Below are 288,358 nucleotides of genomic sequence, written 5' to 3' on the forward strand. Positions count from 1 at the left end.
GTTGGGCCCACCAAAAACTAATGGATAAAATGTGACACTACAAAGGGAAAATTGTGTTCCCTTGAGAACCATTTTAACAACATACATTCATATATCTCAAACTAGTTAAACAGGTGAATATATCTAATCATAGATGAATACGATGAAGTTTATGAATATAGAAATTCAAGGTGCAAATTACAAAGAGTCTCCAACCCAAATTTGAGCATCTCAGCTGATGCAGAGCCACGAGCAATAAAGGCTTCTTACACAAACTCATTCTACAAGACCCTCAATTAAGGTCTCAACATTCAAAAGGTCTTGGACAACCCTGTCAGTAGCATACCAGGATTGTAAAAATCCTGTCAACAACATGCCAGGACACCTCTACACTCCCCTTTACTCAATGGATCCCCTTTTGATCCCTAAACAACTCATTGAGATACAACTTCTCACATCAAGTCTCTCCTTGGCACCAACTCTCCTATAGTCACCTATGACCAATTTGGATTATGAAACATCCACCATTATAGACTAGGTATCGACCCTATAGAACCTCTTTTCCAACCCTAGGGATATTGACCACAACCAAGACAACACCCTCTTGTTTGTAGGGGTTCAATCAATGTGACTTGCCCTCTACAAGACACCTACTCCTTGTAGCCCTTTTTTGAACTCTTAAGGAAAAAATTGGAAATTATCCTAATGATACCCACAAAATATTTACACCTTTTTATGCCTACATTACTGACACAAAACACTTCCAAAAATCAGACCCCAACTCTTGCATTAATTGGGTCAAACGCTGCTGCTACAGGAGGCCTAATAGGGCTTTTAGGCCACTTTTACAAAGCAACCACACTCAAATGGATTGATACAATGACACAAATGGATGTGAAAGGTATAAAAACATCCCAAAACACCCAATCCACCATTATATAGGGTCCACCACTCTTTTTTCCATTGCTACACAATTTTTAACAGTCAAAACCGACTAGTCACATGAGGATGCCTAGCCTAGGGCTTGATCCCAAAATCCACCAGTTCAACGACCCACTCAGACACTTTGGAAATATTAAAATAAATTGTCCCCCCTACCATTCCCTAGGTTTTGAGCCAATTTGGCTACAGGAATGAGGGGTTAAGAAAGCATTTTCTCAAAAACCCAGGGTTTGGAGGGTTTTCAGACTGCTTGTCACCAAAATGTCGATATCTCACTTATTACTTAGTATTTTCCTACCAAATAAAACCCAGATGAACATAAATACATATTAAAATTCAAATAAATGATTTATCCTACACATGGAGTCCATACAATGATTGTACAAGGCACTGTTATAGTAAATTTCTGAGTGTTTTATTGAATCTGGTCATTTTTTACACCCAAACTTCATAAAAAATTATTAGAACTTCATCAATCCTTTCCCCTCAACATCCAAGACTTAAGAAAGGTTTCTCCAACCTCCCCATCTGACTCCAACTAAAATTTGAATTAGGTAGCCATTGGAGGGAGATTAGTTACAAATTGACAACAAAAGTTGTCATCCAAACTTGACAACTTTACACAAACTTGACAATATATGAATTTTGCCTATGTAACCTATCAGGACAAATCATAAACATTAAAAATAGGCCACATAGAAGCCAAAATACAATTCTTGCCTCATTTAGGCATTTTGGATGTCATTTGACCATGGAACTGACCAAATAGGTCCTAAGAAGTTCCCACTATAAAATGGCATCAAAGCCTTACATGGCTAATCAAAACAAAATGAATGGTCTTGAAAGACCTTATTAAAACTCAAAAACATTCAAACAACCTATAAACACCTATAAGGGCCTTCGTTGCTCAAATGGTCTTCAAATCCTCCAAGGTGCTCCTCCACTATACTTTCGGGGGGCATACAAAACTCAAGTCTCTCGAGGAATGAGGTTTGCGATAGAATATCGATGCTTTTGAATGTCATCTTCTATCATCCATATGGCATATTCATCAGGTAGACCACTCCATTTGACAAGGTACTCCTTATAAGTCTTCTTGCTAGTCTTCTTGACCACCTTGGTATCCAAGATACTCTCCAATGTCAATGGTTGGCTAGGTGGTAGATCCTTGACCCAACCTTCATCTCCTTCCGATTGCAAACTTGCATCTGAACCTACAACATCACCTTTGCAAGGAAACAAATCTGAAACAATGAAAATGGGTGATGTTCCTAAGCCTTAAGGAAGTTCAATCTTATAGGCATCGTGACAAAACTTATGTACAATCCTACAAGGACCAATCTTCTTCACGAGTTATTTTGTTGGCTGCCCCTTAGGAAGTCTCTCTTTCTTCAAGTGTGTTGTCACCAAGTCTCCTACCTTATACTACACATCCCTTTTCTGATCATTTGTTTTCTCTTTGTACTTTTTCAGTATTCTTGTGAAGAGTTTCTCTCACTTTCTCATGAATGTCCATCATGGCTAATGCAAAATCCTCACCTTGAGCACTTCTTCTTTCCAATCCATGCAAATCCCTTAGTTAAAGAATACCTCTTGGACGAGTCCCATAGACCACCTCAAAAGGACTTCTTCCTGTGCTTCTATTGACAAAATCATTATAAGCAAATTCAACTTGAGGGATGATCATATCCCAAGCTTCTCCATGTTGTTTTGTGAGACATCTAAGAAAATTTCCCAATGATTTATTCACTACCACAATTTGGCCACCAGTCTGAGTGTGATAGACTAATGTCAAGGACAATTGAGTGTTCAACTTCTTCCATAATGTACACCAAAAGTGGCCCATAAACTTAGAGTCCCGGTCAGTCACAATGTTTAGAGGCAAACCATGGATTCTAACAATTTCTTTGAAGAATAAGCCAACAATATGAGAAGCATCATTTGTACATTTACATGGAAAAAAGTGAGTCATCTTACTAAATATGTCTACTACAACAAAAATGTTGTCAAAACCTCTTTGAGTCGTAGGAAGACCCAAAACAAAATCCACGTTGATACTCTTCCACAACCTATTATGAATAGGGAGTGGTTGATATAAACCTCTATTTGATGATGTTCCCTTAGCCCTTTGGTATATGCTGCAACTATCAACAAACTTCCTGACATCTGATTGTAACTTGGGCCAAAAACAGAGACTTTTCACCTGTTCTAGTGTTTTATCAAGCCCAAAGTGACCTCCCAAACTGCCACAATTTTTCTCCTTGACAATGATCTCCCTCATGGAGCATCTAAGGGCACACAACTGGCTCCCTTTGAACAACAACCCCTATTGCAACAAAAAATCAAAAAAATCAAAATGGTAAGAATATGAAAATTGAGTGCAAACCTCATATATCTCATGGAAATCTCCATCATCCTTGTACATTTGCTTAAGGGAATCAATTCCCACACTTTGTAATTTTTGCACCATGCACTTCCTTCTACTCAATGCATACACCACTTTATTGGCCTGCCCCTTCTTGTGTTTGATGGTAAATGTGTAGGCTTCAAGATGTTCAACCCACTTCATATGCTTATGAGTAAGCTTCTCATGTCCATTTAGAAAACTGAGAGCATGATTGTCAGTATAAACAATGAATTATTTAGGTAAAAGGTAATGCCTCCATTTCTTCAAGGCTTGTACCATTGCATATGACTACAAATCATATGCAGAATAATTCCTTTTAGCATCATTGAGTTTCTCACTAAAGAAAGCCACCGACCTACCCTCTTGACTCAAGACAACCCCAATGGCAAGGTTACTAGGATCACACTCCACTATGAACAACTTTTTAAAATCAGGCAAAACAAGAATGGGTTGTTATGCTACCCTCATTTTTAGATACTCAAAAGATTCATTTTCTTCATTTGACCAAGGAAACTTATATTTTTTACCTCCCTTGATTGTGTCTAGGATAGGTGCACATGTATGACTGAAATTTTTGATGAACTTTTTATAAAATGTTGCCAATTCATGGAAAATTATCGCATCACCTACTGTCTTAGGTGTTGGCCATGTCAAGATAGCCTCCACCTTTGCTAGATCCATCTTCAAATTCCCCTTAGAGATTACAAAACTAAGGTAGACAAGCTCCTCCTTCATGAAGATACTCTTCTCCATGTTGATCATCAACTTTTCATCATGCAAATTCTTCAAAACCAGGTTCAAGTGCTCCAAATGCTCCTCCTTTGTCCTGCTAAACACAAGAACATCATCAAGATAAACAACAACAAATTTACCAAATAAGTCTTTCAATATCTTGTTCATGAGGCACATAAAGGTACTTGGGGCATTGGATATCCCAAAAAGCATCACCATCCACTCATAGAGACCTTCATTTGTTTTAAAGGCTATCTTCCATTCATCCCCTTGCCTTATTCTAATTTTATGATACCCACTCTTGAGATCAATTTTGGAGTAGTAGCAAGCCCCTCCCAAACAGTGCATTAAGTCTTCAATTCTAGGCATAGGAAACCTATATCTTATGGTGATCCTATCGATTGCCCTAGAATCAATACAAAGTCTCCATTTACCATCCTTTTTATGTGCTAGGACTGTTGGGACAACACATGGACTGAGACTCTTTCTCACCAACCCCTTATCCAACAATTCTTGCACTTGCTTTGCAATCTCCTCATTCTAAGATGGAGTCATTTTATAGGTTGGTTTGTTTGGCAATGTAGACCCTAGTATGAAGTCAATCTAATGGCTTATGTCCCTAATGGGTGGTAAAGTGTTAGGCATTTCCTCCACCATTATGCTCTTATACCTGTCCAACAATTGCTACACCTCCGTAGGAATTTCTTCCTTACCATGACTAGGCACGTTAGGACTATTTTGGGGCTTCAAAATCAGAGCATACCTGAGGGTTCCTTCTTCCTTTAGGATGTCTAAAAACTCTTTTTCACTCAATAACATGACACTTGACCCAATGTTCTTATCCACACTCTCATCTGGTAAAGGATCCATCTTGTATTTTCTCCCATTTTTAGTTATGAGAAAGGAGTTTGTTTTCCCATCATGTTGGGATTGTACATCATATTGCCGTGGACATCCTAACAACATATGACAAGCACCCATTGGGATTACGTCACACAATATTCTATCTTTATGCTACCCTATCTCAAACTCTACCCAAGATTGTTCATCCACTAAAACCTGTCGCCCCTTATTTAACCATGACACCTTATAAGGGTTAGCATGAGGTAACCTTATCAATTTTAATTTGTCTACCATTTCTATGGAAACCAAATTTTTAGTAGAACCTAAATCAACTATTACCTTACATAGCTTACCATAGGCCTTGCATATGGTTTTGAATAATGTCTTCCTCTGAGGGGGTACTTTCACTTGAGGCACCTTCAACATGGTTCTCCTCATATCAAGATTTCTCCATCGTGGGACAGGGCTGCACTTCCAATTGGGGAATTGACACTTTGGCAATCTTCTTCTTGAATCAACTGGTTCCTTCTCTCTCCTCCATGAGAGTTTGATTCTTTCTTAGGACACTTGCTTGAAGTGTGCTCTACTTGGTTGCAATTGAAGCATCTCCTTGTGAAGACACTAGGACCCTTCTTGGTCCTCCAAATATACCCCTTCCATTGGGTCTCCTTCCTCTAAAGCCTCCTCTTGAACCCGAGTCTCCACCTTGTTCTTGTTGGCTAGACTCACCTTGGGGTTTTTTAGACTATCCTCTTCCCCAAAAATTTCCTTTTCCTCTAAAGTTCTTGCCTCCTCTTCCCCTACCTCGTTGTTCACTTTTTCTTCTCAACTTATCCTCTGCCCTCAAAGCCATTTGAAAGAATTCATCTACTATCTTAGGAGTCATCAGACTCATCTCATCTTGAACATATTGAACTTGAGTCCATTCAAGTACCTAGTGACCTTCTCCTTTTCATCTTCACGGTGCCTTGATCTCAAACTTAATTTGCTGAATTCCTCTATGTAGAAAGCCACATCCAAGTCCTTCTACTTCAAATTTTGCATTCTCCTATAAATATTCACTTCATAATCAACAGGCATGAATTGGGCTTTGAGTTTGGACACCATCCTGTCCCAAGAATGAATCATACTCTTGCCCATATTCACCCTTTCACCTTGAGTATAGTTCCACTAGGTTAAAGCAAAACCTTTTAGTTTGGTCTTAGAAAACTTTACTTTCTTCTCCTCATCCACTTCCTTGTATTCAAAATAATTATTCAAGGCATCTATCCAATTGACAAGTTCCTCAACATTCATCTTCCCACTATAGGTAGGAATCTCCATCTTGGCTTCAGAAGAGTCTTTGCATATTGTCTTGATGGATTCAATGAATGGTATTTGATCAACAAGTATCTTTGGGTCCTGCCTTTTGGGTTCTTATTTTTCATCCTCTTGCTCCTCTTCTTCATCAGTCTCCTCGCTTGACCCTTTTCCTTTCTTCATTGCCTTTAGTTAAGCCTTGAGTGCCTCCTTGACCCCGTTCTTGATCATCTCTTCCATCTCTTGGAATTTATTAGCCACTTTTGTGGACATTCCCTTTGGAGGCATTATGCTAGCTCTGTTTTGCTCTCTTCTGCTGATAAACACCAAAATTTGTCCTCCCAATGGTCATACTTTCTCTAATACCAATATGATGCAGATCCCCAAGGAACAAAGGCTTCTTACACAAACTCACTCTACAAGACCCTCAATTAAGGTCTCAACATTCATAGGGTCTTGGAAAACCATGTCAACAGCATGCCTAGATTGGAAAATCTTGACAACAACATGCCATGATACCTCTACACTCCCCTTTTCTCAATGGATCCCCTTTTGATCCCTAAATAACTCATCGAGATACAACTTCTCACATCAAGTCTCTCCTTGACACTAACTCTCCTATAGTCACCTATGACCAATTTGTATTATGACACATAAACCATTAGAGAGTAGGTATGGACCCTATATAACCTCTTTTCCAACCCTAGGGATATTGACCACAACCAAGACAACACCCTTTTGTTTGTACGAGTTCAATCAATGTGACTTGCCCTCTACAAGACACCTACTCCTTGTAGCCTTGTTTTGAAATCTTAAGGAAAAACTTGGAAATCCTAGTAATGATAACATAGACTCTTGACACCTTTTTATGCCTCCATTAGTGACACAAAACACTTCCAAAACTCAGACCCCAACTCTATCATTGACAGAGTCAAATGTTGCTGCTACAGGAGGCCTAATAGGGCTTTTAAGCCACTTTTACAAAGCAACCACACTCCAATGGATTGATAAAATGACACCAATGGATGGGAAAGGTTTGAAAACTTCCTAAAACACTAAATCCACTATTATATAGGGTCCACCACTCTTGTTTCTACTACTGCACAATTTTTAACAGTAAAAAACGGCTTGTCACATGAGGATGCCTAGCCTAGGGCTTGATCCCAAAATCCACCAGTTCAATGACCCACTCAAAAAATTTGGAAATATTAAAATAAATTATCTCCCCTAACATTCCCCAATTTTTGAACCAATTTGGCCAGAGGAATGAGGGGTTAAGAAAGCATTTCCTCGGAAACCCTGGTTTTGGAGGGTTTTCAAACCGCTTGTCACCAAAATGTTGATATCTCGTTTATTACTCATTCTTTTCCTACCAAATCAAAACCAAATGAACATCAACATATATTCCTATTATAATAAATGATTTATCCTGCACATGGAGTCCATGCAATGACCATACATGGCACTATTATAGTAAATGTTTTCAATGTTTTATTGAATTTGATCACTGTCTACACCCAAATTTCATCAGAACTTCATCGATCCTTTCCCCTCAACCTCCAAGGCCTTAATAAAGGTTTCTCTAACCTTTCCAACCAACTCCAACTGAAATTTTATTTAGGTAGTCATTGGAGGGAGATTAGTTACAAATTGACAACAAATGCTGTCATCCAAACTTGACAACTTTACACAAACTTGACAATCTATGACTTTTGCCTATGTAACCCATTAAGACACAACATAAACCTTACAAATAGGCCACATAGGAGCCAAAATAAAATGCTTGCCTCATTTAGGCATTTTGGATGTCATTTGACCATGGAACTGACCAAATAGGTCGTAAGAAGTTCACACTACAAAATGACATCAAAGCCTTACATGGCTAATAAAAAAAATGAATGGTTTTGAAAGACTTTATTATAACTCAAAAAAATTCAAAGAACCTATAAACATCTCTAAGAGCCTTCATTTCTCAAATGGTCTTCAAATCCTTCAAGGTGCTCCTGTACCATCAACCAAGGATGCCAACGCGACATGTAGACATCTACATAACATGTTATATCTAGTATTGTATGGATTGTGTCAAAGAATGCTCAAAATATGGAAAAAACGTAGCTTTATCCTTCAAATAAGATACCATTGATAAAATAATCACATAAATGACAATATTTGAGTGATTAAATGAGAAATAAATTAGATAACCACAAGCAAACCTTTGTGCAATTGAATCTTTAAATAAACACACACACATACAAAAGAGGACAAATGTTTGGGGATTTTTGGAGACCCTCCTCAATCAAGTCCTTGTTTTGGTGTTTCCACTTCCATGGTATCTAAATAGATAGATACATCAAAAGACAAATAGACAATGATAAATGATTTATAGGCAAATGGTGTGATAAATCCTAGAATGCTCAAATAGACAATACAAGTACAAAGATATTACCGACAAGGCTTGAGAAAGCTAAGAGAGTTAAAAAAGATTGTTGTGGAATCTTTAGATTATTACAGTAAGATGTAGAGAGTCTTAAAATCTAGAAAGAGAGAGATTGTTGAAATCCAAGAGAGAACCAATAGATTTGGTGTGAATGAAAGAGATAGATTTAAAAGTGAGTAGAGAGGGAAAGAAGGGGTTGTTAAGTTGTTTTGGAAGATTTTGAGTTGTTTCCACCGACTTGGGTAGGTGACAAGTGGCAAAAAAATTATAAATGACCTGTAAATGTTAAGATGTCATAGGATGGTAGCACGACGTGTGGATGTCCACATAATGCACTAGTGTCTAAAAGCTAAAAATGGTAGAAAAGCATAGAAACACAATATTAATGCAAAACTGGCGTAAAAAGATAGTTGCTAAAAAGGACCCTAAGAATCCTAAGAGGGAAAAGGATGATGCAGTGGTTGAAATGATCCTACTTGGATACTAGTGGAATGAACACTAAAGTAGATACACGAGTTTAGGTGAATTTGCAACTTAGAGGGTATACATTTTTTAACTCTGCAACTTTAAGAGAGAATATGATAAAGAAATTTTTGATAAGGATCTATGAAGTCATTGATATTTGATTGACATCTAAATAAATTAATACCTTGAGTAACACCTAAGTAAAGGAGTCATTAATCATTTGGAAGTGTATGAAGCTAGGTGAACCATACAATTTTTTTAATTAGTATGTTATAATGTTACAAAAGCTACATGAATAGGTAAGAGAGCTTAAATAACTTGTTTTATTGATAGGTTTTGACAAATCATATTGATACATTACAAATGATGTTTTCAAAAGAAAGATGAAGGGTACAATCAAATGAGGTGACCAATTTCTCAAGAAGATAGATGAGATAGAATTTTAACTTTTATCAAATCGTTAATAACCTCGAATGTAAGTTTGGATTATATATTAAAGAAAAACTCTACTCTTGGCTATAAATTATCAACACATTTACAAGTCAATTGCTATGAGTTACAAGAAATAGTCCTTCCAACAAATGATTAATGGAACATTCCACAAAAGACATTTAATATTTAATATTTTTGCATGTATTTCTTCTTTTGGAAATTAATACAAGACTTAATCCATTCATGTGTTCAAAATATCTATATTATTTGATTACTTGCATCAAGAGTCTCTATTTTCTAGATACACATTTTTTGTGTATGCATTACATGAATGCTTGTAAAACTTATCAAATAATATGTGGGGTACTCAATATAAATAAGATATTATTAGGAATGCTTTGTTATAAAAAAGATGGTCATGGTATAACATTTGATGGTTTAATCATACTATTTATATTAATTTTTAAAAATAATAATAAAAATTTATTCTAAAATAAATTTAAAAATAACATTATATTAAATGAAAGTTAAAAACTGTGCGATAATATGCCCATTGTTACTCAATATACACAAGAGGATCAAATAAAGTCAAATTTGAGAATAATATTTAGATTTTAGATTTTTAAATGGAATATAAGAAATTGAAAATGTGTATCAATAATAGATAAATAAAATATCATTAACAAAAAATTTAAATATGAAATACAATATGAATAATTATTAAGTGCTAAATATAGGGGCTCTGTAATGCGAAAATGCGAAAGGTAATTTTTTTTTCCTCTGCTACCGGAAGGGGGTACTGTAATACTATATCTCCCCCCTATCCTGCAACAAGGGCAAACTGTATACCAATCTCAAATCACAAACCTCAATTAACGAGCAATAATGGCACTCATCATCCACAATGGCTGTTTCGGAATGGAAGGTGGGTGGATAAGGTGACCATCCAAAATTTAGCCCAAACAAGACCAAATGTAACCTCAAATCTAGATGACTAGCAGTAGGTAATTTCAAAAAAGCATAAACGACAAATGAACAAGATTCAAGAGCCATGGCAGAATGCTCGCTATGTAAAACCTCAAATCAATCCTAGATATATCACAAGAAGGCAGGGAGGAGAAAATTCTCACTTCCATCAACCCATCCATCAGGTGCCTGCACCAAGGAATAAACAATTTACACATATCCACAGAGCAACACCAGAATTGAAGGTCCAACACAAATTCAGACAAATCTGATAGCAAGAAGAATGGTGGCAAACAGAGCTCATCGAAAAGACGGGCTTGGAGAAACCCTAATGCTATGACTTTTGTCATTAACAAGAAACAAAAGGAGGATCAAATCAACAAATGCCAAAGGTTTGGACTTTTTGCAAAATGGTTAGGGCACGGTCAAATGATATATGACATAGTGTCCTGGTTTAAAGATACATATTTGGGCTAGGTAAGTATCTCACTTCTTCCTAACAACATCATTTTTATTTGCTGCAAAAATGAACATTTGAAAAAAGAATTGTTATGTGGACATGCAGTTACTTTTAAAGGGTATAATTTTGAATTTTTAGATTGGCAATTGAACTTTGATCCTTATTCTTTCAAAGAAAAAGGAAACCCTAGATGGATTAATATTCCCTATTTGCCAGTAGAGCTCTTAAACTTTGAAATCATTTTAGAAATAGGCAATGCTATGGGTGATTTTATTGGTGTGGAGGAAAACTTCCTACATTCGGCCAATGTAAAGACGTTAAAAGATATAGATCCTAGCTTGAAAAAACTAGAGCCGTTAGAATTAATCACTGCTCTACAAGCCTACAACATTGAAGCCAAATTTTTGGAGGGACAAGTTCCTGAGAAGGTAATGACACATACAGGGGGAGAATTAGATCCGGTCTTCCCTACACGAGAGGAGAGGAATCTGAATTTTTCATTCAACCAAAATCAGAGGGGTTTCTATTTAGAATATAACAAACTACCTGATAATACCTTGAATGAGGATGATCAACAGGAATATAGAAGTTCCCCTATTTTTTCTTCCTCTAAGGTACTTGAAGTTCAGGAGATGGAGGAAGGTGAGGATGTGAGAAATATGGGGAGTCAGTCCCCACATGAAAAGGAGGTGGAATAATTCCTAATTGGTTTCGAAAAGGAGAATGACTACGAGGAAGAGGAGAATGAGTAGGTTAGGGAGGAGAAAAAGAAGCTTATCAAGATCATTATGCAAATGGATAATCAAGATGCATCGGTGAGGCGAGAGGATGCATAGCCTCCTTCCATGAATATGGAGGAGACTAAGGATCAGTTGGGGTTGGAACAAGATTGCATCAATATAGAATCCCCAGAGTGTGGGAAAGCGGGCAGGGGTAGAGGTAGGAAGTCCTTAAAGGAGCTGAGAGCTCAAGATGGGGATGCAGTAAATCAAAAAAAGATCACTGATATGATTTATTGTGGGAAGGGGAAGTGCCTTCCCACAGAGAAATGAAGATCTCACCATGGACGCCAGGGGTCTTAATACCCCTGACAAGCAATGATTGCTTAAACACAATATTATAAGTATGGAATCTAAAATAATTATGCTACAGGGAACTAAATTGAAGGAGGAGGACTGGGAAAGTCTTAAAAAGAGATTGGGTGTTTGGAAGGCTACTCCAGTATATGTCCTGGGAGCTACTGGGAGCTTAGCAATCTTATGGGATCCTAGGAAGGTTAGGTACGTGGAAATCTTACAAAAGGGTAGATGACAGGCAGGGCGAGTCAAGGGGATACATAACTCCATTAGTTTCATTCTGATTAATATCTATGGCCCGATCAACACTACAGGTAAAAGAGAAACTTGGAGGGAAAATAAGGAATTTATTACCGAGTATGATGAGAATTCTATTTTCCTTGGAGGAGACTTCAATGTGATTAGGGCTACCTTAGAAAAGAGGGGATGGGTCCAGATAGAATTTGTAGCTTAAAGAGAGTTCAACTCATGGATATTTAACTGTAGATTTATTGAGGTTAACATGATGAATGGAAACTATACTTGGAGTACTATGAGGATGGGAAGTAACAATATAGCAGAGAGATTGGATAGGTTCCTCTATAAAGGAGATATGATGAGTTTTAACTTTATATTCAACTCAACTATAATATATACAATTGGATTAGACCACTATCCCATTACATTACATATTCGAGAAGAGGAGAAACCTAAATAATGCCCATTCAAGTTTGAAAGAATGTGGTTACAAGATCTCAATTTTCTAGGTCTTTTAGAATAATAGTGGAAGGAGGAACAGGTTAGTGGGTCCAAAGCTTATTGTTTAATAACAAAGCTAAAAAGGATCAAACAGAGGATATTAAAATAGAATAAATAACATTTTAAAAACATCTTCCAAGAAAAAATATTATTAGAAGAGGAATTAGAGAAAGTTCAAGAGGTAATTATTAATAGAGGAATGGACAATTTGACATATCTCAAGGAGAAAGAGTTGAGAAATAAATATACAGATATCTTAACAAAAGATTAGATATTTTGGAAGCAAAAATCTAAAGAACAATGGTTAAGTGATGGAGATAATAATACAAAAAAATTTCATAATAGCACTAAAATAAGAAGGAACATTAACAAAATCTATAAAATCAAGTTAGGTAATGGGAATTTTATTGAGGATCCATCAGGTATTAAAGAGGGAATTGTAGATTATTTCTGTAATATTATAAATAATTGGGGGTATTCAGATTTAGGAGCTCAACTTCGAATGTTGAGACATATTCCCCATTTGATAACAGAGGCAGATAAAAAGATGCGTAAAAGTAAGTTCACCACAGAAGAAATAAAAAATGCAACTTTTCAGCTACATCCAGAAAAGGCTTCAGGTCTTGATGGATTTCCAGTTGGTTTCTTCCAATTATGTTGGTCCTTCATGGGTGAGGAAATTTGGGAGGTGGTAGAAAGTGTGCGGAATTCAGGTAAAATTTTGAATGAGATTAATAATACCTTTATAGCTCTGATTCCTAAAAAAGAAAATGCAGAAGAGTTGGATGAGTTTAGAGCAATCTCTATGTGTAATACCCTATATAAAATTCTGTCCAAAGCTTTGGCCAACAAAATTAAAATAATCTTGTCTATTATCATTGCTGAGGAACAAACATGGTTTGTTCCAGGTAGATCTATATTGGATGGTGTCATCATAGTACATGAGGTAGTCCACTTAGCCCAAAAAAATAAAGTACCTAGTATGTTGGTTAAGTTAGATATTAGAAAGGCACATGATAAGGTAGAATGGAGGTTCCTGTGTAAATGTTTGGAGTCATTTGGCTTTGATAAATCCATCTTTAACCTTATTTTTAGCTGTATATCCAGTCCAAGGATGTCTATGTTAGTTAATGGTTCCCCTGAAGGGTACTTTGGGATTTCTAGGGGCTTGAGGCAAGGGGATCCTCTATCTCCTTTCTTATTCATAATAATGGCAAAATCATTTGGCAGATCAGTCCAGGCTGCACTTAATGATGGTTTGATCAAAGGTATTAAAATCACTGAAGGAATTGAGAATGTGACTCACGAGTAGTTTGCACACGAAACAATGTTATTTGGGAAAATCTCTCTAGCAGAACCAAAACAATTCAAGGAGATTGTGCTAAATTATACTAGGGCATCGAGACAAGAAGTCAATATGCACAAAGCAAAGATATACTTCATCAATACAAGTGAGGCTGAAGCTGAAAAGATATGTAGATTATTAAGATTTAAAAAAGGGATGTTCCCCTGCAAATATTTAGGTCTGCCAATGGATAGAGGAGTTAGAGTAAATAGGCCGTGGGAACCAAACAAGGAGAAAATCGAACATAGGGTGAGCTCATGAAAAGGAAAATGGCTCTCAAATACGGATAGAGCAACTATGATCAAGGCGGTACTGAGCAATATTCCAATTTACCTACTATCATGTTTACCATTGGCTCAAGGAGCAAAAGATAAAATACAAAATCTCTTAAAGAAATTTTACTGGCAAGGTCCAAATGATTAGAAGAAGCTAGTAACAATAAGTTGGGATAGAATATGCAAACCTAGATAAATGGGTGGAGTAGGAATAAAAAATATGGACTCGAAAGGAAAGGCTTTAGGAACAAAGCTTGTATCAAAACCCCGAGAAGAAATGGGCTAGGATTTTGCAACATAAGTATCTCTCGAATGGGGATCCAAGTTGTATCTTCGGGACCTCTTGCCCGCCTCAGGGGTCTAGGATCTAGAACTTCATGATGAATTGTAAACAACTTATTTTGGATAGGTTAAATTGGGATGTTGCCAATGGAAACAAGGCAAGATTTTGGGGCGATTCTTGGGGAGGTTATGTAGCCTTAGACAAGTTGAATTTAAGTCCTCGAATTAAGGAAGTATTGACAAATCTATGGGGAACTCAAATTAAAGATTATATCAAGATTTATAGTGAGGGACCAACTTGGGGATGGGAATGGAGAAGTACATCTGGTACCCCATTATCTGCAAATGAACAAAATGAGTTCGCTCAAGTACTTGCTAATAGGAAAATCACGATTAGAGAAGGAGAAGATAGACTAATTTGGGTAGGCTCCAACTTTGGATTATATAAGGTTAAGGATGGTTATGATAGTATTATAGAATCACTCAATTGGCAAAAAATGCACATTCCTACTCATTTATGCTTGGGCAAAGCATGCTTTCCCAAAGATGGGATGTTTTTATGGGCAACTCTATAGAAAAAAATTCTGACAACAGACTGGTTTCAGAAGATTGGGTTTAGCGGTCCATCTAGATGCTCCTTACGTGAAACTAATGAGGAAATGGTGGATCATTTACTACTTAGTTGCCCATATGCAGATGAATGTTGGAAAGAATTAATAGGCAAGTTGCAATGGACTACAACGATACCTGACAACTTCTTCTCTCTTATTAAGGGACGCCCTACTATGCATGGGACAAGTTTTTTTAGAGATTTGTAGAAGATCTCCCCTTCAATCCTGGCCTGGGAACTATGGAAGGAACGCAATAGAAGAATTTTAAAAAATAAGAGGATGAATCCACAACAGTTAAAGAATAAGATAGAAGCAAGTATAGTGGAAGTCACAAACAATAGGATGCAAAAGGATAATCTTAAGGGGAGAGAATTCACTATATGGGACAACAATATGAGGAAGAATTGGTTCGACTTAATTATCTCAGTCCGATTCAGAATTGGGGGTAATACTACCAAGTAACTCAGGGCTCAATGCAAATGGGAAAAACCTGAATATGGATGGTTTAAATTGAACTTCGATGGAGCAGCCAAGGGAAACCTCGGTATTGCTAGGATTGGATTTATTATTCGACATTGGAGTGGAGCTACATGCGCCATAATAGCTAAACCAATTGGAAAGTCATCTAACAATATTGCAGAACTCGAAGCCCTTATAGAAGGTTTGATATTTAGCTCAGTATTGGGTATTAAGAAATTGGCTATTGAAGGGGACTCACAGATTGTAATTAATGCTATAAGAACATGGAATATAGTTAGTTGGCATCTCAAACCTCTTCTAGATAGAGCACTTACATTAATAAGAAAATTTAAACACTATACGATCAATCATATTTATAGAGAGGGCAATTCTGACGCTGACTCTCTAGCTAATTTAGGAGCGGATGGTCATTGGCTTGCCAAAATAGGAGATGAATAGAAAGCATATATATATAGACTTCCCAAATATAGGAGTTAATTTTGTATGATGACTTGCCTTTCCTCACAGATTCGAAGGGCAAGTAGTTTCTAGGGAGTTCTTAGGTTCAGTAATTTTGTACTAGTTAAGCCATCCTTTTAGATATTCGTGGTATGATGGTAATTAGGCAACTAATGGCGGTATACATTATTTAGATGGTCTCAGATATCATATTTATTGAAAATAGACATTAAGGATAGAAATTATCTCGAGGGCGTAGTGAAAGGATAGTCATTATGAGAAATGACTACTGCATTATGGGAAAGGCTGACCTTTGAGTTGGTTTGAGGGCCGATCCACACATGCCAAGGAAGATAGGAAATTATATTGTGCGGAAGGATCCAACAGTTAACTTTTATTTAGGAATGGAATGCAAAGATTAATTCAAAGCCATGGAGTCTAACATCAAAGTTTTTTCTGCAAGTGATAATCGTTTTATGGCCTTCAAAGGTGAGATTAAACTAGAATGATGGTGTAGAATTCTGAATGTGGCAGATGATTTCACGCTTAGAGCAGTGTGGGAGATTATGGGGGAGGATTTATTCAGTTATGAATTCATGTATCGGGTTAACTGTGATATCTCAACCATATTTTTGGCAATATTGCTAAGGGTAGGATTTCAGAAAAGCGAGGTAATTTTATTGAGTTTGTCATTATTCAAGGAAGAATTCTTGAGACTCTTTGAGATAGCAGTGGGTAGTGTGGATGAAACCCTTAAGGTTTCAAATCTAGAGGATTATGGTGACAAGGGGACAAATATCTATAAGAGGCCTATCCTGGTAGTGAAGGATGAAACAAAATTTGTGAAGAGAACTCTCATTATACACAGGAATGCAGAATTTCAGTTGGTATGGAAACATATCAAGGAGCCTCCTCATAGAAATTGGTGGGTGAAGTTTCTTAAGGAGGAAGGGTTTGGAGTTCCATAAAACATGCCAAACACACCAATGGATAGGATACAGGTAATTCCCCCAATGATAATCAAGGCTTCGTGGGTCAAAGGGAATTCAAAAGCTGAAGATACCTCCTGCAATCAGCCTGAGAGAATGACTACGGATAAGGCATCGCCCTTTGTCGTCGACCTCACAGATATTGAAGAATAATGAGAATATAATTATACAGTACCCTTTGATATATAGGTTTGAGTATAGCTTGTAGACTTTCACACTATTAGGTCAGCAAATATTTTAATGGTATAGTAAACACTAGTTTGTTTATGCTTTCTCCAAAACCGACTTTGAATATTTTTTGACCTGATAGAATCTGGGTTGTAAATTAAGTAGGTACATGTAGTATTTGGGTTTTAATATAGTAATTATTATGTTTAGTAGCAATTTAATTTCATGGTTGTGACTGTTTGAGCAGATTATGGCTTTGGTCTCCATTTCTTAATATTCAGTATATTCGACTAATGGGTTATATTGCAATCTAACAGGTAATTTCTATGGCTTGAATTGATTATATTAGTCATACCAATAAATATCTTTAGGCATATACAAAATATTGGGTTTAAGTTTATTTACTTTGAGTCAATATCAGATTATGAAGGAACTCTCTCTTTTGTTAGATATGAATCTCTTGTAATACTTGGATATCTATGGCTAGGAGTAGATTGTTTTATGACTAAATGCAGGCAGAGGAGTCTTTGTTGCACCTAGTAAGGGAACAATCATAGTCATAGACATATATACCCAATATGAGGAGCTTTTAGAGGCCTCTGATCTTTGCTTTTGGGTTTATGGATATAGCACCTTCAAGGACCGGCGAGATCGATTTTCTGGCCTTCTTAGATTGTTTAACTCTGACAATGAATTTTAATTTTTTGCCTTTAATAAATTAGCAAGAACAATTAGTTAAAAATGTCTCAGCTTTTTATGATGGATGGTTAGTTAATCTACAATAGATAATTATTTTTGAAAGTTTTTTTTTGGACTGGAGATAGATTCACAGAATGTTTTATGAGGATCTGCTATCAACATTGTGAAATTTATTTAAGATAGATTACCAATGATTGAATTATATGAAGATGAACTATACTAATAATGTGGTTGAGAAAGGTTGTTATGTTTGTTTGATGTAGGTGCAGTAAGCAACTTCGAAGAGGAGAACCCGATGAAAGCAAATTTGGTTCATAAAGATGGGATTACTATATTTTAGGTTTAGTCTTGGGATTTGGATATAATGATCTGTAAGGCTTAATTGTATCAGGCCATTTGTATAATGGGGGAAATTAGTTGTAAGGTTCGACTTTGTGATCATCTTGTACTTACTTCTAAATTTCTGGACCCTATGGGTCCCGGGCAAGACCAGAGGTTTTCTTGACTGCATTCTTTCCTACCGGTGCCCGCACTGAATGGAGATTTACTTAGTTTTATATTTAATAAAATACTTTGGCTACGACCTTTTACCTAGCAAAAACAAAAATTAAAAAAAAATTGTTAAGTGCTAAATATCTTCTAATTGTCAAATCATCTACCTACTTTGAGTACGAGAGCCATCTTGATCTTGACAAAATTGATGAAAGTGATCTTGATAAATGGTGAAAATTTGATGCTATATATTGGTAAAATTAAATACGCTTCCAAAATTTCAGACATTCTTTTTATAAGCATGTAATTTATAGTGGTAAAAATATTACTTATAAATACCTCGTAAATTAATTGTCATTTAACATATAATTAACCAATAAATCAAAAAACTAATTGAATTGAACCCTCAACAATTATTGTTATAGTTATTGAAATAAAACTAGCCAATATGAACTATTTGCCAATTGATAAAGATTTGCCCCCAAAAAATGTCATTGGCTATAAATGGGTCTCGGTAGAGTATAAAAGTTTGGTCAAATTATGAGACCACAATCATACAATCATATCTGATTACATAAAAATTTCAATCTCTATTTTTCTCCTACTTCTATATGAGGTTTTGTAATATCGTGTCTTTGATATAGAACAACACACATTTAACTTTCTAAAAATATTTTAATATAAAGGTGGTAGTGCCCTTGACCATGATGAGTCAACTATTATGTTTTAGAATTTATCCAATTCACAACTTAAATAAATTAAGAGTCAACAATGAACTAAAAAAATGCATGCATTAAAATAAATTTGAGAATGATTATGGCTTGCCTTAAAATCAATGCGATGTAGAATTTGACAATTATGATATTGCAATAGAGTTTGAATTTAAAATCTAATAGTAGACAATACATAAGAGAACCTAGGATTCAAGAGTTTGGGTGGACCATGCTTGTGATGTAGTCTAGCTAGCTTGATTTTGTCCCAATGACACGATTTCATCTTATGGAGAGATAAACTAAGGTACCTACAAAATGTTCATTGATGCATATTTAAAGAAAATAATGTGTTGGTAAAGAATATTGTTAGGAGCTTCCTATATGTTGAAGTGAAATTTCCTCAATGTTCAATCATGCCAATATGTTTAATTAATAATAGTAAAAAGAGAAAGAGCTGATATTAAATGTTGATGTAAGTGATGGCAATGAATGTTATTGAGTTGATTGTTCAAACAAATGGGTGAATGTGATTGATAGATGTCTTTTATAGCAAGCTTTCAATTATGGTGTTGATAATGAATGCTAATAGTTAATCAATTAATATTGAGATCAGATGTTAGCAAATGTTGTCTAATGTTTTCTTTTCAAGACATGTATAGGGGATATAATTGTATGTGTAGTTTCATCTATGATGAAAAATTTGATGGGAATTGGATCTTGCAAATTTTGAATTGAGAGATATTGTATATTGGAGTGTTGAGCTCAAGTCTAAGTTAGATGATCAAGCCAAAAGAAACAAATTATGCACTTTAATCACGTATCAAAGACATCGACACAAAGTGTGAAATAAAATTATCTCTACAATTGTAATTTGTAAAAATATATTTTAATAAACTTTCTAAAACACAAAGCTAGTCAAGTAGCCCTTATCTCTTGGTGAAGTTGTATGACTTACAAAGAGCTTACTAGGGATTAAGTCTTGTTGATTACAAAGAGCAAATATTCTAAAAAGATACGCTGAAATCATGTCTTGGGCATATTTAATAGAACATATACTCCTTGATTCTTTAATAAAAGATCAACCCCATGAAAATTTTATCAAAATATATAACCATTGATCCTAGACATTAAACTAAAAGATCTTGAGCAACATAATGAATACCCTTAATCTTTGACACTAGATGAAGAGGATGGATTATTCATACACCATACACCTAACACCTGATATCAATGAATACGTTTTTAATCACGTCCACCAGGTCAGCCTAAGACCAAGGAATAACCAACAAAAGAAAAGCTATTTATTTGAAAAAACCGAATGATACCCAATTTTCTTTTAGTTAAAAGATATTTATTCGAAAACAAATAATTTTTTTTAAACTTCAAAAGCTTTCCAACCGTTCTTTAAACACGTTTAGTTTGAAAACGTTCCCCAGCTAGTTGTGAACCGGGAAAGCCAAAGTCCATCAAGCAGACTGAAAGGGCGGGCAATATGCAAATCTTCGTGTAGAAGGATATCGCCGTTAATGGTCAATACCGCAAGGCCGTAGGCGTATGAAAATGGAAGATTGCACCCTTCTCTCTATCCAAGATCTCCTTCAACACTCTTGTCCGGTTACAGGTGCTCTATCTCTACACCTTTCTTCCTCTTCCATTTCCATTTCAAGCTTGTCCTCCACCCACATCACTGACAAGAAGCGAAAGCGTTCTCATAAACCTTGCTCTGCCAATGTGAATGAAAGACATGGGAAAACTCTAAAGCCTATCAATCACCCAACTCTGATCAGTGGAACAATTCAATTATGGAATGGCGACTCTCTCGCTTTTGCGGACCATACCAACACTCGCACTGTATGTTGCGTGGCTTTTGATCTCGATCCTCATGTCATTGGTCGCCAAATCAACATTCTCTCATGGAATTTTATACCCCATACCATAGGCAGTGGATGCCTTGAAATTTACAAATGGAGGTTGGCCACTGTAAACGCCCCACTCGAGATACGCACAGACACACAGAGAGGCAGACTACGTAGTGGCTGCACTACAGTCTGCGGCAGATTATGTGCAATAAGCCCTCCCTTTTACCTTCCCTGCGTAAAACCCTGTAAAGAGAGTTTCAATGAAAATGAGTCTGTACCCAATAGTGATGGCATTATTGGGGGTAAGCCCAGTAAAGAGAAGTGCAATCAGGATGAGACTGCACTCAATTGTAATGACGGCGTAATTAGGAGAAAAACCAATAAAGAGAGCTGCAATCAGGATGAGACTGCACCCAATAATACGGAGAGTATAATTGGGGGAAAGTTTAACAAAGAAAACTGCAGTCAGGACCAGACCGTACCCAATAATAGTGACGATATAATTGGGGGAAAGCTCAATAAAGAGAAGTGCAACCAAGATGGGAGTGTGCTCAATAATTTTGATAGCACGATTGGTGGAAATGGATGTCCAATTGGGCCTAATATAAAACATGATGGTCTGGATATAGATATCGTGAAGGGTCTGAGAGGGAAAATAAGAGCTTCTTCTTCATCTTCTAACCCGACTACATCTGAAATGACAAAAGGGCTTTTCTCCAAATATGGTCACACCCACATCCGTAATGAAAGTCTCATAAACGAAAGTAACAGAAGCCAATCTGTCAAAAAACAGAGAATTCATAGGGTGGGAGATATCAACAAAGGAGGCAATGCCGACCTTTTTGATAAGAACTCAAGAAATTTACACAAAAATGCAAAGCTCACGTTGTCAGAAGAAGAAAATACCACTGTTGTTGTGAAAGGGAAAGAAACTCGACTATCAAATTTACACACTAAAGAAGAAAGCGTTGGTAATAATTCAAAGGATAATGCAGCAGGAGGAGCTGAGCTTGGCTTTGTAATAGAACTCCAAGCATGCAATCACAAACCTCAGTGCAAAATGAGCTCAGAAGTTCTGTTTGGCATTGCAGAAAAAAATCACACTTCCGTGGAGCCTGCATTTGTTTACTTCACTGGTTCAATCGCTGCTTGGCGGCCTGTGCTATCAGGCTTATTTGGCAAATGCCTGAATGTTACAGGGCTCAAGAGGAAAGTAATTTTTATAGGGAGTGAAAAGGAAAAGTACAATATTTTTGTTGCTACAAGAACAACTTTACTGTCTTTGCTATCCTCCAAGAAGATAAACAACCACTCTGTCACAGAGCATTATGATATGTCAGAATCCTATACTTACAGTACAAAGGGGGCAGTTCCAATATGGATGGCAGCTGGTTTGTCTAAAACTCCATCTGATTTGGATAATTGTAAATCAATTATGTCAAGCAATGTTGACATGAGAAGATGCTCAGAAAATTGTGCATCTGATCTGCCCTCTGGAATAGAAATTCCTGGATTGTTAATTGGCAAGGTGAATGAACAAGGGCAGGGACAAGGCAGTACAGGTTCGTATGTTGGTGTTGTGATTAGCATACATATGCAGGGCTCACTTGTAGAACTAGACAAGAATGTGTGGCTTCTCCTTAGTCATCAACCTCTTACTCAAGTGCAAGGACTTAGAATTGGGGTTCTTGTAAGTGTCAGGCATCGAACGTGCTTCTGAATATTGGATTGTTGTAGGCTATGCATACTTTAAATTTTTTGGATATGTGTTATTGGGTGCCTAAATCTTAGTTGTTAATTCTAGTTAAAACTCATTTTATTCTTGTGGGTTGCAATATTTGGTAGCTTGCTTTGATGCATGTCCACTTCATTAAGATACAGTTTGCGTGCGAGAAAATATTGTTGCTTGGTGCTTGCTTCAGGTCACATGTTGTCGTCAAATCATTTTCACCCCTTAGAACAATGTAAGTAAAAATCCGCAAATTATGTTCTCTAGCAAATTTTTTTAGGCAAATTATTGAATCATTGCACATATTTTCAATGCAGGTTTAATATTAGACCTCATTCTTGGAGCCTATTAAGTAGATATATTGAATCTCTTCCATTTACAGCTGCATTTTGGTAATATAGATGTCCTGCCACGATGCCCCCTATTTCTATGACTTTAATAATACAAGTCTCTTGGTTAACTTTTTTGTTGTTTGGCTGCATTTTCAAATTATTCTTCTGATTTTACTACAGGGTGTTACTCATAGCCATATGCTTTAGGCGTAAATTTCAGGGATTTTTCTCTGAGAAGGAGATTCTAGGCTCAAAAAAGGTGTTCTAACAAACATTTTCTTTGTAACGAGAATAGTTTTTGAAGTGTGGGTTTTGTTGTTTTTTCATTTATTTTAAAATAATTTTCCATGCATTTAGTTAATAAAAATTGCACTATCTGAGATGTTTTGCCAGCGTGAAGGTATGGTCCAGAAATACGTTCAATGTTGGTGCTCTCCATTTAACTTGCATCGGGTAATGTGTTTGTCACCTGATTCTCTTTCTCCATGTGTTCGTCATTTCTCCTCATATTTTCATGATTGCATCTTGTTTATTGTTAATTTCATCAATCGTTCTTACCTTGCCCATCTTAGGTTCGTATGTAGCAAACATTCATTATATGTTCTTGTTAATAGGTACATTAGCAAACACTTTCACATACCATCTTTTCAATCTATGCAAAGAAGCTCACTACCACACTTAGAGAAAGGTAGAGAGGTACCTATTCCATCAAGACTAGCAAAGATTTGCACTCAACTTTGTCTGTTTGTAGACCATATTACTACAACTGCTTAACATAGGGCATTTGCCCGATACGGTTTTTGCCCACTTCATCATCAATGATCATAGTGTTTGTTCTGCCTAACAACTACGCCATGGCTGGCTGAACTAACATTCATAATGTAGTAATACATTACTCAATTAGTTTTTCTGTTCGTGAAACTTTTCCTTAACATACACAACTTATGGATTTGATTATTATATATTTGAACAACATATGCTGCTTGATGTTGATGTCTGAAATTTTTTGTTGTCTTTGATTTCATATTGTGATTTTCTTGATGTATAAATGTTGATCATTCTTAGTGTTTTGGATTTGGATAGGATGTAATGAAGGAATTCTTCAACCACAATTCTTGTCCAATAGGCAAGCGAAGTCGTACCATATTTCAATTGGTAAGAGGTTGTTCCAAGTGGTTTCCATTGTTGATTTTATAAACTTTGGATAGGTATGTTTAAGGACTTAAATTAAACTAGTTTCATGATTTTGTTCATAAAACAATGTACAATGGTATCTAGAATATCAATGTCTTTTTGAGTTGACAAACTTTGCATACTTCTTCCGTTCCTTTACATTCCAAACCATTCATGTCCTGATTCATTTATTCACTTTGTAATTGCCCAATACATTAGATCTTGATCAAATAAATGTTACCTTTCCACTATCCTTAAGTGTTTATCTGTACAAATGTAAGATTAATGCCCTTTAAAGGGTTGTTAGTGTTGAAGATATAGCTACGATAGAGATTATTGTCTCCTTATTTATTTCGTCTAGTATCGGCTCCTTAGCTTCCGTTCCTTCCTTGCCTTGTTTACTGTCGGCGACTCTTCATGTTGCTACGGCTGTCGGTGAAGGTGATGAGGCTGTCCATGCAGATGTAACTGTCCGTGCCTTTCCCTCTCCCTTCGTGTGACTCTTCACTGGAATTCCCGACATGTTATATTCATTATTCTTCCTTGTCTCGTCTTCTTCTTCTTCGGCAGTTTTCTATATTGGCTTCTTCTTCCTTGTGATTGTGTCTGTCAGATCAGAGATATTGTGTATTCCTTCTGCATACAGAGTTTCAGATATTTGAAGGTTTTGGATTGTATTTGAGATGTATCAGCTGAGTTCATTTTTATGATTGATTCGTAGAGAATCAAACTCATATTATTGTGATTGATAGTAATCTTAGACTATCATCAGTTGTATTCTTTTCTGAGATATAATAAAGTTCATTTTGAGTGGGCTGGGTTTTTCACCCTCAGGTGGAGGGTTTTCCCAGGATAAGGGCTTGTGTATTTGTGTTTCATTCTTTATTTTCCGTTCTCAGATTTTCCATATTCTGGTTCAAGTTTTAACAGTTAGCCTTGAATTGTGAACTACAGACTGTTGGACCTCACTTACAAAACTGTAACTATTTGGAATGTTTGACCTCGTTCTTAAGCAAATTGAGATTACGGATCTCTACTTCTAACTTTTCAAACATAGCTGACCCACAAAACTTCACAGCCCAAGTCATGACCAAACCTGCATAGTATTTACTGTAAATTGTCACCTTGTCACATTTGCAATATTCATCCCAGCAAGCATTCTTCTATCTATCTATCCAGGATATATGGAAGTTGTAACCTGTAATAGGTGCAACTTTGTCACCTTTCCAGTGTTCAATGAGCCACCTTTTATCTTCTTCTCTAGGATCTATGAATTAGCAATTTGTAACATCTACAATTCATAGTCTGTTGAATTCCTCAGATGCATTTTACATGTTTAGATTGGATAGATGACCAGTCTTTGCAGCCGTTCTGATAATGCCAAATGGTTTTTTGAGGGAAACCTCTTCTGTCAGTGCTCAGAAAATGATCTCAACTTGCACATGGCCTGCCAGTACTGGGCCTCAAATGAAGTTTCTTTCCTCTCTCACTGATGCTGTCAAACCGATACTGGCCTTAATGATGCTAACCATTTGTCGCTTCATTGGCCTGTAATATACTGTTTCTACTTCATGACTGTCCTTGCTTCTTATTACATCTCTGTTAGTGCAACATCATTTGAACCAGGAGTTTCCTGTCTTTTGCATTGCCTGCAAAACATAACCTTGATGCTTTACATAGGCAAGCTTGATAGACTTCTTCTAAGCCACCTTTCATTTCCCAGCATTTATAACCAAAGATATCATTATATAAACTTTAAGAACAGTGACATTCACTGATGCCTTCATGGCAACTTCACCTTGAATCCATGCAAAAGTCTTTGCGCTATTATGCCATCATGCTTTAGTCTTTTTCTTATCTTTACCTTTAAAATTTTTCAACCTAAATTCTAATGATGGAGCAAAATCATATCCTTTATAGAGGAAATCAATCTTTGATCCTAATCTTTTCCACAAAACAGTATTTTTTATGGCCCTTTTGCAGATTCTTTGAACCTGTAGACTCCTCTGGTATTCCCGCTGATACCCTTCTTGTGCTTCTTTCAAACTCCTTGCTGAGCTGGCACTTAAGAAAACCATTAGTATCTTTATCAAAGCAGGCTTTAATCTCTGGATTCCTTCAGGAGCAATAAGAATTTTGGCTAGTTCAAATTTTCCCACCAAGTTATTGTCCTTGGTACTTGCCCTTTCTCATTTGGATCCCTGAAATGAGATTCCCAATTAGTACCTGAACACCATAGTTACTGTTACCCATTTTCATTCTCCAGCTCAATCATTGGAGCCAGTCAAGTTTTATAGTTTTAAGGGAGCATGTTTGCTGTTTGTGTTTTGCCAAGAGATACTATAGAATGCTAAGAAGAGTTCCAAGTAAATGCAAGTGTTCACAACCAATCAAGAACCATACAACATTGCATATTTGAAAAAAGCATTTTTCTTTATTCATAAATGTTAAATGAGATGCTCCCACACAAGCTGTGGGAATGACTACCGATGATGCATTATACAAGAAAATGATGCATGTAAAAAATAAAATATAAACAAAGATAAGGGATCCGTCATTGCCTCGTAATGACGAACCCCCCGCAGTTGAGTAGCTTCATATCCAGCTCCTTTGCAGAGGTCCCCTGCTGCTCTAAGTGTCTGCAAGAAGATAAGAGAATTGCATTAGAGCTCGGGATACCATATCCTTGCATATACATCATCAATGCATGCACAATCCACTCCTACAATGCATTATACCAGTCCAATCATTGTACGTATCAGAAACAACAGGAAACATATCTGAAGATTCATAGTTTTTGTCTAACAATTTGTCCATTGTGCTGATACAGGTAAAGTTTTATCGCTGATTACTTCAATCAAATATGTGCATGTGGGAAAAATGGGCTCTCACGAGGGTTGAGCTCAGCATGTATGACATTAGGGATAGATTATTATGACATCAGTGAAACAATCCTTACCCATCTCCTATGGTGGTCACAATAAAGGAGTACATGTCACTCATGGCATTAGGCTGATAAGAACATGAGAGTCTGTAATGTCCCCTACTTGGTTCATCAATATTATGTCAACTTGAATGTGGTCGCTTAGGGGTGATTAATATTATAACTGGTAATTCGGTCAAGCTATTGACTCTCTATGTAGAGAATACCACCTAGAACAAGGATAGTACTGCCAGTATTTAATAACATATCTGATCTGTTCTAAATCTGACACTGTATCTTCAATACACAGAACATTTATGCAGGAATATGCTAATCTTCTGGTGTACCTACTTATGTCTAAGACTGAAAATATATCCTTAAATACACAAAATACTAATACAGAGAATGGGCTAGTTCTCTGATATATATACGCTATGTTCTGGGACTGAAATATATCCTTAATACGTAGAATATGTATACAGAGAATGGATGGTATTCTGATATCGATCTTCCTGAATCAGATTCCTTCTTCCGTTTGGGTATAATCTGGGCGTCATTTTTCCTTCTTTCCTCTATCGTGCCCCTCCGTTTAACCCCCCACGTGCACCTATGTATACATGTGGATCAGAGGTGATGCAAAGAGGAAGTCGTGACTTCTCCAAAAGTCACGACTTCTTTTACTGAAGTCGTATTTCCTTTGGAGCCCGATAGGATTAGTTTAGCTTGTTAATGTTTAACATCCATAATAATTAATAATTAATTTACTGCTCATTAACAAACCAATCTGTTAATATATAAACATTAATCACACAGAAACTATAATTAATTTTATATACTGATACAATGTTAATTATGCATTTATTCACCAACTAAACATGTTAATGTGGATTTTAAATAAATCAATGAGATACATATATTTATACAACTATCGATATTCCATTACATGATGAACTAGTGGTTACAAAGTTATAATAATGGAGGGTTATTGGTAGCCAATTGTAATTGGATAAGATGTTAATTGGATAAGATATTTTAAACTTTCCCTTTCATCTATTATTGCTACTATTTAACTTATTACTTTAATAACCACTTGAAAATGCTACCAATCTTAATCCCACAATTGTTCATGGGTTCTGTTATCTTTTTGGGTCAAAGATGGGGACATGACAACTATTATAGGCGATTTGTCAAGGGCTTTTCATAATTGGTAGAAATTGAACAGCTATCCATAATATGATCAAAATTTGTATTGTATTTTAATATTGGTTCTATTTATGGTATCGTATTAATATGATATAATGTATTTTGACAATTCATGTTATATTTTATATTTATTAAATAGCACGTTATATGATAAGTGTAATATATTCAATATATCTATTTTATGTTTTAATAGTATTTTATGGTAAAATTTCTTTAATAGTTAATATAATATTAATAATTGAAATATGAACGTTACATTAAAATAAAACAATAATAATAAATAATAGTCATAACAAATAATAAACATTAATAATCATATATTAGAGGAAAATCGTGAAGTCTCATAAATGAGACGATTTTTTTTAATATTATTAAATGTTAATTAATAAATGTTTTAATTATCGTATTTATTTAATCCAATGTCCAAAGAGGGGTTATGACAGAGTCCTAAATGTCATCACCAACATACTGTCATAAGCGAGGGGCACTCATTCACGGAGACCATCGCACAAGAGAATTAAGGAAGTTTGCATGATCATCATGATAACTGTAGTTAAGAAGTAAAGCTTATCATTTAATGTGCCAATATCAGAGAGATGCCATTACAGTGTTCCAGAAGGCTACATTTCTAGAGGTCAAAGCCATAACAACAAATAAGATCTTTGTCAAAAGGTAGCAGTCAATTTTTATAGTCATACATGCTTTCAAGTACAGTCACGGTAAAGCTTTATATATTAGCCCAATGATAGAAGCGAGACATTTAAGGAGGCTCAGTAAAATGACAGGAGTGATAGTATTCACTATAAATATGGAAAACATAGTTACAACCCCAAGGATATCAAGAGCAGAGACTTCATTCTTATTACATAAGTTCAGGGGTATCATGCTAGGTGGAACTGGAAGCATAAGCAGATGGTATACGGTGCACTTTAGTACTTCCTGGAAACAGAGCAGCTAGACCATATTTACATCTCACAAAGTTCAAGGTTTTCAACTTTTAACTCGAAACAAATTTTCCAGAATAACCCCAGAATTATGGCATGCAGAAAATCAGAATACATTTCAGTCATAACAGTTAAACCATTTTCAGAAAGAGCTTTCAGAAAGGGTTTCTTTTTGATAGAATCGAAATGTCAAATTCAAGATATATGCCCCTGAAGCAGCCTTTAATGGCGGAGGTGTGTAGAATAGTTTCATAAAATAGTAGCATGGCGTCCAACAACAAATCAAAGGAAAAAATGCAGCTACAGTTTTCAGAAAATACATCTTTTAACGCCCAGTTTTCAGAAAATGAATGATTTTGTAAACAGTTTCAGGCATAGTACAAATTTAGAAAAGCAAAGGGAGGGTTTACAACTTTTTCCACCATTTTCAGTCCTCTTTTCTCTTTGAAATGCCTAAAAAATCGAATTGCTATGTAAACAGCTCAGGTTGCTATAGGTTTGTTCATGCTTTGAAAGAAATATCTTAGTAATAGGATGCGTGAAGAGCAGTCAAAGCCTACAAATGCAGTCCTACAAGTGCTCTTCAACCAAGATATAGTCACAGTGGCATCTCCAAATTGACCTTCAATAGTAGTCACTTTCAAGGCACAGAAAATAAATGACAGTGAACTAAAAGAATCACGGTTCAAAGGGCATTATCCTCAATATTGTAGTTAAAAGACAGTCAAACGCATAGAATCAGATGTGGCAGAGAAGACAGTCATTCACAAAGATATTAGATAACAGTGATGAGCACAAATTTATCACTGCAGAAAGCCATAAGCTCTCAATGTGCAGCCTCAAGAGTGCAAAGAAACCAAAAAATTTATAGGCAGCCATGTTGATTTTTTAGGCATTTCAAACAGTAGAGATATTTTACAGTAATTTTCCAAAGGAAATGTTCAAAATCGAGTTGTTTTTTGCTCACCTGTGGCGGCAAATAGCAGCGGTTTCAAGACACGAAGGCAGCCTCAATGTAAACCCCTGTAAAAAACTCAATGGCGGTACCCCCAATATCCATGGAGCTCCCAACAGATCACGCCCAGCTCGCAAAAAATCACGCCCAGCAGCAAGGAAGCACAACAAATGATAATTTTCAACTTCCGTAAGAGGCCCAGAATCAAAAAATTGCAGATTCTTCCAAGCCCTTGTGAAAGCTTAGGCATGGCGGCAACAGGAGGAAGATGTGAAAGTATTGAATGGAGGAGGAATGAAAAGTTTTAGGGTTTCATTACCCTATATGCATCGATGAATTACATTGGCGTTATCTTTTGCCTTTGTTTTATTTTCTCCTCTCTAATAACCATGTGGAAATGCCTTGGGGGGTCATTAAAATGGCCTATGTTATCCCTTAGAAAATTTATTTAGTGACTTATAAATGTCACTTAATATTTTATTATTTCATAAAATTAAAATTTATTAAATGACATTTATAAGTCACTAAATAAATTTTCTTTTTATGAGGAGTCTAAGTAAATTTTAAATATTTGAATAAGATAAGCATTAATTAAAGTAATGTAAAATTTATCATGTAATTAAATATTTGTTTTATTTTAATTTCACATTTTAAAATAAAAAATACTATTAAATGGAGTAAAAATAACATTTGTTAAAGTGATAGTTAAGTCACTTTATTAAAATTATTTTTCTCATTACATTTGTAGTATTTTAATTTTAAAATATAAACATAAAGCAAAGCAAATATTTAATTACATGATAAATTTTATATCATTTTATGAGATACTATCTTGAGCAGGTCAAAGGGATATTTTTTTTGCATTAATGAAGGCTTGTAGGCCTGTCAGGAGATATTTTGGGGCCATTTATGGTGCTTTTATGAGCTTTTATGGTTGCAGCATGGGTTGGCTTGACTTTGGTTCAATTGTGTTCCCTTTCAGACCTATTTGAGGGCCTGAAAAGTGGATTTTTTGGTTCTGCTCGCCCAAGAGGAGGTGAATATTTTATTCATTATCTGCTTTTTGAAAAGCATATATTCTACCTTCCTTCTTCATTGTAGGGGTTCTTCTTCATTCATCTTTTTGGTAGATTGTAATTTCTGAGTTCTTTCTGCAAGAGGGAATGTTTTTGTAACACATTTTCAGGAATAATAAAGTTTGGTGATACCTTTTGGCAGGGATAATAGCTTGTACCTTCTCAATTTTTCTGTTATTGTGTGTCTTTAGTGTTAGGCAGTTCTTTGTGGTTGGCTTTTGCCCCCCTTAAAATTGCACTTTTTGTTGATGCCTTATACAAAAATACATATACTCTTGCAGGTCATAAGCTGTGTTTTTCAGTAATTATCAGTTTTGATTGTGAAAGAAGGAGTTTTTCCTCTTAGGACTGTGATTATCCAGCCTTCTTATGAAGTATTGATGCAGAGATTATGGGTTGTTGTTTAGTGTCAAAGAGCTTCATTATCACTGTTATACTGTGTATCTTTTGCTTATTTGAATTTCAACATATCATCTGGTGCATCACCTTAGGTTTAGATTTTAGTTTCATATGTTCTCCTCCTCACTCTTTTCCTTGAAGAAATTGTTAGTTTAGGTGAAGAATTAGAAAAGAACCAGCTTACTCTGGAGGTCCACTTCAGTCTTTAGGTTACCCACAACCTCGAAGTGTTCCCATGTTTCAATAGGTAGCTGAAGTTCATAGCTTTAGCAGAGGGTGTAGGCTTCATTGATAACAGTTACTAGGAGATGGGTACTGGTGTTGGTATGGGTATTAATATGCCATTTTTAAAAAAGGCAAGAGGTGGGTACTTGGAGATGGCTATATGTATGGATTAAAATACTAAAATTCTCTCTCTATATATCATACAATTGATATCTTTAAAGAATGTTAAATACTGAAATGTTTGAAATTAAAATAAAGCTAACATTTTAAAGTATTGAGATAGATTGATTATATTGATACTTGATAATCATCATCATGATAGAAGAAAAATATCTAAAAGAGTAAAACCATAATCACTTGGAGATGACAAATAAATTAGGAGGTGAATCCCATTATTTCTAAAAACATAGTATGGAGAAACTTGGAGATGACTATATTTTCAATCAATTGATAAAACCTCAATGCATGGACACATCTTGAGCCCTGATTATTGTTTTGCTTCATATTCTTATCTCTTTGGGATTTAATGAGGAAATTTTATGTTCCGCTCCCCCCTCCTCCCCACCCAACAAAAAAAAACCTTGTAAAATTTTATGAGAAAAAAGAAAATTATAAGTCTATTAGTGTGTTTAGTTCTTTTGATTTGTGTCAACCATATATCAACACTTGATCCAATTTAATTTATGTGATATATTTGAAAAAGCTTCATGGGAAGCTTCCTCATTTTCAAGTGATGCTTATAGGAGATATATAGGAAACTCAAAGAAACTTCATCTGAAGTCTTCTAATGTCTAGAAACATCTCCATGCTGGTCTCCAAGACAAGATTGTGTGTCTGGTACAAGAGACAAGTACTAGAGGTTAGGGTACAAATATCTTGGTAACTATGCTGAACGCTCAAAAAATTTCTAGGAATATGCATTATCATGACAATGCAGTTTCAAGCCCGTAAGAAAGAGAATGACATCCAATAACAATAAATCACAAACCTTTTATTTCCCTTTGCTTCTAAAAGTTGTAATCCAAACAATAGTGCCTCCATGAAATTGTTAAGGAGATTGCTCTAACACAAGTCTTTCTCATTGACAAATCTTGCAAGGCTTACATGCTATGGGCAACAATTGTAATTTTGCTGTGATACCATTTTGATAAACTGATGGTTTATGAGCATATTAAGCACAAGGATGAGGTAAGGACAAACTACAGAACACAAGTTCTGTAATGCCCCCTTTTTTGGGTTCTCTTGCAGTGCAGTTGGCACTGACATTCTGGGTTTGTGTCAGCTTGTCCAGAGGGGTAGAGCTCAGGAGGTTTTGTGGAGTTGTGTGACACTTTCAGATGAATTTTCTCTCCTCTATCAAATTTTCTCCCTTCTCTTTAATCTGCCCATGAAGAAAAACCCTTCTGTACTTTTTAATTAGAAAATAATGTATCAACCCAACTGTCTAGCCAATAAGTTGAACACTTCAGCCATGAAGAGGAACCACACGACCAAGAAAACTTTCAACCCCTGTCAATAGAAGGAAGAAAACATTCACAGTTGATGTAGTAACTGCAACCCAACAGGAAAATGGTCCAAGGAAATGATAGAAACTATCACGTGGCCAAAGAAAACTAGGAGCAGACTGTCCTTAGATTTACAACAGCATATTCAAATGCCACACACCTAGGAACATGCAAAGTCACATCAAACCATGTAGCAAAGTTGGCCAAAAAGCTGATGCCCAGAAAGGAAGAAAAATTAAAGGAATTCATCTCAGCTGGAGACACCTCAACAATAGTGCCAAAATAGGAAAAGTCAAACAAACTTTCTAGCATACATAGCTTCAAGTCTTCAGGAATCAACTGTGTGAATTTTTTTTATATTGCTCGACATTTCGGATCAAACTTCATGATCCATTCTATTCTATTTCTCTTGTTATGCTTTCTTATTCCTGATGATGGATCATGGAGTTTGATCTGAAATGTTGAGCAAAAACAAATTCACACAGTTGATTCTTGAAGCTATGTACACTAACACTATGGACTGTGGAAATCATATATCTACAAACAAAGTTTCCGTTTTGGCAAAAGCTGGCATTTTAATAATTAAAATTCATCTTTTGATTTTCTGATTTTATGCAGCATTCTATTCTCAGTCAAAGTCCAACTTGTCACTTTAGGAAAAGGTGAATCTATGCCAAACACTCTCTTCCAGCCATTGTCCACAAAGATGGAACAAATTAAACACTAAATATTTAGCCAAGTGTGTAAAACAGCTGCTGCAGCATCATTGATAACTTCTGTAGTAGCATCTATAGCAACATGACATGAACACACAACTCTGTAGCCCTAATGTCCCTTTTTAGATTTTCCTTATTTTCCTTAGTATAATCCTAACTCATAATAATAGTGGCATTATTAAATATAAGCATAAATTTAACCTAAAATTTGTAGTTTTAACAATTATTATATAGTTTAGATTTAAATTTGTAATGTATCTCATAAAATTAGAACTTATCCTTTTATCTTGTCTTTAATTCTCTTCCAATCTGCAGTGATCTCTCTCTTTTAGATGCTTTTGAAATATCTCTAAAGCGTGCCTAAGTTTGGGGTTTTCGTCCACTAACTTAGCTATATAAATCAAGGGTTTTTTGTCCTTTAATTATAGGCCCAGAGTATTTTCATCCTCATGTTGGTTAATCCTTCTTATGTTTGCAGCTATTTCATTTGTACAAATGTCTTGAAATATTCTTGCTATAGTTAGAGATTTTCGTATAGTAACTTGATGAAGAAATTAAATGCTTTCGTCCTTGAATTTCTGATCTATGAGAGGTTTCGTCCTCAAGATTGCTGAATCATTGATTCATACTTCATGAAGGAAACATAAAATAATTATATCTGCTGAATTCCTTCATTTCCTTGATTTTTCTTCCTTATATACATACACCTTTGGCCCAATAGTCATGACTCTTCATATGTCTCTTGGCTTTTCATTAATTAATATTTTACGTCTTTTGATTTTTTTTTAATAAAAGAGGGTAAAAATTTATTGAATCAAAAAGAACAATACAAATTCAAAGGGTAACTAGCCCAATAGAGAGAGCAAAACAAGAAACACCAACAAAGAGGTGGCCCAAACAGGGCCACAACTAACCAATCATATCATCCATGACAATCTTATAAAGCATTTAAGCATAGTCCAGGGGCAGCTGGCCCCATTCCCAACATTCCAACCATCAAGATGCTTGAGGCCTATTTAGCCAAAGAGTCAGCTGCTTTATTCCACACTTGTGGAACATAGCAAAAGGAAACTGATGCCAAAGAGTCTCCTAGACCAAGGATCTGTCTTACCACCACCGCTAGATGCCAATCCACATTCTCCAACTGTTGCTTATTCAGCATATCCATAACAATGTGAGAATTTGATTCACAAATAATCTTGCACTATCCAAGAGCACACACTTTTTCGAGCTCAGAGAATAGTAGAAGCCTCCATAAAATTATTAGTTTGCTGCCCCTTTTAAAATGATTTGAGAAAAATCACATTTCTCAAACTATCCCTACCAATATCTCCAATCCCCGCATGCCCAGGATTTCCCCTAGAAGAACCATTTGTATTAGTCTTCAAGAATCCATGGGGAGGAGGAGACCACTTACGATCCCGTTGGACCTTCTTCTTAACATGAGGACACTTAGCTTGTTGAATCCTCCTAATAACAGGATCTCTAAAATTCCCACCAAAAGTATTCAAGTTTTGAATAATAGCCATGTCACCATGATCCACCTCAGCAGAAAGATCACACTTAGCCATCAAGGTTTCTTGGATCATACTAATAATTTTCTACCATACTTGTTCCATGGACATCTTCTTACCTTGAAAAATCTTACGATATCTTTGTAAATACGATTGCCATATAATAAAAGAGGGACCAACATTTCGAGCCACATGGATGTTAGACATTTTTGTCATTGATGTCAAGTGTTTTTGTCAAGCTTGTGCTATTCAAGCTAGAGGACTACTTAAAATAACATTGGATTGAGTTTGAAATCGTTTCGAGCTACTGTTTATTCTTTAGATTTTCTCAATTTTTGGTTGAGCTGCTTGACGTGCTTGACATGCTTGAGGTGCTTGATGTGCTTGAGATGCTCGACTTGCTTCAGCCCCTTGCTTGCTTGCCCCAGCTTCTTGGTTGGTTGAGGTGCCTAGTTGTCTGCTTGAGTTGTGTGTGTCTGCATCAGCAGTGTGAATGCCTACTTGTCACTATATCACTGCTACTTCAGATTCATGCCAAGTCACCTTGCTATGTGGGATCCGATTCTTATTTAATCAATTTTTTTCTTTCATACTTGAAATTCAACAGAGACTTCATTTGTATTTCGGCAGCATGTATGTGAATTATTTGCGGTGTCAAATAAAGGGGAATGTGATGGCTTTTCTAATTTAAAAGCTTTCAATGCATATTCTTCATACGTAGTTCTGAAGCTCTTCTTGTAATGCCTATATACATATCGCATATTTTTGTGTGGTAGCTGGAATCGTTTTTTTAAAAAGAGAATGTAACAACATATTCAAGTTGTATTTATTTTTTCCTTCAGATGTGTTCAATTTGTTTTTGGACAGAGGTCATGGGCTATCTATCAAGGTAGGTCATGGTATTTGTGGGGCATGGAAATTTATTCCATTTTGTTGTTGTGTTGAAAACGATTGTGGGAGAAGCCGTTTTTTAAATTTCTGATCACTAAGTTTGTGGTGCTCTCTGAAAAGTTAGGTCTCTTCCTTCATCATGGGTAATCAGTCTTACTGCAGAAGACGTGGAGTTATATGCTTTGGTGAATTTCCAAATATGGGGTTTGTTGGTTGAAAATTTTGTACACTTTGGGAAATATACAAAATTGTGGTTTCAACCATAGTGTGTGAGTAAAATTCTCCTAACTAAGGGAAAACTCCTCTTATCTACAAACTAAACTAATCTAATATGGGTGGGACATCAATCTTTCTTCTTCTTTCAAGAAAAACTATACTCTTTTCTCTTCACAGAAAAGTAATAGCAATTGGAAATAAATAACAGCAAATACAGAAATGAGACTTCTTTGTAAGATTTTTGGAACATAAAGGGAAGCAAAGTTTCCATGAAGGCACAAAGACCTCCGTCACTTCCTCGGGACGGGAAAACATAAAGAAAGCTCAAAGTCTTCTTCAATAAAAACTATACTCTTTTCTCTTCACAGAAAAGTAATAGCAATTGGAAATAAATAACAACAAATATAGAAATGAGACTTCTTTGTAAGATTTTTGGAACATAAAGGGAAGCAAAGTTTCCATGAAGGCACAAAGACCTCCGTCACTTCCTTGGGACGGGAAAACATAAAGAAAGCTCAAAGTCTTCAACTATCTATTCTCCTATCAACTTTTTTAGATGATTTTTTGCTAACGAAGCACAATATGTAGCAGCTCAAAGTCTAACTACATGATGCAGTTCAACTCACATGCACGAGTCTTAAAAATAGAAGCAGCACAAAGTCTACAAGCTATCTTCCCACTTTAGCTTTCCACACTAGTTTCAGATATGATAAGCAGCTCAAAGTCTGCAAGACCAAATCTGAAAACCAAACATATAACTCTAAATACAATTAGCAGCTCAAAGTTTGCAAGATTGAATTCAAATCCCTCTTTCACAATAGAACAAAATTCATAATCAACTCTAGAAAAAGTCGTCACATAACAACTTGAATTGGCACAAAGTCTCAACACAACTTGCCTCTTTTATTGAAAGCAATCTGATTTACATCTGAGCTCAAAGTCTTAGAGTGCACATACAAATTGGCAGAATTTTGTTGCATTGCCAAAAGATAAAGATTACAATAGACCCCTCAAGTATTTATAGAAGAGGAGTCTTGAGAAAAAGGTGGGAGGATCCCAACTAACTTGAGAAATTCTCTCAACCACTTTAATATATATTTTTGTTATTTATTTTTATTTTTTTAATGTAAGAGGGTGTGAAAAAAAATATCTCATAAAGTGATTTATAGCTTATCACTTTATTAAATATTTTTCTTATTAATGTCTTGACTTTATTGTAAAAATGGAGTAAAATAGATATTTAATAAAGTGATAAGTTATAAATCACTTTATGAGATATTATTTTATTTTCATTTATTGATGAAGTCGAGGGGATATTTTTTACATTAATGAAGGCTTGCAAGCCTGTGAGATATTTTGGGGCCATTTATGGTGCAATTAAGAGCTTTTATGGCAAGACAGTGGAGGGTCTTGACTTTTGACCCAAGTTTTCCCTTTTAAACCCGTTTTAGGTCTTCAAAAGGGGGTTTTTTGGTTCTTCTCGCAGAAGAGGAGGTGGATTATTTTATTCATTATCTGCTTTTTGGAAAGCATATATACTGCAGGACTTCATTTTTTCAAGGGTTCTGACCTTTGCTTGTTGCAAACTGTAATTTTTAGAGTTCTCTCTACAGAAAGGAAGGAGTATGTAACCAGTTTCAGAGAGTTTTGATGAGCTTTGTAACACCTTTTGACAGTAATACATATTTTGCCTTCTTAGATTTCTTGTTTTTGTGTGCTTAGTGCTAATGCAGTTTCAAGTGATGTCTTTTATCCTTGTGATTGTATTGCTGTCAGCACCTTTATGCAGGAGTTTCTAATTATTTGTAGGTCATAGGTTGTGCCAGTTATAAGAGTAACCTCAGGTTGTGAGAAAACATCTTTTCTCCTGCTGAGATTCTTATTTTTCAGCCTTCTTATGAAGTGTTAATGCAGAGGTTATGAGGTTTTAGAGTTGTGCAAGAGTTCCTTTTATTACTGGTTATTTTGTGTGTTAATCAATTCGTCTAAATTTTCAGATATTCATTTTGGTGTATCACTTGTTAGATAGTAGTTTCATTTTTATGTTCTCCTTCTTCTCTTTTCTCAACACAATCATTAGGTTTAGGTGAATACCTGTTAGAAAGAATCAGCTTGCTCTGGAGGTCCACTTCAGGTCTAGGTCACCCACAACTTGGAAGTGTTCCCATGTTTCAATAGGTTACTGAAGGTAACAACTTTTGTGAGGGTGCAAGCTTCATTGATAACAGGTTGATCTTGATCAAATGACCATTGACAAGCTTCATGGTATATTGACAACATATGAGATGAGAACAAATCTTGAACCTTAAAAAAAAGAGACCGCCTTCAAAGATTCGAAGAAAGGGAAACAAGTGGAGCAAGTCTCAAGTGATAGTTCAGAGGATGATGCTGATTCAGAAGAAACTTCTATCATGAGAAAGTCAAGGAAGAACAAGAAGAAGATGCCTCTCAAATATTTTAACTGTGGAAAAGCTAGACATTTTGTAGCCAAATGTCCATATGAGAATAATGAAGATAGCAGTTATGAAAAGAAGCCTAAGTTCAACAAAAAAAAATATAGGAGAAAAGACAAGAAGATATGGAAATCCAAAAGGAGTCTATTTTCAAAAGAAGATAGTGATTCATCTGAAGAAAGTGATGAAGAATCTCAACGTGATGAGATTTTGTTCATGGCTATGGAAGAAATTCACACAAAAATTCAAGAAGATGAAAGTGATTCTAGAGAAGATGACGGTGAAGTGGATTTGGAGCAAGAATTGGTAAGTGCTCTCAATGAGATCAAATGTCTTAAGAAGAAAAATCCGAGTTTGAAGATGTAGCTCAAAGGAGAAAGTGAAGGAAAATCTGTGAAATCACAAGCTATTGAAGATGCAGAGAATCAAATAAATGATCGGAAAATTTAGATTGTTAAGGCTAAGAAACTTGAAGAGGAATTGAGAAATTAGATTAAGACAAAAGTTGAAAGCTGTGAGAAACATGAAGCAGAGATTGCTTCTCTTAGGAGGATAGGGAAATCATCTATGCTGCTGAACCAAGAAGAGATAAATCAGAAAGGTTTGCTTTCGCTAGACAACTTGTTAGCCTCCCAAAAACAGTCCTTGGATAAGGGTGGAGTTGGTCTTGAAGAAGGTCCAAGCTCAAAGGTAGAACAATGAACTCTCAATGGTGAGAGCTCAAGGAATTCATCATCAAAAGTCAGAAATAATGCTTTCAAGAGGCCTCCTATCTCAAGGTAAGGACATATGAACATGTTCAATAATTCCTTTTTCAATGGTTATTGTTTTTTTTGCAATTATTTTGGGCACAAAGCCATCAATTATAGAAGGTTTACAAGGAATGATTTCATTTTTAGGAGTTGGAATTCTTTTATGTCTCGAAGGAATTACAATATAGTGTGCTACAAATGTAATAATCATGGTCACATTGCAAAGGTTTGTAAAAATGAAATGCCAGATTTTTCTAAACAGAGCAAGAAGGATGAGAATGTGGAAAAGGTAAAGGATGTTGCTAAGGTTTGTAAGAAGAAAGAGAAGGAAGTGCCAGTAGAATCTTTGATTGTGCAAACAGCCCCCGATGCACAATGTAATGTCCCCATTTTTCCTGTGATCACTCAATTGCATAGTTTTGCTTGTTAGCCATCTCCGCAGGCAATTACAGAGGCTAGGGGATGATTGGCTTTACCAAGAGGAGTCTATACTTAGTCACTTTTTCGCCTTGGTGAGCTTAAGTTATATGGACTTTATAATAATTCATTATAAAGTTACTTTTCCTATAATTAGAAAAATTATAAAGTAACTTTATTAAAAAGGAGATTAATAAAAGTTAATGGTGAATTATAATATGGCCCCTTGGCACATTTTCCTAGAAGTTTTAACTTAAATATATGGCCACTTTTAATGAGGAATTAGACCCTCAATGGGTCAAACCACTTAGGGGAAGTTTTTTTTAATAAAAAGAAACATTTTAACATGTTTTATGAGGCCAAAAGTTCAACCCTAACCCCAAATTCGAATTAGGGTTTGAGGAATGTTAAAAGAGCATTTGGGAGTTCATTTGTGCATTATGTTTTGATGAATATTGGAGAATTTTCTACCTTCAGCAGGTCTGCAGCATATTGACAGAGTTCTGTAGCAGATTTGGAGACGAAAACCTTCAAATTGCAGGTGTAGGACGAAAACCCTCTCACCTGACAGTATATTGGACTTCATTGGAAGCTCTTTTCAGGTCATTTGGACCAAATTCAAGAGCAAATCTGACTATTACAACAGCATAGGGGAACAAATTTCAGATCTGAGCAAAAGGAATACAATTTCGAGCAAGTTTAAACCCCAATTAACAGGTCATACCTTTCCCAGGCCAGCTGTACCATCATAGCTTGCTTGGGGTTTTCAATAAAATAAATTAAAGGGGTTTTGCATTAGTGTTTTTATACAAATTTCATTGTTAGCAGCCAATAAGAAGAAATCCATTGGTTATTTGGTGAAATTGCCCATACTGGAGCTACAGGAGCAAATCAATGGGTAGAAGGCACACCAAATTGGAGTCTCTCCTGGGGAAAGTTCAGGAAGTGCATTGGAATCAGGATTTCTTCACTAATTTGTTTTAGATAATTATTCAGTAGGTGAATAAAGCTCATTGGAGCCATTAGTTGTAGCTGGAGGTGCTTCATTCAATCTTTCAACCTGTTCATGCTAATAAATCACCTTCAATTCCCAACACTGGACTCCTGGTAGGCCATTAATGGCTTGGGTTGTTAAGAATAATCATTTGTTTCCATTTGTTCTTTGCTGATAAATAAAATCAAAAGTCTGAAATTCATTTTCAATCAATTATTTTATGTACTGCATTTGTTATTCATTTTGCATTGTCAAATTCCAAAGTCAATAACGCGCAAGTTATCCTAAAAACCTCAAACTGCATTTTAAAACCAAAATTCCAACCGTTGGTCAAAGAAATCAGACTTAGAAAAACATATCAGATTGCTCCAATCAGCATTTGGCATCTTTCACACAAAATGAGAAAGACAAATGGTATATTGACAGTGGCTGTTCTAGGCACATGACTGGAGGCAAGAGCAAATTTTTTGCTCTTAGAAGAACTAATGGAGGTAAGGTAAGATTTGGTGGTGATTTTTTAGCAAAAAACAAAGGTACAGGTACACTTGTTTTGAATGATGGTGTGACAATAATTGAAAATGCTTTATATGCAGAAAGTTTGAAGCAAAATTTATTGTGTGAGCCAGTTGTGTGATCAAGGGCATAGTTTGAGTTTTAATTTAGATTGTTGTGAAGTTATAAAAGATGTTAAACTTATTGCAAATGCAAGTAGGGCTACGAACAATTTATACACTCTTGATGATATCAAAAAGGAGAAGTTTGGAGTGTTTCTACTCCATCATTGAGCTACTTGCTTGGACTCGGGGGGAGTTATTTTATTGTCACATTCTTTCAGCTCCGTTTCAGATATACAGTTTGGTTTCATTTATGCAGTTGGTTTTTGTCATGGATGTCAAGGGGGAATAAGTTTGAGGGAGCAGTATCTCAGGCAGAGCAGTAAGAGTAATATTGTTTTGTTGGTTTTAGGAGCTGGCAGTTGTAGATGGGATTGCCATCAATGACAAAGGGGGAGATTGTTAGACATTTTGTCATTTATGTCAAGTGTTTTTGACAAGTTTGTGCTATTCAGGCTAGAGGACTACTTAAAATAACATTGGACTGAGTTTGAAGTGTGTTTCAAGCTACTATTTATTCTTTAGATTTTCTCAATTTTGGTTGAGCTGCTTGATGTGCTTGACATGCTTGACGTGTTTGACGTGCTTGAGCTGATTGAGGTTCTTGACCTACTTCATCTCCTTGCCTGCTTGCTCCAGCTGCTTGGTTGGTTGGTTGGTTGAGGTGCCTAGTTGGCTGCTTGAGGTGTTTGGCTGTCAGCTTGAGCTGTGTGTGTGTCTACATCAGCAGTGTGAATGCCTACTTGTCACTATATTAGCTACTACTTCAAATTCATGCCAAGTCACCTTGCTTTGTGGGACCCAATTCTTATTGAATCAATTTTTTTCTTTCATATTTGAAATTCAATGGAGACTTCATTTGTATTTTGGTAGCATGTATGTGAATTATTTCCGGTGGTTAATAAAGAAGAATGTGACGAATTTTCTAATTTAAAAGCTTTCAATGCATATTCTTCATACGTAATTCTGAAGCTCTTCTTGTGATGCCTATATTATACATATCTCATATTTTTGTGTGGTGTTTGGAATCGTTTTTTGAAAAGGGAATGTAGCAACATATTCAAGTCGTATTTATTTTTTCCTTCCGATGTGTTTAATTCTTTTTCGGACAGAGGTTGTGGGCTATCTATCAAGGCAGGTCGTGGTATTTGTGGGGCATGGAAATTTATTCCATTTTGTTGTTGTGTTGAAAAAGATTGTGGGAGAAGCAGTTTTTTAAATTTCTGATCGCTAAGTTTGTGTTGCTCTCTGAAAAGTTACGACTCTTCCTTCATCGTGGGTAATCATTCTTACTGTAGAAGACATGTGGAGTTATATGCTTCGGTGAATTTCCAAATATGGGGTTGAGCCGTTACTATCAGTGTTGTGCAAACCATACATGTTGTGATATATGTGAATTGAGCTACATAGAGTTTTTTGTTTTTGGTGTTGAAGCTCTAGGTTTTGGTGCTGTATCGAAATCAATTCCTTTTTTTAGAATTCAAAATTATAATGATGGTGCTTCTTCAATATTTGGGGGGAATACTATGTGTCATGTAGTGAGTGCGATTTGTAAATTTTCACAAAATCTGTGGGGGACATGATCGTGGAGAAGAGTAGTTCGTTCTTTGTATGAGTAATGCCTTTGTGGCATTTCTGTTTTCCTTTGTGTTCGTGAAATATCCAGAGCTACAAAAATAAAAATAAAAAACAGCGCGTTACATATAGCGTATATCTTGTTGGAGGAGTGATTGTGGATTCAAATACGTGAAGCTATTTCGTTGGTGATTATGATTATCTGTTTAGAGGATATGTGTGTTGATTTTGAGTAAGGGTGGTTTGTATTTGTTGAGGCTAAGTTTCGGAGCTATAAGGATTTTATCTTTAGAGCTCACTGCTATTGAATACATTTCTGAAATTGTTTGATATAGTGACTGGTTTTCAGACGCTATTGATTTGAGTTGGTGCTCTTATTTGTTGTTGGGTTGGTGCTCTTATAGGTCTCGGTATTGAGAAGAGAGATGGTGCTCTGTCCAAGTTTGTTCTCTCTGTAATCTGGGTTGGTGTCCAGTTATTCAAGATTGATAAGAAGTCCTTATGCCGTGGTTTTTTATCCGAAAGGGTTTTCCACGAGAAATCTTGTGTTCTTGTGTATATCTTATTGCATATCTTTTGGTGTCTTTTTAATATTTTGTGTCTTCAATGGAGAAAAGGAGTCTTAGTTGGAGGCCTGCCAAGACTTTTCCAGATTTTAACCATAGAATTAGCATGAATATAGGCTTGCTTCTAGGCTCCCCACCAAAAATGCCAAATTTTCTTGGCGAAAGCACAGTGAAAAAAAAAGATGTATTCTCCTCACTATTATTACATAGAATGTAAGCAAAAGGTCCGTGAAACCCTTTTTTTCAAAGATTCTCCTAGGTTAGACATCTTTTCTTCACAATAAGCCACAATAAAAAATTACAATTGGTCCAAGCAAACCTATTCCACACCTACTTCCACCAAGGAACATTCATCCTCATGTGTCAATCTATGCAACTCCATGTAGCTTGAAGCCATTGAAAATGTCCCCTTCGGATTTGGACCCCTCCAAATAAAATGTGACTTCGGATAAATGATATAATTTTTCCTTCCTAAGTCATACTTCCAAAAATATTCAGTGAAATAATTAAATGTCAAACTTTAGAATAAAATAATATTTAATTAGCAATTATAAATCAACCATTGATTGTTGCCAAATTAACCATGTGAATTGAAGTACAAAAAACACTAATCTGAACTGGTTTGGAGCTTTGCTCAAGACTGCCAAAAATAGCACTGCCTGAATTGACACTTACTAAAAATAGTAAGTCATGAAAACATCTCCGAAAGACATGCTCATCGAACCCTGTGAGAGAGCTCGGAAAAACCAGAAAAACCTCAAAATCCATTAAGCTGCCACCAACTTACTAAAAATAGTAAGTTTAAAAATCACTCTGAACATAATGCATGTTATACCACTGTGAAGCTCTCGAAAAACCTAGAAGGAATCCTCAATCGGAATCGCAAAGCCCTATCAGATAAGCATCAATTGGATCACAAAAAGCTCCACAAAAATAGGAAACCCTAATTCCTCATTCCCATCAGTCTATGAGTCTCTGGAATATACCAGTGGACCATTGATTACTCCTTACTGAGTAGAGATCCAGCTAAAAGAGAAACTGCAAGATAAACAAATCAAAGAGCACCAATTTGAAACCTAGAAATCCTAGCAATCCTGGCCTAAATAAGTGGAGGGATTTTGAAGAAGAAGATAAGAGATTTATCTTCATTTATCTTTTGCTTTGAAGGGGCCAAGTAAATATCCAGAGTCTTCCTTAGGTTAGTTGCCTCAATAATTCTAGCCACACCCATCAAAGCCGTATCATCGACAAATTGGAGGTGAAAATAAGGAGGAAGTCCATTACCTCACTTTCAGGCCCAAATCAATCCTTTCCGTACACGAGACTCGGAAATTGAATCAAAGAGCTTTGGCTCAGGGGGAGTTAAATCATTATCCCAATCGAAGAATGAGAAGCTGTTATCATAGCATGAAGGGACGATGTGCACAACAATGGAATTCATCTTTTGGCAAAGATTGCGGTGGAAAACATTGAAATGCGGTGGATTGCGGTACTATATTTGGCGACTGTGTCAGACAAATCAGTACCAACTTTTTTCGCGAAGGCATTTATTAAATGGGCTCTCAAGTTGAATGAACCTTTAAAAGAAAACCTTTCAAGTCATTTTGTTCATTCGAAGATCACTTGAAAGCAAGAAGAGCAAGTGCGAAGAACGTTCGACGAAGTACAAAAGTATTTTTGTGCCCTAATTTTTTCAAACCCTAGTCTCTACAATTAAGTTTATTTGCAATCTGACTTCGAATGTTGTTGATATTGATGCTAAGCCTTGTCCCAAGTTCAAGAAATACCCCAACAAGTCAACCCAAGATGATCCGACAAGTGCATTATCAATTATTTCGCATGGAATTTTGTTAACTGAAGATATTACAACATACATTCATGTCAAAATAGAAGAGTACATTCATGTGAATCTTCCTGATTTATGGGATAAATAACCAACTGATGATAACCATGAGTTGACACCCGAATTCAATGCCCTAATGGAAAAGAGGTTGTATGTTTGGAACTGTTTTCCATCTTTTTACTATGACAAAAAAGTGGGTGCGCATGGCCATTGTTTGCCCTCTCGGGTGAATAACTTAAAACACATAGATAAAACACGCAATGCGGAATAATAACGCCATAGATATCAGACAAGTATAAGAGATATTATTCCATTCATAATTGTTGTGTCCACAAGTTACATTCGGAAGTATATAAAGATGTCGAGGGGGTGTGAGCGCCAACCGTCGCACCGCAACTACCACCCCTCAGTTGCCAACTAACCAACACAATTACAACTTAATTAACTAGTTTTATTTCCGTGTAGAATATTGCCGCCAACATCATCCCCCCCAAAAGAAAAGAAGTCGTCTTCGGATGACTTAATACAAAATAGAGATGACATTAAACAGAACTGCTCATGCCAGTTGAGCCTGAAACTTATACACCTGTTGCGTCCTCGCTTAAAAACCCTTTTCTGCTACCATCCTATGCTCAAGTATGGATTTCGCCATTAGTGCTTCCTTTGACATCACAACCCTACTGTGCCTAAACCAAACTTGTCTGCAAAACATGCTTTTCAGTTTCAGCCTCCACCAACTGCTACTCAAATGATACTGTCTCCCTAGCCAATTTGTCCTCGATAGCCACCGGCGTTGCCCTCTTGGCATCCAACTCCTGGGTACGCTGGCTAAGTCTCACGCTATTACTGCCTCCAACTTGGTGGTCAACTCCTCCCGAGCCCTCTCTGCATCCACCAAGGCAACCTCACGTCCAGCCGAGACACACTCCAAGTTCCTCAAAGTGTACCTATCCTGCCTGGAGGTGGCCACAACCCGCTGGCACAAAGGCTAGGAGACACCTCAAATCCTCCATCACACTCCCCAAAGGCTGCTAATTGAATTGAATAACACTCTGCTGTCATACAATTGTGCGGACCTGCAATGCCTTCCCTCAAACTCTGTTTGTTCGCAACCTCCAAATTTGTCTCCCTCTACGGCTTATGGCTTCCCCGCCAATGCTTAGTTGCAGGCTTCTTTCTCACAGTACGGACAACCACAACACTTCCCGTGGTATTCTGTAGCTCAAAAATAAACTGGGGGCAACGCCCCCAGTGGGGTTGAGGGGCAACGCCCCTCGCAGGGTCATCATTTCTGTGATGTTTTATGATGTCAAAACCCTTCTTCTACACTCCAATATTTTTAGTGTCCAGGCTCCACATGTCATCGAATAATTTTTCAATCGTCGTTTTTTTTTTTTTTGTCCCGGCCATGCAACCTCCTTGTACGGTCAACAACAGCACTGACACCTCCGTGGGGTTTCCTTCTTCTTTTTCCTTGCGTGGGCTGCGTGGTGCGGGTTTCAAGTGCGGCGTGTGGGTGTCCACCGCATGGTGGTATCCACCGGTGGTGGCCCCATCGTCGGTGTGACCACCGCATGGTGGTCTCACCGCACGGTGGTTCCACCGCCGGTGGTCTCACCGCCGGTGTGGTCACCGTACGGTGGCCCCACGACTTTTTTTTTTGGTTTTTGGTGCAGCCGTACGGTCAACTGCCGTACGACCCGTACGGTGGTTTTTTTTTAATTTTTATATAATCTAATCGTCGAGAGTCTTCAGCTCGGGTCCCATGTTGCTGGGATCGCCCTTCATCCTTCTCGGTTTTCCTCGCCCAAGAGTCTCCTGCGTTGGCCCCGTGCCTCTCAAGTCGCCTGCCTGGCCTCTCGAGTCCCCTTCCATCCTCTTGGGTCCCCCTTCGGGCTCTCGAGTGTCCGTCCGGCCTCTCGGGTCCCCTGCGCACTTCGCGTGGCAGGGTTTCAATTTGTACCCGTTGGTGGCCAATCTATTTTCAATGTCCATCCGAAGACCTGGAACCACAAATTCTACAGGGACCACGGTCTCCTTCCCGTACATAAGAAGAAGAAGAATAATAAAGATTTTGAAAGCTGCGGACTTCCACACAAGGTTCCAATCGTTGCCGACACAATTGATCTTCGGATTATCTACGCCACCGAGGTTTGGGGCGTCTCCCCTCCCATATTCTATGTATTCTGGCAGGTACACCTCCTCTGTTACTTGCTCTGGTTCCTCTACTTCGAGCCTGTAGCTCTAGAACATTTCATAATCCTCCATCTGTTAGTGGAAGAGCCCGTTCAATGACCTGTCTCATCCTCGGAGCATTGTCCTAGTTTGAGAATCCCTTTGTCGTTGGGCTCCCTGTAGCCTCGTCCTTCGTCCCTCGGGTAGCCTTTTCCTTCACCCTCCGATTCCGAAGATGATGTCAGTTCCTCGTCAACAACCTGGGTCCTCAGATCAATGGTGTACTTCCGCCCCCCTTTCTCCATAGAAAGGGTGTTCTTTTTCGAGTCGTGGTTCACCTTTGCTGTAACCAACCACCCTCTGCCTAAGATGGCGTCGTACCCCTTCTTCTTGAGTGGGATTACCACAAAATCTAGTATGAAAGGTTGCGTGCCGATGGTGACTGGCTGGGCCATCAGGGTGCCGAGTGGCTTGATGCCGTGTTGGTCTGCACCTACCAAGTTGAACATGGGTGGCCATAGTTCTGGCTTCCCCAGCTTCTTCCACGTATCCTCTGGTAGTACATTCACCCCCGAACCTCCGTCCACGATGGTGTCTTTGAGGATAGCCTCGAGAATTCCCATCTCTACTACAGCAGGATGTCGACCACTATTTAAGGCCAACAACATTGGGTCAGCCGGGGGGCTGACCGAAACTTCCGCTCGTGTGGCACGCAAAGGTGCTTGCGCAGTGGTTTGTATGGAATTAAAAATGGCGGTTCTTAACTATGGCATTGTTTCTAGAAGGTCCTTTATCCTTATAGGTACTTCCATCTGCAGTACTTGCCCAATGATGTTATTTTCCGCTTCCGTACGGGATGATGTACTCGCCACCTCGTTGTCCTGTCGTTCGGCCGTCATCTCACGTTCAATATTGGCCTTTGCCTCCCATAATCTCTCCTTCTCCGTACGGGGGTCGGGATAAGTGGCCTTTTTCGTTTGGGCGTAGGTGATTGCCAATACTTCTTTCTCACCAGTCTTCTCAATGTTGAGGAGATTAACCCCTGCCTATGGGCAATTTGCATCCTCATGGTCGCTTGGCCCACACCACCGGCAGAGGTGTTGAGGGGTGGCTTCCTTAATGCAATCAAGGGCGAAGTGCCCCCACTGATTATAGGCCCTACATTGGATAATTGGCCGGCCCTTGGCATCATACTAGATACGGCTTCCGTTATTGTTATTGTTGCTATTCCTTCCACCACCGCGTCCGTTGTCCCGGTAACCTCCAGATGATGCCATTGTGCTGGTTTGCGAAGTTCCGACGGCCAGCTGCTCTTGCGTGAAGAGAACTTGTTGGCTCTTGGTTTTCATATTGTAGGGACATTCCTTTGTCAAATGTCCCTCAATCTGACAAATGTCGCAGATAGCCTTCTTGGGGCAGGACCCCTTGGTGTGTCCGTCACTCCTACAGTTGGTGCACCAAACGTCGTTTTCTTCAGTCTTACTTGTACTCCCCTTCATGGCTTTGAATTCTTTCAGCATTCGTTCCATGTCCTTTTGGATAGCGTGCACCTTTTTACTCGATTCGCCACTGCTGCTACTTTCCTCGTCAGAGTCTTCATCATCGTCAGATGAATATTTATTACTTTTCTTCTTCTTTGACGTTTTGTATTCGCTCTCTAGGTCCATCACCCTATTATAGGCGTTGTCATATGACGTCGGGGGTACAATTTTCATCTTTTTTCGTAGGGAGGATTTCAATCCTTCAACGAACCATCGTTTCTTCAATCCCTCTACTGGTTGGCTTTCCATTTTACCCAGCAATTCCTTCAATCTCCTGCTGTATGCCCGTACTGTCTCCTTGGTACCTTGTTTGGTACTGTATATCTCCGTTACAATTTCATTGTCATCACGGAGCAACCGAAACTCCTCCGTGAATTGCTTCTGTAGGTTGGCTCACGTGGCCACTTTTTGCTTGTCCACATCGGAGTACCAATGTATGGCAACTCCACGTAACGTAGCTGGGAACTACGTTACCCATTCGTTTTGGTCAGTAACACCGTTTGCTGACCGTATGGTTTTGCACGTTCGACAATGGCGGACGGGATCTTCCTTCCCCTTGCTGTTGAACTTCGGCGACTTCTGTTTACTGGCCATCCCACCGCTCGGTCTCGCTCCTCTGGTGCCTTGTGTGCTTGTACCTGGTCCACCTCCGCCTCCTGCACCTGACCCTCCACTCGTGGGTCCTCCGGAGAAGGTTGTTGACCCCGCACCGAACAAATTGCCTCTCGTACGGTACCCTTGTGCTCCCTTGGCACCGTCGGCCGTACCGTCACCTTCAGTCGTCTCCCTCCGGTTGTCCTCTGAAATGGACAAATTCTTTAGTAGGTCTCTGGTAGCATCGATCAAGTTTAGATTTCGCCTTGTTTGTTCCACCAACTCTTCGCGACTTCTTACCCTACGGTGGTGGTATTCAGGCGAATTGTAGAGGTCGCCTTCGGCACCCTCCGCGACTCCTAGGTTCCCTTCGAGCAACCCTACGACAGTGTAGAGAGTGTACTTCTCTTCGTCTATCTCTGCCTCTACAACCTCCGTGACACCTCCTGGGTTCCCTTCGAGCAAACCCTCGGCCGGTCGTCCCTCGGCAAGTTGCCTTAGCCTACGCCTTCATTCTACTTGCTGCTCTAGATTAAAGGCCCTCTGCGCGACCTCCCATTCGTCCGTTTCTGTTTTTTTTTTTCTATCTTTATTCAATAGATTGGGCATTAATTGCCATACAGTTCCATAATTCGCAATACATTTCCTCAGATACAACTCGTCTCAATGACACTTTTATTTGAATATAGAAGATTCAAGGTTCAATTCCTTCTTGGTCTGGCACCATCCCGCACCTCCAACGCTGTCCACCCGACACTTGGTTGGATTTCCGCCTCCATCGCCACTCGTCGGACGTAGGTCTGGATGGCTACCGGAGCAGAATTGAGAATTCTCTCGTTGCAATGTTTTCTCCTGTGTAAAGTTCTGTTCGCACGTCGTCGGCCTCTGGGTTTATTTCACCAACGGGTAGGCCCATTGTGTCCGTGCGCCATACGCGTCTTCCATCCCTGAGTACGTCTAGGCAACGACGCCAAATGTTTGCCCTCTTAGGTGAATAACTTAAAACACACAGATAAAACACGTAATGCAGGATAATAACGCCATACATATCAGACAAGTATAAGAGATATTATTCCATTCATAATTGTTGTGTCCACAAGTTACATTCGGAAGTATATAAAGATGCCGAGGGGGTGCGAGCGCCAACCGTCGCACCGCAACTACCACCCCTCGGTTGCCAACTAACCAACACAATTACAACTTAATTAACTAGTTTTATTTCCGTGTACAATATTGCCGCCAACAACCATCAATAAATTTCATGATGAGTTTGTGTGGCTAGATCCACCCTACAAAATAACTAAAGAAGTGATTGAACAAGTTACTGGGCTATGGTCAGTTGGAATAGTTCCGATAAAGAGGTTAGTAAAGAATTCCTTTGTAGCAAACCTAACTTGAGCTACTCTAGATAGACGAGCAATGCGAATTAGTACAATTAAATACCTTGCTGTGAAGTATGCATCACTACTAATTGGAAACAAAATCTACTTCACTAATTTGGGAGTTCCCTTAATTTAATCCTGAGACAACCATTCAGACCTAAAGTGAGAATTGTAATATAAAATTTACCCAAAGTGAAGACAATTTATTATGATATTTAATTTAAATTTTTAAGAATAATTCAAAAGAATAGGACTTATCTTTATATTTTTCCCCGTTTATATACTTGAAAGTAGTTCTTCTATATCATAAACCTCTGCTCTACTAAAAGAGATCCAAATCAATAACAAAGATGTTATTGCCTTTTAACTTAATAACAGTTATGATGTGATCTGCTGCTCTTATTGAGTGCTTTCCTATGAAATAAGAACCTATATCTAAGATCTTTTCCCTTTATCATTGGTAATTGTTATCACAAAAGCTCGCACCCTGCTAAGCTATCAACTCAGCAACCTTGTGAAACATGGAGACAACTCCAAAGTGTGGGACCTTGTGCAAGGGGGTTGAATCTCCGGAGAAGGCCGACTTCCTTCTCAATCTAGGTGCAGGGGTTGAACCAACTCAAAACTTCAAAACTAACTCCTAAGCCTATCCTAACAAATTGCAGAGGTAAAGGGAAGAGAGAATGCTTGAAATAAAAGGAGGTGATGCACAAAGAAGAGATTGTTCCTCTCCCTACCGAAATGACAAAAAGAGTTAACTGAAACACCCAGGAGATGCACAAACTTGAGTTGTATGAGTGATCCCAATGCATGTATGAAGGTTAGAATCCACTGAATGCCAAGAGGGGAGAAGGTTTCCCACAAGTCACACTCAAAAAAACAAGTTAACACAACATATATGGAGAGAAGAGCCACAAAACATACACTTATGATGAAGGTAAGGAAACATACATAGCATGCATAAGTTGAAGGAAGGCAAGAATGTAATTTCAATTCATTCAAAGGCCAAAGGCCAAACTTACAGTTGCAGAAATGCAAAAATAACTACAAGTCTTCAAGAGAGGAGAGAGAGCATAGGAAAGCTCAAGGCAGTAGGGAGAGAACCCTTTACAATGAGACTTAACAACCTTTATATAGAAAAATGGTTACAAGGGTGATCATGACCCCTGTATGTCAGTCTGGGAGTGCAAGGAAGTGCATGCACTTGACTTCTGTACATGCAAGCAACCTAGCCATTTCTTGAAAAGGCAACCCTGAGGGGTGGATTGACTGACCTTCCAAAGTCAGAGTATGCAAACATGACATAAGTCACCACAACAAGCATGGCGTTGTACCTCCCTTGATGGAAATCCTGCCAAAAACATTAAATGCACCCCTGTGGCTCCACAAAAGAAGGTGCATAAGTCACCAAAGTTGTTGGAGCATTTAAAGCTTTGAGTGTTGATCATGCCATCTAGAAGTGTTGCCAACCGGGAAGAAGCTCGGGGACTTCGGAAACTCAGGTTCCCAAAGTGGGGAGGACAAGGAAGGAATTTCGGGGTTCTGAAGTTCTGGGGAAGAGGAAGGAGACGCAGCAGGGAACTGAAAAAAAGGGCTAAGGAAGGAACCTTGGGGTTCCGGGGTTAGAGAGGGAACTAGAGAGAAAAGGCAAGGAGGGAAGGAACTTTGGAACCTTGGGGTTCCGGAGTTCGGAGAAGGAAGAAAGGGAAGCAAAGGAAGAGATTTTTGGAACCTCAGGGCTCCGGAGTTTCGGAGAAGGAAGGAAGAAAGGCTAGGAGGGAACTTCAGAACCTCGGGGTTCCGGGGTTCCGGAGAAGGCAAGGGAAAGGAACTTCGAAACCTCGGGGTTCCGGGGAACTGGCAAGGGAAAGGCGGAACTGAGCAAAGGAACTTCGGAACCTCGGGGTTCCGAAGTTCAGGGGAAGGGAAGAAGAAAAGAAAGGAACTTTACAACCTCGGGGTTCTGGAGTTCCGAGGATGGAAGAGAAAGGGAAAGAAAGAGGGGAACTTCAGAAACTTGGGTTTCTGGAGTTCCGGGAAAGGAAAGGAGAGGCAGCAAAGGGAAGGAACTGCGGAGTTCCGGGGAAGGAGAACAGGAGAAGGCAAAGGGAAAAAATCTCGGAACCTCGCGGTTCTGGGGTTCCAGGGAAGGAAGAAAAGGCCAAGAGAGGAACTTCCTCTGGACAAGGCAACACTTCACACTTCATGATTCTCCTGCTTTCTCCTTGATCAACTAGGGCACTGCTGGTCCATAGATCGTATCTCTGATCAGTTATTACTGATGGACCAAGAGTGTCATAAAATGACAACAGTAAACATACTTGTCATAGCTGATGCGTCGATATATTTAAGTAATGCTTAATACGCTAACTTCATTGACAGTGGTATGTTACTGCTTTTGATCTGGAGAATTATGCTTGCAATGATGAGTAATGGGGCTGACTCAGATATGACTACGTATGCTTACAAAATGATGTGTCAAAGGCAATGGTTGATGAAGAGTAGTCCCGTAAATATCAAAGAATAAATAAAATCCAAATCGGATGCCCCTCATTGAATGATTTTGAATGCCTTCTTATATCTTGTATTTGGAATGATAATTCACATTGCAAAAGACTTGACTCATGCCTATCCTTGGTCGCACCATTTCATGACATTTATGGTTATTGATTAATCTTATTTATTAATTAAAGATGCTTAATGATGTTGAGATTATATTGGTCAATACTTGCATATGGTGTTGTTGTCCTCCAGCGATCTCTTAAATTAATCCATGTCTTTAATCAATATCTTAATGATTGCATCGGATCTTTCTTACCTTAATATACAACGATATCTCCTTCTTATATTGGTCCATATCTTAGTTGATACGATCTTCACTCCTTGACAAAGATCATAATCTAATCATTGTCAATATCGATCATTAGTAATGTTCCTTATACTATGGATGTTGACCACCATATCATCATAGACCATGGAATGTCGCCTCACGAGGAATTACTGCACAGAATAATGAGACTTATATAGATCTGCTTGTCCATAGAATTATTGATGAAGAAAGCAGTGATGAGTAGTTGTTGTTGATTCTTTGCTCATTGATATATCATTGTTAGTTGCTTATATTCCTCTAAACGGCTGCTGTTTATTCACTAGTATCTTTAATGTATCGATAGCGAGTGTTGATGTGATCCAAGCAATTGTATGTTATATATCTCCCTTCATCTAGTCTTCTAGCTGTCATTGACTTTTTCTTTTGATGCACCTTTGCAATTTTGTCTCTTCAGAGACTTCAGAAAATTGAAGGTACTCACTTGTCAAAAATGTGAAAAGGGTGGGGACATTACAAATTCCAGTTAGCACAATTAAATACCTTGCTGTGAAGTATGCATTACTACTAATTGGAAACAAAATCTACTTCACTAATAGAGGAAATGTTTTCTTTGCAACGGCTATTAATGTCACTTATGAAATGGTAATGCATAATGCAAATTATGACCTATTTGAACTATTGAGGTAAGAATTTTTGGAGAACTTGAAGCAATCAAAGGAGAAGAAACATGATTTTTGGTATGGCACATTAGCTTTGTGCATACTATTCTACTTTTTGGGTGAACTTCCCGGTCACAAGAGCATAGGATGGAATCCCAGCAGACCGATTGCACATCAAATCCATGATTACATGAATAGATTCAAGGATTTGATAGAGGAAGATGAGGCATTTGCTGCATTCTTTGCTGTTTTTCGACAACACATGCAAAAAAGAGAAAGGATCCCCAAAAGCCTTGTTGATAAATATCACAACGACATAACCTTTCTAGTAACTATTGATGAGTGCATCATGGAGGCTGTAGAACCCATAACCATATGGGTATCGACTCTTGGTTATGAAGTGTTTGAGGAAGAAGCAATTGGTTTAGCTGAAGTACTTTTGAGCAGACCTAGAGATGAAACTCAAGAAAGGCATGGCACTTTTGAAGAAAAAGCTGAAGCAGTGCCTGAGGAGCAAATGAAGCCAATTATTCAAAAGAAAGTCCGAAAGCAAATTTATGAATTGGGCAAAGCTGCTGGTGTCACATAGGAGCCAGGTCTTGCAACAAGCACAAGAACTAGAATCTCCTCATCCCTTGCTACACCTACATCCTTTGGAACAGTTCTATGTACTCCGTACAAGAAAAAGAAGAAGCCAATTCAAGCAAAAGAAAAGTCTACTCCGACATCTTAGGATAAGTTCGGAAAAAGAAAGAAAGAAGCAGTCCCTTCTTCATCTTCAAGAAGAGTGAAGCAAAAAGCCTCTAAAGCAAAGCCTTCTAAGGAAGAGGAAGAGGAGGCAAAAGAAGAAGAATCAGAAACAGAGTCTGAATTTGAAGAAAAGGCAGAATCAGTCAAGGGCAAGAAAGTGCATCTTGTAGAATCGTCGGATGAAGAAGACCTCGAGGCAGAAAAGGAGAAGTTTGTGCTTTGAGAAAGAAATATAGAATAGAACGAGAAGAGAGCTAAAAGGAAGAAACCTTTGAAGTTGGACACTCTGTTCAACTACATGGTATTCGATGACAAAGTGAAGGAGGTTGGTGAATTGTATGGTAAATCTGATGAAGAAGACAAAGCGACAATCATAAAAGCATTTGAAAAATACATCATTGAGTTAGAAGCATACATGGAAAACTTCAAGAATGACATCCCAAATGACTTGTGGAGTGCATTGACAAAAGTGAGACATGGTGTTATTGACGATGTAGATAAGATTAAGCATCTGCAGACAATAGGTGAAGGATTGTCTGATGCAGACAAAGCGACTCTGAAGCAAGTCTACTGAAATGAATTCAGATTGAAAAGAAGAGAAGACATTTTAATGGGAAGAGACAAAGAAACATTTGAGATGATGCAAAAGGAGATTGTTGAAGCATTATATATGGCAAATAAGCTGGGATTGTTGTCTTACAAAAATAATAACATCCCCATGCAACGTGCGACTCCTGCAGCTAATGACATTGTCATGGATGAAGCACCCTTTCCCCTTTGGATATCACATAAATGTAATTAAAAGATGAGCAAATTGATAGAAGAACGAGTTCTAGTGTTTACGAAGAAGAAATGTCTAATAGCAAGGAACTGGAAGAAAGTGACAAGAAAGGAACTAAGATTGATAGGCAGTATGAAGAGAAAGACAAAGAAGAAAAACAGGAAACATAAAGTGAGGATATTGGAAAGGATAAAGAGAAAGAGAAGAATGAGGAAAGAAGAGAAGAAAAGAAGATGATGGGAGCCATTATTTACTCCAGCAATATTGAAGATCCTTTGGATAATCTGCTAAATATGCAGCTAAGCTTTCAACCCGTTACTCACTCCAAGGTGTTAAATTTGGTGATCAGATTATATAGATAAAAATTCACACTAGACTGTAATGAACAATTCGAACTGCAGTAGGATTGAGGATTGTTGTATAATTATTTCTTCTTAATCGATCTTACTTCTATATCAATCAATGTCCTTTGATAATAAGAACAACTTGCTGGAGAATGAACTCGATCTTGCTATAGAAGAACACGAACTGTTGCCTTTTAGACTGCTGTAGGATAAGATATATCCGATCTGCTTGATGTATGAATGTATTCGATCTGCTTATGTCTACTAATAATTCGATCTGCTTGTGACTTCTAATTCAATCCCTTGGAAAAGTGAAGGAATGGGTCTATATACCAATTCAAGGGTGGCGCCAAGCAACACGACTTATACACAAGTCGGTTCATCTTTAATCAACACATCTTCTCAAGGGATTAACCAATGTTAACTAACACGTCTCACAAGGTGGTAGTTATAATTAGTAAATATACATTTGCAACCAGTTTTCATAAAGTCGCTAAACTAAGAACATAAGAAATCGCAAGTACATGAGATTTAAATCGGAGAACATAAATGTCTAAGGTCGATAGGCCACTAGGCATTTATCTCGGTCTGAAGGATCTAACAGACGTTACATACATCAACACTCCCTCTTAACTAGGGAGGAATCCTTCTACATGTCTACAAGACACATTACCTCATCGTGATGTTGATCACAATAGCTACACCCATATGTGGAAGGGAAAGATATCACCTCTTTGTGATATCAACCATCATGGCTTATCCATAGATATCACATCACGTGATATCCACCATCATGGCTTATATATAGATATTTCCTCACATAATATCCACCAATATGGCTTATTTATAGATATCACCTCACATGATATCCACCATTATGGCTTATCCATAGATATCACGTCCCGAGATATCAACCATTATTGTGAGATCGTCACCTCACAATGATGGCAAGATGCATAAGTGTTCATCATTGTGAGATTGTCACCTCACAATGATATTCACCATGGCTCATCCAGAGGGTAAACACACAAGTACAAGAAGATCACCATAGACTCTCTCACGTGGTGTTGTCATGGCGTCACACACATGACATCCACCATGAACCATATCAGAGGGTGGAGATAAGGGCTTACACCTCAAGTCTCTCTCAAGGAGAAATGCATTAACAAGAGTTTACACTTTAAACATCTTTTGAAGATAAGAATACATTAGTATATATATAAACAAATATAAACAAATCAATGAAGTTGAGACTCAATCTCAGCTAGGGCTTCATTCTCCACCATATCGAGCTTACCTCGAAAGTACACAAACCTTACTCTAGAGAGAGGCTTGGTGAGAATGTCTTCTATTTGCGCATTAGTGCTAATGTATCTTAATTGAATAGCATTCCTTTCCACCATGTCTCTAACATAGTGATACTTGATCTCCACATGCCATAGTGATACTGATCACTAGAGAAACCATCTTGACATGGTCCACTCCCTTTGAACCAATATGACCAAAATCCTCGGATATCAATCGAAGCACATCCTCTTAGCTGCTCCCTTTGTCACGGAAGCATCCCCTGCTCACATGGTCCCAATCATGGAAGATATCTTGCTTCAGGAGACTCATCATTTAGTATGATCCTCATGCAGCTAGAAGTGCTAGATCTAAAACCACCATGGATCTACTGTCATAAGATCAAGCCCTAGGCAGGAATATGACCATCCCGAGATTTATAACAAAATCTCCTTGCAGTACACTCCCTCTCACTAGAAGAGCCTTCTTGTCTCAACTTGCTTCGTAACCCTAGATTCTATCATCACCTGCACAAATGCCTCTATGGCTTTCACAAGTGAATTGTTGCACTTTTGCAGGTAACTATTTGTTTTATAAAAAAATTGGAAATGCAAAATCTCAGAATCTCCATGAAAGTCCTCTGCATATTCTTCCTGAATTTCAATCTCTTCATCGCAAATAGAACTTCAAAACTCTATAACTTGAAAAGCAACATGCTGTGATTCTAAAGATGTCTTGTATGTAAGGGACACATTTCTCATAGTAAATTGAAGAAATTTAAAAAACAAGATATCCAAATGCAACTTGTCATAAGCGGACATCTGCTGACAATTTTGTTTCACAAATAACACACATAATGTAATTGCATGAATTAATAACTACATATGAAATCCATGAACATTATTCAACCATAAAACTTATCTCTTTCAAATCAGAATATGAATCCATTTGAATCCTTTTGTGGAAGAGTCTCACCAACATCCGCAATTGAAGCTTGAGGCATAGTCCTGGTTGGACATTTCATTACGTAGTGACCATATTTGTCACATCTAAAGCATTGGATTTCTGAAATATCCTTCCTTCTTTTGAAGTGTCCTTTCTCACCTTTCTTCTTTGAGGAGTGAGAGGCAAGAACATGAATATCTTCATTTGTAGAACTTTGACCAATGCCTCTTGTGACAAATCTTGACTCTTCTTGAATGCAGTCTATCTTCAATCGATCAAACTTAGGAAGTTTTGATCTTGCGCTTATCCCTTGAATAAATGACTCCCAAGATGAAGGGAGACCATTGAGTGCCAACATGGTTAACTCTTTGCCCTCTATAGTGCATCCAATGGTAGAGAGTTGATCTCTCAATTCAGTAATCCTCATGAAGTATGAGGTGATGGATTCTTCTTTCGTCATTTTGATGTGGTGAAGTTGTTGCTTTAATGCAACGGCTCGGCTTGTGTTGTTGATCTCATACATTTCCTCTAATGCCATTTCCAACTTGGAGATAATTGGCACAATGTGATCTTTCACAGAGTCAACCAACATCTTAATTGCTTTGTGGTTCTATCTCTTCCATTGAAGCTTCTCATCTTCCGTTGGTTCCAGTATTGCTTTCTTCACGAATTCGTCTAATTTGTTTTCAGCTAAGGCAAGCATAATTCTAAACTTCCAAGATATGAAGTTTGATGCTCCCTCAAGTCTGTCTTCAACTCTAATTCCATTCACCATCTTGACGTTTGATAGAAGTAGTCGAACTTAAGGACAAAAGTGGAAGATAACCTTGCTTCTATAGATCTGATCTGATTTTTTCTTTAGCCTGCTCTGATACCATGTTAAATTTGGTGATCAGATTATATAGATTACAATTCACACTAGACTGTAATGAACAATTTGAAATGCAGTAGGATAGAGGACTGCTGTATAATTATTTCTTCTTAATCGATCTTACTTCTATGTCAATTAATGTCCTTTGTTAATGAGAACACGCTGTTGGAGAATGAACTCGATCTTGATATAGAAGAACACAAGCTGTTGCTTATTGGACTGCTGTAGGATAAGATATATCCGATCTGCTTGATGTATGAATGTATTCGATCTGCTTATGTCTTCTAATAATTTGATCTGCTTGTGACTTCTAATTCAATCCCTTGGAAGAGTGAAGGAATGGGTCTATATACCAGTTCAATGGTGGCGCCAAGCAACGTGACTTATACACAAGTCGGTTCATCTTTAATCAACACGTCTTCTCAAGGGATTAACCAATGTTAACTAACACGTCTCCCAAGGTGGTAGTTATAATTAGATAATATACATTTGCAACCGGTTTTCATAAAGTCGCTAAACTAAGAACATAAGAAATCGGCAAGAACATGAGATTTAAATCGGACAACATAAATTTCTAAGGTCAAAGGGGGAGACATAAGGAGATGGTTTTTGGCATAGTTTTTAGCAATTTGGTAGTGCAGTTTTTGAAAGATTGTTTTTGAGTTAATCGTGGTAACTCCTTTTTGTATTTTGCCATCAATGACAAAGGGGGAGAATGTTGGATTGTTGTCCTTGATATTTGTGGGCAACATGAACTTTATGCTTTTGGGCAGGTTTTTGAGCAAGTTCGGTAGGCTAGATTACATTTGTACATGCCAATTTTGCTCTGCACTTCTTTGTAGTTAACTATTTCGGTATGCGGTTTTGTCAGTAAGTTTGAGGATGCTTGTAGAACCTACATTCAAGTCTTCTCGTGTCAGTATGAAGCGGTCCGAAAGATATTGGTTTGGTATCCCTATCCGGTAATGACCTTGTTCCTTTGGAACAAGTCAGTCGGCTCAAATGTGTCTGCATCTTAACAAATGATAACATCTTGTTTTGTTGTTTTGGGACAAGAGTAAGGATGAGCCATAATGAGCAAATTCCAATGGACACTCGTACATCATGTTTTGGCCGACTCATGTAAAGGAATCACTTAGCGTGTAAAGTGTAGCGGTATGTAGGATATGAAGCTGACATAGATCATATATGGATTTTGATATATATATATATTGATGTTTTGACATATAGATATTTAGAGAAAAGGAACATATAGAAGTAAGTAGTGATATGCGACAACAAAGCTAATGAAGTGTGCAAAATCTGTGTACGAACCTAATTGGAACTATACTCTATGCTAAGATGCAACTTTAATAGTTCATTTTGTATGTAATCTTTTGGGTAATATGCCCTTTGGTAGTGAGCCTTATTCGGTCAGTGAGCATTTTTATGATATTTTATTACTGGTTATAAAATATTGAGAGTTAACCCTCTCTGTGTCTTTTCCCTTACGGGTTTCCACGCAAAAATATTGGTGTCAAGTGTTATTTGTTTCTCTCTTTCCCATACTCCAATTAATTATGTTATGTGGATGGTTATTTAAGAGTTTTAATTTATTTAGGGGAATATTGATTCACCCCGCCCCTGTCAGTATTCCGGACGTTCAACAATTTTTACGCCATCTTGTTTTGGGAGTGTTGGCCAGTTTTTAGGGTTTTCCATAGGTTTCTTGATGCACTAGGAGGGCTCCAATGTTCTTGTTGAGCTCATTTTTCAGTTTCAATGGGTTTCAACAACAGTTCTATTTATAGTATATCCTATTTTTAGTAAGTGCTCGTCTAGCACCAATCTTTCTGGGTTTTTTTTGTTTTGTCCTCTTTGGTCATCAGAGAACATTGCTATTTATAGTAAGTTCTTGCATGGATCAATCTTTTTTTGTTTTTTTGGGTGTGTTCTCTTTGGTTCTTGGAGAACATTGCTATTTATAGTATGTGGTCATGTTGGCATCAATTATCATCTTTCAACTTCAGCTAGTTTCAGCATGTTTGATTCTCCATTTCCGATGTCTTGATGAGTTATCATAAGGTGATGGAAATTATTTAATATTTTTGCTCAAGTCTTTTGAAAGTGACTTTTTAATATTTAAGTGAATTGATATTTCAAAAAGTGTGTCTCCAATTGGGATGCCTAGGCTATGGGAGGCATAAGTTGTTTTTAAAAGTTATATGAGGGCCTTTTTCGAGGGAATATTATATTTGAATATTTGAATTTGTCCTAATTTCTATCTACAAGTCTATATATTTGGATTTGAGCTCTCATTCTCCCATTCTAAGTTGCACAAATTAAAATGCTAACACATTGGAAAGATTCTTTTGTAGAATCTACAAAATGATTGACTAGAAATGCCAAAAATGACTTTGATGAGCATGACAAGGATTCAAGAATGGGTCACAAGACAAGGAATTTTAAGAATGACTGAAATAGTGATTCGATATGAAAATTTCTGTATGGATACAACAAGCTTTTTCTAATTATTAATGCATTTGAGATTGCTGAAGTTGCATCATCAAATATTTGAAACACAAAAACATGATTTGCCAATGAGATTAGAACTTGACATGTATCCTATAGATCTTTCTTCTTACTTCTCTCTTGAATTTTGTATTATTTCTTTTTGTACTTTTTGGTAAAAAAATTCCTATTATAGAACTGTAACTGCCAAAATATAATATTTTTTTGGTCCGTTCTAGTAAATGCGTTTGGATTTGGTTGGTTTTTGGAAGATTGGCTATAGGTCTTTGAGATTGGATTACTTTTGCTTGATATTCTAGTCTTCAATTATTTAAGGAATTAGGAAATGCATTTAAGTTTATATTCCATATGTTATTGATGATTTACCTGATTTGAGTAGAGTCTTATTTAAACTTGGCATTGTAATCTTGAAAACATTATGTTGGTCGTATGAGACTTTTCCTTTTTTAATTAAAATGTCTTTTTGATGATTTGATTTTGTTTTTGTGTCATAGGTCACACCAATAATTAACTTTTGTAGGCAAATTGAGGTCATGTGGGACAATCGTTTCTCTATAATATGGACAAACAAGAAACATGATTTTAAAGAAGTTAGTATTCTACAATGCAAGGCAGAAGGATCGAGTGTGAAAAAAGATGTTGATTGTCGTCGTTTTGCCCGTCGAATCATTTCAAGTGGAGAGTTAGGCGTTGTTCTCATTGGTATTCTACAGGTAGGATTTGTATTCGATTTGTAAGTTCATCTTATTGTGTCTAAAGTTGGAAGTAACTAAATAATATATGAATTTCATTGAATTATTTTCAATAGCACAATATTCATGTGTGTTCCTTTGGGAGCATTTGTTATTTAGTTTTGGAATTGATTACTCTGCAATATCTTGGAACATTAGTATGGTTCATAAGCTATTGCATATCATTTTTGTAGTTCATGCATATTTCTTTTTTACTCTTTTATCCATTTACTATCTACGTTGCTATCTCTAGTTTAATGTTATCAATTTGATATGCATTGCTGTAACCACATTTATGAATATTAGTGATTGTCAATTATTAAACTTAGGGTTATTTTCACAACATGTCAGTTGCACTCATGGGCTATGCCATATGTTAGATTCTCTTACTAAATTTTAAACTAACTATATCACATGTCAGTTTCTATTTTGAATTATTCTACATCTCCACATAGAGCTCTACATTGTACAAACTATCATATGCAAAAGCTCTATGCATTTATTATCTATTTTGTCTTTCTATCTCTATTTTTTTTAGATTGAAGATCGTATACTAATTATATTAAATCAAAATGAGCATAATTCTGGATACATAAGATAGTGATCAAGAAGATCACTAAATACAGTCTATCCAGGCTCCAAATCACAAAAATTGCATACGGAGATACCAAGAAGCTAGGGTTTAACCAGTACATCAAGGAGCCTAATAGAAACTATATATAATTGAATATACATATAGAAAAAGGATACATATGACTGCATAACATTAACTATCATCATCTCTGTCCTGTCCCTAGTCATCAGCTTCATCCCGATTTCCATCACTGTCATAATTTTTCTCTTTGTCGCCCTGCTGTTCCTCCTCGTCATTCATCTGTTCTGCATTCCCATCTTGCTGTTCTTCATCCTCTCCCTGCTGATCCTCATTTTCCTCATTTCGTTCCTCACTTACTGTCACTTGTTTACCTTTGTTTTTATCTTTTGGCTGTACTCTGATTTCTTTAAAGGATTCATAAGTGCCTAGTGGGTGGGAAATCCTTTCCCAGCTTGTAGTATCAAAATTTTGATGTGTCATGTCCATGTCCCTCACTGCTGCATCCCTTTTAAGCTGGTACTAATGCTCTTTGATGTAGACATTCTGGAAGTCAAGATACTCTTCTTGAAATTTTTTGTCAATCTGTCTCAGGTCTTGGGGCCCGTAGTCTGCTTCTTTAATATCCTCTTTATACAATGGAGAGAACCCTTCTATCAACACCTTCATGAATCTGTCTGCTGGAAGCTTGAGTGTTAGGGTGAGTTGTTCAATGGTCAATAAACATGTGAGTCTACAAACAGACCCAGTACGGACCCTATCCTTACCTTGGTAGAGATGCTCATTTCGTTTTTTCCACAAGAACCATAATATTTCAGTAGAAAGATAAAGCCAAAACTTATCATGCCTTTTCGTAAGCCCATTAACAAAACTAGATAAAATCTCAGACCAAGAGTTAACCTCACAAACATCCCAACCAACAATATGACCCATCAACAGAGACCAGATAGAAACATCATACCTACACTTGAAACACAGATGCATATAGTCTTCAGGACATCCACAAACAAGATATTTAGCAGATTTATTATTAAATGGTAATTTCTGAATCATGAATTCCCATTTAAAACATCTTTTTTTGGTATCTGACATACCCGACCAGCACATGGCAAAATTTTGGACCACATTCTATCATCCCAATCAGGATTCCAAACCCTATTAACATGCTCAAGAGTGCAATTGGACTGGACTAGCATTTTATAAAGACACTTGGCTTTAAGTTTCAGAAAAGGAGAACTATTGTGATGTTTTCACACATTGGCCCATTGCAAATGGGGACCCCCACTTTTTTTTGCTTTCTAGGTTAGTTGTATAGTAGTGACTTTTGCTATTGCCTTTTGAGTGAGGAAGTATAGTGTCTTAGATTGCCAGGAAGTTGTTCGGTCATATTTCCTTCTTTGGGTTGAAGTGAGGTCAGTGTAGCTTTCAAATGCCTTAGGGATGAACAATACATGATGATTATTTCATTCAATTATCATCATCAGAGGTAGAGATGATAGGGGTAAGTGTGGAGGTCAATCATAGGAATTCAGAGGTTAATGCAAGTCAATCAGGATGAGTGCTTGATGTTTGAAGAGATTGATGTGATTGAGCAAGTAAAATTGGTCTCTTTGAGTCACTGTCAGTACCACTGTCAGTGCCCTATGAAAAGCCCGACCACTTCCAGCCAGTGCTCATCCAAATCCCTGACCTACCTTATACCCAGCCAGTGGGGTCTCAAAAGATTGACCACCTTGAAAGCATTTCCTGTGACCCTTCAAAAGCTTGATCAAGGTGTGGAAGTCTTATACTTGGCAAGATGAACATTGATTGAGTTAAATGCTTGATGCTTCGAGGGGTAGTGATGAATGACTTAGGTGGAATCTTCTAGCAAAGACTTGAGATGCTTTAAACCAGCTAATGGAACAAGTGAAGTTGACACCTTTGGGTCACTGTCAATGACCTCCTAAAAGTCAGACCATTTCCTGTCAATGACCCCCTAAAAGTCTGACCACTTCCAATTAGTGCTCATAAAAATCCCAACCACTTCCAATCAATGCTCATCCAAATCCCCGACCATTTCCAGTCAGTGCTCATCCAAATCTGCGACCTACTTCTTCTAGCACTACCAGTTGGTGGTAAGATCTCCGATCTGCCTTAAGATCATTTCTTGTTGCCTACTTAGATTAGGAGACTTATGAATTTACTGAGATCAGCGTTCTTTGAAGTCAATGCCTTACAATTTTAAAGCTAATGATGTTGCATAGTAGTAGGTGGAAGCATGGTGAAATGCTAAATTGGCAAATTGCAATTATCCTTTGATGTCCCTGCCAGTGGTGCATCAAAAGCATGACCTTCCTAGTGCTATTGTCACTGACCTATGAAAAGTCCAATCATTTTTTTGGTGACTGTCAATACCACTCAAAAGGTCCGAACTTCCTATGCTCACCTAAAAGCCCAAACTGCCAGTGCTCATTGAAAAGTCCGGCCTGCTCTAGGTCACTGTCAGTGACCTCTGAAAAGCTCGACCCTGCATGTGTTTAGATAGGAATCAAGTCACAAAATCAGAAAGAGTGAAAAATAAGACATAAAAGTAAAGTCTCAGACTGAAAATAAGACAAATCAGATTTCAGAACAACAGTGAATCAGACCTTGGAATGTGGAAATTAGAGATTAAATAAAGGGAGTTCATTTTTGATTCAAAGAACGAAGTTATTCTCTTCTATATCTTGAGCAAGGTGTGTTTTCTTTTCAGGTTAAGGAAGCAAGGAAGAAGGACTCATCAATATGAGGTGACGGTGAACATCATCAATGAGGAGGTACAACAGATGAAATGCCAAGAATAATGCATTCAAGGTAAAGAAGGACATCTCACCAGCTTGTGAGGATGAAAGATTCTAAGGTTGAAAGATGAAACACATCATAGGGCGGAATTCCCTAGTATGATGGTGGATGCAAAGAGAGAGCTCAAGCACATTTGGGCATTCACAATGACAAGTGCAGATCGAGAAGACAAGACATGAAGATGCCGGCTTACCTCATGAATAGAGAGATTTCACCACATAGAAGAGATCAAGGACAAGTTCAAGACATCATACAAAAGGAATTATTATGGAAGAAGAACATATGACTACCTTAAATTTCCTTTGGAAATCCAAGAATTGCTGTGAGTACATCAAGAGAGTTATCCAAGACGGAGGCTTCCAGCGAAGGAATCTAGGATCAAGGAGATACTTCTAGAAGAGTTAATCAAAGTTAGAAGATGATGCAATTTGGGAATATCTGCTACCTTCATCTCATTCCCTCCATCATTGCGGGCACTTGAAAATGTTGAGTATCAAGAGATATGCATCAATCACCTACATTTGTGATGAGTTACAAGGTGTATAGCTAGCTGAGGTAGTGCCCAGTCATCTTCAATCCTATCACTTCATTTCAAGATAAGGTGTCCAGATTCAATGCATCTAACTCATCCAACGAGGCAAAAAACTACCACATAGGGGCACAAAATTTGAGATACCTACCCTCATCATCTATTGGTGAATAATTCAATGAAGGACATGTGTCCCACTCAATGTAATTTTGTCATTGGTCGAGCTTTAAATGCTTTGTAATGGGTGTAACAAACCCTAATTAGGGTTTCTATCTTTCTATCTTGGCCACTTATTGTGAGTCAATTTGAGCCACCGATTGTAAAAAGCTATCTATATAAGGCTCAATTTCCCCATTTGTAAAGGTTAATAGTTTAGTAGCAGACAATAGTCAGTACTTAGATAGTAGCAATTAGAAGTAGAGTAGGAGAAGGCAGAAATTGTTGCCAAACTTGTAAATAAACATCCTTTTCATTGAAGATATGGTGGAATATGTTGTTTCTTCTACATAATTGCATAGTTTCTTGTTGGATCCTCAAGTTAGATGATGATAATTAGATGGATGGAAGATCTTTGTGCGTGATTAATGTTGAAGCTCCTATGTTCATACTACTAGTATTTCATTGATCGCTAAATATCTTGGATGGTTGACTGAACTCTTTATAAGCTTAACTTCTATTACTACTTGCTCATTGATATGCATCGTCTTGATGGTGTTTATGCTGTTGGTAGTGAATGAATGAATGAATGTTTTTAATCACGTCCATGAGGCCAAGTAGCCTATGGGACCCACAGATAGCCAATGATGAAACATGTATATCAAAAACCCAACACCTATACTTCCTTTTCTTTTTGAATCTTGGATCTTCTACTGTGTAACTTGACCAAAAAATCTGCAACCCTTATTATATTCTCTTCTTCGAACAAGTGACCCAAGTTGTTCCCTTTTAATGTCTCAATATAATTGATCCGGATGTCCTTGTAAGCTGAACATTCCATGATGTAATACCATTCTGTCTCAACCGCTTCTTGAGTGCAATATCTACACCCTCTATTTGCCCACTCCTCTTTAGGTATCATCCATCTTTCGGTCTCACATCTAAGTTGGTGCGAACTTGTTCTTATCTGAGCGATTAGCATTTTTGCTTTCCATTTTTGATTTGAACATCATACGCTTACCTTAGGAGATTGCACCAAACTTTGTGGAGTTGTTGCTTTGCATGGCAAAGCAAAGTCAAATTGAATCATTCATAGTTCCTTACTTTCTTAGGATTAGATTAACTTTCTCAACGCTTTATTCTTTTTTCTATTTTTTCAAGTTAAGTGAATTCCACGTTCCAACAACATTCAAGCATTCAAGTTTCAATGTAAGTCACCCTTGTGATTCCAACAATATCACATCATACACATTGAGTCTATCCAAGGGCACGTCAAGACCTGACATTCAGAAGCTTGGAGTTATCCCATTTGATCACACAGCTTAGCACTTGGGGGGATTTTGTTCAAGAGAGGATAGAATACTTAGTATTTTATTCTGTGTTGCATAGTGCATAAAAAACACATCAATAAGAATCATCTGCCCATTTCACACCGGAGAACCACTTAATTTCGTCTTCCATTTGAACTATTTGTTTTAATTCTATCAGTCCCTTTTATAACACTGAATATGTTCTTTTATTGTTATTGGACAGATTAAATTTATCCTGTAATGTTTCCCAACTTGTAATTTTACCTAGATTGTTCCACTTCCTAGCAGAACACCCTTGTAATAGTGCAAGGGGTTTATCTTTGTGTAAAATGTTCCACCACGAAGATCTAAAACCTTGTATTGCACCTTGATTATATACATAATAACTTCATTACATCTTTCTTTCCCATTACAACTCTCCCAAGCCCTCAATATGTTGCGAAAGACAATAGACCCTGAAGGTATATTGCTAATACTAGAAAAAGGGTTGTCTATCCAATGGATATTATTCCACCTTCTTGCAATCTTTGGATAGGCTTCTTGAATGTTTTGCTTGACTAAAATTTTCCATGGCTCATTACCCTCTATCGCCTTCACAATCCACTTTGTGGCAAGTGCAACACCATGGAATTTCAAGTCCTTCAATCCTAGTCCCCCATCCTCTTTATTCATGCAACAACACCACTCCCATCTAACTATATGCGTTGTTTTACCCCCCTTCCCATTTGACTATAGGAATCTCTTGATAACCTTTTGAACATCATTCATTTGATAACTAGAAAAGAACCAACATGATGCATAGTATATTGAATACGTAGAGAGGACTTTTTGACAAACTTTTATCCTGCAAGCAAGGGATAGATAAGTTCTGTTCCAATTGTTAAGTTTCTTCTCAATTTTGGTGAACATTCAGTTCCACATGTTAGGTAGTGTGGGAGAGATTGAAAAGGGGATACAATATATCGAACAATTTTTTTTGGTCCCTCCCAAATCCATCCAAATCCACTTAACCATTCTGGTGCATCCTTATTCCATCCTAGTAGAATGGATTTTGATTCAAATATCTTTGTGCCTGATGCATCATAAAAGAAACCAAGTCTATATCTCAGGCTTATCATATTGTTGTATTCTAATATAGGGAATAAGGCTATATCATCAACATATTGAATATTTATAAGTTGACAATCATCAAGTAGCTTAATACCATTAGGACAAGGACCTAGGATTTCAGACCTTAATACATATTGCAGTGCCTCCGAGGAAATAACAAATAGGGCAAGGGCCAAAGGATACCCCTGGCTAATAGACCTTCCCAAAGAAAAGGCTTCAGAGTGTTCACCATTTATTTCCACATGGGCATTCACATCCTTAAATAGAACCTGCAAAATGAATTAGGAAAACCAATTGATTCAAGAATAGTAGCAATGAAAGACCACTCCACTCTATCATACGCCTTCTCAAAATCTAGAAGTGGGATACCCCCTTTCTGCCCATCCCTCTTAGCCCAATCAAGACCTTCCCAATTAGTCATTAGGTTCTCAAGAATGCATCTCCCTTTTATGAATCTAGTTTGGGTAAGGTTAGATTTATAAAATTCAAAAGGAAGGCCATCAGCTCTAGGTGATTTCCCATTTTTGAATGAAAGAATAGCATTTCTAATCTCACAATTGGAAATCTCCTTATTGACTTGGTCTACCATATTCGGTGAGAGTTTCCTTGGAATCATTCTATTACATAGTCTTCGTGTGTCTTGACACTTTTCTAATTTGTCCTCAGCAGTAAAAACATTCTCTAAAACTCATAAAATACTCTGATAATGTCTTTGTTGTCATGGAGCCATTAGTTATCTGCTTGGATGGGACCAATAGCCTCTTTGCTCTGTTTAATTTTAAGCACATTGAAAAAGAATTTCGAACCCCTGTCACCTTTAAGCCAATTCATTCTTGACCTCATCTTAGCCCCTTGAGCTTTCCTGGTCTGAAACTTCCTTAATGCATGTTGTGTAACTTTAAGATTGTGATTTGGCTCTGCATTATGTGGATTCTTCTATATTTTGTCTTCAATATCAACCAATTTCTCCTGAAGCATCCACTCTTTTCCTTTGTTGATAATGGCATTTCTCTTCCCTAGTGTTCTTAAGATCTTTTGCTTGTTATCGATCATTTTGTTCCAATATGTGACCGGGTCATCTTTGTGATTGAGAGCTTTAGTAAGACTTTTGAGAGTATAGATCCCATCAATGGTGTCTTGTTGTTTTTGAATTTTCACATTGAGTTTGAAAAACACCCTTTCTTGTCTGCCTTAGAAGTGTCTCTGCCCTTGAAAACAATACTAGCCTCTATAGGATGATGGTCGGACAAGGCCATTGATTTAACTTGAACACAATTAGCATTGGGTATATCTTCAAAACAAAATAGTTCTTCGCTAACATACACCCTGTCCAATCTATAGTACACTCGTTTCCCATTCCCTTGATTATTACACCATGTAAACCAAATACTCTTATTGTCTTTTTTCTTCCCTTTAGGAAGATCATATAACTTAAGAGCCCCTTTAAGTCTTTCCCCAAAAAAATTCTCATTGCCTTTCCAACCCCATTTATTACCCCCATACTTATCCTCATACTCTATCATATTGAAATCATCAGAAACAATCCAAGGGATGCTAGGTAGTTTAGCAGTCATCTATTGCCAAAGTTTTAGTCTTTCCTTATAATCATTGGATGCATATACTGCCCATAGACCAAAATGTGTACCATCCTTCAAAGTTCCACCCGCAAACATTGATTGCAGGTGGAGACACCTGTCTTTAGAATCTGCCTACTCCAATTGTGACTTATAAACATTGCAATTCTCCCTCTTCCTCTCTCATGTTTGGTAAATAAGGCTTTAACATTCTTCCAAATAAACTGAAGGCTACTTGCCAACTGAAATCCCACAGCTTTAACCTCTTGAAGAAGCAATAAGTCAAGATTTTTCCTCTAATTACATAGATTCCTGATTATATATTTTCTATTAGGAGACTCTAATCCCCATACATTCCAAATTAAGCAATGTATCTGTTGACGTAGCTAAAATCGTGGAACTATGACTCCATCCGGCCAATGCAGAATAGAATGTACTCGTTGAGTATCCTATCCTCTCTTGAGATAAGGAAATCCCTAATGCTGTTTCAATTGATCAATGGGGACGACCTCAAGGTTTCGATTGTCAGGTCTTGACTGCAGGATAACTCAACGGTCGATGTGTTTTGCTGGGAGCACAAGGGGACTTACGTTTTGCAACAAGCTCGTGTACTGCGATTTTCGAAATGTGAAATGAAAAGCAAAGAGGAAGGGTTTAGGAGACCTAAGGACAAGGATGATAACAACTGATGCAGTGGGTAGACAAATTTCGATAAATCAATTCCTGTTTTGCTAGAGACACCCTCACAACTAGACAAGAACGGTGCAAGCTCCAAGGGATGAAGGATTTTCAGACCAGAGACACTCGTTTTAGGCACCCAATTCTGGCACAGCCTAAGACGAACACCTGTAGTTGAACTAAGCACAGTTTGGCTTCAGACTAACCATGCACGGTGACCTACAATCAGCAGACCCCCAATGGTATGAACCAGAAATGCATCAAATACCCCTCTACACTTCACAATTAAAATCCCCGCACTCTAAAATTAACTAGCTGAAAGAAACCATGCAAACAGAATGAAAACAAGATGATAAGCACCAAATCATTGTCTATATATTGATTTCAGCTGCCTATTACAACAATTTCTGCAGCATCTCTATGCTATTCCTAATATTTAACCTTCTAACTTCTAGCCTATTCTAACTTCTAAAATCTAACTACAAAATTCTAACCCTTTACAAAAGAAAGGCCTCTGCCTTTTATAGGATTTAGATGCCGGACCGGTGGCTAGGATTGATTGCATCCAAGGGCCGCAACCTGCCTTCCAGAAGCTGGCAACGTTAACCCATGCCCATAAAACTCTTAGTTATCTATCCAACCACTATCTCAACTTCCTACCACTATTTGGCTTTAATTTAGGTCTATCTGGTAGTTGAACATAACTGGCCACAACTGACTTGTTTCCCCTCTATTTCAAAATATTTTAATTGGGGCCCACAGGCAATTTTACATTAAACAATTTCAGTTCTTAAAACTGAATTCATGGAATTAAATCCAGCTGTGTATTTCTCAAGAATGCATAGACTTGTTGCATTCTGAATTTCCTTTGGTCTTTGGTCTTGGTGGTGGACTTCAACTTGGGGTCCAACAACACGCTTCCCAATGCTTGGTTCCAATCTCGCGCTCCTGAATCTTTTTCCCCTCCAGCTTCCAACGCCTGGCTCTGATCGCAATCCTTCTTCAATTTGCGTTTCAGGCTTTCTCCTAGTTCTTTCCAACAATGTCCTGCAAACAATCAATTTTGACCTGCATTAATCATTTTGAAAAATTAAATAAATTAATTTAACAAATATTCAATTTTCACTGACGTTGGGCCTCTCTCACAATGAATTTCGAGCATTAGACACCTTTTGTGAGATTCATTCTAAGTTTAAAATGCCTTTACTCAAACTTTGGGCCATTCACCTAAAATGAGAGATCTTTGGTTATATTGAAAAAGCCTCTGTTTGAATTTTTTGGCGTTTGAGGTGTTTTGAGAGATGTTGAATTTAAATGTCTCTCTTGCAACAAAATTTGGGTGCTTGAGCGAAAATGAGAGACTTTTAGCTTAAGTTTTACTCTGCTTTAAACAATTTCGGGCAAACGGGGTCAAATGTGAGATAACTTAAACCTTGGATTGCAACAAATGTCTTCTTTTACCAATTTCAGGAATTCTAAGCAATTTGAGAGATGCTTTTGTTTTGTTAAAATGCCTCCCTTTTCAATTTCGGGTGAAATAGGCAAAATGAGAGATGTTTCTTTTTATTAAAATGCCTCCCTTTTCAATTTTGGGTGAAATAGGCAAAATGAGAGATGTTTCTTTTTGTTAAAATGCCTCCCTTTTCAATTTCTGGTGAAATAGGCAAAATGAGAGATGTTTGCAAATTTCGGCCATTTTACAAGCTTTTCACTCATTCAATTTACAAAACTCAGGATTTTGAAAGAATTGGGCGATGTTTTAAATCTCTTGCATTTTAGTGGAAGGCGCCGAACTTGTACTCTTTACAGACTTCGACCCTTATTCTTGGCGATTTTGAGAGATTGAGTGATTTTATTTTCCTCTTTTTGGCTAAATGAGCCTTAATGTGTGACCTGCGAACTTTGCACATTACATTTTCGGCCTGAATCACTTTATCGTGCGAACTTGATCTTTTGGTCTTTTTCGGGTTAATAGGCCGATTTTGTGAGTTGGATACCCTTTTTGAACAGTCATAGGAAAATGGTGACTTGGTCATTCGGCACGATTTTGACTTGTTGACTTCCAACTTCGGCTTCATGGCACGATTTGCGCGATTTATATTGTGTTCAACCTTAAGCCTCCAAATTTCGGCTAATGTGGTAATGTTGCACGACTCTCCCTTTCATTTGGCAAATTCAGTTGTCTGCTAATTTTGGCTCAAAAGCCTCTTTTGCAAGCTTTGGTGATTTTCGGGTCAAATTGGGAAGATGCGCGACTTGTATTTTGCTAACCATTTTCGGCTGTAGAGGGTTGAAATCACGAGTTTCTCCTTTCTGCAATTTATGGCTTAGGAGGGGTTTCTGCGAGATGTTAGAGGTTTTTGGCCTAATAAGTTATATTGTGAGCCTTCAGTTTGCATTTCGGGCTACCAAGTCAATTTGAAACCTCTAAGTTCTTTTGAATTTCGGCTTACTGAAGTGTTTGGCGAACTTGTAACTCTCTTTCGGTTTATGAATTCATTTTGGGCAAACTGGGGATGGCTTCGATTTTCGGCTCATAGAGCCATTTTTTGCGAGTTTCTTGCTGTTATTTTTGGCTAGATGAGCCTCAATACGCGATTTTAACTTCATTCTTTCCTTTTGAATGATAATCACTGCTTTCCCAAATGCCCTTTTGCGAGTTGGTTTTCATTTTCGGGTTAAGAAGCTCCTTTGCGTGATTTATATTTCATGACTTTGAGCTTTCTAGGGCAACTGCGAACTTGACTTTCTTCTGGTAATTTCGGCCCAAAAGCCGATTTATCCCCTTTAAGATTTTTGTGAGCTTCTGAAGATTTCTTTGCTTGTCGGCCAAATGACACCGCTTTGCACAATTTAACTCTCTATGGCTTTTCGGGTTATTGGCCGATTTTAAAGTTTTACGACCAAACTCGGGATTCAAATCAAGGATATGCGAGTTTCTTTCATCCATCGGGGCAGACGGACACAACTTGGGGGTCCCTGTCAAAGACGGGGTGTGTGCGCGATACGCACAATAATATCATCATTTATTGGTTTGGGGGGTTGGTTTTACTACTTCTACATAACCGTTTAAAACATTTTGGATATGACTTCCTTTCCTCTTTTTACCATTTATCTTAGAATTGTTGGATCTACTGACATTCTTCCTTTTCCTCTTAGCTTTGCTTGGTTCTACTCTTTTCCATCTCTCTACATTTGCCATTTTAGAATAGAATGGTGGGTGGGAATATATTTTCTGCAATCCTCACCCAGTTCATTATCCTCATTGTCAGATAAACCACTTCTAGAACCTATTGACCAACTAAACCTTTTAGTTCTGAACCTCGCTGTTGCCTAAAAGCTTGCTTTTCATGGTCCCTATTAGCAAATGCTTTCTTTAATTTCCTGTAGGTATTGTTTTATGTGAGTGGTCATTAATTAGCCTCCTTAGCTATCCTTAGCCATTCATTAGACATCTTTTGTTCTATTTGATAATGTGATTAATTTCTTTCCTACCTTATTGTCCTTGTTTGTTGCTTGTGTATATGAAGGTGGTTCATTAATTGCCACAGATGCAACATGAGAGTCAACTAATATTGGTTTCTGGTCATTGATTTGTTCTAATTTCTCCTTTTCCTCAAATGACGACTCTTCCAACTGATAATTATGGTTTTAAAAGCTCTAAATGCGTTAGCACTGTTGTTTAATTATTCTAATATTCTTGAAAAATTTGCAAAAATTCTGACATGAGTTCTTGATTTGTCTTCATCTTTCTTTAAGCACTGAATTCAAGCCTTGGTACCAACTTACAACTCCTAAAACTGAAATGTACAAGTGCTGATCACTTACCAGAAGCAATCTGAAAATGATATTTTCAATTTTAACTCCTCAGGCTGGTAGGACACATAACTCTAATACTACTGTAAGAATCGCTACCAGGAATTTTGTTTACCACACTTGCAATTTCCTGATTTTTACTTAGGTGACATTCTGTCAAACCTATTGCAAAATGCAAACACTCGTGCATAAAAATCATCATATCTTTCATTAGTTAAAATAGGCATTTTGTCAAACAGTTGGTGTACCTGCTGTTTTGATTTTTACTTAAACTTGAATTTGTAGAATTATTCAGATATTTTTAATAACATTATTTTCCATATTAATCGTGCCAAATTTATCACATTTAACTACTCAACAAATAATCTAATATTCAATTAAATATTGCTTTTTACAACTAATATTTCAGAAGTTTTAAACAGTAGTAATCAGCAATGCCCAAATTCCAATATTTTAATACACAATATGCTGACCTGTGAATAGGAATATGTGAAATTTCATTTCAGCACTTCTTTTTACCTCTTTATTAGGCAGTACGCCAGTTTTTAATGGTTATCAGCTTCTTAATTTGATGTAACAGCCTTGTTTGGATATTCAACTAGCTTGGTCGACCCCTATGTGTGTGGTGTGGAAGCATGCAAGTCTTCAATTCTATCGTTGGCCCTTTCGTAGGAGTTTGAGGTGGTGCAACGTGTTCAAATTGATGTGGTGACCACTTGTCACACAAGTCTATGAGTCCTCTATTTATGGTTCAAATCTCTCAACTATGGATGCACATATAGATGCTCCCTTACTGACTTCTGGCTGTATGACTTTCTTTGGAAGTTGGAAATTGTATGGCAAGACTAAATAATATGCACCATATAATATTATTGTCTTCACAACTCGATATCATTGTCAAATTTTCGCTTTGCACACACAGTCTAGACAATTCTGATTATTTGCACATATCCCAATTACAAATTTATTATTTCTCTGCAAATCACAATAAATTTATGTCTGGAACAACTGACGTTGGCAACTGTGAACAAATTCCTTATTTCTTCAATTAACTGCACCTGTCAACTTTGAATGAATTCACACATGATTGGCTGAGTGAATTTTCATCTGTAAACCAATTTCCGCTGTAGGGTATTTGTCCTAGGATGGATAGCTGAACCAAAGCTCAGACTACCAAAGAGGGTTTCTCAAAAACACACAATCTAGAATGTCAAATGAGCTTTCACGACCTCCTTTTAAAACCTTCCCAGAACTTAAAAAAATTTCAATTATAAAAATCACTTCATATATTAATTTCTTTTTGCTCATAAAGTGACTTTATAATATTTTATTTTATTTTATTGTGGCACCAGGTAAAGTCACTTTATTAACATAAAATATTAAACTCATTAATTAAATATAAGTTGCCTAAAAATATTAATTTAGACAACTTAATTTAATTAATATTTTGATTTCTTCTCCGGAAACTTGGGGCAAAATTGGGGACATTACAACAATATTCATCAATATAATTAATGAAACCCTTCATATGACCTATAGACGTCTCCATGGATCATTTTGAAAGAGATCAAGCACCTGAAGGTATGCTTCACAGATTCTCCACTCTTCTTCAATCTTTGACAGAACTTGAACCACACTTTTCTAGTTCAAATGGCTAAGATAGAAATAATTAAAGTGATCAAATCTCTCATGCCAGACATGATTTTATCATTGCAACTTAAAAGGAAAGCACTACAAATCTTTACAAGTAATAGACTAAATTCTTGGCTGTGTGTGAAATCCAATGTTGGACGATTTGAACGAAACAAGGGTTCTCTTTTTATATGATTTTGTCAGTAACCGTCCCATACTACAGCAATATCCTTATGTTTCTGTAAAATATTTTTTGAGACCATCACTAATCAGACTACATATAGATTTGTACAGGCTTTGTGTTTTGAACGGATATTCTGGTCTAGGATATGTGCAGTAGTTTTGCTTGCAATTGACTAGTATCTACCTGTTTAGAAACTTGTTTGTCTCTGCTTCAGGTCTTTTTCTGTATAGATCTTACAGATTATCTGAATAACAAAGTTATAGTAAAATAATGTTTATATTATATCAAGGAGAGAATATTTATTTAGGAAATGATAGTACATGATAGTCATCACAAAATTTGAAAGTTCAAGTAGATTGAGCTCATGCATTTTTTCACAAGTTACTAGAATAGCTTGTAACACAGCCAAATGATAAGATATTGAAATGCAGTGAGCGTAAATAATGATAAATCTATGTTGAAATCTTGTGTCAGGTTTCTCACCAATCAGGACACTTGCAGTTGGTGGATGCAACAGGGGCTCTTGATGTGGTTGTACCAGATTTTGTGTCATGTTCATCTCTGCAAAAATTCTATGAGGTTTTCACCTTTTTTGTTCAATTCATTGCTGTTACTTAGAAATTTAGTATGAATTAGTTTTGAATTGTTTGTTTTATTCTGTAGCCTACTGTATAAACATGTGTAAGAAGCCAACATTCTAACAATAAGGTGATCTTTTCATTTCAGCCTATAGTATAATTTAGGAATTCCAGTGTGCTCTTTGGTTCAACTTGAGTTGTTATTTAAATTGCAAGCATAATGAATGGGGCTGTTGACGTGGCTAAAATCGCAGAACTATGACTCCATCCGACCAACGCAGAATAGAATGTACTCGCTGAGTATCCTATCCTCTCTTGAGATAAGGAAATCCCTAATGCTGTTTCAATTGATCAATGGGGACGACCTCAAGGTTTCGATTGTCAGGTCTTGACTGCGGGATAGCTCAACGGTCGATGTGTTTTGCTGGGAGCACAAGGGGACTTATGTTTTGCAACAAGCTGGTCTGCTGCGATATTCGGACTGGGGAATAAAAAGCAAAGAGGAAGGGTTTAGGAGACCTAAGGACAAGGATGATACCAGCTGATGCAGCGTGTAGACAAATTTCGATAAACCAGTTCTTGTTTTGCCAAAGACACCCTCACAACTAGACAAGAACGGTGCAAGCTCCAAGGGATGAAGGATTTTCAGACGGGAGACACTCGTTTTAGGCACCCAATTCTGGCGCAACCTAAGACGAACACCTGCAGTTGAACTAAGCACAGTTTGGGTTCAGACTAACCATGCACGGTGACCTACAATCAGTAGACCCCCAATGCTATGAACCAAAAATGCATCAAATACCCCTCTACACTTCACCATTAAAATCCCTGCACTTTAAAATTAACTAGCTGAAAGAAACCATGCAATCAAAATGAAAACAAGATGATAAACACCAAATCAATATCTATATATTGATTTTAGTTGCCTATTACAACAATTTCTGCAGCATATCTACGCTATTCCCAAAATTTAACCTTCTAACTTCTAGCCTATTCTAACTTCTAAAATCTAACTACAAAATTCTAACCCTTTACAAAAGAAAAGCCTCTGCCTTTTATAGATTTCAAATGCAGAACCGGTGGCCAGGATTGATTGCATCCAAGGGCTGCAACCTGCCTTCCAGAAGCTGGCAGCTTTAACCCATGCCCATTAAACTCTTAGTTATCTATCCAACCACTATCTCAACTTCCTACCACTATTTGGCTTTAATTTAGGTCTATCTGGTAGTTGAACATAACTGTCCACAACTGACCTGTTTCCCTTCTTTTTCAAAATATCTTAAGTGGGGCCCACATGCAGTTTTACATTAGAACAATTTCAGTTCTTAAAACTGAATTCATGGAGTTAAATCCAGCTGTGTACTTCTCAGGAATGCATAGACTTGTTGCATTCTGAATTTTCTTCGGTCTTTGGTCTCCGTGGTGGATTTCAACTTGGGGTCCAATAGCATGCTTCCCATTGCTTGGTTCCGATCTTGCGCTCCTGCATCTTTTTCCGCTCCACCTTCCAGCACCTGGCTCTGATTGCGATCCTTCTTCGATTTGCGTTTCAGGCTTTCTCTTGGTTCTTTCCGACAACATCCGACAAACAATCAATTTTGACCCGCATTAATCATTTTGAAAAATTAAATAAATTAATTTAAGAAATATTCAATTTTCACTGACGTCGGGCCTCTCTCACAATGAATTTCGGGCATTAGACACCTTTTGTGAGATTTCATTCTAAGTTTAAAATGCCTTTACTCAAACTTTGAGCCATTCACCTAAAATGAGAGATCTTTGGTTATGTTGAAAAAGCCTCCTCTTGAATTTTCGGGCGTTTGAGGTGTTTTGAGAGATGTTGAATTTAAATGTCTCTCTTGCAACAAAATTCCGGTGCTTGAGCCAAAATGAGAGATTTTTAGCTTTAAGTTTTACTCCACTTTAAACAATTTCGGGACAAATGGGTCAAATGCGTGATAAGTTAAAACTTGTATTGCAACAAATGTTTTCCTTTACCAATTTTGGGAATTCTAAGCAATTTGAGAGATGCTTTTGTTTTGTTAAAATGCCTCCCTTTTAATTTCGGGTGAAATAGGCAAAATGAGAGATGTTTCTTTTTATTAAAATGCCTCCCTTTTCAATTTTGGGTGAAATAGGCAAAATGAGAGATGTTTCTTTTTGTTAAAATGCTTCCCTTTTCAATTTCGAGTGAAATAGGCAAAATGAGAGATGTTTGCAAATTTCGGCCATTTTACAAGCTTTTCACTCATTCAATTTACAAAACTCAGGATTTTAAAAGAATTGGGCAATGTTTTAAATCTCCTGCATTTTAGTGGAAGGCGCCAAACTTCTACTCTTACAAACTTCGAACCTTACTCTTGGCGATTTTGAGAGATTGAGTGATTTTATTTTCCTCTTTTCGGCTAAATGAGCCTTAATGCGTGACCTGCGAACTTTGCACATTACATTTTCGGCTTGAATCATTTTATCGTGCGAACTTGATCTTTTGGTCTTTTTCGGGTTAATAGGCCGATTTTGTGAGTTGGATACCCTTTTCGGACATTCATAGGAAAATGGTGACTTGGTCATTTGACATGATTTAGACTTGTTGACTTCCAACATCGGCTTCATGGCATGATTTGCACGATTTTTATTGTGTTCAACCTTAAGCCTCCAAATTTCGGGTAATGTGGTCATGTTGCGCGACTCTCCCTTTCATTTGGCGAATTCAGTTGTCTGCTAATTTTGGCTCAAAAGCCTCTTTTGCAAGCTTTGGTGTTTTTTAGGTCAAATAGGGAAGTTGCGCGACTTGTATTTTGCTTCCCATTTTCGGCTCTAGAGGGTTAAAATCGCGATTTTCTCCTTTCTACAATTTTCGGCTTAGGAGGGGTTTCTGCGAGATGTTAGAGGTTTTAGGCCTAATAAGTTATATTGTGAGCCTTTAGTTTGCATTTTGGGCTACCAAGTCGATTTGAAACCTCTAAGTACTTTTGAGTTTCGTCTTACTGAAGTGTTTGGCGAACTTTTAACTCTCTTTCGGTTTATGAATTCATTTTGGGCGAACTGGGGATGGCTACAATTTTCGGCTCATAGAGCCATTTTTCGCGAGTTTCTTGCTGTTATTTTCGGCTAGATGAGCCTCAATACGCGATTTTAACTTCATGCTTTCCTTTTGAATGATAATCGTTGCTTTCCCAAATGCCCTTTTGTGAGTTGGTTTTCATTTTCAGGTTAAGAAGCTCCTTTGCGCGATTTATATTTCATGACTTCGGGCTTTCTAGGGCAACTGCGAACTTGACTTTCTTCTGCCAATTTCGGCCCAAAAGCCGATTTATCCCCTTTAAGATTTTTCATGAGCTTCTAATGATTTCTTTCCTTGTCAGCCAAATGACCCCGCTTTGCATGATTTAGCTCTCTATGCCTTTTCGGCTTACTAGCCAATTTTAAAGTTTTACGACCAAACTCGGGATTCAAATCAAGGATACACGAGTTTCTTTCTTCCATTGGGGTAGATAGACACAACCTGGGGGTCCCTGTCAAAGACGTGGTGTGTGTGTGATACGCACAATAGGGGCTCACTTTTATTTTCTGTAAATTTATATAACAATTCTCAAATTTAGTTTCTGATACACTTATGCTATGTTCACAAGTTTTGGATTGATTGTTTCCCTATAGATGCCCATAAAGATTCATTGTTTATGAAATGTGGTAATGCATGTGCGTATTCTTGTGAATGTATATGTTGTGATTTATCCGTTACTAATACCAGAATGTTAATGATTCTTCTTATGAAAAATCCTGTTATTGATTATTCAATATTTTTCAGTTATTAATACTTATTCCCTCAGTTACTGGTTCTTGCCAAAAATGGCCGGGTCTTGGTCCTGGTCCGAGCCTGGTTTGACCTGGGTCCCACCCGAGTCCTGCCCAGGCGGTTGGGTTCCCTGTGGCAAGACCCACAGGGAACCCAGCGGCCTAGGCAGGACCCGGGTGGGACCCAGGTTGAACCAAGGGGGACTCGAGTGAACCCAAGCCCGTGGGTTCCCAAAAACGGGGCCCATGGGTTAGAAAACAAAGAAAAACAATTAAAAAACAAACTTTTTAATCTTATTTTAACATTTGAAACTTGAAACTTGAATATTATCCTTTTTGCAAATTATGAATATGATATTACATTTATGATTTACGATATATCAATATCAGAATATTTATTGGCATTGGCAATTATGGATTTATGATTTATGATTTATCTGTTATCATTTATGTATCATTGTATGGGAAAGTTACATTGTATTTTTCATATTTGTATGTTTGAACTGTGAACATATATAATTTTGATGTTTGAAGTTTGAACATATATATATAAAAAAAAAAAAACTAAAATATATATATATATATATACGAACGAACCCGTACCCGTACTCGTACCCATTTTTTTTTTTTGCCGAATCGGCGAATCCATACCCAAATCTGAACTTGAATCCAAACCGAAACCGGTAACTTAGCTTATTCCCTTTCTTGAAACTTTAAAGAAGGAAAAATTAAATCATATTAATAGTGACTAATGACCAAAAGTATGCAAGACAATGTTCAGGTACGTAGAAAAGAATTTTGGTAAAAGAATCCGAGGATCTGAAAAGCAACAAAGGATCAGAACACAAAAGGAATGCAAACATAACAATAGGGGATAAATTCAAATTCCTCCAACCCTCAATCTGTATGATATTAATATAAGTAAAATATTACAAGTAGTCATGTGAGGGAAAGGTCCTGTTGTGCGTTGCACACGCTCCTTGTTGCCGACAGGGTCCTGTTGACGTGTCTGAAATCGCATTGCTGCAAACTTCATACGGCCAACGCAGAATAGAATAGCCGACTGATTATCCTACTCTCTCTTGAGATAAGGAAGTCTTTAATGCTGTTTTCTAAGTTTGATCAAAGGAGACTACCTCAAGGTTTCTTTTGTCAGGTCTTGACTGCGGGATCTCTCAGTGGCTTGATGTGTTTATGCTGGAAACATAAGGGGACTTACGATGTGCAACAAGCTAGTCTGCTGTGATTCTCGAATTACGTAATAAAGAGCAAAAGGAAAGGTTTAAGAGATCTAAAACTAACAACACGGGTATGCGGGTAGACGGATTCCACATAACCAATTCCTGCTTGGCCAGAATGGCTCACAACCTTGCAGGAACGGTGCAATCTTCAAAGGAACTTGGAAGATTTTCAGATTGGAGACGCACGGCTAAGCACCCAATTCTGGTGCAGCTCGGACGGACACCTGCAATTGAAGTAAGCACAATCGAAGGCTCAAGTTAACCACACAAAAGGATATACAATCAACATATCCTCAGTGGTATGAGCCCGAATCTATCAAATACCTGCACACCCAAAACATAAAGATCTATCTAAAATGCTGAAGGAAACCATGCAAACAGGATGAAAACAAGACAATAAACACCAAATCAATGTTCATATATTGATCTCAGCTGCCTATTACAACAATTTCTGCAGCATCTCTATGCTACTGCTAAGATCTAACCTATTCTAACTCTAAAATCTGACTATCTAACCATCTCACTATCTAACAATCTCTCAATCTCTAACAATCTCTAACAATCTAACTCTTTACAGAAGAAAGGCCTCTGCCTTTTATAGATATTACAATTTTGAATCAGAGGCCAGGATGGACTGCATCCAAGGGCCCTGATTTGTCTTCCAGAAGCTGGCAGCCTTGACCCATGCCTAATTAATTCTCAGTTATCCAACCAGCAACTATCTCAACTACCTGCCACTATTTGGCTTTAATTCAGGTCTATCCAATCTTCTTGGTGGTTGGGAATAGTTATCCACAAAAATATCTTGCACGGGACCCATAGGCAGTTTTACAATAAAGCAATTTCAGCCTTAAAGACTGAATTTTTGGATTTAAATCCAACTGTGTGCCTTCTGAGAATGCATAAACTTGCAGCATTCAGAGTGTTCTTTTGCTTTTTGCCTCCAATTTCGCCAGTGGACTTCATCTATGTTCAACGGCACGGGTCCCAATGCTCGGTTGCTCTTGCGCTCCTGTATCTTTCTTTTTCAATCTTCAGCGCCTGGCCTTGAATTGCGATCCTTCCTTGATTTGCATTTTCAGGTCTTTCTCCTGGTTCTTCGATGACGTCCTGCAATCAACCAACTTCATTTCATTAAATTAATTTGAAAAAATTAAATAATTTAATTTTAACAAACATTAAATTTAGTTACGACGTCTGGCTTGAGAAGCTCTTTGCGGGATGTATCTTGAAAATGCTTCTCTTTCTCTTCGATTGTGAAATCTGATCCTTGGTTTTTTACTTCTGCGTATTTTACCTTTTTGGAGTCTTGGACGTTTTAAATGGGTTTATGGCGCGATTCTGGAGGTTTGGAGAACTTCTGCAAATTTTAAAACTCTAACTCTCATGCTTTTCTGGTAAATTTCGGAGAACGGAGGGCACCTTTTGAAAAATAAAAAAATTCACACCCTTGCCATCCTTTTGCAAAATAAGTGAACTTCGGACCTAAACATGTTTACAAAATCGGAGTTTGAAGGCGTTTTACAAATTTCTGAGTTTTAAAATTTCGGGGCTGGGGTCCGAAAATGGGTGTCCAAGGCAAACTTCGGATCTGGAGGAGCTTTGTAGGATTTCGCACCTTTATACCTTTTTTTCGATTTCGCCCCATGGTTCCGAAAATGGACACTTTAAACGATTTTCGGGGCTTGAAGCGCTTTTGGTAAATTTCGGATCTAAAACGCGTTTTTTTTTTTTTTTTGTGTTTCCTAAACTCGACGCACTTTCCATTTACCTCCAAGGGTCCGAAAATGAGGGCGCTTAAGTGGTTTTCGGACCTTGTAACATATTTCGCAAAATCGCGTTTTCACTTTTCGAACCTAAAAACGCGTTTGGAAATTTAGAAGAAACTTCGAATTTCGGCCCTAGGGTCCGAAATTGGTGCTTTAAGTGAAATTCGGACCTGAAGGCACGTTTGCAACATTTCACTTTTTCGGACCTCCTGCCAGTTTTATCAAATTTTTCACTTTTTGGCCCAGGGTCCGAAATTGGACAACTTAAGTGATTTTCGGACCTCTGGGGCATTTTCGCAACTTTTGAACTTTTTCACATTTTGGCCCCAGGGTCCGAAATTGGGCATTTTGGGCGATTTTAAACGTTTCCTCAAGAAGTGCGAGCTTGGGCACTTGGGCAAGTTTGCCCAGATCTCCCCGGAGGATCATTTAATGGAATATAACATTTAAGTATAAGTGACATTTCCATATGTCTTTCTCCTTTCTTATACTTTAAGTTATATTCCATATATACTTTCAGGATGTTTGAGAGTGGTTTCGGCCCTCCAGGAGTTATATTGCAAATTCTAGTTTTTGGAGGTTTCCTCAGTTTTCAGAGTTAGCCAAATTTCAGGATTAGGGAATTCCAGACTTAGCCAAATTTCAGGATCAGGACAGAAAGGCACAAACTGGGGGTCCCTGTCCAAGACGGGGATGGGTGTGCGATTCGCACAACAGGTCCCCCTTCCCTTTTTTTTTGAGCCTTTTGTCTTCGCCTTGTTGAGTTTCGCGCAGAGCCTCTCGCGTCCTTTCGAGTGAGCCCGCGTTCAATCTGTAAGACATCATTGTTAGCAAAAGAAGCCAGTGATTCCATTAGGCTAGTCTAGCCCTCGGGCACAAATTCCAAGAGATTGTTCAAAATTGTGAAATCGCCTTGAATAGGCGTAAGATGATAGAGGTTGGCGAAGCCCGCCAAGCAAAGGACAGCGCGTCTGAAGGTCACATGAGGACCCAAAGTTGCCTTTTTTCGCGTAAGAGCGATGAGATAGATTGCATGATGTTTGTTCTTAAAGAGTTTACAAGATTTGAACGAATGACGATTTTTGCCAGCTGGTGGAGGAGGAGCGAATTTCCTTGCAAAATGCCAAGGTTGACAAACTCGCCCAAGTGCCCAAGCTCGCACTTCTTGAGGAGAAAAGTTAAAAATCGCCAAAATACCTAGGAAGGGCGAATTTCAGACTTTCAGGGCAAATTGAGAGAAATTTGTCAAAATTGGCAAAATGGGCCTAAGGTCTGAAATTCGTAAAAATTGGCAAAATGGGCCTAAGGTCCGAAATTTGTAAAAATTGGCAAAATGGGCCTAAGGTCCGAAATTCGTAAAAATTGGCAAAATGGGCCTAAGGTCCGAAATTCGTAAAAATTGGTGAAATGGGCCTAAGGTCCGAAATTTGTAAAAATTGGCGAAATGGGCCTAAGGTTCGAAATTCATAAAAATTGGCAAAATGGGCTTAAGGTCCGAAATTCACTTAAAATTCGCAAAAGTGCCTTAAGATCCGAAAGTAAAAGTTGATGAAACTCCTAAAAATGCCAAAATTCGGACCTTAAGGCCGAAATGCAAAGAAAATGAAGTTGGCAAAAACGGCAAAGGGTCCGAAGTTCGCAAAAGCCTCGTGAGTGCCGAAGTTCGCAATTTAGGAGGTAAAGGGAGAAAGTAAAGTTTTCAAAATGCCCCCAGCCCCCAAAGTTCACATTTCGGAGGAAAGTGCGTGGAAAATGAAGTTGGCAAAGTCCTCCAAATCGCCGAAATTGGCAATCCACCCCCAAATGCCGAAGTTCTCAGGAGCCTCCCACTTATCGAAGACCACGATCTAGGGGATAGGTCTCGAAATTATAAAGTTGCAAAGTTTAAAACGCACCTGTCATGTTCCCTCCTTAATCGTTATATATAACCTAGTTGAAGCAATTATTATTATTAATTAATATAATATCTAATAACAAATAATTATTTGAAGCTATTAAATACTTATTTATTTATTAAATATTATTATTAATTAATATTTATTAATAATAATCTTCTTGAAATATTCAAATAGAATAAATTCATATTATTATAATAAACATTGTATAAACAATGATATTAATATCTATTTAGAGCAATGTTAGAGACGAATGGTTTTATGAGGAAAGAACTTATAACAAAATTTGTTAATTATTAATAAGTGGCGATCCCTAACAACGAGCGGTCATATTATGGCATGAGTCACCACCCTTACAAGGATAGTGGTCATGGTAGAAGACATACCCGTTCAAACCAATGGGGATATATTATACTGACCTATGAAGAAGGAATTTAAAAAAAAAGAAAATAGCTTCCAGACGAGTGGTAAAAAAGGAAGGAATCGTTCTAGGTAAGTACTTCTGACATAAGACTGGTATGGAAAGGCATTTGTGATATTAAAAAAAAACGAATATAATATACTAGAGTTTGTACAATTTGGTACGATAAACTGTTAGATAGAGATCATAGGCGGATTAATCAAGGATATTACTGTTAATAGATATACAGCGAACATACAGATTACAGTGACGTGTATATAATAATAATCAGAGAATCACAAAATAGCACAAAATAATCTTTAATGAATTGGTATGTGGTACTATTTGGTATTACCGACACATAGCAGATATAAGAATAAAGTAACTATGGTTTGATAAAAAACTACCTTTAAATGATAATATTATGGGAATACAATTAATGTAATCTGATTAATAAGCAATGATGATAAAAGGCACAGTAGAATTAATAATCAATGAACAGCCCCAGGTATGTCTCTACTGCCAAAGGTACAAGATAATTATTGTATAAGAAAGAGAAATCGAATCATACAGCCATAGTGTGTCACGGGTATAAACCAGTCAACATACTGATAATAAACATGTTAATAATCTGCGATACATTAATGGTTAAATACAATAACATCCAAGTGAATTGACAATGAAATTTTCGGTATCGTAAGTTCTCTATGCTGTCATTGTAATTATAATAATAAATGACCCACTAGTAAGATGTAAGGTATAAACTGGTAAAACACCAATAGAGTTAATGTAACAAATCTGAAAATGTAACATCTTTGCTTTCGCTCGTATGCATGGGGATGTGTTAATTGTAGCCTGATAAAGTTTGTATGAAGAATATAATTCATAATAATAATAACAGAAACTACAATATGTTTAATAGTAATATTAATATAAAGTTATTCATACTTAATTTCACATATTATGGCAGACCAGATCTGACACATTGTCAGATATGTCTGCCATTACAATTACTAAGTGGGACAATGATTAGTGCTTTAGGAAATGGGCAGTGTTAGTAATTCATACTATAGAATCTGTTCTATATTAAAGGGTTGATTAATCAAATAATATTTCATAAAGAACTACTTTGAAAAAAAATAAAAAAACATATAGCATAATATTGTTTAAACTTATATATATATATATAGAAACAGTGATTTGAATGAACTAGTAAACGTGAGATTATAAATCTGATTGAATTATCAATTCAATATCAGGAAGAAGATTATGTTATCACTGATTGAATTCAGGTTAAGATGGTTTTGTCTCCTAGTCAATGTAGTTTAAGTCATGAGTATATTGAAATAGATTAATTATGGCTACAATGTGCCTAGTCCTAGTAAGGGATATTACAGCACCCAAACTGCCGAAGCTGCGAAATTCCTAAACCCCGAAAATCGCTAACAGTAGGAGGGGTGTAGGGTGCGAAAACTATAAGTTTGCCAACCATATCGTTTTCCTGAAGTCGTGCCATACAAATTCGCATTTGGGAGGCCATCAAGAATCACGTGGAGCTCATGCAGTCGGCAAGAGGTTTCAAATCGCCTATCTTTGACGCAATTTGAAAAGGCACGCAAAGGGTTAATTGCCCTTTCGTCTAAGGTAAAAAAAAATCGCTTAGTCTAAAACTCAAAATGACAAACTCCTTTCAAATCACAGCCGCCAAAATTTGAATTAGAGAGATAACCATTGGAATTCAAGATTGTAGACCCCCCCCCCCCAAATCAAAATTTGCAGAACTATCCATTCGTTTTTGCACAACAAATCGGGCAGTTTCTCGCCGTCCATTTTCACTGGGTATTTACAGATTGGATGCATGTCTGTGCAAAATTGATTAAAGTGCTTAAATCTTCAAAATTCGCATCTTTTTTCCGATTATTAAAGCATCATGCAAAGCAATCGAAATTAGAATCTGCTCCTAAGGATCAACTAGAAATTGCATTTTCAAACTTAGGAAATTTTTTCGAGCTTTGTCCCTTTTGAAAATTAATCCCGAAAATGCTTAAGTGTAAATTTGCGATCAAAAGCTTCATAAATACTTTGGTTTAAATCAATCAAGCTTTTAGCTAGCAATATCACTCTGTTTCCAATCTAATTTTTGAAGTAATCCTTGAATGCTGGCATATTCTCTATCTAACCCGCCTTACTTCTTTTATATTGCCTTGTAATCCACGTCCGGCTGTGCAGGATAAATGCTTAAATCGGCGGCGGAGTCATCAAAGATGCCTGCTACAGTCGAGACATCGCGAGCATCTAAGCCAGATATTCCTCGCAAGGTCGAAAGGATGAAGTACCAGTATCAAAGAGGGGGATTGAGGGAGTCAAAAGTTCAGAGTGTCTGGGACAATGTCGGTGATACTGACCTAGGCCATATCGATATCCAAGATTTCAGGAGCCGAGTCTTCTCCCCTAATGCCTACGGCAGGCCTAGGCAGATGATCGAAAGTGGCATCGCCCAAGCTGCAGGATTTCCTCCAGCAGTGCAAAACTATGAGTTAGTGGTAGAGGCTGCCCGACATTATCAACCAGGTTCCAGATTGGTGTTCCTCGAGAATACGACCCTCGCCAACTTCACCCTTGAGGCCATTGGCGATGCATTCGACATTCCCTTCCCAAACAATCCCATGGCCACGACTATAGATGAAGCACAGGGGGCGTATGATATGAATCCGGCCAGATGCAGAACCCTGATCAACGAAGAGTGGTACAAGGAGAGAAGACCTCCAAGTGTCAGGATTGGAAAAAAGACCCCAAGAAGTGACTTTCACAATGAGCATGGGGACATGGTCACATTGCTCAAAAGGGTTATGGGACTTCCTAAATCCAACTACTTTGAAGAGTGGATGTTTTATTTCACAGAGCAAGTCTTCGCTGGGAAGTCTAAGTTTGATTGGGCCCAGATTATAAGTGACAACATCCACACTCAGCTAATTGAACTCGAGAGCAAAAAGTACTTCACTATGACCTCTTATTTGGTCTACATGTTCGCCAAGAACCAGCCACTGCCAGGTTTAATAATGAAAGGAGAAATCAGGAATGGGCTTGGTCAGGTGAAGCTATATGATTGTTACCCACAGCTTCGCTATCAAGATATAGCTCAGAGAGAAAAGAACAACCCGACTTATGCAGTTGGCCAGGATGAGCGCGTCAATGACGCCTTCACAATGCGCCTGGTCAGGCTAATGCAGGGAGGATTACACATAAGGCTCTCAGAGCAAGCTACTATTCTAGTGCAGAGATACGGAGCTTGGTTCATCTAGTTCCCAAGGTTCTCCTATATCCGAATAGCGGGCTTTGATGGTGCCCCTCTTCGACTTCCACGTTACCCAACCGACAAGATAGTTCTTATGGAGGTCGCAAGGCAGTCACGTCCGGCCGACATCTTACTCAGAGACAACAAGTAGGCTGGATTTGCGTTCCCCATGATTATAGGCAACCGGGATGTCCATCTGAAGACCCCCACCCTAGCGGAGGAATCCTTCGCAGAGCTGGCTTCCTATGGCCTACAAGAGCATTTTCCAAGGAAATGCTTTGATCACGATAATCTGGCAAAGAGAGCCTATGGCAGGCGGTACAGAGCAAAGGAATTAGTTGAAGATTATTGGAAAAACTGCTCTGATGACTATGAGGTTCGAAGGTGTGAATATTCTAGGTTGAGTGTGCAGCAGATGCGACTCTTTGAATACCGCCGGGTCCCAGATCAACTCGCAGATTCAGGGAATTGTCTGCAGGTCCGGGAATTTGAGGCGGTAAGGCATCTTTTGCTAGGCGTTGATTGGTCACAGGACTCGATCACTGATTTTGAGGCAGTCATGGCAGCCCCAACAAGATATACAGACCAATGGTTGCATCAATAGATTGAGCGACTAATTCATGAAGGAGTCCAGTTCACCTACCACCTAATGGGTAGCCTCGATTCTCAGTCTTTCGAAGATGAGGGAACTTCCAGTGCACCCAGAGAAGAAATTGAGAAACCTGAGAAGAGGAAGAAGGCTAAGGCTTGCAGAGGGACTCGGACGTCCAAGAGAACAAGAAGGGAAAAGATTCCCATTAGGAGGCCAGAGGTCACTTCATCGTCAAAGGACCCCAGTTCGTTCGACGATGTAGTAGAATTGGATTATATACTTGCTCCTCCTTCCTAGAGTGACATCGATGCATTTGGAGTTGATGATCCTCCCGAACCCGACACGCTAGACACCGAGCTGAGAGCTATTGAATCAGTTGAGCCGGTTAACCAAGTCGAGGAAGGAGAAATTCCATCCATTCAGGGGATCGAAGTGCATGAACCCACGCAACAGAGCCGCAATGAATTGCTGCTCCACAATACAACCAAAGATGACTCTATTGTTGAAGGAGAGCAAAAGACAGAGGAGACCCGTGAGCTTGAAAAGACTGAAGAGCTAGCATCATACGAAGGCATCAGACAATTGTTCAGTGAAGTAGGAGAAAACTTTGCTACAAGCAAAGAGCTTGACACCTCCTCCACTCCTCCAGTAACGGAATAGTTGCAAATTTGTGGTGAGACGGCTGAAAACATCAAAGAATAGAGTGAAAATTTAACCATAGCATCAGCCTAGACTGTACCTCAGGAATGGTTAATTGCCAGAGCCCAGTGCAAGGCCGCCACCAAACCACCTATTGATTTGGAGGACATCTTCTCACGCATGGACCAAGCTAAAGCTAAGGGGAAGAAAAAGCCCAAGGCATATTCTAGAATGACTAAAGATGATCAAAGGAACCACACTCTTCACATTGCCACCCCGCCTGTAGACAAGCCGGCAGATCGGATTACACTGGCGGATTATAGCATCACGACTGTCCCCATCGGACGAGCCACTAAGGAACAGGAAAAGGAGGAATTCAAGGATTCAGTGCAGAACATACTCAGGCAACTTGAAGAAATAACAACTGAGAAGAACATGTATCGAGCTCGTGCTAAGCAGGCCGAGGGATACATTGATCAACTCCTGAGACCATTACACAATGTTTCCAAATCCCACATTCCTTCGACAACATTGGCATAGAGGACCACAACAGAATTTGAAGGAGTACGGGACACTGCAAGGGCCGTCAAGGAATGGATACAAGGCATCAAAGGAAGGGGAGAACAAATCCTTGAGGAAGTAAAAGAGATGGCCCACCATCGAGAGACCACCCTGGTCCGACTATTAGAGGTAAAGAGGGAATCCCTTAGAATGCATGAAGTCGCTGCCACTCCTCTTCCCCTCATGAGAGCTCTCTTCTGGACCCATGCACAGATTCCTACATTACCCACCATCCTAGATCCTTATAACATCAACACTCTTAAGGAATGGTACTGGACTATCACCATGAAGAATGACACAAGAGAAATCATTGATAAAGAACACGATGCGTGCGAGACAATTCTGAACACCATTCAAGAACTCGGCAAAATGATCCTTCGATCAATGGTCTCGGGATGGCAAAATGCCCTGTCCGATAAAGTGATACGGCCAAACTGGGAAGAAAGACTAGGGACAGATAGGATCACCTATTCCGTTAAGGACCTAAGTTTTGCTAGTCAATTCCAGTCAGAGCGTAATCGTTCCAGCTGGAAGGATGGTTTGAAGCACGTGGACCAATATCTCGAGGGCATGCAATATAAAATTCGTCATCCTCCTATGCCTCCATTTTGTCTGCTATTCCAATTATGCACCAGGTTCCAGGAGTATGTTCATGAGGAGCATGCGACAGGTCGTGATCTTTGGTAGGAATATTTGCATAGTGAAGATGAGTTCTTGGAAAAGGAATCTACAAATGGAAAAGAGAAAGTGCTTTTTTCCTTTTAAATCTTGAAAAGTGCACTTTTTGGCCAAAGGGTCATGTTTGACTTCCTAGTCAACTAAATGTAAAACTTTATGTGTATGCACCTTTCGGGATTATTTTTGGATAAGTTCTAATTACCTTTTGGGGTAGTTATTACTCCCTTTGGGGTGGTTGTTGATATTTGCCTCCCATTTATGGGTATGGGCAGTCATGTTTTATGGATGAATCTGGGCCACTTATTTAAATTATATCTTGGCCATTCATCCATTTTTGAAGCCTATTTAAGGGACTGGTTTTCCCTCGTTTTGTAAGAAGTTCTTGGATTGTTGTTGAAGCTCTGGCGAAATTTACAGGATTTAATGCAAAGTTAAGACTGTATCAAGTTTCCTTGTGAGTGCATGGTCTCCTTCTTCATTAATTTAGAATTTTTCAGTTATGCTTCTTTCCTTTATATAGCATTTTCTAAGTAATCATCTGATAGAATCCTCGCTGTTCATACCATTAGGGAATGGCTGATTGTCTTTCCCTCTGCATGGTTAATCTAAACCTTTCACATGCTTAGTTCGGTTGTTGAATGCTCACTGAATGAATGTCAAAGTTCTGATGTCGTATTTGATAACATGAAAATCCAATTTTCCTTTGAAGATCGCACTAGATTGATGCAAGTATTGTGCTTAAATGGTTGGTAATGCTTAATTTAGTTATTTGGAGGTGTCTGTCTGTTTACTGAATCTGCTAGCTTAGTTAAAATTTATACTTTTTGTAGCCTCTCTCTCCCTATCCTTCCCCTTTTCCTTTTTTTTAATCAAGAGAATCCGCAGTTCTATTGAAAACAGTATCAATTCAACTTAAACCATTTGATAAGTAAGACCATTAAAGTTTTGGGGAACTCATCCAGCAATTACCTATCCTACTGTAAGTCCCCCTTGTGTTTCCAGCAAAGACACATCAAACCACTGAGCAATCCCGCAATCAAGAGCTGACAAACGAAACCTTGAGGTTGTCCTCTTTGATCAAACAAAGAAAATAGCAATAGGGATTTCCTTATCTCAAGAGAGGATAGGATACTCAGTGAGTTTATTCTATTCTGCGTTGGCCGTATGGAGTTTGCAGCAATGCGACTTCAGACACGTCAACAGGTCCCTCAATGAAACAAGGAGATTATGAAGATTGAAGTTGGAGACCAAGATTGGAAAAGAGCATTGTCATTCCTATGTAGCAAAGCTCAGAGAAGAGGAACCAAGTACATCTTTATTTGCCACCTCAAGATGGAAAGTCAAGATCTAATAATGTTCGTACTGGGATGTCCATGTGTAATGTCCCCTACTTGCTTAACATAATTAATCTATTGGTTGCGAGACTAAACATGGAACCAGTCATTTATTAACTATTGACAAGTACTTACGTATTTTCCTCATTAGACGATTATTCTCATTATTCTTCTTATTGACTATTTCCTAAGAGTTCTTTCAAATTTTTTATTGATCTAATATAATAATTTTTATCATCAAAACATCTTTTTATCTATGTACATATATATAATTACCACTTATTAAATATTTGGCTTATTACCCTTTATAAATCATTAGAACAACCACTGCCTAAAAGACATTAATTATTAATATATTAGTAGCTGATAAAGGCAGACAGATCTGACACATGTAAGATCTGGTCTGCCACTTATGAAATTATGTAGTTTATGTATAACTACAATACATATTGCAATCTACGTTAATATTAAATTCTGCCTAAAACCATTATCGGGCTTCTTATATTAAGTATTCATATTAAGCATATCCCCATGCATACCACCCAGAACAAGGATGTTACTGCCTGTAACTTAATAACAGTTCTGATCTTATCTGATTCGTGCTGTCAATAATATATATATATATTCTCTTCTCCATGTTCTTCCCCTTCAATCTCCAAAATTGATCCCTTATATATATCCTCGATTTCTAAAGATCATGCTTCTTAAAATGAAGAGACATGTCCTTGTATTTATTAATTCTCTTACATTAGTCAAATTACTTTGATCACACCCTTTGCCTTTTTCCTAATCGTTGCCTTAGCACTGCTTTTATCATTTATTAAAGTTCTTTCTTTTAAATCCTAGCGCTTCACACAATAGTCATACTCCATTATTGAATCGTTGTTGTGTGTTTACTAACAAGTGAATCACACACCACCTTATTTCCATTAACCATTTATTAGTTTGTAAAATCTCTTTAATGAATCGGGTTTTATTTGCATTTTGCCGACTTCTTAATAAATTGGTTTATTTCAATCTATGAGTATATAATATATCATAAATAAATTAATAATTGATAATAATTATTCTTACCTAATTAATTAATATTGGATATTTGGATAGTTATAAAAGGGTTGAAGGAGCTTATTCTTATTCATTTTGGATATTTGTTATTATTTGAATATCATAGTTATGGAGATTGAATAGGATTCTTAGGGGGTAAACCCTACGGTGAAGATCGGGTTTGATGGTGAAAGATTCTTCTCTAGCTGATACAGTGAAATCCATTTAGGGTTTTAGTTTGCACAAAAAAGTTTTGCAAGTACAATTGAAGATTTGCAATTTTGTAGTCTTGTAGGCAAGAGAAAATTGTTATAGTTTTACAGGGAATCGCTGGAAGGTTAGAGTTTTTGGTTTTGATTAAGTTCTCATATTTTGGGTGAGTACTTCTTGCTATCTTCCATTCTCTCTAGAGAAATGGCATTGGAATATAAGGTCAATTTGGCAACTTCATATTAGTGTGTGGGTTGAATTTCAGTCTTGGATGGCGTATGGAGGGTTGATTTGACATTAAAACTCCTGGAAGGTTTTGTCGATGGTTATAGCCTATTTAGTTGGGCGTTAGATTTATCAATGCTAGGTGATGATATATTGTTACTAATATCATTGTTTTGTTAAGGAATATAGATCAGTGATAGAGAAAAACAATAGTCTTTTAATCTCAATGTATATCTGATATTTACTTTTAGATTTTATCACAGTCTTCAAATTTTCTTTTGTAAGGATAATCTCAGATTTGATCTGAGAATACAATAAGAATAATGCTATATAGTAAGAACAGACTTCTAAAGTGATCGCTGATATGTATATATTGATCACTGATATATATATATATTCGATTCTGTTAAATAATAACTGATTTAATTATTGACTGCTTGCTGTATAACGTAATTACCATGGTTATTTACTATGTTATCAGCAAGCATCGATATCATTGGGCATATATATATTGGTGAAGGGTTATGTCTACGTAGGGGCATGACCGCTACGTGGCTTTATGCCACGTAGGGTCATTACCCTACGTAACCATAGCACTTCACATATATTAGCAATGAGTTATGCACCGAATCATTTATCGTGCTCGATACTATCGTGCTTAACAATTCGGTGATAGTAATATCGAACATGACTTGATAGTCATCGGATAATACAATGATAATATGTTAATGTTACTTTCATTGATATATATATATATATATATATATATATATATATATATATATATATATATATATATATATATATTAGTGTACTCATAATATATTGCTTGCTTCAATCCGAATGAGGCTACATCCTTAACACTCCCTCTTAGCAAAAGAGGATTGAATTTCATAATTATGTTTAAGGAACAACATTCTAGAGATATATTCATTTGGCATGAGCATATACATTCACTCAGTAATGCTGACTAGTAAAATACTTCATATCTCAGGGAGATAAGGAACAACATTCTAGAGATATATTCATTTGGCATAAGCAACTACATGAAGTCTATCAGATAACAACCTTTATCCTAGTAACAACTGTAAGATTGTCATTATCACAGGTATTATGTCCTTCAACATATTAATTTTAGTATCATGACATTTGGCACATTCCGAGACAGCAAATTAATGTAGTCAATCATGATATGATTGTTATCATAATCTCCTACACATTTCGGGACAATACTTAATGACAACAAATCAATAACTCAAACATAACAAATTCAGTATCAAAATTTCCGACACATTTCGGGACAGCAACTTAATGTAGTGAATCTTGATAACAGATTAGGCTATCGTTGAGGTCATCACCTTACAATAGTGGTCTGTTGACGTGTCTAAAGTCATGGAACTACGACTTCATCCAGCCAATGTAGAATATAAATACTAAGAATCCTATCCTCTCTTGAGATAAGGAAATCCCTAATGCTGTGTGAATTTGATCAATGGGGATGACCTCAATGTTTTGGTTGTCAGGTCTTGACTGCAGGATAGCTTAGTGGTTGATGTGTTTTGCTGGAAACACAAAGGGGACTTATGGTTAGGTGGAATTGGTTTCGTACAGGTTCCCTAGAGTTTACAGTCCTATATCATCTGATTTTGCTTCTAATTGATGTTATTTCAGCTTGACTGGATGGTTTCCTTAATGAAAAAAGGGAAAAAAAGGAGGGATAAGGATAAAGAGTGAATGCGAACAGCTAACTAATTCTAACTAAGACAACATATTTCAACACATAGACATAAATCTCAAAATAACTAGAAATTACTTCGCCAGCTAATTAGCACAACTAGGTAAAAACCAGTGCAATAATCTAAGGGTTTCGAATTTTCAAGCTATTTAGATACGAATGATAGATTCTTACACCTATTTATCCAAATTTAATAACCGAACTTAGCACAAAAGGGGTTCAGACTAACCATGCAGAGGAAACAATAATCAACTATTTCCTAATGGTATGAAACAAGATTTTCCATCAAATATATGCATAAATAACTGTCTGAAATTAAATACAGTTGCAGAAATATGAAATAAATGGAGAAGAGGACCATGCACTCACAGTAAAACAGACACAGCTTTAACATCCATCAAATCCTGTCTGTATTTTGCCAGAGTTTTTGCAACAATCTTTGTTTTTTCTCCCTTTACAAAGAGGAACTAATTCCTTTATATAGAATTCCAAAAATGGATGAATGGCCAAGATTAAACTTAAACAAGTGGGCCAGATTCATCCTCTACCAAAACTGCCCATACCCATAAATGGGAGGCAAAATATCAGCAACAACAAAAGGAGAAACAATAACTACCAAAAATGTAATTAATAACTACCCCAAAAAGCTGCTCCAAAAAGTGCAAATGCACGAAGCTCAAGATTTACAATTGTTTTGGCAGTTAGAAATGAACTTTATGCCTAAAAAGTGTTTTCTAAGATTTTTAAAAGAAACTTGCACTTTATGAAAGCACTTTCTCCTTTTCTGTTGTAGACCCTTTTTCCAAAAATTCATCCTCGTTGTGCAAATATTCCTTCCAGAGATCCCGACCTGCAGCACGTTCTGCCCGAACATATTCTTGAAATTTGATGCATAGCTGGAACAACACCATGCTTTGGGGCATGGGAGGATGGCGTATTTTATATTGCATACCCTCCAAGTGGCCGTCTACATGCTTTAACCCATCCTTCTAGTCAGACTGATGAGCCTCAAAACTTAATATGTCTGAATGCAACCCACTGGCAAACTCTAGGTCCTCCATGGAGTATGCGACCTTATCAATTCTCAATCTATCCTCCCGATTTGGTGGTACTTGATCATTGGACAAACTATTTTTCTAGCCCAGAACCATTGATCAGAGGATCTTTTCACCAAGAGCCCTCATGTTTTTCAAAATTTCCTCGTATTCCTCCTACTCTTTATTAATGATGTCTTTTGTTTCATTCTTCATGTTGGCAGTCCAATACCATTCTTTAAAAATGCTGATGTCATAAGGATCTAGGATAGCGGACAATGTGGGAATCTGCATGTGGGTCCACAAGAGAGCCCTCATGAGGGGAAGAATTGTACCAACCATCTCATGGACCCTAAAACACTCCTATACCTCAAACAATTTGACAAGAATGGTCTCTCGGTGGTGGGCCATTTCCTTTACATCTTCAATGATCTGTTCTCCCTTTTCCTTAATGTCTCGAATCCATTCCTTGATAGCTTTGGCGGTATCACGTACTCCTTCAAACTCTGTTGTTGTCCTTTATGCCAATGCCAATGGGGGAACATGGGATTCAGGGGCATGTTGCAATGGTTTTAACAGGTGATCAATGTACCTCTCAGCCTGCTCAACACGAACTCGGTACATGTCTCTCTCAGTAGTTATTTCATTGAGTTGCCTGAGCATATTCTGCACGGTATCCTTGAACTCTTCCCTTTCTTGCTCTTTGGTGGCTCGCCCTATCGAGATGGTTGCAATGCTATAATTGGCATATGCAATTTGATCTGTTGGCTTATCGACAGGTGGGGTAGCGATATGGATGGTGCGGTTCCTTTGCTCATCCTTGGTGATCCGGGAGTAGGTCTTGGGCTTCCTCCAAGTTGATAGGTGGCTTGACGACTACTTTCCGTTGTGCACGAGCAACTAGCCAATCTTGAGGGATGGTCTGCTCGGTTGTTATGGCCAAATTCCCACTTTGCTCCTTAGAGGTTTCAACTGGCTCACTGCCTATCTGCAATTGATTCGTCATAGATGCAGTATCTAGCCCTTTACTCATAGCTGAGTTCTCCCCTACTTCACTAAACAACTGTCGGGTATCCCCTTGTGATGGTTGCTCTTCAGTTCTGTTGGGCTCATGGGTCTCATCCCCCTTTCGTTCTCCTTCGATGGTGGTGTCATCTTTGCCGGTGCTATTCAATTGTAATTCATGTCGACTTCCTTGTGTGAGCTCATGCTCACCAGCCTCTCGATTAGGTGGAATTTGTCCCTCCTCAACTTGATTTCTAGGTTGATCAGAACCATTGATCCTGACCTCGACATTTGGCTCACTTTGTGTTGGAGGATTATTAGCCTCGAATGCATCCACATCACTCTGGGAGGGTGGAGCAGGTATATGGTCAAGCTCGACTTCGTCATCCTTGGAACTGGGGTCTTTGGATGACTAACTAACTTCTGGCCTTCTGATAGGGATCTTTTCCCTTCTAGTTCTTTTTGATGCCCGAGTCCCTCTATTAGCTCTAGCTTTCTTCCTCTTCTTTTCAGGTTTCTCAATCTCTTCTTTCGGTGCACTTGAGGTTCCCTCATCTTTCGAAGACTGGGAATCGAGACTGCCCATCATATGGTATGTAAATTGAATTCCTTCATAGGTTAGTCTCTCAATCTACTAGGATGACCAGTGATCGGTATATCTTCCTGGAGCTGCCATAATTGCCTCAAAATCAGTAATAGGATCCTGAGACCAATCAATGCCCGACAAGAGGTATTTTACTGCCTCAAACTCTTGGACCTGCAAGCAATTGCCAGAATTTGTCACCTAATCTGGGACCCGACGATACTCATAAAGCCTCATTTGCTGCACACTTAACCTCGAATACTCACGCCGTCGGACCTCATAGTCATCGGAACAATTGCTCCAATAGTCCTCAATTGATGCCTTTGCTCTGTAGCGCCTGCCATAGGCTCTTTTTGCCAAATTGTCATGATCAAAACACTTGCTTGGGAAATGTTCCTGTAGGCCATAAGATGCTAATTCAGCTAGTGACTCATCAACTTGTACCGAATTCTTGAAATGTACATCAAGGGCACCCAAAATCATAGGGAAGGTGAATCCGGATTGTTTCTTATCTCTGAATAAGCTGCCCGCTGGATGTGCTTGCCTTGCAACTTCCATAAGGACTATTTTATCTGTGGGATAGCGTGGAAGTCGGAATGGAGCTCCCTCAAAGCCGACTATCCTGATATAGGTGAACTTAGGGAATTGAATAAACCATGCGTCGTACTTTTGTACCAAAATGGTAGCCTGCTCTGAGAGCCTTATGTGCGATCCCCCCTACATCAACCTGACTAGGCGCATTGTAAAGGCGTCATTGACATGCTCATATTGACCAATTGCATAAGCAACGTTGTTCTTTTCTCTTTGAGCAATGTCATAGTAGTGCAGTTGAGGGTATTATTCATACACCTTGACTTGATTTGGGCCATTCCCGATTTCACCCTTCTTGATTAATCCTGTCAATGGTTGGTGTTGGGCAAACATGTAAATCAGGTAGGAGGTCATGGTGAAGTACTTCTTTTCTTCAAGTTCGACTAGCTGTGTATGGATATTATCACTGATGATCTGAGCCCAGTCAAACTTGGATTTCCCGGCAAAGACTTGCTCCGTAAAGTAGAACATCCACTCTTCAAAAAGGTTAGACTGAGGGAGTCCCATAACCCGGCTAAGGTGACCATATCACCATGCTTGTTATGAAAATCACTTATGGGGGTCTTTTTACTGATCCTAATACTTGGGGGCCTTCTCTCCTTATACGATTCTTCGTTTATCAATGTCTTGCATTTAGCAGGGTTCATGTCGTAAGCAACCTGTGCCTCATCTATAGTTGTAGCAATGGGATTATTAGGAAATAGGATGTCAAATGCATCCCCAATGGCCTCAAGTGTGAAGTCAGCTAGCACCATATTTTCTAGAACCACTAATCTGGTCTTTGGTTGATAATGCCCGACAGCCTCAACTACTAGCTCATAATTTTGCATGGATGGAGGGAAACCTGTTGCCTGAGCGATACCACTTTCCATCATCCGCCTAGGCTTGCCATAGGCGTTAGGAGAATATACCCGGTCTCTGAAATCCTGAATGTCTATGTGGCCCAAATCAGTATCACCTATGTTCTCCCATATGCTTTGGACTTTTGACTCCCTCACTCCTCTTTGGTACTGGTACTTCATCTTCTCACCTTTGCGGGGAATGTCAGATTTAGAGACCCAAGATGTTCTGGTTGCACCAGGTGTTTTTGAGGATTCTACCGCCGATTTAGGCATTTATCCTGCACAACCAGATGCGGATTACGAGACGAGATGAAGGAAGTGAATAGGTTAGTCAAAATAGAGGATGACGTTAGCACATAAGGATCAATGGGAAAACCGAAATTTGAAGAAAGTACGATGCTTTAGTAAAAGAACCTGCTTATGTAGAAGCGAAATGCTATGAAATAGGAAATTAAGCTGGATTGTTTAAGATTTGCCACTTGGCTAGAGTTTAGTTTTTTCAAAATGTTCAAAATTTTTTTAAGTCTGAATTTTGCATTCAAGGTTAATTTTCCTGACAGACTTTGCCTTTGCGCTATGTTTAACGCTTTCAAATAGATGACCAATTCTGCATAAATAATGATTTGAAGGAAAGGATTGAATCATACCTGGCGAATTGCCTAATTGATGAGCGAACTTCGAAGACTTGGGTGGTTTTGCAAAGTGTTGCCCTTTTTCTTTTTTCCTCTTGCGCGATATTGGAATGCAAGGAAATGCAGACTTGTTGAGGTAAAATGCCGCCTTTCTATCCCTTCTAACTTGCGTTTTTCGGACTGGAGGGGCAAAATGAGAATGCAGAGATAAAACCCTACCGCGCGAGTTCGGACTTGGAGGGCTTTTGCAAAGTTGGAAGAGTTATAACGCCTTATTCTGCCTTTGCAACAGAGGGCGGAAAAATGAAAATGCAAACTCTGCAATTACTGAAACGTTCTTCTATATGCCTTACGCGATATTGGACTATACTTGCCGATTTTCGGTCTGGAAGCACTCTTTACAAGCTTGTAAAAAAAATGCCCTTATGGAAAAACCGCGATTCTCCCAATTTCGGGGTGAAAGGACTGAAATGCAAATACCTTCAAGTTTGACGCCCCTTTATACCATTTCACAAATTTTTACTTGCCTTGCATTTTTGGGTTTGCCCATTTTCGGGTTGAGAAAGGCTTTTGCAAACTAAAAGGACGCCTTCCCATTTGTCGCGATTTTCACCCGCTTTGCCCAATTTCGGGCTGGAGGCAACTTTTAATAAAAACGCCTTTTAACCTGTCGTTTTTTGGCCCATGAGGCACTTTTGAAAGGTTTCTACTTTCAATGCTTTTATTTTTTTTTACTTTCGGCATTTTCAGCATTTTCAGAAAGTTTTAGAGTTCAAGACGTCCTCACTTACTTTTGCGATTTTACCACTGGCAATTTCGGGCTACAAGGCGATTTAAAAAAAAGTTGAGTTTAAACGCTTTTTAGATTTTAACGCACTTCTTGTGAAATTTGGCCTAAATGGGCCTTTTGAAAAGTTTTTTTAAAATCCGCAATTTTAGTTGCTTTGCCCAATTTCGGGCTAAAAGTGCATTTTGAAAAGGTTTTTACTTAACTTGCATTTTCGGGCTTGGCGTTACTTTTGAAAAGTTTTTTAAGATGTTTTAACTCTTTGCTTAGGCGATTTTCGGCCTATGAGACCTTTTTGAAAAGTTTTAAGTTATAACGTTTTTACTCTCTTTGCCCAATTTCGGGCTAGAATCAACTTTTGCCAACTAAAAAAAAAATGCCCTATTGAAACTTAGCGAAATTCGGCCCATAAGGCCTTTTTGAAAAGTTTTTAAGTTATAACGTTTTCACTCTCTTTGGTGATTTTCGGACCAAAGGTGACTTTTGCAAGCTTTTCAAACTTAGACATTTCTCCTTTGGGTTGATTTTAAGCATTCAAATTGCGAGACTCAACTCCGCAACATGACCCTCGGGCCATGCGACTTAAAACTAACAGACGCCCCATCTTAATGGCAACATAGCTGAAAGCTTCACTACTACTTGCTGGATCCCAAAAATGGCAGATAAAAAAATTTAAATTCGAAACTTGTTGTCCTCATTTTTGTTTTAAAAAATGAAGGACTGTTACATGAAATTTTTGTGAAAAAATGAAAATTTTACTCTATGGCACGCTTCTCGAGGCAGAATTTAGACTAATCCGTGGACTGGCTTAATCCTCAGTCCATCCTCGAACCACGTTTCGAATTTTGTCGCATTCTGGATTCGTTTGCTATGTCTTTCCTTCAATTTTGGGTTTTTTCTCCTTGACTGCAGGTGGGAAATTTCTCTTGAATTGCAAGTTTTAATGATTTCCATTGTTTTGGTCTTTGTAGGGAAATTTTTGGCTAATTACAAGTGCACTTTATTGAAAACTAAGACCTTGTAATTTGCTTTTTATTTCCCCTTTGATGCTTTTTGGCTTTTTAAGTTAAAATAGGGATTTTTTGGATAAGTTACAAGTAAAATTGTAATTCTTTTCTAAAACCCCTACTTTAATGTCTTTTGCTTGTAATAGGGATTTTAAACCTCTATTACATATGTGCAAGTTATTAAAACTTGTTGTAGGGATTTTATTTTCCCTTTACAAGTAATTTGTAACTTGCACATCTCTCTCCAGAACCTGATTTTGCCTAGAATTGAAATAAAGTGACATTTTAAACTTGCTATTTTGCCCAAAAAACCCGATTTTCTCCATAAAGTGCAAATTGGGGAATTTTAAACTTGTAATTGCATTTTTAAAACCCAATTTTGCCTTGTTGATGGAAAAAGTGAAATTTTAAACTTGCAATTGGATTTTTAAAACCCAATTTTGCCTTGTTGAGAGAAAAGTAACATTTTAAAGTTGTTGTTTGCTCTCAAAAACCCGATTTTCCTTATTGCATGCAATTTTAAACTTGTTCTTTTCTAAAAACCCGACCAGCAATATTTGAGGATTTTGTTGAAGATTTCCAACGATTTTTGTGGAGAAATTCAAGGAGGAGGAAGGCGTTTTGGATTCCTTGCTATTTTCATGCATTTTCCAACTCTCTTCATGCCATTTGGAAGACATTATCGCTGGTTTTATGGGGTTTTAACATCAAAAACGTTTTTTGCCAAAACCACGATTGTCTTTCCCAAGTTGCCACGTTTTCATCTCTTCTTGAGGCGTTTTTGCTTATTATGCTAAGGCGTTGGGGTTTGATGGAGGATTGATCACTTCTCGTGCCATTAAGTTTGCATTTGGTGCCACGTTTTGCTGCCCAAGGCGTTTTGGTAAACGTGGCTAGGGTTTTGGAATGTGGTTAATTTCTTTTTAAGAGTTCTCCTTCCTTCTTTCAAAGATTGATCGTCTTTTTGAAGAGGCATTTTCAGTTTGAAGCAAGGTTTGATTTCTTTTCTTTCTTTGTTTCATTTTCTTGTTTTCTTGTCTTCTTGTTTTTCCTTTCTGGTTGTAAATTTGTATATGATTATTTTGCCCCAAAAATCGGTTTTGTGAGAGAGATTTTCCCTTGCAAGGCAATTTATGAATTGCATTGTTCTTCTCCATTTTCCCTCTTTATGTATTCGGGATTTTAAATCCCGATTGCAAGTTGGATGAAAATAATTGTTCTTTCCTTACGGTTAAAAGAATTTAACCATCTTTGGTTGAAATTCCAAGTTGCAAAGATGAAAAATACCCATTCTTCCAAAATCGGGTTTTTAGAACCGGATTACATGTTGAAAGTTCTTCCCATTTTCTTGAAGACTATCTTCCCAAAATCTTTTCATTTTCACTCATATTCATATCCATCATCCGTACATACCATTTCATCCACTCATTTCACACCACCATTCATTTTTCCCATTTAAAGTCTACCTTCGGTCAACCATCCAGAACCCGAAATTGGTCCAAAATGCACTCAAAAAATACTTGAAAATGAGTTCTAAAGGTCCAATTACAAGTGCAAACTTGTAGTTACCCATTACACATATGAAGTTGCATGTTTGTTCTCTACAATTGCAAGTTAATGCTCTTGTCTTTCCCACACATGTAATGCAGCTTCCAGAACCCGAAATTCACTTGTGAGCCCATCTTTGCATCAATTTATCTCTTCCCTTGTTAGTCCGATTTGCACACACGATCTACCAAATCAATGGATTAAGGCATGGGCCTTATTTTGCAAGAAGATTTCAAGAATGGAGGATGATACAAAGAAGAGATACAACAACAATTCATGGTTGAGAGCATAAAATGCTTTTAAGACAAAGATGGTCATGACATGAAAAGAGGAAGGCAACCCTTTCCCTCCTGAAAAGACAGTACTACCCAAAGCAAGAAGATAAGGATGCAAGTTCCTGTTCCGGTTCAAGATGTCTTTACCAATCTAGAATACTTCAAGTTCTAGCATCCTGAAGCGACATGAAGATCATCACAGGCAAAGGATGATGCAGTTAGAGTTGTGTCTTTAGACACATGGAATAGTTTTAGTTATGCATTTGTAATTTTTTTTTGACAAGTTACATGTAAAAAAATAACTTTGTAATTGCAAGTTAACTCATTACTTGCACTTTTGTAATTACATGTAAAGCAACTACAAGTTGTGTTCAATTAGGACTGAAGTCATAGTTAGTTATTGAATAAGTCTTGGTGGTTGAGAGAATTTCTCAAGTTAGTAATTAATCTTTATCTTTTGGAAAACAAGCAAAAACTCTGCCAAATTTACAGCAAAGAAGTCTTTGAGCTTTCATGTGTAAATTCAAAACTTGGAAAGGAATAGAAGGAAATTCCTCAAGCTTTGAGTCTTTGTTCTACATACTTTAGTTTGTGTTCTATATTATCTTTCTTGCAAGTTTTTCTTTAAAGAACTTAATCGAATTTGATTTGCAATCTTTGTGCTGTAAGTATTTGAGGTTAACATAAATTAGAATAAATATTGTTTTGAGAGGAGTTGTAAGGCTTTGTGCTTGCACTTATTCTTAAGAGAATTTAGGAGCAGATTTTGTGAGAAATAGCTGTGAGTCTTTGAGCTTATACTACTTCCCATTGTTTTAAGTAGAAAAGAATAAGATATTCCAATCTTTGAGCTGTTATAATTTGTTCTTGATAGAATTAGTATAGAAAAGGGTAGATAGGACTTTACATAATCAAGTCTTTGAGATTGATATTGTTGTCCCGTCCTGAAGGAAGCTTCATTTCCTTTCTCTCATTTCATTTCGAAAGTTGTTACTGTTTGTTTTATATCAAATCGCTATCACTTTTCTGTGAAGAGAAAAGGATATTGTCTTTCTTGAAAGAAGAAGAAAGATTGCTGTCCCATCCTATTTTATTTTCAAAGTTGTAGTTAGATAGGGGGAGCCTTCCCTTAATTAGGAGAGTTTTACTCACATGCTGTGGTTGAAACCACAATTTTGTATATTTCCCCAAGTGTACAAAATTTTCAACCAACAAAACTTAGTAGGATGAAGGCCAAAAAAGGGAAGAGGGGGACCCTATCGGCGACAGGGAGTGTGTGCAACGCACAACACGATCTTACACATACATCACATGAAAGATCGTCACCTTTCATGACATAACACACAAATGCAATATTGCTTCCAAAATATTCATGAACATATCAAATTACATATGACTGAGATTCAATATCGGAAATTTCAATCACAATTTAATCATACCAAGTTTACCTCTAAAGTACTCCACTTTCAACTTTGCAAGAGGTTTGGTGAATATGTCGGCACTTTGCTCTTCAGTGCTGATGTAGGCCAATTTGATAACATCTCTGTCTACCATATCTCTTATGTAATGGTAAGGAATTTCTATATGCTTGGATTGATTATGAAAAACTAGATTTACAGAAAGTTTGATGCAACTTTGATTATCACAGTGAATCACTGTGGGGTTCAGGGGCTTCCCAAATAGTCCAACTAGCAATTTCCTTAACCACACTGCTTGACGAGCTCCCATGGAGGCAGCCATATATTCGGCTTCAGTGCAACTCTAAGCAACTGTTGACTGTTTTTTGCTAAACCAGGATATCATAGCCGATCCAAGACTGAAACAACACCCCGTAGTACTTTTATGATCAATGGAACTGCCTGCCCAGTCGGAATCAGAATACCCTTGGAGTTGTATCTCAACATTTTCATACTTTAGGCCAAGTCCAATAGTACCATGCAAGTATCTCAGAATATGCTTAGCAGCCATTAGGTGGATCTTCTTAGGTTTGCACATGAAATGACTTAACACATTAGTAGCATAACAAATATCAGGGTGAGTGTTTACCAAGTACATAAGAGTTCAATAATTTGTCTATAGTATGTAGGATCTGTAGGTTCTAAATCTACTAGTTCACTTTTAAGCGTATGAAGATTTGTTTCCATTGGAGTGGATAGAGGTTTACAATCCATCATACCAAATTTGGTCAAGATATCAGTGGTGTAGTTTCCTTGATTTAGGAAAATATAATTCTCTTTTGGCCATACTTCTAGACCTAGAAAATAGTGTAGAAGACCTAGATCCTTCATATCAAATTCAGCCACAAGATCATGTTTGCATTTTGCAATAAGATGATCTTCTCCTGTTATCAATAAGTCATCAACATAGAGAATAAGTATTAACATGTCACCATCTGATATTTTGAAGTATATGTTAGGATCTGCTTCATTTTTGGAATATCCTAGCTTGGAGAGATAACTATCTATTCTTTCATACCATGCCCTGGGAGCTTGCTTAAGGCCGTAGAGCGCTTTTTTCAGTTTACACACATAGAGGTTTCTATCATGTGTAGCAAAGCCTTCGGGTTGTTCTATATATACTTCTTCTTCAATAACACCATTCAAAAATGCGGTCTTTACGTCCATTTGATGTATCTTCCACCCTTTAGACGCTGCAATGGCAATAATGGTTTTACAGAGGTATATCGGGCAACTGGAGCAAATGTCTCTTCGTAATCAATTCCAGCCGTTTGAGAAAACGCCCTGGCAACGAATCTGGCTTTGTGTTTTTCAATACTACCATCTGGTGCATATTTGATTTTGAATAACCACTTTGAAGAGACAACTGATTTGTCTTTTGGTCTAGGTCCCAAACATCATTTTTTAAGATAGATTGGTATTCCTCAATCATTGCATCTTTCCAAGCTTGACATGTTAGAGCCTCTTCAACATTTGATAGTTCAGATTTTGTAAGCTCGGTCATGAGTGCAACATAGCATGATTGACTTCTTGTTTTCTTATTCTGTTTGAAGATTTCATCAGGTTCCACATTATTTTCTTCAATCATCTTTCTTGCCCATAGTGGCCTTTTCTTCTTGTTAGGATTTTCAGCATTCTCAAAATTAGATGATGGAGGTTCATGATCTTCTATGATATTCTCCCTCTGATTCTCAATTGTATGATTTTTGATTCTGTGATTTGATCATCTTTTGCACTTAGAGAGATTTTATAAGTAGCATCTTCTTCAAATTTGACATCTCTACTGATTTCAATAGATCTTCGTCTTGGAATATAGATTCCGTATCCTTTAGTGGTTTCACTATAGCCAACAGATATGCCTTTCTTCCCGGAGGGTTCTAGTTTGGTCCTCTTTTCTTTAGGAACATGAATATACATGTGACAATCAAAGATTCTTAGATGGCTTAAATCTGGTTTATTCCCTGTAAAGGCTTCTTCAGGTGTTATATTCTCTAAGATTGAATGAGAGCATCTGTTTTGAATGTATACAGTTGTATTTGAGGCTTCAGCCCAGAATGAGATATGTAGATTTTGATCATGCATCATGGCTTTAGCGGCTTTGATGATGGCTCTGTTTTTCCTTTCTGCGACTCCATTCTGTTGAGGATTATAAGGTACTGTACACTCCCTCTTAATCCCAACAGAAATGCAGAATTCTTTAAAATTTTCAGAGATATATTCACCCCCATTATCTGATCTTAGAGTCTTTATTTTCTTCCCAATTTGGTTTTCCACTAAGGTTTTAAATTCTTTGAATTTCAATAACACTTCATTTGATTCTTTAAGTTTTATGAAATAGATCCAAGTTTTCCTAGAGTAGTCATCAACAAATATCACGTAATACAAAAATCCCCCTAGTGATGGTAATGACATTGGACCACACAAATTAGTGTGGACAAGTTCTAGTACAACTTTTGATTTGTGTTCACTTGGAGGAAAGGACCATTTTGAGTTCTTCCCTAAAGCACATCTTTTACAAGTTCCAACATGATTAGATTTTAGATTAGGTAATCCTGTGGTTATCTTTCCTATAGAAAGTAGGGCACTAAACCGAAGATGTCCTAATCTTCTATGCCAAATTTCATTAGAATTTGATACTTCATGATTTGGTGCATGTTTTTGAGCATTACATAGTTTATATAAACTACCATCTCTAGATCCTATAGGAATAGCATTCTTTATGTTAGAATTTTTAGGTCAGAGTAGAACTATATCTTCATGGAAGGTGATGCCATATCCTTGATCAGCTAGTCCTAAAATAGATACCAAATTTCTTTTGATACCCGGTACAAAAAGAACATCTTTCAATTGTAATGTAACTCCTGTTCTTAATTAAATTGAGCAGGTCCCAATTCCTTTCACTGGATAGGTAGAATTGTCTCCAATTGTAACTTCTTCAGTTGAGTGCTCTTCAAAGGTTTCGAATTGATCTCTAAATCCGGTTATGTGTCGTGATGCACCGCTATGGATTATCCACATATGTTTGTTTGAATTTAGTTTGCTTGATAAGGCTAAGAAGAATATGGGATTCTATTATCTTCTTAGCCTTGTTGTTGTGTCTTTTCCAGGTTGTTTTCTCTGGTTTGTCTTCGGGCATCTTTGCGTCTTCTTCTATATATGCATCCAATTCAAGTTCTTGAAGAATTGCTATTATTCGAATTTTCCATGAGACAAAGTTGGATGCGCCTTCGAGTCTATCCTCCACTCTAACACCGTTCACCATGATTGTTCTTCCTTTGATTCTGAATGCAAGTCTGAATTTCAATTAAAAATGTCACTATCTTTATTTATTTCTCTGCCAGCTTGGCTCTGATACCATGTTAAGGAATATAGATCAGTGATAGAGAAAAATTGAGTTACCGGTTCTTGCCAAAAATGGCCGGGTCCTGGTCCTGGTTCATGCTCGGTCTTGGTCCGAGCCTGGTTCGACATGGGTCCCACCCGGGTCTTGCCAAGGTGGCTGGGTTCGCAGGACCCATAGGGAACCCAACCGCCTGGGCAGGACCCGGGTGGGACCCATGTCGAACCAAGGAGGACCCGGATGAACCCAAGCCCATGGGTTCCCAAAAACGGGGCCCACGGGTTATAAACACAAATAAATTTTTAATCTTATTTTAACATCTAAACCCTAATCCGCCCCTTTATGATGCATTTCATGCATCAAAACATGCATTCAACTCATTCTACTTGCATTTTTAAAGATTTTTTCTCTACAATCAGGTTTCTTAGTTTTTGTATTTTTCTTCGAAGGTGACGACTATGAAGGTGTGAGACACACATCAAAGGTGTAGGAATCACCGGAGAAGGAAGATTTAGCCATTAAAGGTAAGTGAATCTGAATTTTTTTCAAGTTTTCAAGAATTTTTCCAAGTTTTTTTCAAATTAATTTTTTTTTTTAAAGAAGTCTTGTATATTTTTTTACACTTTGTATGCATAGTATGGGGTTATAATGCCGAAATTTTAATAATTTTTTTCAATAATATTGTGTTTTCTCTTTTCATTTTAGGTGCATTATTCATATAATCATACATAATGGCTGGAATTGGAAGTGCAAGTGCAAGCTCTAGTTCAATTGCAAATGTCCGAACTGAAAATAACCCCTTTAAAATTGATCAAGATTCACCACTTTGGCATTATACAACAATGATCAAGCCAATGTCTGGTGGTGGGGGTTTTGTTTGGCAGTGCAACCATTGTGGCATTGAGTATACCAGCTCATACTTTCAAGTGAAAGGCCACCTTTGTTTCATCCTTGGGCGTGGAATAAAATTTTGTAAGGGATCAGATGGCAGGGGGCTGTCAAAAGCTCTAGTTTTGGGATATATTAGAGAACAAGAGGAAGTTGATAGGAGAAGTAGCAAAGCAAATACTAATCATCCTCTTTTCCATCCAAGCTCAACGTCTAAGAGGCCTTCTAGTAGCATTGGCTCCACAAGACCAGCTGGTTCACATCGTTTCATGCAAAACCCACTAGTTGATGCAGTAGAGAATTAGAATGTTGTGGCTTCACGGAAAAGAGGCCCATTGGATTTTGCTTTCAAAAATGAACTGAGAGAGATTGCAGATTCTAAAATTGGACGTTGCCTTTATGGCAATGGGCTTCCTTTCAACCTTGTTAGATCACCTTACTTTCAGGACATGGTGCATACTCTTTGCAATACACCTTCTGATTATGTTTGTCTAGCGTATGAAAAAGGTGAGAACCACCTTATTGGCAAAGGAGAAAGCATCCGTAGAGTCACAGTTGAAGGTCATCAAAGATACATGGCAGGAAACAGGTGTGACCATTGTTTTTGATGGATGGAAAGATTGTAAAAATAGGCCATTGATCAATGTTATAGTAGTGTGTCCTAAAGGGGCAATGTTTTTGAAAGTAGTGGATTGTGAGGGGCAAGTGAAAGATGCAAGTTTCATTGCCAATATCTTGATAGAATGCATTGACATGGTGGGGCCTCAAAATGTTGTCCAAGTTGTAACTGACAATGCTAAAAATTGTAGGGCAGCAGGGACTATAGTGGAGGCTACATATGGTCACATCTTTTGGACACCATGCGCAATACACTCACTCAATTTAATCATGCAAAAGCTTGGCACACAAATTGATTGGGTGAAAAAACTGTATGCAGAGGGCGAGGAGATTCAAATGTTTGTGACTAATCATCATATGTCACAAGCCATTTTCAGGACCTTCTCCAAGTTGGAGTTGTTTAAGGTAATTTATAATTACTAATTTTAAATTTTATTTTTTAATTTTTTAGTTTTAAATTTGTATTTTTTATACACTTACATTTGATATATGTTGTGTATTTTGTTATGTCATGTTAGGTTGCTAAAACATGATTTGCATCTCACATGCTTGTCTTAAGATGACTTCTGAAGGTGTGAGATGCCTTGAGTTCTATGGTCATTAACAGCTTGTGGAGTGTATGGAAGCAGTCCCACACATAAAGAGCTCTAAAAGTAAGAGCATTGATCTTTAGTGAGAAATGGTGGGATGATGTGGAATATGTTTTGAATTTCACTGAGCCCATTATGAGCATGATTAGGTATACTGATACTGATCGCCAATGTTTGGGTGAGGTTTATGATGGCATGGATTGCATGGTGGAAAAAATAAAAGAAGTAATAAATAGAAAAGAAAATGACCCAACGGAAACATTTTTCATAGTTGTGCAGAAAATTGTTCCTGACCGTTGGAACAAGATGACCACCCCCTTACATCTCTTAGCATTTGCTTTGACGCCAAAATTTTATAGTGCAGAGATGCTTGCAACACCAAGGAGGGTGCCACCATATAGAGATGCAGAGGTTGCTTCTGGCTATAGGGCTGCCTTTAAAAAGATATATCAAGATGAGGAGACAAGAAATATTGTCTTGAGGGAGTTTGGCCAATTTGTATCTACAAAAAATCATGATGTTGTAGCTCTTAATGCTAGATATGAGATGGATGCTGATGAGTGGTGGTATGTACATGGTCAAGGCTCCGTTTACTTGCAGCCTCTTGCAATTAAACTTAACTCCCAAGTATGTATCTTTTTATTTTTTATTTTTATAGTTTTCCAATTCCATTTGATGCTATCATATTTTTATTTTATAATTTTAATTTATAAATTTTTAATTATGTTTTAACTTTTAACAGGTTGCAAGTTCTTCAGCTGAGCAGAATTGGAGTACATACTCCTTCATCCACTTAGTCAAACGTAATCGTTTGGGTGCAAAGAAAGTTGAGGATTTGGTCTACGTACACTCCAACCTTCGTTTGTTGTCACATAAGGACCCTGGATATAGTGAGGGTTAAACAAGGAATTGGGATCTAGCCCCTGAGTGTGCTAATTTAGATGCTACAGTTGCACAACTTTGCCAAGTCTCTATAGACGAGGCAGTTATGGAATTTGAGAGAGACGTAGCTAGTGGGAGTGGCATTCCATTTGATATTGGTTCAATTGATGCTGAATTTGAACCACTTGGTGACCTTGGGCTTGGGTTGGATGCTTCAGATGAAGATGAATATAGAATTTAAATCCCATAGATGGCTTGTAATTTGAATGTTTAACTTTAAACTTTATTGTGTCATGACATTTTCACATTTTGAAACTTGAATCAGTTGAAACTTGAAACTTGAACATTATCTTTTTTGCAAATTTTGAATATGATATTACATTTATGATTTACGATATATCAATATCAGAATATTCATTGGCATTGGCAATTATGGATTTATGATTTATGATTTATCTGTTATCATTTATGTATCATTGTATGGGAAAGTTACATTGTATGTTTCATATTTGTATGTTTGAATTGTGAACATATATAATTTTGATGTTTGAAGTTTGAACATATATATATATATGGACGAACCCGAACCCGAACCCGTACCCAAGAATTTTTATTTTTTGCCGAATCCGCGAATCCGTACCCGAATCCGAACTTGAATCCGATCCGGAACCAGTAACTTAGGAGAAAAACAATAGTCTTTTAATCTCAATGTATATCTGATATTTACTTTCAGATTTTATCAGTCTTCAGATATTCTTTTGCAAGGATAATCTTAGATTTGATCTGAGAATACAATAAGAATAATGCTATATAGTAAGAACAGACTTCCCAAGTGATCGCTGATATGTATATATTGATCACTGATATATATATTCGATTCTGTCAAATAATAACTGATTTAATTATCGACTGCTTGCTATATAACGTAATTGCCACGGTTATTGATTAAGTTATCAGCAAGCATCGATATCATTGGGCATATATATATTGGTGAAGGGTTATGTCTACGTAGGGGCATGACACCATAACACTTCACATATATTAGCAATTAGTTATGCACCGAATCATTTATCGTGCTCGATACTATCGTGCTTAACAATTCGGTGATAGTAATATCGAACATGACTTGATAGTCATTGGATAATACAATGATAATATGTTAATATTACTTTCATTGAATGTATATATGTATGTGATTATATATATATATATATATATATATATATATATATATATATATATATATATATATATATATATGTATGTATGTATGTATGTATGTATGTATGTATGTATGTATGTATTAGTTTACTCATAATATATTGCTTGCTTCAATACGAATGAGGCTACATCCTTAACATGTTTGACGCCATAAAAATGTGTAGTAGTTTTTTGTGGGTTTTTGTGTGACCTGGGCGTGAGATCTCTCAATAGTTGGACAATACTTTTCCTTGTACTCTAGTGTAGAACTGGAAGTAGTGAGTGATCTAAATACAAATCTGGTCACTAGTTTATTTGCTGGGCATTAGTATTGCTGGCTGAAATCAGTTTCTGCGTTTGGTTTTCTTATTCTGCAGGGCAATATTCTTCTTTCGGCATTAGCATGTTGTTGAAGGAGTAGGGCATTGCAATGGCACTATGTTGGGCATGATTGTCCAATAGGAGTGATTGGTGACACCAAATCCTGGCCACTTATTCAAGAACTTTGGGCATTGAAATATAAAGAGTGTTGTGAACAGATTTAAGGAGATTATTTCACATTGTGACTGAACGCAGCCACTTGAGGATGGACTTACGAGCTGACCGAAGCGTGGGAAGCATTAGTCCATCATGGGAGGCTTTAGAGCTGGACATGCTCATCTTGTGGTGGTACATGGGTATTATTAGCAGCTATTTGGGATTGCAGGAGATGTCTATCATCAGTTTTATCATTAATTCTCTGTAACGTCACAGGTCAGACCTGCTTTATGTTGATCTTTCATTGCTTTATTTAAATCTATATATGAAATGGAACATTTAATGTAATTTCTCTTCTATCTTTCCCCTCCTAGTCATTGTGAATACCATTGATGTTAAAACTTAATCCATTCATAAAGTATACAATCAAACTGTTTGTTCGAATACCTATACTGAACAGTGAGAAAAGTGGGAAATTTTTTCCATAGTTTCTGGCTGGTATTTGAAATTCTCAAGGGAATCAGGAATGTGTTGTGCTTATTGCACACACACCCCGTTAGTTGATAGGGGACCCCCCTAAATTTTGTCTGCCTTTGCGGGAGAAGTAAGACCAAGTCTTGTGAAATTCTCTAGTAATGGGTAATTTGCAAAGTTTTTTTTTAAGAGGTTGGCAAAAGGCCAAAAAGGTCCGAAATTTTCAAAGTGACCAAAAGGTCCGAAATTGGCAAAAGGCCAAAAGGGTCCGAAATTGGCAAAAGGCCAAAAAGGTCCAAAATTTTCAAAGTGACCAAAAGGTCCGAAATTTGACAAAGTGACCCAAAGGTCCGAAATTGGCAAAAGGCCAAAAAGTTCCAAAATTGGCAAAAAGCCTAAAAAGTCCGAATTTGGTAAAAGGCCTAAAAGGTCTGAAATTGGCAAAAGGCCAAAAAGATCCGAAATTTTCAAAGTGACCAAAAGGTCCGAAACTGGCAAAAGACCAAAAAGGTCCGAAATTTTCAAAGTGACCAAAAGGTCCGAAATTGGCAAAAGGCCTAAAAAGTCCGAAATTGGCAAAAGGCCTCAAAAGTCCGAAATTGGCAAAAGGCCTAAAAAGTCCGAAGTTTGCAAAATGCCTCAAAGGGCCAAAATTTGGACCTTTAAGTGAAAATGTGAGAAAAAGTAAAGTTGGCAAAATGCCTCAAAGGGCCGAAATTCGGACCTTTAAGTGAAAATGTGAGAAAAAAGTAAAGTTGGCAAAATGCCTCAAAGGGCCGAAATTTGGACCTTTAAGTGAAAATATGAAAAAGTGAAAGTTGGCAAAATGCCTCAAAGGGCCGAAATTCGGACCTTTAAGTGAAAATGTGTGAAAAAAGTAAAGTTGGCAAAATGCCTCAAAGGGCTGAAATTTGGACCTTTAAGTGAAAATGTGAGAAAAAAGTAAAGTTGGCAAAATGCCTCAAAGGGCCGAAATTCGGACCTTTAAGTGAAAATATGAAAAAGTGAAAGTTGGCAAAACACTCCAAAATCCCGAAGTTTGCAAAAGTGCCCAAAATCCCAAAATTCACCATTAAGGGGTGGAAATGTCAAAGTTTTTTAAACTTTTCAAACGCCCCTCTTGCCCGAAATTGCCAGGAACAACTAAATTCGCGGAAGGAGTAAAAGCATTAAACTTGGGAAATTTTCAAATCACCCTCCAGGTGTTAAATTTTAATATTTGTTAAATTAAATTAATTAATTTTTCAAATTGATTTATTGAAATGAAATTGATCATTCGCAGGTCGCAGGACGTCATTAGAGAACCAGGAGGAAGACCTGAAACGCAAATCGAAGAAGGATCGCAATCAAGGCCAGGCGCTGAAGACTAGAAAAGAAAAAAGATGTGGGAACGCCCTGCAGGAGCGCGAGAGCAACCAAACATTGGGAACCGTGCCCCTGAACAAAGATGAAGTCCACCACCGAGACCAAAGACCAAAGAACACTCTGAATGCTGCAAGTTTATGCCTTCTCGAGAAAAAGCACACAACTGGATTTAATTCCAGGAATTCAATTTCTAAAAAGCTGAAATTGTTTTATTGTAAAACTGCTTGTAGGTCCCACTCAGATATTTTGAAAGAAAGGGGAAACAAGTCAGTTGTGGATAGTTATGTCCAACTACTAGATAGACTCAAATTGAAGCCAAATAGTGGTAGGTAGTTGAAATTGTGGTTGAATGGATGAGTGAGAATTTAATGGGCATGGGTTAGGGCTGCTAGTTTCTAGAAGGCAGATCAGGACCCTTGGATGCAGTTAATCCTAGCCTTTGGTTCGTATTGTAAAATCTATAAAAGGCAGAGGCCTTTCTTTTGTAAAGGGTTAGATAGTTAGAGATTTTTGTTAAATAGTTAGACTCTGGTGAGAGAGTTAGATTTTAGAGTTAGAATAGGTTAGATTTTAAGCAGTAGCATAGAGATGCTACAGAAATTGTTGTAATAGGCAGCTGAAATCAATATATAGACATTGATTTGGTGTTTATTGTCATGTTTTCATCCTGTTTGCATGGTTTCTCTCAGCATTTTAGATAGATCTTTCTATTTTGGGTGTGCAGGTATTTGATAGATTCAGGCTCATACCATTGAGGATATACTAATTGTGTATCCTTTTGTATGGTTAACTTGAGCCTTTAATTGTACTTAGTTCAATTGCAAGTGTCCATCTGAGCTGCGCCAGAATTGGGTGCTTAGCCGTGCGTCTCCAGTCTGAAAATCTTCCAAGTCCCTTTGAAGATTGCACCGTTCTTGCAAGGTTGTGAGCTATTCTGGCCAAACAAGAATTGGTTATGTTGAATCCGTCTACCTGCATACCCTTGTTGTTAGTTTTAGATCTCCCAACCCTTTCCTTTTGCTCTTTATTTCATAATACGAGAATCGCAGCAGACCACCTTGTTGCAAATCGTAAGTCCCCTTGTGCTCCCAACAAATCACATCGACCACTGAGTAATCTCGCAGTCAAGACCTGACAATCGAAACCTTGAGGTCGTCCCCATTGATCAAAGAAACAACATTAGGGATTTCCTTATCTCAAGAGAGGATAGGATACTCAACGAGTACATTCTATTCTGCGTTGGCCGGATGAAGTCGCAAGTTTAGCAATTTTAGACACGTCAACAGAATGGAGCACCCCTAGTGATTACTGCTAAAAGGATGGAAAAGCATTCAAAAGAGTTCAAGTTGCTTGGGTGGTCAATTGTTTGATCACACGCAAAAAGTCGTCCACAAGCACAATGGATGTTTAGCATATTGATGTACAATCTGTGTTGTACATGCAATATGAATATGATGTAGGATGCATCCATCTTCAAAATGGGTATGTCTCCCACCTAATAAAAATTCTTATGTTCATCAATATAGATGACAAGGAGTTTAAAGTCTTATAAGAGTATCAAAGGGATTTGAGATGCTAATAGCCCAACTCCACCTCTTATGCTGGTTGGGATTGTCTAAATCTTTGGGTATTGTTTTTGGTTTTTGCAATTTTTAATGTGGAATATGCCAAAGAGATGTTTTTATTTTTTCTCTTTTCATTTAAACTAAATTTCATTTAGCTTCACTGGATTGAGACTGTCCTGATCAGTTTTAGTCAATTCGATATGCTTCTTCATTTAACATACGTATTTTGTCTGGAGCTGTAATATCTCACTGATTGGCAGCTAGCATCCATAGCATGCCTGCATGTCACATTTTTAAGTTTATCCTGCACATACTTGTGCCTTTTCAAATTTCATTATTTCCCGATTTTACCTTGTGTTTTAATGTAATATCACCTGCAGTGGAAGCTAATTCAAATTGGCATCAAAACATAGCAGCTGAATCTAGAGATATATAAGACAATATTTACAACATACTGCCAATGGGACATCCAAGTGAGCATGAGGCTCAGCATCATGACTTAATTCATGACCTACCTCCTATCTGGACAAAGCCAATGAACATCAGGGTCACTTAGCCTCATTCTTTATTTGTCTTCGTTATCTGTGGGAAATGTACAACAGTAAGAGCATGTTTACACTCTTAATAGATTGTACACCCTGTTCCAATTGGGTTCTTATGGGTGGTTCTCCAGCCATGATTTTATAACCATTATATTGTAATACTGCTTAGTGGTTTCCGGGACTGATTTGCCTACAAATACTTGCACACAGATTATCATTAAGCAATTTTACAAAATACCTTATTATATTGTGACTAGAATTAGTTGATAATACAATAAGTGAGTGCTGTTTTGTTGGGTTTATTCCTGTAACGATTTCCCTGGGTAACATCTGGTGTAGACTGTGGGTGTGCCATTATTTCTTTCTGCTGCCGCATTTTCAAATTTTATTGGCATTGCTTCTTCTGCATGGGTTAATCTGTGTTTTCTTCAGTATTGCTTACAACTCTTGATCACTGTTTGTCAAAGTTTTTGAGGTAATCTTTTTTACTAGACAAAATAGTTCATAAATAAGGATGATATATTAATATGAAAATTTGGTCAATAAAATCACAATAAGAAAAGTACAAGGAGGTTTCATAGGCATTCTGAAGCTAAAATTAAGGTGAAATACATGCAGTTATTGTAAGGAAGTAAAGTAATGGAAACAACTTCCTACACTAACCTTGAGAGGAGGGTAATGCAAAACTTTTTCAGATCGTTACAACAGTTACAGAAAATAGAAATAGATATAACAACATTCATACCACAACACAGTGATTTACGTGGGGAAATCCCTTTCGGGAGAAAAACCCCACACTCCAAAAGCAGCCCAATATTTTATTTAGCAATCAAAAACAGATTACAACATACTTGCAGAGCAAACTCTTCGCAGGAGTACCACTAATCAGAGATTCAGAGGCAACTCAATAGCCATAAGACTCTTACACTCAACCTCTATCTCACACACCTCATAAATAGGAGATACAATACAAGAAACTGTCAAACGGTATTACAAAACCATGGGCTAAAACCACCCAATAAGGTGTAGCCAACCTTATCTCCCTTCTAGATGCCCTATGACATGTTAAAGCACACATCAACACGTGTCGCTCCCTTTTACAACTCATTTATGTATCCGATACAAATTATTTTTCCTATTTCAGGAGTACAAACTACCGGAGGCCATAACTTGAGAACCGGGTGTCCGATTGACGAATCGTTTGAAGCGCCGGAAAGCTCGCGAAGTGCTCTATCACCTTGTAACCGGCTGTGCCGGTTACGGCCACTTTTCAGGGCGTTTCGGAGCCTCTAAAGCCCCCAAAATTAAGTTTAAACATTTTATTGCACCCCTCCAAGACGAAAACTTTAATATCTTCAAAACTAGCTGTGACCTTGCGACGCAACTTTACCGGAATGCTTATCTAGCCAACCAGAAGCTTCAAGGAGAGTTTCGCACCATTTCGTGCTCAAATGAAAACTTACTATAAATAGTAACCTCGCATAAATGCAAGGTTGAGACACCATTTTTCCCAACAAATCTCTCACTTGTCGAACACCTTGCAGGAGCGGAAGAGAATGTCAACACAATGAATCAATTGCTAGGGGCCATAAGGCCCATAGACTCTGAACACCATCTGAACTTTTCTGTGCTCACAGCCTTAGTTAAAGCATCTGCAACATTCATCAAAGTTTCCACCTTAACCAGCTTCACCCTACCATCTTCGACCATATCTCTAACAAAATGATACTGAACATCAATATGTTTGGTCTGGGCATGAAATGTCGGGTTCTTAGCTAGGCTAATTGCACTTTGACTGTCACAGTAAACTGTCACTGTACCTTGTTTTATTCCAATATCCGAACACAGTTTCTTAAGCCAAATGGCCTCTTTACAAGCATGAGTAGCTGCCATATACTCTGCTTCAGTAGTGGATACAGCAACCACAGCCTGTCGCTTACTCATCCAACTAATTGCACCACCAAACAAAGTAAACACATAAGCACTGGTGGATTTTTTGCTATCAATATCACCTGCCCAATCTGAATCCACATAACCATGGATATCAAGGGAAGTCATGTCTCCAACTGAATTACCATGATAACACAAAAAATACTCTGAAGTACCCTTCAAATATCTGAAGACTCTTTTGACTGCATCCCAATGAACTCTACGAGGATTAGACATATATCTAGAAAGTACTCCCACTGCTTGGGCAATGTCTGGTCTAGTACAGACCATAGCATACATCAAGCTTCCAACTGCACTCTGGTAAGGCACTCTGCTCATGTCTTCCATCTCCAATGGGGATGTAGAACAATCTGAAACAGATAGTTTCGTTCCAACTGTAAAAGGAACACTCAATGGTCTACAATTTTGCATGTTGAACCTCTGTAACACTGAATTCACATACTTACTTTGGCCTAGCCATAGCTTTCTGTTCACCCTATCTCTTCTAATTTCCATCCCAAGAATGTGCTTTGCTGCACCAAGATCTTTCATTTCAAATTTAGCAGCGAGCTGAGACTTCAGTTCTGAAATCATACCTTTCCCTTTACCAATGAATAACATATCATCAACATACAATGCAATGAATAAGAAATGATCACTATCAGATTTATAATAAACACAGTGATCTGATTTAGAACGTTTAAATCCCAAACTCAACACATATGTATCAAATTTCTGGTACCACATCCTAGGACTTTGTTTGAGGCCATACAAAGATTTCTTCAATTTACAGACCAAATTACTTTTGCCTTTCACCACATAGTGCTCTGGCTGTGTCATATAAATATCTTCCTCCAAATCACCATGAAGGAAAGCAGTTTTCACATCCATTTGCTCAACCTCTAAATCATAAGCAGTAGCAATAGAAAGCAAAAATCTAATGGACGTCATTTTTGCAACAGGAGAAAATATCTCACCGTAATCAACACCCTCAACCTGAGAGTAGCCTTTTGCAACCAACCTTGCTTTATACTTCTCAATGCTTCCATCTGAACCAATCTTTTTCTTGAACACCTATTTACAACCAACAGGTTTTCGTCCTTCAGGCAATGGTACAAGATCCCATGTATCATTCTTTTTCAAAGTTGCCATTTCTTCCTCCATAGCAATCTTCCAGGATTCTGCATCATTCATACCTAATGCCTCTTCTACAGATTTCGGTTCATCCACACTAGTATTCAGAGCAAAAATACATCTCCAATTATCAGGTGAATACCTTTCAGGTGGTTGTCTATGTCTTGTAGACCTTCGAACAAGCTGAGTTGGAGGTTCTTCCTCCTCTTCTGAAGATTCAGACCTAGTCGAGCTCTCCTCAACTTCTTGCCTATCTAGGGGTCTCGATTCAACTCTTTCAGGTGTAGAAGGAAGTTGAATCACATCTTCTTTTTTAGTCTGTTTTGGCTGCAATGTAACAGAAGGAGACTTAATTTCTCTAAAAATAACACTTCTACTGTGAATTACCTTTTGTGCAACAGGGTCCCAAAGCTTGTATCCTTTCACACCATAACTATACCTGATGAAGATACATTTCACAACCTTGTTCTCCAACTTTGTTCGCTTCTCCTTTGGCACATGTGCATATGCCTCGCAACCAAAAACTCTAAGATGTCTCAATGAAGGCTTGTGACCTGACCATGCTTCCATAGGCGTTTTATCAACAAGAGCTGATGTAGGAGACCTGTTAATCAGGTAGCAAGCAGTGGCAACAAAATCAGCCCAAAACTTTTGTTCGAGACCAGCACCACTCAACATACTCCTAGCCTTCTCCATCAGTGTCCTGTTCATTCTTTCTGCAACTCCATTCTGCTGTGGAGAATACGGAGTTGTCTTCTGCCTGTTAATTCCACAGTCTTTACAGAATCTATCAAAATCATTAGAGCAAAACTCACCGCCATTATCAGTTTTCAAACATTTTATTTTCTTTCCAGTCTGCAACTCAACCATTGCTTTAAATTCTTTAAAATGACTAAAAACTTCAGATTTACTCTTTAGAAAATATACCCATGTCTTTCTACTAAAATCATCAATAAATGAAACATAATATGTGGATTTTCCAATCGAAGAGACATCTATTGGACCAAACACATCAGAATGGATAAGATCCAAAACACCACAAGTTTTATGAGAACTCGAGTAAAACTGAACGCGGTTTTGTTTTCCATAAATGCAATGCTCACAGAAATCAAAGTCAAGATTACAATCATTCAAACTTTCAACAAGGTTTTTATTTTTCAAGGTCCTTAGACCCTTTTCTCCAATGTGGCCAAGTCTCTGGTGCGATAACATAGTCTTCTTTGCAGGTAACTTTGCTTCAGATGAAAGAGCACCCTTAGGTACCCAAAAACCATTTCCATCTGCTGAAGGTGAAACCTTCAAATCTTCCAGTGAAGTATCCGCAGATTTACTTTTTACAGAAGTGCTATTACACTCAACAGTGTATGCTTCAAGCTTATTCAAAGTGCCAAACATGACACCTCTAGCAACTACCATAGCACCCTTAATCATCTTACATCCTGCTTCAGAAAAGACTACCTGCACACCCGCATCTATCAGTTTGCTCACAGATAACAGGTTTCGTTTTAATCCAGGGATATGCAGCACACCATTAATCCTTTTTATTCTACCATCAGAAAACCTGATTCTAACTTCACCTCGAGCAACAATGTCTAGAGGTGAATCATCACCCAAGTACACCTTACCTCCATTAAATGCTTCATATTCAGAAAACCAATCTCTATTGGAAGTCATATGAAAAGATGCACCTGAGTCAATTAGCCAGGCATCATTACCTGCATGAGTCGCCAAAGCCGCAATAAATGCATCGCCATCTTCCTTGTTGGACTTAGAATCAGAATCGAACTTTTTCTTTTTCTTCTTCTTCTTTTCTTCTTTGCAGTCCTTACGGATGTGACCCGGTTTACCGCAATTCCAGCAAATGACTTTGGACTTTCTAGGAGATTTCGATCTCCCTTTGGATTTGGACTTGTCGTGCTTCTCATTCTTCTTGCCTTTCTCCTTAGATCTTCCACGAACGGTTAGGGCTTCCTTTGAACTGATGGATACCTTCCTTAGCATCTCTTCAACGAGTAGGGCACCCACCACGTCTTTAGATTTCAAAACAACAGAAGTACTACCGATAGCCATAACAAGAGAATCCCACGAATCAGGCAAAGGACAAAGCAAGATCTGACATTTCTCCTCCTCGTCCATCTTAACACCGACGGATACTAATTGAGCCACCAACATATTGAATGCTTCCAGGTGGTTTGCAATTCGTCTACCCTCTTCCATCTTCAAGGAATACAATCTCTTTCTTAAGAAAATTTGATTTAATAAAGATTTCACTTGATACATCTCACCAAGCTTAGTCCATAGCTTCTCTGCAGAGTTTTCTTCATGGACATTGATTAGAACAGAGTCTGCCAGGCACAGTTTGATTAGACCCTTGGCTTTTTTGTCCATAACATCATACTGAGCTGCCGCAGTAGGATCTGAGGGCCTTTGGACATTCGCATCAACAACATCCCAAAGATCTCGATCTATTAGCAGATCTTCCATCTTCAGCTTCCACATCTCAAAATTACTTCCATTAAATTTCTCCACCTCTATTCTTCCTGACGAACTCGCCATCTGAATATTCTTGCAACAAGATCAAAAAGTGTCTTCTGCACAAGCTCCCACTCAAATCTGGATTAGTTCAAAAAACCCAACTGCCCACAATTGAAACCAAAGGTGATCAGACTCTGATACCACTTGTAAGGAAGTAAAGTAACGGAAACAACTTCCTACACTAACCTTGAGAGGAGGGTAATGCAAAACTTTTTCAGATCGTTACAACAGTTACAGAAAATAGAAATAGATATAATAGCATTCATACCACAACACAGTGATTTACATGGGGAAAACCCTTTCGGGAGAAAAACCCCACACTCCAAAAGCAGCCCAATATTTTATTTAGCAATCAAAAACAGATTACAACATACTTGCAGAGCAAGATCTTCGCAGGAGTACCACTAATCAGAGATTCAGAAGCAACTCAATAGCCATAAGACTCTTACACTCAACCTCTATCTCACACACCTCATAAATAGGAGATACAATACAAGAAACCGTCAAACGGTATTACAAAACCATGGGCTAAAACCACCCAATAAGGTGTAGCCAACCTTATCTCCCTTCTAGATGCCCTATGACATGTTAAAGCACACATCAACATGTGTCGCTCCCTTTTACAGCTCATTTATGTATCCGATACAAATTATTTTTCCTATTTCAGGAGTACAAACTTCCGGAGGCCATAACTTGAGAACCGGGTGTCCGATTGACGAACCGTTTGAAACGCCGGAAAGCTCGCGAAGTGCTCTATCACCTCGTATCCCGCTGTGCCGGTTACGACCACTTTTCAGGGCGTTTCAGAGCCTCTAAAGCCCCCAAAATTAAGTTTAAACATTTAACGCACCCCTCCAAGACGAAAACTTTAATATCTTCAAAACTAGCTGTGACCTTGCGACGCAACTTTACCGGAATGCTTATCTAGCCAACCAGAAGCTTCAGGGAGAGTTTCGCACCATTTCGTTCTCAAATGAAAACTTACTATAAATAGTAACCTCGCATAAATGCAAGGTTGAGCACCATTTTTCCCAACAGTTATTACAGAGGAATAATACAACATTGTGGATTTCTGTTCTTTAGGGTTTATGCCTATTATAATAAATTGTTTTAGATTGAAAGATCTGACAGAAACATTATGGGTTGATAATTTTTTGTTATTCTACATGCCATTCTTATTAGTAAATGTTTTGATGATCAAGCTAAACAATCCATACGCTAGATTTTATGTCACTGGGATTTTCGGCCCATTTATGTTTTAAGTCGTCTCTACAGCGACCAACTTCCATTTACCTTAATGATTTTTTCCACATGTATGTTTACAATAATCCATATGCTCGTCCCATCCTTCCATTATATATGTGTTTATTCAAGTTTTAGGAGATGGACATTTTTCAAAAGTTTGTAGTTTTAGTTTTATGTATTAGTCTTTATGAAATGGGGCTGCTTGCATGTTTTCTTTTGGAGTTAGTTTGATCTTTTGGCTTGTTTTGTTTATCGATAACAGGACTTATCAGGAAGGGTAATTTTTACCGACATTTCTGTGTTGCATCATAATTAAAATGAGGTCTTCTTAGTTACCCTTGAAATCCTGTACACATTTTGTTGATTCATCATGCATTATAGTTCCACTGCCTTCAATTGTTTAACGAGTTATTCAGATAAAATGTGTTTATTCATTGGTCATTTTAGGTCATTCATTTTTCTTCTTGTTTTCCAGTAACTATCTTTCCAAAGGTATACAATCAATCTGACAAAAGCTTTTGGTGATTTGATTTTTAGGTAACAAAATTTAATGTTGTGGTTGAAGGATTTTGGGGACATTTCTGTTCTCAAGACACAGATGATGATTTGCAACCAATTTCATGTGCAAGAATTATAGATGGACTTGTTTCTAAGCACAAGCTATCTTCAGTAACATATTATGTTCACTTTTACTTGGAGAAGGCAGTTAATTTCAGTTTGCCTAGATGCCCTGCACTTTTTTTTCACAATCCTGTTCATATCAAAATGCAAGAAATACAACACGGGCGAGTATTTAGTATATTGATGGTGACACATAAATATCCTATTACTGACAAGGTACTTTTGAGTTTATCCATGAAATGTTGTATCTTGAACCCTGTTTTTCATGTTCAATAAATTGAATTTTTAAATTTCTTTACCTTTTGCAAAATTTTGTGAAGTAAATGGAATCTGTACCTCCTCTGTCTTGTGATTCTTTGCAGCTTGTTCTTGATGAATCAGATCATAGTGCTGTGGGATCATTCGCTGAAGCTATTCTCCTGCCATATAGTATTGTTTCTAAAGGTGGTAAACACAGGTGCTACAACAAGAGTAATTTAAAGCATGGTGCTAATGATAAATCAGGACATGAGATATTCACTACAGTTGGCTGCACAATCTGTTGTTTTGAGACAATGAAAACAAGAGGAGCCAAGACAGGAAAGGAACATGTGGTGGATTTTGGGAGCTATGCTAATGCAAATGTAGATTGCACAAAATGCAATACTGGAACTGCATTCAAGTCTGATGATCATGGGATTCAAAATCACCTCTCTGATTATCTTTATAATGAGCAAAAGGTTTATGAAGAAATGTACTCCTCTAAAGAGATCCAGTCAGAAACATTACAGGAAATCCAATGTTCCCTACTTTTTAGAAATTCATGTAAAGATGATGTTCTGCTGGATGGCATCCTTTCCCCTCCAGTGAAGTATCAAGATCCAAAGAAGCTAGCAAAAGAGGATCATTGCTTAAAGAAAGTCCTCCTTGAATTTAATAGTGAGAGTCTACATTTTTACGAGGTATGAAAGTTGAATTCAACAGTTGATTTATCTAATAACCATTCAAACTGGTTACTGCTGCATTTGATATAATTTCCAATTAAATGTAATAACTTATCCGACATCTTTCTTGTTTCTTTAAAATGTGTTTGGCTCTAATTTTCAGCTACTATATGTAAGTGATTGTAATTGTCATGAGTTTCCATGATGGAAGTTCTTTTGAGCAGGTTCTGCATATTGGAGAATGTTATCTTATACAGCATGAAGTAGAAGATAGTGCTTCAGGCTCAGGCATACCTCAGACGTGTGTGAAGACCAATAAAATTGTAGTCTCATCTGACAAACCTATTTGGAGCCTTTCAGTTGCTTCTTATCATCAAATTACACAACAAATTTGCCATCAAGCTCATTTTTCTTCTTCATTAGAAGGATATACTACGCCATCTTTGTTATCACAGTTATCCAATGACGATAAATCTGCTAGCATTGACAATGTTGAAAATGGAATGTCTAGCATTGTTTTGGATTGTCAGGCTCCATCGTTGTGTTTTAGAGATGTCACTCTTTACATTCCATGTCAAGTAATTCATCTCTTGCAAAAGTTTATCGAGCATGTGAAAGGTGACATGCTTTCTGTTGTCATGGATGCATATGATGTCTTTAACAAATATTTGATTCACAGAGGCATGCCAGGCCCTACTGAACAATTTTTCAAGACTTCAGAATTTGACAACAGTAGTAATAATGAAGGTGCTTTACTAGATGGTGATTTAGTATCCTTGAAGGGAGAAGTCAAGCATGTCCACAGTAATGAACTGAATCCTTTTGCAAATCTGAACAAATTTGGTAGCAGATGCTTATCTACAGGCAACAACTTAACATCTATTCGCAAAGTGAGATACACTATCCATGTGCAAGGGTTTCATGGGGATCAGAAGGTATTTATCCTTTGTGATGCTGTTTTGGAGCAAATTTGGAATCGACAAAATCACTGTCAAATAAATAAAATGCATTTTAACTTTGTCATGAGAGAGTTGTGGAATCTTGCCTCCTCGAACTGACACCTTCTCTATATCTTTGTTTGGTGCCACTTACAGATCCAACTTAGCGGAATTATTGGCAGAGGGGTTTTGCCTCTTGGATTTGGACCAGGAGTAATTGCATCATTTTATCGTCTTCTTTTGCAGAGGTATGCCTAATCAATGTCATCCTTCTATAACACAAAAAATAAAAAAAAGACTCGAGAGCCTGCTCTATTTAGTGCATAAAAATAAAAAGGTGATTTATAAAGAAGTAAATGGTAAAAACCTTTAAGAAGCTAAAAGGAGGAGGATTGTCATTGTAAATTCAGCACATTATATTTTCCTTTTAAAATTTAATCTGCTTTTAGATTGTTCAAGTAAATTTTAATTACCATCCCCTACCATCCCTTAAAGTTTGGAATTTGTTTTCCAGCTTTGAAATAGTGTCTCCATGTCAAAGACCCTCCTATTGTGGCTGCAATATACTGTTTCTTTGGAACCAGTCCCTTGGTGATACTCAATCTCTTTTGTTTTCCTCTGTCTTTCCTCTAGTGCACCTTAGTGCTGTATTGTATTATCAAAATCTATCCGGATGTTTATCAAGTTTGTACAGTTAGAGCTTTGTGTTTCTATGGCAGAAGTGCCACAGCTCCACACTACTTAACTTAATTGTAGGGTTTTATCTTCACTTTAGCTCAATGTCTATTGCATATGGGTATTTTATTATGTTCCCAAATCAGCTCAAAACAATTTTAATTTATTACTATTAATTCCTCAAGAGGGGCACCTAATTAAGGGGGGGTAAGCCTATGCAAGGAGGCCTCTAGAAAGACACTAAGTTTAATCTGTATATTGTTTTTACGAAGGGAGGGTGCTAGACTTGGGTCAGACAATGATGAAATTAATTTGATTTTTATGCTACAAAACAAGATGCCAAAATACATAAAAAGGCCAGCCCAAGAAAAAACATTTTCACCTTTGAAACGCAATATGGATTCTTCTTGACGTCTTGATATTAAATCTCCATTGACATCAATGATAACAACTTTCCAAGACTTCCTTGCAGAATTCTTGTCCACCTTCGGACATTCAAAACTCTAGTTCCCATGCCTTTTCCCTCATTTTCCCTAGGTCTCCCATATGGGTTACCATTGAATATATGAACTTTCATTCCAATGTCCACTTCCTACCTCTACTTTGGCATTGACTTCCCATGAAATTTTTTTAAGCCTTTTTCATTCATTTCTTCCTATAGAAGGGTGGACTTGACTTCTACAGCTTCACTCCATTCACTCCCAAGTCCGATTCCACATCAAAATCTGCATCCCTTTCCTAATATCCCAACCTTTGTTGAATATCTGCAATCGCCCTTGTTGACCCCTGTTTACCCTCTCCGGTGAATAGCTTAAAATGGCACAAGGAAACACTCAGGAAGCGACAAGTACTTCTCGCTCTGAGGCTGAGGAAAATATCCTTAATCAAATGCTGCAGATTGAAGTACCTATCAAGGTAAAGGACCTCTTGGAAACGATGCCGCAATTACGTATGACACTCCTACGTACAGTGCAAGTAACCCCACAGAGTTAGATGACCCGGAACACGGATGTTCTTGGCGGAACACCAACAAATCCTTTGGTCCTCACACTATACAGTGGGCGACACCCTGCAGTGGTAGAAATGGGAATACTTGGCACCATTCTGACTGACACCATTGTCGACGACGGGTCGGGAGTGAATGTGCTTCTGGAAGAAACTTGGAAGAAGCTTGGCAAGCCGACACTGTGGCCGTCAACCTTCAACTTACTTGGAGCGGATCAACATGGTATCAAACCTCTTGGAACGCTCATGGCGCAACAAGGGACCATCAGGACACAACCATTTGTCCTCGACTTCGTGGTGATTCCGCTCGCCAAGAAAGGATACGACACCATTCTTGGCAGAGGGTGGTTGGTGGCGGCCAGAGCGAATCACAACTAGAAGCGTAATATGTTGTCTATGGAGAAAGCCGGGCGAAAATTCATTATCGACCTGAAAACACAACTCGTGAGTGAAGAACTCGCGTCAGAATCAGAATCGGACGGCGAAGGCGGAGTGGACGAAGGAAAGTACGGAAGGGAGCTGGATGAGGAAGGCGTCCTGGGAATCCAAGGATGTTCGGAAGATGAGACCGATTCCCTTAACGGGCTCTTCCACTGGCAAATGGAAGACTAAGAGCTGCTATATGGGTGCAACATGTTGCAGGTTGACGAGGAGCCAGACGAAAATGAATTTCCACCAGCATACGGGGAGTACACGGAAGGGGATGCTCTTGTCAACGAGGCACCAGCCCATAGGTTCGACATGACGAAACCAATCCGGTACGAAGAGTCCATAAAACCTACAAACCTGGGCATGGAAGCAAAGTCAAGGAACATCCTGGTTGGCGACGATTGGAATCCGGTCCTAAAAACCGCCGTGTTTAAAATATTCATGGAATACAAGGATGTATTCGCCTGGACGTACAAGGACCTCAAAGGGGTGTCGCCAAAACTGTGCGTTCACAGAATTTCACTCGTACCTGGGGTTGTACATGTACGGAAGAGGTCGTATAGAATGAACAAAAACTATGCTGCAAGAGTGAATGATGAAATCGAGCGTATGCTCGAAGCTGAAATTATTTTTAAAGTGCAGACCAGCGAGTGGGTGTCGCCCATAGTGATATCCCTTAAAAAGGAGGCAAACTAGATTTGAATCTGTGTGGATTTCAGATGCCTTAATGCGGTCACCATAAAGGACCCATTTCCAATACCATTCACGGATAGTATCTTGGAGGAAGTGGCCGGTCATGAAATTTATTCATTTATGGATGGATTTTCCAGGTATAACCAGATATCCATTGCTGAAGAGGACAAATTAAAAACGACCTTCATAGTGGAAGATGGCGTGTACATGTATAACCCAATGCCGTTCGGGTTATGCAATGCACCAGCGACATTCCGACGGGTAATCCTCCACATATTTGACAAGATTTCAATAGGGAACTTTAGGGCGTTCCTTGACAACTGGTCCATCTACAGTAACCAGGATACACATCTGGCCGCACTTGGCGAATGCATGGAGAGATGCAGGCAAGCCCGCCTAGCTGTAATGTCCCTACTAGTTAGGGATCTTTGGCCTGCAAAATAGTTTGTTAGAATATAACAGACATATATATATATATTGAAGTAATCTAAATTGCACTCTAACTTAAAAATACTTAATTAACATGATCATAATTTTTATCTAATAAAAAGGATACGGAAGCCATACGACGATATGTTCTTAGGCGGCCATGAAGCTCGCCTTCTTGGAACCCATCTTGGTTCCAAGCCCTCTAGGAAGTCGAAGGTGAATTTCGACTCCTGTCTTGAATGTAATTTCTTACATCCAAGCCCTCCAGGAAATCGAAGGTTAATTCGATTCTTGTCTTGGGTGTAACCTCTTACACCCAAGCCATCCAAGGAAGGCCCTATGTCATTCCTTGCCTTGGGTGATGCATCCCATCATCCAAGTCCTCAGAGGGGACCGGCCAGATCCGTCTCTTCTTGGTTGAACTTAATCAACCAAGCCATACATATGCATATCAATGTTCAATATATACTGCCCTAGGGATTATCATAATCCCTCCCTTAGGCTAAGAGAGTTTCCTCCCTATAGCCTCCCTCATGTGATTACATTTACAATACATTCTTTTGCATTTTTATTTACTATTTCCCTATTCCATAATCCACATGTACATAGTCTTGTATTCATTACATATATTCATAAAATGTTCATTAACCATGATTCATATGTATTTAACACACATTCCTACTATCCTGATGTATTCACTATTTATGTTTATAAGCATTCCTTAACATTAAAGAGTCCTTCATTACATATGCATACATCAAGTTCTCATTTATATTTGTTAATATATATATATATATATATATATATATATATATTCCTCTGCTCATTAATATATACATATTAAATATCATTGTTTATTTTTATACATTTATATTTATTAATATATATTAATCCATTCCTACATTCATTAATATACATATATTAATATTTATTGCCTATTTTCCTACCTATACCACAGACTTCTTACCTGTCTGTCTGCAGTCTGGTCTGCAGCGCCTCCCTCCTTTCTTTTTCTTTTCGTCTCCTCTGCCTCCCTTGACCCCAGTGGGTTGATTGGGTTTAATACTCGTGGAAGGGAGTGGTCGTGTCCCTCCATTGGCACCCTCCCCTGGGAAGGGATGTGACGGCCCGCAGCCTAAGCTGCAGCTACCGTCACACCACTTCCCTTCCGAAGGAAGGGGTGTGACGATAGGTGCAGCCTGGGCTGCGGTTTCCCGTCCCACCACTTCCCACGGGGGGTGGGGGGGGGCTCTTGCCTAGTTTATTTTTATTACAATGTAAAACAAATACCTTACTTATTAATTTATTAAAATGAATGAATCGTATTTTAATGTAAATATATTTCATAATCACTTTGACTATTGTTAAATATCAATATACTTTAAACATATTAATTATATTAAATTAATTGAATATCAATATAATTAATCAATTCTCTTCTAATGATTTATTAGTATTATTTCCTCAATAGTGTGTTAACATTATTACCTTATTTAATAATTGATTTTGTATTTATTTATGTAAAAAGGCCTTACATCATGTGATGCGGTGGGGATATCACACTAGCACTCAATCCCAAAAAATGCAGATTCATGGTGCCTCAAGGGAAGCTGTTAGGACACATAGTGTGTTAGGCAGGACTCAAGACTGACCCAGACAAGATTCGGGTGATAGTGGAAATGGAGGCACCCACAGATGTCACGGGAGTCAAATCCTTCCTAGGACACATAGGGTATTATAGGTGGTTTATCAAAAATTTTGCTCAAGTGTCCTGCCCTCTGGACAAGCTGACAAGGAGAGGTGAACGATACGTATGGGATTTGGCTCAAGAAGAAGCCTTCCAAGAACTGAAGTCACGGTTGGTAGGTGCGCCAATCTTGACATATCCGAATTGGGACAAAGAGTTCCGTGTACACGTCAACGCATCAAATTTTGCCATAGGGGCCACACTTTGTCCCAAGTACTTACCACTTCCTGAGTGTTTCCTTGTGCCAACAACCCCAACTACTCCCTAGATCCTCCTAGGATGCCATTTTTGGCCAGATTTGACACTACAAAACCCCAATAAGAAGCTTTTATCACCCAAATACGATTGTTCGTCTCAAGGGCACAAATTCTCATGCAAATCAAATGGTGAATGATGAAGAGTTCCAATTTGTAATGTCCCTTATTTATAAATGCCTTAGTTTTTTCCCTAAAATCACAATTTCCAAGTAAAACAAGAAAAGGAATAGAGGAACATTAACTTAATAATGTGACATACCTAATTTATTGATGGAATTCAACCATAGGGAATCTAGGATAAGGTGACTCGATAGGGTGTCTTAGAGATCCTCTACCCTAGGCCCAAGAGTGGATATACCATCCCTCTTGGCCTCATGTGGCCCGTGCCATTCATATAAGGTGGAGTACCTACTAAAGTGTCCTATACCCGTGTTCCCCCTCATCTTGCCATCCATTTCCCACTTCCTATGATTGGACTCCTTGGTGTGTTAATTCACCATGATATAGGGATGAGGTGGATTCACAATAGGGTGCCTCAAAAGTCTATCTCTTTTAAGCCCAAAGGCACTACCCTTTGTACCCCCTTGGCCTCATGGGACCATTTGGTCACCACCATGAGGTGGCCTAATGTTGTGACGTAACCAAACATTGCCCCATTGAAAATGGGGACTCCCTTGTTTTTGCTTGTTAGGGTAGTGTTTTGGCATCTTAGGGTATTGTCTTTGATCTGGCCTTTGCAAATGAATCAAGTTTTTCAAATTTTGGAGTCATCAAATCGATAAGAGAAGGAATGGTCAAAAGAGCGTTTTGATGCTGCGGATGTGGTTAGACAGGTCTAAGGAATAAAATTGCAATTTTCCAGGATTAATTCTGACGACTTCCTTTTTTTAGGAAATTTTCTTTTTTCTGGTTTTTCTAAAAATAGAAAGTTTGTTTTTGGCTTTTTGGGGCCAACCCGGTAACCTGCTTTTTCGTTCTACATTTTCTAAAAATAGAAAGTTTCTTTTTTTTTAATTTTGCTTTTTTCGAGATCATAGGTGGTCATCGAGTATGGAAAAATGTCGAGCCAAGTGAGTTAATCCAGATGAAACCAGTTATGGAACCATCTTCGAATGCAGAGGATTATTTCCAAAAAGCTAATTGAAGTTCACGAGAAAATGGCTAAGTGTGGAGCTTGGATCGAGAAATTCCTTGTTCAATTATCAAGAATCATCCTTCCATGGAAGAATTTTCTGCTTCCATGTGAAGTCTGCTCTGGCATCATGGGATTTCTTGTTTCAAGTGTGAAGTTTGCTCCAACTATGAGGAATTTTGTTGACCTCACATGAAGTCCTCCCTAGGGAAACGAATAAATTCCTTGTTCAATCATGAAGTCCACCCTTCCATAGAGAAAATCCTTGTTCCATGGTGAAGTCTGCCTTATGCAAGCATGGAGAAATTCCAGGATTCCTAACAAAGTCCACCTAGCATGATAGAAGAAAATCCTTCCTCATGCAAAGTTTGCCTCCTTGGTGAAGGATTCCTCAAGTGCACATGAAGTCCACCCTCCCTATGCTTAGGAAATTTCTTGTCTTAGCATCAAGTATGCCTTTGTAATGAAGAAATCCCTAAGTCATCAGCAAGTCCGCCCTAGGCTTGGAATGGATTCTTTGGACAAGTGTAAAGTCCGCCCCTTTGGTAAGGAATTCATAAATTGAAGCAAGTCTGCCTTGACAACATGATGAATATTCCCAATCAAGTAGCAAGTCCACCCAAGGTGGATAAAGGGAAAACTTGGCTAAGTATTAAAGTAAAAAGTTAAAATCAAGATGAAAGTCACCTAAGTGTTGAAGAAATTCGAAAATTTTGGCTAAGTTAAAAAGGGGCTTTAAACCCTCCCTGATATCTTTTCTAAAGTTATGAAGAACCTTTTATCATAGAATGAAGCCAAGGATAATTTTATCTTTGCTATCAGCAATTTTGGGCATAAATATAGAAACATAGATTTTACACATAGAATAATAGGTTTCCATTGCTCATTTCGTTTAATATATTTTGAAACATATGTAGGATTTGTGTTTCCTACTTTATAGGAAATAACTTTGTAACAACTCTTTGTAATGTCCCCTTTTCTCCGAGTGATCACCTAGAGGAGATTATTAGCCCATTTATTCCCATAGGCTAATTGGATTTATTTAAGGGAATAAATAAATTAATTAAACGTTAAATAGTCCTAAGTCCTATGGGATTATTTGAATTTAATTAATTAGCAGTTGGACGTACTTTATTTTATAAAGTGACTTTATTATAATGTGAATGACAAATTATAAAGTAAAGTCACTTTTGAGAGGAAAAGTAATTTAAAAGAGAAATAATTAAAGTATTACTTTCGAAAAGGAAAAGCATTATAAGAGGAAAAAGTGAAATGGGGATTCATTCTTGAGTTGTTATTTTCAAAGAAACTTTTCCTTGAGAGCTTGAGAGCTTTAGCTTGTAGGTTATGTAAACCCTAAGACGGAAACCCTAGGGGTTTTGGCTATTTGGACGGAAACCAAGATCAGCCCACTTGGTGAATTCATCTCAGGATTCATAGTTGCACAACATTGATCAATTTTCATGAAGATTCGATGATCTATCTCGTAGATTTTTAGAGGGTTTGTATTTTATGCATGACGGCATTCCAGGGTACGTCTTACTTTATGGCATTAGGCATTTACTGATTTGTAACAGCAGCATATGTTTGTAAACAGCAATACATTTCTATAGAAAAAGAATTCCATTGGCTTATTTAGATTTTCTATATTTCACTGATTGATTTCCTTGAAAATCTATATCGTTCATCTTGCATGTTCAATCTGCATGTTTGCAGGTTGCAATATTACATTATGATGAAACAAAACATAAGTAAAAGCAAAAACCCAATTTAGATTTGAAGCATTATCCAAGATCGGGATATCTCAGTGGTATCAGAGCTGGTGATCTTGCAAGCTCGTTAGGGTTTCAGCAGTGTATGTCAGATTTTGCAGTTTCATGTGTGTTGAATGTTATTGCATGGCAATTTGGTGAATACCCAAATGGTTGCATGTTACTTTTGATCAGTTTGGTGGATACCCAGATGGTTACATGTTACGTTGCATGTTACTAAAGATTAGTTCCATGGCTAGAATTAAGGATGGAAGATTGTTACCCACCTTCCTTCCTGCTCCACCAAAGAAGGAAAAGGCACCTAGCTTGGAGAAAATAATGGACCCTGCTCAAACACAGCGGAAGATAGTTTAGAATTTGCAACATTTTGAAAATTCACTTTCAAGGAGTACTTGGCACTCTTTCATCTCCATCTACATGTACTAGTAAGAGACCTCATGCCATGACAACAAATGATGCAAAAATGAGAAGCTACCATAAGTAATGCACTCTTCCTAAAGAGATACACGACCTCCTTTCCTTCACACAATTTATGGTATACCAGATGAGGATGATGATGATTTGAGTTCATATTAGCAGCAAAGAAAGAAAGAAGAATCAAGAGATATCAAAGGAAATATTGGGAAAGAAGAAGAGCTAAAGGTGCAAGAACAAGGAAAGAAAGAAGAATCACTTGTTTGTGAATTGCAGCCTCCAAGTAATCATATGGAAGGCAAAGATCAGTCCTCATGTGGAGTTCTTCAAGAATGTGAGACCTTGTTCACAAGCTCACTTCCACCATATGAGACTTCGGATCAAGAGAAGGCACCTAATGAGGATGACAAATTGTACAAGGAAACAATGATCTTCAATGGGGAAGAATCGCTTGGTTCATCCATAAGTGAGATCTGTAAAAATCTCTATGAGGAATTTAATAAGGATGCTACAAGAGATGAAGAGGTGCTTGTGAATGTTGAAAACGTGACACAGAGGCATGACATCCATTCTGATTTTTGCAACAACAGTTTTAAATCCTTACTTCATCATGAGGTAGCATTCATCTCACATAAAGATGATGGTATTTTTGAGTCTTCCAAAGTTGGAACTCAAGTTGAAGGTGTCAAATATAAAGTATATTGTGGATTCAAGCCACAAAGGCTCTAACTTTGTACATCATACCATGGAAGATGTTAAAAGGACACAAGAAATGTGTGATGGGTGGTTACATAGAGCTAAGAAGACAAAGACGCCTGATGCTTGTGGGAGGACTGTAATGTCCCCTTTTCTCTGAGTGATCACCTAGAGGAGATTATTAGCCTATTTATTCCCATAGGCTAATTGGATTTATTTAAGAGAATAATTAAATGTTAAATAGTTCTAAGTCCTATGGGTTTATTTAAATTTAATTAATTAGCAGTTGGACGTCCTTTTTTTATAAAGTGACTTTAAAATAATGTCAATGACAAATTATAAAGTAAAGTCACTTTTGAGGGGAAAAGTAATTTAAAAGAGAAATAAAATAAAGCATTACTTTCGAAAAGGAAAAGCATTATAAAAGGACGAAAATGTGAAATGAGGATTCATTCTTGAGTTGTTATTTTCAAAGAAGCTTTTCGTTGAGAGCTTGAGAGCTTTAGCTTGTAGGTTATGTAAACCCTAAGAAGGAAACCCTAGAGGTTTTGGCTATTTGGACGGAAACCCAGATCAACTCATTTGGTGAATTCATCTCGGGATTCACAGTTGCACAACATTGATCAATTTTCATGGAGATTCGATGATCTATCTCGCAGATTTTTCAGAGGGTTTGTTATTTTATGCGTGAAGGAATTCCAGTGTATGTCTTACTTGATGGCATTAGGCATTTTTTGATTTGTAACAGCAGCATGTGTTTGTAAACAGCAATACTTTTCTATAGCGAAAGAATTCCATTGGCTTATTTAGATTCTCTATATTTTTTACTGATTTCCTTGAAAATCTATATTTTTCATCTAGTATGTTCAATCTGCATGTTTGCATGTTGCAATATTACATTATGATGAAACAAAACATAAGTAAAAACAAAAACCCAAATCAGATTTGAAGGATTATCCGAGATCTGGATGTATAGGATTTGTGCTTCCTACTTTATAGGAAATTAATCTATAACAACTCTCCTATAAACATTGAGTTGTTATTAACAACTCAATACACACCACTATTTTAATAACTTATTAAACAAATGTAATGTCCCCTATTTATAGGCTGTCAATTCGCAAAGGGAAACATACATTTCTACCTAGTATATTACATTAATTCAGAATAGATAATTAAAGTTGTCCATAATTCAACTTAATATTGTCATTACTCCAGTCCTAATTGCTAATCCCTTCTCATTCTTGTTGATTGTAACTAGGTAGGATGTGGATTCCAATTGCCTTAAGGCAACATTGGAATCCGCCAAGGGCTGGGCCCTTCTCTCCCCTCTCACACACCACTCTAAGGGAAACGTGTTTCCTCTAATAGGGCCGACCCTATAACCCAAAAGACATATCACACAAAAAAGGGATAAAATAAATAAAAGAATTGGCACCAAGCTGACCTCAAATAGGTCCCTTGCCACATATAAATGAAGAACAACTTGACCTCATTTCAAACATCAAATCTTCTCTCACAAATGCAAATTAGCTCTGAAGTTGAAGCGAATTTAGTCAGTTATCTGTTGTGCAAGAATGCAAACTACATCTGCTGCCAAGGTGTAAGCATTAGGTGTGGATATCTCCATTGAAAGGGGCGAACTGCTGTCAAGAATAAGGTGTCAAAAGTGCAGACCAGGTTGCTGGTTGATGAAGACAAAAGTGCAGATCTGAGGTGCAGACCTGATACTGATTAGCCTTCTACATCAGCCCTAAGTGTGGTCATATCAGACCTCCTAAAGAGATGAGTGTTGTAATCAGAATATTGTGTATAATTCATAATCAGATATGAGGATCTCTTCTTGCTGGGTTTTTCCTCCTAGGAGGTTTTCCCAGGGTAATGTTGCCTTGTCTCATTTTTGTTTGCTTTCTGTCATTCACTAAGTTGAAAACTCTAATAGAAAATAATCTAATTCTAGTTACTAAATCTATTTTCTGATTTTACTGTTAATCTGAAAGTAAAACTAACAATTCTTAATTCGAGAAGAGGGCATTGGCTTGTCTAGGACGCTATGACACCACCTCCATAATTCAGCCCAGAAGTCAGGAACATCAGTCCTTTCATCCTTGGGGCTCTTTCATCTTGGAGTGGATTTACTCTGCCTCTCCCTAACAGTACCCGTCTCCCTTGAGGAATAGAATTAGAGTTGATTAGGTACTTAGATTGTTAATATTTTTGTCTTTCAATTATTATAAATATATATGAAATTAAGTATGACTTCCATAAATATTGCAGTCTATATTAATATTATTAATATTACTAAATTCTGCATAAGAATATTAACAAGCTTCATATATTAAGCACATCCCCATGCATACCACCAAGAACAAAGATGTTACTGCCTGTAACTTAATTAACAGTTTTGATCTGATCTGAACAATGGTAATATCACCTGATGCTTTTGATTTGTAATGTCCCCTCTTTTGAAATGCCTTAATTTACCCTAGATTTCAATTCTTAACAACTAAGGGTGGGTTAGAGAGGGAAGACTTTTATTTCTTAAATGGGAAATCCAGAATATTGTCTTATCCTAACAGTAGTTGCAGATTTGATCTCTTTGTTAGCTTCTCTTCCAAGGTTGTTCCATGGTCTGATATGGGCACTAGAGTGGTCCCTTACATCCTTTGCTAGACATTGGAGAGTCATGCCCCTTTCCATGGGTTGCAGTGATTGTGAGGGATGTGCCTTTTCATGGTTTGACCACTGCCCCTTTGTTAATCTATATGGACTAATTGGTTGTTAGGAACATAGTTTTAAAACTTGTGGACTTGCCACAGACTCGTGAGTCCATGGGAGCCACGAGTCGACTCGCCAAGGACTCGCGAGGCGAGTCTTGGCGAGTCCATCTAAAAGACTCCCGAGTCTTTTGCAAGGACTCGCGCGAGTCTTTTGCATGGACTTGCAAGTCTTTCAGATGGACTCGCATGACCCAAAAAAAAAGTCATGCAAGCTTTAAAATTGAGTTTTTTTTTTTAAATTGCCTTCATTTGGGATAACTGAGGGAGTGAAAAATAAAAGAAAAATAACACCCAATGCCTTTATATAGGGGGAAATTGCGCCGATGGAAGTAGGGAAAATTTAGCCGATAAGTCTGATTAGGCTCCATATAAAAGCATAATTAGCATTGAAGAAATCTTGGTATTATACATTTTAGAGTTGAAAGTTTGAAACTATGAGTATGTGATATGTGTAATGTTTCAATTATGGCTCTTATGTTCTCTAAATGCATTAATTCTTTATGTTTTTTTGTAAAACTATGGGTTTTTTTTTTGCCGAGTCCTTGCCGAGTCTTTCACGAGTCCAAGTCCGAGTCCAAATTTTTGGTTTGCCGAGTCCGTGGCGAGTCCAAGTTTTTCAACTATGGTTAGGAATGTTATCACACCTCTATTAACAAATCAATTATGATGAATATGGTCGCTGCATTATAGGAGAGATCCGATCCTTTAGGCTGATCCTATGATGTTGTGCATTGTCTAATAAGCCTGACTTCATGGAAATTTCAACGATTGATTTTCTGTTCACCATGTATCAGGTCGGGAGCATGACAAATTAAGGAATGGGCTAGAAGTGTACTAACTTCAATATATTATGAATGTAGATGGAATTAAGTATGATTGCCATTCATATTGCAGTCTATATTAATACTACTAATAAATTCTGCATAAGAATATCATCAAACTTAATATATTAAGTACATCCCCATGCATACCACCAAGAACCAGGATGTTAATGCACTGTAACTTAATAACAGTGATGATTTGGTCTGATTGTTGGTGATATTTCTGGAGGCTTTTGATTCCTTTCCATTATATCTGTCAATGTGTGGGAGAGGTCACACCTCTTCATTATGGATGCCCTTTGGCAAGAGACACACCCTTTCACCATTAGCACCCTTTGAAAGAGTGCAACTCTTCATTACTTATGCCCTTTGAAAGGGACACAACCTTTCACAATCAGATCTGCACTTCTGATTACCAAATTATCCCCCTCAAATGAGGTTCTCTTCTCCCTTTTATATCTCATGTTTGAGGGAGTCACAACTTTTCATTTCATGTCTTTTGACCATTCATTAACTTAATTAAAATTTAATTATACTTGTATATTTTAATTTTAAATTTTATTATTATTATTTACCATTAACTTGTGTTTCAAAGTGGGGACATTACATGATTCATTTCCTTTATATCTGTCAATGTTAGGGAGAGGTCACACTTCATCATGTATGCCCTTTGGCAAGAGACACACCCTTTGAAAGAGTGCAATTCTTCATTTTTTCTGCCCTTTGAAAGGGACACAACCTTTCACAATCAGATCTGCACTCCTCATTTAAATCAGATCTGCGCTACTGATTCCCAAATTATCCCCCCTTCAAATTAGTTCTCTCCTCCCTTTTATACCTCATATTTGGAGGATCCACAACTTACCATTTCATGCCTTTTGAGCACTCACGAATTTAATCAAATTTTAATTATATTTAAATATATTCTTTTATAATTTAATTGAATTTTTATTTTTATTCTTTTGTATGTTAATTTTATTTTTAATATTTATAATTAAATTCTATTTCAAAGTGGGGACATTACAACAAACCTTAACAAACCTAATTATTATTTTATGCATCCTATGATGCAATATTGCTAACACCTATGTGAACACTAATTCCTAACACCCCCCCTTAGTGTGAACATGGGGAGAAACTACATCACAATACTTGATGACCACACTCAATAACTCACCAAAAATATAAGGTAAGAGTAGGGACATACACATCTACTCATGAGAAGAAATAGTGGAACTAGCCTCACTATTTTTAGTGTACTTTCATCCATGGATAGAAACAACACATCTACCCATGGAACCAAGCATAGGGACTAACCACATCTATCCAAGGTCTTACATAAAATTTGGATAGAGACAAACACAACATAAAAAGATTGAACAACAATTGTCGCATATGCAGCCACCATTGTAGATCATTGCCACTTTGATCACAAATGATATGAGATGGTCGTCGTTGCCACCTAGAAATCGATCTTGGCTTTAGTCATTTAGGCACAAATAGTTTTGTCACTAAAACAATTATGCAACGCATTGCTACTAACTCACGAGAGGTTGCTGAATGCCCTCTAGCCTCTGGTGCTTCCATTCTCCAATAGATTTGATTTAGAAAACATATTCCTCCTCACTATCTTCGTATGGAGGGTCTTTAGTAGCCATTCCATGAAGGCATTCTTCATCATCATCTGCAACCAATGCCTTGTCTGTATTTAGCTTGCCATCAAGAAGATCCTTGTCATGCTGAGTGCAATTCATAACAATGTGTCCCTTCTTGCACTAGTAGCACAAAATTCCATTCTTGAAGGAATGATTTCCCTTTGATGTAGAAGAACTAGATTTGGAGGAATGGTTAGGTTCATTGTTACCAATACATTGCAGTTTCCTCTATAGCTAAGTCAATTTTCTTGGCTCTTTCATCAATTAAAGTAGATATAATTTCCTCTAGGGTAGAATCTACTTTGTTTAATGTGAAAACAATGTTGCCATAAATAGGAGGCATGCTATTTAACAAAATAGCTTTTGAGTCATCATTGTCTATTTTAGCATTTATCGCAGCTAGTTTATTCAATAGGGAGTGAAACTTACTTATATGTTGAACGATATTATCACCTTCTATCATTTTCAGCTTGAATAATTTTTGCTGTAAACTCATCTTTGCACTTGTTGCTTGTGATCCAAACAAAGCATTCAAACCATCCCACACTTTGAGGTCTTTGTTAAGTTGATATGATGGATGTATGCATTTGACAGTCCAAAACCAATCAGGGCTTTTGCCCTTCTATCAGCATTAGTTGGCCTTGTTGTTGTTCCACTTACCACATTCCACAAATTCTTTTCAATAAGGATCAAGTATAACTTGATTTGCCATGTGTGGAACTTTGAACTTTGAAACTTTTCTATCAATATACTATTTTTCTCCATTTAAAGAAACACTATTAGATTCCGCCCCCACAATCTAAATAATATCAAGATGTCGGGCTCCACCAATAATGCACCTTAACAAAAAAATTATTGCATACAATAAATTTCTTAAAAGAAACCACCAACAAACCCATTAATATCAAAAAATTAAAGTGTCAAGCACAGTTCAAGTATTGGCACAATCAAAATAGTATTATCGATGTGCTACATTGGACGCATGACAATTGCTTGAGAACATAACATCCGCAATGACCCCTCCCAATTTTTCTTGAACAATTTTATCTACGTGTCAGTCCTTTTGATCTACTTATCTTTACAAGAACAATGATGAATCTAAAGATAAATGTTTGATCTATGAGTGAGCATTTTAATATAGAGAACAAGCCTGGAAAAGTAGATTGTGGGAGTATGCAGACAGCTGGACCAATCTACATCTCCGATGTTACCAAATTACGTATCTAATCTCAACCCAACAACACTAAAGCCTTCTTAAACTTGCTTGCCAAAGACATCTTAATCTTGCATGTAATCCCACCTTGTGCAACCTTTAATAATATTCTCCCTATGGATTAGCATATCAAGACTTTGAAGCCTTGAGATCCATGGTGTTTCTATGCTGACGATCGCTTTGCAATATTGTCATGATGATGCCGCCTCTAATTGGGGCATCTTCTTTGATGACAATCTTGTCCTTCACTCACTTGATCAATTATCGTTTCTCACTTGATATTGACATCCACCAGCTAGAGTTCCAATTCAAGATGAATTGCACTGCAATCCTTATTTCCTTGTAATTACGATCTCCATGCACAAGATCCTCCTTGCATTGACTTACTTGTTTGTAGCTCGATTTGATAGACGTCTTCCGAACAACAGGGACATAGGCAGCAATTTGATTGACTTTGTTCAATCCCTGCATGGCACAGACCTTCGCTCTTCGACCCTAAGAAACAAATCACATAAAAAAAATGCATACCCTATACCTCTTGTGTTCAAATGCCCTGCATGTATATCAAAATGCTACAACGACACTTTGACAAGATAGACACAGGTGCTCAAGGAAAACTATTGCTCTAATACCATATTAGCAATTTTGGGCAGAAATATAGAAACATAGAAATATTTTACACACAAAATAATAGACCATTTCTCATTTCGTTCAATACATTTTGAAACATATATAGTATTTGTGTTGTTTTCCTTGTAGGGTGTCAGGTTAAGACATTGCATAAATGACAGAAGTACACAGAATATGTGGAACTCACAAGTGTTCTATTGATTCATAATAAGCTAGTACATACAATGATAGCAATATGTTCGACTACAATGACATCTCCAAAGACTGGAAATAGATACAATATAAAGGAGTCTAGTCAGTTACTCGGTGCCAACTGTCGACAATCGACGGGTTAACTGCCGACGCTAACACAATTTACCTTAATGCTTAATTACCCAACAACATCATCCCCCCCAAAAAGAAATGTTGTCTTCAGATGACATACAACCAAAATGGGAATGATGTACAAGCAAAACTGAAACCCAAAACAACAAATCATTGGGGAGGGCAAGAGGGCGTCCTTGAAGAAGAAGGGGGCGCTGATGTCGAAGCCAACTGCGCTCGCAACTGCATCCCTTGATCAGTGTGATAAGCAAGGTCCCGCTCGGCCACGAACTGGTGCTCCCGTGATCGCTTCACCCTGAATACAGCCTCCATGAGATCCTTTTGCTTTGCCTTCAACTCTGCCGCAAGGCTGGTAATGCGGGTCTCTGTTGTGGTCCTCATCTCTGACTCAGCCGCTAGGGCTACTCTCACAGAGCTCAATTCTCTCTGCACCGTGTCCAAAACCTCCTCCGCACGATCGGCTCGGGCCTACTGCTGGGTCAACTCCGTCTCCAACGGGATGCGAGCGGCCAGCTCCGCAGCTCTATCGACTTGGATCTGAGCCTCCCGGAGTCAGTAATAGCCATCCCGCACAACCTGCTCAATCTGTCTCACCAAAGTCTTCACTTGACTCTCTCTGGCCACCTCCTAACACTGCCACTCTGCTCTCATCTCAGGTAGGTCTATTGTCGGCCATCCTCGTGCCTCAAAGCACCTTTGGAATGCCTCTCCTACCCTCGTTGTAGCAAACTCATGTAGGCTCTCCAAGGTTGGCTGAACAATGGATTCCTCAACTGTGGAAGCTACCAACCGCTGAACTACCCCCTCCATCTTAACAAAAAATTGTGCTACGACAGTAGGCTGGGTCCTCCCTACACCTCTGTCCTGAAGGCCCATCCGTGAAGGTATCTCCTCCTTGCCACTAGTGGGCAAAACCAGCTCTGCAGGATGCTCCACCAACTCGACTACCTCTACCTGCGTAGGATGATCCCCCAAATCAACTACCTCAGCTTGTGTAGGATGGTGAGGTGTAGCAGGTGGTGGTCCTACCGGAACTATGGGTGTGGTGGCATACCGGTCCAACCATGTGTCTGTGTCCTCCACTGCTTCCCAACTGTCCTTTGCCCGCCCCATGCCTTCCGTTCCTATTTCCTGGTCTGTGATAGCTGAGCGCACTGGAATACAAGGAGTGGTGGTCACTGCAGGTGTTTGCATTATAGGACAAGGATGCCTCTGCCTGAATGCTGGAATGGCCACCCCAGGGAGGACTCGCGTCGTCACCCCAGACGAGGAAAGTGATGTTAATTCCCCATCCACGTGCGGGAATGCTGGTGTGAATAACAACTGCCCTGCCCGAACTCCCTCTCCTGGAGGTCGTGCCACACCTCCTACTGGCAACTCGCGAGTTCCACATGGTACCTGGCCAAAAGACACTGCGCAACCGCCCTCTATCGCACCAGGGCTCCCTGTCGCCACCTCTACTTCAGCCAGCTCCAAGAGTCGGAAAGTAGTGTCCCCTCCAGAACACTTCGATGTCTCCTCGGACTCCACTCCACACTCTCGTCTGCACTACTCTCTACCTGTCCTGAGTCGGTGTCACTGGCCGACACCACCACCGGGACCTGCCTTCTTCTCTTCTTGCTGGTCTGACCCTCTCCACTAGCCGTGAGTGCGTCCAACTCCATCCAATAGAAAATAGCTGGTTGCAAGGAATCAATGTAGTCTCGTGGTCGCCACCCTCTAAGATTGGTTGCTACCTGTACTCGTATGGAGTCCAAAAACAACTCAATGGCATGGTACGACATGTAAAAAACTTTGTGCTTTAGCATCAGGAAATCGTGGGCTCTATCCGACAACAAACTCGCCCAATCATATACCGTACCTTTCTTCAGGCCCTGCATCAGTGCAATCATAGGTACCGCTACATCTAGTGCCCTACTTGCACCAGTTAATCGACTCTGCATCAAATCGAGCAAGCACTGCCAGATGCCAGGTTTTAGTAATGTTTTCTTTAACCCTTTGCCCTGCGGTGCAAGAATCCTTGCCTAGTCGGCTGTCGTTAAGTCATCCCAACCATAGTTGAAAATCTCGGACTCGCCTCGGACTCGGCAAACCAAAATTTTGGACTCGGACTCGGACTCGTGAAAGACTCGCGAAAGACTCGGCAAAAAAAAAAAACCGTAGTTTTACAAAAAAACATAAAGAAATTAATGCATTTAGAGAACATAAGTGCCATAATTGAAACATTACACATGTCATATGATCTACAAAGTACAAACACGCAATATTTGAAATTTCATCATTCATGGCAGCATATTCAAGTTTCAAGTTTCAACTCTAAAATGTATAATACTATAATGGCAGCATAAGTATATAAATGTTCACAAAATTACATATAATGATATGTCCAAGTCCAACTGCAAATGTGAAAAACAACAATGTGAATGAACAAACCAAAGACAAGACTACATCTTCCTCTTTGTATTTTTCCTAATATAGCTCAATTTTTCAGGCCTTGAGCTAGAAGTAGTAGCAGTGGGTGTTGTGGTATCTAAATGGTGAGATGATTCTTCTTCAAAGTCATAGTCCTCATCATCATCCTCATCTTCGTCCTCATCTTCATCCAATCTTGCTCCTTCTGCATCTTGTGCTGCTCCTCTCTCTATTTCTGCAATTTCTTCTTCGGTAAGGAGGACATCATCACCATCATTTTGTTCATTCATGGTCCAATCACCATATGGATCAATTTCATCCAAGTCAATGGCCTCATGTGAAACACCCTCCACCTGTCTAACTCGAAGGCGAAGGTTGTACCGAACAAATACTAGATCATTGAGCCGCTTTTGTGACAATCTATTTCTCTTCTTTGTGTGAATGCTTTCAAAGACACTCCAATTTCGTTCACACCCAGAAGCACTGCATGGCTGAGACAAAACACGGATAGCTATCTTTTGAAGATTAGGCGTGCCGGCACCATAATTCTCCCACCATAAATCTACAAAAAACATTTAGAAATATTAGAATTGAGAAAAAAATGTAACAATCAAGTTTGTAGGTTTTTTCTTGCACTATTGAACTAAGTTACTAAATGTTTTACCTGGTTGTTGTTTTCCTCTCCTATCAATTGCTAGTTGTGATGAGAAGAGTCTCCCCTCTGCACTTTTGTAGATCTTGAACAATGGAATGAACATTTCCAAATTCAGAAATAGATACTAGATAGTCAAAGTGTCAAACTCAAATTCAATAATGAACATTTCCGAATTCATAAATAAAGATAGAGCAATTGCAAATGTCAAATCTCACCTCCAACTCATCAAGAACCTTGTCTCTCAACTCAGGATCAGGTGTCATCTTATCAATGCATGTAATAACACCTGCCATGACCTCCTCATCAGCCCTAAATGAATCAGAGAAGTAGAATTTCGGGTTCAAAAAGTAGGCGAAGGCATGTATCGGTTGGTGGAGTTGGTTTGTCCACCTACGATCAATGATGCGCCAAAAGATTTCGCATTTTCTTGCATTTCCACGATAGTAATGTGAAATGGCCTCTTTGGCCCTATCCATGGCCTCATAAATGAAACCCATTGGCATGCCCTCTCCATCCACCATACGAAGAACCCTCACCAAAGGTTCTGTCACCTAAAAAAATTAAAACAAATTTTAAATTAGTACAAAATCAACCCCTAAAAAATAAAATCAGCAAATAGACAAGATTGTATAAACTTTACTTTTGTGTTTGTTACTTACCGCAGTCAACTCCTCTCCACTTTTATTGAACCCTTCATCAAAAACAATGGTCACAATCTTCTCTGCTTTAGGTCTTTTGGAGTATGCAGACCCCAACCAAGCATCTAACACAAACATCTGCTTAAGATGAGGAATGGCACTAAGAATGCTCTGCAAAGTGATGAAGTGGCTAGCAAATCGTGTCACTCCAGGTCGCACAAGGTCCTTGCCATTTGTGTGTTTTCTCATCAAAGCAAGCACCCAAGTATGGTTGTAGATGAATTTGGTGACACTTTTTGCATCTTCAACCACCTTCTTCACCCATCCAATCTTCCCAATGTCCTCTAGCACCAAGTCCAAGCAATGTGCAGCACAAGGACTCCATGTAATCGAAGGATGCCTCTGCATAAGCATTCTACCTGCAGATACATATGCAGCTGCGTTGTCCGTGATAATTTGGACAACATTCTCAACTCCAACTTCCCGAACCACACCATCCAACAGATTACACAAAGTCTCTGCATTTTTTATTTCATTTGAGGCATCGACAGACTTTATGAATACCATTGCACCATTTGAAGCCACCAAGAAGTTGAGAAGAGTCCTATTCCGTCCATCTGTCCATCCATCAGATAAAATGCTACATCCTTTTCTCTTCCAATACCTTTTCTGATCATCAACCACACCTTCTGTATTTTTCACAGCTTTCTCTAGCAATGGCCCACTGAAGTCATGACCTGTTGGGGCCTTAAACCCCTTACCCGCCACTGTACATGCATTAACAAAACTTTCCCAATACACATTGTTTGCTGCATTGAAAGATAGATTATTGTAAAACCAAAAGTTTGAATCTGCTATCCGTGCTTGTTCATGCTTCTCTCTATTCCATCCTGTACCTTCAAGTGAAGGTTGTGCACCTTTAACATTGCGTGGTACAAAAAAATTAGGGTCTGATCTAACAGGAGTGCCACTAGCCTCACCCTCATTGTCACCAAAAGATGAAAGTGACTGACGACCCCGACTGTGACCAATGGGACCCGAAGTGGACAATGTGGGATTCATTGCAGCTGCTATGGCTTCTCTTGTTTTTTGCCTTTCTTCCTTATGCATATCATTCTCAGCAAGAATGGCCTTCATCTCTCTAATAATTTCAGGAGTTGATTTGGGGCATGCCTCCACACCATATCCAGGTATTTGTGCAAGGTGGTATTTTAATCTATTGATTCCACCAGTCATCCATCTTGTGCATTCGGTGCAAGTGACCTCCCCCTTTTTGCTTCCTGCAATCCCATATTTCCAAGCTTTATCTCTTTGTCTTCCTGACCTTGGGGTTGCCCTTGGAGTTGAACTTGCCATTGCTGATTTAACATGAAAAAAAAAAATCAGCAGGGTTTTATGGAAAATCAACAAAAAAAATGACAATGAATCATTTGGGAAAAATAGCATTCAAAAACAAGAAAAAAAAAGAGGAAATAACTTAGGAAAGAAAATAGAAAAAAATTTGGCAGCATATCCCCTTGTTTTTCAAGATTTTTTTCAATTTCAAAACAATGAAATGATTCAAATGAAAAAAAAAAAGAAAGAGAAAAATCCTTACCTAGATCTCTCTTGCTGATTTTTCCTTCTTCCCTCTACTCCTCCAAACCCTTCTAACCTGCTTCAGCCAAAAAAAACCCAAATTGAAGTCAAAAAATAAAAAAAAAACGTGGTTTTAACCCTCACGGGCGCGTTTTTCTGGGCCCACGAGTCCCTGTGAAATACTCGCGAGTCCGAGCGAAAGACTCGCGAGTCTTTCGCAGGGACTCGCCTGGACTCGCCACGCGAGGCCTAGGCGAGTCGACTCGCGGCGCCAAAGGACTCGCGAGTCCGTGGCGAGTCCGAGGCGAGTCAAAGAGTTTTAAAACTATGATCCCAACACATTTCTTTTAACAGTTGCGTTTTCCATTCTTGGGACATCTTTGTTGTATTTTTGTCAATCTTTCGCCCTTTATCCAGGATGCCAAAAGCCCTCTCAAAATCATCCGGATTGAAAGAAACTATGATATCTGTATGTTGAAACTTATATGACAACGTACGCAACTCTGGATCATAGGTTTTGATCATAGTGCGCAAGCATTGTTCAAATTCTTTAATAGAAAAGATGGGCATTTGTACTGCGTCATGGACGCGTGCTTTGGTAAAGGCTATTTTGGCCTCCATGTCGGCTGGGGTTAGGGCTGTTTCCCACCATTGTCTGCAGGTACTGCCAGCTAGTCCCTCAAACGTCACAGTGTCTGGCGTGACTTTGTGCGCGCATGCAACCTGCACCACGGCCTTCCCCTTTGCATCCTGCTGATCACCCATAGAATCCTTTCCGTGTTGTCCTCTCTGAGTTTCTTGTAGCCTCCTTCGCCAGTCTAATTTCTTCAACTTTCTAGTTGCCTACTCCATCAACTGAATTTGGTTTCTTGGGGTATGCGTATAGCCAATTCCGTTATGGTGGTACAGTTGCCGTAGTGTGTACATTGTGGCAAGTTTCAACCTCTTTCCCTGATGCAATGGTGTACGGAATATGGGCCTGTAGATCAAAACATCGTCAATTCAAAACCCTACGAACTTTTCTCTTTCCCATGGATTAATTTGCCATCATACGATTCCCTTTTTTTTCATACACCAATGACTGTACGGGATTGCATATCTTTCCTCTTTTCTGGAGTTGCGACCGTACAGAGCTGTACGGAATTGTTCCGTACGAAAAATGCTTAGGTTCGTGGTCGTACGGATTTGTGTAGCTCGTTTGACGCCTTTGTCCGTACGGGTTTGCACGGAATTACGACGTACGAATATGTCTTTGTCTGTACTAGTAGGTATTTGTCTGTACTAATATGTCTTTGTCCGTGCTAATCTGTCCTTACTAATATGTAACATTCCGTACTTGGCAATGCTTCCCATCAATTTGGCAATGATTTCCGTACAAGAATTTCCTTTATCTCTACTGACTAGGTCCCATTTTCATATTCGCCGAAATTAAAAACATTGCTTGTAAAAGAAATATCACAAAAATGATGTGCGCAGGGACTTCCGTGTGGTTCTGAAGCTGGTAAATTGGTCCATACGAAATTGCTGGTAAATTGCTGCCCTTGACCCCGCTGGGGGCACTGCCCCCAGACCCCCAATTTATTTTTGAGCTACAATACACTTTTGAGTTGGGCGAAGGCATCAGAGAAGTCAAAATTTATTTATTTATTTTTTTGTTTTGTTTTCTTTTCAATTTTCCTGGTTTGGGCGTTCTGGTCGTTCTCGGTACACCTTCAATTTCGAGCCGTTGACTGCCTCGGGTATTTCCTTGCCGTCGAGTGTCCACAGTTTAATGGCTCTGTTCGTGCCGACTTCACGAACCTTAAATGGACCCAGCCACTTTATCTTGAACTTGCCAGGCTTTATTTCATTGCGTCCGTTAAACTTTAGCACAAGTTGTCCAGGAGTAAACTGCATTCTTCGCAAGTGTTTGTCGTGCCACGTTTTCTGCCTCTGCTGTGCCGTCTCTGTCGCCCACTGAGCCATCATTCGTTGCTCATCCAATTTGTTCAAGGCATACAACCGCTCTTGGAGACTCTCCATGTCGCCTAGTCTGTTGTCAATGGCGATCCGAAGACTCGACACCATGAATTCCACTGTCACCACCGCTTGCTGCCCGAACATTAACTGGAAGGGGGTTTGTCCTGTGGTGACCTTATACGTTGTCCGGTACGCCCACAGTACTGACGGTAAGCATTCCTCCCAATCTTCCTTCTCCACTCTACAAGACTTGTAAATCACCAAGACGATTATTTTGTTTGTCGCCTCGGCTTGCCCGTTCGCCCAAGGATAGTAGGGGCTTGATAAGGAGTGGAATATCTTGAACTCCGTCGTGAGCAACCAGATTATATGATTGACAAAATGTCCTCCCCGGTCACTCGTCAATTGGATTGGAATCCCATACCGTGTAATGATTTGCTCGTAGATAAACCTTGCCGTACTGACGGCCGAATTGTCTGGCAGAGCCCGTGCCTCGACCCACTTGGTCAAGTATTTTGTCGCCACCATGATGTATCTGCACTGTCGGGCTCGACTTGCCTTCAAAGGTCCAATGAAATCCAGCCCCCATCGTTCAAACAGTTCCTGGGCATTGGACGGGTTGAGGGGCATAAAATCCCTCTCCAGTGGCCTCCCTGCCCGTTGGCACATGTCACAACTCGTCACCCACTCCCTAGCGTCATTGTGCAGTGTCGGCCACCATAGCCCTGCCAATAGAACTTTCTTGGTCGTGGTGTCGGGCTCCATGTGCCCTCCTGTCGGGCCTTCATGTGCTTCCCGTAAAACACCTTGAATTTATTCCTCCAGGACGCATCGCCGTAGGACCTAGTCAGGTCCCATTTTATACAAAAGGCCATTAATGAGTTGAAACGTCTTACTCCTTAGTACGAGCTTCCTTCGCTCCCCTCGTGGCATCTCTCTAGGGAATTGTGACGTCGACAGATATTCCCCGATGCTTGTGTACCAGGTAGGAAGAACGACAATGCGGAATAAGTGGGCATTCGGGAAGTCTTCATTTACTCCTTTCGCTGGTTCCCCTGACTTGATTCTAGAGAGCTGGTTGGCTATCACATGGCTTTTCCTAGGTCATACAATAATGTTGAATGTAAACTCCTGCAACAGCAACAACCATTGGTTGATTCGCCCCTGAATGATTGGCTTATTCACTAGGTACATTTACGCCTCGTGGTCCACATAGAATGTGAACGGCGTGGCCAATAAGTAATGTCTAAACTTCTGGATGGAGTACACCATCCCCAGGGCTTCCCTCTTTGTCGTACTATAGTTCGTTTTCGCCTTTGACAAAAGTCTGCTTGCGAAGTATATCGGGTGATCTAGCCCGTGATCGCCAACCTACGCTAGTGTGGCCCCTATGGCAAAATTTGATGCGTTGACGTGTACATGGAACTCTTTGTCCCAATTCGGATATGTTAGGATTGGCGCACCTACCAACCGTGACTTCAGTTCTTGGAAGGCCTCTTCTTTAGCCATCCACCATGCTTACCGTTCACCTCTCCTCGTCAGCTTGTCCAGAGGGTAGGATACTTGAGCAAAATTTTTGATAAACTGCTTGTAATACCCTACGTGTCCTAGGAAGGATTTGACTCTCGTGACATCAGTCGGTGCCTCCATTTCCACTATCACCCGAATCTTGTCCGGGTCAGTCTTGAGTCCAGCCTTACACACTATGTGTCCTAATAGCTTCCTTTGAGGCACCATGAATCTGCATTTTTTGGGATTGAGTGCTAGGAGGGCTCGCTTGCATCTCTCCATGCATTCAGCAAGTGCAGCCAGATGTGCATCCTCGTTACTATAGATGGACCAGTCGTCAAGGAATGCCCTGAAGTTCCCTACTGACATCTTGTCAAATATGTGAAGGATTATCCATTGGAATGTCGTTGGCGTGTTGCATAACCTGAACGACATTCGGTTATACGCGTACACACCATCTTCCACTATGAAGGTCATTTTTAATTTGTCCTCTTCGGCAATGGATATTTGGTTATACCCAGAAAATCCATCCATAAATGAGTAAATTTCATGACCGACCACTTCCTCCAAGATGCTATCCGTAAATGGTATTGGAAATGGGTCCTTTATGGTGACCGCGTTAAGGCATTTGAAATCCACACAGATTCGGATCTCGTTTGCCTCATCACTATGGGCGATACCCACTCATTGGTCTGCACTTTGAAAATAATCTCGGCTTCGAGCATACGCTCAATTTCATCATTCACTCTCGCATCATAGTTTTTATTCATTCTGTATGGCCTCTTCCGTACAGGTACGACCCCAGGTACGAGTGAAATTTGGCGTATGCATAGTTCTGGCGAAATACATCCTTGTATTCCATGAATATTTTAACCGCAGCGGCTTTCAAGACTGGATTCCAGTCATCGCCAACTAGGATGTTCCTTGGCTCTGCTTCTATGTCGAGGTTTGTAGGTTTTACGGACTCTTCGTACCGGATTGGTTTCGTCATGTCAAACCTATGTGCTAGTGTCTCGTTGACAGGAGCATCCCCTTCTGTGTATTCCCCGTACGTTGGCGGAAATTCATTTTCGTCCGGCTCCTCATCAACCTCCAACATTTTGCACCCATACAACAGCTTGTAGTCTTCCATTTGCCAGCGGAAGAGCCCACTAAGGGAATCGGTCTCATCTTTCGAACATCCTTGGATTCCCAGGACGCCTTCCTCATCTGGTTCCCTTCTGTACTTTCCTTCGTCAACTCCGCCCTCGTCGTCCAATTCTGATTCTGACGTGAGTTCTTCACTCACGAGTTGTGTTTTCAGGTCGATAATAGATTTTCGCTCGACTTTCTCCATGGACAGCGTGTTACGCTTCCAATTGTGATTCGCTCTGGCCGCCACCAACCACCCTCTGCCAAGAATGGCGTCGTATCCTTTCTTTGCGAGCGAAATCACCACGAAGTCGAGGACAAATGGTTGTGTCCCGATGGTCAATTGTTGCGCCATGAGCGTTCCAAGGGGTTTGATACCATGTTGATCCGCTCCTAGTAAATTGAAGGTTGACGGCCACAACATCGGCTTGCCAAGCTTCTTCCAAGTTTCTTCCGAAAGCACATTCACTCCCGATCCGCCGTCGACAATGGTGTCAGTCAAAATGGTGCCAAGTATTCCCATTTCTACCACCTCCGGGTGCCAACCATTTTATAGTGTCAGGACCAATGGGTCTGTTGGTGTTCTGCCAGGAACATCCGTATTCCGGGTCACCCGACTCTGTGGGATTACTTGCATTGTACGTAGGAGTGTCGTACGTAATTGCGGCATCGTTTCTAAGAGGTCCTTTATTTTCACAAGTACTTCAATCTGCAGCATTTGATTCAAGATATTTTCCTCGGCCTCAGAGCGGGAAGTACTTGCCGCTTCTTGAGTGTTCCTTTGTGCCAACATTTCCTTCGCCACTTTAGCCTTCGCCTCCAGTGCCTGCTGCTTCTCCGTGCGAGGGTCCGGGTATGTGGCCTTCTTTGCTTATGATCGTGTGATTGCCAATACCCGTTCCTCCGTCCTGTCAATGTTGAGCAGGTTCACTCCAGACTTTGGGCATGTTCCATCATTGTGGTCTCTAGGCCCACACCATTTGCATAGTTTTTTGTGGAATTTCTTCTGAGGTGCATTCCCTAGCAAAGTGGCCCCATTGATTGCAGGCTCGACACTGGATCATTGGCCGTCCCTTAGCATCATACTGGATCCGGCTATTATTATTGTTATTATTGGTCTTCCCCCCTCGCCGGTTGTTTTGGTATCCGCCAGATGAGGCATTATTGTTGGCGGTTTGCAAAGTTCCGGCGGCCGGCTGCTCTTGCGTGAAGAGAACTTGTTGGCTCCTGGTTTTCATATTGTAGGGACATTCCTTTGTCAAATGTCCAGCAATCTAACAAATGTCGCAAAAAGCCTTCTTGGGGCAGGACCCCTTGGTGTGTCCGTCACTCGTACATTCCGTGCACCACACGTCGTTTTCTTCATTCTTACTTGTACTCCCTTTCATGGCTTTGAATTTCTTCAACATTCATTCCATATCCTTTTAGAGCGCGTGCACCTTTTTACTCGATTCGCCACCACTGCTGCTTTCCCCATCAGAGTCTTGGTCATCGGATGAGGATTTATTACTTTTCTTCTTCTTTCACGTTTTGTGTTCGCTCTCGAGGTCCATCGCCCTATTATAGGCGTCGTCATATGACGTCAGGGGTACAATTTTCATCTTCTTCCGTAGAGAGGATTTCAACCCTTCAACGAACCATCGTTTCTTCAATCCATCTGCGGGTTGGCTTTCCATTTTACCCAGCAATTCTTTCAGCCTTCGGCTGTATGCCCATATTGTCTCCTTGGTACCTTGTTTGGTACTGTATATCTCGGCTACGATTTCATTGTCATCACGGAGCAACCAAAACTCCTCCTTGAATTCCTTCTGTAGATTGGCCCATGTGGCCACTTTTTGCTTGTCAACATCGGAGTACCAATCTATGGCAACTCCGCGTCACATGGCTGGGAACTGCTGTACCCACTCATCCTCGTTCGTCACTCCGTTGGCGGACCAAATAGTTTCACATGTACGGCAGTGCCGTATGGGGTCTTCCTTGCCGTCCCCTGTGAACTTTGGCAATTTCTGTTTACTTGCCATCCCACCGCTGGGTCTCGCTCCTCTGATGCCTTGTGTGCTTGTACCTGGTGATCCGCCGCCTCTGCCTCATGCACCTGACCCTCCACTCGTGGGTCCTCCGGAGAAGGTTACTGACCCCGAACTGAACAGATTGCCTCCCGTACGGTACCCTTGAGCTCCCTTGGCACCTTCGGTCGTACCGTCACCTTCGGTCGTCTCCCTCCGGTTGGTTGTCTCCCTCCGGTTGTCCTTCGAAATGGACAAGTTCTTTAGTAGGTCTCTGGTAGCATCGATCAGGTTTAGATTTCGCTTTGTTTGTTCCACCAACTCTTCGCGACTTCTTATCCTATGGTGGTACTCTGGCGAACTGTAGAGTTCTCCTTCGGCACCCTCCGTGACTTCATCTAGGTTCCCTTCGGGCAACCCTACGACAGTGTAGAGAGTGTAATTCTCTCCATCTACCTCGGCCTCCACAACCTCTGTGACACCTCCTGGGTTCCCTTCGAGCAACCCCTCAGTCAGTCGTCCATCGGCAAGCTGCCTTAGCCTACGCCTTCGTTCTATCTATTGTCTGAGATTCAACGCTCTTTGTGCCACTTCCCATTCATCACTTTGTATTTTTTTATTTTTGTCTTTATTTAGTATATTGGGCATAAATCACTTCCGTACACAGCAAGCACACACCATGTACACAAAACGAAAAAAACTTTTATTACTTCATCCCTCGTACATAATGTATGTCACTTACATACTCATTACAATGGGAGTGTTCTTATTTATTCTCTCTAACCGTCATAGTTCATGGATTGCGCTCATCTTCTTGGCACTTCCTAAATTCTCGTAGAATTTGCTGCCGTCAGTTCTCTCGGTAGATGTCTTCCCTACGGTTCTGGAGAGCCAAAAATCCTTGTGCCAAAAGGCTAGGCAGTTTGCTCATCAACAGATTCACAACGAGGCTTACTCCGAGCGAACTCCACACAACATCTTCTGAGACATCTTTGGCGATGGCTTCCCTCTGTACGTGTGTTTCAATTGCCGCCTGTAGGATGCAGGAGAAATCCTTCGTGAGTGTCTTTTCCCTCTCGAACAATTCTTTGGGTTCTTTGTTAGGGTCATTCGTTCCTTCTAGTAATGGTTGTCCCATTATCTGTGTGCCATGTAGTACGTACTTTTCCCGTTGCTCCCAAGTTTTTACTTCGGCAATGGCGCCAAATGTTTTCCCTGTAGGGTGTCAGGTTAAGACATTGCATAAATGACAAAAGTACATAGAATATGTGGAACTCACAAGTGTTCTATTGATTCATAATAAGCCGGTACATACAATGATAGCAATATGTTCGACTACAATGACATCTCCAAAGACTGGAAACAGATACAATATAAAGGAGTTTGGTCAGTTACCTGGTGCCAACTGCCGACAATCGATAGGTTAACTGCCGACACTAACACAATTTACCTTAATGCTTAATTACTCGACAACATGTGTTTCCTAATTTTCAGGAAACAACCCTATAACAACTCTCCCATAAATATTGAGTTGTTTTTAACAAACTCAATGCACACCACTATTTTAATAACTTATTAAACAAACCTTAACAACCTAATTATTATTTTATGCTTCCTATGATGCAATATTGCTAACACCTATGTGAGCACTAATTCCCAACATTTGCAATCAAGATCATGAAACCTTTGATGCTATAATCGAAGCCACCCCTGCTAATATGGTTCACAAAATTGGCATTTGGTTTTGCAAATCTTGGTGGAAGGGTTGGAAGTGGTATCTTGATACATTTTAGAATTATAAGCCTTGCAAATTCTATTCTTAGTTTTCACCTCATTTGCCCATATTGGCCACTTTGAATAAAAGATGGCTTTTGTGGTCCCCATTATTAAGTTGGCAATACAAACTTCACACTATTTGCTCCTCTACTTGAACCAAAGTTTGCTCACTTCTCTTGATCTTTTCTTTACCAAGGCCTCCCCATTGGTTTTGAAATAACGCACTTTGGGATTTTAGATCTTCGATGTCCTTTCTGTGGTCACGAGGAGTCTCTCAAGCATCTCTTCTGGTTTTGTCCTAGAGCTTAGTACGTTTGGACCTAAGCTCACAATTTCTTCAAGCTTTTTAGGGCTGAACCTTTAGTTTTGGCATATGGTGTTTTAGGGGATTGGCATTGAACATCTCCAAATACAATCAGTTAAAAGGTAAATTTGCTAACTTTGAATTCTTGAAGACTCCCATATACATCAGAAATTGGATAAATCAGTCCCTTCCGGCCTGATATATGGTTGTATTCAATACAGTCCCTGTATATCAAACATATGTTTTTCTCCAACTTGCTCAAATTTATTATTTCTCAAAGGTGTGACTGCAAAAGCTCTCATCTCAGCAGCAATTAATGAACTCAATTTCACAAATTTATTATTTTCCCTGCAAATCCATAATAGAATTCTTCTTCGCAAGTTACTGCATGCATACTCAAATATAGAGATATTACAAAACTTTTGAACAAATTCATAAACCTTCAACCAATCAGCACACCTGTAAATCCACCTCTACACTGGTTAGGGACAAAGTCTTCCACAAAACCAATCGCCTTGGGGTTTTCATCTTAAGGTTATTGTTGATCAAACCTGCTCAACCTCCACAATTGGGTTTCAAGAAAATGTAAATATTTAGAATGAGAAATTGTCTCCACAACCTCCTTTTATAACCCTTCCAAAAACTTCATAGAAATTATCATTGTTTATCTCATTAAGTGACCTTTATTTTATAATTTACAAGTTTTGAAGCCTCAAGTCAATATCTTTTTTTTTTAATAATTAAATATAATTTTTTCTTTCAATGTTTAATTTTTGGCAACTTAAACATCTAATTATTTTTCGCACATCCATCCCATTTACAAAAAATATTAAAATAGCCCAAATGTGAATTTTGACTATGCCAACATAACCTTACATTCTTATGATATCAATCTTTATGAAAATTGGTGCTTTCCAAAGATAACAATTTTCTCCAAAAAGTGTGGAGTGCTCCTAGAATGTGGAAATTACATTTGGAAAGTACCATTGGACCCATCATGATCCCCTAAGGCCACTGCTACTATCCAATTTCCTTCCCAAAAAAGTATGAACTCTCTAAGGAAGTTGGAGTTATCAAAGGTGTTAGAACGGGCCAGAAAATGGGGATATTAGATCAAAGATTTGAGTGCTTAATAGATCTGGGTAACTAATTTGACCATTTTTTTTTACATTTTGGAAAACCTATTGGATATATTAAAAAATATCATAAACTCTAATCATTTTGATGTTTATAATTTCTGGTTTGAATTAGTTTTGTTTATAATCTTAGGCTTTGTGTTATAACAAACTCCATATTATTTGAAATGGCCTAGAAAGCATCAAATTCTTAGGACCATGCAATGTTTTAGTGTTAACTATGAACCGATACTATTTCTAAAGGTGAGCATTTTCTGCAAAAGGCATTGTGGATGATCTTGATTTATCTTTGTAAGTGCAAATACAGTTTTATCTTGTAACCATAATATGTTTAGAAATTTATATCCCTCTTTTTCACTATTGCCTTATTGTCTTTTTTCAGAGATCTTCTTGGGGAGCAAGAGTTGTTGGTAACTGCTGCATCATTTATTGTGGTTAATGGGATCAAAGAGTTTGAGTATCATGCTAATGGTGGCCATAATATTGAAATTGTGAATCCATTACCAAGTCCCAACAATTGGAATGCAAAGGAATTAACTTTCATCTCATGTTTATCTCAAAACATGAGTGCAGAATGTTTTAGACTTTGTTGTAGGGTAAGATTTATGCATCAAACTGCCACGTCAGTATATATTGGCCTACATTATATAAATTTTCTTACCACTTATGGTCTTTTCAATGCCTTTACTAGGTCTTTTAAGTTGAATTATGTGTATTATTGAAGAAATTTGCATCATTTCTCTTTCTGTAGGTTGTGGCCATTGAAAGTTTAGTTCTGGAGTGGGAACCTGCAAAATATGAATCTGCTTGTCCATCTATTGCAAGCTCAACAGATATTTTGAATTCTATTCAAATAATTTCTGGGAGATTTATATTAGGTAAAGTTCTTTACAAGTATTTTTATTGATATTCAGCTGCTAGATGTTTCCCACTTTTTTTTCTGAAAAGTAATTGGAGGACAGATATGTGGTAAAATACATTATAGTATCTCTTAGTCTATGTAGATACAAATCCTTTTGAGGAATGGTGATCAACTGATCATTTTAAATTTTAGAAATGGAGAAGTTGGTGTTCATGTACAAAGAGCAAGTGAACGCAGAAACTGAAAGTGATAGTGTACTACAAGGATAAGTGGCCATACAAAATTTTTGTTAATGAAAAGAAAGGAAGATTTATGTTAATGTCCAGAATGGGACTCAAAAGTATATCAACCTTAGAAAAGTACCATGGCAAAAAAGGAACCTTAAGAGCTGAAAACTCAATCAAACCTTAATGATATATTGTTATGATTAATTTTTCAAATATTATATAGTATTTTATCTTCAAAAATTTTTTTGCTGTCCACATGTCTCAATGTTCTCACATTCTGAAACTCCATTGACCACTGAAAATATCCTCTATATAAGCACAGTAATTACTACAATCTATCGGTTTCAAGAGAGAAGTTTGAAACTAAACTCTATACTCTGCTTAGGATTTATGCAAAAGGAATGCCATACCAAAATAGAACAGAAAGACAGCATCTTCTTTCAGTGGACAATTCCCCATATCTGAACTAGACGGAATAGATGAGATTCCCCAACTTCATTTTTAAGATATTTTCTTTCAGTGTTAGTTCCTAGAATTTTTCTTGACAATACCACATTTTTGCTTCAATTTTGTCATCTTCATAGTGGTGGCAATCCTAACTTTGTGAACTACTGAGGTGTGCAGGTTGTATTTGTTCAGTGATTGTTCAAGTTTTGTTTTTCCTTAAATGTAAACATTCATGTTCTAACAATCTAATAGCTGATGAATTATCTGTTTTGATATCTTTCGGCTGTACCAAGAAATTTCTTTGTTCTTTGGTTAGATGATGCCTCAGGATTGTGTGACTGTTGGGCTAGTGGTGCAAGGGCAGCATATTTGCTTAGACTGCATTCAACAGCTGCAGAATTATTTAAGAATGCAGCACCTCAATGCAACATTTCAAAGAGAGTATTAAAGAAGCATAAGAATTCTGTTGGTTCGCTTGTAGAAAAGTTGGTAAAAAAGCATCGGCGAGTTACCATACAGAAAACCAGAACTGTGATTCCATCCAATTCAGACTTTGTGATTCTTGGAGCTTCAGGGGAAATTTTGAATCTAGAAGATCAAAGGCTAATTTCTTTTGTCCTTCAAAAGGCATGCAATTCTGCCCCTTTGGTAAGGAAGGATCCACACTTACTGTCGTTGGTTTCTTGTGTTATTTCTTCCAGGAAATTCTTTTTGGAGGAAGTTATCATCATTTGTTTTTTTAATTTTCAGGTGATTATTGGCAGCATTCTTGACTCAATAAGCCAACAAACTCAAGAATTGAAAAAGCGTGATGAAATTGAAATAAAAACCAATCAAGAGAATTTTAGCACTCTAACACAATATCAAATAAAGATTTTAGCTAGAGATGTTTTTTCAATCAGCTACTTACAAGAGGCAGGCAATTGTTTTGAACTACTTAAGTCTGAGATTTAGGTAATATGTTGTTTTATAGATATCTGCTTCTGAGGTTTAAGGCCTTTTTTTTTTCCTTATATTACATGGAGGGAACAGGCATAATTTCATAACAAAGCAATAGGGCTTTAGAAAAATACATTCTATTCCAATTGCATTGGAGGACTCAAATCATCTCTTCTGGAATATGCCATGAATGGGTTAGAGCTACAGGCATTGTAACTCACTATATATTGATTTGATTTGAGCAGCTAGTCATTCAACTCACAGTGTCCTTGGTGTTTGGCTGTGTCAAAACAAATCATATTTTATAGTTGGGTTTTAGGTGCATGTCCTGTTTGGATGATCGATCATATATCCTTAGGTGAGGATTATGGCAGTTGCAGCGATTCTATAATATGAGAATTAATATATCATCATGAGGAACAGCAGCAGAGCCTGCTCTGCATTGTTATAATCTTTGGAGAGACATAAGTGGAGATAACGTACAGGTATATGCTATGGCTGTTAAAAAATTGCTGTAACATTATTTACAACCACTGACATCTCTTTTTACATGTTTTATTTATAGGCTTATGCATCAAGTTATGTAAATACTTATACCATGTGAATATACTCCTGTAAATTTATCAGTCAATGTTGTATATTAAATCTTAAGAAATCATATTTTGAGTGTGGGGCAAAATGTATAGTTTGATATCACTCATGATCCCGTTACATGAACATGCATTGATATTTTATATTGTTTTGTTGTCACTGCATTGATAAGGTAAGAATATTTCTATCTTACCCTGGATAACAATCCGATGGATTAAAGTTAATTACACTGAATTGTTGTCTAGCAATTACCAACGACAAGAACTAGTTATAGATATGCATATTACTTTTTTGATAGGAAAACACACAGTAAGTATATTACACTAGTACAAAGTTGGAATGCCTCCAAGTAAATCATTTCTTTCATCCCCTGAAAACATTTTTATTTTATTTTATTTATTGTATTACTGGTAGCTTTAGTTTGGTAGTTGTTATCGTATGGTGTCATGATTTTGACTCCTAGAAATGTATGGCTCTTGAGATTTAAAGTTCCATTTATATATCCATTTAATATACAATTTTAACAAATATCCATGGAGGTGCCAAAGAGACATCCCAAACTAGATCAATGATAAACAATTATATGGACATTGTGTATATCATACTGATTTGTAATTATATTCAAGAAGAAAATTGGGCATTATTTTGTATAATGGTAATATTCAAATATATGATATTTGTATCTAAATTTTAGATTTTGTTATAACTTAACTAATTTTAGACCATGTTGGTATGAAAGACATTTATGTTTCTTGTGCCATGGATTGTAGGGAATAGGTTTTAGTTGGTGTGATTGACTAGGTTAATTACGACAAGAGGTGAAGACAACTTATTGTGACTCAAGAACATAAATATTCAAAAGCAAGATGTATGAAGTTTGAGGTGAATGTTGCAAGCATCTCAATCTAGGTGAGGCTTGGCAAGATGGGGAAGTTAAAAGATACAATTGTTGGTGAACTTGGGTTGTCTACAGAGAAGCTCAAAGTGCAAGGGTGATGGAAGTAGAACTCATAGAGACTAAGCAAGAAAGCATCAAAAAGAAATAAAGCATCTCTCTACCTCAATCATCTTTCAAAGTTGAAGGAGCATGAATGCCCCACTTTATGAGTACGAAGTTAATTAACTCTTAATTCTATCCAATTTGTTATGAGGGCAAGCCTTACATCAAATGCAAGTTTTATTGGCAAATGCAGAGATAATTTTTTGCATAATCTATTTTTGAATTTAGGATGAAACTGATCTAGATGGAGGTGGATAAAGGAATGCCATTGCCAAGTATCTTGGAGGTTTTCAACAACATAAAATCCCCTCCTATGGCTAAGACTAAGAGTATTTGCTAAAGCATGATGGTGAAGGTAAGAAAACATCAATTCTATATTGCAAAAATAACATTGTAAGCATTTTGATGTAGACATTTTTATGCAGTGTGGAAATTGTATATAGAATAGTATCTCAAGAATTGCATGAAAGGCCAAGTGAAGGACATGTAATGGGCTGGAAAAATAATAAGAAACTTGATGGGAATAGGTTACAATTTTTTTAACCGAATACACAAAAAAATTGATAAGATTCAATTAATTTAACTACAAGAATTAATTGTTCCAAAATGGTTTATGTCTTGATATGCAACATTTATCATGGATTAAATCACTAATCAATAAGCATGTCAAAATTATTTCAAAATTTAGTTGATGTATATTTTAAAAGATTGGATTGATTTAATGTTTCTAGAATCAACCCAAAAGCAACTTAAAATATGTATTGTTATTGGTATATGCACTTCATTTCCAACAACCAAATTTGTGCTCAACATTTGCCTTTTTTTTGTTACTATTTAAGAAACTATATTGATAAATAAAAGTTAAAGCATCTACCATACTTAATGTTTAAATAGGGATATTTTCAAAGATATGGTGTAGAGAATTCAATATGATCCAATGATTGTGTGATTATAAATGTCTTAGAAACTAAATGCCAATGAATAAGGGTTTTTCCATTGCAAGTAGAAATTATTCCCTCTATTTTGGTGTATAGTTCTCTTTAATATTATTTCCCATTTGTGCAATAGATTCAAGAGATCCAATATAATTTCTATAATAGTATCTCAAGTTTTTAGTGATACAAAGAATCAAATATAATTTCATATGATCTTGTGTTTGCCAAAGTTTGGCCCTACACAATCAATTACTTTTGAAAATAGTTTGCAAGATAAGTTAAAGCTTCAAGAAATATGGTATAAACAAATATTTAACCAAAATAATTATTTAACAAATCATATCTATTAAATAAATTAGTTGTGATGTAATTAACCCAAGTCATGATAAGCAAAAATCCAAGATTGTTGGGAACATCAACAATAGTTATTAAACTGATATAGACTCTATTGTTAGTAGCAATGGGAAAACTCGTCCTTGAGGCCTAAATCCACATCTTGTATTTGATCAAAAGGATATCAGACATTTGAAAATGTTGTCATTTAGGTCCTCGTAGAAACTATTACTTGAAGCAAAATTTTGAAGTTGGTTGCCATCGTCAATTGAATAAGCAAATGCATCTTAATATCTTTTGATGATGTTGAAACACATGAACATGGGCTACAAACATGGTAAAATATGAGTACCTTGTGTACACCAATCGATAAAATATGTAGCCCTCACACAATGATGTTTTGAAGCTATATGACAAGTGTAGGAAGGCAAACAACATAAATAGAGAAGCAAGATAAGAGTGGAGAAAAGGTAGAGGAAAGAGGAAGAGAATAGTGGCGAATTCCTCATCATGTAATGACACTTAGCAGCTAAAATTTAAGGTAAGAGTTAAAGTAACACAAATTGGTAAGGAAGATAAGAGTGAAGAATGACGAGGAGAGCAAAGGAGAAGAAATGTGGTAAGGCACTTGAGATGCCATAGTTATTACATGCATTTAATTACAAATAGTTTGATAACATTATAAATTTGTACCCTTATTAAAGTTCTTGCATGTGTCAAATCAAGTTGTTGTCAATATAAAATCATTTTAGTGTTGTAGATAAAAAAGCACAAGTTGGAGTTATGAGAGAAAACAAAGTGGTTCATATGCATGTTTGGTCTTATTGAAAAGGAGAACAGATTGTACCACAAAATCTCTACAAGTAGGCTAAATATTTACAAATCTAGGGAGCACATGGTGAGTTCAATACAATTTTGGAGTGGCTCATAAAATACACTTTTTTTCTGCAAATGATTTAGACTGCATAATTTTTTGTTTTGCAGATAATATAAATTGCATGTTTTCATAATTTTTCAACATTCTTTGTATTTTTTATTGTATTGTGCAACTCTAAACGACAATTAACCAATTGTTTATTTGACTCACTTGCAATTCATGTCAGTCTAATAACATTATTAGCTTGTTCATTACTCATTCTAACTAAAAAATTATGTTAAGGCTTTGAAGCCAACACTTAAGATTTGCTGAATTTTCCTTAGTTATGTACATATAATTTTTTCTACTTGAAAATTAATTCATTTTTTTGTGATTTTAAAAAATTTAAGTGTAAAACTCAAAAATCACTTTATTTTTAATTTATAATTACTGCCAATTTTGCAGTGAAATACTATAGTCAAGCTTAATATATGAGTGTGTTACCTTACTTAAATTGGTAGAAACTAAAGATTCTCCCTGTTGTTTCATAGCTTGTGAGTGAGAAAGTTTTTAACAAATTACTCTTATTGAAACTAATTCCTTCTCCTTTTACTAAAACTTGGTTTCAATTTAACCCATTTGCTCACATAATCTTTTTCTTCAATTAACACTTTGCTTCAAAATATCCATTTACTAAAAAAAACTATATTATATAAAGAAACGAAAAAACTTCAGTCAAATCCAAAAGCCTTCTAAAAATACAAAATTAGACTCTGAAAAGCTGATGCCTTTAGTATATTGCCTTTGTTTTTTCTTTTATTAAAATTATTTCCTTTGCTCCAATTAAAACCATGTTACAAATGTATTTCCTTTCGTACTGTATATCTATTTACTTTCCTTGGGGTAACATTAATGCAGAAATGCTTAAAATGATGGGTGACAACGGACAACTTGCCGTGTAACCATTGTCATGTCAAATACAACCCTTAATTGTATAAACGAAACTTGAACTGTTAAACAAATCGATTATTAATTTAAAGGCCTGATTTGTTTAGTCAACTCGAATTTTTTACACGAGTTGCAATTTCTATTCTTAAAACAATGAGGTTGTGGGTGCATCGTTATTTCAATCAAGCTTGTCTGATAATTTTTATTTAGAGATTTTTGTAGATAAGCTCCCAATGCTCTAGTAACAATAGCATTTGCCTCCACAACTGCTAAAAAATAACCTGTATGCTAATGTTTGTTTAAGCAATTTTCAGTATTGCTACTTAGTATAGTATTCCTAGCAGTATTGTTACACTATTTTCAGAAGCTATTCCACCTCGGTCCAAGCAGAAAACATCAGTAGCACATATTGCATACCAGGGCGTTTTGGAAAAGAGCTCAAGATTTTAATCATAGCCAAATAAAGATTTCAAGGAAATTGAAATATTAGGGCAATGTTTGTGTCCATTAATTCAACTAGTTAAAAGAACACCCTGAATCTGTTGAAAAAAAATCTTTAAATTCTTCAATTGGTATCACAGCAATAACACAAACTGTTATCAGATTGAATACACAAAAAAGCTTCTTGATCATGTGATCAAGGATCATGGAGAGATCAGAGATGAACAATTCATTACAATAGCCTGTATAAATAGAGGTCTTAGACACATTGAGGAATACTAAATATATAAGAGATTTCATGCATAGCTGTCGTTAGCAACTTCATGTAAATTATATTTTTAGAGCACTTAATTTTAGCTGCAGAAAACAACAGTTCAGTTGAACTATGATACAAAGGGCATTAGACATACACTTTGAGATTTCACACCATGTCTAGGCAATTAAGAAACATAACAGAACCCATATAAATCAAAGCCCCTAGGCATAAGCATTTTACACAATCCAAGGTTAAACGAGAACATTAAGTACAATTCATACAATAAGTATAAACTTGACAATGCATGGTCCAAGATTACAGAGGGCAAACTTATATGAATCATCTGAAAATCCATCTCAATTTCCACAACCTCAAAACTGTAGAGTAATCCATATCATGAAAATGTTCATTTAATAAATGGAGTAGCTACAAAGAAGTTTATTCAGCAGGAGGTCAAATCTATTCCTTTAAGATCCAGAAAAGTTGGTCTCCAATAATCTTTGGGGAAAAAAATGCCTGAACTGCCTAAGAAAGGATTCACAGAGATTAAATGACAAAGGTCCACAGCTCGTCTGGAAGTGCCCAACCTTCTGCAATAATCTTAAATTTTCTGACATTGTTTGGTAAATAGAGTGACTTTTTTTTTGTTTGCAGACGTGAGTCTGTAAAATAAGATCAGTTACCCGAAAGAGACTATACAATGCCCATCTTCAGTGCATTGCACTCCCTTATCATTTCTTTTGTAAAATACCGCCAAATCCAGGCCCAATGTGATTACAAATTAGATTACAAAATAGGAATAGGATTTCCCCTCAGAGAATAACAATGTTACAATTAGAGAAGGTACTTCACCTTCCAATGAAATAATAACAGCAACTTCTAATGCTTGTCTACAATTAGTTCCAAGAATAACTGTCATTCAAAATAAATTTCAAGCTACTTTTTTAGCCCTACCATGAGAAGTGGTTGTTTCTTCCCTTCTTGAATTTGGACATTCTGGTTTTCTTGCCCACACTGGTGCCCTGTCTGGCTCATACCTGTAATCATAAAAGAGCTCTTCGCCTCCTTGAATACGTTCCTTCGCAAATATACCTACTCTATGATCACCAGCAACCATAATCACCTGCCAAAGAATTGCTTAGGGGTCAAACCAGAGGCCAAAAACTCAGTCAACAAGCCAGCTTCAAAATATTTAGCACGGTCTATTCCCAAACAAGATACAGTTCAACATACCTTTGCATAACAATTTGGGGTGGGAGAATGATTTGCAAACTTCAACTTATCTCCCTTACGATATGCATCAAGAACATACTGAAATTTCCGAAATAGTTTATCCACATTATTTATTTAAATTTTGAATTGATAAAGCAAATGCATAAAAGTTGAAATTGTAAGCAACATCATAAATATAAAGGTAGAGACGAACATATACTTCTAGCTTATGGTTAGTCATCTGTTATCAAGTTGAGGCACTTGAGCATTATATCTCCCTTAAGTCAAAAACTCTACAACTTGCCTGATCATTCAGGTTGAAAAGGAAGGACGAGTTTTCTCTATCATAAATCTTTCCTCGCTTGTCTGCTTCTCGATGTGAAATCAGCTCACCAGTATACTCCCCAAGGTAGTCATGTTTGTTGACAGAATTCTGAAACATATGGTGTTGGAATAAAAGGGTTTAAAATATAATTAGCACATAATTGACTACTTATGAGCACAATTAATATAAATTCAATGGCACCTTCAAAAAGGCTCCCCATCCAGAAACATCAGACCTTCCAAGTAGCACCTGTACATCAAATTTTGTTCAAAATTGAAAGCTATAAGTTAAAATCAACAGTGCACACAGACTTCTGCTAGATTCTTTAACCTGGCATTAGCTGAAAACAATCTGACAACCAAGGAAATTTTAAATACTAATGTAGAAGTCAAAAGTCTCACCATCATATATAAGTAAAATCTTAAATAAAGAAAAGACGAAAGTAACCTTTATGGACTAGCAAATAGGAACTTTCTAATCAAGAAAAAAAACACTACGATCTAAAATTGACTAGGCCACACATGTCTGGAGGCTAAGTCCTTTTTGCTATCGGTTGATGACTTTAACAAGAAATTGTGGGTGCATTTTCTGAAAAACAACTCGGAATGTTTCACTTTGTAGCATTCAAAACTTTAGTAGAAAAACAAACATATAACCAAATCCAGACTCTTAAGTCTGATATTGGAGATAAGTTTGCCTTAAACCAATTTAAAAAATTCTAAAAGAAGAATAAGGTACGTAGACAGCATAATGCTTTGTACACTAATGGAAAGGAGGAATAGGAGGGTCATGGAGATGGCCAAATGCATGGTGCATTGTTGGAATATGCCACATCAAAATTGGCTGGAAATTGTAAATACAACATTTTATGTCCTTAACGAGTGCCGCATGGTCAAGCAAGAGACCAATGGTAAGTGAATTTCATGTTTTGATTGTGTTGCTTTGCATTGACTCTGGCTGAAAGAGAACTAGAGCTGTTTTAAATGAGAAGACATCTTTAATCTCATGTGATATTAAAGTAATAAATAGTATTGTATTGGCATTTTTGATGATTCTTGGTCAAGTTTTGCTATTGAAATAAAACAATGCTTAGATAGAAGAACATTAGAGTTGAGTTCCACAAGGATCTCATGAATTTAGAGTGATAACAATGCTTCAGAGGGGAGCTAGAAAATGAAATGTCTACAAGGATGAATTGTCATAGCTAGTGTAATGTTAACCCAGATAGGGAAACAAATGGTGCAAGGTGGTGAACAAGCATAGTTTGCTTAAACTGTTTCACAGGTATTTGATGCTAGCACATACAATGAGGTCAAAGCAAATCTTGCATGGGAGGCTACCTTGAACATAGAATTCAAGCTTTGATTGTTGTTTGAAATACCCCAAGAGAAGAGATTCATTGATTGATAATGGATTCATAAGGTCGCTTTAAATCAAATGGTCCTTTGGACAAGTATGATGCTTGCCTTGTCACTAAAGGATATGTTTGAAAGGGTAGACCATTAAAAAACCTCTACTCCCATTGGAAAGAGGTGACCTTTTTGGCTGGTTATCTCAATCGTTGATTTAGCTGGATGGAGTATACATCAAATGCATGTCAAAAGTCCCCTCATGAATGAAGTCTTGCTAGAAAGAAAGAAACTATATTAATGTCAATGACTAATCAAGAATACGTTAATGGAACTAGAAGATACAATTTTTACAATGGCAAAGTACTAGGTCCAAAAGGGCCCTACACTAGTAGCAAACAAAATAAAGCAAATAAACAAAGAAACAAGAATCAAGAATACTTTAATGGAACTAGAAGATACAATTTTTACAATAGCAAAGTACTAGGTCCAAAGGGCCCTACACTAGTAGCAAACAAGATAGAATCCACAACAATCAAAAATATTAAAATAAGTACACACAAAAATAGATATGGGAGGAGAGGTGCCCTCAAAGTGGTGAACATGATTAATATTTAAAACCAAGTTGCCAACCAAAGGAAGAGGCAGATACAATCAAATATTTGTACTCTAACACATGTTAGATGATCCATGAAGCAAATACAATCAAATATTTGCACACCAACACACGTCAAAGGATGATCCAATGGCATTACCATCAATCATTATGGGTACCAACGTAAGATTTAAGAATGATTATCAAGGAGAATCTAGGGATAAGTGGAATAAGCTAACCAATCCTAGGTGGTAATGGGTTCCCCTAAGAACCTCCCCTATTACCCTAGTTTCAAGAATTTTTAGAGGTTGAGAAAAATTATCGATGTGAGCTTGCCCATGAAACATGCACTATGAGTGTTAGAGGGCCCCCAATGCAAAGAGAAGATAGAATCGCAACCCTTGGTATGAGAATTGTAGTGTTGGGAGCCCTAGTAATTGCAGATTCCAAGGAAGAGAAATATCTCACTAGTATGTTCCCCTCTAAGAATGAATCAATAGTATATAAATGGTGCTTAATGCCTCCAATGTATATAAAAAGTTGAAAGAAGAGTAACCACTATGATAGCTCTTGGGCCTTCATATAGGATCCTAGGCTTGAACATGGCAACCTCACAAATAAGAAGGGCAAGAATCTCTTTTTAAGGTGGTAGAAAAAAATGGATACAAAACCACTATAATCTTTGTAGAAGCAATGGTATCTTCCACATGTTGCATAGTAGGAAGGAAACTTGAAAATTATATGTTCCTCTATCTCCATCTAATGGAGAGAACAGAAGGAACAAACCCCTTCACTTTTGAAAAGTATGGTCACTAGTTTCAACATGTAATTGGTGAAAGAACACTCTCAACTAGCCAAGGAAAGTCAAATGACAAGACTAATGATGCTAAAGATAGTTGGGCCAAATAGTCTTGTCCACAACTTGTAACAAGTGTTGAACATAGAAATCTAACTCAAGATTGAGAAATTGCCAAGGGGAGGTCCAAATGAGTGAGTGACTTGGATATAGCAACAATAAATGTTGTATTTTGCAAGTCAATTGAGCACCTCATTCATAGGAAGAACATAATGATAGGTACCTAGGGCATACTTGAAATGAGGTAACTTGTCCAAAATAATGTTGATAGACTAGAAGAGCGAGGTAACCTCAAATAACCAACACCAACATCCACTATGACCAAAAGAAACAATCCCCTCCAATGAATGAAGAGTTGAAAGTTGATACCTTCCACAATTGATGGAGAATCGCCTACAGATTTAAGCTTGTATATATACCAAGTGAATCTGCAAATGATGGGCTTGGATTAAAAATTCATCGTAGACAATACATAGGGAACCATCTATTTTTTCACTAAGTAATATTTTGAAGCACAATCATCTGAACAAGTCTCAACCCAAGCCTAGTCACTAGACCCCAAGATAGGGCCCCAAACCTCTTAATTGTAAAATACCATGAGCTTATCATTGACTCAAGGAGGCACATCTTTGAAAGGGCATCCCAAATATGTAACTAAAAGCATTAGTGCTTCATAACAAAGAGTATATCCCTTGCAAAGACCATACTAAGAGGCAAGCAACAAAGAAATAAATAGGGCCTATGAACTTAACTCTCAAATAAGTTGAGGAAAGGTGATCTCAATTGGGTGTAGTTTGTAGAAGAAACTAACTCTACAAAGAGCATCCTTGGTGGTATCGAAGACCATAACCTTAGTTTTGCTAAAGTTGACCACACAATATTGTAGACGACAATTCAACAAAAACATCAAGCTATCTTTGCAAGTCACCGAGATAGAGAGATAAGGACTAAATCATTTGTAACGGGCAATATATCTATCAAGATAGAATAAAGAAGGCAACCATCATCTATATCAATATGTTGTTTAAGAAAATCCTCAAGCTTGTCAATGTAGATGTTGAAGAGGGTTGGTAAAACAAGACAACCCAACTTGACTCTAATGGTACTCTTGACAAATTTATAGAGGCCATGAGGAGCTTGAAATCATCCTACAACTATCTTGTAGAGACACGTAATGGCCATAATGAGAGACTAAAAAATACCAATCAAGTTTTAAAACGACTTATGCCTTGAAATAGAGTCAAAGGCCTTAAATTCCACAAAACAACAAAAAGACTTCAAAAGATTGATTTAAAAACCTCTTTCATGATGGCTTGTAGTGTGAAAATGTGGTAAATAGTGTAGAAATTTCTTGTGAAGCAAACTTACCACCAAGCTCTCAAATTCCTATTCTTTAGCAATTCAAAAAGTAGCATGTCTAGTAACATGGCATGCGTTTTGCAAATGTATGCCCAATCATGATTAGTCACGTAATTACTTGGGTTGGTACGATTCCCATATTTGTAAATTGTGCAAATGGTATGTTGTGACCAAGCAAAGGGAAACACAAAATGAACGATCTCATTGAGTACCTGCCAAAGATTGCACTTCACCAGATTATAGAGATTAACCAAGAATAGGCTAAACTCTAACCCTTCCAAAGCATCACAATAATTGTGGAGAGAGCTCAAACATGCCGCGTGCATGTGAGGAAAATTGACAAGCATCTCCTGCTCAGCCTTCTATGCCCATTAACCCATGGTAAGTTGTCCCAAACAAAAGCTATTTCCACTTCCTGCACAGATATCATTGTCCAAGGGATAAATAGAAGCTCTGCCTCTTGAAGGATCTCCTTTTTTGTCCTTTTTTCAGAGTACATATTGACACTACTGAATGTATAAGGTCATCCATGACTACTGAATAGCAGTTTTGTAGTATTTAGGTGTTCCTCCGTTCTACAGTTTTCGGTACACTACTCTTACTAGATAAAATCTCAAGAGTACCATAGCCACTTTTAGCTGTTTGTTATCTCAAATTTGCCCCCACGTAAAAAATCTCACATTAATATAATTTTCCTTTTATGCAAAAAAGAAAAACAAAGAAATTTTGGCAGCCTATCACTGCTAGATAAACAGGAATTTTCTTGTTTTATCATGTAATTTTGAGTTTGGTGAATGTTTGCTGATTGAACTTTCAATTGCCTGTGAGGGTGTTGGGGTTTTGGATCATTTCCCCTTTTTATACAACAAAAACATAAGTATCAAAGTTCATAATAGTTTTTCAGTGCAAATTGAAGCTACAATAAAAGCCTTGTCCCATACATATATTTTGAAATTGTGATAGAAACAAAAATATGATATCTTCTGCAAAACTAATATATAATATAATCATGACATACTAAAGCGATGAAAGTCTGTGTCTAGTATAGTATTGGAAGCCAATATCAAACAAATGCATGTACTTCCGATGATGGTCCGAATTGCTTCCAATGGAGTTGCTGCTTATGTCCACTCAAAACACAAGATCGACTATCATCCATCAGTTCACTGTTTGTAATTTGTATCTAATAGATGATCCAATCAGCAAATAACCAAAATGAATAGGTATATGCTGCTTTTACTCTCCTTCCTCCTATAAACTAACAATCTTAGCTAGCTCAGAGTTTTATTCCCATTTTTCATCAACTCCTCCAAGTCCAAACCTTCACAATCCAGCATTTCTACCTTTGCTTAACAAATTACATTAATTCTCTTGTCCTACTTCTGCCTGTGGGTAGTTATGCCCTTTGTAAATTTCCATATATTGTCCAACTGCATTTGAATGCCTCCCTCCTGACTTACATCCTCATGAATAACCCACATAACACTAGAATTCACAAAGGATTTCACCCCAATCACATGTGCAGCCTTCAGAACATTCAATCTTAGCCTTTCTTGCTTTGGACATGTACCCATTCAATGCATCAAAACCGAGGGGCAATGTGCTAGAAGAGTCGAGGGGCAACACCCCTGGTGGGGGTCTAGTAGGAAAGCCAACCTTCATTCGCACATCATTTTGCATTCACAATAAGACAAATAAATTTTTTTTGCATTCAAGAGAAATGACTTTGTTTTTGTCTTTAAAATTCATGAGAATTCATGTTGTAGGGTTTGGAGGCGGCATTTTTGGATTTTGGAGACACAAGTCAAAAAAGTTAGAAAACATCAAAATTTGTCACTTGCGCATCCCTCTCCACCAAATTCACTATGGGTACACCTGGGTTTGTCCCAAACAGACCTACAAATCTCCGGCGAGACCCTAGAAAACCTCTAAAGCAGACCAAATCCAAACTAATGTCCAAGCCAGACTGGACCCAAATTGATGGGCCAATAGGAGTTAACCAATACCATAGCATAAAAGCCACTTCAATCCTATTACATGTGAATTGCAGGACCTGCGACATGAATGCTGCCCTTATAAGCTATTACGTAAGGTTGAGTATGGTGCATTAATATAGCACCAAGGGTGGTCTCCATGTCCCAATATCAAGTATAATCACAACATATAGCCTGGCAGATTTATAGCCCCTTTCTTCTTTCAAAATTTTAGGAGAAAAGAGTCATTGTGGATGGCTTATGATTACCTTTGTTGAGGCCCCTTCCCCTTTCATGAACTAGAAACAATCATTAGCTAAGGAGTTGGTAAATGTATTGCCAATCATAAAATGTGGTAGCTAGACCATAGTTACAAAACTCGAACTCACCTCACACTCAGCAGGCATATTTGGGGCTCGGACTCGGACTTGGCAAAAAAATCAGCACAGTGCAAAAACCCAAGAAATTTAGAGATTTTGTAGGATTTAAAACTTGTTTCATACACCCTTTATTAAATAAACCTTAAAGACACAATAACATCATCAAATAGAAGCTAATTTGATCACATACACAAGTATACATCAATCACATAGGTATAAACGCAAATTGTAGCTAAAGGAAATAGCACACTTCAATAAAAATATTGTCAAATGTATACAAAATTAATGGAATATGAAATCCATGACATCAGAAGTTCCAAAAAAACATCAAAACAATAATTAGAAGTCTATGGCTCAAAGGATCCTACGTCCTACAAAGGCATCTAAGGTCAGTCATGGATGATGTAACAGCCATAATATATTTTTAACAATGAATATGCAGAGATTTGAAACAAAGGATATGTATTATGTAGATTTTTATGATCGTGATTCATCATTGGCCTATTACTTGCTTAGGCAAATTGTTTGATGGGGGTTTAGGAGCAACACCAAAACGAGGTTGAGGGTACCACCCCTCATACGAGTCTAAGGGGCAAAGAGAGACAGAGGTGGATAGATAGGTCCTTGGGGGAGAGGAGAGAGAGGTAGAAAGTGCCGTGATGTTATCACACATCCCCCCGTCGCAAATGGGGACCCCACCACTTCTTCGCTTTTTAGATAGATGTTTTGCTTACATTGCCTTAGCTTAGCAATAATTTTCTAGTTTTAACCTTTGCTTGTGAGAGGGTGTCTTAGTTTTAGTCTCCCGTCTTTTGCCTGTGCAAAGTGTCGAGTTTTTGGGGTTTTCATCAGATTCAGAGATATCATCAAAACAATATTTCAATGTCTTGACTAGTAAGGATGAATAGGTCACCCTCACAGTACTATAGCCAGTGTTGTTCTTCAGGTTCGTGCTAGCATGGTTGGAAGGATATTCTCATGCTACAGATGTGTTCAAACACGTTAATGGAGAAGAATGGCACTTTTCGGGATGATTTCGGGGAACTTTCTATTTTTAGAATGTTGCTTTTTTGCCTTTTCTATTTTTTGAAAGTGTCATCTTTAGCACTAATTGGTCAATTGGAGAAGTTTCTAGTTTTAGAAGTTTCTTTTTTTAGAAAATGCCAATATCAGAGGTTATTAAAGTGGAAAGGTACCATGGAAAGAAATTCCTCAAGGAAGTGTAGAAATTTATATTTCAAGTGTGAACCCTGCGTAAGGAAAAGGGAAAGATCCACTTGGAGGTTGACTTTCCAAAGAAAAAAATCCACTTAAAGGGTCGATTTTCCCAAGTAGAGTTGAGCAAAATGTTTTTTAAGTCCCTAAAAATTCCTTGTGAGGTAAAACCAATTCCATCATATTTTTCCCTAAGAGTGCAAGGTAAAATGAAGTGCAAAAGAGAAAAAATCCACTTAGGGGTCTAATTTCCGAAGTGAAGAGGTAATAAAAGTTAAGTAGAATAAGAGTAATTCCCTCATGAAGTTGAATTTCCCATGTGGAAATAAGGTTGTAAAGGTAAAGTGAATTTCATAAGGACAAATTAAGCCCTATGAGGTCCGATTCTCCACTCAAAGGTAAAAATCAAACTACCTTTGGGGGGTTGCATCAAATGTTGGGATAAATGTTGGAATAAAAGTGATACGAGTATTCAAGACCAAACAAGTGATACAATCTTTCATAGTGCAAATTCCTCAAAGGCAAAAGTAAAAATAAATATAGGGACTAAATAGCCCCTATACCAATCGATTTTCCACCATTTCATTTGGTGGAATGAAGTAAGGATAGTGTGAATTCCATAGGGATAAGATCTATCCCAATACTCATCGAATTCCCACTCTTGCAATAACAATTCCAAAAACCTAAAATGATATACATTAAAGAATTATTATTTGCTGGTAAAATCGCATGGAAGGAGAGGATGTCAGCTTAATTATTAAGTGCTAAACAAATGAAAATTTTAATAGCAAGCAAACATAAAAGTTTTCTCAAGGCAAGTCGGCTGTGTATGAAAGGTGCAATCATTGAATGGAAGACATATATAATGATGAAGGGAAGCGCTCCATCACAAATCAAATTTGAATCTGCTTAAGACAAATTCACATCCAAGAGAAATATAAACAAGTTCGCACAAAAAAGGAAGAAGATATTCACCACAGCCAGCATAAGGAATTCAGACCCAAGGACAGAGGAAATAGTGAATTTTGCTAAAATCACATCTGGAGCAAAGTATGTCATAATTGGAAAGAATAAATCAGAGTTTTACAAGCAGATCTGAGTGTGTCTCTTCACCTTTTCAAGTGTTTTCAGATCTGGAACATCATTTCCAAAAAGTTTTGAGAGGACAATTTCCAGATTTTTGAAGGGTTTTAAGAAGCGAGCTTTGTGAATTATCTTGCATTTTGCTTACTTAAGGTTTCATTCATAGTCAAGGTTTAAATATTCTCTGTCTTTTTCAGGTTGGATGCAAGCAATGTGATGTATGGAGCATGCAAGATCATACAAGGAAATGGATGAAGATGAAAGCTCTACAAGGATGTAAGATGCACAAGATCAAAGTGAAAGCTCAAGACATGAAAAGGACTTCACCAAGGCAAACAAATTTGAACTCAAGGATCAGTTCAAGGGAAAAGTCAAATAAGACAACATCACAAATGCGAATGAGCAGGATCAACATGTCAAGTCTTGGAGGAAGATAGTAACAAAGGCAAAAGGATGTTTTAAAATCTTGAATTTCCTCCAAAAATCCAAGAATTATCGCTAGTACTCCAAGGTGAAAGCTTCAATGGAGCAAGACAAGCTAATCAAGTCTACAAGGCAAGTTGACGTGGCATCCCAGTTTTCATTCAACCAATCAAAAGGCCCCAAGTTAAAATGTCTAGATACATTGTACCCGACTCTTTCAAATAATGGTCAATTGACACATGGCAATTTATCAAATATTGTTTTATGTACCTATCCTCAACTATCATTGGATAGAATTCAAAAAAGGACATGTGTGCACATCATTATAATTATTTCATTGGCCAGAGGGAGTTTGTTGCAGCAAACCCTAATTAGGGTTTCATAGTATAATCTTGACCATTGATTGGAAAATCAATCAAAGCCATTGAAATGTAAAGAGAGCTCTATATATGGCTCAAACCTCTCATTTGTAAAGGTTAGAAGTGGCTAGACAATAGTTAGTAATTAGATAGCATAAGCAATTAGGAGTTAGAATTAGAGTCGGAGGAGGAAACCAAAAATTGTTGCCAAGGCTTGTGGAAATAAATACTTGATTTCATTGAAGTTATGTTGAGTCTTTGTGTTGTTTCTTCATTTTGCATGGTTTCTTGTTACTTCTCAAAGTTAGATAGAGTTCATTGATTATGGTGGATGCTTTTGAAGATATTATGATGAATTCCTTGGTTCATACTTTTTTTGATTTGCTGATAGTATGTCACAAAGTAAAGTTAGCCCGAACCTCATTATTATGCTAAATTCAATTGTTGATACTTGTTAACGTTGCCCCAGCATTGGGTATTTGAGTGATGTATTTGCAATGTGAAAATCTTACATTTCCTTAGAAGATTGCATCAGTATTGTGTAGTTGTAGTCATCTTGGCGAATCAAGATTCGATTTGAGGGAATTTGTCTATCCAAGTAACATTCATCGTCATCATCGACTTTAAAGTAGCGTAGTCTTTCTCAACCCTTTAACCTTTTGCCCTTTTTTCAAGTCAGTTAGAGCCCATGTCCCAACAAAGTTCAAGCAAAACGTAAGTCCCTTTGTGTACCCAACAATATCACATCAAACGATTGAGCTTATCCACATCTCAAGACCTGACAGTAGAAACCTTGGAGTTGTCTCGTTTGATCACATAGTTTAGCATCCGAGAGATCTTTGTTCAAGAGAGGATAGAATTATTGTGTTGCATAGTGTCATAAAAAACACAACAATAGAGAGGAGATAGATGAAGAGTGATAGGGAGAGAGCTAGGTCTAGAGTTCAGGGGAGATAAAGAGAGTGAGATAGAGTGTGAAAGAATGTTGATAGGAGCTTGCTGATTACTAAAATTTGACAGTCTGAAAATTTGTAAGATCTTCAAAAGCCTAGAATTTGCATTATACCTCCTACAAATTTGAAACCACTGTCAAACATCCTACTAATATATACATGAAATACAGCTTAAAGTTTCTTATACATAAATATTATATTTCATGTGTATATTTAAATGGAGAGAATGAGATTGACTTGAAGACAAAGAGGGGGAGTTAATGTTCTATTTCATGTATATAATGGGGGCATGTCATAAATAAAAAAAGCATTGAAATTTTGTGAGTTTAAAAAAAAATGGCAATCTCTTAGGCCCAAACTCACCAAGTCTTGGAAAGACTCGATCGAGTCTAAGTCCAAACCACCCAGACTCACTGAACATGACTCACTTGGAGACTCTCATTTCTCTAAACTAGACTTAAGACATGTTGATTAGCAATTGTGTAATATCCACAATGATACTCCAGAGAAACCAATTAGCAGAGCAGCGAGCTTTCCTATTTGACAATTTCACTTACTTTTTTAGAGCCTCGTATATATCCAAATTGGACAAGTTATTTTACAAAGCTCTTTCAACCTTCCAAGAACACTCTACACAGCCAAATTATTGGTGTTTTCTCAATAATTCTCACAAAATAAGTAATGATGACCTTCCATTATCTCTAAAGATGCTGTTCCCCTATGGCCACTTCTTTATGTTTGGCTTCTCCATCAAAGTTCAATTCAATGCAGTTAAATATTGGAGGTGCCCACTCATTGATGACCTGTTTTAGAGAATTAGTAACAACGCTTTCATTAAGGAGATGTCTTACAACCTCCCTACAATTCTTAGCAATCGCTTCTTTTTTGTGGCTATAGTGACCACATTCTTAACATCTCAGTTATGGAGATCCTAATTTTTGCAAAAGATTGCCTACCAAATATCAACATCTCTAAAGGTTTTGTAATTTCTTTTGGGCCAAATCTTCCTACCTATGGTAGACAATTTCATCTTCCATGATTGTTATTAAGTTGAAATTTCTATTGTTCATAAATTGCAACCAAGGTTGCAAGAAATTGCATTAATAATTATGAAAGATTTACATAAAGTTTTGCATTGCATTCCGGCCATAGTTGGTATTGACAACATTTACAAAAAAGGCATTTTCCATTCCCAAGCCAAAACCACCCAAATCCTAGAGTGAGAGAACAAAACTCAGAAAGGAAGAAAAAACAAAGGCCATCCCACGGCCTTCAAGAAGCAAGAACCATATTGAAGCCAAGCCGATGAAAACAACTCCAAGTCCAAGGCTTGAACAAACAAAACCTTCCCCCTAAGAAGTAACCAACTAGAACAAGCAAGGGAGGCTAACAAAAAGCTCAAAAATGTGACATTGGTGACTGATTCCACATCCCAATGAAAATTGTTTGAGCACACCATGTGCTTGAACCTCTCTACCCACAACAAATTGTCCATCAATATCATCTAGTAGAAACTCCGTCTTGAACACTTCTCAAAAGAGAAGCAACGTTTGGACCTTTGGCTAGCCTAGATCCAACAACGATGCCAAAATCCAAGAGGATATGCTTGTGATTACTTGATAAATGTTCACAAGAGTTAAAACCCAACCTGATACCATTTGTATGGCTTCCATTGATAGTAATCTTGATTCCTTGCATATATTTTGCATCCTGTAATCAAAGATGAAGCCCCAAAAAGACATTTCGCTTCACATTTGAGCCTGACTGGGGACTCCATTTCAAATTGTTATACCAAAACATGGAAATCCAATCCAAATATAGGAGAGAAAAAGAAATTCCCATGTGGCCAACGAAGATAGATGAACATTAATGGTGATGTTTGGCCAAGGATAAAATGTTGCCATGCCATTTGTCACCCAACTCAACGGCAAAGCTTAAATCTCTAATATCCAAATGTCGATCTTGAAAACACATCAACTCTATGGGTCCAAAATATCTTTTATATCTTTTGATAACATTCCTATTTAGTTTTCTTATTTTACCAATCTCCATAGATGGCTTTGGAGTCCAAACTCCTTTTACTTATTTAAAAGCTTATATGCCTATTTGAAATATAGGCTGCAACTTTGAGCTAGTTTATTTGGTTCTCAAGTGTTCAATTCGCTAATAAACTATCCACAAGGCTTACTCATACATTTGTTCTACGTGATATCCCCTTGTCAAGAAATTAAATGTTGGGTGCCCATCAACAGTATCACCCCATACAACTTGTCAGATCAAGAACCAAATCCGACATCTAAATTAGCACCTTTGGAGATGTGTTCTATCCCATCAACCACATCATTGGCCAATTTGTCACTTCCTTTGAATAGCCTTATTCACTTCCTACCGCAAGGCTCAAGAGTAGATGCTCAAAATAGCATTCAAGTGGAAGGCCTCCTTTCTCTTTGTACCTCCAAAGAACATATTGTCATTTGCAAAATTGTCTGAACACCTTGAATATTCCCAACTCCAACCTCATTTCTAAAGGCCTTGCCTAAGGCTTCCACCATTATGATGAACCAAAAAGGAGATAAGGGATCTCCTTGGCAAAGGCCTCTTGAAACCTCGAAGAAACCTTTGGGAAAGCCAATAAGAATAACTAAGAATTGAGTTGTTGAGATGCAACTGAAGACCTAATTCAACCATCTTTTGTTAAAACCGAAGGCTTCAATCACCTTCAAGAGGAACCATTATTCGACCATGTCATTAGCTTTTTTGATGTGCAGCTTAATCACCATACATTGTTTTTGTTGTGTTGTATGGAGTGAAGAGCTTCTTGTGCTATGATAACTCCACCAAGGGTTGACCTACCCAAGACAAATCCAATTTGCACATCAAAAATGATAGAGCAGATTTTTCTTCAATCTATTTGCCATTACTTTGGTAATGATTTTGTAAACAATATTGTAGACAGAGATTGGTCAATAGTCATCTAGAGTGCAAACAACTTCCTTCTTCAAGATGAGGGCAATGAAAGTGTTGCTGACCTCTTTGAGCACATTCACCGATTCCATTCCCACTGTATTTTAACATTTTTGAAAGAAGCTTGCTAGGAAGCCATCTGGTCTCAAAACTTTATATGGATGCAATTGAAAAAGAGCCTCCTTAATCTCAGCATCGAGAAGCTTGCATTCAACATTTCGTTTTGGGCTTCTATAACCAACGGAGGGTGATATCCTATTGCACCAAGTGTTTGGATCCCTCCATATTGTTTAGGAGGTTGGGGAAGAAGTTTACAATCTCTCTTGTTATGGCTTCCGAATCTTCCAATGTTGTGCCAATGAGTAGTTTAATCAAAGAGTTTTTGTTCACCACTCTTCTCTATGTGGTTACATTATGGAAATATTTGGTGTTTCGATCACCATCATTTATCCAAGTCTCCCGAGATTTTTGTCTCCAGAAGATTTCATCTTTGGCAAGAAAGCATTAACTCTTTCTCTTTGGAGAAACAATCCTAATCCATGCCATTCCTTATCACCTCTTCTCCTAGCAGCTACAAATCTTCTTCAATTGACCTCTTGGTTTCAAAATTATTCTTGAAGTGGGTTAGATTCCATTCTTTAATTTCTTGTTTTAAAGTTTCAGCTTGGTGACTAAGAAAAACATTTTGGTACCATTAGGGTGTTACCCAATCCTCCCCCCTTCCCCACGAGGTTGAAAAATTATGGGTATTTCATCCACATGTTCTCGAATTTGAAGGGGTATCTTGTTGGCCTCCTAACCCCAAGAATCTCCATCTGAATCAAATAATGGCCTAACCCAAAACATGCAACAAGCGAAGAAACCTTTGGGCGTTCCTCATTCCACCATTCTTCCATGAGCTTGAAAAAATCTCGATCTCTCATCCAAATATTCTAGAATTTGAAGGGGCACCCTGTCGACCTCCTATCCCCAAGAATCTCCATCTGAATCAAATAATGGTCTAAAACAAACAATGGAAGAATCAAACCCTCAAAGGTGAAAGAAAAAGATTTCAAGTCCCAAAGAATAGAAGTCTATCAAGCTTTTATGCAATGTAACTAAAACCCAGTCTTCTATTGGTCCATGTGTATGTGCCATTGAAAAGGTCGATATCCAACAAGTGATCCTTATCCACCCAACCCCTAAAATTCTTTTGAGTTTGATTCTCTCCTAAGATGCCCAATTGTATATCACTATCGGGGATAATAGATTGAAGTCACCCCCAATTATGTGACATTGATTGGGATGAAAACCAAAACATGTTTCTAATTCCGCCCACAATTATCTCTTCCTAATGCATGAATTTGGACCTTAAACATTCACCAGAACAAATTGAAGATTTGAATAGACATTTCTAACCTTGTAGCCCATCTAGTTGGACCCCTCCACTAATTTGTCCAAGCACACTGGTTGAGGCCTCCAAAAGGTAGCAAGACCTCCTAGGACCCCAATACCCTGAACCCCCATTTACTTGCCAAGTTCTCAATTTTCTCCTAAACAATTCTAAATCAATGTTCGTCATCAAGGATTCTTGAATTAGGAAAGTGTCTACTTTCAAGATCTCCATTTTACACTCAACCAAGTGCTGCTTATTTGGCACATGTAAGTCCCTAAGATTCCACAATAAGAGCTTCATGGCTCCTCAAGAAGGGGGTTTCCTTTCCTGATCCCAACATCATGCTGATTTTGACCTGACCTTTTGCATCCCCGTCCAACACCCTCTTCTTTTGTAGTGATTTCCTACCTTTGGGTTTTCTTTTACCATAATCTGGGTTCGGCTTCTTGGTTGTGTTTTGTCTAATTCTTGTTTTTTTTATATGCTCTACCAACGTTTTATTGGTCTCTGGATCTGTGATTCTCCAAATAATAACAATTGCTCTTCCTCCAACAATTTCCCTTCTCAATGACTAAACAGGTATGTTGATCTGCATTAGTAGACCCATCCTCAAGCCTCACCATTCTATTATTGGTTTGATCCATCTAATCACACGCTAATCCATTAACTAAGCATTGATGTCTCAATGGGTGAGTCAAGACTCATCCTACTCAACAGTCTTGTTCATGGTTGGTTGCAAGTTGATTGTCAAAATTGGGGGGGCTTCCAAGGCTTCTATTGATCCAAATAAAGGTCGATCTATATTAATCTTTGCATAAAGGGGATTGGTAAATTCCATCCCTTGTGGTTCTAGAATTGGTGATGGTTTACATTTCTTTAAACTCCCTCTAGATCTTCCTCTAGTAATGACATTTTGCCTTTCTCTGCATTTTGATTGCCCTTTGCATCCCTTGTTTTTAGGTTAATTGTGAGATCTTTCTTAGGGTTTTCCAATACTAAGGTTGGTTTTGCCTCTATCCTTATCATCTCCAATCTTCATGAGCCCTAATTTGGACTACTTGAATCGAATCCCTTACCTCTAAGGCAGAAGCCCAATCTGGTTTGTATCTATTAAGATCTTCTAAAACCATCTCTCATTTTCAGTAATGATTTCCAACTCTTCCAAAAGCCCAACCTCCTGATCAACTTCTACACATAACTACGTCGTCGAGCCCAATTTTACATTGAGATAATCTTTGCCTACTACCAGAAAGGAGCATTGAGCTTATCCTATCATCCTCAAAGCCTAGAAATTCCAATATTTAGAGGACCAACCAACCAATCAAACCCACATTTATGCTTTTCTAATGTGGTGCTTAGGTCTAAAATGGGCTCCCAATCTATGCAATAAAAACTGAAACCCTCAAAGAAAAGAGGACTACCATGCAGAAACTCCTTTTTTAAATCCTTATCTATGCATTTGACCAAAAAGAATTCATTTGAAAGGGATCTAATGCTTACCCTTCGAAGTTGTGGATCCACCAATCTAGAATTCACCTCCTAGGGCATCCTTTGCCACACCATTTGACAAAAAGAGCTCAATCCTTGAGATGATCCCCTATTGGCTACATAACCAAGAGACACATCTCCCTCTTGAGAAACCCTTTCAGAAATGTAGACCAATCTCCAAGTCTTTTCCCCCACCCTGGGACTTCATTTCAGTCAAAGACTTCACTTTCGTGTTTCTTTTCGTCTCCCCCGTCTCTTGCACATCTCCTCAACTATATTGTCTACGTAGATACAATTGGAGAAGATGGCTTTGCGTTGAAGATTTATGGACAGGCCATACTGTTGAGTTGATTGGCATGTACAACTTAAAAGGAGCTCGATAGTGATTCTTAGATGATGGAAGATCAAGCTCAAAATGGTTAAGCAAGTTGGAGAGCTTGCCCATAAGATATTTACTCAAAATTAAGTTGCACAAGTTGTTATATTTGGTGCTAGTGCTTCAAGTAACTATGGTCTTTCTTACAAAGGTTTGTGGACTTCTATCAAATGTTACTATAGCTAAATTTATATATTGTTGTCGCAAATGCACGAGGAAGGAAGACTAAGTTCCATCACATAAAAATTATGCAAGAATTCTAGAGTGTTTATGTATGCCCAAAGAAGATCCTTCTATTTTGATGGAAAATAAAATGTCATTTAATACAGCAAAGCTTCTAATGGAGACAAGTTGTACGAAAAGTAGACCAAGAGAGAAAATCAACTCAATCCATGTTCCTTGCAATGGGCAAAGGATGCGATAGCTTCTAAATATGCTTAAAGAAAGAGCAATTCCTTCAATTTTGAGCCATTTTCCAAGTGTAGAAAATAAGTGCCTAGAAATGACAATAGTGTTGCTCATCACTATCTTCACTCGACTAGACAAGGCCAAGTCAGATCCTTTCATGAAAGCTTCTTGTAAAGTATGGGACTTGGTAAGTATTGCAAAGATATGTGATATTGGCCAATATTCTTGTTTTCAAAGTTTTATTTCATGATATTTTTTTTAAATAATTAAATTATATTAAAAAAATTGTCGTCTCCAAGTTACCCCGTCACCTATTTTTTTGAAAATTAGCCATATCGGTATTGGTACCAATGTCTGTAGTCTCTAGTAACCTTGTCTCTTGCTGACCTTGGTAGTTGGGGATAGGGCTTTCGAAGATATTACAAAGGCTTTGCTCCTGAGCGGCTTTGTTGGGTTCCTTCGCTCACCTCCCATTCCATTGTCAATTTTTTGGTTCGGAATCCTCCCATTCTTTACAAGGTCTAGCTTGTTCACCCTCTGCCTTTGAGGACGAACAGGCCTCTAAAACCATTTGCCACCGCCTACACCTATGCTAACAAGATTGTGTTTGCCCTTCTACCGAAAGCAAGGGTTTCTAATGACAGATTGCCCCACTTGTCAATATTGATTTTCATGCCCTACTCGTGCATGTGCGCCTTTTTTTCCTAAATGTGGAATCTTATTTTTTTTATGGGCTAAGATTATAAACTAGGAACAACTCTTATACATTTTTAGGAATTATTGAATTTATAAACATTATTTTACTCCTTTGGTTGTAACGTATGTCACATGGTTTGAGTTTGAGTTCATGTTCAACTTCATTTCGGATGAAGTTCAACAAAGAACATGTGAGATTTTGTCAAGATCAAGAGCTCAATAAAATGTACAAATAGAGACAAAATATAGGACAAGAATAAACTGTATTCTCATCAATAGATAGATGATCAAAAGATCAATAGTTGTTACATACAATGTAGATGATCCTGCATATATAGGCAAGGCTATATGGATATGTAAGCACACAAACATGACATGTGGCTCAATAAGAAACAATGGTAGGTAGGAAATAAGTGTGGTAGGTAAAAAAAACAATAAAATATTCCACATGAGGTGGATCACCCACCAAAGGTGGAATTATCACTCCACAATAAGTGGATATGCTAAAGTAGTAACAAGATCACACCATAAAAGGTGGAAATTCTCCTACACACACTATCCCAATGTGGCACAAACACCCAAGTGTCTCATACCCAAACTACTATGAAATGCATCATACTAAGTAAACTTAAGTAAGGTGTAATAATATCCATGATGAATGATTATTTACACCAACAGAACAAAAAAATAAGAAAAAAATCTTCATTAAATTCGTCTCATATAAATTTGATTTTTAAATAATGAGTAATATATTCAAATAATCAAAATAGTTTTAACATTGCTAAATAATTAAGTTCCATGTACAACTTTTTTTAATTTTCCTCAATGCGTTTACATAGCATTAAATAATATTTATTTAAACTTAAAAATAGTTCTTTAGCAGTAAATAGATGATTGAATTAAATGATTGTAAACCATCTGATTTATATTGCATATGGTTACATTCAGCTAGTATAAGACAATCTAATCTATTTACCTTCATATAACAAAGCATGATGATCTAGCTTCACTTAATCATGCTTAACCCATTGCAAAACCATCAAGAACTGCAAGTTAATAGTTGATTGCAGTTCATACCAGTTAGCCTCATTGGTTCTGCCCACTTGTGTTACTTTGCACCACAACATTTGTACTTTGTGGTGTGTAATTGATTTAGAGGGATTCAAACTTGAGGTCAAACTATGTAGTAATGCACTATGCAGTGTGCACTGTAACCAGTAATTTCAAAATTGACAACGAAATTCCATATTTCAATATACATTCTCGTTACTTCCACCCTCTCATTCTCTGTTTAATATTTAAAACATTCACTATTTCTCTCTCCTTTTTCATTTTTCCTGTGTTTCTGTGTTCCGGGTTTTTTCCCAATAAAATCCGAAGAAATTGAAGACGTCTTATATTTTAATTTTCCGAGATATTCCTCAGAAAGACATTTACTTCAATGATAAAGAGCTTCCACACTTTGTTCAACAAGGATCTGGTTACAGTGTTGAAGGTATGTCACAGGAATAGAAAACATAACAATACTCGAGAAGACCACAGCAAAGACTTCTACATAATAGCTCAAACTCATGATCAATGGTTCTGCACTCTATCTTAAAGTGAGCCTGCAATTAAATTCCAAAGTACATTGCCTTAACTGCTCAGAAATCTTTATGCCTAACAGTGTGACATAAAGCTAATGTATACAAAATAATAAGAGAAAAACTGTCTTTCACCTTATTTCAAGATTATAAAACACAACTTGTGAGTAGCATGTTTGCATTACTTGTAGAAATATAGCCACAGCTGCCAGATTGTATCATTGCCAAATTGTGCATTAACTTTATTATTTAAGAGAAAAATAACTTTGATTACAGTAAAAACTGAAAAACAAGTGCTAGAAATTTTAGATACTAAAATGACAAAACCAGACTAAAGGGAAATTGTTTGTTATCTTTACTTATCAGAATGATAGTAATTCAAGTGGTTACAAACATTACCAAACCTATGCTAGAAGCAGGAAATAAACCAACTACAAATGATCTTATGGAATGTTGGGGGAATATTTTAGATTCCCACATGTAGATAACAATAGCGCATTCAGAAGATATACAAAATGAGTAACCAATTCTTACTCGTTGTTGCTGCTTTAGGAGAAGTTTCATATTTCTGCATTCATAATTATCACCTCTTGGTGGTGGACCTCCCAAAGTGCCATCTCCACAACTAAAGTAAACAAGGAAAATTATCAGGTATACCAGTCAATAGCACACAAAACAACAAATGCATGTTTTATACCAAATATATAGTATCAAAATGTATTCAGCCATTTGATACAAGCCAATGGATTGAAACTTTACACCAAGCTCAATTTATTGGGAATGAAAAGCCTTGAAGTGAGCTCTAAAGCAAAAAAAACTCTCTAAAGAACAGAATCATCATAATTACACAAAAGTCTGTGAATTAAAGGTGTATTTTGATAATAAATTCTATTATAAAAGTGAAAGCACACCTACAATTATAGTTTAGGTGTTTGTACACAAAAAATCGCAATTAGACATATCAAATTGCACTAACAACGCACAATATATAGGGAAAAGGTTAGTGTCCATTTTCGGTTGATTCCAACATCCTTCAAATTCAAAACTTTTCGGAAAATGCTAACTTTATTGCAAGTGAATTTTCACAGTGGCAGTAAGTTCAAAAAATCAAGATGGGTTCAATGGTACTTTCCGCATGCAGTTTCAAAATTCTAGGAGCTCACTACACTTCTTCAAGAAATTTGTTGTTTTTGGAAAGCACCAATTCAAATAAAAATAGATATTCTAAGAACTTAAGATTATTTTGGCATGGTCAAAATTCATATTTGGTCCATTATAATATTTCCCAATGACTTTGGGTGCATTTGTGGTAAGGTTAAGTTGTTGAAAAAAGTAAAAATTATAAAACAACTTATTTTTAACTATTTAGAAGGAATCTAAAGTCACTTTTTGCAGGAAAAATAAAAGGGGGTTTTGAGGAGAGAAAGCTCATTGCCAACATTTTATCAAACCCTTGATTATTTGGGAGACTGAACCAGATTCATTTTCTTAACCAAAGGATGAAAACATTTTTCGCCATCAATTCCGTGGAGGAAAACCCACCAAGTTGATCAAATTGCTGCTGAATAATAAGTATATTGTTTCACAATTTATCAAATCCCAATTGTGAGTTTGACTGAATTTTTTTTCTATGAGCTCGAGTGAATATTATTTGAGAACATTTTAAAATGCAGATTAATGCTGGCTGGCCAGCTTTCAGATAATATATGTTTTGTTTACCACAATATTCACAATTTTTTTACAGGCCTTAGAGGGCTGGCCATGCCATTTGGAATGCATATTCAAGTTTGTTTTGCTGGATGCCTGGCTTCTATTCAAAACCTAGTGTTTAGTGATTGACCATTCAAAGAAAATTGAATGCCTCACAAAATGTGTGATGTATACTAAGCCTTGGCACATTTTATTGGAAATAAAGAGGGGAAATGAGGCCTAAAAGGGCAGCAATTCATTGTAAAGGAGAATCACTTGAGCTTGAGTGTCAAGTTTGTTTACAAAACCTAATTTATATCTTCAGCATTTTGTGATAGCTAAATTGATGGGGAAGATTCCAATATAAAGGATAATAAGTTTACAGTTTGGACATTGTACGAATACATAGCAGACCTGATGGATAAATAAAAGTTTCCAGACATTGTAAGGCTGTATTAGTCACTGGGAAAGTATGGACCAGCACAGTGAGATTGAAAGGTGAAAAAATATCATTCGAGCTGTTCATGACTATTTGTTTATCACAAAATTGTTCAGTTTTCATGCCCAGTCCGCTACAAGAGGCTGCCAGCAAGCATAATCAGCACAAAATAATCAAGCAGACCAGCCATCTAGCGTGCTCCAGCAGTACATGGAGGCATTGTTATATGTATGAGGAGCTGTGCTATTATACTAGTTAGTCATTTGCATTTTATAAGTCAATATTTGTGTTGTGGAACAATCCTAATATGCAGGAAAATTTAATTTATATAACCTACATTTCTTTTGACCAAATTTGTCATCATATATGTATTGCAAACCTCAATACATTCAATAGTACAAAATTACTTAGTGCATTTTGTCAAACATTTAGGCATTATTCTTGAAATTTAAATCACGTTTTGTCTGAGCACATCAGTGTGGGATAGTACTGTTAAATTTGTGCCCTAGTTCAGTAATCAGATTTGTAACATTTGATTATTTTTTAGCATTTAGTAAATCATAATCAAGTAAATACACAAATGAAACAAGAGAGTAGGAGACAAACACAAAATACCCTGGGAAAACCTCCAAGGAGGAAAAACCCAGCACTAAAGACCCACAGGTTTAATTGTACAAATACAATACTTAGCTTGATTTTCCAGATCTGATCCTCTTTTGTATATCAGATCTGCCCTTCTAGATACACCAAGTGTCCACCAAAAATGCCTTATATCCTTTGGACAAGTTCGCACAATCCTCTTCAAGTTTCACACCTTTTAATTGCAGAGATAGTTCGCTGATTGTATGTGATATGAAGTGAAGCTGTATTTCCAAGTTGACTTTATTTATGAGTCTTTAACCTTTGTTAAATCCAAGTCGGCCTTCCTCCTTTTGGCGCCAATTTATTTATTTGAGACGTGGAGCATTTTAGGGTGGCGTGAAAGTTATAGGGCCTGAGCTTATCTTGGAGGCACGTTACCCCTTTAGGATAGGACCCAGTCCTATATGGGTGCGGATGTTGCCTTAAGGCAATTGGAACCCATCTTGCCTAGTTACAAACAACAGTACTATGGTATCAAAGCCACCTTTTCCTGCCAGCCTGTGGCAATTACAGTGATAAGATAATTTTCAGCTTTCTTCCAATAAGTGACCAGCACTTACACATATTTAGTAATCAACAGTTCTAGATAGTTGTTCAGTGATTTCATTTGAGCTTAAGGAAAGAGTTGTCCTTCATTCATCAATTAAATCATGGAAGAAAGAGGAATAACTAACTATTTTCTTGCATCTCTTAGACAAAGTCAGGATGAATTGGAAAGAAAATTTTAGAAGGTGTTTGGTGTAAGTTCAAATCATAGTTCCACGAAGTTTCCAGACGAGGGGACACAACAATGAGGGGCCAAGGGCCTCAATTTGGGGACAGCAGCGGAAGAATGGAAGAAATGGATGTTGGTAATAGAGGAAAATCAAGTGCAAACCTTATCCAGATTGGATAATTGGAAAGGAAGCATTGATGAATTAATGCGCAAGGCATAGAAAGCACAAATTGTGCAAATTATACAAGTTCACAAGAGGTCAATGAAAGGAAGCTGAGTGCAGAATAATGCTTCCAATACTAATCAAACAAGAGAGTGATTGCAAAAATTTCTTACACGCCCTTAAACAGTTATAGATTAGATGCACATATAAATTTCATATTTAAACAAATATAACCATAATTCCAGATGTACGTGAGAAAACCCTTTCGAGAAAAAACTCACACTCCAAACACAAAACTCAATTGCATTACAGCAACAAAGCGTTACAATACAATGCACATTACTAATGCTCTACAAGAGTAGTTACAACTATAGGGAATTTATAGAGTTGAAGATAAAGAGGTAGTCGCCCAAGGTTTCTATTGATGGCGAAAGCTTGCACTTTCGATCAACGCAAAATAGAACGTTGAGTGTATCCTATCCCCTCTTGAATAAGGAAATACCTAGTGCTGTTTGGACTAATCATAAGGGATAACCTCAAGGTTCCAACTGTCAGGTCTTGACTTGCTTAGGACAACTCAATATTGATATGTTTTGCTAGTAAATACGAGGGGACTTATGCATTTGACAAATTGGCCTACATCTGGTATTGCTGTCTGGGGATGCTTTACTTCTCAAATTGGGCAAAAATAAATAGCAAAGAAATAGGGTTTAGAGATTCTAAGGACAATGACGGTAACAATTGGTGATACAAGCAAATAGATTTTGAATAAACTAGTTCTTGCTCAGCCAAAGATAAACTCACAACTTCATAAGAATAGTGCAAGCTCCAAGGGAATTAAAGGATTTTCAAACTGTTGATATTTATTTAGATACCCAATTTTGGCGCAATTTGAAACAAACATTCACAATTGAACTAAGAACAACAATAGGCTCAGACTAACCATGCACATAGACCTATAGTGAGCAAGTCTCTAATGGTATAAACCTGAAATCAAATCAAATACCCTCACACTTCACCATTAAGATCACTAAACTTTAATTCGCTAGATGAAGAAAATCCATGCAAACAAGTTAGGGCAAATGGAAAAACACCATATTTCAATGCTTTATTCATCTACTCCAACTGCCATTACAACAATTTATGTCCAACAATCCTACTCTATTCCACTTCTAACTACTGCTACTTCTAAAATTCTAACTGTCTAACTCTAGAATTCTAACTCCTTACAATGAGAGAGACACTGGCCTTTTATAGATTTCATATGCAGAATCAATTGCCAGGATTCCATCCATCCAATGGCTCTTATTTGCCTCCTAGAAGTCCTATTAGCCTTTTGGTTAATGACCTCAACAACCATCAACCATCTTTTCAACTACCTTCAACTGTTTTTAATTAATCCTACTAGAAGACAAAAAATGCACGAGGCTTGAGGCACAAAAAATGTGAGTTTGGTAGCTGGGAAAACAACTAACTTGTGGCCCCCTTTTGAATTGCATTAAATTGGGCCAACAATTAGTCATTTTACAATAGAAAAATTGGTATTACAATAAATCACTTTCCAGCTTAGATTTAGCTGTCCATTCTTTATTTCTAGATGCTCCTGTAGCAATTTGTGCTTGCCCTTGTCACCGTTTTCCAAAATTCTAGAAATAGCACCAAATGGCTCTGTAGCACATCGCTCTGTGATCCTTCCTTCAATCTCATGCCCTAGCTTTCAACTTGTTGCCATGCTGATGGTGGTAGTGTCCTTTGCTCATCCAACCCTTCTTTCTTTGTCCTTGGCTCTACTTGCTCACATCTTCAGGATGCTGGCAAGGAATTCTCACTCCGATTTTATCCTAGGAATCCTCCAACTCAATCAGTGCTTCAGATGGTAGTGTTGTAGAGTTGACTTCACCCCAAGCATCTCCACATAACCTCCTTCGAGTCCTTCATCCTGCATGAACACACAGGTCAAAGATGAATCATCATTTAGTCTGTTCATTCATTCACTATTCACTCATTTCCCGAAGGAACCCAAATAGATTACCCCTTTTGTGAATTGAACATTACTCTACAATTGCATCTACGAGGGTCTTTTGGCTTTGCAGAAGTGATCCAAGGATCAAACTTGGCATAGGGCAATCCCATGGCAATGAAGACTACTCTTGATTTTGAGCTTCAATCAACACTAATTTTGGAAAGCCTTTTTGTTTGCCAACAAAAGGTCCTTGATGCCCTCAATCTCACCCTTTTGTCACTACCAAATCCAACCTTGAGAAGCAAACTTAGGAATGAAAACTCAACATTTGGAGGAGTGTAGGAACATCAACAAACTTCGGCACAAACTAAGTGAGTTGAACTTGAACTTCGGCCTTTTCCATGGGATTTGCAAGCCAACAAATCTGAAAATCCCGAACTTTGCTCATGAACTAGTTAACCTTGGTCAAAACTTGGCCTCTTCAAGTATTTTGGAATGCCAAAAGTTTTGTAAACTCCAAACTTTTCTCAAGAATAGGTATAAACTTCAGCAAGGCTTAGAGAATGAGGTTATTTCTTGCAAACACCAAAGTATGGTCTTCATTTCAGCTTCATACCTTGTTTTTTAGACTCTTAAACACATAGATCTTATGCTGCAATCCTTTTTGCTTATGAAATTTTGCAGGCCAAAAACTTTGCAAACTCCAAACTTTCTCATGCTTTGATGAAATTCGGACTAAACTTCAACATTTTACAAGGGATTTGCAAGCAAAAAGTTCTAAAAAGGCCGAACTTTTCTCGACCATTGGTCAACTTCAACGTTTTTCTAAATATTGAAAGAAGCTTTTGGAACATGGCTTATTCACTTTTCCTTGCCAAAGTCGAACTTTGAAGAGGTCTATATGAATTTTGGTGTTTTCTTAGGGGGTTGCATAAGGTTTGGGAAAATAACTTATCACAATTTTGGCTGTAACATCACCAAACTTTAGGATGAATCTGAGTTTTGGGGAAGAAGTTTGGTGGTAGCAGCATTACTAAGGTTGCACTTTAGGACCTAGGCATAATAGCATTCCTAGGGCAAATTAGAGTCCTTCCCAATGTCAAGCTTGGGGGAAACCTACTACAACGAGGTCTTTAGATTGAAGGCCAATTCCAATCTTATTATAGAAAACACTAAATTTAGGAGGTGTGAAACTAAACACTTAAAAAGACATTAGGATTTCAATCTTTGTTGCCCTCCTTTACCTAGTCTCTCATACACTCAGACCTCACCTTCATTCTACATTCCAAGCTCCTTTGTCTCTAGGATGCCATACGATTTTTGGCTTATGGGCTTGGATTCCAAATACAGCTCTCTCTCTCTCTCTCTCTCTCTCTCTCTCTCTCTCTCTCTCTCTCTCTCTCTCTCTCTCTCTCTCTCTCTCTCTCTCTCACACACACACACACACACACTCTCATGCTAGCACAGCAAAAAGAAAAGCAGGTCCCTGTTGGAGACGGGTAGCATGTGCAAAGCTCAACAAATGGCGACTTGGCTAGGAAATGTTCCTTAAATTTCAAGAATGACTATCAAGATCGAAACCAAAATTTTTGGTTAAGACCCCATAGACTAGTCGAAACAACAAAAAGACAAATTCAAAGTAAACATGAAGTTACAAACTAAGTCAAGTCATCGACCTTGGAAGTCAGGTGTGTGCAATGAAGTTCATTCCAGCTTAAAGAAAGTTTAGACATCATTGTTCGATCATGCTAACCTAGATATTGCCGCCTCGATGAGGTTATCGCCTATAAGCTCACGAAGATTGCTCTATTTCTAGTGAATCTTCTTTTTGAGTATCGATAGAGATGGTCGCACTCCCAAAGCCAAGGATATTGATATTTGTTCCTCTTGATTTTGCTTTTCCTTTTCAATTTTTTATTTCTATTTTGGCTTGTAAGCAATGAAGATTACATAGGTATGAGCGTTACAGTGGTCACTAAAGCAAAGCTTTAGATTTTTCACTTGCAATGACTTCCCTTTGACGAAACAAGACTTAAGCAATATTAAGTGTTAGATGTGCAATGATGCAATGCTCGTGACAAGACATAATAGGCAACTAAATTTTTTAAGTGAATAAGCTTTGAACCAAACGAGTTGACTACAGGGGCAATAATGAATTATGTGCCCTACCAGAGTGGTCATCAAAGAAACAAACTGAAATATATCCTGACTTCATACACCAAAGTTGGGTAAAACATACATACCCTTGCAAAATGAGGGGGAACCAATCCCCCTGAAAGCAAACCTACTCTAAAACAGCAAAGCAAACCTAGCCTAAAGCGGAAAACAAGGAATCTAAACTAAAAACAAAAAGCAAACTACCCTAAAACAAAAAAGAAAACTAAAATAGCAATGTACAAGGAGAGACTGTTGTGCAAAATGTGGACTATTTGTGCGAACCACTGACCCAAGATGACTTCTCAAATTGTACAACAGTAACTGGGTAAAGGGCATAGGCCTAAGTCTAACAAATTTGTCTTTGTAGTTTAAAAGAAGAATTTTCAATAGGCCACTCATGGGTTCAACCAGGACATTAGTCAATATTAGCAATTGGGGCAACTCATTGGGTCCATGGTTGATCCATATACATGTAGTTTTCCCTAAACATTCAAAACTAACTAGAGCAAGGAAAGAAACAACTTGGTGTGTTGCCTGATTCAACAACATGTCATGCGATGGGAGATCCTCGGCAGCTTCAGGAGGTCGCAACTAGTGGTACAACGTCCCACTTGTGTTTGGCACGTGTTAATCAGCATCAAATTTGCCCATGGAATCAAAAAACCATCTAAACTTCTTTGTGCTTGTTAGCTTTGTCAATGCATGTACAATATTTTCCAAAGTATCAACATTTTCCAACTTTACCTTTACATCTTCAACCATATCATGAACAAAATGAATTGTGCATCAAAACCAATATATTAACATAAACATTTAATCCAAATGACCTCCTTACAAGCATTAGTAGCTTCCATGTGCTCTGCTTTTGTAGTAGACAACGACTACAACTTGCCACATAGTCATCCAATCGATAGCACCACAAAACAATGTAAACACATAACCACTGGTGGATTTTTTACTGTCAGCGTCACATGTTTAATCTAAGTCCACATATCCACAAATGCAAACTAAATGTTGAGGTCTAGTAGGATAACCATGAAAACGCAATGAAAACTTGGATGTACATCATAAATACCTAAACAATCTCTTCACCAAATCCCAATGGAGTTGTCTAGGATTAGCCATAAACCTACAATAAACTCCCACTACTTGGGCAATGTCTAGCCTCATAGCATATATCAAACTACTTGCAACACTCGCCTAAGGAAGTCTAATCATGTCCTCCATCTCAGCAGAAAATTTTGAAAAATCCTTCACAGAAAGCTTCATCCCCTATAAAACTAGATCAATTAATTGTCTGCAAGTTGTTATGCTAAATCTCTCCAACACTAAGTTCATATACTTACTATGGCTTAACCAAAGTTTTTCCTAGCTCTATCTCTTCTTATGTCAAACCCAAGAATATACCTCGCTGCACCTAGATCTTTCATCTCAAACAATGCTAACTAAGACTTCAAACCTGAAATCATAATTTTACCATTCCCAATAAACAACATATCATCCACATAAAAACTATGATGGGAATGCAACCGTTATCAGAGTTTAAATGCAAACAATGGTAAAAATTTAGGTCTCAAAAATCCCGAAAACAACACATAGGTATCACAGTTTCCATATCACATTCTAAGAGACTATTTCAAACCATACAAAGATTTCTTCAACATACAAACCAAGTTCTCTTTACCTTTTTCAATGAAATGCTCTTGTTGTGACATGTAAATTTCTTCCTCCAGATCACCATGAAGGAAAGTTGTCTTTGCATCCATCTACTTGATCTCCAAATCATAAGCTACTACAAGTGATAATAGGAACCAAATGGATGTCATCTTAGCTACAGTAAAGAATATTTCACCATAATCAATTCCCCACTTCTAAGAATACCCCTTCACAACCAACAATGCTTTATACTTCTAAACATTGCCATCTAAACCCAATTTCTTCTTGAACACCCATTTACATCCTATAGATTTTTGTTCTTCAAGCAAAGGTACCAAATAACATGCCTTATTTTTCTCTAACACAACCATCTCTTCATTCATGGTTTCCATCCAAGAACCAACATCATGCATACCCATAGACTCTCTAATTGTCTTAGGCTTATCAATATTAGCGATCATAGCAAAAATACAATTGGAATCCAACAATGAATATTCAAAGCTTTCCAATTGTTACCTGATACATGTAGGCCTCCTCATTTGCTGAAGTTGACTTTCTTCCTCTTCTTCAATATTTTCAAAGCCACTAGAGTTCCCTTCATCATCGAGTCCAACAAAAGTGTGTAGTTCATCTTTCAACGAAGTAGGTGGAACTTGAACTACCTCCTTATGTTTCTCTTCTTTCTCCAATTGCAAATCAATAGTGGAAGGTTTCATCTCTCTGAAAATCACACTTCTACTATAGAGAACCTTCTTTGCAATTGCATCTCAAAGCTTGTAACCCTTCACATCAACACCATAGCCGATGAAGATAAACTTGACTACCTTGTTCTCCAATTTCAATCTTTTCTCACTTCACACATGTGCATATGCCTCACAACCAAAATATTTTGAGATGTCACATTAAAGGCTTTTTACCAAACCATGCCTGGATGGGTGTCTTCTCAACAAGCATGGAAGTAAGAGGTTGTAATGTCCCCTAGCAGGAAGTGCATGTTTAACATGCAACATTATACATTATTATGGACTATTATGCCTTAATTCAGATTATTATGCTAAAGACAATTAATTGTACATTATAGCATCAATAATTATTATATTCAGACCTTATCCTTACTTTGCCTAACCTTAATGGAGGATGGGGGATTACTTAGGTTTCATGAACACCCGTCAATACCATCCCTTGGGCCTCATCTATTTTGGGATGGAATTAATCCACCTCTCCCTACGCAAACCAACCTATCCTTCCTAAAAGAATTAGCAAAAGGTTTAAGGCTAGGTCATTATAATAGTCTTCCATATATTATAAATGTATAGGTTCTATATAAAAATATATATATATATATATATATATATATATTTGTGTGTGTGTGTGTGTGTGTGTGTGTGTGTGTGTGTGTGTGTGTGTGTGTCTATATATTTTTATAAAATAACATATATCTATAGTTATTATTACTCCATATAATGGGCAATTATATTTATTCACTATTCTTCTTATTTAAATTATGCTTATAAACCTTAATGCACACCACAATTATGTTCAGAGATAGACTGCTGTAAAGAATTTCAAATGCCAATATTAATGCAAATTTTCTCTCAATGAACTGTTATTCCAGATTTTGCCCTAGATCAATCTGAAGTCTGCAGATGCATATTTTACTTGTGTCCCCCCTTTTCTCTCCTTCCTCTGTTCCTTTATATATCTGAATGAGACATGTCTCTTTACCAATGAAGAGTCACACCCATTAATATAACCTCTGAAGTTTAATCAATATCACATTGTTTGCACTTTATAATTTTTTTATTTCTTCATCATTAATAGCACCCTTTGATCTTCATACTAATCGGTGATATTATCAATTGCTTCTTGCCTATTCACAACGTAATGTATGATTGTAATTTCCAATGCATCGCACCTTTTCTCATCGCTAACTTTTTGTTAATTAACTATAAATTAATATGAATCATTGCTTTAGTGTTTAACTCCTGAATTTGCATTATCGTTGCTTTAGTGTTTAGTTGCTGACTTTGCATTATCTTCAAAAGTAAATCGTATCTTTTGCAAATGGCTGCCCAAAAAACATTAGTTATACTTATTACTCTATTTAGTGGCTATAAAGGCAGACAGATCTGACATGCATCAGATCTGGTTTGCCACTGTATGTTACTTTATAATTAATCTAATTTACCTCAGATTGTTGAGATACCAACAGAGTCTCATTTTGTTAAGTGTTTTTTTTTTTCATTGAATGACAAATTGCTTGAAATTGGCTAAGGATAATTGGTTATTTATTTAATAAGAGTGAACTGAATTTATTCATATTTAATGAGAACATGACAGAGGTCTTTTAATCAAATAATATATGCAGTGGGCATAACTTTAGCCTAGAACTTATGTTCAGAGCAGCAACACTCAACAAACTCTTAGCCCTCTCCATGAACGTTTTGCTCATCCTCTTTGTAACTCCATTTTGTTGTGGGGTGTACAGAGTTGTTTTGTGTCTCTCTATTCTATGGTTCTTACAAAACTCGCCACGTTATCAATCCTTGAACACTTAATTTTCCTACTAGTCTACTTTTCAAAGAAGTATTTAAATTCCATAAACCAACTAAAAACTTCAGAATTACTCCCGAGGAACTACCCAAATGTCCTACCTTAATCATCTATGAATAAGACAAAATACATGGATCTAGATAACGAAGCAACAATCACATAACCAAAAAAAATTGCACAAATATAATCCAAAACCCTAGAAGACTTATGAGAACTGGAATAAAAAGAAACGGATTGTTATTTTCCACATACACACTCTTTGTGAAAATCAAACAAGAGACTACAATTGTCAAATCCCTCAACAAGGCTCTTATTTTTTAGGGCTCTAAGACCCTTCTCACCTATATGATCAAATCTCTAGTGCCATAGCATTGTTTTCTCTATTGGAAGCTTCAATTTTTAAAGCATTCGCACCCTTAGGCACCCAAACAACCACCAAATATAGAAACAAAAACTTCCTTTTCTGCTTGATCACAATTCTGGTCTATTTTGTTGGCAGCCCAACTTTTATTCCAAATTAAGTTGTTGGTCTCTGATCGGGCTCATATTCGAGTTTGGGTTAAGGTTCACGAATACGGTCAAAAGTATTTTCAGGGGTCGGGTTTGTATTGGGTTTGTCTGTACAAAAGCATATAGAAAAAAGTATATGCATATATGCAAGAGTAGTTAAATTCAAAATAACCCACTATGCTAATACTCAAATAACATAGCAAAATGCACCATCATATTAATAGTTAAAACCCGACAATCATGATATATTTGAAAGTTTTAGTTTAAATAACATAGCAAAGTACACGACCATATTAATGTTTTAGTTCGAAAATAATAGTGTCTAGTGTCATCAATCAGCCATCATTGATTAAATATCATATGGATCATCAAGAATATCATCATCATCCTCCATATGTTGTGGGAAATTAGAAGAACCATATATAGTGCCATAAGCACTCGCACTAGCATTGACAACAGTACTAGCAATCTTATTCTCATGATCACTAGGTAGTTCATGGTCATCATCAACCCCAAGTGCAGCAAGGTGGGAAACTGAATCATCAAACTTGGCATGCTCTGGATCAATATACCATTGCTTTGTCTCCCCTTCTTTGTAGGAATTTTCTTTGTGTGTGAGGAGCCACAAGTTTTGAATGCACAAGACCAACTCATCCGCTTTTTTGGACTGTAGTCTATTGTGCTTTATTGAGTGGATGAAGTACTAGCTCCAATTCCCCTATGATGAAGATGAACTAGCAACCTAACAAGATAATGAAATTAGAGAGTTAAGGGCAATTTTACATGGAAACGCATCCCCCCCCTTAGGCTCGTGTTTCTGAGAGGAGGATGTTTTCGATACTAGGACACGGGGACATGGTGTCTCCCATCGTATTGCCAACGCCACCGGTGCTCCACTGGAGACGTGGAGATGTCTTGAGGTCTCGAAGGATTCTTGGAGATGTCGAGACATCACCCAAGGAGATTGGGAAATGTCTTGACGTCTCCAAGAATCCTTGGGAGATGCCCAAAAGTCTCTCAAGGGGCAAGGAGACGTCCAAAGGACTCCTATCACCCAACATAAAAAGGCATTTTCATTTTTTTTAAATATGAGTCATTTTTGGGGGTTGGAGGGTAACCCATTTGATGTGGGACCCACCCCTTCCCCTAATGCAACACAAAACCACCAAATTTAGCGAATTTATTCATATTCCTAAATTTGATTTTTTTTTCCAGCAAGTTGAAGAGGAGAAAAACCATGGAGAAGTCTGATTGAAGGAGTGAAAAGAGTGAGTGCAAGTGTGGGACGAGTGAGGAGGAGCAAAAAGAAGAGGAAAAGAATTCTACAACATTTTGGAGAGATTTTTCAAGCACTAGGTAGGGGTTTTTCTTGTTTTTTGTTTATTTTATTTTTTGATTTTCACTTCTTCGGTTGTTTAAACTTTTTTTTTATTCATTTCAAAATCAGATTTGATTTTGAATCTTGAGGACAAAATAATGAATGATTCCATTCATCATTTTGTCCTCAAGATAATAATATAAATAAAATTTGAAATTTTGTTTTCAAAATTAAAATTTCAAATTTATCATTTCAATTTGTTAAATTAGATTGAAGTTATTTTTATTTTATTTTGTGAAATGCAGTGTCACTATCACAATGAGCTCCCATGACATGAGTGAGGATGAGATGGAAATCCATCCTCCTAGTGGAAATGATTCAGATTTTGAACCTCAGGCTAAGAGGGGAGACCATGGGGCTGATCCTGGAGCCCAATCTAGTTCCATGGCTAGTGCACCAGCTAGTACATGTTTCCCTTCAGAGTTGTTGGCACAGTATGCTAGGGGTGCTTATGATCCCAAATCTCCTTTAAAACAGTTTGCTTGAAAAACACAAGCCACATCAAGTACAAGTGGGGGAATTAGGAAAAGGCAATACAACATTTCCGGGATTTTGTGGTTTGGTAGCATCACTAGAGTGAATGCACACTTACTTTTTTGGCAAAACCTAAAAATATATTGTACAAAATTGAGATGAACAAGGTTTAGGGCATTCTAGATGATAGAGAAGTTGTGGTCCATACTACTTTCTTTGCCAGGGCAGCCCTTCAACAGAGCCTGCAAGTGCAACATACTTCTCATCATTCATCACAGACAAGAGGAATGAGGTCTAGACCTTCATCCACTTCCACTTATTGTGCCATGCCCCAATCACAAGAGGCTAAGGGGACAAGGAAATGCAAGATGCAAAGTAACCACATAGCCGATATGTTTAATGTGCAGTTAAAGGATGAAATACATGAATCCATTGGCAAGTTCTTTGCCAATGGCATCCCATTTCATGTTACATGGTCTCCTTATTATAGGAAGATGATGTTTATGGTGGCAAAGGGAGGACCATCATATGTGCCACCAGGTGAGATGAAATTGAGGACCATGATCTTGGATAAGAGCTATTCCAAGATCAATATTTTGATGGAGATGATGAAGGCATGTTGGGTGGCCTCTGGGTGCAACATAGTTATGGATGGGTGGATGGACATTAGCCATCATCCACTCATCAACATTATGGTCACATGTGCAGAGGGCGCATACCTCCTTCGAGCAATTGATTGTACACGACATCGCAAAGATGCTAATTTTCAGTTTGATGCCCTCATGGAGATTATTGAGTAGGTTGGGCCACAAAATATGGTCCAAGTAGTGACAGATGCAACCCATGTGTGTAGAGCAGCAGGGAAAGTTATTGAGGCAGCATATAGACATATTTGATGGACCCTATGTTGTGTGCATGCCATGAACAATGCACTCGAGGACATGGGGAAGATTGACTGGATTAGAGGAGTAGTTAGCAATGCGAGAGATGTGCAGATGTTCTTGAAGGAGTTCATGAAATCAATTAAGACCAAATATGCATCCTATTTCATTCTCTTGGAGAGAATGATTGAGTTGCAAGAGGCATTGCAACTCATGGTTATAACTAGAAGTGGAATAGGTGGGCCAAGGCCAAGACAAAGTAGGGGAGAAGAGTGAAGGAGATTGTGAAGAGTGATGCATTTTAGAATGATGTGAAATACATTGTCTCCATCTTTTCTCCAATATTCTAGGTCATCAGATATGGAGATGGGGATGCACCTAACCTTGGAGAAATGTACGAGTGCATCTACACTATGCTTGACCAAATGAGGCTTGTTGTGCAAGTGAAGGACCCCACTCTAGCATTCTACAATGAGCACATTCAGCCAATCATTCAATGTAGATGGCACAAGTCAAACACTCTTTTGCATATGGTTTCCTAAGCCTTGAATCCTGAGTGGTACAAGGCTAGACCGGGTAGAATGACACTGATTCAGGATGATGAGGTGAAGGCGGGGTTCTTTAGGTGCATAGAGATGATGTATGATTCTAAAGATGCCAGCATAATTTGCACTGGGTGGACAAAATTTGTCACTCTTAGGGTTATTCAAATGCCACAAAGATGGATATAAAAACTATGGCACAAGAGGACCCACTTTTCTGGTGGAAATGTCATAGTCAAAAATCTTTGACCACCACTCTAGCTATCCGTATGCTATACCAAGTTTCTGGTTCTTCAACTGCTGAGAGGAACTGGTCTATATATAGCTTCATCCACTCAATTAAGAGGACAAACTTACTTATAAGAGAGCGGAGAAGCTTGTGGTTGTACAGTGATTTGCATCTCATTGACCGCAAGACACTTGTGTACAAGGAGAGTCCAATGACACGATGGTATGCACAGCTAGAGGAGCCATCAGAGATTGATGAGGATGATCCTACCACTTTAGATGCAAGGATGGTTGGTGTGAGCTTGAGGGATCTTGACCATGGGGAGTCTAGCAGTTCCAATGATGAGGAGTTTGCAAATGATCAGAGGCCTCGCTTCACCACATTTTGATTTTTGACATTTTTGGCATTGTCTTTTGTAGTGCTATTGCTATTTGCTACTCATTGTAATTGATGTATCATGCAATCATCTATATAGATTTTATGATATCATATTTTCGATATAATAGAAATCAAGAAATCTTCGTATTTAGATTTAGTATTTCAAATTTTGCTATTTAGTATTTTCTAATTTTACTAATTTCCTAGAGTTTCATTTTAAATGTAATTCTTCTAATATTCTACATCTTTTCACAACTAGTTTTTCAAGTACTATATGTATAACTATATCAGCACCACCACCCCGGCACCCCCTACCGTCCCCAAACTTAGGTCCTTTGTCACCACGTCCCTGCATCCACCCGTTCCCAACAGTCGTGGAACCCAAGTTAAGAGTTATAAATAAAATTAAAATATAATCAAGATAGAACATTTTTTTAATAACTAAGAATTTACTTGTGATGAAATTTTGATGGCAATAGGTTGTAGATGTGGGTATGCTTCTCCATGGAAGTACCATAAACTGTCAGCATCAACCCTATGCTTGTCCCAAAGAGTTTCAATACCACAATCATTTGTGCTTCTTCAGAATTTTTTCGAATCTTTAGGTTTCGGGAATTATTATCTCCATATAAATGAAATTTCAGAATTTGTTGAAAATTATCCTTCTAGCAGCTCCGACATTCACTACTTTCAGCAAATGAAAAATTTGTTGATACTAATTAGGATTAAGCATCGGAAGATGGGTCTTCCAGTTCATATGTTATGGTTGAAGAAGTCTCATCTCCTCTTGCTGATGAAAGTATTCCATTACCTTCTCAACAAGATGAGTTTCACTCTTCACCTTCTCAAGAGGAAAGTTCAACTTCTCCTATGGAAGAAGATGACAACTTTTCTTTTCATAATGCATCCGCTTCGGATGAAGGCAGCTCTAATCATTCCAATGAAAATAGCAGTTCAAATGATGTGTGGACTCTTGAATTTGATGGCAACTGCCGTACAAATGGATGCGGAGCTGGTGTAGTTCTTATATCTCCTAAGGGAGAGATCTTCCCTTACTCTTTCAAGTTGCAATTTGCTATTACTAACAATACGGCTGAATATGAGTCACTTTTATTAGGGATGAGCGTTGCATTGAAAAGAGGAATCAGAAATCTTCATGCCCAAAGTGATGCAGAATTAATTGTTTGTAAAGTGAGAAACATATATCAAACTAAGAATGATAGACTCAAGCATTACCGCAATTTGGTATGGGAAAATATTGAAGATTTTGATTCTTTTAATATCTCAGTTGTTCCTCGTGAATACAATGATAGGGCTGATTCTCTTGTTGTTTCAGCTACTTCGTTAATTCCCCATCTTGACTTTGGTCAAGATAAATATATTATTGAGATAATCGGCCAACCTAGTGTGCCTGACAATTGGAATCATTGGCAGATTTTTAATGATGACAAGCAAATTAACAATTTCTTGCAAGCAGAAGATGGTTTCAACAACCTATATTTTGAAGGAAGTAATTATCCTACTTCTTTGTCTTTAGATTCAATGTGTGAAACATCATCTGAATCAGATGAAAGTATTCTTCTGCCAAAAGGAAATAAGATTCCCAAGGGGTTGGTTTCTCTTGAAAAACTTTTCAATCAACATGATCATTATATCAAGAGACGACAACAAGAAATTGTTGATTCTCCTATGGGATATGAGAAATATAATATTGGATCAGATGATGATCCTAAATTTGTAAATATTGGCAATAACTGCACATCAGATGAAAGAGATCAGATTATTCAGCTTTTGCGCCAATACCGTGATGTCTTGGCATATTCATATGATGATCTAAAATCCTTTCAACCCAAAGAAGTGCAGCATGACATTCCTCTCAAGCTTGGTGCAGAACCTTTCAAACTGAAGCGATGCCAATATAATCCGAAGATTTCAAGTACCATTCTTTCTGAAGTTCAAAAAATGCTTGATGTTCGGATTATCTTTCCCATCCATCATTCGACATGGTTGGCAAATATAGTGTCGGTAGGTAAGAAGAATGGAGAAAAATGTATATGTGTTGATTTCAGAAATCTTAATCAGCTATCACTCAACGATAATTATCCATTGCCAATCATGGATCAAGTTTTGCAAACGGTGGTAGGTTCCGAAATGCTATCTATGCTAGATGGATTTTTGGGATACAATCAGATTGAGGTTAGTGAACCTGATCAACATAAGACTTCATTTACTACTCCATGGGGTACATTTGCCTACCGCAGAATGTCTTTCGGGTTGATCAATGCAGGGGCTACTTTCCAACGAGCTATGGACTTGGCTTTCCGTGGTACTGTGGGAAGGTATATTGTAGTGTATCTTGATGATCTTACTGTTTTTTCTAAAAATCGTGAGAATCATCTTTTTCACTTACAAGATGTTCTTGAAAGATGTCGCAAGCATGGCATCTCCCTTAATCCCAAGACATCAGTTTTTGGGGTGACTGAGGGAAAACTCCTTGGTCATATTGTTTCCAAGGAGGGAATAAAAGTTGATACTAAAAGGGTTAAATCTATTCAGAATCTCCCTTTGCCATCCAATAAGACTATTGTTCATTCCTTCTTTGGTAAGGTAAATTTTCTGCGAAGATTCATTCTTGACTTTGCAAAAAAGACTCGTCATATTGTGGATATGATGAAAGGAAAGTTTGCTTTCCATTGGAATCTTGAAGGAAAAGCTTTCCATTGGAATCTTGAAGGAAAAGCAGCATTCAATGAAATCAAAGATGCAATTGCTCATGCACCCGTGTTGGTTTGTCCCAACTATACCGAGGACTTCATCATGTATAGTTATGCTTCCGAGCATACTCTGTCGGCTATTCTGATGCAGAAAAATTCCGAAGGGATTGAATCTCCCATTGCTTTCATGAGTTGTCCTTTGAAGTCTCATGAACTCCAGTATTCCTCTATTGAGAAGAATGCCTATGCGGTTGTTAAAGCAGTCAAGAACTTCCATTTTTACATCTTGAATTCTCATACCGTTGTGTTAGTTCCTGATACATCAGTCAAATCTATCTTAACACAACAAGAGTTTGGTACAAAGAGAGGAAATTGGATTGCTAAAATCCAAGAGTATGACTTGGAGATTAAGCCTACAAAGCTTGTTCGAGGAAGAGGACTTTGTTAGTTGATGGCATAAGGTATTCCAGAGGAGCGAGAATTGGATGATTCTGAAGACCTTCCCAAGGTATTGTTTGTCAGTACTACTGATGAATGGTACTCTAATATAGCATTTTTCTTGACTTATGGTGAATGTCCACAACATTTCTCATTCAAGGAAAACAGAAGTATCAAGTTGAAAGCTGCGAACTTTGTATTGTCAGATACTGGTTTGTACAAAAGAGCAATTGATGGTACTTTCCTCCATTGTGTTGACAAAGCACAACAAACCAAATTGTTGGAATCTTTCCATCACAAGGCTTGTGGTGGACATTTTTCTGCGACAATGACTACTCACAAAATTTTGAGAGCCTATGCTCTTTCAAGATGCTTTCCGGTGGGTGCGTAAGTGTGTACATTGTCAGCAGTTTGTAGGCAAACCAAAGCTTGTAGTGTTACCATTGAAGCCGGTTATTGTTGAAGAGCCTTTCTGACAATGGGGCATTGATTTCCTCATCAAGTGCAGGTCATTCGTATGTCCTTACAGCTACTGATTATTTCACCAAGTGGGTGGAAGCAATACTGGTAAAGAATGCTACTTCTGAGATAGTGTGCAGATTCCTCAAGAAGAATATTATTTCCATGTTTGGTGTTCCATTCAAAATCGTGACTAATAATGCAGCCACCTTTTCTTCCTTTGAAATTTCACAATTTTTCTTTGAATAATAGTATCTTTTTAACTCATTCATCCGATTATTATCCTCAAGGTAATGGTCAGGCGGAATCTAGTAACAAGAATTTGATTACTATTATTCGCAAGCTTGTGGAAGAAAATCAAAGGTCCTGGCATAAGGCTCTTTTTGATGCTTTATGGGCGGACAGAACTACACCCAAAAGGGCTATTGGCATGTCACCATTTCAGCTTCTTTATGTGATCAATGCAGAAATACCCATCACTTTGGAACTTCCTGCTCTCAAGTTGGCTAAAGCAATTGAAGATCAAACTTATGAGAATGCTTTAGACAAAAGGATCATGTATCTTTCTTAGCTAGAAGAACAAAGAACACAAGTGGTAGATCGGATTGCTCAGCATCAACAAGTCAAAGTTCTTTTTGATAAGAAAACAAAGCAAAGAGGATTCCAAGTTGGTGATCGTGTTTTGCTTTGGGATAAGCGAAGGGAACCGAAAGGTTTACATGGAAAATTTGATTCTCTTTGGCGAGGACCCTTCACTATTCACCGTGTTGCTGGAGAAGATAGTTTTATCTTGGCTTATCATGATGGTACACCATTTGCGCTGTCTTATAATGGTCAGCATTTGAAGCATTACTTTGAATAAGGATTCGAGGTAACTTCTTGTACATAATGTCTTTTTCTTGTTTGTTTTTCATCTTTTGTTTGTTTGTTTTTGCTTTGTTTAACTTTGTGGCCCAATGGATAAGAGTAAGGCACTTAGAGTTCTGGATTCTTTTCTTTCACAATCTTGAAGAATAAATGAAAGAATTCCCCAGTCAGAGACAGTTGTTGTCCTCATGACCACTACATGAAATTTTTGTGAAAAAAATGAAAAATTTTACTCTATGGCATGCTTCCCGAGAGAGAATTTAGACTAATCTGTGGACTGGCTTAATCCTCAGTCCATCCTTGAACTACGTTTTGAATTTCGTCGAATTCTAGGTTCGTTTGCTATGTCTTTCCTTCAATTTCGTGTTTTAAAACCTCGACTGGAGGTGGAGAATTTTCTTCAAACTGCAAGTTTTAATGATATTCATTGTTTTGGTCTTTGTAGGTGAATCTTTTGGCTTATTACATGTGCACTTTTATTTAAAAGATGTTACTTGTAATTTGTTTTAAATTTCCTCTTTGTTTGCTTTATCATTTTTATTGTTTTTGGTCTTGTTTAGTTAAAATAGGGATTTTTTGGCTAGATTACAAGTAAACTTGCAGTTTGGTCTCAAAACCCCTACTTTAATGGTTTTTACATGTAAATGGGATTTTAAATCCCCATTACATATGTGCAAGCAATATAACTTGCTGTACGGATTTTATTTCCCTTTTACAAGTAATTAAAACTTGCATTTCTCTCAAAAAAACCCGATTTTATGCATAAAGTGCATTTTTGACATTTTTAAAACTTGCTATTTGGTCCCAAAAACCTGAATTTGCTTTATAAGTGAAAAAGTCAAAAATAAAACTTTCTATTTGGCTCAAAAAACTCGATTTTGGCTTAGTAAGTGAAAAAGTGAAAATAAAACTTGTATTTCTCTCCAAAAAACTCGATTTTTACATGCAAGTGTAAATTCGAACTTCTTCTCTCAAAAAAACCCGATTTTCAGTTGGAAGCAAATTTGTTGAAGTTTTCAACCGATTTGTGTGGAGATCTTCAAGGAAGGAGAGGCGTTTTGGTTTCTACCCTATTCCTATGCATTTGAAACCACTTGTCACGCCATTTGGAGGTTGTATTTACTGGTTTCTCGCATTAAATCAGCAACCACGTTTTTTATTAATGCCACATTTTGAGGGACCAAATCTCCACAAAAATGCAGTCTCCTAGTTCGTTTTTGCCTTTCATGCCAACGCGATGAGGGTTAAGGAGGATTCAACCTTTTTCCATGACATTTAACACTCATTTGCTGCTACGTTTTTTCATATAAGGTGTTTTTTGCAAAACGTGGCTAGGGTTTGGCATCTCGGTTTGTCTCTATTTATTGGATATGCTTCTTCATTCCAAAGATTGTTTCATTTTTGGAAAAGCATTTTCAGTTTGAAGAAAGGTATGTTCTCTTTCCTTTCTTTCCTTCTTTTTGTTATTTTCTTGTTTTCTTAGTTTTCTTTTTTAGTTGCATTTTTGGAAATGTGTTTTTCATCCCCCAAAAATCAGTTTTTGTGAGAGAAATCTTCACCTTGGTATGCAATTTTTGAATTGCATTGTTCTTCCCATATTTCCCTCTTTACTTGTATTCGGGATTTTTAATCCTGATTACAAGTTCACTGGAAATTCTTGTTCTTCCCTTACGGTTAAGGAATTTAACAATTTTTTGTTAAAATTCCAAGTTGAAAAGTGTGAAATACCCCTCCCTTTCAAATTTTGGTTTACCGGATTACATGTTGAAGAAGTTCTTCCTATTTTCAATAAAAATGACATTCCCAGATTTTCCCATTTCTATCCATTCATTTTTCCCATATCCGTACCTACCATCTCCGTCATTTTCCGCAAGTCAAATTCTCATTTTCCATCCATTTCTCCATTTGCAATTTTACAAGTGTACTTGCGTTCGGGTTTTAAAACCCCGATTGCATGTATGTTCTTTCCAACTTGTATACTTGCGAAAATTTCCCCAAGATTCGAAATTGGTCAAAGTCAAGATTTTCCCATTTCTATATATTTCCACTCTTCCTCTCACGAAATTGTGAAGTTCAAGAATCGAAGTTTTTCCCATTTGGAGAAGGAAGAATGATTTTTGCAGCTGATTATGATGTTGCCTTAACTCTTTTGAGTCTTCATCACAATATTCCAGATTCACAATCAATGTCAGATTCGTCGGCATCCCCAGCTCCAAAGAAGATGAAATATAAATATGACAAATATCAGAATGGGGTAGCACCTTCCCAGGTTTCTTCTCCTTTGGATCGCATCAAAGACATGGAAATAGGGCACGTTGATATGTCAGAATACGTCAAGAGGGTAAAAGATCCACATGATAATAACTTTCAGCGGTTGTTGGACAGCCATATCCACCATGCATCATCTTTCCCGATGGCTGCCCTATAACCTGAGTTTGTTCTCGCCTACGCCCATCATTTTGACAAAGAGTCAAGGGTCATCAAAAATGATGATGGCGAAGCTATAATCCGTCTTGATGCAGATACGATCGAGAAGGTCTTCAGAATACCTCCTGCACCTGTTTATATGGAAATCTCCAAAGAAAGTGTAGGGGAGTATCATGTGAAGAGGGAAAAAGATTGCAAGTGACACATCAATAGGTGGATTCAAGAGCCACGAGCATCCTTCTCAAGGTGGGCAAAGTTGTACCGTTGCGATTTCAAATGGGAGATAGGAGACACCATAACTCTTCTCAACAGGATGATGGGCCTTGAGCATTCCAATGTCTTTGAGCCATGGATGTACCAGTTCATCATGTTCATAAGGCAGTTTCATCACATTTCATGGGGAGAAGTCATCAGCGATGCCTTGTGTGAACAACTTGCAGCAGTTCCTACCACCATGACCTTCTTCATGAATTCATATTTGGTATACTTGGCAGCATCACTTAGACACTTTCCAAGTCTTTCTACCAAGGGTGATCGCTCACTTATACCAGTTTGGGAGTATTACGACCAGTTGCCGTTGAGACCCAATAGACTACATTTCAAAAGAGTCCAAGATGCATTATTCGGGTATTTCATGTGTCAGTTTGATAGAAATCTCACGAACAAGAGAGTATCAGATGAGGCATGGGATAAGGTGTGCGAGTATGGATGTTTGTTTCTGCAGTTTCCCACCTTCACCTTTATGAGGATCGGATGCTATGGTGGTCAGTCATATATGCTTTGCAGATACCCAACTGATAAGATCATTCTTATGGAGTTGGGAAGACAAATCATGGTTGTCCACACTTTTTAGTCTGCTAGACACAAGGTTGGAATGGGGATCATTAGTAACTGTTGACAACAACAAGATGAAGGTAGCTGAAATTGTGGAACCTAATGTAGATAAGCCACTTGAAGAAATGTCAGTTGCCGATTATAAGGTTACAAGGATAGAGTTGGGAAAAGAGACGCATGAGGTCATTAAACATGATGCTCAGTTTTCTGTTGCTTCGCTGGTGCAACGGTGTGATGAGCTTCTAGCAAAGAAAGACAAGCTAGAAGAGGAAAACCGACAACTTATGGCAGTCGTTCATAAAATTACAAAACCTGCTGCTGAAGGAAGTAACTCCATAGGTTCTTCTGGTTCCCAAGAATCAATTCGTGTAGTGGAAAGGGCTGCTCAAAAGGTACAAGCATTGGATTCCTGGGTTGATCAACTTCATGATCTATGTGCACAAGTAATTAAAGACTTTTTTTAGATGATGTCTAAGTTAGAGGCCATTGAGGAGAAACTGGATCAAACTTCTGATACTTTCAAAAAGAATCTGGAACGTGTTGAAGAAAGTTTGACAATTTGGCGTACCTACAGGAGCACGCCATCATCTCTTCTAGGGTCATGTACTTGGAATTTGAAGAACTTCTGGAAAACAAGGCCCTTGTTCTAAAATCCCTCATTGAGGAGATGGATGATGCAAAGAGATTCCGAGGTGAAGTTTTCCGATATATTGTCTCACATTGTGAAAGGGCCTCGTGCAACATAGTAAGTCTGGATGGAGAGCTGATTCCAGAAGAAAAAGTTCTTGTTGATTTACAGATGAGGATTCATAATGAATGGAGGAGCGAACAATTCACAGAAACTTACACATTACTTGCACTTTTATAATTACATATAAAGCAACCACAAGTTGTGTTCAATTAGGACTGTAGTTGGAATAAGTCTTAGTTAGTTATTGAATAAGTCTTGGTGGTTGAGAGAATCTCTCAAGTTAGTTAGGATCCTCCCACCTTTTCTCAAGGCTTCTCTTCTATAAATACTTGGGGGGTCTATTGTAATATTTATCTTTTTGGAAAGCAAGCAAAAACTCTACCAAATTTACAGCAAGAAGTCTTTGAGCTTATGTATGTGAATTGAAAGTTTTTGAAAAATAGTAAATAAGGATTACTCAAGTTTTGAGTCTTTGACCTACATGTTTGAGTTTGAATCTTTTTGTTTCTTCTATGCAAAGTGTTTCTAAAAGGAGCTTACTCTAATCTGATTTGAAGTCTTTGAGTTGCAAGTAGAGAAGATTAATTAAAATAGGAAAATCTCTGGAAAAAGCAGCAAGTCTTTGAGCTCGCGTCTATTCTTGAGGAAAAATTATTGTTTGATAAGAAATAGCAGCAAGTCTTTGAGCGTGCATTAGTTCTTGTCTTTGTGTTGAAAGAAAAGATTATTCCAGTCTTTGACTTGTTGTCTTTTATTCGTTGTAAAATTTAGTATACCAAAGGGTAGATAGGACTTCACATAATCAAGTCTTTGAGCTTGATATTGCTGTCCCGTCCCGAAGGAAATGACGGAAGTCTTTGCGCTTTCAAGAAACTTCATTTTCTTTCTCTCATTTCACTTGAAAGTGGTTACTGTTGTTCATATTCAATCGCTATCATTTTCTGTGAAGAGAAAAGGATATTGTTTTTCTTGAAAAAAGAAGAAAGATTGCTGTCCCATCCCATTTTATTTTCAAAGTTGTAGTTAAATAGGGGGAGCCTTCTCTTAATTAGGAGAGTTTTTACTCGTGTGCTGTAGTTGAAACCACAATTTTGTATATTTCCCCAAGTGTACAAAATTTTCAACCAACACTAGCATCTACGAAAGGCCAACTTTCGGCCAAGGCAATTAGTTTTGTAGTATAACGGCCGGAACGAACTTCGACCAAGGAAGTTCAGGGTCCGTTGGCTCGGACCCTATAAGATCAGAGAGGTCGGTATAAACGGGGCAGTAAAGCTTTCGACTCTGGACAACAATCTGATCAGAGACCCGGTGAACAATTCCAAGCTAAAAATCTACAAAGAACGGAATAAACCTATGATTGAGATTAACATGTTGGGATACGCCACCAGAGGACATTGGACCATTGGTCGGAGCAAGGAAGTCGAAGAAGACCTGGTGATTAAAGGAGAACCCTACCAGAGAGATGACGATTGGGCGAAGCCTTTGGCGGCCATGGAAGAACGACTTGTACCGAAAAGGGTGGAAGGTGTGGCGGTTCCCAGGATCCACAAGCACCTCACGAATGCGTATTTTGGGGACCCAGTTGTGTGGGTGCCGGTTTCAAGACATTGGAGGAAGCGGGCCCCATACGAAGGACCTCGGGAAGGATAGGTAGCATATGATATTGATGAAGAAGCAGAAGCCCAGAGGAGAGCCGAGAACACAAATAAAGAGGAGGAACCGATGGACCTCGAGAAAGAGCTTGACTTAGAGGTATGTGGGGCAACCCTAGGTCCCTTTTTAAAAGTCGCCCTAAAAACAGAAGATCTATTCGTCATCGCTTCCGAGACAGGCGAGGTAGAAGCCGGACCCAATTCATTGTACTGGGTGATCCCTAACCTCGCTGAGCCACCGGAGGTTGATGGAGAGAGAGTAAAAAGGTACCAACAGTATGGGGATCGCTACATTGATGGTCGATACAAGGGTGTGGGACCCGCTCCATTGGTGGACAAGATATGGGATCTGGAGTACATAGGGACATGTTGTGCACATGAATGTTATAGGAGGCTCCCACACATCTGTATGTGGTTGCACAACTCAAAGATAAAAATCAAGATGCAAAACGATCGCACGAGGATGAAGAGGAACAACAGCGGGGATGAGGACACCAAACAGGAACCAAACAAGAAATGGAAGGAAGATAGGACATGGAACAAAGGAACGGTGAAGAAGGTGAAAAAGAAGCATAGTATTTGGTCAACAAAGAAGAAACAAAGGGGGCAGAAAGATCATTCAGCAGCAATGGTAGACGCCATAAACTAGCCAATGGACCCCGGAAAACCATTTAGAAGGCACAACTTGACCAAGGGATATCTTGGTAAACTAAAGGTACGGCGTCTGAAATTTAAAAAGCTCTACCAAATAAAGCAAGTGAAACAATTGTTAGAAAAGGGGATACTAAAAGGTAAGGAGGAGAAATACATGGAGAAAGGAAAAAAATCAAAGTTGGCAAGTATTACAAAATTGAAAAGCCAGGCGAAAATAAGCAAAATAACTAAGGAAAAATTAAAGCTGCTAAAAAGGCATTTATTTTATATTCAGTTAATAAAGCATTTGCATCTAACCCTAACCCTGGGAAGGAAGACTGATTATAAGAACCTTCAAAAAACCCAATTATGCACAGAGTAGCAGGGACAGTGAAGAAAACCCGACAGTCAGGCAAGAGTGAGGAGACAAAAAGAGGTAACCGTATGGCTGGGCCAAGGAAGAAGATTGAATTCGTACACCGTACGAACCAATCGTACGTACGTACAAGCACACGAGGGAGCATTGATAACTCCGTACGACGTACGGATTGCACAAGCGCGGAAAAAAGAGCGCCTGACGCCACATCCGTATGGCGTACGGAAGACCTTGCCAAGGGAAGTGGAGGGCGTACAGCAGGAGGATCTGTCATGTACGGTCGATACCAACGGCAACGTACAGACAGGACAGAAGAAACGAGAGGACCAAGAGAGAACCCGTACGATGTACGATGTATGAAAAACACCAACTGGGAAGGTGTGTGGCGTACGGTAGGTTTACCTGAACCGTACGACCAACACCAAAGGCAACGAAGCATTCCGTACGGATTGCAATTCAAACCGTATGATCAGCTAAGAAGCTGGTACCGCAGTGTTTGGCCGCCAACACACGAAAGGAAGAGATTGTACGGACATAGTGGCAACTATCGTAGGGTACCATACGGAGATCAGTACACAATAATTCGTACACGCAAGCAGCAGGCAGGTATAAGAAACAAGAGGGCCGTTTTGCAAAACACATTAGGGAAGCCGATACGGGAAGAGAGTTGTAGGTGGAACAACGGGCCATACAAATTGGCGAAGCACACTGACCGACGATTATAATACCAACCAAGGACGGGGCAAGGGAAGAAGAATAGAACAAGGCAGTTGCAGTTCAGCCATGACTACCACAGAGCCAACCAGCAGCAAGAAAACCAGGAACAGGGCAAAGGTACAGAAAGACTCAGAGGGAATCACAGCGAAGAATATAGCATTTGAGAGTGTGACCGGCAACGAATGTCGTACCTGCTGGGAAGAAACCCCTCCAGACCATGTGACAAAGGATTCTCTCAAGAGGGCACAGGTCGACCACGCCATCCAAATGCCCACATTCAGCATTAAGGAGTTCGAGCCAGTTCTACGAACCATGGTGTCGAGATACAACCCACAGGAACGAGCTTCAGGCATTCAGTTCCAAGGGTGCACAGTGCGAGGTTTCGTTTAAACCAGAGGATTTCAAAAGGGTATTTGGTATACCCGAGAAAGGGGCATCCGCAGCCAAGCCAACCAAAAAACTCACAAAAGAAAAAAAGAAATGGTTGATGGATTTGGTATAAAGAGACGACCTCATGGAGGAGAAATGGAAGAGTGCCTGGGCTGATGGCAGAGGAATGAAGCGTGCGTTTATCGCACCAGGAGAATGGAGGATGTTAATGGACCTGGTCAAAAGTCGCCTTACCGAAGCCAACTGCGCCTCCGACATAGCTATCTGGATGATATGATTAATGAACGGGATTAAATGCGTAAGGGTGTACAATTGGGGGCAACTCCTGGCAAAACAAATCCATGATTTCCTGAGACAAGAACACAAGACGTTCTACATGTGCCATCATGCTATCAGCTTATTCCTACATGTCGTACGCCTGTAGGTACCACCAAAAATATAGGGAACATTTGAACCACGCGGACGGGTGGAACCGAATAAACCCACTATGTACTACTATATCCACCTCGACATACTGGGTGACACCACGCAGCCGACCAAAAAGAGAAGGAAACTGGACACATCCATCGAGGTCGAAGATGTCAGCAACACAAAAGATTCAAAGGTAGAAGAGACTAAAGAACAGGAAAGTGGTGATCAGGGGTCCCATTTGGCAGGACACACAGCTGTAGAGGAGGAAGGGGAAACAAAGTCACAACAGCAAGTAGAGGAGGAAGAAGAGGAGCAGCACGGAGGGTTACAGGCACAATGGAGAAGTACGAGGGTAAAATTTACACCGCCAAAATTATCTTCGGAACATTTGGTACCACAAGAAGCACTTACGATGGCCAGCCCTATGGGAGACGTCCGACCAATAGGGGTGTTATTCCGAAAAATCGGTGAAGGGGAACCACGAGCACAGCAGCGAGTAGCGTTACCACATATCAGTTTGGTCGTACTTGCAGCACAAACCCTCGAAGGTAGTATGATGGGCCAGGCAGGGACAAGAGAGGTCGTGTCAAGAAAAGACATAATGACGGTGCAAGGAATTGGTAAGGCAGGCTCTAGTTCTGGTACGATAGGCTCTGGCTCTAGGAGAGTCGACATTGGTACGATACTAGCAAGCATTGGTACGGTGCCGGTAGGTGCAGGTACTGGTACCGTGCGAGCATGTACGAGTACAGTGCCAGCAGGTACTGGTTCGGTTTCATCGGATACCGGTACGGTCCCAACAGATACTGGTACGACCCCAGTAGGTACTAGTACGACTCCAACAGGGAAGAAGATAGGGAATATACGAATGACTGAGGATGATCTAGAGGCGGTGGCAGCATTGGATACTCTCACAAACGAAGATATAGACGCCTCGCTGGATGGATGGCTAGGGAAATTCCCACTTGCCCCGCACCTTCCCCCCTCCCCTAACCACATAACATGGCCATTGGGGCGCGCATGACTCTAGACAGAGCTATTACTATCTGAGACTTGGACGGAGGGAGACACGTTGATCGAGAGCATCAAAACCAGCAGAGCAATGGACCGAAGGGAGCACTCGCAGGGCTCCACATCACCCCACCAGATTCGAGTGATCCAACAGGCTCACTCCAACGATTCTTGGGAGAGCTACAGGGGCTCTCCAATGTTGCACATAGCATGACACAGCTTACTGGACAGATGGAGGTCGACAATTCAGCCGACGCTACACAACTGTGTCACTTCATGACTATGGGGTGTACGGATGAGTTCGCGCGCCACTTTGAGCAGCAAGGGTGGGCAGACCATAGCATGCCTGAGATGATTCAAAATTGGACCCACAGGCACTTGGTGGGAGGCATGGACACCTTGGGCACCACCTTCTGCAAGATGGAGAAGGCCTTCCGGGAGGTGTACTTACAAATGCGGTAGCACCAGGTGGAGCAAGAAGCTCAATAGATGTACATAACAACACTGGAGAAGGAAGGCGAGAAGCAGACACAGTTAGCTACAGTGTAAAGGAACCTGAGGAAGGAGATGGAAATGAAGATGGCCACCTATGAGGCCTGTTGCAGCATACAGGAGAAGGAGGCGCAGGCACTAGCAGCCCTAGTGGCAAAGCTCACCTCACAGCTAGAACAAAAAGATAGAAAGCTACTGGAAGCTGCTCACATGGTAAAGAAAGCACGGGAACGGCAGCTGTTGGCAGTAAAGAACCTGAAACTTCACGCCGGACAGCAACCTCCTCCTGCGGTCACTACAGGGACGCCTCCTCCCTCTTCTCGATCCTAGTTATGTTTTATATAATTCAGCTTTTCTTGTCTTAGTCGTCTGGAAGACGACTACGTTTTTGGGGGGGGCTAATGTTAGGGGTAAATAACGTATGTTAGTGAGAATAATAATTGTAAGTGTGTTGTGTTGTGTTTATGATTATATTTGTCGCCAAGAGGTTCTCGTCAGGCAGTTGGGAGTTGGTGGCGGTTGGCAACTTGACCAACCGTCGGGTCTATATATTGTTTGGTCGGAACCTTGGCAGGGGGAGATTATGTATGGACATTCTGGAAACTTGAATAAAGATATAACTCTTCTGGTCTAACTGGTATCATTGTTATTTATGCTGTGATGTATGACTCTTCTGTTACATGAATATTTGGTACGTGTGGAAAACACTGTGTTATCTGTTCACTCACCAACCGTACATTTAGGACTAAACAATCTTCTACTTCAATGTCTTTGAGAACAATCAACACTTGCAATCGCATAGGAATAGCAAAAGAACCCGCTACGACCATGCAACAATCAATCTTCAACTCTCTTTAGGCATTGGCAAGCAAAAAAAAATTCAACAATGGAGTAAAATGGTTTTGTTTTTCATTCTATTGTTGCATCAATGAAATAAGTTTTAAAAAGTCAAATTGTCTTTTGCATCAAATTTGGCCAATTTCTTCAAAATTTAGTGGAATACTTCTCGGGTTTGGCAGGCACAAACCCACAAGCTGTGGGCTAGACACTGTCCGGACCCGCAGCGAACCGAACCTGGACCCAGACCCAGACCAGGTCCTAAGGGGTTGGACAGCAGGACCTGTAACGTAGATTCAAAACTTAATATTTAGTGACTGACCATTCAAAGAAAACTCAACACCTCCCAAAATGTGTAATGTATGGTAAGCTGTGACACATTTTATTGGAGATAAAGAGGGGACATAAGGCGTAAAAGGGCAGCGATTCATTGTACAGGAGAATCACTTGAGCTCGGGGTAAAGTTTGCTTACATAATTTAGTTTATATCTTCAGCAATTTCTATGAAAGCTAATTTGATTGAGAAGATACCAAAATAAGGATGATAAGTTTACAGTTTCTACATTGGATGAATACATAGTAGAGCTGAGGGCTAAATTAAAGATTCCAAACATTGTACGAGCTGTAATAGTTACTGGGAAAGTTTGCACCAGTACAGTAAGATTGAAAGGTGAATAAAATATCATTCGGGCTATTCAGACTATCTACTGATCACAAAATTGTTCAGTTTTCATGCCAGTCTGCTACAGGAGGCTGCCAGTAGGCATTATCAGCCCAAAGTTCAAGCAGACCAACCTTCTAGAGTGCTGCAGAAGTACATGGAGGAATTGTTATAAGTAAGAGCAGCTATGCTAGTATACTGGTTAGCCATTTGCATTTTAAAAAAAGAATATTTGTGTTGTGGAACAATCCTAATATGGAAGAAATATCTATTTAAACAATCTGTTATTTCTTTTTGAGAAAATTTGTCATCATACCTGTGTTGCAAACCTCAGTACATTCAATAGTGCAAAATTACTTGTTGCATTTTGTCAAAAATTTATCCATTATTGTTGAAATTCATACCAAATTTTGTCTGAACACAAACAAATCAGCATGGCATACTATAAAAGCTTACAAGTTCTAGCAAGCATTTTGTAATTGCACAAGAAATTATGAGCACAGCAGTGTTTAAAAAATACACAGAAATATATTACTAACATGAAAACAAAAACAATTACAGTTTGTGTGAACTATTGATTTGCAACAAACTCCAATGGCATTAGATGTATCAAATTGCTAACAATGGACAATTTTTGCAATGTTTTATGCTGGATGAAATTATGATTAATCAATATGCAGTGGTTAAAAAACTATTTAAGCTTAAGGATTACCACAAACACCAACTCTTAATCCCAAGTGCATCTAAGATATCACAAATACTATAAAACAATTCTAGCATTTTCACACAAAAGTTCAATTCCTACTGCATTTGCATTGTTTTGCACTACTGAAAACACGGTGTAAAAGAATAGAAAAAACAAGAAAATGTTAAATGGCAGTAATATTAGCATTTTGTCCTACCCAACCCAACAATTTCGACAAACGTCAGGATCACATTCACGGCCAGCAGCAAAGCATGGACACTGCCGACTTCGGCACTGGCTCTTCGCACAGTGACAGCCGCGAAAACGATTTTTACAACCTTTGGAGCACCTGCAAATCCAAGCAAGATATCAAATCATAAAAATGCATGAAATATATCGTAATACATGATTAGTTTCATTGAAATAACTACAGCAGGGAAATGCAGTTTCTCATTTTCTAAAAGAAACAACCTAGAAAAAACAATTAGCTTTCCAGTTTTGTAAATGTTAATTTTTATAGAAGCAAAAAAAAGCCTATAGTCTCATTTGGAGCTTGATCCACATACACAAATTCAACAATCTACTTTGATTATATCTGTGAAATAAATGGACATCAAGCTCATTCTACCTGCAAGATAGGACACTTATTACAAGAATTCTCTAATTCCTGACAGACCACTCATAACACGATGCCATAAATGATTGTCATACATCTACAGTTTGGCAGATTTTGACTTTGTTTATTCAAATACCCAATCGATCTCTTAAAAATTGGTTGAATGGCAAAAAAAGAACTATTGTACAGTGGGATGATGGCATGAAACTTAATCACTTAAGTTTACATAACAAGACATCCAAACAAAAATAGTGCAATTTATTTTAGAAAGAGATAAAAAGAGGTTCAATGGAGGTGATGAGAGATGATTGGCTTCCTGGCTAAAAGTCAAAAGGTAGTATTGTAAATTCATCTAGCAGTTTGCTTCCTATAATATAACTCGGCAAAACAAAATATCTTAGCAAATCTGAACATAATGTATAACAAAATGAAATTACAAATTATGGAAGCAAAACATGGTGTCTTACCCACAATATTTTTCACAACATGTCCCACTGTGTAGACAGGGACACTGCTTCCCACACGTAGATTGACAATTGCAAGGAGTGTACTGCTTACAAGGTTGGTCTTTACTGTCAGCAATTCTTTTTCTTATTGAGGGATGAACAGCAGATTTCCAGGTGTACTTTAGTCTGCGAACTTTCCCTCTTCTGCGCCAAAACCTTGTTCTTGTTCGAGCTTCTGTTCCCTGTATGATGTTTGGATCTAATCAATTCCTTGTCATGAGTTGAATTTCAATTACCAAGAAAAAAAGGATAAGGAACAGTAAAAGAGAACAGACAATAGCATCGCCACCATCAGCTTTCCCATTGCCATCTGATCGTGAATTGAGCCCATCCCCAACTACATGTATTAGGAATTCATTGGAGCGGATGTATTCTGCTATCTCTGAGCATGTTTTGAGACCGTTCAGCAAATTTCTTGATATAAGGCAGCTACACAACAAACAAAAAGGATTTCAGTTCCTAAAAATGGCAAACCACATACAAATAAAGCCACTCTATTCTGAAGTCCTGAAACTATGACATGTGCAAAAGATGAACTCTATATTACTCATAACATGGATAGCTAATTTAATTAATAAATATACCTTTCTAACTTAATCTAAATGCTAAGAATGCACAAAACAGCATAGCAATTCTCAAGACAATGTTCACAACAAATTTCATAACCTGAAAACACGCACATTTTTGCAACACCATCTAGCATTTCTTCTTTTAAGGTTAGTGAATTTAAGAGATGACCTTTGCTATCTGTTATACATATAACATGTCACTGTTTGTAAGGAAAATTTGACATATTTTATATCTAATGTATAAAAGGCCAGCCTTCAGTGCATGTGAAATACATTATTGAAAAACAACAATTCTCTCTGATATGTAGAGATAAATTTGCACAAGTATGCAACGTCCACCTTGGACACATGTTAATCATACTTCACTAAATCATCCGACCTCAACACTCATGTCCAATGGGAATGAGGGGTTACATAATCTTCAATAACAGTTACATTATCATATTTAGAATTTTGTAACACAGTGATGTAAATTGAGCATCACAGGGAAGCTCTAAACTTACATATTTATCAGTCATCAGTAGTTGATGATGCTACAGAAACAGATGATCCATGCACAATGAGATGCAATTGTATAGGAAAGCTATAGTTATTCAGATTTGGCTAATTGTGGTACAAAGCGGTTGAAATATATTCAGTATTAGGGTTCACGACAATCATTAATAAACAGATGAAATCAAATGCGAAGAGATTAACTCAAGGAAGTTCAATCAAATTGCATTGAACATAAACAAGTATTTTTTAAACAATGCACATTATATGACTTCAATATTAAAAATTTAGTTTCACAGAGTGCAGTGTCTGGCCTCCTATAATATTATATGGAATGCAGCCCTATATGGCATGTAACCCCGTTTAGAGCCCATTATGTTCTGGTAAAAAGTTTTCACAGGGTCACCTCTTACTAGGCATACTCCCTTTATGCACCTTTTTGAATACACTAAAATCAATCTGCTTAACATGTGTTCTATTTTTCTAAGCATTATGACTACAATAAGTAATAAGTTATTCTCTTGTGAATATATAATAAATTTTATTTTCTTTACGCATGATTCTCCATGCTACTGCTTGTCAGGATCAGAAACAAAAAAAAAGCCTAAGAGGCAAATTTCCTCTTTCCAGGGCTCTCACTTAACTTTACAGTCATCAGAAATGAAATGCAAGACACAGCTGCTGCAAATCAAGGGAAAATAATATAGATAAAGCACCTCAACATAAATGCATGAAAGAGAAAAATATTTGAAGGATAAAGTATTTGCCCAGCTTTGACACCTAAGAACTCTACATGCTGCCGGCCTAAATATACTCAACAAAAATGCTCAAAGGACAACCCAAGAAGACATATCCATCGAAAAGGGAACCAGCTCCCTGCATCTTCTATCAACCCAAATTAAGTGACCAACCAATTAGTTCCTTGGTTCATGCTTTGCACATTGGACAACAATTCTAAAAACTATAAAATTATTTGATTTTTTTGAACTGCACACCACAGGGTCGAGAGCTCAAACAGCTTTGAGCTCTCAAGAAAAACTATTTTTCTTACCTTTTCATAGTTTATTGCTAATGTGAATAAAACGGCCAAATATTATAAGTGAAAATGAGCAAAAGAATAGAAGTATCTCATAAGTGATAATTGCCACAATATAATTATATCTAGAAGAGAGAATGACAATTTAATTTGTTTTGGAATTACAAGTTTCTTTAATATAATACTGAGGAACTCACTTCAAAAAAGTTAAGAAAAAGAAAATAGTAATTCAAGAGAAAATTAATATTCATAACCAAAAGTACAATATTTGTATTAAAAACAACATGACGACTTCAAACGTCCTTTATGTCACAACAGTATGTAGGCTCTAGGAAGGTCATCTTTCTTACATAGAAGATTATTTTTGTGGTCCTTCAGTTTTGACTTCTGTAATCTTCGCTCGATTATCCAACTAGCACACATCCTCAGAATTGCACATGTATTTACCTATGTTGCCCCCAGTTTCCGGGACAGGGATGGCAGGGGACGGGGGTATGCGTTTCCGGGACGGTGATTTTGTTTGTCAATTTTGGGGACAGCTAGGGGACGGCAAAGGGGATGCCTATATAAAAATAGGGAAAATTAGAATATATAGAGAAATTTAAAGTATTCATATGAAAACACGGATAAAGCATGCACATATACATTATAGAACCTTAACATATAAGAACTAGCAGAGTTCTTAAGCCAAATTTGTGTTAAATTGAGAGTCAAAGTCAAATTGCTTATAGAATTCATTGTCAAAATTCACTGTCAATATGCAGAATTTATGGGGACGTCCCCTAGGAGTCCCTTGTTCCCGGGACGTCCCCAGGACGGGGACGCCTGAAAAAAATACCAGGGACGCATCCCCGGGTAACATAGGTATTTACTCCATAGTAGTTAGGGTGGTGAAGCGTTTGGTGGCTACTTCCTTACAATTTTTCTATCTTTATCTTTTAATGTAAGATTCCAATCAACTTCATGCAAATTTATTTTATCAATTGCAAAAGTAATGCATTTGAGAGTAACATAAAGCACAGAGACAAGGGACCGCACAGGAAATAAAAAGAACAGAGTGCTAAGTCAATAGACAACCTAAAAACTTGGTTTCACCTCATGGAATGCATACAAACATTATAGGCATTAAAGGAAAAGTTTGTGCCATTGAGAAGGTAAGCTTACTAATAAAGAAACAAGATTGTAAAAAATATAAACTAGTTCCCTGGAAATAGGAATTGGAGATGAGTTTCAATTATGGATTGTAGAAAAGTCTGAACGATAATAATATTAGTTTATCAAGACCATTAACAAAAGTCACTACAAAAGGATAGCTCTAGCCACTACATATTAAAACAACAACAGCAGCAGCATTTGAGCAATGGTAATACTTAATTTCATTGGAAAAATAAATGTCACAGGAATATAAAGGCATCATTTATGGTACTTGAAGCTGAGGGAATAATATAAATTTACAATCATGAGAGATTGTTTATAAACATCGAGAAAGTATGGCAAACAGGGTACTTTAACTGTTTAACACATGTCAATAAATGTCAAGCAATCTCAACTGCCAATAGACAAGATGATCAAATATATTCAATCCAATCCTTGACCGCATTATTGTTTAATGTTCCTAATAACAGGTACCAGCCACTTGCCCCAAGGCACTTAAAAGATAATACTGAATCATTTTGGAGGAAGCCAAGAGACAACAACGAAAAATGTAGATAAGATATATAAGTAAATGACCCCTGCTTTTCCAAAATAAAAAAATAAAGGATGTTAGAAGGATTTATCAACAATTTAAATATCACACAAAAAGCACAGCAAAGAAAAATGATTAGTAGCAAAATAATTCCCAAAGTAAATAAATAAACTGTTCAATCTTGTTCCACCCATCTATATTTATCAAATAACAAATAACACATAAATTATGGACTCCATCTTCCATATATTAATCATTATAAAGATATCAGAATACATGTAATAAGACATGAACCTATATGCCATTTAATGGTTGTTTTTACAACATCACATGAAGAACAAACTACATAGATGAACTGAGATTCAAATACAAATCCAAACCCCCAATCATCTATTTGCCATTTCTTATGTCAATATCTCAAAATGTTATGATTCATAAGCAAACGTTATGTATTCATATCCTGTTAAAAATGAAATTAAATATTGCAAAAAATTGTGATTACCTATTCCTGCCAAATATCTCCACACCTTTTGCATATAGTCCCTTCTCTACAGAACTCCAGCCACAATCCTCTTGCTTAACACCAATATCAAGCGTTCCTTGTTGTTTACAGGTAGCTCCCTGTTCTTCTGTTTCCTCGAAGTCACCATGGATTATAGGTTGTACATCATCCTCTGGTTTGATAAAGTCATCTGCATTGGAGTCGCTTTTCTTGGTTGAACTTCTCTTCCTCAATGACTTCTTTCCTACAGAGTTCTTGTTATTCTTCTGCAATGACTTTTGTGTATTATCAACACCTTTTCCTGAGTTTGATCTAAGATGAATGCCTGATGGAGAAACAAATCCACTAGCAATGGTACTGGTCTCTGTAACCATCCTTTTTTGTCGTTTCCTCATAGAGACTAAAACTCTTTCAGCAACCCTTTTATTATTTTTCTTTGAATTTCCTACAATTTTTCTTTCATGTTTCCTTTTTTGTGGTGTTTCCAAATGCTGAGGTTCTGAACAATCTTTTGCCAAATCAGGTTCTCCTATACTGCTATCTGCAATTGGCTTTTCATCCAGACGTCCACTCTCAGTCTTAACAGACTTTGGTGTTTTCGCACCAGCGGTGGCTAAACCCTTCTTCCGTGAGCTCAACTTATTTCTATCCTTGCTTGCAGGAAGGATAGTTTTTGTGTCATCAACATCAGCAAGCAAATTTGGGCTACTTATTTCTTCCACTTTTGTTTGCTGATAAATAGAATAGAAGTTTACAACATTTTTATGCATATATCTCACTTAAATACTATAAAACTAAAAACTAGAACTCAATATTAACTAAATATTATGCCAAATGTTTATGGGTATGAAAATCATAGGTGAGGATTACAGAACCAAAAACAATGCCAAGACAACACTGAAATTGAAACTAGATTGAGCGTAAAAAATACCAGCCTGTAGCAGTGAATACTGCATGGGATGTTACTTTCTTCTTCAGGTGGTGTCCACGGAGGTTGTTTTTCACTCTACACCAAAGTATGATGTCTAAATCTCTCATGATAAAAATTTCTAAGAAAATTACCTTCAAAATAAGGGATAACCTTATATCTTACAGGGTAAACAAGATCCTGAGAACACCCATGCAAACGACAGTCAAAGACCTGCAAAAATTGCAGCCAGAGTTCTTAGAACTTCTTGCAGAAGAATACTGCATGAATTGGTCACATTGCAAACAAAAGACACAGTGTCAGATTTATAAGTAACAACTAACACCTAGATACAATGTAAATATAAATCTCATTGCTTGGCATCCTACCAAGCAACGACGACAAAACAGATTTTCAAAGGAATCCATAGCTGCATCAAGGTCTTTCCCAAGGAATATACAGTCAGAAGCTATATTGTCAACACCAGATCCCTTGCCTTCAAGTTCAGAATGTTGACTTTGTTGGATGAGATATTCATATCTTGCCTGTATGAAACATTTGGCTCTGATTCATACCTTTGTTAAAGAAGCAAAGAATGAATAGGCACAAAGCTAACAACAAAATTCTTAAAGAACCTAGATTAACAAGAAATGAAAAGTAGCAAAGAGAAACCCTCAACTATGCAACAATGAGGCCCATTACATGACTAAACAGAACCATATACATATATTGAATTGTTCATAAAAACCTGAGATTCCCTGATAGGAATTGAAGAAGGAAGCTCTGAGCTTATTAGTCTGTTAAAAATGGATTCAAGAGCATGAAAATACCTGAATTTCATTAGGTTTGACTTCTACAACCTGACAGAGGCTATCAAGTATTGCCTGCGACAAACCATGTTCCTGAATCCCCATCCTGTATACCAAAGATCATATAAATCCAAATAATCATAGTTAAAATGGCTGCTAAAAGCTTCTTATACAACATTATGCCTAAAATACAAAACATTATCCACAAACATATAGAACACACAAAAGACATAAGAAATTATCTTACGTAATTTAAAGCAATTCATCCCACTGACAAACAATGTAGCACAGCTATTACATCTTAACAGGCTATAAAAACATTTCCAGTTTGCAATCACTTATTGTATAAACATGATGTACCTATGTATCCTCATAAATAAAGCATGGGTTCTATTTTGTGCTACACGAGAATGCATCCCATACCGTCGTACCCCCATCCCAGTACTAGTAACGTTTCAGGAACTTGCGACATCAAGGGAACATCCCCTCACTGTCTTCCTTCTCTATGAAAATTCGGAAATGTTTCCGAAATGCCGAAAAAGTGCTGGGGGGGGCATAGGGGATGACCAGGGGACACCTAGGCATCCCTCAACCGTCCTGAGGACAGCTAGTCATCCCCTACAGCCCAGCTCAAATTGGCATGGGTTTTTTAAAAACAAAACACAATTCTAAATCAAAAATGGGGTGGCCGGGCCCACAAAGAGTCACCCCTCCCCACCCCTTTAACCAAAAACTAAACCTAATCCATCCATCAAAACAACAAAAAAAGAAAAAAAAAACTAATTTAATTTAACATTTGCAAACAAAGAGAAAAGCAGCAGATGATCAAGGAGAGAACGGCAATTCAAAAAACTAGGGCATCAAATCCACTACACTAAAGGTAAGTTATTCATGGCCAACAAGTTCAAGCCCATTTGAATGTCCTTCCCAACTCCAAACCTATGCATAAGGCCCATTTAATCCTAAAAAGCCTCTATTACAATTGGCATGGAGAGTTGCTAAAGATGAGAAAAAAAATTAAGGGGGTAGTAGAGTATGGGAATGTCATTTGTGCCAAAAACAATATAGAGGCAGCTATATGAGAGTTTATTGCCATCTTTTGTGGATAGGTAGTCAAGGGGTGAAAGGTTATAACAAAATAACTCAGGCTGATGCCAATGGACAGTTCGCAGCCTAGTGTCTCAATGCCTACAAGATCTATGGATGTTGGTTCTCATGGGGTAGAGGGTTCTACTTCTACTAGGGGAAAGAAGAGAAGTGCTACAGTTGCATATTTATTTAACATGCAATCATGAGATGTGGCTGAATCCTCTATTGCTAACATTTTTTTATGCTCATGCCATACCATTTCATGTCTAAAGTTCACCATATTTTAAACAAAGGTTCAAAGATGTTCAAGTTGTCAGTCCCTCATATGTTCCATCTGGAGAAACTAAGCTACGTACCACCCTTCGTGATAGAGAGTACTCCAAGGTGAGCTTTTTGATGGAAGATATGAGACAAACAGGGATAAGGGTTGGATGCTTCATAATCATGGATGGCTGGACCAATATCAAACATCAGTCACTCATCAATATTATTATCACAAGTTCAGGAGGCTCTTGTTTTCTTAGAGCTATAGATTGTTCAGGAAAAGGAAGAATGCAGCCAACCAAATTCAAATTTTGAAAGATTCCATAGAAGAGGTCGGAACCTCTAATGTTGTGCATGTAGTGACAAATTCAGCCCCCGTGTATAAGTTAGCCGGATTCATAGTGGAGGGTACTTATAGGCACATTTTTTGGACCCCATGTTGTGGGCATACATTGAACAATAGCTTGAAGGACATTGGGAAGATAAATTGGGTGAAGGCAATGGTGTCAGAGGCTAGAGATGTGCAAATGTTCATTTGCAACAATCACACTTCACTTGCTTTGTTTACGACATTTTCGAGCAAGGAATTCCTCATTTTCGTGGAGACTAGATAAGTCAACTACTTCATTTTACTAGAGAGTATGCTTGAGATCCAAGAGGCTCTACAATCAATAGCGGTCAATGCAAAGTGGGATAGATGGCATGAGGCAAGCACACTAGAGGGAAGAATTGTGAAACAAAAAAAATTTGATGATGATTGGCAGTCCACAATGAGGTAAGACCAATAGCATTCCAGATTTTATTATTTAATTTTTAAATGTTAATTTAATAATTTAATATATGTTTCTAACTTGAGAAAAATGTCCATTCTTTTTTATGATTTTAATTTTTGAACTTATTTGCACTTGAACATATGTTTGCTCCTTCATTGAGCCTATTCTGCGAGTGATTAGATATGTTGATAGTGACTCTCCTAACCTTGGAGAGATTTATGAAACATTTGATAGCATGCTTGGACAGATAAAGCAAGCAATGCATAGCAAGGACCCTACTTGGGGATTTTATGGGGAGCATATTAGGCCCATTGTGACGCGATGGTGGAACATTATGAACACCCTGCTTCATATGCCAGCCTATGCTCTCAATGCCAAATGGCATACACTAAGACCATGGAGAGTGCCTCCATCTCATGATCAAGAGGTGAAAGAAGGCTTCAAGAAGGCCCTCACAAAAATGTATATTGAAGAGGAGCTTGTTATATTTCACACACAGTGGCTTGCATTTGTCAATCTGTGTAGTCCAACCTTCAGCATAGTAGAGGCGACATCGGATGCAGATGTATTAGCTCAAACCAAACCCTATTCTATGGTGAACATGGTATGGCAAGGATGCACAGGAGTTGAGAGTACTCACCGTTCATCTTTCTTTCATAGGTTGCCAATTCCTACACTGCAGTGAGGATTTGGTCCACATATAGTTTCATCCAATCAGTCAAGAGGAACAACCTTACCTCTACACAATAGAAGAAAGTTTGTGACTATACACAGTGCTTCGCAGCTATAGGATTGCCAAACTCCTAAGTATCAGTCTTGTTACAATTCTCGGATTCGATTGTATGTATATTTTTGCATCGGCATTCTGTATCACACTCTATGATCCACCATCAAGATTTTTCTAGAGAGTTGGAGTAGAAATTAGCTAGTTGCATTAGGAAGATTAAAAAGAGAGGGAGAGGAAGAAGGGCGAGGTGGCACAAAGGACAATGTGCCACCTAAGCATAATAAAGATACTAAATTTATAAAAAATAATATTTCATAATAAATGCAATAAGTGTCATAAAATTTTATATATATAAGCCAAGTACAAATGATAGAATAAAGCCAAGTACAAACAATAGAATAAAACCAGTAAATTCAAATAAGTTAACACTAAAATAATGGTAGAAACCACTCTAGTAAAAGCAAAATAAAGATTAAAGACTAAGATAAAACTATATAAAAATGCTAAATAATGAACCCAATATAAAATGAATAAAGACTTTAAAAACATCTAAATATGAAAAACATTCAACTTATATAATAACCCATTTGGGATATTATAGTTGATTAGAAAAAAAAATGTATCATCAAACTCCAGGCTTTCATTGGAATGTTAATCGCAAAGATGGTATGGAAATTGATGAGGAGACACAAGAGAGAATAGTTGGGGTTCCAATGCGTGAGGCAGCCCCTTAATTTTGGCTATGACTCTGACTCAAGCTTCAATTTTGATTTAGACGTACCATCTGCTGATTAAGGACGACCATATATTTTCTTACTTCTTTGTTTATGTCATTTCATACTTAAAACTTGGAGCTCTTGGGCATTTTTGTTATAATTCTTATTTAATATGTATACGCATTCACAATGAAAGCATTTGAAATTTGTTAATTCATTTCTTGATTCTCAATGAAATCTGAATTCAATTCTAATCCTATGTTTAAGCTTCTACAATGTCTATCATGAATGCTTTATCAAGGTTATGATATGAATATTTTAAATTTCTATATATTTTTAAACAATCGTCTCCTGTTGTCCCCTAAAAAACGGCCCAAAAGTGCCCCCATACCAGAAACACATCTCGCATCCCCTACTGTCTTCATCCAAAAAACTCAGTGGAGCATAGATTTTGTTCTATTAGGAACAATGAAAGAGTTGTAAGCTGCTAAAAACAATGTGGTTCAAAACAAGAGTGTCAATGTGCAAGAAAATTATAAATGAAAAATGCATTAAATAACAAGGACCTAAAAGAACCCACAAAAATTCAAGAATGCTTTTCCTCTTTCAGACTGTCCAGGTTGTAGATTCGATATCTGCCATTTAAGGCTTGACGTAATATTTTTTCTAATGCATTTACAAATTTTGAAACTCTGGCAGTCATCAAGAATCAAGCTAAAAGATTTTTTTTTTAAATCATGTAAACCTATGCAATCAAATTTAACATAGATAAGGAGCAGTGTTACCTAGGCACACATTTCTTGGGTAAAAACCAAGCATCCCGGAAACAAAAACATCTTGAGGATGGCAGGACGATAGGGGACGTCCCCTCATGTATTAATTTACATCAGGTATATGAATTTACGAATTTCAACTCTTCATTTGAACTCTCAACTCAACCCAATTCCTACGTATAATGTATATGATGAATGATTTATCAATGTTATCATATGAATATTTGAAATTTCCCTATATATTTTCAATTTTCCCTGCCTTTAATATATTCGTCCCCTACTGTCACCAAAAATGGCAAAAAAAATCTGTCCCGAAAACATGGGGTAACATAGATATGCAGTTATTCCAAGCAAACGAGAATGTATAATAATCAATTTCAATATTCTCTTAGTAGAAGCACAACTGTTTTCTTCTAGCAAAAACAAAAAAAACTAAAATCACTAGGTAACTTACTCTTCCATATACAAAGTAACAAAAGCAAACTTAGATCATTTACTTCCTAATAATATATAGCAACCTCTAGCAGCATGGAAATTTATCCACATAAGTTGCCCATGATGTAAAGTTCTAAACAATCCTATATAGTTGCATGTTCAATATAGGCCCCCAAAATAGATTTTCAACCCTATTTTTTTTATCAGATACATAGTTCTCACACAATTCAAAATCAGGAGAATAGTTAGCAAGCCCCACAACCATATCTTTTTTATTTAGTAATTTTAGTCCCTTCTCCCCAATATGACCAATTCTCTGATACCACAACATCGATTTTAGATATAGTTCATTTGCATCTACAATTGCCTTGATAGAGTTACACAAAGTATTGGCATTCAAGTTGAACAAAGTTCCTACCTAAATTATTTTAGAACCATCTGTATCAAAAGAAATATACACCAATGTCATTAAAACAAGGCTCCTTGCTAACCTTTGAATAGGAAATAAATCAAAAAATATTATCGTACCAGATATCATGACAAGAATCACAAAGAGGTTAATTTCCTTATATAGAGTTTGGAGGATGAACCAAATAAACATGACAAGACTCACCCTAAATGCTAAAAATAATAAACTCACTTAAGTTCTAAGGTGACATTATTACAAAAGTATGACTTATCTTCTAATAATTATTTAATATTATTCTAATACCCTCTCTTAAGTCTTACTGCACCGAAAACCAATGCAAACTAAACAAACTCACAATGCTCAAAATCATGAATCGTCATTCTTTCAAAGCAAAAGATACACTAGGTAGAACTCCGTCAAGTTGCCTCAAACCCTCATAAAGACGTAGCTCCCAAGCCGAATTCCCAAGTTCTTGGATTGGCACCTCCTTGAACTCTAGAATAATTGATCTACCAAACATTGGACATTAATCCATGTTAAACTACACTCATACAGGTCCATTAAGTAGTTTCACAACCCTCACAAGCATATGATTCTGAAGATCCACAAACTCCCAAGCTATTTGGCCAACCATTTATACCAGGCTTGAACTACAGTAAATTCCTTTATCTCTTCAAAGTGTGGGCTTCTTAAAATGTACAATTCATCATTCATCTTGGCAACGCATCTGGAGGATCTTCAACATGGGAACAAAGTATGCTTACATCAAAATCCTTGCACCATTCATCATCTTCTGAAAGATCCCCAACCAGTCCGAACTGAACTTTTTCTTGTTTTCAAGCTGCTATAATGATGTTTTATAACTGTTTTGCTGTGGGTTTTTGATTGGGCTTGTTTTCAATAGTTTGCATAGTGTTTTTCCATAATAATGTGCCAATAAACCAACACTTGGAAAGAAAAATGCAAGAATACAATTGACTGATTTTTAAATTCAGAATTTTGATTTTCAGAACAGCAGAAGAATAATTTTCAGAATTACGAATTCTAATCCATCAGGACAGTAGAATGGCATACTAGGTGTCTAACACCCAAACAAGGGATAGCATTATTGAAGAATTTGGTGCAAAATACAATCTAAGAGCAACTAGAATCTGTAAAAGGCTCTAATAAGCTTTATTTGTCTCAACAATAATTACTAAAAACAAAAATACTAAAACTGCTAAGAAATGTGCCTGGCCTTCAAGCCAAATTATTGAATTTCCTAGATTTTCCACAAAGAATCCTTGATCTAGACCCCATTGAAATCTGTAGCTTGTACAATGCATCAAACCCCTATAGGAAAGTAATGACAATGAAGATGATAACAATTTCCAGCCTTCAACTGAATTGTATGGCCCAAATGGTACGACCTGGTTAAATCTGCAATACAAAGTTTGAATCTGCTGATAATATTCTGAATATGCTGGTATAACTCTAAATTGAAGCACAAATAGGAATCCTATATGAATTCCCCACAATTATGAATTGCGAGGACGTCCATTTCATTGATCCCCAAGGAGTTTTCATCCCATGGAGGCTTGTCTGCTGCTGAAGTCCCCATTTGCAGAGCTCAAATTCCAAATAGCTGATGTAAAAAATCAAGAATCAATCCCCAAAGAATGTCCAAGTCACTTTATTTGCTTCCAACCCTAAACGTACCTTTTACGGTTTCCATTCTTTATTTTAAAACACTTTATAATGTTCTATTAAAATACTTTTGAAATTCAACACCACATTCTAATTTTCATTAAATTTGCTTTCCCCTCCAAAACTGGCGTCCACGTCTAGGAATTATTATAATTGCACTTTATTACATATTTCCTTAGTTTATTTTGTGTAATTAACTTTATAATGGAATATTATAAAGATACTTTATATCTCAACTTTATAAAGTCATAACTTGCATTTTATTAATAAATTCTCTTCCATTGGAGAAGTTTGATCCAATAAGGGTCTTATTAATCATTAATAAAGTGTCCCCCTTTTAAAACAAAATTATATCTATCTAGGGAGGCGTGCCATGAGGTCTTTTATGACACTTTATTACATTATTATAAAGTGATATTATAAATTTATAATCACTCAACTCCATAATATTAAATATTAAATTCAAAACTTTAATATTTAATTTTATTCAAATTCCAACACTTGGCCTCCCCCAACTGAAAACTAAATGTTGTCACCTGCCCAAGGATGATGACTGGATGTGGCAGCAATTGGCAGTCTTCTCCTAAAAAGTAGGGATGCCCCTAGAAATTAGGAGACTGTCTCAAATCGATGATACAGACTCCTAAGTCACTCTGCTATGCTCCTCGGCCCTTCGGTGGTCAGACAGTCAACTGGCAGTTTCCTAAAAATTAGGAACTGCCATCTAAGTGCCTTAAATGGTTTACAAAGCCCCTTGCAAAACTCCATGACCCCAGGATGGGTCCCCTAACCACTCTGCTGACCTACAGGAACCCATATAATAGGCCAACCATGCTCATTTACCTGTCTCCTAGAAAGGGCACATTACATCTTCGCACATAATCTTGTGAGATCAAGTGTAACTATTCCCATCAAGTGATAAATTATTGGATTCAAAGTTTCTATAAGTAAACATGCATGGTAAAATGTTGACCAAATCAGCCCATTTACCATCACTAATATTGTGCAACTGCCCAACATTGTCAAGACCCAAGAACAAGATTTTGGCTTCCTTTTGCCACAAACACAATATGGCCCGATCAAACACAAGCATCTTTAATCCCTTGTCAAACCCTTGCACATAAGAAAAACCTTAGCAAATAAATTCATTCAAAAACCTTTTGATGATCCTAGAATATTATTGCACAATAAACTTAGTAAAGTATACCTACATAATACCTCCACAAATAGCTCGTGCCTCAATATGCCAAGAAAATGGCTAGCAAATAAATTCATTCAAAAACTTTTTGATGATCTTAACATATTATTGCACAATAAGCTTAGTAAATTATACCTACATAATACCTCTGCAAATGGCTTGTGCCACAATATGCAAAAAAAAACAGCTCCAAAAAACACGATAAAATGAGGAAGAAACCTTAACCGCAAACCACAAATAGCAAAAAATAATAACCCTAGTTTGAAAACCCTAGGTGTTGCTACTTCAATGTTCAAATACTGGCCATGCGATTAGAAAAGCCCTAAAAGAATCCGCTTAAGAAAGCCTTGGCACAATTTTGTAATTTTTGGTCACACATACCATTAATTTAATGAAAAAATCATCATGATTTTGCATAGAACAAATGCAGCTATATGTTTTGGTCTTGATTTCATGTGAAAACCAGTGTTAAAATTTATATGAAACACAACTGATCCATTCTATTAGTTTCGATTTAAAAAATAAATAAAAACTTCGCTGGTGCAACCTATTATTTATTCCTAGAAGTTAATTTTTGGACACAATTAGCAAAAAAAAATCACGTAATTTTTCACTTGTAAAAATCAAACATGATTCCCTGGATTTTAAATGCACTTTTTCAAATTAAAAAACCACAATCTTAATCAAAATGTTTGCAATTTTCAATTTGCAAACCTACTACGATACCATGTTCTAAAAAACCAATAGAACACAAAATATTTTTACTATGTTTAGGTTTTGTGCATTCTCCATAAGCACTATCATTCCTCAGTATACTGTATTAATTTATTTGACTGCAACGTTCATTTTGTTTAGCAAGTAGCTACCATTGTATTTTATTTTAAATGAATATTAATCTTTTATAAATATAAAATATTAATTGCACGAACATTCTTAGCCATTTCATATTCATATATTGTGAATTTATGAAAGAAATGTGATTTTTTTATTTTTTGTGTCTTTATCAGTGCATTCAAACTCAAAAAAAATGAGCAACAGTGGGGGTGACAATAGTAGTGAAAATGAAGTGGAAGTGGTTGGAGGAAATGCAAGTGGAAGTGCTAGGAGAAATAGTGGGCAGCAACCTAGTATATTTAAATCCCCTTCAAAAATTATGGAAACATATGCAAAGGGCCCTTTTAATAAAAAACCACCTCTTCTCCAATATGTTACACCTAAGGATGAAAAGAAAAGAAATTCAGGAGGGACTAGGGTGTGGAATTGTCACGTTTATTTGACAGATTTAAGAGGCAACTACACAGGTAAAATCTCATTTTTTGGGTGTTCCAAGCCATGGGGTCAAAGCTTGTCTAGATTTAAAAGATGAGGAGAGAATAGAATATCATAAATAGCATATGGACGCAGAAATGGAGAAACAAGGTGTGGCAATACCAGCACCTTCTTATGCATCTTCACAAACATTTGAGCCTATGACATCCACTATTGGTAGTAGAAGTCAAATTGAGACAAGAGTAAAGAGGAAGATGGGTGGTGAGAAGGCGGGGTCAGTAGAAGCTTTGTTTAACATACAGGGACATGAAGCTTTAGAGTCATCTATAGGTAGATTCTTTCTTGCTAATGCTATCTCATTTCATGTAACACGTTCTTCTTACTTCAAACAAATGGTCATAGATATAGCCAATTTTGATCCCACATTCACACCCCCTGGAGATCATAAGCTATGGACTACTATCTTAGACAAAGAGTATTCCAAGGTTAAAGTGTTAATGGAGGATATGAAACGAACCTAGATGAGGACTGGTTGCTCTATTGTGATGGATGGGTGCACTAATGTTAGACATCAGCCACTCATCAATATCATTGTCACATGCCGTGCTGGTTCTTATTTTCTGAAAGTTGTGGATTGTTCAAGAAAGCGTAAGGATGCAGAGTTCCAATTTGGCGTTTTGAGAGATGCCATAGAGGAGGTTGGGGCTGCTAATGTTGTACAAGTGATCACTGATTCAGCATGTGTGTGCAAATCAGCAGGTTTGAACGTGGAGGGTGCTTACAAGCACATCTTTTGGACCCCATGTTGTGTTCATGCAATGAACAATGCATTGAAAGACATAGGAAAAATAGATTGGGTGAAGCAAGTGGTGGCAGAAGCTAGAGACATTCAAATGTTCATTTACAACCACCACACCTCACTTGCTCTCTTTAGATCATTTTCAAAGGAATTCCTCAAACCTATTGAAACAAGGTATGCTAATGCCACTTATTTTTGTATCAAACTTCCAATTTATTATTTTTATCTCCTTGAATAAAATATAGATATGCCACTTAATTATTTTATTATTTTAATGAATGTAGGTATGCACTTACTTCATCTTGTTGGAGAGGATGCTTGAGGTGCATGATCCTCTACAGTTGATGGTGGGGAATCTTGAGTGGGCTAAATTGCAAGAATCAAACTCTACTAAAGGAAAATCTGCCAAACAAAAGATCTTTGATGACAATTGGTGGTCCACTACAAACTGATTTTATTATTAAATTGCTGATTGTTTTAAAAGTTATTATTGGATTGTCGATTTTCATATTCTGGTTTTAATATTTTGAACTTTGCACTTGCAAATACATTTCCTCTATCATCTCACCTATTGTAGATGGCATAAGATATGCTGATACAGACTCTCTTAGTCTTGGAGAGATATATCAGACATTTGACAATATGCTTGGCAAGATTAAGCAAACAATTTTGGCTAAGGATCCTACTTTGGGGTTCTATGAGCAACATATTAGGCCCATTGTGACACGGAGGTAGAACATAATGAGCACCCAGCTTCATATGGTAGCCTATGCATTCAATCCCAAATGTTATGCACCAAGGGATGGAAGGGTGCTTCCACGTGATGATGATGAGGTTTTTAGATGGGTTTACACTGGCAATTGATAAGATATATATAGAAGAGCGGACTTCCATACTTCGTGCACAATTCCTTGACTTCAAAAATCTTTGTGGTCCTACATTGACTAAACCATAGGCGAGGTTGGACATACCTATATTAGCCAAAAAAGACCCTATTGGATGGTGGACATGGCATGGGAGGGATACACTACAATAGATATTGCTTGCCACTCGCCTACTTTCACAGGTTGCTAGTTTCTCTACTACAAAGAGGAATTGGTCTACATGTGGCTTTATCCACTCTATGAAGAGGAATAGACTTGCCTCTAGACGAGTGAAGAAGCTAGTCGTCATGTAAAGTGCTCTTTGACTTCACGATTGTCAGACTCCAAAATATCGACAAACTCCAACTTTACGATGGTATGTTGATCCCAAAGATGTAGCCCAGGTTGATGAGGAGACACCATAGGGATTGGTTGTGATTCCATTGGATGAGGTGGATGTGAACCATGACAGTGGCAGACACTCAGAGGACTCTGATTTTGATGTAATGTTAGGAGATGCAGATTAGGGGCAGCATTATACTTTGCTTTTTGTATTTACTTAGTACTATTTTGATTTTCATATTGAAATTGACAATAAAACTATATGGCAGCAGTGTAGCCTTTGGGCATTTTGTATGTTATTTCTTTAATATCTATTATGATATGCATATAGACAATGTGAATGAATTGAAATTCTGAATTATGAATGCATATTGAGTAATGACAATGTTGTATGTTCAAAATTTACATTCTAAAATGTTTTCATTGTATCATACACATGCTATATCCATGTTTTCATATGAATATAATGTATGTATGCATACTTTATCCATGTTTTCATTGTTTTCGTATTAACATTTAAAATTTTCCTATATATTTTAAGTTTTCCCTATACTTTATATAGTCGTCCCTTCTTGTTGTGCGAATCGCACACCCATCCCCATCTTGGACAGGGACCCCCCGATTTTGTGCCTTTCTGTCTTTGTGGAATAGGAAGGGGATATGAAGGATCAAGTTGGTGAGTGATGGAGTCTGGAATTTCCTGACCCTGAAATTTGGCTAAGTCTGGAATGTCCTGACCTTGAAATTTGGCTAAGTCTAGAATGTCCTGATCCTAAAATTTGACTAACTCTGAAAAACTGAGGAAACCTCCAAAAACTAGAATTTGCAATATAACTCCTGGAGGTCTGAAACCACTCTCAAACATCCTGAAAGTATATATGGAATATAACTTAAATGTTATATTCCATTAAATGATCCTCCGGGGAGATCTTGATAAACTTGCCCAAGTGCCAAGCTCGCGCTTATTGAATAAAACGTCTAAAATCACCCAAAATGCCCAATTTCGGACCCTGGGGCTAAAGTGTGAAAAAGTTCAAAAGTTGCGAAAATGCCCCAGAGGTCCGAAAATCACTTAAGTTGTCCAATTTCGGACCTTGGGCCAAAAAGTGAAAAAGTTGACAAAATTGGCTGGAGGTCCGAAATTCACTTAACTTGCCAAAATTGCTTTTAGGTCCGAATTTCACTTAAACGCCCAATTTCGAACCCTAGCTCCAAATTTGGCATTAAAATCGCGAAATTTCCAAACGCGTTTATAGGTCCGAAATCTGGGTAAATTCGCCAAAAGACGTTTAACGTCCGAAAACTCCGAAGTTCATTTAAAAATCGTGAAATGTGCCTTGCGGTCCGAAGTTCTCCAAAATTGCAAAGACGCTTTAGGTCCGAAGTTTTTTTTAAAAAAAAGGTGCGCAAGATTTCCAAGTGGCCCGAAAATCACCTTAAAACTTCAATTTCGGACCCTACCTGCAAAATTTCAAGTTTTGGCGAATTTGTAAAAAGGTTCAAAAGCCTCGAAATCTGCAATATCATACTTTAGCTCCGAAATTCGATAAGGCGGAAGCTTGCGAACAGAGGCGTCATAGGGCCTGAAGTTTATTGCGAAGCATGTTTAAAAGTTCAAAAGTCTTTCAACTCGCCAAAAGCCCAAGTCTCCAAAATCCCGAACGCAATGAACACTCCAAAACTTGCCAAAAGGTAGTTTAGATCCGAAAATATTCCCAGTTCGCCCAAAACATGAAAACCTCTGAATTTTCAAAAACGCCTTCAAACCTCCGAAATTTGCAAACGCGTTTATAGATCTGAAGTTTTTTAAGGGAATTCGCGAAGCATGTTGATGGTCCGAAATTCACACAGGTTGTAGAAAGTGTCAAAGGGTCCGAAGTTTTCTTTAATTTGTAGAAGTGTTCAAGGCCCGAAAATTACCCTTTAGTTTGCATAAACTCTCCATGCTCCGAAAATATCTCCAATTCAAAAACGTCTAAGTTCTCCGAAATTCACCAAAAAAGCATGAGTTAGAGTTTTAAAATTTCCAGAAGTTCTTCAAACCTCCAGAATCGCGCCATAAACCCATTCAAAACGCCCAAGACTCCAAAGGTAAAATCACGCAGAAGTAAAAGACCAAGGATCAGATTTCACAATCGAAGAGAAAGGAGAAGTATTTTCAAGATACATCTCACAAAGAGCTTCTCAAGCCAGACGTTGTAATTAAATTTAACGTTTGTTAAAATTAAATTATTTAATTTTTCAAATTGATTTAATGAAATGAAATTGGTTGATCGCAGGACGTCATCAAAGAACTAGGAGAAGACCTGAAACGCAAATCAAGGAAGGATCGCAATTCAAGGCCAGGCGTTGAAGATTGGAAAAGAAAAGATGCAAGAGCGCAAGAGCAACCAAACATTGGGAACCGTGTCGCTGAGCAAAGATGAAGTCCACCACCGAGACCAAAGACCAAAGAACACTGAATGCTGCAAAGTTTACGCCTTCTCGAGAAAAAGCACACAACTGGATTTAAGTCCAGAAATTCAGTTTTAAAACTCAAAAGGCTTTATTGTAAACTACCTATGGGTCCCGTGCAAGATATTTTTTGTGGATAACTATTCCCAACCACCAAGAAGATTGGATAGACTTGAATTAAAGCCAAATAGTGGCAGGTAGTTGAGATAGTTGCTGGTTGGATAACTGAGAATTAATTCGACATGGGTTAAAGCTGCCAGCTTCTGGAAGGCAAATCAGGACCCTTGGATGCAGTCCATCCTAGCCTTCGATTCATTATTGTAAAATCTATAAAAGGCAGAGGCCTTTCTTTTGTAAAGGGTTAGATAGTTAGAGAGTGAGATAATCAGAGCTTGTTAGATAGTTAGATTTTAGAGTTAGAATAGGTTAGATTTTAAGCAGTAGCATAGAGATGTTGTAGAAATTGTTGTAATAGGCAATTGAAATCAATATATAAACATTGATTTGGTGTTTATTGTCTTGTTTTTCATCCTGTTTGCATGGTTTCTTTCAGCATTTTAGATAGATCTTTCTGTTTTGGGTGTGCAGGTATTTGATAGATTCGGGCTAATACCACTAAGGATATGCTAATTGTGTATCCTTTTGTGTGGTTAACCTGAGCCTTCAATGTGCTTAGTTCAATTGCAGGTGTCCGTCTGAGCTGCACCAGAATTGGGTGCTTAGTCGTGCGTCTCCAGTCTGAAAATCTTCCAAGTCCCTTTGAAGATTGCACCGTTCCTGCAAGGTTGTGAGCTATTCTGGCCAAGCAGGAATTGGTTATGTGGAATTCGTCTACCCGCATACCCGTGTTGTTAGTTTTAGATCTCCTAACCCTTTCCTTTTGCTCTTTATTGCGTAATTCGAGAATCACAGTAGACTAGCTTGTTGCAAATCGTAAGTCCCCTTGTGTTTCCAGCAAAAACACATCAAGCCACTGAGAGATCCTGCAGTCAAGACCTGACAAAAGAAACCTTGAGGTAGTCTCCTTTGATCAAACTTAGAAAACAACATTAGAGACTTCCTTATCTCAAGAGAGAGTAGGATAATCAGTCGGCTATTCTATTCTGCATTGGCCGTATGGAGTTTGCAGCAATGCGATTCCAGACACGTCAACACTTCCCCGTCCCCAAATTTGGCAAAAAAAATTGTCGTCCTGAAAACTCCTGTCGCCATCCCCTTTTGTCCTTGTCCCAAAAACTCGGGGTAACGTAGTAAAAATGGCATAACTTCATCATGATTCTTGCCTTTCTATAAAGTTTTTCCCGTGTATATTGTGTTAGGAATATTTGCATCATAGGATCCATAAAATAATAATGTGGTAGGTTTGATATGGGATGTTATATAGGTTATTGTATTAGTGGTACGAGTGTCTTGAGTTGTGCAAACAACTCAATATATTTGGGAAAGTTGTCTTGGGAGTTTCCTATAATATAGGAGATCATAGTTTTAAAACTCGTGGACTCGCCATGAACTCGCGAGTCCATGGGAGCCACGAGTCGACTCGCCAAGGACTCGCGAGCCAAGTCCTGGCAAGTCCATTTGAAAGACTCGCGAGTCTTTTCCAAGGACTCGCGCGAGTCTTTTGCATGGACTCGTGAGTCTTTCAAAGTGACTCGCGTGACCCAGAAAAAAAGTGATGCAAGCTTTAAAATTGAGTTTTAAAAAAAAAAAAATTGCCTTCATTTGGCATAACTGAGGGAGTGAAAAATAAAAGAAACATAACACCCAACGCCTTTATAAAATAATAAATGTATTTTTGGCCTCGCGGGGCGCTGCCCCTCAACCCCGCCCTGTATCACGATACGAAGCGCGCAAGGGGCGCTGCCCCCAAACCCCTGTCGAAAAATATAGGGGGAAATTGCGCCAATGGAAGTAGGGAAAATTTAACCTCTGAGTCTGATTAGGCTCCATATAAAAGCATAATTAGCATTGAAGAAATCTTGGTATTATACATTTTAGAGTTGAAAGTTTGAAACTATGAGTATGTGACATGTGTAATGTTTCAATTATGGCTCTTATGTTCTATAAATGCATTAATTTCTTTATGTTTTTTTGTAAAACTATGATTTTTTTTTTTGCCGAGTCTTTCTCGAGTCTTTCACGAGTCCGAGTCCGAGTCCAAATTTTTGGTTTGCCGAGTCCGTGGCGAGTCCGAGTTTTTCAACTATGTAGGAGATTAAAATCCTACATAAGTGAGATGTATTTGATTGAAAAAAAAGAAGAATGCAAGCATATGAAAAAAAAGAAGAATGCAAGCATATTATGTGTAGAAAATTTTATGTAGAGCTTCTATAAACTCTCCTCAAATCTCTACCCATATTTCTAATATGGTATTAGAACAAGTGACTGTCATGGAGGAGTAACTTTCAATAAGCTACAATTGTAGCTGTTTTAACTTGTGATGAGTTATTGTGCGTGGAGTTGCAAGAAGCTATCTACAGAAATATGTGCATTCTTTGTTGCCTTGTCTAGAGCATGTTCTATTTTGAGTGAGGTTTCTATATTTTTTTTGGGCATTTCTATACATTTTTGTTGGCATTCATCCGACTGTTGGACCATTCTCATCACTAGTGATGCTCTTGGCAAGAGAAACCGTAGACTCCAATTTTCCATGGTGTCGATTTGCTAGGTAAATGTTCTTCACTGTAAAGAGTGTACATATAACAAGATCTTCATTGAAGGGTTTATTCTAGGGCACAAATCTAACCCATAAACTGATTCACATACTTTTAAAGGGGCGGGCTCTATTTGAATATGCTAAAACATCTTACAATGGGTACAATCTTCTTTTACCACATAAAGTCATGTTTATAGTGAAGAGGAGGTGATAATATTGTATGAGGGTTGTTCTAGGTCATGGAACCCTCTACAACACACGCCCTTCATTGCACAAGCAAGAAGGCATATCAAGAAGACTCTTTGTGATCTCCCACACAAGTCAAGCATTCATTGCTATTCACAGCGAGTGTGAGGTTGAGCCTTTCATACACTGTCATTGATTCATGCGGGCCAGACCAAGCCTTGTCTTTGCAAAGTAATCATTCATTATTTTTTCAAGAAGATCCTTGTTTTCTGTAAGCAAACTTTGTACAAGTGAAGATCAATGGATGAGAGGCCAAGCTTCTTGAGGATTCATTTAAAGCGAATAAGAGTGTAAGAGTTGTTATTAAAATTTATTGCCAATTTAACATCTTTTGTCATTAGTCATTTGACACTTTTAAGGTAGGATATTGCTTTTTGGGTCTTTTTTCTCTTATTAGTCTTCTAAATTTCTATAGGATTTAGTCTGAGATATTGATTCTAAGATCTAGATTATTGTGTTAGAAAGTCAATATGTATGTAAATTTGTAAAAGTGTTAAGTTGCATTATCGATGGAATCCGACACCTTCAATATTATTTTGATTATAGGAGGGATTAAATAGTATTTCTTTAAATGGAGAAAAATAGCACATTAATAGGAAAATTCGAAGGTTCAGAATTCCACACATGGCAAATCAAGTTGCAGTTGAACCTTATTGAAAACGATCCATGGGATGTGGTAAGTGGAGCAACAACAAGCCCAAATCATGTCGATGGAAGCACAAAATGGATTGCAAAAGATCAAAGAGGAATAGATTTGATAGGTCTTGCACTATCAGATGCATAACTCCACCATATCAATTTAACAAAGACCTCAAAGGAAGTGTGGGATGGTTTGAATGCTTGGTTTAGATCAAAAGCAACGAGTGCAAACATGAGTTTAAAGCAAAAATTGTTTGGGTTAAAAATGATGGAAGGTGATAACATTGTTCAACATAACAGTAAGTTTTTCTCCCTATTGAATCAACTAGTTGGGATAAATGCTAAAGTAGATGATGATGATTCAAAACCTATTTTGTTAAATTGCATGCCTCCTAGTTATGGCAACATTATTTTCACATCAAACAAAGTAGATACTACCCTACAAGAAATAATATCTACTTTGATTGATCAAGGAGCTAAGAAAATTGACTAAACTATAAAGGAAACTGCAATGTATGGAAAGAATAGGCCTAACCATTCCTCCAAATCTAGTTCTTCCACATCAAAGGGAAATTGTTTCGACGATAGAATTTTGCGCTACTATTGCAAGAAGGGACACATTGTTATGAATTGCACTCATCATGAGAAGGATCTCCTTGAGGGCAAGCTAAACACAAATAAGGCTATTGGCTGTAGATGATGATGAAGAATACCTTTTTGAGGTAGCTACTAAAGACCCTCCACACAAAAATAGTGAGGAGGAACATATTTTCTAAATCAAATCAAAAGTATGTATTTGTGATTGGATATTTTTGTCCTCAATCACAATTGTTAGTTGTTTGTGAACAGATGTGTTTGTCCCCATTCACAAGATTATATAAGTGATTGGTGTGTTTGTCCCCAATCACTATTGTTTGTTGTTTGTGTATGGATGTATTTGTCCCCATTCACAAGATCATGTAAATGATTGGATGCGTGTGTCCCCAATCACAAGAGTTGGTGATTATGATTGAATGTGTGTCCCGAGTCATAATTGTTGTGAGCAAATGTGTGTGTCCTTGTTCATAACCTCAATCTTGGATAGATGTGTTTCTCCCTATCCAAACATGATGTAAGACCTTGGATAGATGTGTTTGTCCCTATCCCTGGATTAAAGTATAGTGAGCATAATGAGGCTATTTTCACTATTGCTTGTCAAGAGTAGATCTGTATGTCCCTACTTGTATAATATGATGAGCTACAAAACATGGTCATCATGCAATGTTGGTCCAATATCCCCATTTGGAGTATGATGCAATATGAGGGAGTGTTACGAATATTGCATCATACGATGCCTAAAATAATAATGTGGTAGGTTTGTTATTGGTTGTCATATAGGTTATTGTATTAGTGGTACGAATGTGTTCAATTGTTCATACAACTCAATATATTTGGGAAAGTTGTTTCGGGAGCTTCCTATAATATAGGAGATTAAAATCCTATATAAGTATAATGGAATTGATTGAAAAATAATGAAGAATGCAAGTGTATTATGTGTAGAAAATTTTATGTAGAGCTTCTACAAATTGTCCTCAAATCTCTGCCCATATTTCTAATATACTGATCCACTCAAGTTAGCAAACTACCTAGTGCAGTGCTTGTCATGATTCATAGGTCTCTTTCAACCAAGAGATTCTCCATCCTCAATTCTGCAACCCCAATTACTATTTGTAAAATTTATCAATCTCCACTTTCAAGGCATTGGCCATTATTTTCAAATCTGATTTCCAACTCATGTGAGTGCTCCCACTACAAACAATTAAAACTTAAAAAGGCACCCCTTCCTTCACAAGGCCAAATCAAAACAAAGGTTTAATACCAAATGTTGGTTTTACAAATAAGAGCAAGTTAGAGTAATGAAACTTGTTGGTCTATACTAAAGTATGCCTTATTGAAACTTACAAGAATAAATGGACCAAATAGAAGATGGAATAGAAGACAACATGACACAATATATAAATGGGAAAATCCTTTCAAGTATTAAAATCAACTACCAAAAGGAAACCTCAATATATTACTTCAAAAATAAATCTTACAGGACAATGAAAAACCCCACTAATAATGTAGCAATTTGGTCAACACATTAACAACATGTCAATGCTTAGCCCCAAACTCTAAGTTACAAAACCCTGCAATACAAACTAAACCAATGCCAAAACAGTAGGCCAAGGCTTGAATATATACACTTCTTCCATCCTATAACACATTTGTGGATACAACAAAGCCATGGGTCAAATCCAATGCCCCTCATGTATAATCAACAATCCCAAATACAATGTAACTCCTAATGTATAAATGTCCACATTTGAATTGTCTAATTTAGGTATTCTCCCCCTTCTTACATGCTATCTTTGTAATCTACCCATTTTTGTGCCTTCCTAAGCATTAGTTATTTTCGGAGGTTAGCCTATTATCAATGGTCCTTGTAGGCTAATGCGGTGAGTAGGGGGCCCTTAGAGGGTAATTCAAGGTTCTTCAGAAGACACTTTGGTGACTTTTCCATTGTTCTCCAACTCAGTTCATCAATTGGTTTTTGGATTGCCTTCTAGGGATCATTCACAGCTATTTATTAGATACTTACTATTTTTAGTAAGTCACTTGGATGTTGGGGTCCATACTATATATAGTAAGTCGCCAAGGATGATTAGGGGCACTATGGTTACACTCGGGAAATTGGCAAAATCAATTGTTGAACTAGCATTTAGCATTTATCAAGGTTTAATGATTTAATTTAATTTATTAAAGTCTTATCAAGTATTAGCTTTAAAAATATTAAATTATGTTAAGTGACTTTACGATATAATGATATAAGGGATCAAAATGATTATTTTAAGTCATTTCATAAAGTAATGATATAAGCAAGTCATATTGACTATTAAAAGTCTTTTCATTAAATGACTTTTAAATAGGCCAAAAGTGGATGCCAACTATGGGGATTTTTAAAACATTAAAGGCCAACAATTTCAATGATTAAAAAGGCCAAAATGGATGTGGGTTTTTGGAGGAAAATAAAAGCTCATTTAAGAGCTTCATTATTCATTCATGTTTTGGAAATCAATGAAGTTTTTGAGAGCAAGGGTTTGTTGATAAAGAGAACGAAAACTCTTAGAGGGATCAGTGTTTGCAGGTGCGGAAGATCACCCAAGCTCACTCTTTGGTAATATCACTCAAAGATTATATTTGTGCATCATTGAAATTAGTTTTGCAAAGTTGATAAGGCATCTCGAAGTCGATAGTTTACAGATTGGAAGAGATTGAAGATCATTTTGGAGGATCGTACCATTCACTACCCAAGCCATAGCTTTCTCAAGGCTGGCCATACTATTTTATGGTCCCCACATAGGGTTTTATGAATTTTTCCCAGATATAATTTTAAAGGCTTTCCCAACTATTGAAGAGCAATTATAATAAGTAGTATTTTAAGGGCAGATTAATCTGTTGTTTGCAGTCCCAGCCTGACCATACCATACCAACTAGCTGCTGTACCTTCATTTGAGCCTGGCCATACCATACCAACTAGTTATTGTACATTCATTCCAGCCTGGCAGTACCGTGTGATCTGCTTATATGTTTTCAGAAAGGCATTTGATTAGAGTATGTATTGTTCTTTACTTAATCAGCAATAAAGTTCTTGAGTTTACAGAAAGTGAATTTAATTATTAGTAGAAAGGTTTTCTAACATTCCTCTTTAAAATCCTGCAATTTATTTCATTATATCACAAAACACAAAAAAATTAGAAATTAGAAAAAACAAAGAAGAGACAAAAACCAGAAAAATAAATATCCACAAAGGGAGGGGTTATTTCAATCTTCATCCTTTAAAACCACTTGTACAAGTGTTAGAATATGTCATAAATGGCATCTTCTATATTCGCAATGTGAATTGCTCCATTTGAGGAGGTCCCGAAATTGCAATAATAGCAATTTTAAGTATTGTAATTGTTCCTAGGACTTTAATTACCAAGCAAGATTTGCTTATTGTAAGAGCAGCATAAGGTTCTGTAGCACGATAGAAGTGTTCAAGTTTGTGTGAAGATCAAGAAAACTCTGTGACAGCAATCAAGGTAAATAGATTGAATTCTTCGAGTTCAGAAGATCAGATTGCTGCATTAATTTCTTCCAAAAATTGCACAAGACATGGAAAGATAATCAAATTCAGACAGAGCCAATAAAGTTTGCCATGGATGTAAGCATTCCAAGGGTTTGGAAGCCAAGCAGAATACAACAGTTTAAAAGTTCGCCATAATGAAGATTGGCATGAGCAAAACACAAAACAAATTCACTTATAGTGTGTTTGAAAGCCAAAGTTGAAATTGTCTGAAGATAATCCATGTTCATCATGGACAGTGAATCAAAAACATAATAGATTGGAGGTTTGATGAAGCACAAAGACAAGACAATATATATTCCAAGGACATATTCCAAGCCTTCCAAGTTTGTTTTTAAGAAATAAAGCATGAACCGAAATCTGTCCAAAGGGGTGGAAAGTCCGCCCTTTCATATCCAAGGAAGAAAATCATCCAAAATTCGCTGAGGAATAAAACATGTCCAACTAAATCATGCACAAATAAAAATCAGTCCAAGGCATATAAACCTTGCCAAGAAGAAGGCATTCAAGCATAAAATCGGTCTTATAAAGCATAGAACGTTTTCATCCAAGTCCGCCTAGGGTTGGGTAATGAAGCATCACACAAAGATGAAGTAAACCTTGACAAAAGACATGGCAGAAAGCAAGACAAACTGTCTGAACATCACTGAAATACACCATGAGCAGCAAGCACCTGTCAAGACAACTTCCAAACATACATGCCCATCAAGACAAGAAGACATATGACTGTCCCAAAATCCTTCCAAAGTCTGATCAAAGACATGAATTGGCATAAGATTATCCAAGTTCGCTAAAATTGAACTAACATGAGATTGGCAAACACTCTTCCAAGTCTGTCAAGACAAGCAAAGGAACAAAACAAAAGACAAAGCATGTCCAAACTCTTTCCAAGTTTGCCTTGTCTCAGACATGACAAAGAGCAAAACAAATTGACATGAAGTATGCCTGAAGAAATTGTCCAAACCCTTGCAAGATAATCAAACACAGACACAAATTGATTCATCTGGACATAAATGGAATATGTGAAGATACCTAGCAAGAGACCTAAAATTTGAAGACAATCAAGCTGACATGCCAGGAACAAAGATAAATTTTGATCAAAAATTTCACATGAAATCAGACCAACATATTGGAAAGTAAATTTGTCACATAAAATAAATTTTAAATATTTTCATGGGAGGGTGAGCCTACATTGTCGGACCTGTTTGAGGATCAGGATTGGGTCAATCTTGTGGAATCTACAATGGGGAGAAATGTGTGTAACTACTTTGAAGAAGTGGCGGACTGCGGTGGGAAGATTGTTTCGAAAAAAGGTAGCAATCGGCAATACTGTACTTTGTGATAAGCTAGCGGAAATTTTGAGATACAGGACCATTTTGGCTTCAAGCGAGGACGACATGATATTTTGGTGTGCCTCCAAATCCAGGGAATACAGTGTAAAACTGGGATATGAAATTCAGAGACAAAGAGTGACGTACTCGGTCTGGCCGCACAAATTACGTTGGAACAGCAGATTGCTTCTCAAAGCAGGAGCATTTTTATGGATCGCACTACATGGGAGAATTTTGACAGGGGATAGACTCAAAACTATTGGCATTCATGGTCCTAATTGGTTTGTGTTGTGCAAATTAGAAGAAGAATCGGCAAATCATCTACTTTTTAGGTGCCCTTTTGCAGAATCTTGTTGGGATTGGTTTCTAGATATGGTCAATTTGAAAATAGTTAAGAACGAATATCTAAAGGACTTCTTGGTCTCTTGGCCGGCCTTACAAATGTCCAAATGGGGGGCTTTGTGGATGGTGGGCCCTGCCATGATCGTATGGCATATCTGGAAAGAAAGAAACAAGAGGATTTTTAAGGAAATATCAATTCCAATTGAAAGACTCATTGACAAAATTAAGGTGGCAATCGAGGAAGTGGTAAATGGCATGCCTTCTAAAGTCAGAAAATACAAATACAATGATTGGGATAGAGATATGGAACGCTACTGGTCCTTCAAGGAAATAGGGTCTACTCATTCTCCAATTAAAAAAGTTGACAGGGAAGCTATCAAATGGAATGCCCCTCCGAAGGGTTGGGTTAAGCTGAACTTTGATGGAGCAACTAAAGGAAACTTGGGGGAATCTGTTTTTGGGGCCATCATCAGAAATGAATCTGGGGAGCCCCTATCCGGGACATATGGATATATTGGCACCGCCACCAATAATGAGGCCGAAATTCATGCCCTCGAAGCTGGACTACAATTGTGTGCGCAAATGGGGGTCTCCAATGTTATCATTGAGGGGGACTCCCAACTCGTTATAAATGGAATCATTAAATCAAACTTTCAGAACTGGAAAATTGTTAAATGGTTGCCCCGCATCAACACTCTTCTGGACTCAATTGGAACTTACGAATTCAATCACTCATATCGTGAAGGCAATCGTGTGGCTGACCATTTGGCAAATTTGGGGGTGAGCAAAAAATGCGTGATTGTCACTTTCAATTAGACCTCTGTGACTAAGAGCATGATTGATCATATCATGAAGGACATGTTTGACATACCACGTGAAGGCATTGCATTAGCTCTGAACATTTTGGGATTGTTAACCCGAATCTAGGGTTAGAGGTGGCAAAAATCTATAGCTGACCATTTCAAACTCATACCGTATTAACACTGGCGGATGGTACCTCAATTCCGGAAGTGGCGGCGTTTCACATACTTTTAGATATACACTGAATCTCCAAGATTATCTCGAAGTTCTGGATTTTACAAAGGAGTGAGAAAGATGTTCTCGAAGGACATTTCGGGCAATATATTGCTTTACTAGATCATTTATCGCCATACCACTTTGGAAAAGACATGCAGAATGGTGCCATTCACTGGGCTTTGTTGTGTTAACTGCGAAAACTCTTAATTGCATAAAGACTCGGAAGATTGGTGGTTGGCTGATCCATCCTCAGAGAACCTGTTTGGGCTTGGCAATGCAGCTGAGGTTCTCCTTCGCCATACCAGACGAGATTAGGCTATATGAGCCATAGGGGCCTGTGTTTGTTTGTATATCTATTAGTAATAGGATTAATGGAAGGTTCTGTGTCAAGATCTTCATCCTCTCTCTATCAATGTGAGATGTGGGATGAAGGCATTTTGGCAAAAAACTTTGTATTTTCTTTTCTTTTCTAAAATACAAGGCGCAATCCCCATACTAGATAGCACTTACCATGGCGCATTCCTAATGTACATCACAATAACACTACAAGGAGGTACTCATAAGAGACTTTCTCCTGAATCAAAAAGTCTAATCAGCAAGTACGGATCCTCGTTTATCCAGTTTCCAAAGTTCACTTATATCAGAATCCAAGCTTTCGTTGGCCGTCCTTACCGATTACCAATCTACCCAACAAATAGGATGGTCATGTTAGAAGTTCTCAGACAATTGGAAACTTATCAGAGCTTCAAAAGAGTAAGGCAGAAGGCAGCCATATCTTTCCCATTCTTCATAGGAAATATGGAAGAATCTTGTTCAACTATGCAAGCAGCTCAGAGTGCTAGGCTAGAGATGCATGGTATCCTTTCACATTCTACCAATCCAGAACTAATTATGATCCTCACAATAACATCAGATCGGTGAAGGAGGAAAGATTCAGACATAAAATAGATATAGAAGATTTCTAGGCAAGTGTTGTTGACGAGTATGAAATCAAGAAAAGGTTACTATCAATAAATTTCATCAAAGAGATTCAACCTTTTCTCGTACCAAATCAGTTAGAAGATAGCGGAGAGCATACTCAACCTGGCTTTCATGAGCATGCACCTCTTCCTCCTATCAAATTGTCAACACCAAAACATACAGACTTGATCACCTTGATGCGTCCAGTCATGACATATACAAAGTGGTGGGTTAATCAGCAACGTCACAAGATGAAGCAGAAGAATATAACTTTGACTTATAATATGATCACAGTAGCAAAAGGATATTCTTCAAATGGAGAAGCAACACAAAATGCTAGACCAAGCGAGAGTGCTAAAAGGAAGGAGAAGGGAGTTGAGAATGAAGAACCTACTCAAAAGAAGCAAAGGATAGAACCATTTTGTTCTGCCACATCAAGGAATGAGAAATACATATTAACTGTTGATGAATCATTGGCTGAAATAAAGATTCCTTCTTCAGTTCATGAAGAAAATGCAGAATCAGTCCATCAGGAAGACGAACAGCCACCATCTCCTAGCAGCACAGAAATCCTAGAATCAGAGCATGACACAAATATCGAAGAGGGAGAATTTCAAGAAGGGATGATTTCTGCTCTTCGACGTATTGCACGTGACAGAGAAACAAAGGATGACCAAGAGGTAGAAGGCATTGAGCAGCCCATTGTTCCTGAATGACTGAGGGAGAGATTGAAGATGAACACACCAATAGTAGAAGAACAAGAAGAAGATGACATTACAGATTTCTTGGCCAAATTAGAGCAAATTGTTGTGAAGGATCCATCCAATGGATTTTCTACCATCCAGAAAGATGAGACAAGCAACCGCACTGTGCAGATAGTTGTGCCTAAGGTGAACAAAGCAAAGGGAGACATTGCTCCTCATGAGTATGATATCACCACTTTTGACTTAGGCCCAAGTAAAAGAGGACATAGACAATTCGGTTGCTTCCATGAAGGCAAAACTGGATGAAGAGACCCAACAAGAAAATGAATATAAGAGAGATGTTGAGCGCTTGAAAGAATATATTTCACAGTTGACTACTAAGCCACTTGATCAAGCCAATCCAAAGGTTCTCCCACCTTTGGATTCACAGCAAGTAGTCAAAAATTCTAAGGATGCAGTAACAACCAGAGCAACTAGAGATTGGATGGAAAGTATAAAAGAAGAAGCAGCCAAGTTCCTAGAAGGAATCTCATCAGCATATGAACAAACTTCTTTGCTTTCCAAGATTGAGAATATGGCAAAAATGTCGACCAATTTCCAGGATGTCCAAGAGAGAATTATTCCATCCCTTAGAGAACTGAAAGGAATCTCATCCCAAGAGTTGGTTGATCAAAAGATAATTGAAGAAGGGGCTGCCTACGACTTCAACAGTTGGCACTTCACACTAGTTGAACAGAATGAAGTCTTGGAGAAGGTGAAGGATGATGTTGATAGAATAGGACAAATAAAGGCAATTCAAGACAAGATCTTCCTTGTAGTTGCAGAAATGATTGGTAAAGAGACCATCCAGGAGAGAGATATGTAATTGGATAATTTGAAGGCCAGAGTTCTAGACATCTTCTTTGCCATCACAGGACTAGTCGAGAAGAATAATTTGGATAAGGCGTCAAACCTCATGTCCATCAAAGATGCCTTTCACAAACAGGAATTAGACTCGAAGATCACTTTTGCTCTCTATGCAGACGACTTGGAAGGGTTAGAGTTTAGGATCAACATGTTGCCACATGTCACCATGGAGGAAGTGGACCAAATTATGTCCAAATTAATTGAATATCAGAAGAAAGGGATACAATCCTCAAAAATAGCATCTTCTACCACTCATCTCTTTTAAAGTTGATCTTGATTTTATTTTGGAAACTTTATCTAGGGTTAGGTTGTCTAGATCTTAATCGTCGATCTTAGATTGATCTCGGTTGTTTATTTTGCTTTCAAAAACTCTATATAAACTGTCATTCTCTCATTTCATTGTGTTGTGGAGAGATTTATGAAATTGTTGCGCAGAGCTATTTGAGTAATAAAAAATTCATTATCAGTATTGTTTTGAAATCTTTTTATTGCTAAATGGTTGCATGGTTGCATATTCCCTTAACAACTTGTTGGCGTGTCTGAAATCGCATTGCTACAAACTCCATATGGCCAACACAGAATAGAATAACCAGCTGAGTATCCTATCCTCTCTTGAGATAAGGAAATCCCTAGTGTTGTTTTCTACGTTTTGATCAAAGGGGATAACCTCAAGGTTTCGTTTGTCAGGTCTTGACTGCAAGATTTCTCAGTGGTTTGATGTGTTTATGCTGGAAACACAAGGGGGACTTACGTTGAGATAGGCAATTTATAGATACGTTCCCAGGAACTTTTATGATCTTTCTTACCAAATGACTTCGGTTGAATTGATACTATTTTCAGTGGGACTGTGGATTCTCTTGATAAAAAAGGGGAAAAAGGAGGGAAGGATAGGGGGAGAGAGATACATGAAATGTAAATTTTAACTAAGATAGCAGATTCAGTCAAACAGAGAAACACCTCCAAATAACTAGACTAAGCATCACCGGCTACTTAAGCACAATGTTTGCATAAATCTAGTGCAATCTTCAAAGGAAAATGAGATTTTCATGTTATCAACTACAACATTAGAACTTTTACATTCATAGTGAGTATTCAATAACCGAACTTAAGCATATAAAAGGTTCAGATTAACCATGCAGAGAGAAAGGCAATCAACCGTTCCCCAATGGTGTGAACTGCCAGGATTCTATCATATGTTTGCTTGAAAATGCTATGTAAAGGAAATAAACATAACTGAAAGATTTCTAAATTAAGTGAAGAAGGAGACCATGTACTCACAAGGAAACTTGAAAACAGTCTTAATCTTTGCATTAATTCCTGTAAATTTCGCCAGAGCTTTTGCAACGATACAAGAACTTCTTACAAAATAAGGGAAACTAGTTCCCTTTAAATAGCCTCCAAAATTGGATGAATGGCCCAAATCTAATCTAAACAAGTAGCCTAGATTCATCCATAAAGCACGGCTACCCATACCCATAAATGGGAGGCAAATATCAACAACCACCCCAAAATGAGTAATAACTACCCAAAAAGGATAATTAAAACTTATCCAAAAAGGTGCACACATAAAGTTTTACATTTTTGTTGACTTTGGAAGTCAAACATGACCTTTTGGTGCAAAAGTGCAATTTTAAGATTTTTAAGGAAGAAGCACTTTTTAGGAAATCACTTTCTCTTTCCCAACTCTAGATTCTTTGGTGACGAACTTGACTTCGTCGTGCATATACTCTCCCCAGATATCTCGATCAGCTGCACGCTCTACCCGAACGTAGTCCTGAAATCTCAAGCATAACTTGAATAATTCGATTGTTGGCGGCATAGGTGGATTAAACATTTTGTAACTAATACCTTGTAGGAGGCCATCTAAATTCTCCAGTTCCTCTCTCCAATATGACTTGTGATTTTCAAAATATGATATGTCTGCTTGAAGCTCAAAAGCAAAATCTAGATCCCCTATGGAGTATGTGATTTTGGGAATGAGTTGGTCCTCCCACTGCGGCTGTACTTCACTATCCTCCATACTGCCTTTCCAACCCAGAACCATGGACTTGAGGATCCTCTCACCAAAGTCTTTTACGTTTGATAAAGTGTCATCGAACTTATCATGCATTTTGTTGATACTATCCCTCATGTCGTCCTTCATGCTGAGAGTCCAATACCAGTCTTTGAAGGTATTGATACAATGAGGATTCAAAATAGCATCAGCAAAAGGGATCTGAGAACAGGTCCAAAATAAAGCCCGAACAAGGGGCAAAGTCTTTGCCATCGCTTCATGAATATTATAGCATTCTTTCTTCAATTTACACATTTTGATAACAATAGCTTCCCTGTGGAGGGCCATTTTGCGCAGATCCCTGAAGATTCGCTCCCCTCTTTCTTTAATGCCCTGCATCCATTCCCTAACAACCTTTGTAGTATCCCGCACTCCTTCAAATTCTATTGTGGTCCTTTGCGCCAATGTCGTCGGGGGAATTTGGGATTCGGAAGCATTGTGTAATGGCCTCAGGAGCTGATTGATGTATCCCTCGGCTTGCTCAGCACGAGCCTGATATATGTTCTTTTTAGTTGTTATCTCTTCAAGTTGCTTGAGTATGTTCTGCACTGAATCCTTGAATTCTTCTTTTTCTTGCTCCTTAGTGGCTCGTCCAATGGGGACAGTCGTTATGCTATAATCCGCCAGTGTAATCTGATCTGCTGGCTTGTCTACAGGCGGAGTGGCAATGTGAAGAGTGCGGTTTTTGTGCTCGTCTTTGGTCACTCTAGAATACGCCTTGGGCTTTTTCTTCCCCTTACCTTTAGCTTGGTCCATGTGCGAGAAGATGTCCTCCAGATCTATAGGTGGTTTGGTGGCCGCCTTGCACTGGGCTCTAGCAATTAACCATTCTTGAGACACTGTTTGGGCTGATGATATGGTTAAGTTTGCATTTTGTTCTTTGAGGTTTTCAACCGACTCATCACAGATTTACAACTGTTCTGCTACTGGAGGGGTCGAAGAGGTGCCAAGTTCCTTGCTTGCAGCTGAATTTTCTCCTACTTCACTAAGCAATTGTCTGGCGCCTTCGTGTGATGGTTGCTCTTCAATCCTTTCGAGCTCGTGAGTCTCCTCTGTCCTTTGCTCTCCTTCAACGGTAGAGTCATCTTTGGCCGTATTGTGGAGCGGCAACTCATGGCGGCTCTGTTGAGTGGGTTCATGCACCTCGATCCCTTGAATGGATGGAATCTCTCCTTCCTCTATTGGGTTACCCGGTTGGGTTGATTCAATGGCTCTTAGCTCAACTTCTAACATGTCAGGTGCGGGAGGATCATCAGTTCCAAACGCATCAATGTCACTTTGAGAAGGCGGAGCAGGTATATAATCTAATTCCACTACATCGTTGGACGAACTGGGGTCCTTTGACGATGAAGTGACCTCTGGTCTCCTTATAGGAATCTTTTCCCTTCTCGTTCTCTTGGACGTCCGAGTCCCTCTGCAAGCCTTAGCCTTTTTTCTCTTCGTAGGTTTCTCAATTTCTTCTCTGGGTGCACTAGACGTTCCTTCATCTTCGAAAGACTGAGAATCGAGGCTGCCCATTAAGTGGTAAGTGAATTCAACTCCCTCATGAATTAGCCTCTCAATCTGCTGATGTAACCATTGGTCTGTGTATCTTGTTGGGGCTGCCATGACTGCCTCAAAATCCGTGATTGGGTCTTGTGACCAATCAACACCTGGCAAAAGATGCCTTACTGCCTCAAATTCTCAGACTTGAAGGCAATTCCCTGAATCTGTGAGTTGATCTAGGACCCGGCGATATTCGAAGAGCCGCATTTGCTGCACACTCAGCCTAGAATATTCACGTCTCCGGACTTCGTAGTCATCAAAGCAATTTTTCCAATAGTCTTCAACTGATTCCTTTGCTCTGTACCGCCTGCCATAGGCTCTCTTCGCCAGATTATCGTGATCGAATATTTTCTCGGAAAAATGGTCCTATAGGCCTAAGTCACCAGGTTCGAATTCGAATTCGAAGTTCGACAGCTTTGAAATTCGAATGAAGTTCGATGCGAAAAAAATTCGAAACGTATAAAATTCGAATTAAATTCGCCATATGTAATTTTTTAAAACTTTAAATAAATATATGTAATATATCTATAATATAATAATAATATTAATATATTATTAAACCTAAAAAAAACTAAAAGAATATAAAAATATATAATATAAAATTAAAAACTATTAATATAAAATTATAAATTATATAATAATAATATTCAACAACATTATAAACATTATAAATAAATAATAAACCTAAAAAACTATTAAATAAACAACATTATTAAATAAATAATAATAATATTTATAATAAACATTATTAAATTGTTTATAAAAATATTAAACCTAAAAAAAATTTAAAAAATATAAAAATATATAATACAAAATTATAAACTATTAATATAAAATTATAAATTATATAATAATAACATTCAACAACATTATAAACATTATAAATAAATAAATAATAAACCGAAAAAAATTTAATTATAATGTTGTTTAATTATTAAACCTAAAATTTTTTTTTAAAAAAGAGAGAAGTTGAAGCCTACCTGTGCAGGTCGAGACTCGCAAAGGTTGTGCAGGTCAACCGTGGGTGACGTCGGGTCAGGGTAGCAATGGTCGTGGCCCGTGGCTGCAACTTCGTCCGTGGCAGGTAGCAGTGGCCGTGGCCCGTGGCTGCAACTCCGTCCGTGGCGGGTAGCAATGGTCGTCACTGCCACTCCGTCCGTGGCAAAAAAAACGCTTTCCGCTAGCCCTAATTTTTTATTCGAATTTATTCAAATTTAATCGAATTTTTAGAGAATGTTTCAAGTTCGGCGAATTTCGAACTTCAAGGTTCAAATTCGACCGAACCTGGTGACTTAGGCTATAAGAGGCCAACTCTGCGAGGGATTCCTCTGCTAGGGTGGGGGTCTTCAGGTGGACATTATGGTTGCCTATGAATATGGGGAACACGAATCCAGCCTGCTTGCTTTCTCTGAGTAAGATGTCGGTCGGATGTGACTGCCTTGCGACCTCCATAAGAACTACTTTGTCGATTGGGTATCATGGAAGTCAGAGAGGGGCACCATCAAAGCCCGTTGTTCGGATATAGGAGAACCTTGGGAATTGGATGAACCGGGCCCCGTATCTATGTACTAGAATAGTAGCTTGCTATGAGAGCCTTATGTGTAATCCTCCCTGCATTAGCCTTACCAAGCGCATTGTGAAGGCGTCATTGACGCGCTCATATTGGCCAACTGCATAAGCTAGGCTGCTCTTTTCTCTCTGAGCTATATCTTGGTAATGCAGCTATGGGTAACAATCATAGACCTTTACCTGACCAGGCCCATTCCCGATTTCACTTTTCATTATCAAACCTGGCAACGGCTGGTTCTTGGCAAACATGTAGACCAAATAAGAGGTCATAGTGAAGTATTTCTTCGTTTCAAGCTCAATCAACTGAGTGTGGATGTTGTCGCTTATGATTTGGGCCTAGTCAAACTTAAGACTTCCCAGCGAAGACTTGCTCTATAAAACAAAACATCCACTCTTCAAAGTAGTTGGATTTAGGAAGTCCCATAACTCGGCTGGGTAATGTGACCATATCCCCATGCTCATTATGAAAATCACTTCTGGGGGTCTTTTTCACAATTCTGGCGCTTGGAAGGCTTCTCTCCTTGTACCACTCTTCGTTGATCAGTGCTTTGCATTGGGCCGGATTCATATCATACGCCCCCTGTGCTTCATCTATAGTCGTGGTCATGGGATTGTTTGGGAAGGGAATGTCGAATCCATCGCCAATGGCCTCAGGAGTGAAGTTGGCAAGAGTCATATTCTCGAAGAACACTAATCTGGAATTTGGCTAACAGTGTCGGGTACCACTAACTCATAGTTCTGTGCTGCTGGAGGAAATCCTGCCGCCTGGGCGATGCCACTTTCCACCATCTGTCTAGGCTTGTTATATGCGTTAGGGGAGAAGACCCGATCCCTGAAGTCCTGGATGTCGATATGGCCTAGGTCAGTATCACCAATATTGTCCAAGACGCTCTGAACTTTTGACTCCCTCAATCCTCCTCTTTGATACTTATACTTCATCCTTTCAACTTTGCGTGGGATATCCGATTTGGGTGCTCGCGATGTCTCGGCTGCAGCGGGCATCTTTGATGATTCTACCGCCGATTTAGGCATTTATCCTACACAGTCGGACGTGGATTACGAGGCGATACAAAAGAAGTAAGGCGGGTTAGATAGAAAATACTCCAGCATTCAAGGATTAATTCAAAATTTAGATTGGACATGGAGCGACATTTCTAGCTGAGAGCTTGATTGATTTCAACCAAAGTATTCATGATGTGTTTGATCGCGAATTTACACTTAACACTTTTTGGATTAATTTTTAACAAGGACAAAGCTCGATAAATTCTCCTAAGTTTGAAAATGCAATTTCTGGTTAAATCTTAGGAGCAGATTCTAAATTTTGATTGCTTTGCAAAACATTTTACAAGCCGAAAGAGATGCGAACTTCGAAAATTTAAGCATTTTAATCAGATTTCGCACAGACATCTATTTGATTTATAAGCATTTCAAATGATCAAGAGAGGCAAAGCGTACTTACCTGATGAAAATGGATGGCGAGAAATTGCCCGACCTTGCTGCGTAAAGACAAATGGACAATTCTGCAAAGTTTCGAACTCCAACAGTGATCTCCTTAATTCAAATTTTTGCGGTTGTTGGATGGAAAAGAATTTGTTATTTTTAAATGGTTTTTACCTTGGGCAATTGGTAATCTGAAATTGAATGATTTGGAATAGTTTATGCAGTGTTTAACCTTGAATGCAAATCGTGCTTCCTGGCTATATCTTTCAAATCTTCCCGCGATCCCTTTCTTACACAAACTTCGGCAGTATGGAGGGGTTTTTCGAATTCGAATTGTGTTTTCCTTGATGAAATGCTTGAGCGCTACCACGCAAACTTCGGACCTAAGCGACTTTTGGGGGGGAATGGAGGATTTTTATCAACTTGGAGCTCCTTACTTGCCCTACGCGTTGCACTTTTGAAGTTTATGGCGAATTTTCGGAGCTATTGCACTGTTTTGCAAACTTTAAACTGCGTTTTCTAACCCTAAGGGTGAACTTCGGACTATGAACGCCCTTCGCAGTTTTCGCGATTTGAAAGATTTCAGAGTGTTTAGACGTTTTTTGGAATTTCGGAGCTTTCCACTTTCTTTGGGATTGTTTGGGAGTTTTTTAAACGTTTATGTTAACTAAGGCATTTTCGGACCACGCAACGCCTTTTGCAAATTTCGAAGAAAACTTCGGACCTCAAGCTCCTTTTCGCAAATTTGGAAGTGTTTCGAACGTTAGCATGTTTGGAATTTCAGAGCTTTAAGGCGTTTTGCGATTTTAAGAGTAAGTTCGGACCTCTAGCGCCTTTTGGCGAATATGGGAGCTTTAGCGCTTTTTGCAAATTGGAGATATTTTCGGACCCTCGTGCATGTTTCACAACTTTTCCAAAAACTTCGGACGTTAAGGCATTTTTGGAATTTAAAAGAGAACTTTGGACCATAAGGCGTTTTTGGAATTTCTACGAATTTCGAACCTTTAACATGCTTTACAAAAAAAATTTAAAACTTTGAATTTCAGCCCCAAGGTCCGAAATTGGATGTTTCAAGTGAAATTCGGACCATTTGGGGGTTTTTTGCAACTTCCAAAGCATTTTCGAACCTTAAGCCAGTTTTGGGAAATTTTGAATTTTTTGATATTTAACCCCAAGGTCCGAAATTCGGCCCCCTAGGCGATTTTGGCAATCTTTTAACATTGTGAAGTTTTAACATTTTAGCCTCTGGGATCGAAATAAGGTGACTTAGGCAATTTTGGCAACTTTTTGAAATTTCGGACCCTTTGCCAGTTTTCACAGTTTAACAAATTTTGAAATTTCTCTTAATTTGGCTTGAAAGTCCAAAATTTTACTCCTAGAGCGATGTTGGCGATTTAGACTTTCTCCTCGAGAAGCGCGATCTTGGGCACTTGGGCAAGATTTACAATGAAAGATCCCTGATGGATCCCCTTGCTGATCTGTTGTAGTTTTTAAATTAATAAACTATATTTTCCTGTGATTCCTTTGATGGTATTAGAGAATAGACAGAAGTTGCAAAAGGTTTGTTTCTTTTTGTGTTTTTTGATAGTTTTCAAACAAGTAATGAATAATGAATAGTAAACATAAAGGAGACTGAAAATAAATAAGAACATACAGCCAAATTCAAAATTGCTACAAGCTGTACCAGACAGATTTCTGATTTGTAAAACCAAATAATAATTCCAATGCAGATCCAAGGAACTTACATCCAACAATGATGCCAAACTGAAAGGTGAATAGTGATCATAAATCAAGAATACCTCTAAGGCTGAATACATGCATTCCTTACATTCCACGTGGGATGTACCTGCTGCAAATAGCGGCCCTAAGGCTGCAAGGATCACGCCCAAGCTGAAAAATCAATCTGCCATGCTGAAACCCTTACTTTGCAACCTGAATCCACAATGAAGAATGGCGTACTCAATCTCTGTCAACAATGCACTATGCCTGAAGAATCCAATGCCATTAACTGTTGAGGGCTACGTCCCAGCCAGTCCAGATCTTGGGCTTTGCATCCCAAATGAAGAATCGCCCACTCAGAGCTAATTCGCAAAAATTAGTTTGATTGTGTAAAATGATAATGAACAATTTGGTCTTCATTTCCTTATATCTCCTTTCCTTTCCAAGCCAAACCCTAAAAGGGAGTAAAGTTGGCGCATTATGAAAAGAGTGTTATTTTCTAATTATGGCGTCAACTATAGGAAAATAACACTAAATTGCAAATAAATAGCTTCAGGCATCCAAAAAGACTCTGGAAGGTGAGAATCATGTAGCACAGTTCAAGACCTTTCCAACGAGCTATAACACATAGGCATATCAACCCAGATGAAGCCAGAAATCCCTTATTACTCTGAAATGACTAAATACATAGCCTTATTTTAATTTATTTAATCGCAAACTTAGGAAATATTTAAATATATTAAAATATCTCCAGATATCCAATAATAGCCCAAAATGACCAAACAATCATGAATATAACTTTGTCACCTATCTGTGACCGATGCCGGTAAAGTTGAACTAACTGGCAGTCCCATCCCTAAAATCTAGGGATGCTCCTAGAAACTACGAAACACACCCAAACTTCCTGAAACTGAAACCATGACATGGTCCCGTGGAACCTCCAATATGGGAACTGCCACAACCTCCTAAAAAATAGGGAATCTCCCTAAAATCAAGGAACTGCTCCAAATGGCCCTCAAACTGCCTGTAAAGCCAAAATCCAGTCACTATATGCACTGAATGAGTCCCAATCAACCTCTGCTAGCCTACGAGACTCCAATGATAGGCCAACTCTTCTGTCTCTGATGTCCACTCTAGAAAGGGGACATGACATACAACCTTGGCATTTTGGCCAGGAAATTTGCTCCTTCACCAGTAGGCGAAAATCGTCCTTTATTCAAATCCCATAAACATCGCAAAGACAAACCTTATGCAATCTATCTCATCGCTCTTGTGCGAAACATGGCAACCTTGGGTCCTCGTGCGACCTTTAGACGCACTGCTCTTGCTTGGAGGGCTTCGCCAATTTCCATCACCTTACGCATATCCAAGGCGATTTCACAATTTTGAACAAACTCTTGGCATTGGTGCCCGAGGGCTAAACTAGCCTGATGGATTTATCGGCTTCTTTCATTGACATCATCACTTCACGGACCAGTCGCAGGCTCGCTTGGAAGGACGTGAGACACTCTACACGAAACTTAACAGGGCAAAGACGAAAGGCTCAAAAACAGGAAGGGGGACCCTGTCGGCGACAGGGAGCGTGTGCAACGCACAACACAACTCAGATTAGATTTGCTTAAGTAATTTGTTTTCAAGTTGTTAGATGAATGATAGATCTGATAGTATTGATTGGTGAAATCTTGCTCATACTTTTGTTAGATGGATGATTTCCTTTCAATGTGTAAAGTTATTCTGACCCTTTAATATGTATGTTTAACTTCTACTGAAAATGAAGTTCATATACAGCCAAAACAAATTCGATTCAAGGCAGATTTCTGAATATAAAATCAAATATTTGACCAGATGAAGATTTCCAATAATTTCAAGAAGATTACAATCAGGAATGAACCCAACCTGGATGTTGAAAGAGTAATATAACCAGGAATGAAGTTGCGGCAAGATTCCAACCCTCCAAGTGCTGCACGTGGGAAGGAAAGTGGCTGCCAGGTACAGTCGTACGGCTGCCAAGTACACCCAACTAGTTAGAAACCCCAAACCTCATGCTAAACTCTATCAGAATCATTGAAACCTCTAGAAAGAGTGTCGTACAATCTCCACGATGCTAATAACTGCAAGCAAAATCCAAACCACTGTATTGGGGCTACGTCCCAAACAGGCAAGGCATTGGGGTTGGCGTCCCAGATGCTAAAAAACTCTTCCAAAGCCAAATCTCAAATCCAAGATGTAAAATGTGTAAAAGATACCAAGAATTAGGTCTCAACTTCCTTATAACACCTTCCCACTTAGCTCAAACCCTAAAAGTGACTCAATGTGGTGTTTAGGGTTAAAATCTTATATTTCTCATTTTAAGTTGCCAAGTGTATAGAAAACAACCCTTTTTCAATTATAAAGAAATTCGTTCACCGAAAGGATCTGAGTCAAGAGAGAAATATTTAGAAAAGTCCAAGACCTTTCAGCCAAGCTATTACACCAAGGGATATGCATCCAGATGAGGCCAAAAACCCCTTATTACTCCAAAATGGCTATAAACATAGCCTTATTTAATTAATTATACGCTAACTTAGGAAGTATTTAAATATATTAAAAATATAACCCAAATAGCTGCAGAAGACTCAAATGACTCCAAAAGCTTGAAACGAAACCTGCCACCTGTCTGTGACTGAAGTTGAAAATCACGGATCCACTGGCAATCTTATCCCTAAAATTTAGGGATGCTCCTAAAACCTAGGAAACATACCCAAATCTTCTGAAACTGAAACCAAGGAATAGTCTCATGGAAACCCAACCCTGGATACTGTCATAACCTCCTAAATAGTAGGAATAGCCTCCACAAATGTAGGAACTGCCTCCTAAAATTAAGGAACTGCTCCAAACTGGTCTACTAGTACCAAAACACCAAATCCCAAACACTGAATATCCTCACTGAGTCTCTATCCACCACTATCAGCCTACAAGACTCCAATGATAGGCCAACTCCTCTGTCTTTGATGTCCACTCTAGAAAGGGGACATGACAACCTGCAACATCAATCATTACTATCATTGTCCTTAGGCCCTCTAAAACCTATTCCTTTTGTTATTTATTTCCCCAGTCTGAAATCAAGGCAACATCAGATGAAGACCAGATTGTTACATTCATAAATCCCCTCGTGTTTACCAGCAAAACACATCACTGCTGATATCCTAAGCCGTCAAGACCTGACAATTGGAACCTTGAGGTTGTCCCATTTGATCATTTCGACCAGCAACGGGGATTTCCTTATTCAAGAGAGAATAGAATATTTAGCATTCTATTTTGTGTTGGTAAAGGATTGGTGCGTACATTTCCCGCCTCAATACCATGAACCTAAAAAGTTACGAACAGCCAACAACCATGTGCTATTTTTCTGCCCATACTTAGAATGGAACAGGTATTTTTCACCTCATGTATCGACCATGCAGTAGCCTCAACACAAAATTCTCAAGAATTGAAGTGATCAAATGCCTTTGTTTACAATTTTTAAACTTTATTATTTATAATTTAAATTTATTGATTATTAAGGTATATAATTTTTTAACATTCTAAGAGATTTGACGGAAACCTATGATATAAAATTGTATACATTATAAGAGATTTATAATAATTCAAATTTAGATTTTAGATTTTTTAAAGTCTACTTTATAATGTAAATGAAATAAAGTACGCATTAATTTAAAAATAAAGTAAATTTAACATAAAGAATACATGCTAATTTTAAATTTTATAAATAATAATTAATAAAACTAGTATATAAATTTACAGTTTTAAATTTTAATCATAAATGTTAAATATCAAATTTTAAATCATACATACATGTTAAATAATAAATAAACAATTTTAAAATTTTAATCAGATATGTTAAATTACAATGTAAATGTATGATATAAAAATAATTATATACAATATACTAATTCATATTGAATTAGTATATTGTATTTCAATTTATGAAATTTGTTATATTCATGGTGGTTTTGTTTAGCATACGCATGATATATGGTATTCTGAAATTAATGTCTGTTTTTCAACTGCATATACATACATACATACATATTGATATAAATATATTTGTGAGGACATATCCACACACCCAAAAAATCGTCAGATGTACCAGTGTATCGTACCCACATTCCTGTACTGGATTCAAATTCAGCAACTTAGCCAAAATACAAATAGTCAGACGCTTAAACAATCATACAAACACACTACAGTGAGAGTTATGTTACGGCAGCTTAGTTTGGCCTTAACGAATAAATTAGAATGAAAAAACAGAGAGCTTGATTAATATCAAATTTATCTAACAAAACAAATCCAGAGCAGCACTTCTAGCATAAACTTTTTGGTTAAAGATTCTTATCATACTCGAAAGTGGAAACCAATAAAAAAGGTAACCAACTGGTACAAGAATCAAAATCTCAGAGGATTATGTTAACCAATGTACGCTGAGCTTACCGCAAAAGACGATCATCCCCTTCACTAAACTCAGGCTTATCTTCATCCTCATCACCAGCTTCCTCCTCACTATCACTGCAAATAAGTGCTTCATTACCATTTGGATCATAATAAATGCGTCTTCTTCCCAGAACTGACTGATCTTCTGTCATCCTCTGGTTCCTATACCACATAACCCAGTTTTCAATAAGAAACTGCAGTATTTCATTTAAATATAATATTGTGAATATAAAACAGATACTATCATCACCTGCTGGATTCTCATAAAAGACCAGTATGTTAATGTGCAATGTGTAAACTCCAGTTCAAAGTCACAAGCAGTAATTACATTTTTCCGCAAAGTGCATATAAATATCAATTAATGGCATACAGAATAGTATAGCAAATTGCTTCAATAAGAACGTCAGCTCCATGGATTTGGATTACTAAAAAAACAATCATCAAGTTGTTTAAGTAATAATAATTTATGATAAGATTAAACAATCTTTGATCGTCAATTGTAAACAAACTTTATGTTTATTCAGGAAATAATAGAATAACTTCCCCATTAAATGGCTATATAATGGGTGTAATGCATGCAGTAAATGAAGCTTGGTAACAAAAATTCTTAACCATATGAAAATCCATGTTATATGCTAGAATATAAAGTTTTTAAATGAGCTGTATATCCATTACCGTTGTATGAGCACAATATAATGTGGTAATTCTTCAATGATGAGTTCATCATATGTTGTGTTGAGTCACTTTTAAAAAATTATAACTCTCGTTAATTTTAGCATCCCCTTCCAGCACCCACCAAAATCCCTTCAAATTTTCCAGATATCTTGAGGGTGTAGCCTCACATCCCCATGTCCTCAACTCCTTAACAACATTTGGAGCTGACAATAGGTGAGAAATACTGACATAAACTACAATTAAATTTACTAGCAATAACCAAGTGCAACCAGTGAGATTGCAGCATGCGTCAAGATTTCTTTCCACATAACAAACCCACTCAAAGGAGAAAAAACAAACAATGGTCAAAAGAGTGCTAGCCGTAAATTCCCTGCTCCAATTTAATCATATCCTAGGAAGTACATAAAGTTCAAAAATTGACTATTGATTACCATGTAAGAAAGAAAAAATTCCACCATTGTAAAGAATACCAAGTTTATAACAGGCAATTGAAGCAACTGAAACTTATTTGACTTCTTCAAAATACCTCTGACCCTTCCAAGACTTTCAAAGAAACAGATGTCTCTAAATTGGCATTAAGTTGTTGATGTCATGGTGATTAGAGGTGAGGCTCTGATTTCATTCAAATCAAATTTCAACGACACTGAAATCAGTAATACCATTGACATATTGCATGAATATCAAATGATTTTCATATTTAAGATCTGGTTTCAGTGAATTAAAACCACAGTTACCAGGTTTGAAAAGTTAAGACTCGTTTAGGAGGTCAAAAGAAATTTAACAATTCAGATATTTTTTAAAAATCAGTAAATTGTTTAGGAAATCAAAAGCCTGGACCAAATCAGACAAATTCAGCCAATCCAAAAAAAATTGGAACTGACCAGATCTGAAAACTATGTTTAAAACTAACTAGAAGCAACTAATATTTGAACGACTGAACCAAAAAGAAAATAAAGTACTTTCAAATCAAAATGCCAAGAAAAAGAAGTAAACAACAGACTTCTCTTTCCTACATAGATTGCCAAAAAATCTCATTAAGACCACACAAAAAACACAATAAAGCAAAGACTATTTGAAATTTCCAAGGGATTGGAACCTTCTTTCACCTATCCAAAAATATCCATGTTGTATATGGTGGGATCTTTTGCACTTCATGAAGTTTAATAGGTCGAACACCAGTCTTTCCCCCACAGCTTCCCACTATTGATGATGCATTTGAACCTTCTTCTTGAAAATTTATATTCTCTTTTTCACCTGCTGTTAAATCAAGACTAAACTTGCAAGGTGCCTTTTCCATTCTACAGGTTAGAATGTCTTTTGTCTCTTCCTTCCCTATGGAACTTGTTACTTTCCTCGACTTAGATAAGGAAAGAAGATTTGCAGTATATAATTCTAGATTCCTTTTATTTAAGTCAATTCTTTCCTGCACAAAACAACAAGAGTACAGTTCAGAACTCTTATAAGTTATTAATTAAAAGCAACATAAATTGCATAAGGTATTTTGTGTGCAATTTTTCATTGTTAATTGAATAAAACAATGACACATTAGTACAAGTAAAGATTATATACTTAAAGCAAACCCAATCCAAATCTCAGCATACCTTTACATATACATGTCTATCAGCTGATATCTCCTTCTTCAGCCGCTGTATGGTAGATGAAAGACTTCCGGAGGACTGCGTAACTAGCTCAGCCTCCTCATTCACCTGTAAGTAATAATTCCAAACTACAATAAGAATCCCTACATAGTACAGCGTGATATATGGACCCACATTAAAGTCTTTAACTGTTAGTTTCATATCAATTAAGGGTCTACATGATTTTTCCAGTACCATTTGGCAATAAAATGTTAAAAGAGTTTGAAAATAATGTTTTAAATTTCCCTGCATTACAAGGGCAATTAATAATTTAAACATGCATTAAACCTTTGTTTAATAATAAAAATAACTCCAAGCCTGTAGATACCTCACAACAGAACTTGAGTAATAAATTGCAGTGAAACTCAAGCAACAAATTCACGGTGTAGCCATACCTGGCATTCTTTAGTATCTGCCTTTGACGAGGACCTCGAACCAGATACAAATCCCATGTTTTTGGTAGACATTTTACAGAAACAAATCCTGGGAGAACAAATCCCCAATAATTTGTTAATGCCAAAGTAATGAATCACATCGCATGATCTATCAGTTCACATAACTCAAGCTGCTTAGCAATATACAAATTTGCAATTGAAAAAATAAATCCTATAATATAGCTTTGCTGCAAATATCACGTTCATTGTTCTTTCACTACTATATTGGTTTGTAGTTCTACTAGGATAGGCAGCCACCTGAGTCATTTGTGTAATTCTAAAACTAGTAAGAACTAATTACTCATTTACTAATTTATCAAAGCGTAGAGTCGAAAGGAGGCAATTGGAATTTGAAATGTATAGGACATCTGCTCTTCGGCAAGCCTGCACAAAGATTATTTAAGTTGCACAAGAATACAATAGACCTAGAAACACAAACAATGGAAGGATCATTTCATTAAGAATCTGTTGTCTATTTTTCAAATTCTTCAAGGACTATATCAATTATAGCACACAATAAGTAATGTTCTTAACCTAACCATGAACTACATGTCAAAGCATCATGGTTTTCTCAGTGACACCCTTGGACTTTAAGATACAAATTTCATTAACACTTTAAAATTTAAATTATTTGAAAGGCAAGGCATAAACTTTTAAAAATATCTATTAAACTGAATAATATGAAAACTCTATCAATAAACCAAACTGTGATTGAATAATTATCCACTTTTATTTATAGATTCCACTCATAGAGCTTTAGAGCATTAGCACCTCTTGTATGTCAAACCAAATACCTCATTTTAAAGTTCTACTAAACTCTACCCATTTAACTTCCAAATTTGAAAGAAATATGTGGAAGACTCAAGCTGCTTGATGAGAGTTCGCGACTAACCAAATTTATAAAAAGGTGATTGCAAACCAACAACAAACAAATAAGTCATTTCAGGTTCATACTACAGACAATCTGTTTTTAACAAGACAACATACAGGTAATCTTCCAAGACAATATAAGCCTCAACAAATGTCTAAATAGATAGGAAACTTCAACAAGAACATATATGCCCTCTAAATTCAAGGAAATGTGATTTGTTAAATCTTTCAAGGTTAGGTAAAGATTTTTTGAAAAGGCATTTTAGATTGAGCTACCAGAAGTTTTTGATATCTTCTCCAATAATCTCTAATTTGTCTTTCTACAAATGCACCAAATGAATCTCTTACAGTTTAAATTTGCATCACTTAGAGACCAACAACAGAATAGATATGCACTAGAACCACCCTTCAAATTACAAATAAAACCTCCTATTTAAAAAAAATTAATAGAACACGATATTTTAAAATTCTATTAAATAACAAGATACTAATTACAAAGAGGTTCATCTCCTTAAATAGATATTGGAGAATCAAACCATGTAAAAGGATAAACATAACATGACTCACCAATCATTAAAAACGGTGAACATAAAAAACAGAAAAAAACACTTGCCACTAAGGTGTATTCATTACAATTATAAGCCTTATCCTCTAATAATTATTTAATATTTATTCTAATATCCCTGCTTAGGATAACTTCACTAAAAACAAAACATATCAAAATAAAAACACCCTAAACCATGAATTTGCCATTCTTTAGAAGCTTTTCTTTTGAAACAAACCATATACACCAAGTTGAATTCCATCAAGCTACCTTTAACCTTTGTAAAGGTATAGCTCTCGATCTAAATTCCCATGTTCACAAATTACCACCTCCCAAACTCCCAAATCACTAATCGCCCAAACCATTGGACAACAATCCATGTTGAGCTTCACTCAAAGAGCTCCTTCAAGTTGTCTCACAACCCTCATAAGGGTATGACTCCCATGATCAAACTTCCAAGTTAACTACACAAACTCTCACAGGCAGCTTCTCTCTGCTCTCAACCCGAATTCACACTCAAAATAGACTTGCAACACAAATAAAATGATTTTATTAAAGTCTCAAAACAAAACAATATCGTAATAAAATGGCTTTCTCACAATCCACACACACTTTCCCTCACACCACATACCTCTTCTTTACTTCAATACTTCCCACAAACTCGCTTACCTTGGACAATTCTCTATCTTCATGTTGAATTGAATCTACTCACTGATTGACCCCACATTCACCAATACTGGACTGTTAGCTACATTGCCACTTACTACCCCTCGGTAGACTCCACCCCCTGTTCACAGCCACCACCTCTATTGATTTGTAGCATGTAATAATCTACTATTTGTCCCAAGGTTTCATATTCTTTACGTATGTCCTCTCTCCTCCTTCCTTTTGCCCCTATTTTCACCTTCTTCAATGCAGCAATATTTATTTTGTTTTTTATTTTGGTTTTGGTCCACCTTCCCTCCTCTTATTTTGGTATTTCTTTTTGATATTAAAGGCCTTTTATGGGCTATTTTCACAAACCAATAATTATGAGCTTAAAAACTCAGACTCATGATGACATGAGTTATGATGAACATCTTTTCATGCATCTAAGATTTTCCAGTTGCCCCAACCCTCTTCAATAATCAGTTGGAAGGTAATGTTCACCCATATGCAGTTAGTTTGGATTCTAGTGCCTGTTATTTCACCCACATGAACTCAACCACTCTTCCATCTAGCCTCTTACACGATTTTGTATTTCTCAATTCTTAAGCTTCATGTTGCTTTATCTTTTCGTTGTCTCTTTAACTTCCCACTTCTATCAATGCCCTTTACATACTTTACACATTCTTTCTTTCCAAGCAGATCCTCGGTTCTCTACCTTTCCAATGTTCATCACTTGGTCTACTAGCAAAAAGTCCAAATTGCATTTTTTACTAGCTATTTTGCATGTGGTCAAACCTCTACTTATCGTTGGAGTTGAATGTCAACAATTTTATGTATATTTGCATACGTATCCACCTAGTAGAACAATTCAAACATGATGGGTTTCCATACCCTATTCCAAAACTCACTTTCACAAATCGCAAGAGTACTAGACAGCAAAAAGAGAGTACAAGTTATATTTTAATTTGCTTATCTCAAATAGCAAATTAGAGAGGTGCCGAAACAAACCAAAACCAAAATTGAGAATCTTTTTGGGTGGTGCTTGTTGAGACATGGACCAGCTAGGACTCGAACCTAGGACCTTCCATACACTGCTGGAATGCTCTACCACTGAGCTACTTGCCCCTCTTGGACCAGTCCATCGTCGGTCCGGGTGTGGCTTATTTCCAACACCAACACCCCCCTTAAGCCACACCTCTCGTGTGCTTGGGGCTCCTAGCCTAGACCTGGCTCTGATACCATGTTGAGACATGGACCAGCTAGGACTCGAACCTAGGACCTTCCATACGCTGCTGGAGTGCTCTACCACTGAGCTACTGGCCCCTCTTGGACCAGTCCATCGTCGGTCCGAGTGTGGCTTATTTCCAACACCAACAGTGTTGATTGTCAACTTCTCTAAGTGCTCCTGCACCACCTTTTAATCTTTATCTACACTGCTTTCCTACCTACCTTCAAAGTGCGGATTTCTTAAATACATGCAATTCATCACTCATCTTGGTGTAGTAATCCTTCCAAGTTATCTTGGCAATGCATCTAGAGGACCTTCAACATGGTGACAAAGTGTGTTGGTATTAGCTTCAAGAACTACCTCAACATAGTTTACTTCACAATACCTGTAGACAAAGCACATAGCTTTCCAACCTTTTGGTCTACTTCATCTTCACTGTGCTGGTTAGTTAGAGCAACTCCAATGAAAAGAACACTAAATGGACTTAGTGAAGTCAATACTACTACCTTAATTGCAAAAGTAAGACTATAAATTGGAATCTCAACACACATAACATGAAATATGTTTGGATCATTCCAATACTTCATCATTGTAGTTGGGCCTCCAATCTCATCCATTGTAGCAACCACAAATCAAAACTCAACTCACCCAAAAAACTTTTTGCAAGTGAGGCACTCAACAGCTCTCAAAAGCCCTTGATAAAAACGTTTCACAATAGCCCTGCAAAATAAATGGTGAAACCTTATGCCCTAGCAGTTGCAAAGAAAAAACTAAGGAGGCAGATTTAACCTTGCATACCACACATGATTTTCAGCCACTGAAAAATTTATCTAAAATCTTCACATTAAAAGACCTTAAAGAATGGCTGCCAAATTAACCAAGATGCAACACAATTTTTTATAGAAAAATCTGCTCAAGAACTCTAGATGTCACAGGTTCTCATTAAAAACCCACGCAACTTCTTTTAAATACAGCCGTGATATTTTTAATTAAAAAAATGGCACGATTCTTGTAAAAGAAAAGAACCAGTTCCAAAAAAATTAAAAACCCATGTGTTTTTTCTTTCTTGGAGTATCACAATTTTGGAACAAAAGCCTTGTGAGATTTCATAAAAAATAGCCCACAAATAATATCAAGAATAGTGTTGTCCTCATTTTTGGATTCTCAAAAATGTGACAACCCCTACAAATTTTTGCCTAAAAAGTATCATTTTTGTCTCCAAGGCACGTTTTATGAGGTACAAAACTCACATTTGATAGTGTCAAATCATTGGGGGGTGTCTTTGCCATCATTGTCCAAGTTTTGGTGAGTTTTGGTCTTCCTTTTCCTAGATTTCTATGCAATTTCGAGCTTCAAAACAGTCACTGTAGGTTGAAGATTTTACTCTATGGCATGCTTCCCAAGGCAGGGAGGCAGAATTTCAACTATTCCTTGTACTGGCTTAATCCTCAATCCATCCTCGAACTAAGTTTCGAATTTCGTCAAATTCTGGGTTCGTTTGCTATGTCTTTCCTTCAATTTCGGGTTTTAAAATCCCGACTACAAGTGGAGAATTTTCTTCAAACTGCAAGTTTCAATGATGTCCATTGTTTTGGTCTTTGTAGGAGAATTTTTAGCTTATTTTTATTTCTCCAAAAACCCCTACTTTAATGGTTTTTACATGTAATAGGGATTTTAAACCCCTATTAACTATGTGCAAGTAAATTATAACTTGTTATAGAGGTTTTATTTCCCCTTTGACAATTTAAAACTTGCACTTTGTCTCCAAAAACCCGATTTTGCTCATAAAGTGCATTTTTGACATTTTAAACTTGCTATTTGGCCAAAAATTCCCGAATTTGCCCAACATGTTGCAAAAGTGAAATTTTAAACTTGTTATATCTTCTAAAAAACCCAATTTTCGTCGTTTCAATGCATTTCGAACTTGTTATTGGTTCCAAAAAACCTGAATTGCAAGGAAAAACGTTTTTTTTTTAGGATTTTAAGCACATTTTTGTGGAGATTTTTTGGGAGATAGATGGCGTTTTGCATTCCTCCCTATTTTTCTGCATTTTGAAACTCTTCTCATGCCATTTGGTGGATTTGTTTGCTGGTTTGAAGGCGTTTTAACAGCAAAAAACGTTTTTGAAAATGCCACATTTTACTTCTTCAAATGCCACGAATCATACCTCTCCTAAGTCATTTTGGCTTCTTTCATCTAGGCCTGGAGATTGGAGCTTTGTTTGATTCATTTTTCATGCATTTGCTGCCACGTTTTTCAGTTTTGGGCATTTTTTCAGAAACGTGGCTGGGTTTTGGAATGCAGTTAATTTCTTTTTAAAGAGTTCTCCTTCCTTCTTTCAAAGATTGATCATCTTGTTGAAGAGGCATTTTCAGATTGGAGCAAGGTAAGATTTTTTTTCTTCTTGTTTCTTTTTTTATGTTGGTTCTTCCCCAAAAATCGGTTTTGTGAGAGATATTTTCCCCTTTGATAGCAATTTGTGAATTGCGTTGTTCTTCCCTATTTTCCCTCTTTACTTGTTGGATGAAAATAATTGTTCTTCCCTTACGGATAAAAGATTTAACCATTGTTTGTTGAAATTCCAAGTTGCAAAGATGAGAAATACCCAATCTTTCAAAATCGGGTTTTTAGAACCGAATTACATGTTGAAAGTTCTTCCCATTTTCTTGAAGATGATCTTCCCAAAATCTTTTCATATTCATTTTCATCATCCGTACATACCATTTCATCCACTCATTTCACACCTTCATTCGTTTTTCCCATTTAAAGTCTACATGCAGTCAGCCATCCTGAACCCGAATTGGTCCAAAATGCACTCAAAAAACACTTGAAAATGAGTTCTAAAGGTCCAATTACAAGTGAAAACTTGTGTTTACCCATTACACATATGAAGTTGCATGTTTGTTCCCCACAATTGCAAGTTAATGTTCTTGTTTTCCCCACACATGTAATGCAACTTCCAAAACCCGAAATTCACTTGTGAGCCCATTTTTGCATCAATTTATCTCTTCCCTTGTTAGTCCGGTTTGCACACACGATCTACCAAATCAATGGATTAAGGCATGGGCCTTATTTTGCAAGAAGATCTCAAGAATGAAGGATGATACAAAGAAGAGATACAACAACAATTCATGGTTGAGAGCATAGAATGCTTTCAAGACAAAGATGGTCATGACATGAAAAGAGAAAGGCGACCCTTTCCCTCTTGAAAAGCTAGTACTACCCCAAGCAAGAAAATAAGGATGCAAGTTCCCGTTTCGGTTCAAGATGTCTATACCAATCCAGAATACTTCAAGTTCTAGCATCTTGAAGCGACATGAAGATCATCACAGACAAAGGATGATGTAGTTAGAGTCATGTCTTTAGACACATGGAATAGTTTTAGTTATGCATTTGTAATTTTGTTTTGACAAGTTACATGTAAAAAAAAAAAACTTTGTAATTGCAAGTTAACTTATTACTTGCACTTTTGTAATTACATGTAAAGCAACTACAAGTTGTGTTCAATCAGGACTGTAGTTGGAATAAGTCTTTGTTAGTTATTGAATAAGTCTTGGTGGTTGAAAGAATTTTTCAAGTTAGTTAAGATCCTCCCACCTTTTTCTCAAGGCTCCTCTTCTATAAATACTCGAGGCGTCTATTGTAATCTTTATATTTTTGGAAAGCAAGCAAAAACTCTGCCAAATTTACAACAAGAAGTCTTGAGCTTATGTATGTGAATTGAAAGTTTTGTGAAGAATAATAAAGGAGGATTACTCAAGTTTTGAGTCTTTGAGCTACATGTTTGAGTTTGAATCTTTTTATTTCTTCCATGCAGAGTGTTTCTAAAAGGAGCTTAGTCTAATCTGATTTGAAGTCTTTGAGCTGCAAGTAGAGAAGATTAATTAAAATAGGAAAATCTCTAGAAGGAGCAGCAAGTATTTGAGCTTGCGTCTATACTTGAGGAAAAAATTACTGTAAGATAAGAAATACCAGTAAGTCTTTGAGATTGCATTAGTTCTTGTCTTTGTGTTGAAAGAATAGATTATTCCAGTCTTTGAGTTGTTGTCTTTTATTCATTGTAAAATTTAGTATAGCAAAAGGTAGATAGGACTTCACATGATCAAGTCTTTGAGTTTGATATTGTTGTCTTGTCCCGAAGGAAGTGACGAAAGTCTTTGCGCTTTCAGGAAACTTCATTTTCTTTCTCTCATTTCACTTGAAAGTGGATACTGTTGTTCATATTCAATAGCTATCCTTTTCTATAAAGAAAAAAGGATATTGTCTTTCTTGAAAGAACAAGAAAGATTGTTGTCCCATCCTATTTTATTTTCAAAGTTGTAGTTAGATAGGGGGAGCTTTCCCTTAATTAGGAGAGTTTTACTCACACACTGTGGTTGAAACCACAATTTTGTATATTTCCCAAGTGTACAAAATTTTCAACCAACAAATAGCTCACAGTTAATACAAAGAAATTCATCTCCTTATATACAGAATGGAGAATGAAACCATGCAAAAGGATAAACATAACATGACTCACCCAATGCTAAAATAGCAAACTGAAAAATACAAAAAAAACTTGCCATTAAGGTGACATTACAACTATAATCCTTATCTTCTAATAATTGCTGACTATTATTCTAATAGCTCCTTGTAACAAAAATAAAAACCAAAACCTTAATCTAAATAATATGTACTTGCTACTTACAATTTGTACTTTCTGGGGGGATATTTCACACATAGCAAAGAAAACAAAGATGGTTTTTTAGTATGCAATACAAACAAACTTAAAATGAAAACCCGACACACTTACAACATCCAACTAAAGGCAAAAGTTGACTACTGCAGATACACATAACGCTAGAAAAGGTTCAAACAACACAAAATAATCAATAAATCAAATGAGAGGAACGACATTCAAGTAACCGAACCCACTTCATTGAGACTATAATACAAAGTTTGCAAATAACAATAAAAGCATTTCAATTCATTTCATCTACACACACATTAGATGTTATGAGTTAAACATAGTGATCGCATTTAAAGCTATATACCAACCAAACTAGCACCTATTGCAATACAAAACTTCCAATGTGAGGCAATATTCAACTCATAAAAAACAAATAAAGACATAATACTACAAACAAAACTACAACTAGCAAGTTAAGTACAACTTCTCTAACAATGTATTTCTTGCAAGCAAACCAAGTTTATTATATTATTCTGTCCACAAATTCTAATCCCTAATCTACGCACTCGTTACAAAGACCCCTAATAAAAATAACTACAAACCTAACATTAGACTTTCTAGAAGGTCATCTAATAATAGCTCATCTATAAACAAACTTTTAAAATAGCCTTACTAGAATTCACAATCTCCTCAACAATGGTGACAAATGAAAATAGCACCAGCTAAAAATAGTTGAAGCTAAAATAGTTGATTTAATACTTGACTCATGGCAACGATTCTGATAAACCTTCTTGGTTATGAACAAGGCAAAACCTTCTAAGAAACACTATAACTTTGGCATTTCACCAATCTTACTGCCTTGAATTTGAATCCTTTCTTCGTCAACCTCTTTGCACCAAATCCAAACTAAAATCTGCAACCTTAGACATTCAAAACCCTAGAACACATGATCACATTGCTCTCCAAACACACTAAAATGATGAAGTTAGGTATGTTTGTTGGTGCAGCTGTAACTTTTTACATTTAGTTAGTTACTTTATTGCATTAATTTCCACCCAGCTTAATCTTACTTAGGTGGGTACCTACTTGGTAAGACTTATCTCCCTCGTACAATAGTATGCATATGCATAGGGAGATGATATGCATTCAATAAAGGTGGTTGTAGTTTCTTGATTGGGTGGAGACTTGCATTACACATGCGTGGTATCTCCATTATCCCACATTAGTGCTATATTCACATATCTTGGTGACATATACTATAAAGCATAGTTATGCTCTTGAGTCTCTAATTGTATTACATATCAAGCATTTCTCTTGTGCATCCATCATTTGCAATTGCATCTTGTTGATGTGTATTTTAGGCACATGCGAACATAGAATAAAATATGCAAAAGTATCTTATCCTCTTGATCAAAGTCTTCCCAAATGCTAAACTATGTGATCAATTGGAAGACTCCAAGGTTCCTAATGTCGGGTCATGACTTGTGGATAAGCACAGTTGGTTGTTATGATTGTTGTTCCTCCAAGGGCACTTACGCTAAATAATTGAATGCTTGAATTTATGGAACAAACTCTAACTACTTACTTGGAGAATAAAAAGGGGCAAAAGACAAAGGGTTTAGGAAGACTACGTTACTCCTAAGAATGCAAGAGACAATGAACGATTAGGTGAAATTCAACCAACCTTTGCTTTGCCATCAAAGAACAACTCCACAAAGCTAGTGCCATCTTCTAAGGAGAGCAAAATGATGTTCAAATCACTACCAACAACATAGACACCATCAAGACAATGCATATCAATGAGGCAAATAGCAATTGAAGTTAAGCTCATTAAGAGTTCCAATTGACCACACAAGGCAAACTTACAATCAGCAAATCGCTAGTGGTATGGGTATATGAATTTCATCATTAAACAATCACAATTCCTTTCATTCATCTAATTATTCACCATCCAACATGAAGATCCAACAAGAAACCATGCACTTGTAAAGAAACAACACATTCCACCATATCTTCAATGAAAGGGGAGTTTAGTTACGACTTAGGCAACAATTTCTGCCTTCTCCTCATACTCTACTCTAGCAGCTATCTACTATTAAACTATTCTTGAGCTACTAACTATTAATCTGCTAATCACTATTAACTATTAACCTTTGTTTGCCCTCTCGGGTGAATAACTTAAGGCATAAAGAACATAATGCAGAATAATGCCGTAAATATCAGACAAAGTATATCAGATGTTCCATTCATAATCAGTGTCTATTACAAGCTACATTCTGAAGTATATAAGGGTACCGAGGGGGTGCGAGCACCAACAGTCGCACCGCACTACCACCGCTCGATTGCCAACTATCCAAAACAATTACACAATTAACTAATCTTATTCCCGTGTACAATAATGCCGCCAACAACCTTTACAAATGAGAAGTTTGAGCCTTATATAGAGAGCTCACTACAATTCAAAGGCTCAGATCGATTTGAGATCAATGGCCGAGATTACAAGATGAAAACCCTAATTAGGATTTCTTACAATAAACTCTTCTTAGCCAATGAAATAGTCACAATATTTGGACACGTGTCTTCTTAAGAATGTTTGACCAATAGATAGTGAGGGTAGGTACATTGGAGTTTGTTACTCCATGGATGAGTTAGGTACATTGCATCTAGACATGCTGATGTGGAACCTTCTGATTGATGGAATGGTGACTAGGATGCCACCTCAACTTGCACTTGTAGACTAGATTCATCATCATGAATGAGTATTGAATAATTTCTCTTGATACTCAACATTATCAAACTTCAGCAATGATGATGATGAAGGCGTGTTTCCAAATTATATCATGTTGTTCAAGATGATCTTCTAACTTTGATTAACTCTTCTGAAACTATCCTCTTGAATGTCTCAATTCTGAAAGCCATGAAGGTGCATGGTGTATATGTTGACTTCCTCTTAGTTTTGAATCTTGATATTGCCTTAGAATGAACCCTTGATGTCACGACTACTTCTTCACTCCTATGTAATTCTTTCTTTGTGATTCCCTTTATGCTATTGATTCTTTCATCCACATCCTTTGATGTGTGGATCATAATCGTGTATAAGTGAATCCTTCCCAAGCCCTTGAAGTGTCCCTTGTGAAGTTCACTTTTAGCATCAAACATCAGGTCTAATAAATTCATATTAGGTGTGATTTTGATGACCTAACTCAAGTCTAGCTGTGGGCAAACTTTATGTCTGATCTACCTCCTTAAATTGCTTTGAAATGATTAAGGTGATGTTGAAATGATACTTATAACCTTCTTTTAGACATACTTAATTGCACCTTTTCACCTCCTTGGTATAGCCGACTTGCTTTTGAAATTTATTTGTTTTAATTTTTAAAGTTTCCATGGTTTTCAATTTTCAAAATCAATGCTACAAGTTAGCCTTCATCTCCTTTTAGCTAGCATCAAATGTGATTAATCTTATTTTTAGATCAAACATTTCCTTTTGGTGTGTGTGAGCCCCTTTAATCCTAGGTGGCATTAAGACTTCTTTGATAATGAACCTTCGTTTGTCCTTTATGCATTGGTTTTGGAGTCAAAATAAGGTGTGGGCCCCGATTTCCTCCTTGCTAGCGCTAAAGAGTCAAAGACTTGCATCTTCTTGTTTTCTTTTTTAGTGGGAATTGATAGGAAGTTCGCTCCAAAGAGTGAGCAAAGGAACAAAGGAAGTGCAATTCGCTCCTAAGATGGGGCAATGGAAGTCAGCTTCACTCTAATTGAGGAGCAATGGAAGTGCAGTTCAAATCACCATCCAACCTGCTATTAGCCACCTTTTCATCAACTTGACACTCAATTCATACCTTAAGTTTCTTGTTCTTCATGCGTGGAAGTGCATCAAATTACCTTCAAAGAATGCCTTATGTCGCTCTCATGAGGGGGCAATGGAAGTCAAATTTGCTCCAATTGAGGAGCAAAGGAAGTGCATTTCACTCTCATGAAGGAGCAATGAAATACATATTCTGTAATATCCCGGATAATTTATTTTTTTGTTTTAGGCGCAATAAGGATTACAAACAAACACATAACCCGTTAAGGTTAGAAAATATAATCTCAATACACCTGGAAGTAACCCTTCCACTTTCTAATCACCAAGAGCCCAATGTGAGAAGGTGAGAGCATACGGTGATAAGGGGTTCGTTAGCTCACTGATCTGCTGGAAATTATAAATCAAGTACAATATTGGGCGACAAGCCAGCCCCTTCCACTTTTCAGCGAGATGAAGATCAAGAACTTGGCGGTAAACCAGCCAAGGGAACAAAAGCATAACCAGAACCAAATCACTCTACCGCTTATGCAACGGGAGGACTTATGCATAAAAACTATCACTCAACCGCATATTTCAGCGGGAGGACAATACCACTCCACCACTTATTCAGTGGGAGGACAGAAGTACATTGAAATTACTAACACTAAGGCAGCCCAACCAGCCTCTTCCACTTATGTAGTGGGGATTACAATGAGCACTTCAAGTTCAATAAGAGGTTAGTATTACCAACCAATGATACAAGATGATTACAATGAAGTACTACAACATTCAATCATGGACTAAAACCGATTTTAGGTTAAAACATAAAAACAACCAGCATTTCCAGCAATGGGCCAGCAACATAGAAATGCACATAACTCTTTTGAATCAGCTCCAAAATGCTCATGAACTCCAGTGAACAACTGCTATGACCAAGGCGAACCAACCAAGAGCTCAAACAAGCACCAAAATCACCACACACAAATGGCAGGCAAACCAAGGCACTCCAGGAAAGGTAAGGCTAGCTGAAAATTTCGATTTGCTCATAAAAAATTCAATCAACACCAAATCCAACGCCCTTCTAGAGGAATGATCGGCTCTCCAGTACACTTCCGACGAGCCTCTACCCAAAAGAAATGGACACTCAAGTAGAGAGTTATGAATAGAAATCTGCTTCAGCCACTCCAAACCAGCAACATAGAAAACTCACCAAAACTCTAAAACTGAAAATCCTCACACCAAAATCAACTCTCAGTCACACCCACCAGCTAGGTACTATATTGCAAGTACGAAACTGTGCTAGCTAGGAAGCCTCAACTCCGAAGCTCAATTTTGCTCTCCATTTCGGTAGCATAACAATGCAAATTCTTTAGATGATCCAAATGAGAGCCCAAGGCTCTTATTTATAACTTTTTGCTCCCTAAATTCAAATGCAAATGCGCCCAAATACATCCAAATTACATGCCACTTCATTACTCCCCCCAAAGGCGCCCAAATACATTTGAAAAATATAAAATAAGTCCCCTCAAGGATGGCCTCCCCTTCCCTTAGGCAAGTTCGAACTTTGCCTAGGACAACAACTTGCAACAAGACATAGAGTGATGCTCATGAAATAATTTGATTTCCCTTATGCCATTGACTTAGTAAAAATTGATAAAATCACTTGAATAAAATAAACTTCTATTTCCAAAGTCGTCCAAAATAATATAATTAAATATTAACCTTAGAATGCAGTGTTAACATTTAATAAATCATCCTGCAAGCCAAATACTGCTCAATACCCAAATGAATTGAGGACTAAAGCGTCGAACCATCCACCAGACCGAACTGAATCTCTGAACTACACTGCTATAAATAGAATCACCTGAACTGATAATTACTAAAAATAGTAAGTCAAGCAATATAGGTCCGAAAAACATCATCTTTGCACCCAGTGACCGAACATGGAAAACTCAGTAAGATAGCACCATCCAAACAGTCAACCCCTGACTTGCTAAAAATAGTAAGTTCATGTTGCACCAACATTTGAAACCCTAATTCCTCATTCCACATAACCTACGGGTCCCTGAGATAGGCCAATGGAGCACTGAAAGCACATTATTGAGAAGGGGACATTACATGTTCGCTCCCCCAAAGGGGCAAAAGAAGTGTGCCAAAATCGCCATCTCTAGCAACTTTCATCAACTCCTCCATCCATTTACTTGTTTATGCAATGCTAATGAGCAAGGTCAGCAAATTAGGAAGTTCGCTCCTATCAAGGGGCAATGGAAATGAATTGAAATCACCATCTAGCAGCATTCCATCAATTTCTCCATCGGTTCTTCATCATTCAATCCTGGGTCCAAATCTCATGCCAGTCATCCTCGTTAATGAGCAAAGGAAGGCAGGTCGGGGTTATGCATGGGCAAAGGAAGAGATGTCGCTCCTCCAAGGGGGCAATGGAAGGAAGTCCGCTCGGCATCTCCAACTTCCTCGCAGCCTTCCAACCACCAAGAAACCTCAAATAGTACTTCTTCCATTCAAACTTTGCTTTCATTTATATTGTCAAACTTGTATTTGCAAACTCGATCAGTTTTTTCTTCTCGTATTTGCACTATATGCTAGCGGTACTTTGGGTTTCATTTGCAGAAGCAAGTCTGTTTGATCCAATATTGCGCACCTTATCACACTCAAGTAAATCGGTGTTTTGTGTTTTATGGGCACAAAGTGGCATCTTTCACCTTTGTTTTGAACAAAACTTCTCTTGTTTGTGAATCTCAACTTCCTTATTGCATTGTTGATTAATCCTTCTTGTGATTGTATCACTTTGTTAGCGAGGTCCTTCCTCTGTTTCATGTAAAGTAATCCTTGAATGCTACCTCAAACTTGATGTTGTCTAGAAAAGTGAGTTGCTTATCTTGAATTTGATCTTCTTGACTTCTCCACGCGACTGGTCCTCCATACTTCCTTGAATGATCATCTTGCCCAGCCTTCCATCTTCATACCAAACCTGAAAGACCAAGAAAACACTTAGATTAAAATTCTGAACAAAAACACTAGGTTAAGGAAATGTGAGATGATTCACGGGATTCACTTCATGAAACTCTTCAATCATCTAGAAATAACACCAAGGGGTTCTGCACATGATAATTCAAATCTGCAAATGCACTTTCAGACCTACAAATGACATATCAGATCTGGACATGCACAAAATTAGGGAGGAATACACCCAGATTTGAATATGAACAACTTGTTTGTCCTCATGAATTGCTTCACTTCTCTGATTCGGCCTAAATTTGATATTCTCCAAGATTGCATTAATTTCTGCTTAAATTCATATCAGGACTGCATAAACTTGTTCCCAAAATCTGATGTAAATTATAATTCAGGTCTGCTAGATTATTCACTTAGATCTGCACCTCCTGAATTCTCCTTAGAATCTGATTACTTCAATTCAAATATGAATTTGCACCTTTATCTTGTCATTTACTTATGCTCTTCTTATGATCTGATTTTGAATTTAAATCCCCCCAATGTTGTGTTTCTGTGACACATCTTTTACTTCAGAGGTCAGCTTGTTTATTTCCTTAGTGCCACCCCTTGCCTTAATATTTTATCGCGGATTTAAGGGGCTTGAGCATGTGCTGGGGATGGTGAGGTGGATGCTTAAAAAAAACAAAATGAATGCCTTAAAACTTTTTCTCCATCTTAGAATTTGCTGGGGCCCAAGCATGCTACGTGGTAGAGGGGCATGCAATTCTTTAAAAAAAAAGGTTTTGAAATCTTCACGTTGAGGTTTGTGGTGGGGCCCAATAATATGTGGCATGGTAGAAAGGGATTAAAGGCAATCAGGTGGATGGAAAGAGGTAAGGAATAGTCAAAGGGGTAGGATGAAAGGAATGTAAGGAGGGATAAGAGGAGTGGGATGTAGGGAAATGAGGGGTAATTGAAGGTGTATATGGGGTTATAAGAAATGTTGCGGTGGAAGGTAGGAGTTAGGAAAGGGAATAAAGGGGTATGGAAGGCAGTAAAGGGGGTAGAAGGTGATAAGCAAGAGGTTGGGTGTTGGGTGTAGGGTGTAAGGGGTGGTGAAGGGACTGACGGTAGGTTGGGATGTAGGTTAAGATGGGGTTAGGGAAAGGAAGGATAGGAGGTATGGTGGTAGGGGATGAGTATACTAGGATGGGAAGAGGTGAAGGCATAGGTGAAGGTAGGGAAGTAGAGGAAGTGGAAAGAGATGGAAGTTAAAGGAGGTGGAAATGGTAGTGGGGGGGCATAAAGGTAAAGGTAGGAAAGGGGAATGGGAAGGTAGACGGTGGATAGGAAGGTAGGTAGGTAAAGGATATGGGGTGAAATGGAAGGCAGTGAGGGCAAGTGGAAATGGTGGGAGATAGAAGGGAAATAAAGAAGGAAGGTAGGTGAAGGGAAGGCTAAGATGAATGGAAAGAAATGGAAGGGGATGAGAGGGAGTGAGGGAAAATGGAAGTAGAGAAGATGGAAGGGCAGTGGGATGGAGAGAGAGTGATGAAAGAATGGAAGGGTGAAATGGTGATGGCGAAGGTGAGGAATGGAAATGGGAGTGATCGAGTTTGGGCACCCACTAGCAGTGTTGGGAGAAATGGAAGTGAGAAAACCTTGGCTGGGCAAAGGAGGTGTTGTTAATGCCTCGGTTGCTCTTCCAAGAGGGCAAAGGAAATTTTCCTATACTTAGCCAAATTTAGCATTTCATCTCGAGTTTTGCAAGCAAAAGATGAGTCATTCATTTACTAAGCCTCGACAACAAACTAACTTCATTTGAAAGAGAGACTTAACCTAATTTCCTCCTAGTCACTTAAAAACTATACCTCTTACAAATGAAAGGCTAATAGCTAAAGATTCCACTACTATCCTAGAAAGCAAAAAAAAGTGGGGGTCCCCATTTGCAATGGGGCAATGTGTGAATACGTCACAACACATCCCCTTTCTAATGGAAATCATTCTTGCATCTTCACTCTTCATTTATCATTAGC

General features: G+C 37.7%; 2 protein-coding genes across 8 annotated transcripts in view; one reads left to right on the top strand and one right to left on the bottom strand.

Annotated features, from left to right (window-relative positions):
• The first annotated feature begins 20,668 nt into the window (after positions 1–20,668).
• LOC131034233 (CST complex subunit CTC1) lies at positions 20,669–163,892 on the top strand. Of its 6 annotated transcripts, none has more exons than XM_057965649.2 (16): positions 20,669–22,817; positions 22,973–23,091; positions 23,174–23,248; positions 23,369–23,447; positions 23,582–23,641; positions 24,272–24,343; positions 63,304–63,522; positions 78,419–78,523; positions 127,018–127,317; positions 127,464–128,042; positions 128,249–128,959; positions 129,119–129,210; positions 161,121–161,334; positions 161,490–161,616; positions 162,603–162,922; positions 163,025–163,892. In XM_057965649.2, exons 1-16 carry the CDS (start codon positions 20,823–20,825, stop codon positions 163,226–163,228), a joined length of 5,271 nt encoding a protein of 1,756 aa, XP_057821632.2. In that variant the 5' UTR covers positions 20,669–20,822; the 3' UTR covers positions 163,229–163,892. The 6 variants fall into 6 exon arrangements, with proteins under 6 accessions (XP_057821632.2, XP_057821630.2, XP_057821633.2 ...); XM_057965647.2 differs by having other exon boundaries at positions 20,670–22,817; positions 162,591–162,922; XM_057965650.2 differs by having other exon boundaries at positions 20,670–22,817; positions 23,009–23,091; positions 162,591–162,922.
• A 5,078-nt stretch (positions 163,893–168,970) lies between these two features.
• Positions 168,971–288,358, bottom strand: part of LOC131034229 (histone-lysine N-methyltransferase CLF) — a 147,243-nt gene continuing 27,855 nt past the window's right edge. For both annotated transcript variants that reach the window (XM_057965635.2, XM_057965633.2), the window contains 17 exons: positions 271,585–271,672; positions 271,154–271,258; positions 270,659–270,975; positions 268,878–269,039; positions 229,358–229,442; positions 228,917–229,072; positions 228,714–228,761; positions 228,552–228,626; positions 227,621–228,351; positions 223,610–223,763; positions 223,296–223,516; positions 222,430–222,561; positions 190,080–190,170; positions 170,312–170,359; positions 170,090–170,218; positions 169,807–169,884; positions 168,971–169,696 (listed from right to left, as the gene is read on the bottom strand). In XM_057965635.2, the coding sequence (XP_057821618.2) occupies positions 169,505–169,696; positions 169,807–169,884; positions 170,090–170,218; positions 170,312–170,359; positions 190,080–190,170; positions 222,430–222,561; positions 223,296–223,516; positions 223,610–223,763; positions 227,621–228,351; positions 228,552–228,626; positions 228,714–228,761; positions 228,917–229,072; positions 229,358–229,442; positions 268,878–269,039; positions 270,659–270,975; positions 271,154–271,258; positions 271,585–271,656 (2,796 nt within the window). In that variant the 5' untranslated portion in view covers positions 271,657–271,672 and the 3' untranslated portion in view covers positions 168,971–169,504. The remainder of the gene's footprint in view (positions 169,697–169,806; positions 169,885–170,089; positions 170,219–170,311; positions 170,360–190,079; positions 190,171–222,429; positions 222,562–223,295; positions 223,517–223,609; positions 223,764–227,620; positions 228,352–228,551; positions 228,627–228,713; positions 228,762–228,916; positions 229,073–229,357; positions 229,443–268,877; positions 269,040–270,658; positions 270,976–271,153; positions 271,259–271,584; positions 271,673–288,358) is intronic.

This window comes from Cryptomeria japonica, chromosome 3 (assembly GCF_030272615.1).
Source record: "Cryptomeria japonica chromosome 3, Sugi_1.0, whole genome shotgun sequence".
In the NCBI taxonomy this organism is placed as follows: Eukaryota; Viridiplantae; Streptophyta; class Pinopsida; order Cupressales; family Cupressaceae; genus Cryptomeria; species Cryptomeria japonica.

Coding starts and splice junctions, on each gene's coding strand:
- LOC131034233 (XM_057965647.2), top strand. CDS start 20,823: ATGAAAATGGAAGATTGCACCCTTCTCTCTATCCAAGATCTCCTTCAA. Junction 23,642..24,271: donor CTCCATTTAACTTGCATCGG/GTAATGTGTTTG, acceptor GGATTTGGATAG/GATGTAATGAAGGAATTCTT. Junction 127,318..127,463: donor AATATCCTATTACTGACAAG/GTACTTTTGAGT, acceptor GATTCTTTGCAG/CTTGTTCTTGATGAATCAGA.